The following is a 272,669-nucleotide window of genomic DNA, read 5'->3' on the forward strand; positions in this document are numbered from 1 at the left end:
AGGCAGGCCCTATTCATAGGATAGGGCCTAACTTACTGATCTGTGTGAGGTCTCAGTGATAAGACCCCAACAGATCATGAAAACAAGGGGTCCAATGGGGTCCCAGGTACCTCAGATATTCATGTCTTTATGTGTGATCCGATTTTTTTCAGTATGATAGCAAAACTTAGAAATAAGAAATAAAAAAAATCATATATTAGGGATCAGAGAGGACCCAAATGAGAGAAAAAACATATCAATAGCAAATTCTCCCAAAGGAAGACAACAATTAAGGGGTCACGCAGGACCCATAAGGTCAAATTCAATTACAAAAACACAAAGGATTAAGAAAACCCTGAAATAAAATGTCAGAAAGATGAGAAATTAGAACTAGAAGTAGATTTAAACTGAAGAAGGGTTGGAAAATTATGAGAAAGCAGTTAACACCTTCATTCTGTTGATGGGGTTTACTTTGTCAATCTGTTGAGTGACTAAGGAAGCATGAGATTTATGCCAGCTTGCATGTCTAAGTCTTCTTTTGGATACAAATGGGAACAGGAAGTTACTATTTAGAAGGTAGTCAACATGCGGCTAGAATTTAAGGGTTAAACAGAATATACCATCGAAGAGTGAATTAACACCCTACAGGCCCATTATATCATGGGTGTCCCTACGATCCATGCCTCGGATCATAGGCACAACCGTGCCCCTCTCCGTGGCGGTGCTGCCCCGTACCCTGGCCCGCCCTCACCTCTCCACGCTCCTGCTCCCGTCCCGGCTAGGCTGCAAGTGCGGCCCAGCTCCCTAGGGCGAGCGTACGCTGGCACTGGAGGATTTAAAGGGCCAGAGCACCACTTTACGGGTTTTCCATAAAGACTGTGGGCTCCCATCACTATCGAAAATCAAATAAAATGTTTTTTTTTTTTAAAGTTAAAAAATGAATAAGTAAATAAAAATGACATAAAAAAATATAACCCAAGAATTGTTTTACAGTAAAAAATACGGAAATCTAAGAAAAATTTTTGTAGACTGTAAGCCTATGATATGTATGTATGTGTACAGGGTTCAAATTACCTGTGAACAAATTTTCAAAGGGAGTTAAAGACACAGTATAGTTAGCCCAGTCCCTACGGGAGTGGATAAACAAGCATATCCGTTAAGCGTCACTAACTCAGGGTAGGTTGGAAGGGGGCACCTTGTAAAATGGAGTAGATATGGGGGTCATCTTCGAGTTTATAGCCCAGGAAGGATTCACAACAAAGTCCGGTAGGAAATGTAGGATTGCGCACGAGAAGAACAAGGTAGAAATCCTTTATCCAACAACTTCTTCCACATTTTATGGGCTGCTATGGGGAATGGAAAGCCAACTAAATCAATGGAGTCAATGGGGTGAACCAAAGGAAATGTATTCATATTTTTATATAAATGCAAAAAATGGAAAACGTATCACTTTTTCCATTTGTTTTTTAAAGGACAAAAGTGCCAGTAAACAACTTTTTTTCCAATCAGTTATAGCAGCCACGTTGAAGCTAAAACCTGCATTTATTGTTGATGTTCTTTTATTTTTATTATATTTTTCAACATTTAATTTTGGACTTTTATTTTACACTGCAACTTTCATAAGACCTTTGTGGGCCATTTTAACATTACTTTACTTTAGCACTGCTCATTTAATACTCTATAGACTAAATAACCTGCTCTTTGTAATGTAGCAGACCTTAACCTGTCATTTGGAATTGCAACTCATGATAACTTGATAATTACACATATAGCTTTGCTAAGTCAAGACCTTGAGCTTACATTGCCAATCACCTAACATATATGGCATTAAAATGTAATAAAAATTGATAACACCATGTGAAAATTGAAGACCATCTGTAATATACTGTCTTGCCAGGGACAAGGGGGAATATAATTTCATGTCCTACTCTAATTATAGGAGTTTTAAAGATGTGACTGAAAGGTAAGAATAGGATCAAAATACTGGTACAAAGTCCGCTGTTCAAATCTGTTGGGGGAGCATAAGAATGGACATTGAAGTTTACTTCATGAATGGATACAAACAGGAGAAAAATATAAATGAAATAAATGCAATGGCCCACATTTATAAAAATAACAAGACCTGTAAAGGGTACAGTTTGCGACAGATCCATGAAATGTGTTTCACGGTCTTCATGTATCTGGCGCCCACTGCACTACTCCGGCAGAAAGCACCAACTTTTGTTTGGTTCACCTTTAATATAGAGCGATACAATTCTGTTGGACACCACACGATAAATATGTCGCAAACTCCGACTGTGCACCAAAACTCCCCTCTTTATTTGCAGAATTTTGTGTTGCGTCCAGCATAGTGCAGCCACCACACGTTTTAAATATGCTTCTTAAATACATGTGCAAGCTGTTTGCATGTTCTTTTCAGTGCAAAGTAGACAAAAACTAGCGCAAAGGCTTTAATAAATCTGGGCCAATGACCGTGTTGCTAAAAATCCTGACAGTTGTATTCTTCAATATACCTAATACAGACAACTGAGAAACAGAGGAACCACCAATCTATTACTTATATCGTAGGAAAGTGCTGTCATTGAAAAAATATTGAGGCCCCTACTAATTGCAACCTACTTATTCAAAGAAGTGATCATTTAATATATTACACATCACCTACAAAAGAAAAATAGACTATTCCAAAAATATATCCAAAAAATATGCCAGTACATTTTATTTTATCAATATTAAAATAAATACAATTGTCATCATCCCGAAGTCTTCTTGTGGTATTGTTTGTCTCATGCCAGTTCTTTCCTGCAAATGTGTTATTGTCTGAATCTATATATGTATGGATCCGATTACAGCTGTAGTCCCACCAATTATCTGATATTTTTGTTTATTCCCCTGTGTGGTGATTATGTAATTCTCATATATACGCGAGTATAAGCCAACCCAAATATAAGCCAAGGCTCTTTACCACAAAAAACTGGGAAAACCTATTGATTTGATAGCCAGCCAGACCCCTGGACCCCGTATATAGCCATCCAGCCCCAGTATATAGCCAGCCAAACTTTCCCCAATATATAGCCAGCCAGTCTTCCCCCAGTATATAGCCAGCCAACCTGCCCCCAGCATATAGCCAGCCAGCCTTCCCTCTGTATATAGCCAGCCAACTTTGCCCCCAGCATATAGCCAGCCAGCCTTGCTCCCAGTTTATAGCCAGCCCCAGTATGCCCAACACATCAAAAAAGAAAGTCAATACTCACCTTTCTGAAGCCCCTGAAGGTCTTCTCTTCTTCCGTCCAGCAGCTGCAGCGCACAGGCTCTTATGTCATCCTCTGCTGCCATCATATTGTATTTGCCGGCACACATTCTGATGTCAGTTGCAGCTGACGTCAGAGCCTGTCACCAGCTGTTGCCGGACGGAAGAAGAGAAGACCAGCAGGGGGAATCGGAAAGGGAGTATTGACTTTCTTTTTTTTTTTTTTACTTGTGTATAAGCCAAGTTTGAATTTTCATCACTTTTTTTGTACTGAAACACTCGGCTTATGATTGAGTATATATGGTACTTTTTAAATACAGGCGGTCCCCTACTTAAGAACACTCGACTTACATACGACCCCTAGTTACAAACGGACCTCTGGATATTGGTAATTTATGACAATCCAACATTTTTAAAATCCAATTGTCACAGAGACCAAAAAAGTTCTGGCTGGGATTACAATGATAAAATATACAGTTCCGACTTACATACAAATTCAACTTAAGAACAAACCTACAGACCCTATCTTGTATGTAACCCAGGGACTGCCTGTATATGACTATTGTGATGTGTGATTATGCCATTATTACAAGTAATTTGGAGCATCAGTTTTTTTCCCTTTTTCCTCTTATTTTAATTGTGGGTGTATAAATAATGTTTAAATAAATGTTCTTTTTTTATATGTATATTTGGAGTGGTCTATTTTGCATTTGTAGGAGAAGTTTTATTCTTCATAGAGATACAATAAATAAGTTAAATGTGGGTTATATTATTGTAGTAGATTGTTATGGAAAAGGCACCTCAATAAAGTTGGGTCTACAAGATTTGGTCTTAATGTAGTCTAGATACATGGATTTGACTTTTATGTGTATATTTAGAGTAATAGAAAAAGAAACGGCGCTCCAGGAATAGGAACACGCTTGACTAGGAATGAAGGAATCATCCATGATTTTATGCGTAGAAGTCTTGTGCAATTGTTCAAAATATTCCGTTTCAAGTCCATCCAAACCAATGTTGTTCCAATTGATAAGAAATTAGTATATAACCCCTTCTAGTACTTTTTCTAAAAAGATATCTTGCTTCATAAATGTTTTCCTTTGGCCATCCCCCTATTTGCAATTTTAAAAGATTTAGGGTAAATTCGGTGCCTGAAAAATGGAAGATTTGTATTAAATTTTAAGAACCAACAACAAGATTTGTTAATCTCTACTTTATTTAACCACGTTAAACAAGCTCTGAAGGGACAATTTATCAATTCTTATTTGCCAATATTCTGATACACAAGACATGATGACATTCTTGGTGAATGTCATTTTCCAAACAACTGTGTTCTTCATTGCCCTCAATGTAGTAATTTGACTAAAGTGGAATTTTTATATCTCCACATAGAGAGAGATTAATTACAAATCTGAAATCACACCATTTTCCTTAAAACTGCATGTTTTGGCTGCTGTCATAACTATATAAGAATTACATAGAGCAGTGGTGGCGAACCTATGGCACGGGTGCCAGAGGTGGCATTTGGAGCCCTCTCTTTCGGCACCCAGGCCATCGCCCAGCACAAAGGTCAACATTCAGAACTCAAGACCTGAATTAAGGAGGTGTGGACAGAGCACGATTATCATTCTAGCCTCTTGTCCGGACCCATGATTCATCCTGTTAAGAGGACTTTAGAGGGAAACTACAATAACAATCCAAATTTCTCCTTCTTTCTCTTGTATTGGTATCATCAGGTGCCAATATGTTTGAAACCTGTGAGTTACTATAAATTGGCATTTGGCACTTTGTGAAAATATCTGGCTTTTGCTTATAGTTTTGGCACTCAGTGCCTAAAAGGTTTGCCATCACTGACATAGAGAGAGGACACATGTAAGACCATACAAATATATATTTTTCTTCCTGTTTTTTTGAGACATTGGAGCACATTTACTTACCCGGTCCCTCAGAGTTCCCGAAAGAGCATTATCCGTTGAGAATGCACTGTGTCGTGATTCGCTAAGATCGTGCATCCGATATCCTGCATGTGTCGCTTCCCCGCTCAGGTCCGACAGAGTTCACCATCTTCTTTCTGTTGCATGTAAGTGCATGTGGATGTGACACCATTTGAATGTAAAATCCTGTGCTCAGTTCGAATCAGTTGGATCGTTCGACGGCCCACCCCCCAATTTCTGTCGCATGACAGCCGGCACTGCTGCGCCAAAATCCAATCGCATGTACCACGATTCCCTTCTAAATACCTTTCAGAGCGACGCAAATTCCTAAAAACATCAGGAAGTCTGACGGAAATGCGACCCTTCGTAAATAAGCCCCATTATTTGTCAAATTGCAATTTTTACACCTTTTTGGGGACATTTTTTTGCTAAATGTCACAAATAAGATTTATAATTTCAAATTGTCTAAAATTTGCATAATTTTTTGGCGCAAAAAACTCCAGACAAAACCATACTTAAGGAAAATGTAGAAAATAGAAAGAAGTGACTTGAGACATTTGGACAACATTTTTGAGACATTTGTACCAAATGTCTCAAAAGTGAGATCTGAAAAAAAAAAACATTAAACAATAGGAAAAAGTGAGATTGATAAATTACCAAAGAAGCAGACAGAAAAAAACAAGCCAAAACAGAGATAAGATAAATGTCCCCATAGTGCTGGGTCATTCATGTTGGAGAAACTTTTCATCAGGTGACATCCATGATCAGATGTTTATACTGTTTATTTCCTATAATATTTCATTTTAAAGAATGTAAACATTCACTATATCTTAATACGCAATACTTAATGTGTTCTCTCTTTTTCAGAGTAATGGAAAAGCTACATTTTACTAACTAATGCCTTGTCCTTATTGCTCTGTCAGCACATGATTAAGCATGTATCAGAATCACCTGCTATTACATTGATATTATTTGATTTTGGTAACCATAGTAACTGACAATGCCATCAGTATGTGTTACTTTAATTGAACTGTAGAGTTTGATGACATAAGCAGCTGAGAAAGGCTTGAGACGGGCTGAAATGTATCCTCTATACATTTAATTGACTTTTCAAGTAGTAAAACAAAAGCAGAAACCCATATCATCGCAAGTGCTGGGATTCATAGCGGGTCAGACGAGCTGAGCTCTCAGATGTTTGCATATTTTGTTGTTATATAAACAAAAACAACACAAGATTTGCTTTAGATGAATACTAGAATCAGTCAATTGATTTATGTTTGGTGAGAGTATTAGAAGAGCTCCCATTACACGCTGGATATAGAAAGCATTCAGCATGATGCTGCCACCACCATGGATCACTGTTGAGATGTATTTGGAAGGTGATGAGCAGCGCCTGGTTTTCTCCACGCACAGTGCATGGAATTACCACCAAACAGTTCAATCTTCATCTTATAAGACCAAAAAAAACTTCTTTCTCACAGTCTGGGAGTCCTTCATGTGCTTTCATATGTCTTGCGGCTTTCATATGTCTTGCACTGAGGAGAGGCTTCCGTCGTCACACTCTGCCATAAAGCCCCGACTGGTGGAGGCTGCAGTGATAGTTGAATTTGTGGAACTTTCTGCTATCTCTATAGCTCAGCCACAGAGATCCTGGGGTTCTTCTTTACCTCTCTCACTAAGACTCTTCTCAAACAATTGCTTACTTTGGCTCAATGGACAGGTTGAGGAAAAGTTGTGGTCATCCCAAAATTCTTCCATTTAAGGATTCTAGGCCACTGTGCTCTTAATAACCCTCAAAGTTGCAGAAATTATTTTGTAACCTTTGTGAGATCTGTGCCTTCCCACAATTCTGTTTCTGAGCTCCTTGGGCAGTTCCTTGTACCTCATGATTATCCTGTGCTCTGACATGCACTATGAGTTGTGACAGGAGTGTACATTTACAAATCAAGTTCAATCAATTTAATTAAACAGATCTTGACTCCAATGAAAGATTAGAACTGTCTCAGAAGGAAATAGACAGTATTTGAGTTAAATATGAGTGGGGTGCCAAGTGTACATTAATGAGCAAAAAGAAAAAATTACCTTATCAATTGGCTGCAATGTAACAAAGAGTCCCAAATTTAAAGGTGTCTGAATACTTTCCATACCCAATGTTTGTAAAGGTAGGGTTGGGTGACCATTATGTTGCTTGCCAAACATTGTGGACATGGTTCCCAAAGTGTTTGGGTCATCCAGAAGTTTGGGATCAGAGTTTGGCATACCCCCACCGGTAATACCCACAATCATTGCTCCTCGATACCGGCGACACTTAAAGGATAACACTGGCTAATGTCAGTGCATACAATAATCATGGGTGTTACCAGAGGGGGTGAGCTCGGCAAACCCGAAGCTGAACTGCTCATCCCTAGTTGTGACACCTTTTGGAATTTTCCACCATGCTTTCAACTGTAAATTGTTAGCTGATTAGGGTAATAATTAAGGTGAGTTGTGGCACAATGCCTAAGACCAATAGATTTACTTTAGCTTGCATAAGAATGGTGAAGCTTGAAAATGAGACCTGGGAAAGCGTACGCTTACTGGTTCTAGGCAGCAACAGTACTTTGTGTAGCAGAGTTAAAGGGGATGACCAAAAAGGAGAAAAAAAACCAAGGACCCTAGTGTAATATGTTTTGGGACTCAAAACTATGAAAATGCATTGCTCTCTCCTTGGACTGATGATCAAGTGCTTGGGATTTTGAAACAGTAAGTATTATGGCAGCCAGTATCCTCCTTATTATCCAATTTACACTCCAGACTCTTCGGGGCGGTCCAGAAAACTTGATAATGATTGGAGCATCTTCTACTCAGATGAGTAAAGGCCAATGATGCAAACGTTAGGATAAAAGGCTTGCCTTATTTCAGTGATATGATTCGACACCAGAAAGGCATCTTCTTCAGGCCCTAGAGGTGCAATAGGATATATATATCTTCTTCAGGCCAAAAACTCTTTGAAACCGATTTGGCTATGAGTAAGATCTTTATTCATTCATAAGGATCTCACTGCCAAATCAGCTTTAAACAACTTAAAGCTGAAATCGGTGCCAGTCCTTGGATAACATAGATTTCCATAGAAAACTGTGCAGCTCTATTTGTCTACAGGCAATACTTGCCCCAAGAGCTGGATGAGCCTGTCATTGACAAGAAATACAATAAGAAAGTAGATACCATGATTAGAGAAATACTTTTTGTATACAGTTTTATTGACTATGATTTTTTATATAGATATATGCCAAAATGAAATCGTTTTGGCACGCCTTCCCTCTTGAATACATTAGGCACATTGGCTTATATATACGTTGGAAATGCCAGTAAACCACAGTGTTAAGTAAGCCTTATTTATGTCCAACAGAAATGTAATCTACATATTAAACATTCAAATTATTCTATAGAGATGATAAACCAAGAATCTTAATAGCAAAAAAATGTATTATGATCCATCCCTTTAATAAAAGATAATGTGTGCTAGAGTTAAGGGAAATGTTTAACCATTGAGCACCTTAGATGTAATCCCTAGATAAGAGAGCTACTGAGTGAGATGGATAGTCTGCGAGAGGGGGGAGGAAGAGGAGGGGGAGTGAGCAGAGGGAGGCTGCCATCAGATCACTCCTGCAAAGAGAGAACATTTGCAAATTATCCATTTTATGGGTAACGGGAACAGGAACATCATTACTACCATCCCCTGTTATCTTCACACTTGGGTAAGATGATTTCTATCTCTATTTATTGCAATGTTTTAACAGTTTCATTGACCGAGGAGAAGCGTTTGATTCCGAGGTTCTTTGGATCTTCAGGATTGTAAGAGCAGCAAAGAAAATCTATAAACATAAACACATTCTCGTAGCCTGGAATACGCATGGAGATAGGAACATGGGTTGTACGTGATGTCGCCGAGTAATTTATTGGGGAAACGTACACAACATCTCACAGCTATTGTTCTGCAAACTTGGACATCATAGATCTTTGTTTAGCAGGTTTAGTGTTCGGATTGAATCCTATGTAAGCAAACTGTAGATTCAAGGGGGTGCATGGACTGAATGTTTTTGTTTTTGATATGGGAAGTAAGAGAATTCTGTAAGTGAGTGGGTTTTTAATAGTTTCTAAGAAAACCTTATATACTGTGGAGGTTGTGAGAGGGGGGGGGGTCTATGTTATTTTTTGGAAATGTGTTCTTGGCAGATCAAAAAATGCTAATTTTTTGAAAGAAAATCTTGCTTGGGAGGATAATTACAGTAGTATCTCTTCCTGCCAGCAGGTTGAGCTGCAAAAATGACAGCTGAGAAGACAATTCCTGTAATTAATGGCAAACCTGAGGATGCCCTGGATGCTGAGGCTTCAAGTTCCAACCTGGTACACAGCAATGACAAGAAAGTCAATGAGCGAGGCCACTGGAACAATAAGGTGGAATTTGTATTGTCTGTGGCTGGGGAAATTATTGGGCTCGGAAATGTGTGGAGATTTCCCTATCTGTGCTACAAGAATGGTGGAGGTAAGATGGATTCATATTTGGCTGGGCTTGTCTCAATAGCAGGACACTTGGCTTAGCTCTTCGCGTGTGATGCCATACTGTGATATGTCAATTTTTCTAATTACAGGAATTGTAGTCAAAATGTACTGAAGTAACCTTAAGATTTTTGAAACAGAAACTTAAAACTTTAGACTTCAAAGTGTTTTCATCTGTTTTACCTGCAAGACAAAGAAAGGTTTGCAGGAATTGTGATACACTGGATGGATTTTTTACATTAACAGAAAATCGGCAACAAATTTTGGTGTATGAAATTTGTTTATATACATCTTTCTTTTTTTGAGGAATAGGAAATTTGGCTTTAATTCAGTTTCACATGTAGAAAGTCAAGTGATATGGGAAATAAAGTACTATTGGATTAGAATACAGGCAGTTCCTGGGTTACGTACAAGATAGGGTCCGGAGGTTTGTTCTTAAGTCGAAACTGTATATTTTATAATTGTAGATCTAGACAAAAAAAAATTTGGCCCCAGTAACAATTGGAGTTTAAACATTTTTTGCTGTAATGGGACCAAGGATTATCAATAAAGCTTCATTACAGACACCTTACAGCTGATTATTGCAGCCTGGGACTATAGTAAAGCATTCAGAAAGCTTCATCAGAGGTCAGATGGGTCTGTCTGTAACTATGGGTTGTCTGTAAGTTGGGTGTCCTTAAGTAGGGGACCACCTGTAGTAATTTTCAATTTCTTCCTTTGTGTTAATTTGACAGATCCATATTTATTTACTCTTAGCTTTTTAGATTTTAACATTTTTATTCAAGTATTTAATGTTGAAACCATTTGATGTTTTTAATGAGTGTGCCTTAAGTCTAGAACATGGATCAGGGTGGACTACCAAAGAACCAAAGGATGGATTCTTGAGATAACCCAAACTCTTTGTTATCATCATTATCTTAAAGAGGTTATCTAGGACAAGCAGTTGACATTTGTCCACAGGATAGGTGATCTGGTGCTGGTGCTCTGATGACCCATTGAAAATCTGACTCTTATATCGGACTGGTGGAGATTGTAGGCATTTAAAGTCCTGTCTCTATCAGATACTGACAGGAGCTGCAGAGGATCTGTGGGAACACCGCTTCATCCAGATGCCTACTGTAGCGGAAACTTGTTCCTCTGATTAATTTCTATTATTGACCCGAGGAATTTAGTTAGTCCCACAAATCTAATATTTTCATAATTCGTTACCCTTATGTTTCCTCTACCTAAATATAAAAGTTATTCTTTTAAAAATAACTCTAAATGCCCTACATAGATTCTGTCTAAAAACCTCCACCACTAGGGGGAGCTTACTGTATACTGCTTATATGTGGAACTCATTAACAAAATTAAATGGTGCCTTACCTTCCCCTAGTGTCGGCTACCAGTAAGAAGGACTCTACTATTTGTATAAAAAGAATTTGGTGCCCTGGTTGAAAAACAAACAATGGCAACTGAAATAAGGATAAATTAAGAAGTTAGAAATAAACCAGGAAAATAAAGCTAGACATGAAGTTAAAGTTGTATCACCATATAATTGTAGTGCACGGGTTTTTTTCTATACAAATTGTTCCCACAAAATACTTACATATTCTTTTGAATGTTTGCAGTATGGTCATTCATTTTTAGACCCTATAAATAGTATATGTTCTTAGTAATTTATCTGAATGCTTAAAGGGGTTGGCCACTTTACCTAATTTTTTGTAATGTGTGTGTAATAGAAGGGGACACGGTATTAGGTAACTTAACAAAATACATCTTTTACCTTCTCAGTCAGAGATATATATTCTAAAAATGGCTGCTAATGGAGGGTCATTTGAGCAGTTGCCCTGCCACTACCTTAATTTTATATTTATGAATATTATCATAACCCTCCCTCTGTGGTCATTTTATGGTCAGGAATGTCAAGCTGATTAGGTAAAAAAAGCTTCACTTCTAGATCAAAAAAGTAGTGCTGAACTTTTAATAGATGTTTATTAGTAAATTACCAAATATCCTGCCCCCCACTCTTACGCACACATTACACAAAACATGAGCTACAGTGGCCAACCCCTTTAAGTATCAGAATAAATAAAATTAATTTATTACCCCAAATGCATCTGTAAAGCTGGCCACAATTTATTAATGTTAGCCAAATCTGCCAATCTCAGTGGGTTGTTCAGACTATTGAATCGGTTACAGGACCAAATGTTGGGGGAGGGTAAGGACAGTCATTTGGGCTTCAATATAGCTCTATGAATATTTTACAAAGGGGGCAAAATGGAGACCTGAGCTGAGCAACTTAATAAGTTTGTAATCTTTGTAATATCCTCAGATGTGCATGTGGAAGACTCATGGCCTTCTTTTTTCTGTCCTGTCTGTTTTTCCGCTGAGGATCCAAGGATGCTTGCAGCTCCAATGGGCATCCTTAGATTTTGATTTATCTTTTTGAGACGTACTCCTGAGTATGAGTCTGAGGATACACCTGAATGCAACCACTCCATTACATAACTGGTGCAGAAGCTGTACAGGTGCAGGTCTGATGGAAAACATGAGCTGACTCTTAGGAAATCTCTGCTAAATACAAATCAGGGTGTTCAATGGAAAAGTCTGCATGATTGAATCATATCACAATAATAGGATAACTAATTGTAATGTCTTCTGGGAAATTATAGTCTATTCTGAAACAATTCTTCTGAATTAGTGGTTACTTGAGTTAACCCACAATATTACATTTACTCAAATCTCCCGGAGGTATTATAGTAACAAAAATGTATCCGGCTACAGCCATTACAAAAGCCTGTAAAATATTTACGACCTTTTAAATTTCAGGCTAGTGCTGAACACTGATGTTGAACACAAGCTTAGGCATCGGTTGGTTCTTGTAATATTATAAAAATATACCTCTTCATATATTTTTGTCAAAAATTTTATCAAATTTAACCACTGAAAGAATAATCACATCTAAAACTACCGGCACACACCACAGTATTCCAAACCACTGAGAGGAATGTTGGATTTCATCCACATTTCTATATTTGACAATATTTCTATCTATCTCTCATCGTTGAATCTCTTGAAAAAGCCAAGTGTCAGACCTCATGTACACAACCGTATTTGGGGGCAGTAATCTAGTCGTACAAACGGCAGCTAATTTATGGTCTATTTAGCATGGTCATAATGTTCTACAGGCATAGTCTCACTGTATTTTGACCATGCTGGTTGATCGAGCCACAGCAGATCCTATTCATGCCCGTATTTGTGGTCCGGCCTCGCATTTTTTATAGATATTGGGGTGCTAAGCTGCACTCAACTGCCACTGTCCTATGGGCGGCAAACAACAGCACACGGTCCATTCTTTGCGGCCTACAAACATCACATGGTCATGTGCAGGCGGCCTTACAGTGAGGAGGAAATTAATTAACTTAATACTGTTGCTTCCTTTGTATGTCAGATGGGGACGTATAGAGACATGGGGCACTGGGGCTAATAATGAGCATTTCATGTATACTACAAAAAATAATGCGTCCATTGAAAGCTATGTACTGTATCAAGTATTTTTAAACATTTCCAAAATTGGGAACATTCACTGGACCCAATGGACACAGGCAAAATGCCGGCTTTTGGACAAAGTTTTAATGTTATCCAACATACAGCTGTTACTAGATTGCATTGTAGATGTTATCCACCAATATTATTTCCCATTTACATGGCAGAGAGATAAACACAATTTTGCTTAATCTGAATTGTATTATGGGTTAGCTTAGTTAGTAACATGCAAGTATGTCAACTAAGTAACTAACTAAAAGATGTCAGACTACTTTAGGCCGCAGGTGACGCTGAGATTCGATTGTATAGTCCACCATCGAGGCTCATCGAGGGGAACTCTGTTACTTTGAATGGCTATGGCCCTTTCATAAGAACACATAGTATTTATTGCCTAATTACTTCATCCACTGCTGGACATATAGGATCTTTTCAATGTCTTGTAATTATGAGATTAGTGGACATAAGCAGGTGAGCTGGAAGTGTCATTTTGGCAAATTTGAATACACCGTACTTTTACTGTTTCTGTCATGGGAGTGCCCGGCCCAGCATTTGGTTCTAATTATGCATGTGACGCTTGAGATGTTTGTGGGTACCCGGGGAGAAATAGTTGTCAGCTGCTTTCATACAACTGCTGTTTAATGTGTACAGCCACATTTTATCTATTCCGTATCAAGTTCCAAATTTGGATTTCACATTGCATTTTAGGCAAATGTCCTTAAGACATCTTTTCACTTTTAATGAAGATGCAACGTGAAAATCCACAGCAGCACAGAGTCACTAACAACTCATCCTCATCTAATCTCTTCCCTTCCTTGCTTGAACTTGATGGACATGTGTCTTTTTTCAACCGTAGAAACTATGTAACTATGTAACCCCTAAAAAGAGGGGGTGCAAAAAGTTCACTTAGGGGACTCGTATAAACATCCAACTCCTGAAGCAGAACCAAAACGGTGAACAATAGGGTAGAGTCAAGCTTGAAAAAGGTTGTAATGCACCAAAACGTTGGCTGTTTGGAAAAGGTTGTAACACACCAAAATGTCGGCTACTTGGGAAAGCTTGAGAAAGGTTATAATTAGAGATGAGCGAAACTTTTCCAGATGCTCGAGTGCTCGTCTCGAATAACGAGCCCCATTGAAGTCAATGCGAGACCCGAGCATTTTTCAAAGGGACCATGGTTCAGGAATAAAATGTGTTATTTAATTGAAAAAGAATGTCTTCTGATAAGTTAGCAGATGTATGCAAACATCTGCAATCTATTCTTCACTGTTCCGCGCGTATATTATCTCCCGACAAGTTAACAGATGTGAAGAACAGTGAAGAATAGAATAAAAACAGTGAACACAGGATCATTTAAGTGAAAAACGCAGTGAAAAACTCAGTGAAGAATAGATTACAGATGTTCGGCACATCTGCTTACTTGTCGGGGTGATACGCTGTCCCGGGATCGCTCCTCTTCTTCCACTGAAGTCTCCCCGTGCTGCCCGATGTCTCCCCGTGCTGCCCGATGTCTCCCCCGTGCTGGCCGATGTCTCCCCCGTGCTGCCCGATGTCTCCCCCGTGCTGCCCGATGTCTCCCCCGTGCTGCCCGATGTCTCCCCCGTGCTGCCCGATGTCTCCCCGTGCTGCCCGATGTCTCCCCCGTGCTGCCCGATGTCTCCCCCGTGCTGCCCGATGTCTGCCCCGTGCTGCCCGATGTCTCCCCGTGCTGCCCGATGTCTCCCCCGTGCTGCCCGATGTCTCCCCCGTGCTGCCCGATGTCTCCCCGTGCTGCTCGATGTCTCCCCCGTGCTGGCCGATGTCTCCCCCGCGCTGGCCGATGTCTCCCCCGCGCTGCCCGATGTCTCCCCCGTGCTGCCCGATGTCTCCCCGCTGCCCGATGTCTCCCCCGCGCTGCCCGATGTCTCCCCGTGCTGCCCGATGTCTCCCCCGTGCTCTCCGATGTCTCCCCCGTGCTGCCCGATGTCTGCCCCGTGCTGCCCGATGTCTCCCCCGTGCTGCCCGATGTCTCCCCGCTGCCCAATGTCTCCCCGTGCTGCTTGATGTCTCCCTGCTGCGGTTCCGCGCGTATCTTCCGACAAGTAAGCAGATGTGCCGAACATCTGTAATCTATTCTTCACTGTGTTCTTCACTGTCTTTTTCACTTAAATGATCCTGTGGTCACTGTGTTCACTGTTTTTATTCTATTCTTCATTGTTCTTCACTGTGTTTTTTTAATTAAATGCTCGATCTCGAGCAGGGGAAATACTCGTCCGAGCAACGAGCCGTTTCGAGTACCTTAATACTCGAACGAGCATCAAGCTCGGACGAGTATACTCGCTAATCTCTAGTTATTATACATCGAAACGTCGGCTGCTTGGGAAAGCTTGAGAAAGGTTGTAATACACCGAAACGTTGCCTGTTTAGGAATAAACTCTACCTCATTATTCACCATTTTTAAGAATAGAGATATTTAGTATGAACCTGTTAGTGAAGGGAAACCTAAGGACAATAGAACTGGGGACAGCAACACCTTACTGTAGCATATGTTCAACAAATAGAATTATTTTAAATAATTCTATGGTAATTGCTTTTACCATTGGACCTGTTTCCTGTTTTCTTTACCTTTTAAAACTCTAAAGACTGTACTGTACCTACTGTACTATCTGTGAATAAATTTGTAGAAAAAAGATTCTTTGAAGTTACTAAACCCAAGGGGTGGCCTACCCATTGGCAGGGAGCCATCCTCATTTAAGCATGCAGATAAAATATTTTAGGATTGCTCACTTGAGAAATATCTGGACTTTCAGCTTTGATCTAAATCATATGTGCACCATTTTTAAGAAGAGCTATGTCTAAATGAAAAAGGTCAACATTTTCATGGGTTTTGATCTGGAAAGTGTCTGTTGTTTAGGTTGTAGGTTGTGTCCCGTTTCAATTCTTCTATTGTAACCAGATAATTGCACTTTTTGGTGTGCGATTTTCTGTTTCATGTATTGGGGAATAAAATTAGGTTTTATTTTCGGAAATTTTGGAAACTAGAAGTGGGGTTGACTACATTTGCATACTTTATGGCCAAAACGATAAGTAGAATATGTAGTTCACTCAAATTAGAATATCTATTTTACTCTACTCAAAAGGTCTGTTTATAAAAAAACAAATGTGTTGTGTTTACTAAGGGAAATCTACCACCAGGATGAAGGATTGTAAACCAAGCACACTTACATGCTGGTGTGTGCTCCCTCTGTTAGGATCCATTCTTATTTGGGGTTCTTTTGCCCTTGTTTTTACAAAACTAGGCTTTAAAAATTATGCAAATAAGCCTGAGGGGCTCTGGGCTCTATAGCTGTCAGACCCCTCATTTGCATAATTTTTTAAGCTAAAAGCAGATTCTGCCAGAAGGGGCAAAGACCGGCATGGAATTGTGCTCCCGAGTTTTACTAGTTTTTTTTCATGGCTTTCTTATATCATAAATCTTTCAGGTTACTGACAGAATTGCTTTCTTCCTTTATTGTACGATACTCATCTCCAGAACCAATGTTTATTATCTCCAGGGAATGTCATGTAACACGCTATTACAAATTTTTAATGGTGAACACTGGAAGAAAAGTGGTTACTGGTTTCATTGGTCTTATCAATGTTATTAATATGTCAGATTCACTTAAATTGAGTTATGACCTCTGAATGATCCAGCAGAAATGAAGATGGAATTGTGAAATTGACTGTCATGCTCAGCTCCAGTCTAATTGGCTCAGAGGGCTACCACTGATTCCAAAATAAAAAATAAAAAAATTAAAGACATATTCTATATCAAGAAAAATCTGTATAGTCTATATACACTCACCGGCCACTTTATTAGGTACACCTGTCCAACTGCTCGTTAACACTTAATTTCTAATCAGCCAATCACATGGCGGCAACTCAGTGCATTTAGGCATGTAGACATGGTCAAGACAATCTCCTGCAGTTCAAACCGAGCATCAGTATGGGGAAGAAAGGTGATTTGAGTGCCTTTGAAAGTGGCATGGTTGTTGGTGCCAGAAGGGCTGGTCTGAGTATTTCAGAAACTGCTGATCTACTGGGATTTTCACGCACAACCATCTCTAGGGTTTACAGAGAATGGCCCGAAAAAGAAAAAACATCCAGTGAGCGGCAGTTCTGTGGGCGGAAATGCCTTGTTGATGCCAGAGGTCAGAGGAGAATGGGCAGACTGGTTCCAGCTGATAGAAAGGCAACAGTGACTCAAATTGCCACCCGTTACAACCAAGGTAGGCAGAAGAGCATCTCTGAACGCACAGTACGTTGAACTTTGAGGCAGATGGGCTAAAGCAGCAGAAGACCACACCGGGTGCCACTCCTTTCAGCTAAGAACAGGAAAGTGAGGCTACAATTTGCACAAGCTCATCGAAATTGGACAGTAGAAGATTGGAAAAACGTTGCCTGGTCTGATGAGTCTCGATTTCTGCTGCGACATTCCGATGGTAGGGTCAGAATTTGGCGTCAACAACATGAAAGCATGGATCCATCCTGCCTTGTATCAACGGTTCAGGCTGGTGGTGGTGGTGTCATGGTGTGGGGAATATTTTCTTGGCACTCTTTGGGCCCCTTGGTACCAATTGAGCATCGTTGCAACGCCACAGCCTACCTGAGTATTGTTGCTGACCATGTCCATCCCTTTATGACCACAATGTACCCAACATCTGATGGCTACTTTCAGCAGGATAATGCGCCATGTCATAAAGCTGGAATCATCTCAGACTGGTTTCTTGAACATGACAATGAGTTCACTGTACTCAAATGGCCTCCACAGTCACCAGATCTCAATCCAATAGAGCATATTTGGGATGTGGTGGAACGGGAGATTCGCTTCATGGATGTGCAGCCGACAAATCTGCGGCAACTGTGTGATGCCATCATGTCAATATGGACCAAAATCTCTGGAGAATGCTTCCAGCACCTTGGTGAATCTATGCCACGAAGAATTAAGGCAGTTCTGAAGGCAAAAGGGATTCCAACCCGTTACTAGCATGGTGTACCTAATAAAGTGGCCGGTGAGTGTATATTCTGATATATATTTATAGAAAAGTTACAATAGATGACTTAAATGAAATCTACCACCTCGGAAAAGTAATAAAAAACACACAGAAATACTTACCTGCATTTCTCTTCATTCTGATCCTGACGCTGGTGTTCTTTTATGTTGACACACTGAGATCACCAAGAAAAAAGACTTAGAACTAGCAGCACAGAGTGCAAGGACAAGATGTCCATAGCTACGAGTTGCTAATTATGCACGCCCCTGTACCTCCCTTTCAATGCTGGGAGAGGGAAGTGACATCACACGAGAGGCCTGCTGATTCTTTTTTCTAGGTGATCCTGGTGTGTCAACATTAAAGAAGACCAACCCATGGATCGGAATGAAGAGGAGCGCAGGTGAGTATTTCTATGTATTTTCTTCCTTTTCCGGAGTGGTAGATTTCTTTAAATAGCTAATTTTAGTACCATTGCATTAGTATGGTTTTGTAATTATAGTCTTTCATGTTACTTTTATGTAGGATGAATGTAGAATCGGTATTAGATTCCAACCTGTGGAAGGATTTCTATAATTCTCAAATGTGTCGCTGTAGTTGAACATACAATAAAATGGGTTGTTAAAAAGATTTCCCTCTTGTTTCAAGTTCCAGAAAAGATCATCCCTGTTCTATTGTATGTATGATCTTTTGTCTCCAATGTAGGCTTATTGTATCAGCTAAGAAGTCTGGGAAAATACATGAATGTATGTTAGCAAGTGTCATGTCTTTCTGCACATACTATGTATCATCTGGTGTGACCATAACCCTGCATATGAAAACCCCCTTTTCTCTAAATAACTGCTTTAAATATTTTTTATGTCTATATGATTTAGAGCATGATTTCTATCTCTGGGCCTCTGTGCATAGACATGTTTGGACTCGCTTCAACCAGGAAATTAAAACTATTTAAACTGAACCTGTCAGGATGAATTGTTAAACTAAACCACTCATTGGTCTTTTTCCCAACTCATCCTATATCCGGTCTGTCAATAGTCACACTAAAAACAAATTGAACACTCAGACTTTGTTCAACATCGCCTTTACTTAGCATGTGCTGTAGGTCCGGTGCATGCAGCCTTAACCAGAGTGTTCTTTTTGGGTTTCATTAAATAAAACCAATCAGGCATAGATCGATCTGATGCAAATCAGGTCCCTTGGACATGAATGTGCACTCACCCAGGCTGGTGGTGGAGGGAATATGGGAGAGTGCTCCTTACCCTTCCCCTCTCTATAGACAGTCAAGTGGTCATCTGGCTTGGTCTTGGTGGGGTGAAACACTGTGGGGCACATTTACTAAGGGTCCGTCAGACGCATTTCCATCGGGTTTTGCAAATTTTTCCGATTTGCCCAGGTTTTTGGTGCACGCGATTGTATTGTGGCACATCGGCACTGACTTCTATGCAACAGAAATTGGGGGGCGCGCGGCCGGACAACCGGACTGATTCGGACAAACTTTCAAAATTGTGTCGCAAAATCAGCACTCACATGCACCGGGAAGAAGAAGGTGAACATGAGTGGGGAAGAGATATGTACAGAAAATTGGACGTACGATCTTAGTGAATCGCGGCAGCTCCGAATCCTCGTCGGACATTCCAGATCGGCGGCATCAACGGGACGGGTAAGTAAATGTGCCCCTGTGTGTCCACTGCACCGTGACCAGGGGCAATAGACCTATGGGAGCTGTGATAAAGCAGCAAATTGTGCAATGGTATCATGGTATCATCATTATATGTGCATGAGGCCTTAATTCTTGATATGGATAGTGTTGTTTTTTACTTTATCAGATGGAGACAATTTGGGTTGATTTGGGAAACTAAACAACAGTTTTTTGATGGATAGTTAATTCATCGATTAGACTGGAGCTTTCATAAGTAATGGAAAAAAGTAAGGGTAAAATGTAAAGAATGGAAGTCAATAAAACAATATAATATAAATGAGTTGAAAAATCTTTATTTGTGCTTAAAGTGTAAATGGATGTCTTACACCCCAACATCTAGCAATAGTCCCTGCTAAGAACCTGCAAGTTACCTATCTAACTTTCCAAGTAGGGATAAAGAGATTAACTAGGAATCCTGGAAACACCCCTGGGGCCAGGACAAATTACAATAGAAACTCAACTTACCCTGCCCCATATCCTGGTTCCAACGTTGTGGTGGTCTTCTGGTCTTTTCCACTGTTGGCTCGGCCATACACAAGCGAATCATGGAGGAGACCTTTAAAAAGACAATTAATGATAACACCAGACGTGTCCATCCAGTGAGCTTCTAACATTCTTTGGACTGTCAGATGATTGCCTGTTCTTATAACACAGGGACACTTGAGTCCTCCATAACAGGAGTCACTATAGATAAGTGCCCCTCTTTTCCACATTTTATATGGGGTCTTGAACGGGAAAACCTCCTCTAAGATATCAATATGGAGAAGTAGTCTTAACTAAATTGCTCCTTCAAGTCTGATCTCCACCATGTTATTGCAGAACAGCACATTAAGTAAAATACCTACATTATGCTTCATACACATCACTACTCAGATCCTCCTTCTCCGAGGGTTCTGGCACTTTTATCAAGAAGAAAGCACCAAGCAGACCTTTTCTTGACATATAATGATGTAAATCCTGACCCAACATGTACTGTACTAAATGCACTGAAGTACCCCCATCATTTTGTCATGTGATTTTACTGAGACTATCACCATGTTAACCTGTAAACTATATATGAAGACCTTGTCCTATTTGGATATGTATCAAGAGTTGGTGGAATTGGCTTGAGGTTTGGATTACTTTACATTTTAGAGAATTAATGGATATGTAAATATTTGCTTCTCTCTCCTGACATTGACATTTAATGTGCCCTTTTATATTCTGCTCACAATAAGCAGATGGACAATTACATTGAGTTGCTTTTGAATGTCTGCTTGTCCTCGATCATTGGCTCATTAATCAGCCTTCTCGTCATGGCATTCCTCATCCGAAAGGCAAGTATTGACTGAATGTGACCATATGTGTTTTCCAATTATAGATGATAGATAGATTATAGATATATGAATGATAGCTAGATGAAAGATAAATAGATAGATTATAGATACCAAAAAATGAGGCAGCACTCCAGATTCAAAAGTGAAGACAGGAAGGGTTTAATCCAAAACCAGCGATGTTTTGGTGTGTTACCACCTTTCTTAAGCGTTCTGCACAATATGTATAATTTGAATGCCTTCAACTTGGTACTAGTAATGGGTCTTTTGTTGGCGAAGTGTTCGCTCTGTATATGGGACCATGATATGCTCCTTATATAGTGGGTCTGTGTGTGCACTATTGATGGTGATCGACTCCACATCGTTGTTATCGATATACCTCACATACGTGCTTGCGTTCTGGCACCAGTGGGCATTGCTGCCAATCTGATTGCCAGTTCTGATCACACTATGGGGTAGGTACCTAAGGAGAAATACACTACCACATACAAATGTCTAGAAGACACTACATATATTTTACTATGCACTTGACCCATTATCGTTAGTTGCAATAGCTTACATAGGCACTTTATCGTAGTAGCGGTTCCTTTTTCCAATATGGCCATCACTATCTCCTCTTTTGCCATTGCGCATGCGCAGTCTGGAGACACTTCCTGTCATGCGCACTTGAGACACAAAGGCACGATTGCTGACGCTATCGCCATAACATGTGTACAGAGACGCCAGGTACCGATAATCAGTATGTTATTATGCATCAGATATTGCACAGTCCGATCATGTGACCAGATCTATTGTAATCATGTGGAATATATACATTTTTATACTTTGTTGTATATGCACCTCCACATGAATATATCACTGACTTTTTTAATAATGATGATTGTATTTACATATGTACACCTTTATGAATTGTATACCCTATGTATGTATGTATGTATGTATGTATTATAGTGTGATTTTTTTAGACACTCCCACTAGGGGGTATATAAGATTGTTCACTTGTAAACACACATTGCTTGAGAAAGGTGGTAACACACCAAAATGTTGCTGGTTTTGGATTATACCCTTCCTGCCTTCACTTTTGAAAAAAAAAAAAAAACACCCCCCCTTATCAGGGGTTATTTGACACTGTGCTATTTTATTGTGCTTATTTGATTTTTTTTCTTTGTAAATAGATAGATAGATGATAGACTGTCTTTGGAGATTTCGTCATGTACAGTGGTCCAAAGCACTAGAAGGACAATTGCACACAATGCAACTGCATACCCTATATTAATCTTTGTTAGGGCTCATTTATATGGGCATTTCCATTGGGTGCTACAAATAACGGGCACGTGATATCCCTGTGCAGTCCATATTGTATCCGCATCCGTTTATTGCAGATCTGTATGTCAGCCATCTTTTTCACATTCACAAAAAACCTGATGGGTATGTTCTGCCTTGCACATTTGGTTGTCTAGCAACATATTAGAAAAAACGGACCACATTAGGATGTCATCCGTGAACTGTGCATTTTTTGGAGAATCCAGTGGAGTAATTTATCATCAGGTGGCTCCTTATGACAGTTCTGTGTCTGTCTTTGGAGCACCACTGCCCATTACATTCATTAAAGTGTCTTTGACCCTTGTTCAATCTGCTTGCAGTGTCTTATGTTATCTGGGTTGTGTGCAACAATTGCATAAAAATTCGCAAAATATCATAAAAATTCGCAGACATAGACCAGGGGGCATATTTATCAGGACCTCGTCGCTACGTCAGTAGCTTATTGCTACTTATGATTATTTGCCCCAATTAGTTGCCCCAATCCGCCACCTTCACGCCAGTGGGTCATAAAGTGGTGTGTGTGTGGGGGGGGGGGGGGGCGCAGCAGGTTGAGTTTAGGGCGCGACCGGGTGTGGGATGCAATGAAAAGTTGCAAAAGAGCATTTATACCACCACTACGCCAAAACAATGCCAACAATAGGCAAGAAAAAAAATTACAAATGACCCCCAATGACTTCTATGACGGTCCATGGTCCTCATGTGAGAAAAAATTAGTGTATGCTGCTGACATCTGTGAAAAAAGGAGACAGACAGTGTAACAGTGTATAAAGCCACAGCAGGAAGGGTGCTGATAACGCCCCCAGAGCCCTTGTGGCTTATTAGCATAATTTTAAAAGTTGATTTTAGAAGGAAAGAGGCCATGAATAACAAATATAAGAAGATTACCACAGTCACGGTGCCTGGATCTATGAGTAATGTCCCTTGTTTATCATGCCTGTTTTAATAGTAGATTTTCTTTTAAGGTTCTCCATGGGATGTATAGAGTTGGGAGTTTAGGGTCCTTTCTCTTTTCATATGCTTGTTGTTTATCTGTGTTTTTTAACTGTCTAAGCATTGGGTGAATAAATCATGGCAAGAGGTAGGCTGATTACTGTAATTACGATGGCTCTTTCCTAGCTATAGTGACCTTCACTTTGTCATTTTGATGTTGAATCATATTCTTCTTAACATATGGTCAGGTGTTATGGTTGGAAAAGAGAACATTTGGATGGGTTTTGATAAGACTTATGCTCATTGTTCAACATGAGTTTCTAATGAAAGCAGCTTCTATGTATAAATATGTAAGTAGATTTTTTAAATACTGTATATCTATATTAGGTGTAATTTATGCCTGTATATAAGAATACATCTTCATAATGTTCAGTATGTATTTTATTGATATGCACCATAAAAGACTCTCTATACCGTGACAACCAGCTTTTAGTCCTCAGTTGTTGATATTGTTTATGGACTATTTAAAATGGTTGATTACAATTGCCAGCTTTATAGGCAACTCTTGTCTCTCATTCGGGCATGGTGTAAGACAACAACTTCACATCTGCAAGGGAAATATGGAAAGTATTCAGATACCTTCAAATTTTTCTAAGGTATTTTTACCTTAAAATCTTTACCTTAAAATCTTTTCATTGCAGCCAATTGGTATGATAAAAAAGTTACCGTATATTCCGGCGTATAAGACGACCTGGTGTATGAGACGACCCCCCTACTTTCCTGTTTAAAATATAGAGTTTAAGATATATTCGCCGTATAAGACTACCCCTTTTCCAACGCATACAAAACACAGGTAAAAATTAAAAAAAACAGATTTGAATTTAACATGGTCCTTTTTTTAATTTAAATTCTTATGACATGCAGGTATATAGCAGGAAAACTGTCGCTCATAAACATAAGGCATACAACAACAACATTACCATTACAGCACAGCCCAGTAGTATACAGCACAGCCCCCAGTAGTATACAGCACAGCCCCCAGTAGTATACAGCACTGCCCCCAGTAGTATACAGCACAGCCCCCAGTAGTATACAGCACAGCCCAGCCCAGCATTAAAAAAAAAATAAACTTATATACTCACCCTCCGGTGGCCCCGATGTGCTGCGCTGCTCCCCCGATGTCCGCGCGGCTCGTCTTTAGTGTTCCGTGCCGTCTTCTTTCTTCTGCTGGGCGCCGCCATTGATCTTCCCCGGCAGGTGCCTAGTATGACGCGCCGCTGCTGACGTCATACTAGGCGCCGCCCTGGGGAAAAACATGGCGGCGCCAAGCAGAAGAAAGAAGACGGCGCGGAAGACTGAAGACGAGCCGTGCAGACATTGGGGCCACTGGAGGGTGAGTATGCGCCGCTATCTTTTTGAGGCTGCCGGCAGCTTTGCCAGCAGCCATCGCTGTGAAAACACCCGCGTTCGGTGCTAGAACCGATCGCGGGTGTTACCGGTAAGCCTTTGCTGCAATATGCAGCAAATACTTACCGGCTATGGAGAGGGCTCAGCTCATGAGCCCTCTCTATGCAGCACGATCCGACCGCCGCCGTGAATACATGGCGGGCGGTCGGGATTACCGGCGTATAAGACGACCCCAGACAAGACAGAACATTTTTCTGTCTTCAAAAGTCGTCTTATACGCTGGAATATACGGTATATTTTTGCTCATTAATGTACACTCTCCACCCCATCTCGACAGGAAAAAAAAGATATTTTTGCTAATTTATTAAACAAGAAAAACTGAAATATCACATGGTCAGAAGTCTTCAGCCCCTTTGCTCAGTATTGAGTAGAAGCAGCTTCTTGAGAAGATGCTACAAGTTCCTCAAACCTAGATTTGGGAATCCTCTGCCTCTTCCTTACAGATCCTCTCCAGTTCCCTCAGGTTGGATGATTAACATTGGTGGAAGCCATTTTCAAGTCTCTCCAGATATGCTGAATTGCAACCAGTCATCATGTCCTTGCAGCTGAAATACTCCCCCATATCATGATGCTGCCACCGTCATGTGTCACTGTTGGAATGTATTTGGCAGGTGATGAGCTGCGCCTGGTTTTCTCCACACATACCGCTTAGAATTAACACCAAAAAGTTTGATCTTCATCTTATCAGACCAGAGAAGCTTATTTGTGATAGTCTGGGAGCCCTTCATTTGTTTTTTGGCAAACTGTATGCAACTTTCATATGTCTTGCACCGAGGAGAGGCTTCTGTCGGCAAACTCTGCTATAAAGCCCCAAATGGTGGAGGCTCACAGTGATCTTGGGGCTCTCTCACCAAGGCTTCCCTCTGATGATTTCTTAGTTTAACTGGAAGGCTAGGTCGAGGAAGAGTTGTGATCATCCCAATCTTCTATCATTTAAGGATTATGGAGGCCACTGTGCTCCAATGAACCCTCAGAAATTCTTTGTAACCCTGGCCAGATCTGTTCCTTGCCACAATTCTGTCACTGAGCTCCTTGGGCAGTTCATTAAACCTCATGATTCTTATGTACTCTGACATGCATTGTGTTCTGTAAGATCTTATATAGACAGTTGTTTGCCTTTTCTTATCAAGTCCAATCAGTTTAATTAAACACATCTGGAATCCAATGAAGGAGTAAAACCATCTCAAGTAGGACAGCATGTGAGTTAAATATGAGTGTCACAGCAAAGGGTCTGAATATTTATGACCATGTGCTATTTCAGTTTCTTTTGTTTAATAAAATAGCAAAAATATCTGCATTTCTGTTTTTTTTCTTACCAATTAACTGCAATGAAACAAAGAGTGAAAAATTTAAAGGGGTCTGATAACGTTCCATACGCACTGTAGGCTCAAAATGACGGATACCAAGAGAGCAAAAAAGATGACCATAATAGCATCGTTTGGCTTCCATTCCAATTTCCATTGTTTTGGTTGCGGTATAAAGTACTGTATATTGGATCAAGATTTGTACAATTATATAAAGTTGAATGGAGAATCTCTCTCCTTTATGTCATGTCACACTTTAGATTACCTCTTAGTATATGCAATTGAAAATCGAAGGATGCAAAATAATATCTGCTTTGCTAATTATAATATTGGTAGCTTATTTTTACATGTACTGTCGCTAAAGGGCAGCACAATGGCTCAGTGGTTAGTACTGTTGCCCTGTAGCAAGGATTCACCCATTTAAAACATCTTTTTTATGATCTTTTTATACCTTGCTCTGTGACCAGGAAAATATTCCACACCAAGAGGAGAGGGGGTTCTACCATCACCATATACAGGGGGCATCCTAAATACCTAGCGAAGAGGCCATTCTACCATCAACATAGACTGGGGGCATCCTCTATATTTAGAGAAGAGGCCATTCTACCATCACCTTAGACTGGGGCATCCTCTACGCCTAGAGGAGAGGTGGTTATACCATCGTCATAGACAGGGGGCCTCCTCTACACCTAGAGGAGAGGCAGTTTTACAATCACCATAGACAGGTGGCATCCTCTACACCTAGAGGAGAGGCAGTTCTACCATCACCATAGACAGGTTAGCATCATCTACACCTAGAAGAGAGGTGGTTCTATCATCACTATAGACAGGGGGCCTCCTCTACACCTAGGGAGAGGCGATTCTGCCATCAGACAGGGGGCATCTTCTACACCTAGAGGAGAGGTGGTTCTACCATCACCATAAACAGGGGCATCCTCTACACCTAGAGAAGAAGCTAATCTACCATCGCCATAGACAGGGGGCATCCTCTACTCCTAGAGAAGAAGCGGTTCTACCATCGTCATAGACAGGGGGCATCCTCTACACGTAAAGGAGAGGCGGTTCTACTATTGCCATAGACAGGGGGCATCCTCTACAGGAGGTTGTGATGGTTGATATTTTGTACCTGTTCAGGAGGGGCCTGGATCCTTTTCAGGCGAACAAATAGGTTAAGAGATGAAAATATTTTGCAAATAGCTGATTTAGATCCATGCAGTTATTCTGAATACCATGATAGAGACGTTTTCACATTGTGGGTCAATTACCATCTGTCTTCTAGGGGCTTTTTTATTCGCTCTGGATCAACACTATAGGATTTATAGGTTGGACTTGATGGACCGATATCATTTTTCAACCTTGTCTTCAATCACACTATAGTACTATGATGGGGTTTGGATGATTTGTATGTATGGGTGTGTCCCACTTTGCAAAGAGCATGCTGGTAGTTCAAAACATCTTCAGGTTGTGCATATTTAAGCATAAAAACATGAATAATTTCTAAGAGTAGCTCTACATGGATAATGCATCAAGCACATGAATATCAAACAGTATGACAAAAATCTGATGTTACTATACTATATGTATTCAGACTGACCACCTAAGATAGGTAACAATCTTTCAGGTGTGGTCAACCATATGGGCTACTAATAAAAGAGGGTGGAAAATTCCTTACAGATAGAATGTAAATAAATTTTTCCCAATGAGGTTCCCATTTCTGCCTTTGACTTTTATTATTTTTTTGCATACATGCTGAACAGAGCTCCAATCCATTTGGACCCAAGTCACACTAGCAAAACACATGTCAAAGGAAAGGCTTTTTTTAACATATGTTCATCTAGAAATACCTTACACCAAGGCCAGAAGAATGCTGAAGGCTAAAACTTGAATTTATGTTACAGATACCAGCAAATCTGTCCACGCATTAGCCTCATCCACTGCAATATTGACATGCTGTGGATATTAAAACCTGTGGTGCCTTCATTATTCCACGCAGAACTTTTCTGGAGAATGTGACTGGAATATACAAAATCTTACTCACTTGCATCAAACCTAAATCCTAAATGTGTGAACATTACCAATGTCTTCTCTTTACTGCAAGATATCTTTTAGAATTTTTTTCCAGTAATGACCATAGACATCTGATGGGTAAAATAAGGTCTATTGGTTTGGCAGCCAGAGAGTTGTGGTCAATGATTCCTACTCGGAATGGTCACCAGTTATGAGTGGTGTACCCCAGGGTTCTCTGCTTGGCCCACTACTATTTATTATATTTATTAATGATATAGAGGTAGGAATTAATAGCACTGTATCTATTTTTGCAGATGACACCAAACTGTGTTGTGTAATACAGTCTATGGAGGATGGGAGTAGTAGTACAAGCTGTGTCGTGTTATATAGTCTATGGAGGATGTTCATAGGCTGCAGGGTGACTTGGAAAAACTGAGTGTTTGGTCATCCACTTGGCAAATGAGGTTCAATGTGGATAAATGTAAGGTTATGCACCTGGGGGCTAATTATCCACAGGCAACATACTGTATTTTTCAGCTGATTAGGCGCACCGGACTATAAGGCGCATTAAGAATAAAGAGCAGCAAAGACGTCTTGGTGCATACATAAGGCGCACCGGATTATAAGGCGCAGGCGGCTACTTGGGTTAGAAGGGGTCCGGGGGCGTGGTTTGGATGCCGAGAGGTTGCACAGAGAGCCTGCTCCGCCACGGCAGCGACCCTCCACGGCAGCGACCCTCCACGGCAGCACCCCGAGTGCATACCTTTGACGGGGGGCATGATGAAGAGAAGATCGTCCGCACACACGAGGACGGAGGAGAACATAGGCACCATCCTCCGCAAGCAGCAGCAAGGACACAGGGAGCAGAGGTGAGTGGTCGGACAGGGAGATAGGCTATGGCTATTCCCATTTCATATATTAGGCACATCAGACTATAAGGCGCACTTTTGATTTCTAAGAAAATCTTAGGCTTCTTTGTGCGCCTTATAGTCTGAAAAATATGGTATGTCCTTTGTGGAGTAAATCTGTGAGAGTCCCTTGTTGAGAAGGACCTGGGGGTACTAGTAGATCATAAATTAAATAACAGCATGCAATGTCAATCAGCTGCCTCTAAAACCAGCAAGATCTTGTCATGTATCAAAAGTGGTATGGACTCTCAGGATAGGGATGTAATATTACCACTATACAAGGCACTGGTTCGGCCTCACCTGGAATATGCTGTCCAGTTCTGGGCACCGGTCCATAAAAAGGATGCCCTGGAGCTGGAGAGGGTACAACGAAGAGCCACCAAAATGATAAGGGGTATGAAGGGTCGTGTTTATGAGGAAAGATTAAAACAGCTAGATTTATTTAGTCTAGAAAAGCGACGACTACGAGGGGACATGATTAATTTATATAAATATATGAATGGTCCATACAAAAACTATGGTGGTAAATTGTTTCAGATTAAATCAAATCAGAAGACAAGGGGGCACTGTCTCCGTCTGGAAAAATCAAGGTTTAATCACCAGAGGTGACAGGGATTTTTTACTATGAGACCTGTTAATCTGTGGAATAGGCTGCCTCAGGCGCTGGTCACAGTAGGGACGGCAGAGAGCTTCAAGAAGGGTCTAGATGCCTTTTTATACCTAAATAACATTGATGGTTATGTTCTATAGAATTGTTTCCCATAAATCTCTTCCTCATCCAATCCCTTCCCTTCCTTGGTTGAACTTGATGGACATGTGTCTTTTTTCAACCGTATAAACTATGATACTATGATACCAATGTCTTCTCGTTACTGCAAGATATCTTTTAAAAATATTTTCCAGTAATGACATGAAAAATGTAATAGCTGTGGACCAACCACTAGACCATGGGAAGTCAAGATTTCTGATATGTTTTTTTCTAAGCTGAATAACCCCAAATCTACTAATCTGTCATTGTATTCTATTTTTCCCATTCCCCTAATAATCTTGGTTGCTCTCCTCTGCACCCATTACTATATCCTTTTTATTCACTGGTGCCCAAAACTGTACACAATAAGTCAGTTACCCTATAACTTCTGACCCTAGGGTCAGCAGATATCTTGCCTGAGGCTTCATAACTTCTCTCTCCCTCTGCTCCCTGCAGGGCATCTCCCCCTGCATTCCAGGATGAGCTCTCACTGATACATAGACACTGACATCCTGCAGGCATATACAAATCACATCGTTAGGAGTGTAAAGCTACAGGCAGATAAGTTGTTTATCTGGGGAGGGGGTGGAAGGTATATAGTAGAGCTGACAGTGTGTGTGTATCTGAGATGTAGCACTGCAGAGAATGTTATATGCAAGTCATGGATTTCATCATCTCTGATCTCACTCATCTCTCTTTCTATGTGTCAGATACTACTACAATGTTCAGAAACTAAATGAAAGTGTAGATAAACCTGGACCCTGATAATCTAAGCGCATTGTCAGTACACTGTATCTCATAGCACTAGAGGGATCATAATGTGTCTGCTTAGAGGGTTCCAGCCCACACTGACCACCACTGACCACCACTGAGTGATAGGAGCTAAAACAGCAACAAAAGAAATTGTAAAATTGTAAAGTAAGGGCTTAAAAATGATCTTGACTGAAATTATTATTCTTTCATGGACAAACCCCTTTAAAATGATGTGCAATATTTTATTGTATCACAAGCATATTAATTATTATATAGAAGCTCAGAATTTTCAATATTCATACAATGAAACATGCACGTAGTTGACTTCAGAATGCTTTGTGCTACAGTTTAAGCAGTATTTGGCACAAAGCCAGTTGTTTTGTTGTATTGTACAAGATGTTTCTCATGGATGTGTTTTCGCAGATGTTTTATACATTTCTTGAATAATGAACATAATAATTCAAAAATACTGAATTTGTTATAAAATTAAAATAAACATTAGAACATTTTTGATCGAATTTGTCCCAGTATCCCAAGATGGATTGTCCCAAATGTATTCATAGAAATAGATGTAGAGATCAAAATGTAGATGACTGAAAAAATAGCACCTTGTATATAGGAGGGAATATCCACACACTGAAAATTGGGGATCAAAGTTGCAGAGGGGAACATAATAATTTGTATGCTGTATAATAATTTGTATTCTGTATAATATACAGAATACAAATCTTAGCTCTCTATGTAGAGATACATTAGGACTTACAATGAAAAGGTTATACAAAATGTTAGCTATGCTTTAAGGGGTTTTTTCCTTGAAGTAAAGTTAGGCCCTATCCACGGGATAGACCCTAACTTGCTGATCAGTGGGGGATCTCAGTGAGACCCCCATAGATCGCAAAAATTAGGGGTCTGTTGGATCCCTTGCTGCTCCTTCAGTCTAATGGGCTCTGGGACATGACTACATCTCGCACGCTGAAGTCTCATTTCACTTGATAAAGGAATTTATATGACTTTGAAATGCGTTGTGACCCAAGATATTATATAAACGTTTGACCCAGTGTTAACGACGTGAAGCTTCCGAGTTTCTGTCTGTGCCTCCCCTGGCAGTCCCCCACACACTCCTACAGACTAATGGAGCAGTTGGACGTGCATGACCGTACTGCTCCATCAATCTCTATGGAGCTGACGGAAATTGCCGAGTCCCGCGCTCACCGATCTCCGTCAGCTCCATAGAGATTAATGTAGCAGAACGGTCATGTGCAGCCCATTAGTCTGAGGAGCGGCAAGGGAGACTGAGACCCCCACTAATTAGCAGGTTAGGACCTATCCCGTGGATAGGGCCTAGTTTTAGTTAGTGGAAGAACCCATTTAAGTACTTATGGATAGGAATCTCCTGTTACTTTAAGGTTTAAATATATGCCCATTTCTTTCACCCTATTATCATGAATGGATTTTTAATGTATAAACTGTAATTTATGGAGAAGAAACCTAAAGAAACTGGAATTTAAGTTGCAATGTTCAACGCAGTAGTTATCTCATTATAAAAGTGACATTATCTGCATTATGATGACTTGCGGATGATCTAATCTTCTATACTCCAAGGGATGGTGTTTTCGTATCCCAGGATCCTACTGAAGTGTTTTCTGCTCCTTGAATATTGTAAAAACACATTATATATCATCTATAGTCATACAACACGTGTTTGCATTAAGTGACATTGATAGTTTTGTTGTTGCTCACTTAGTGATTTACCAAGACGCTGGAAAATAAACTCTAAATGGGAAGGTTCTTGGAATAGAATGGAAGTCTGTATATTCCCATATTGAACACTTCCATGGGAACTCTTAATACCTGCTCTTTTTGAAAACAAAAAAGGGTCAAAAATAAACTTGATTTTGTCCAGGGGAATAAATCCCAGATAATTTTTTGAAATATAGTAAATCCTTAATCTATTACCGCTATGGACCAATTGTTGTTCCTCCTTAAAAAATGTTGTTCATGATCAGAATAGGTTCACATTTGTCTTAAAGGCTCCTTCACAGTTTCCATAGAAAATAAGTAAATAAATAAGTGCCGTATATGTGCCAAAATGTTACCTGAACTGACCATAGTCATAAGGGCACATTTACTAATGGCCGTGCGCCAGTTTTCTGGCTGATTTTGCACGTACTTTTAGCTGCAAACTGATTGCGTATGTATGTAAGAAGGGTCCACGTCAGATTTGTGTTGACCGCAACCATTTTGTGGCGCAGCTGCACTATTCTTCATGTGACACAAATTTCTGCACTGAAATGGACGTTCTGGTGCTCAGTCGGACCAAAAAAAGGTGGTGCACTAAGTTGGAGGAGTGCAGGGGGTGCCAGATTCATGCAGAATGTGCGCCAAAAATCTTGAAATCCGCTGCACTATACACAGGCAAACTGCACAAAGTGCATTTTGCACTGTTCTTAGTAAATGTGCCCCAAACATTAGTCAATGACTAATGGACTTGGTTGGAGTTGGTGTATTGGCATATGATAAAACCCTGCCCCTCCGGCACCGACAAATACATCAAGAGACTGTGGCTTCCTTTTTCATCTAGCGACCAGGCTGCGCTGGGGTACAAATCTAGATTTGCGCTATTAACCGTTCAGCTTGAATTATTGCTGGTTACATAAAGTGTGCAGGCGCTGGCCGTGTCTCTTTCATGCCCCTCCACACCCATATGGTTTGGATTTGGTCTCAGGGGGATAATAATAATCGCAAGGTGTAAACCCTGATAAATCTCCTCCTGTGAGTGCCATTACCTAATTAAAATAGTCTCAGAAACTAGAAGGCTAGTCAAAGCACTGAATAGACGGACACGGGGAGAGGTGCAGGATCTAACAACTTATTGGTGATGAGTTCACCTCATCAGGAAAAAATAAGAAAGGATAAAAGAGAGAAAAAAAAGTTTTAAAAATGACCCCCAATCACACTTATAGTTCATGAATCTTGCTGAAGGGATGTATACAGTCTAAAAAAACTTTAGAAACTCTATTAAAAATTAGATTATAAAGATGTAGTTTCCTCTATATTCAACCTATTGTGCAGTGTGTTCCATGGCTTCCATGGCATGTTATGCCACTACGGAATAATATCATCTTAGAACTGAGAACTAATTGTAACTCCAGACAAAGTTTTTTTGGACCTTCGTCAATTTTGTGCTTTCATGGGACCAAGGATCATCAATAAAACTTTACTACAGACACCTTACAGATGCTAATTGCAGCCTGGGACTAAAGTAAAGCATTCAGAGATCTTCCCCAGTGGTCACAGTGAGGTCCGTCTGTAACCAGCGGTCGTCTGTAAGTCGCGTGTCTTTAAGTTGGGGACCGCCTGTACATCGACCCCACATGTCTCTTGTGATATGACCTAATTGGGTGTGACTATGGAACCAATCACTTCTTAAAAATTTAAAAATTTTCTAATGGAAAGATTAATATGAATTAATGAAATTGTGTGCTATAATAATAACAAGGTTTAGGATATTATAAAAGAACATACACAATGGGGCACATTTACTAATAGCTTTGCGACAGTTTTCTGTCGGACTTTGCACGTTCTTTTAGGTGCAAACAACTTGCAAAGGTATTTAAGAAGTGTCCGCCCCTCATATGTGTCACACGTGACCGTTTTGTGGCGCGGCTGCAATGTGGCTCATGTGACACAAATTTAGTCACTAAAATGGGCGTTCCAGGGCTCAGTTGGACCGTGCGTCAGATTTATCATGCAAAGTCCAACAGAATTGTGTCCCACTCCCCATGTGCACCAAAAGAAAAGTTGGTGCACTCTATCAGGGCCGTGCCGGGGGCGCCAGATTCATGAAGAACCTGTGCCACAAATCCTGAATCTGGCGCCCCCTGCACTATACACAGGCAAACTACACATAGTACACACTGCACTGTTCTTAGTAAATGTGCCCCAGTATGTTAATGGCGGTTGGATGATCTCAATAATTTCCATTTTGTAGCATGAACATTCTTTATCCTTCGGATGTTATGTTACAGACAAACAGACACTTCATTTTTGCATTACTGAGAGTCATTTCTATGGATCTACAAAGGAAAAAGCCGTCTTTTTCATTTATCTATTGACATTTACGTAATTTCACTGCCTTAAGGTAATAATTTTCCGTGTTCCCTATGTTCTTGCTGCTGTAGAGTACAGTTTATGTCGCCATTGAATCAGTAATATAAAACTAGACAGGTTGATGTATTTGCAGGTGTTGCATTGTTCGCTTCCTCTCTATGGGACATGAGTGAAGCGTTTCTGAGCACAATCGACATATGGATTGTCTCACTGTTTTATACCTGTTTTCTCTTTCCTTGCTAAAAAAAAAAGTGTAAATTACTAAATAAACTGTGTAATCAGCCCATAAGTTGTTCATAAGTAGTGGAACTATAGTCATAAGCCCATAAGTTGTTCATAAGTAGTGGAACTATAGTCATAAGTAGAGGAACAGTGGGTTTTAATATCCCCTGTAATGCAAAGTTTACTACTATAATTTTCTTCATCAGCTTTAATATCTACTTCAAGATGATTCAAAGTGATGGCTAAAAAATACAAGAAAATAACATAATGGGGCACATTTACTTACCTGGTCCATTCGCGATCCAGCGTGGCGTTCACTGCAGAGGATTCGGGTCTTCCGGCGATTCACTAAGGTAGTGCGCCCGATGTCCACTAGGTGTCGCTGCTGCGCTGAAGTTCATCGGAGTGCACTGAAGTTCACCGTCCTATGCTGGGTGCAGGTAAGCGCATGTCAAACGTCACTTTTTCTAAAAAAAATGTGGCGGATTTTCCAAATCCGCCGGGTTTTCTTACGGCCACGCCCCCCAATTTCCGTCGCGTGCATGCCACAATCAGATCACGTGCGCCAAAATCCAGGGGAAATTCAGGGAAAATCAGCGCAAATCAATGTTTTAAAAATAATTGCAAATTTTATTAGGATGCAGGGTTCCTAAACTGATAGTAAGCTGGTGATAATATACAGGCGGTCCCCTACTTAAGGACACCCGACTTACAGATGACCCCTAGTTACATAAGGACCTCTCTGCCCCCTGTGATCTCTGGTGAAGCTCTCTGAATGCTTTACTTTAGTAAGTATGATCAGCTGTAAGTTGTCTGTAATAAAGTTTTGTTGATAATCCTTGGTCCCATTACAGCAAAAAAATGTGAAACTCCAATTGTCACTGGGGAAGAATTTTTTTTTGTCTGTAGCTACAATTATAAGATATACAGTTTTGACTTACATACAAGTTCTACTTAAGAACAAACCTATGGAACCTATCTTGTACGTAACCCGGGGACTGCCTGTATAGTGATTTTTGCAATCTATTTTAGAGATTTACAGTTGCAGATTTCTAACAGCATGAAAACATTAGAGTAGATTTCCTTATCATGTAAATAAGACATTATATTACAGACCAATGGAAGATTTTATTCAATTAAATTTAAGTTGAATTTATTTTGAATTTAAAAAAATCTACCAAAGTCGAGCATGATAAACCAGGGACACTTACTCATAGATCCAGGCACCATGTCAATTGTCTTATATTTGTTCATGGCCCCTTTCCTTTTAAAATCAAGTTTTGAAATTATGCTAATGAGCCTGACGGTCTCTTGAGGGTATTTCCAGAGCCCCTCAGTAATGTCTTTTCACTTGTTGTTACAGTTATTCCCTCCGCTTGCAATTCTTACTGCTGCTAGATTACATAGAGGGAGCAGGACATGATCTGCTTATTGTACAGGCCGAAGGGCTCTGGTAACGCCCCCAGAACCCTGCAGGCTTATTATTATGTAAAGTTGATGTTAGAAGAAAGGAGGCCATGGATAACAAATATAAGAAAAAGATTGCCACAGTCACTGTGCCTGAAACTATGAGTAATTGCCCTTGGTTTATCATTATGGCTTTTGATGGTAGATTTCCTTTAAAAGGCATCTACCGGCAGGATGAAGGACTTAAAATGAGATAAAAGAATTTTATCTTCTGACCAGAGCTATAAATATTACAATCGCTTCTCCTTCTAAAGTGCTTCACAGATTTTTCTTCCAAGATATAATGGGGCACATTTACTTACCCGGCCCATTCGCGATCCAGCGGCGCGTTCTCTGCACAGGATTCGGGTCCGGCTGGGATTTAAGATGGTAGTTCCTCCGCCGTCCACCAGGTGGCGCTGCAGCGCCGAAAATAATCTTAACGCCCCGGAATGCACCATCCCATAGAAGGTGAAGGTGAGCGCTCCCCAAGCGACACATTTTCGGTTTTTAAATGCGGCGGTTTTTCCGAATACGTCGGGTTTTCGTTCGGCCACGCCCCCCAGATTTCTGTCGCGCGCATGCCGGCCCCGATGCGCCACAATCCGATCGCGTGCGCCAAAAACCCGGGGCAATTCATGTACAAGCGGCGCAAATCGGAAATATTCGGGTAACACGTCGGGAAAACGCGAATCGGGCCCTTAGTAAATGACCCCCATAATGTTTTCACTCCATTGCATAGATGAAAGCTTCCCACAAGAATAAGCCCCTATTCAGAATGTCTTTGGTGCGATTTTCTTCCCTCGATTCCACCATTCACCATAGCAGATTGCAAGAAGAAGCAGATGCACCAATAGCGTAGTATGTTCTTTAAAATATCAGTGTATTGATAAAAATATACTCACAAAAATAGTTTTAAAATGCGCATACAGAATCACACATGGGGCGCCAACTTCTTGTGCTCGCCCGACCCTGGGTTTCGCCAACCTTGGCTTCTTCCGGAGCGTTGCTGGCGTCCAATCTCACTCCCTTTTTAAGCAGAACATGCTAAACAATACTTGTTTCTATCGATCTGTTACAAATGGTAATGTAAACAATGTTCTTTTATAGAATTTACATATCAATAATAAGTCTGAGGGGCTCCAGGCTCCATAGGTGTTAACGGAACCTGGAGCCCATCTGGCTCATTTGCATACAGTTTTTCATCCTGGTGGTAGATGTCCTTTAAGTTTGGTGCCTCTTCGTTTTTGGCATATCTCAGTCCGTGCGCAGAATTTGAAGGGCTGTGATAGATTTTAGCCTTTATTTGTACCAACATTAATGCTGGTGAATCTGGAAGCCGTCACAATCATGTCCTGTCCACTGGTAAAAAAAAACATGAGGTGATGGAAAAGAGTAAGGGGTCTCAATTTTTAAATGCAAATATGGTTGTAAATTGTGTAAGAAATCTTCCAAATCTTACTTCAGGTTATTACTAGCAAATAGTAAATCCTCCAAGATTTTATTCATTGAAGTCTTCCTAAATTTTAGAATAACTTGATTCAATCTGAATAAATTCGGTCTGGAATGAGTATGTAACACCAACTCTAGTCCTCTAAAACACTGTTGTTTATAAATTTTTTAGTTTCAGCTAAAATTATAGTAATGGAAGTGTAAAAGATGTGGTGCAAACAGACACTAAAATAAACCTGCAAAGGCCATTTTATCAGAACCATTAGACTTTCCTTATTAAGGAACATATTAAGGAACACTTTGTTTGGATGAAATCTTACATCCTTTCTGTCACACATCTTGTAGGATGAGTCCCAAATGAAGCTCAATATGTCAACCTTGGACCAGGCAGTGGATGCTACGAGCTTAGTGTTCATGTATAGTATAGTAAAAGTATAGAGGACGCATAATTTATCCATTTATTTCCCATAAGTCTCAGCAACCTACCTGTTGGTCTATGTTTACTTTGTTGCAAAATCCCATGTCCATATACAATCATTGGCCTCATCACTATATGGTGATTTAGGACCATTGAGACCAGTGATTGGCTCTGGTGACCGAGTGGGGTTAAGGCTACATCATCAATGTCACCAAGACACCCCCACCAGATTAAGTCATTTTTCAAGTCAATTTTTTCATATACCGTATTTTCCGGACTATAAGGCGCACATAAAAGCCTAGGATTTCCTTAGAAATCCAAAGTGCGCCTTATAGTCCGGTGCGCCCTATTTATGGAGGAGGGCAGCGGACCCTACTTACATAGGTCCCTGCTACCGAAGACCGGAGACAGCAGATCTCCAGCGGGAACTGCAGACCACGTGGCATGAACAACTTCTGCCTCGTCGGTCTGCAGTTCCCGCTGGAGATCTGCTGTCTCCGGTAGCGGGGACCTATGTAAGTAGAGTCCGCTGCCATCCTCCACCTGAAGGGACCCCCTTCCCCGCTCACCTCTCCGGTCTGTTTCCACTCCGGTCTGTCTCCACTCTGCCACGCCCCCGGCCACCCTGCGCCTTATAGTCCGATGCGCCTTCTATATGGAATTATTCCATATATAAGGCGTCTAGGACTGATGCGCCTTATAGTCCGGTGTGCCTAATGGCCCGGAAAATACGGTATTCATATTTCTCCACCTGAAACTTTTTGGCAGTGATGAGTTGACAAATGATGAACACTCGGGTTTAGGATTGTAAGGAAACAGTGAACTCTTTTTACAGATGAGAGGAGAGCACATCACTATAGGCCCTATTCACTGGTCCAGCTTCTAAAACGATTTTGCTATATTTGGCACAAAATACAGCTATACACTTGTGTCGTTAAATGACATCTACTGTACAAGCTTGTAACTTGTGATTGTAGAGACAGGTTCTCCACCAGTCACACAAATCTCTACCGACGTCCTTCAAGACTCTACGGGTGTCAAGGAAATTTGAAAAAAACAAAAGTAGCTCTATTGGATGGAAGTCGGCTTCATACAGAGGAGTAGATGCGTTGAATTATAGAACATGAAGTTTAAAGAGGATATTTCACTTTTATCATGTGTCCTATTTTTATTTTATGACCATGTAGATAGCATATAGGGGATAATCAGTTAATAAGTGGGGGTCCAACCATTATGAAAGTCATTTATGAAGACCGGACTCTCATGAATGAAGCAGGGGGCAATTTCTAGCATCAGGGAGGGTGACACTTCCTGCGGAACGAGGTAGATGCAACATCGAGATACCATGGAAGTGTCGGAAATTACATAGACCAATGCTCAAGTATCTCCGCACTCTCAAAGATGGTAAATGGTAGTGTCAGACTCAAACTCACCCCTGGGGACTGAGGGGTCCAAAATCTGCATACAGTATAAGGCCAGCACTATGTTAAATGGTGGATGAGAGGTTCAGTACAGATTTTGCATTGGGTCCAGAATTGCAATATATAAGTGTTGCAAAAATTAACAGGGTAGATGCTATAATAGTAAATTGTGTAACATACTTTATAGAGTAAAACAGCTTCTCTATGCCTTTTTTCTCCTTCTTTCCTCTGTAGTGAGCAATGAAGTCATGTATACAGCAGAGATAAGGAAAGGAGGCTCTAGACAAATTATTTCCATAGCTAAAGATATTTCCATTGATTATTAGGCACTGTAATGAGATTACACTATCCAGGGACTGTAGAGAGATAAGTCATTATACACTTTTTCAAGTTCCTTTATCTCTCAGCTGTCAGGGAATACAGGACGGAAAGCTAATTAAATCAGGAAGAAAGGCAGGGGAAAAAAAGAAAAATAAAGAATATTTTAAAGTAATAATAAAGTATGCTTAGCAACACTTTAAGCCTTATAATACTGATAATACATAGGGACTTAAAGGGATTGTCCACGTTTAGCGAGAAATTGATAATTTTTGTATAATGAAAAGTTATACAATTTTCCAATATGCTTTCTGTATCTATGCATCATAGCTTTCTAGATCTCTACTTGCTGTTGTTCTGTAGAAAGCTTCATTACTTAGTCCATGTTCATGTGATGTTACACAGGTGCACAAGCTGTTAGTATCACAGAGAGTGGTCAAATCTGTGTGATACTAACCGCACCTGCACCTGTGTGACATCACATGACCAGGGTCAGATTTCTAAGCAGTGGAAGTAAACTTAGACGCTTTCTATAGCAGGACAGCAAGCAGAGATCTAGAAAACAGTGAGGAGTTGATACAGAAAGTATATTGGAAAACTGTATAACTTTTCATTAAACAAACAATACCAATTATTTGCTGAAAATGGACAAACCCTCACTGGTTCAGAAACAATGGTGTATAATTCACAACCGACCCAACAATTTCTTTGTAGTTTTTTGAGTATTCTCAATATTATACTAAGAAAATGTTGTTCTTTACACTGCATATGCTTGTGGTACACTACCAGCTCTGCTTCCCCCTAGTACATTTTTTGATAACTATGTTCTGTTTAGTAACTTTGTGTCATACATCTATTACTAGTCACAAATGATGACAGCTTCAGGTATATAACAATATGCTATTCGGACTGATCCTCTTGTATTTCAGGAGCGTTCCTCATTCCCTATGTGGTGTTCTTTATATTCTGTGGTATCCCGGTGTTCTTCTTAGAAACTGCGTTGGGACAATTTACTAGTGAAGGAGGGATTACATGCTGGAGGAAAGTTTGTCCTTTATTTGAAGGTAAAGTATAATCTTCTTTGCAATATTTCATTGAATAGTTTACTTTTTATAAAGATCTCTGCTTTTGTGTGTTTCACTTTTATTTAACATTCTCCAATCATTGCCAAATCTAAATAGTTTGACCAGGGCCAGCACCAGCACTGGGCATACTTGGGCAAATGCCAGGGCCCAGAGCTGCTTGGGGAAGGGGAGGGGGGGGGGCACATAAGGCTGTACATAAGGAAACCATGGGGTAACGGAGGGCTGTATCTAATAAATCCATAGGGTGTGAGGAGGGCTTTATATATAATAACCATGAGGGTGCTGTTTAATATGATAAACTATGGAACAGGAGACTGTTTTAGTTTCTGAATTTTCAATGCCGCCATTTGAGTTCACTGCAAAGGGACCTATTGAGGCTCTGTTGCCCAGGGTCCTACTGAAATCTGGAGCCAACCAAGGTTGACCCTAGCAATTATGAGGACAAAAGTTGCAGTGAAAAGTCGCAAAAACGACAAAATGAGACAATTTGACTAGCAGAAATAAAGATACATGTCCCCAATGACAGCAAACAGAGATCTAGAAAACTAGAGGGTTTGATACACAAAGCAAATTGGAAACTTGTATAACTTTTCATCATGCAAAGTATAACATGTATTTTCTTAAATGGAAACAACACTTTAAGGCCCGTTCCACACTTGAGAGGGTGATGCGATGAACTCGCATCACACTCGCAACGCATGCTGCATGGAACGCACGGCCCAAACGCTGCACACCGGGAGTGAACTGACATGCTGAGTTCACTCCCGCGGTGCAGCGTTCGGGCCGTGGGTTCCCGGCAGCCTGCGTTGCGAGTGTGATGCAAGTTCATCGCATCACACTCGCAAGTGTGGAACGGGCCTAAGGCATACTGTTCTATAATGGCAACATTCCATTTACATAAAGTTACGGACAAGATCTGTTCTGTAGACCTCACTGCACACAAGTAAGGAGGAATGTACTCTTTAGATGGTAACATAATGTAAAATAATAATAATAATAATAATAATATAAATATATATTATTATTATATAAGTAAACATTATAATACCATTACATCTCCTATTTTACCTTTTGTAATCCATTGGTTTGCATTTTCCTTGTAGGTATCGGTTATGCGACCCAGGTGATTGAAGCACATCTAAACATCTATTACATCATTATATTAGCTTGGGCCATTTTCTATTTATTTAATTGCTTCTCTGCCGAGCTGCCCTGGGCCACCTGTGGACATAAATGGAATACAGGTAACGCTATTATTCTACATTGTACATAAATGATAATCTAGCACTGCTTAACAAAGTCATAAGAAATTCTACTTTGTTATTGTGTATTTTCTCACGTATTTATTGCTTTTAGCTCGTGTGTTTAATATGTTTTTGCTAAGGGAATTGGTGACATGGTGTGAATTGAAACAAATTTTTCTGTACAGGCTTAGATTTGTAGAAAAGACTTTGTGTACTGAAAAAATAACAGATTAAAATGTGTGGGTTTGATACAAGGAAAATAATAATAATAATAATAGTTATTACTGTTCCTTCAACTCCAATGCTTTAACTACATATCACGGTCTATAGTCTTCAACTCGGGAACATTTCTGGATTCCCCTCTTTCCTCATTTTATCCCCATTACTTCCAGTACCCTATACCCCTTGAGGCTACGGCACACGATTATTGTTCTTCTATGTTTCCAATCTAAGAAATTCTGCACCACGGACCAAAAAGGGATAATGCCCCTGAAGGTCAAAAATATATGGTGTAGGGAGGCTCCTTCTACTTGACCGTGCCATCACATGTCAAGGATAGAGGGGTGAAGTATATGAAGAAGTTGGGGTGTGTGGTACTAGGTCACTAAGGTCTTGTATTGGGTTTCCTTAAAGATAGTAGAGAGGGAACCTTTCAGGGCCGTGCCCCATATAATCTTCCAAATAGGGGTTGGAATATCTCTCCCCAATCAGCGCTCCCATCTAATCACATACTGATGCTTTGTAGATATTGGGTAGAAGTAACTGCTATATGTCTGAAATAAGCCCCATTGAGGTTGAGCATTGGATGCAAGTGTGTTCAAATGAGGTCAGGTCATGGACAGTTGAGGAGCCCAACACAGTTTAGCAAAATGTCAAGATCTCTGCTGCTGGGGGAAAATTCTCCAAGGCCGACATTGGGGTAAGGGGTAATAGCTACTGGTAGTGGAGCTGGTAAAGTCTTTAATACGGAGAAGATTTAAGGTATGCCAGAAACTAACAAAAGAGGAAGAGTTGTATGTAGGAAACGGTGGGTTCCAGGAGGCCAGGTCGAAGTGTATCGGACATCTCCCCAAATGTCTGAATTCCATAGGGGCAAACAACTTATGTGTGGGAACGTCCATACCGAAGCACATGGGTTGCCTGGAGCTAGCCATAGCTTTTTAAAATTTTTCCAGTGATTGTACGAGGGGAGAGATGTATAAAAGAACAAGCGGCAGAATTGTGTTACATAATAGTAAAGGGCAATATCAGGCAGTCCAAAACCTTCTAACTCAGGACTAGCTGGCAGCACTGATTTTCCAATTAAAGTCTAAACATATAGACGGTATTAAGTGTAGCTACTACAATACAGACTGGGAAAGTCTTAAAGGAGTATAGAAATTTGGGAGGACATCTTAATTACTACAATCCTCCTAAGTATGGAGAGGAAAAGAGGTTGTGGACCATCTGTATCATGCAAGTAAAATTCTCCATAAAAAGAGTCGGGGGAGGAGGGGTGAGGCAGAGCCCTAAGTACACAAGTGAGGAAGAACAACAACGTATGACAAAGAGCTCTGTAGGGCGGTTAGTAGGTGGGCCTCAAGAATAATAGGCAGAACTTCTTTATTTGTCGGGTTAATCCCATAAAAAAGGCTAAAATAATCGTACCACTGGAATTCTTGACAAACACTGAAAAAACTGTGTGTATGAAGGAGGCGTAATAGCGCAGACTGGGATAAAGAACATTTAGGTTTGACTGCTGCCAAGCTGCTTTGCCTCTACTGTCAGCAAAGTGCCAATCTGCCGAACAGCCGAATCACTTGAGACAAACTGGCTGGCAGGACTGTTGCTAGGGATAGTCTTCCAAGTAGCCAAAGGTCAGTAGATGTGTTGTCAATCAACAAATCCATAGCAACCAGTCCGTCTTAGAATATTCAGTTTTCAGGACAAGGTTGAATTAGCACTTGAGTATGGAAAATGAAAGCTTGATGTTCCTGAACCACAAACGTGTCAAAACATTGTTGTTGTATAATTTTTATAAACTTATTTTGGTAGAAAACCTAAGAACATATTGGGGGTCATTTACTAAGGGCCCGATTCGCGTTTTCCCGACGTGTTACCCGAATATTTCCGTTTTGCGCCGATTTTCCCTGTATTGACCCGGGATTTTGGCACACGCGATTGGATTGTGACACATTGGCGCTGGCATGCACGCAACGGAAATCGGGGGGGCGTGGCCGAACAAAAACCCGACAAATACGGAAAAACCGCCGCATTTAAAAAAAAAAAAGTGTCACGGGGCTCACGCTTACCTTCACTAGGAATAGGCCGGTGTACTTCAGTGCATTCCGGGGAACTTCAGGGCAGCAGCGCCACCTGGTGGAAGTCGGAGGAACTGCCTTAATGAATCCTGGCCGGACCCGAATCTACCGCAGAGAACGCACCGGTGGATCGCGAATGGACCGGGTAAGTAAATCTGACCCATTGTCCACTAAACACCATTTAGAGTAACTCTCTGGACTCCCAATTACTAAAACTTATTTGTCATCGTACATATTAGAATATTACCTGACAGCCATCTTTTCTTAAATATCCATGGACTAAACTCCTGGTGATCATTTGGTAGTCTTGTTTCTGCACACAGTATACAGTCTTTAAGGACATCTACCACCAGATTATCGGTGAATGCTCGTTACCTCTAGGGGATGATGGCACGGTTTTCAGTTAATTCCTCTGCTCCTGTCAGGAAACAGACACACAGGTTCACATCAATTGTGCGCAGCTTGACTCCGCCTCCCAGCTTATTATTATTAACCTTCGGTCTCCTCCATGGGACAAATTCTTGAGCATGCACAAAATTTCAATACAGCCGGTTGACATCACCGGCTGCCCCAACATAGCGGGATGGGCCGAGGGGTGAACAATAATAAGCCACTCCCTGGTCATGTGATGTCACACAGGTGCATGGCTCACCATACCACTAAGCTCTGATTACTATATAACTTGCTGTGCACCTGTGTGACGTCACATAACCAGGGACTGTTTTTTATCCACAGGAGGTAAAATGCAGTTTCCTGTTGAATGTCAAAAAGCAGAGATCTAGATAATCACGAGGAATTGATGCAGCTAATAGCAATTATTATTATTATTATACCTTAAAGTGTCTATTTAAGACACAGTTGACTAATTAAAAATCTCATCTTGCAGATCCCTCCCTAGTTGTGTTCCTGGTTCAGTGATGATGCCCTCACCAACAACTCACACATGGCCTTGTCCTCTCTGCAGCCTATCACATTCTGCAAAATGTCACTGCAAGTGGTTGTCTACAATGGCCATAAGCCCATATCACCAATGAACCAGGAAGTGTAGGGAGCATCAGGAACAAAACAGTGATCCAAGTCAGGGGTATATCTATTGCATTTTCATACAGCCAGTGGCATTTTAAAAATATTTTTAAGTGGAGTTTTTGAGATAACATATACACAATAATATAATAGAGGAAATTCTGCTATAAATTACATTCTGTTCACACTGACATTAGAGTGATTGTCTTTAGTAGCAGTCTCAGTATAATTTGAGGTATTTTAAAAGGTATGGCTGTACCCTGGTTAAGCAGCCTTAAAGGGGTGTGCCACTCTTTTACATAAGTTGCCCATGTGCCGTTACTGCCTTAATAATAATCCCTGAATGTTCATCAAGTGTTTCAGCAGTCCTGATACTTACTTTAGTGCTGTCTGCAAACTCTCCTTAGATCTTTTTTTACATGTCTAAGTTCTGATGAATACAAGGGGCTGGCAGCAGGAGAGTTATGATTCCCCTCTCCCTGTGTCTGTCAGTGTGATGGACAGTGAGAGAAAGAGTCACAGTGGGTGACACCATTAGGGCCGACTGAAGGAGTGGGAAACAGAAAGTTTCGGCAGCATGGCAGGAACAGGGAAAGGCTGTAGCTCTCAAAGGAGACAAGAAGGTCTCAGTCTGGGACCGAAACATGTTGCAACGTTAAATAAATGATTTATCTTGTGGAACTCACAACTTTGAGTCGCATTATTGCCGTGATCGCTGATCCTATATGTGTTTCATATGCGTTGGATCCTGTACATGTGGGGAAATGTCTAATGGAAGAGATTTATTGAAAAGTGGCCTATCCTTTTGCCAAAAAAATAGGCCAGTATTTATGAGACACATTATAATGGGGGGCCTTTGATCAGTAGGTTTTTCCTGTCCTATAAATAAAATAGATGATGTTGGGGTCCATTGTGTAAGGCTTGTGTTGAGGCTTCCACAGAATCCACAACGACAGCCTCAATATCCACAATTATCAGCCTCAATATTTTACTGTTTTTATTACTTTTCAACAGAAACCGATTCTCATGAGAGGTAAATCCCTTTAAGTAATGTCAATGTTTCAGTTTTGCAATATTTCCCGCATTGCAGTAACAAGTAGGGAATGAAGACGTCGTCACTTTTCTGTTTGATTTCATTGCCTTGTGGCTTTCCAGTGTAATAGCGGCCATGGAAAGAAAGTCAGAATAACCTTCAGAACTATTTATATTTGTTGTAGTTCAAGGAGTGGAAAATGTCACATTTGCCGCACAGACAAGATAAAAATGACCTAGTTACGACTTGTAGAAATTTTAGAGTTGGATTTTAACATTATTAAAAATGAAAACTTACAGTTTTTTTTCCACTGCAGCGATCATTGCGCTTATGGTCCACTGCTTGTAGACTTGCTTTTTATATGATGAAGAACATTCCAGCGAGCGCGCCCAAACATCAGATCTGTTCACATCTTACAAATTTTAAATTTTTTGCTAAAAAAATTTTATAAATAAAACTACTTTGTACAGTAGATGTAAAATGTAAAATATTCAAACATAAATACACCTTTTTTAAAATTCATTGGTGAGGTCCCTCCATTATTCAATTATTATTGATCAAAAATAATTATGAGGCAGAAAAGCCCTGTAATTGTTCTGTTTTTGTTCATACTAAAGATCTCCTTTTCTTTTATGTTTCCAGAGAAATGTGTGGAATTCCAAAAACTTAATATGAGCAATGGAAGTCAGTTGTCGTTTGCCAATGCCACATCTCCGGTCATGGAATTTTGGGAGTAAGTACAGAACTTTTATCACTTACTTAATCACAGCTGTTATCTTAAAGGAAATATACCATCAAAATCCATCCTGATAAACCAGGGACACTTACTCATAGATCCAGGCACCGTGACTGTGGTAATGTTCTTATACTTGTTATCCATGGTCTCCATTCTTCTACAATCAATGTTTAAAATTATGCTAATGGTCCTGAAGGGCTTTGGAGGCATTACCAGAGCTCCTCAGAGCTGCGGCATCACAGACTGTTACAATGAACAGAACATATCTCACCCAACCCCCTGCTCTCCCTCCACTCTCTGACTGTATAACAATCAGCAGGAAGTTCAAAAAGAGACCTGCTTTACTTATTGTAACCTATGAAACTACAGCACTGAAAACCAGAGTCCTTCTGGCTCATTAGCATAATTTTAAAAGTTAATATTAAATGGAGAGTCTCCCTGGATAACAAACATAAGAAGATTACCACAGCCATGGTGCTTGGATCCATGTGTATGAGTCTCTGGTTTATCTGTGTTTGGTTTTCATGGTAGATTTGTTTTAAAGGTGTTGTCCAGTCCACAGGATAGGGGCAAACTTTCTGATCAGTGGTGGGACCGTCACAGATCACCAGTTCATTGTACCCCGCTGTACCTCAAATGTACAGAGCAGTCAGTCACACATATGCCCTGCTGCTCTTTTTATCTCTTTGGCGCTGACTGAATGGAGCAGCATGGGATATGTGCGAGCAGAAACTTCATTCTTTTGGAGTGCAATGGACCCCCGGTCTCATGATCTTTGGGGGTCCCATCACTGAGACCCCCACAGGTAAACAAATTAGCCACTATCCTAAAACTTATTTTGACTGGAAAACCCCTTTAAAGAAGCTGGTAGGCAATAAATACTTGTCATCACAAAATGTCTAATTGCTTGAGTGTCCATGAGCATAAGAATGGGGGTCCCAAATGTCCCGAAATTAAATATGTCGCTGTTTTATCCAAATTCATTTCTCAGTCCCATAAACTTTTAATGAATTGTCTAAGAACATGGGTGACCACCGTTCTATTAAAACAAGACACACATGTCACCCTTTCTCATGATTGATGGACATAACAGTGGTGGGAGCCACAGTGATCAGATCCGCATCATTAATCTTGTGGATAGGTGCCATTACCGAGGCAATCTCTTTACGAGTGTAATTACAATATTTTGTTTGCCATTTTTTGGAGTTTTTTAAATAGACTTCTTATTGACCCTCAACATATGTGGATAGGTTTTAAGGAGTGACATACGATGCTAAGTTTGGATGTAAGACCCACCTAAAAACATGGATTCAAGGGTTGTCAAAGTCAAATTTTTTGCCTAGCCCCTTCCCCTCACACAACCTATTAAGTATTATTTAGGGCTTCTGTTGTGTCTAGAATGTTCCATTAATATAAAGAATATTCACATACAGGAAGCTTGTAGATGTAATGATGTAATGTAATATCATACTGTATTGGATTTCGAAGGAAGCTTCAGTCTTTTGTGACATGATGGATGTGTAAATATGATTATACACATCAACATTGACCTCGTTTTAAGTTTCACAAGCTAATTTTTGGAGCTGCTTGTATTTCTATGTACTCTTGGATTTCTCTTTATATACTAGTCACAGAGTTTGCCTCATGCACACGTTATATCGTTACCTGCACCCTGTCAATGTTCATAGAAAGTGGTTGCTTAAACCTCAAAGTGGTGCAGGAATAGGACCTACCCTATCTTTTGGGGTGCGGGAAGGTCTTAGCACATTGTCTTGTGAAGGAGGCTTTAAGGAATAATTGAGAGTTCCTACAGCAAATGCTGAAGGGAGTGTCGGAGCCTGTGAACAATTGCCTCTAAACATACTCTTTGTGGCTGTTTTTGGTGAATCTAGAATTGTTATGTACAGGCGGTCCCCTACTTGAGAACACCTGACTTACAGACGACCCCTAGTTACAGACGGACCTCTGGATGTTGGTAATTTATTGTACTTTATCCTTAGACTACAATAATCAGCTGTAACAGTTATCACATGTGTCTGTAATGAAGCTTTAGTGTTATTCCTGGTTCTTATGACAACCCAACATTTTTAAAATCCAATTGTCACAGAGACCAAAAAAATTTTGACTGGGGTTACAATAATAAACTATATGGTTCCAACTTACATACAAACTCAACTTAAGAACAAACCTACAGACCCTATCTTGTATGTAACCCTGGGACTGCCTGTACTTACTAAATCTCTTCTAATGTATTACAGTTTGAATATTTACTTTGCACATTAAAAACCTCTTTTAGCCCCCACGTGCTGGCATCAATTGTGGACATTATTGGCAGGGGGTTTAGCCAGACCTAGACTCAAACATTAACTACATGAGGTCAGGTTCGGGGGGGTAAGGGGGCAGAGCCTGCAAAATTTGGCACAAACCCAAACTTTCTAGTTCAAGTCCGCTTAAAGAGACCCTGTCAGGCAAAATAAACTCTCAAGTGGCACTTACTAAAGTCAGCAGCTCAACCCCAGTAATAGCAGTGTTAAATTGCTACCTTTACTGGAACATATCAAAAAGCTGGGAAACACTGCAGTACATAGCCCTCGGAACATCAGCCCAAGCTCACAGTAGTCCTGTGTATTCTTCAGATTCCATCTTCAGATTCTGCCCCAGACTGACACTCCCTCACCTGATGTCGGCAGTGATTGCCAGCCTCCATCCTCAGACCCCCCCCCCCCTCATGAATACGCCGGTCAGGTCCTCTTTAAGCATGGTGCATCTGTATCTGTATGGCTCTTTGGCTCATAATAATAATAATTCTATATGAAGATTTGAGGATGGAGGAAAGCAGTGTTTATTTTGGGGTTTTGCTTCTGTTTTCATTTGGAAGTTTCTAAATCTTTAGTACGTATACACTTTATATCAGAAGTAAAATTGCAAACAGGAATATATGTGAAGAAACTTTGGCCTACCAATTTTAATGGGCGAATACTAAGCTTTTTCACAATGTGAACAGACTGGTTCTATAAACATTACACTGTAGTTAACAGCAGTGTTGGACTGATGTTCTTTGGGGCCATCAGATAAAATTATTCTTGGGGCCCACCATTATATCCCCTAGTATACAGACCTTAGTAGCCACCAAGTTAAGTTGTCTTCTGCTGTAGCTCTGGGCATGTTTTAGTAGGTTAGAGCCCGGTCCGATTTGATGATCCTCTTGGCTCTCCAATTGGCCAGTCTGACACTGGTTATGGTACACCTTCGACTTTGCTCACCTCGCCTTCTATCTCATCTCTCCTCCCCTTACTCCCCTCTGTTCAACTCTCATTTACAACTAAAAATACCATTTTATCAAAGATGTACACACTTTTTAGGGTTTGGGGACAATTTATTCTACCCACATGCAAGGTAAATGATTTTGGGTTACATGACCTCTAAGAACATGCTAACTGCCATCTTTACATGTATTTCCGATTTACAAAACACATCTATCAGTGGATGCTACAAAAAATTTCAGCAAAAAACATGTTTTCTCCAAACCTCAGTTGATTAAAATGAAGAAATACGGCCAAGCCAATCTGTGAGATAAGTCCGACGTTGGGAGATTTGTAGCACAAGCCAAAAAGTCTCTTATTGAATTTTTCCTAATAAACTTCCCTGCCAGGCTTGGCCCAGATTTCAATGAAAATATGAACCTGCGGTGGATGGATGACTCATACTGTTAATTATTATTGTGGAATTCCCCCATGCTCTCTCTTACTGTTGCTTCTAATTGGAATGATACCAGTGAGTATAAAGCGAATGTTAATTTTCATTTTGTCCTGTTTGACTATTAATTGGTTCTTAACTAGAGCTGTAGCTAGGCTTTCCTTCACCTCATTTCACTGTATCTACTCTGCATATAAATACAGAAATGGGGCTTGGTGATATTTCCCAAAAACTTACAGCATTTTCTTCAAATTAGTTATTTTCAAAGCATTTTTCATTTCTCAAAAGAAGCAAAATTTCAAGCTTCTGGGATCCAGAGCAGAATCTGTACCAGGTCCCCAATAATCATGTATCATTTATAGTACTGGTACCCTCTTATGGGGAGGAGACACCTTATTGGCCTCCTAATTATCCTGGGCCAAGGTGTCACATCATTCTCTCTACCCCATCAAGTTACACCTTGGCCTTTTAACAAAACCTTTCAGTAATCAGTAGTCCAGTCTTTTTACATAAGGAATAGCGCACAAGGCATGAAAAAAGTTGCAATTTCTGGTTGTGTGAGAGTTTATCTACCCACAGAACACTTTTCCGAAAACGGGTAAGACAGGGAGCGTACATTGGCAGAGACTATGGCTCTGGTTTTCTGAGAGGCTAGGCTGGTTGAGGGAGTGAGGGGTCCATGTTAAGAATGCACCAGCTTTGCATAACACAGGAGCAGCATAGCTGGACAATGCATGATTTTAAAACATAACTTATATTTCCAACAATTAAAATTTATAATTATCTCTAAAGTGCTCAACAAACAAAATTTGCATTAATAACCCAGTAGGTCATTATCCTTATGTCATGTGCTGTTGAATGAACATCACTGTAAATCTTCTTTCACACAAACGTATGCTCAGGCCAGAGCCCCGGACGAGCAGACAGCCGTGCATTGGAAAAAGGTGGGGTGAGCACTGACATTGATTTGACCTAGGTCTTTTTAAGGTGACAGAAGGTCGTAAATCAAAATATACGCATTAAATGTTGAAAAAGGCAATATAAGGTCATTGGGAGCATCTAGGCTAAGGGGGAGGAGTAACATCCATACATCTGGTGTGTACAAAGAATGTATTAGACTATCAGTTGTATATGATTCAAAGTTACATATAAGAGGATGTATTACAGTATACATTTAGATAGTCAGTGGACAGTTAGAATCTGAAAAGACCTCAAAAAAATTAGAATATATCCGCTATATCTGAATAGATATCCTAGTTATGAGGAAAGATTAAAACAACTAGATTTCTTTAGTATGGAAAAGAGACGACTACGAGGGGACAAGATTAATTTATATAAATATATGAACGGTCCATACAAAAAATATGATGGTAAGTTTTTCCAGATTAAATCAAATCAAAAGACGAGGGGGCACTGTCTCCATCTGGAGAAAACAAGGTTTAATCATCAGAAGCCACAGGGATTTTTTACTATGAGAACTGTCAATCTGTGGAATAGCCTGCCTCAGGCGCTGGTCAGAGCAGGGACAGTAGAGAGCTTCAAGAAGGGTCTAGATTCTTACATCGAAATAACATTGATGGTTATGTTATATAGAATTGTTTCCCCAAAATCCCATCCTCATCCAATCTCTTCCCTTCCGTGGTTGAACTTGATGGACAAGTGTCTATTTAAACCGTCTAAATTATGATATACTAACATATAGTAAGCTGCTAGTGTAAGAGCAGTGAGACAATGGAACTCACTGCCACCGCTTGGCTTAAAAGTTGGAGTTGATGGACCACCATTGTTGTCCATGTTCTCTAGTGTTTATGAAAAGTTGGACTTTGCATTTTTGAAGCAACATAATAGGTGTTTTGGTGTCAATTGCAATATTTTTGTGGAAGTAGACTCCAATGTACACAACCATTGGGCCGTCGATTGTAGAAAAATATGGAGGAAAAACTTATCTGGACATGTCTGACTAACAGGAACATGGCTCGAAAGAGATCTTCCACCCGGGCCCTCGATCCTCAGGTCATAGTGTTGTTAAGCTCTCCTGTAGTCTGATGCTGTATCTTTTCATGTTACATTCACATTTTGCTTGAATGGATAGTTGTGCAGTAGGAGGTGAGGATGCTGAATGTGACTGCAGTCCCAGAGCTGGGCCGAAGTGTTTTTCTTGCTTCTGTCCTCCCATTGATTTTATATAGAGATGTCTGGTCACAGCCGGAGGCTAATCTCCAAACTTCAAAGATGCACAAAGCCCTAAGGATAGGCCATCCATGAAGGTCCTGGAAAACCATTTAAACCATCTGAAAGATTTTTTTTTTAAGAAGGGTTAAAAGAGTTTTAAAAAGCTTCACCTATGTGTGCTAGAAATGCAAATATTTTTACTGTAACATACTTTTTTAAATGAAATCTTTCATCAAAATCCATCATGATAAACCAGGGACACTTACTCATAGATGCAGACTTATAGATGTTATCCATGGCCTCCTTCCTTCTAAAATCAACTTTTAGAATTATGATAATGAGCCAGAAGGGGTTTGGTGGGTGTAGCTTCACAGGCTGTTACAATGAGCAGAACAGGTCTCCCTTTTACTGCCCCTCCTGCTGCCACTAGATTTCACAGACAGAGATAAGAGGGAGACAGGAGAGGGTTGGGTGAGACTTGTTCTCATTGTAACATCCTGTGAAGCTACAGCTTTGAGAAACTCTGGAAATGCCCCCAGAGCCATTCTGGCTCATTAGCATAATGTTACAGTTTATTTTAGAAGGAAGGAGGCCATAAATATAAGAAGATTACCACAGTCACAGTGCCTGGATCTATGAGTAAGTGTCCCTGGTTTATCATGCTTGCATTTGATCGTAGATTTTCAAGTTCCCTTGAAATGTTAAAGCAGTTGTCTGGGATGGAGAGCTGCCTCGGTAGGCTGTAAAATGAAGCTTCATCAGTAGTGTATTATAATATAGGAGGTATGGGCAGCAGACCAGAGCCTAGGTTTTTGAACCAGCCATGAAATCCTCATACATGTATACTTCCTCTTAACATACATTTATACAAGAGCCATCAAGGACCTTTGAAGGTCCTCACACTGCAGAACTGAAGGGACTCATCCTCCTTTCCACAGACGCTTAGTTCTGATACTGCTTGTAAGGCTGTAATTGTCAAGCCATTGTAAATATGATTCTTGAAGGGGACCATGATTTACATACAGAGCAGGAACAATGGCCATCTTAATCTACTCCTGGTCGTGGTCAATGGCGTGTTACAGCTGCAGCCTTTTACTAGTCTCTTATTGGTTTGTAATAGACTGCACTGGTCTCATTCCCTCAATGACACAGTACTAGGAGGTACACGCAGGATCAAATTAGTGAGATTGGTTAGGTATAAATTTGTGCATTCCCTTTAAGGCTTTGTTTTCACCTGTATCTTGATTTTTACATGATACATAATGGGGCACATTTACTTACTCGTCCTGTCGCGTTCCACCGGAATGCACTGTGCCGCGATTCACTAAGATTGTGCACCCGATATCCTGCATGTGTCGCTTCCCCGATCAGGTCCGCCAGAGTTCACCTTCTTCTTCCCGGTGTATGTAAGTGCTTCATCTTGCGACACAATTTGAAAGTTAAATCCTGCGCTCAGTCCGTATCAGTCGGATCGTCTGGCGGCACGCCCTCCGATTTCTGTTGCATGAAAGCCAGTGTAGCTACGCCACAATCCGATTGCGTGCGGCACAATCCACAGTTAAATTCCTGTCCTAGTGGCTCGATTCCTGAAAAAGGCGGAAAATCTGACTAAAGTGCTGCCGAGGACCCTTAGTAAATAAGCCCCAATGTTATGATATGTGCAGTGTAAAGGACGTCCCATCTACTTCTATTGTGTATTGTGATACATGTATAGGAAATATAAACATTCCATAAAAAATAAGCCTCCTGCATGACATTAGTCTTTAAATGCTACTTTAAATAACAGTTATTTCAGAATTTACTGTAGAGAAAATAAATAATGTGAATTTGTGACACACAAAGTAGTGTGATAAAAATTATTGGCAAAAATTATCAGCTGTTTATTGCAGTCAATTTTTATTTTGTTTTTCACTTTTGCTGTATTACTTAGGCTGTGCATCTAGTGTTAACTCCCCATCTTCAAAAATCCATAACTTTTTAATTTGTCCATGTAAAGAGCTGTGTTTCGGCTTGTTTTCTTTGTAACAAATTGCAATTCATAGTGACAGTATTTAAAATTCCATGCCGTGTACTGGCAAATTGGTGAAAATAGGTGAAAAAATGCATTTGCGCCATTTTCTTGTGGGCTTGGTTTTAATGGTTTTCGCTGTGCACCCCAAATGATGACCTCAGGAGAAGGGACTATATAAGCCAACATGGCGGTGCCCACAAAGGGTTAACACTAGAGATGAGCGAGCACTAAAATGCTCGGGTACTCGTTATTCGAGACGAACTTTTCCCGATGCTCGAGTGCTCGTCTCGAATAACGAACCCCATTGAAGTCAATGGGAGACTCGAGCATTTTTCAAGGGGACCAAGGCTCTGCACAGGGAAGCTTGGCCAAACACCTGGGAACCTCAGAAAAGGATGGAAACACCACGGAAATGGACAGGAAACAGCAGGGGCAGCATGCATGGATGCCTCTGAGGCTGCTTAATCGCACCATTATGCCAAAATTATGGGCAACAGCATGGCCATGACAGAGTGACAGAATGAAGCTAGATAGCATCTAAAACATCCAATAATTGACCCTGACACTATAGGGGACGGCATGCAGAGGCAGCGGCAGCAGGCTAGAGAGTGGCATGGCGACATACCCTAAATGGACTCAGGCTTCAAACCAATGGGTGGCAGAGAGGAACCAAAGGAGGTGAGCAAGAAGCGCTCAAATAATATCGGTACATGATAAAAGTTTGCCAGTATATTTTGTGGATTACACAGCAGGGTGGCGACAAAGTTAACATGGAAGCCATGAAAACAACCCAAAATTCTGCCTGACACAGCTCGTTTGATAAGGGGACCATGTATGGAGGCAGTGAACTAGTAGTAGATTAAAGGTTCTGCAGTTAAAACTATGTTAGTTGGATCTTGGCATGGAGTTGGCGCTCCGCTGCCAGGCGAGCTTTCGCCAATCCAAGCCCCTGTCTCTAGGCTACTCCCCAAACAGCACTTCTAAGAACCTTTTGTATAAGATCAAGTGTAGTAGCGTTCTTATAAGTTTAGGATATGGCGGGTGAGGGGAATGTAAACAGATGCGCAAGAAGCGCTGAAATAATATTGGTAAATGATAAAAGTTTATTAGTATATTTTGTGGATAACACAGCTGGGTGGCGACAAAGTTAACAACTTTGATGTGGAATCCATGAAAACAACCCAAATTTCTGCCTGACACACCTCGTTTGATAAAGGGACGATGTATGGAGGCAGCTATATGGACGACTTTTGGAGGTAGCAATGGAGACAACGTGTGGAGGCTGCTATGGAGACAATTTAATTTGGATAGTGCCTGTATGTGGCAGTCCCAAAAATTTTTCAAACCAGAGGAGCAGGTAGGTGGCCCTCCAGAAAAATAGAATAGATTGAGTGCCTGTATGTGGCAGTCCCAAAAAGTTTTCAAACCAGAGGAGCAGGTAGGTGGCCCTCCAGAAAAATTGAATAGATTGAGTGCCTGTATGTGGCAGTCCCAAAAAGTTTTCAAACCAGAGGAGCAGGTAGGTGGCCCTCCAGAAAAATTGAATAGATTGAGTGCCTGTATGTGGCAGTCCCAAAAAGTTTTCAAACCAGAGGAGCAGGTAGGTGGCCCTCCAGAAAAATTGAATAGATTGAGTGCCTGTATGTGGCAGTCCCAAAAAGTTTTCAAACCAGAGGAGCAGGTAGGTGGCCCTCCAGAAAAATTGAATAGATTGAGTGCCTGTATGTGGCAGTCCCAAAAAGTTTTCAAACCAGAGGAGCAGGTAGGTGGCCCTCCAGAAAAATAGAATAGATTGAGTGCCTGTATGTGGCAGTCCCAAAAAGTTTTCAAACCAGAGGAGCAGGTAGGTGGCCCTCCAGAAAAATGGAATCGATTGAGTGCCTGTATGTGGCAGTCCCAAAAAGTTTTCAAACCAGAGGAGCAGGTAGGTGGCCCTCCAGAAAAATAGAATAGATTGAGTGCCTGTATGTGGCAGTCCCAAAAAGTTTTCAAACCAGAGGAGCAGGTAGGTGGCCCTCCAGAAAAATGGAATCGATTGAGTGCCTGTATGTGGCAGTCCCAAAAAGTTTTCAAACCAGAGGAGCAGGTAGGTGGCCCTCCAGAAAAATAGAATAGATTGAGTGCCTGTATGTGGCACTCCCAAAAATTGTTTAAAACAGAGGAACGGGTCGGTGGCCCTCCAGAAAAATTGAATAGATTGAGTGCCTGTATGTGGCACTCCCAAAAATTGTTTAAAACAGAGGACCGGGTCGGTGGCCCTCCAGAAAAATTAAATGCATAAAGTACTATAGCAAGAGCCAGTGGGCCCTGTCAAAAAATAGCCAGTTTCCTCTGCTTTACTGTACAAAGAGGAGGAGAAGGAGGAAAATGAGGAGGAGGAGGAGTGGATCAATTATTCAGGTTGAGCTTCCTTCACCTGGTGGAGATTGGAAATTATGAGAAATCCAGGCTTTATTCATCTTAATAAGCGTCAGCCTGTCAGCGCTGTCAGTCGACAGGCGTGTACGCTTATCGGTGATGATGCCACCAGCTGCACTGAAAACCCGCTCGGACAAGACGCTAGCGGCAGGGCAGGCAAGAACCTCCAAGGCGTACAGCGCCAGTTCGTGCCACATGTCCAGCTTTGAAACCCAGTAGTTGTCGGGTGCTGTGTGATCATTTAGGACGATGGTATGGTCAGCTACGTACTCCCTCACCATCTTTCTGTAAAGATCAGCCCTACTCTGCCGAGACTGGGGACAGGTGACAGTGTCTTGCTGGGGTGACATAAAGCTGGCAAAAGCCTTGTAAAGCGTACCCTTGCCAGTGCTGGACAAGCTGCCTGCTCGCCTACTCTCCCTCGCTACTTGTCCCGCAGAACTACGCACTCTGCCGCTAGCGCTGTCAGAAGGGAAATACTGTTTCAGCTTGTGCACCAGGGCCTGCTGGTATTCATGCATTCTCACACTCCTTTCCTCTGCAGGGATGAGAGTGGAAAGATTTTGCTTGTACCGTGGGTCCAGGAGAGTGAACACCCAGTAATCGGTGCTGGAATAAATTCTTTGAACGCGAGGGTCACGGGATAGGCAGCCTAGCATGAAATCTGCCATATGCGCCAGAGTACCAACGCGTAAGAATTCACTCCCCTCACTGGCCTGACTGTCCATTTCCTCCTCCTCCAACTCCTCCAACTCCTCTTCTTCTGCCCATACACGCTGAACAGTGAAGGACTCAACAATGGTCCCCTCTTGTGTCTCGCCAACATTCTCCTCCTCTTCCTCCTCATCCTCCTCCACCTCCTCCGATATGCGCTGAGAAACAGACCTAAGGGTGCTTTGGCTATCAACAAGGGAATCTTCTTCCCCCGTCTCTTGTGACGAGCGCAAAGCTTCCGACTTCATGCTGATCAGAGAGTTTTTCAACAGGCCAAGCAGCGGGATGGTGAGGCTGATGATGGCGGCATCGCCACTGACCATCTGTGTTGACTCCTCAAAGTTACTCAGCACCTGACAGATATCAGACATCCATGTCCACTCCTCATTGTAGACTTGAGGAAGCTGACTGACCTGACTACCAGTTCTGGTGGAAGTTGACATCTGGCAGTCTACAATGGCTCGGCGCTGTTGGTAAACTCTGGATAACATGGTCAGTGTTGAATTCCACCTCGTGGGCACGTCGCACAACAGTCGGTGAGCGGGCAGTTGGAGGCGGCGCTGCGCTGCCCTGAGAGTGGCAGCATCTGTGCTGGACTTCCTGAAATGCGCACAGATGCGGCGCACCTTCGTGAGCAAATCTGACAGATTGGGGTATGTCTTGAGGAAACACTGAACTATCAGATTTAACACATGGGCCAGGCATGGCACATGTGTCAGTTTGCCGAGTTGCAGAGCCGCCACCAGGTTACGGCCGTTGTCACACACAACCATGCCTGGCTTCAGGTTCAGCGGTGCCAGCCACAGATCAGTCTGCGCCGTGATGCCCTGTAATAGCTCTTGGGCGGTGTGCCTTTTATCGCCTAGGCTCAGCAGTTTGAGCACCGCCTGCTGTCGCTTAGCGACGGCACTGCTGCTGTGCCTAGAGCTACCGACTGATGGCGCCGTGCCCACGGATGGTAGTTCGGAGGAGGAGGTGGAGGAGGGGTGGGAGGAGGAGGAGGCATAGTAGGCCTGAAACACCTGGACCGCCATGAGGTTGCGAAAGGCCTCGGTCTCTACTAGCCTATAGGGCAGCATCTCCAGGCTAAGCAATCTGGAGATGTGGACATTAAGGGCTTGGGCGTGCGGGTGGGTTGCACTATATTTGCGTTTTTGCTCCAGCGTCTGGGGTATGGAGAGCTGAACGCTGGTGGATGCTGTGGAGGATCGTGGAGGCGACGATGGGGTTTTTGTGGCAGGGTCCTGGGCAGGGGGCTGACTATCAGCTGACACAGGGGAAGGAGCAGTGGTGTGCACGGCCGGAGGTGAACGGGCTTGTTGCCACTGAGTGGGGTGTTTAGCATTCATATGCCTGCGCATACTGGTGGTAGTTAAGCTAGTAGTGGTGGAACCCCTGCTGATCCTGGTTTGGCAAATGTTGCACACCACAGTCCGTCGGTCATCCGGTGTTTCCTTAAAGAACCTCCAGACTTCTGAAAATCTAGCCCTCGCCGCAAGAGCCCTCGCCACAGGAGCTTCACTAGTTGACACATTTGGCGCTGATGCACCAGCTCTGGCCCTGCCTCTCCGTCTGGCCCCACCACTGCCTCTTCCAACCTGTTCTGGTCGAGGACTCTCCTCCGTCTCAGAAGCACTGTGTTCACCCGGCCTATCAACCCAACTTGGGTCTGTCACCTCATCATCCTCCGATCCCTCAGTCTGCTCCCCCCTCGGACTTCCTGCCCTGACAACAACTTCCCCACTGTCTGACAACCGTGTCTCCTCATCGTCGGACACCTCTTTACACACTTCCACTACGTCAAGAAGGTCATCATCACCCACAGACTGTGACTGGTGGAAAACCTGGGCATCGGAAAATTGCTCAGCAGCAACCGGACAAGTGGTTTGTGACTGTGGGAAGGGTCCAGAAAACAGTTCCTCAGAGTATGCCGGTTCAAATGGCAAATTTTCCTGGGAGGGGGCAGACTGGGGGGGAGGAGGCTGAGGTGCAGGAGCTGGAGGAGTGCCGATTTCGGTGACATGGGTGGACTGCGTGGAAGACTGACTGGTGGACAAATTGCTCGAAGCATTGTCGGCAATCCACGACATCACCTGTTCGCACTGTTCTGGCCTCAACAGTGCTCTACCACGAGTCCCAGTAACTTCAGACATGAACCTAGGGAGTGTAGCTCTGCGGCGTTCCCCTGCTCCCTCATAAGCAGGTGGTGTCTCACCCCGCCCAGGACCACGGCCTCTGACCCCTGCAGTAGTTGGACGCCCACGTCCCCGCCCTCGTCCTCTACCCCTAGCCCTCGGGTTAAACATTTTTAAAATGAGAGTTATAACTTTAATTTTTTTTTAACTTTTTTTTGTGTTTTTTTTTTTTTTTGTGTTTTTGAGTTTTTAAAACCAAACGATGCTATCCTATTGCTATGGCTATTTTCTAGCCAAGTATGAAAGCACACTACTATGCCAGATGAGATGACGCAGAGTTATGAAACAAAATAAACGTAAAATAAAAAAGGAAAAATGGCAGACTGTGCCTAATTGAAATCCAACCCCTACAAAATTTTCCCACTTCGGTCTTTGCAATGGATATGTGCGTCACTAAGCGCAAAACACAGCGGTCGCAAGTCTCACTACAAATTGCTCACAATTGGCTAGTAGATGCACTGCAGCAAGTACAGCCACCAGCAGATCAACCAGAAATCAAATATATATAACGCTACTGTAGGCGTAAGTAAGCCGTTTAGGTTCTCCTATGGCTATTTTCTAGCCAAGTATGAAAGCACACTACTATGCCAGATGAGATGACGCAGAGTTATGAAACAAAATAAACATAAAATAAAAAAGGAAAAATGGCAGACTGTGCCTAATTGAAATCCAACCCCTACTAAATTTTCCCACTTCGGTCTTTGCAATGGATATGTGCGTCACTAAGCGCAAAACACAGCGGTCGCAAGTCTCACTACAAATTGCTCACAATTGGCTAGTAGATGCACTGCAGCAAGTACAGCCACCAGCAGATCAACCAGAAATCAAATATATATAACGCTACTGTAGGCGTAAGTAAGCCGTTTAGATTCTCCTATGGCTATTTTCTAGCCAAGTATGAAAGCACACTACTATGCCAGATGAGATGACGCAGAGTTATGAAACAAAATAAACGTAAAATAAAAAAGGAAAAATGGCAGACTGTGCCTAATTGAAATCCAACCCCTACTAAATTTTCCCACTTCGGTCTTTGCAATGGATATGTGCGTCACTAAGCGCAAAACACAGCGGTCGCAAGTCTCACTACAAATTGCTCACAATTTGCTAGTAGATGCACTGCAGCAAGTACAGCCACCAGCAGATCAACCAGAAATCAAATATATATAACGCTACTGTAGGCGTAAGTAAGCTGTTTAGATTCTCCTATGGCTATTTTCTAGCCAAGTATGAAAGCACACTACTATGCCAGATGAGATGACGCAGAGTTATGAAACAAAATAAACGTAAAATAAAAAAGGAAAAATGGCAGACTGTGCCTAATTGAAATCCAACCCCTACTAAATTTTCCCACTTCGGTCTTTGCAATGGATATGTGCGTCACTAAGCGCAAAACACAGCGGTCGCAAGTCTCACTACAAATTGCTCACAATTTGCTAGTAGATGCACTGCAGCAAGTACAGCCACCAGCAGATCAACCAGAAATCAAATATATAAAACGCTACTGTAGGCGTAAGTAAGCTGTTTGGATTCTCCTATGGCTATTTTCTAGCCAAGTATGAAAGCACACTACTATGCCAGATGAGATGACACTGAGTTATTAAAAAAATAAACGTAAAATAAAAAGTAAATGGCAGACTGTGCCTAATTGAAATCAAACCCCTAATAAATTTTCCCACTTTGGTGTTTGAGGTGGATATGTGTGTCACTAAGAGCTAAACACAACGGTAGCAAGTCCCCCTGCAAATTCCTCACAATATGGTACTAGCTGCAAATAAAAAAAAAAAAGTAGAACGTTATTGTAGCCCTAAGAAGGGCTGTTGGGTTCTTGGAGAATCACTCCTGCCTAACAGTAAGCTAATAGAACACCCTAACGCTTTCCCTGACCAGCAGCAGCTCTCTCCCTAGCGGCATCCAGACACAGAATGATCCGAGCAGCGCGGGCAGCGGCTAGTCTATCCCAGGGTCACCTGATCTGGCCAGCCAACCACTGCTATCGATGTGTAAGGGTACCACGTCATGCTGGGTGGAGTGCAGAGTCTCCTGGCTTGTGATTGGCTCTGTTTCTGGCCGCCAAAAAGCAAAACGGCGGGAGATGCCATTTTCTCGAGCGGGCGAAGTATTCGTCCGAGCAACGAGCAGTTTTGAGTACGCTAATGCTCGACCGAGCATCAAGCTCGGACGAGCATGTTCGCTCATCTCTAATAACATTACATATAACATTTAACATCTTAGTAGATAACTTTTTTCTTCAATAATTCTTAATATTTTTTTAAACCACAACTTTTAGAAGACCACTGTTGATCTTCCAGGTTTGTTTGTGACGGATTTTCAATCCCCCTTATGTCTTATGTGGCCTCTTATTTGTAAAACTCCCCGCTCTAGAAGAACGTTTTACTGCAGTGTTGGGTGGCCATCAAAAACCTAAAAAATAATTATTCTTATTTTTCATCTACTTTGATGCCAGCTGGAGATTCGTTAAATAGAGGAAGCAATTTAATAGGTTGACGGTAATTACGGACCTCTCACAATAGTACTGGGTACGCTGCCCCTCCTGCCGGGTGCACAAACTACTGGCAGTTTCTTTCTATCTATTGTACATCAAGCAATGAAATAATTGTGACACAGAATATCCCAGAAGCTTTTTTGTTGTTGCATAAAGTGAAGGTTCCAAAACATCTCTAATAACCAATTAACAACACTGTTTCCCTATATCACTGACTACTATGGGATGTTGTTGCCAAATACTGGAGGCCTAAAATAAATCGTGAACGTTCACCTTCTTTAAAGAGCAACTCCTGCAGGCAGATTTTTCCAGTCACTAAGTTAATTTAAAGGGACGATTGTTTCCTTTTGCCTTTTAAGTCCTGGACCATGAAAACAAATTGAATCTTTGTGCGAGGTACATTAGCATTTCAATGAGCCATGCTCAGTAGTGAATGATACAATCTTGTTTTTCCCTAGTTCCTTTGCAGAACCCACCCAGATCGTTTTTTGTCATATAAAGTAGTTACAGTGAAATTTTTGTTTTCTACGAATTGTTAAAAAAAAAAATAAAATTCGGAAATACCGTATTTTTCGGCCTATAAGGCGCACCGGATTATAAGGCGCACCTCTGATAAATGCCTGCTGAGACATCTAGGTTCATATATAAGGCGCACTGGAGTATAAGGCGCAGGATCAAATGCAGTACCTAAAAATGACCAGCAGGTGGCACCTGTGCACAGTTCTAGCCAGCTACACTTCCCGGGAAACTTGTCTTCACAATACCTCCGATCTCAGAGGTATGGGCTGCTGGGGGTTAATACAGGGTGATGCAGCAGGGGTTAAGCGGTCTCACTCTGCCCCTTCTCCTTCCCTCCTCAGCCAGGGTGTTATTCCTGTGGGGTTCCCTGTGGCTCCTTCTCATTCCCCTGTTACAGGGCTGTCAGGTATGGGGGATTGGTAACTGATGATGATGATTGCCTCGTGGTGGGCACTTTGGCAGCTCCGGTCTCTCCGTGCTAGGGGAGGGCAGGATGGGCACAATGTTAGTTGTGGTGCCAGGGCACTTCAGGAGCTAGGGACCCTGTATACTGTGTGGGAAGGTGCAGGAAATTTCTGGGGATGGAGCTATTAAACACTGGTAAATGTACAGTACATCTTGTCTGTAGTACATTTCTGTATAAGTTCATATATAAGGCGCACCGGCCTATAAGGCGCACCTTTGATTTCTGAGAAAATGAAAGGATTTTTGGTGCGCCTTATAGTCCGAAAAATACTGTAAATCGAATAATGGAGAATACCTAAGTAAGTGAAGTACTACAACCTACAGACTAAAATGTGATGGTCTTTCAGGATATAATAAATCAGCAATTTTAACTATAGTTGTTTATACATTGGCCAACAATCTTCATTACCAGTCTCATTAGGATAACAGCTTTTCAGCATGCTCTAAAGTAGAGTGAGGGGGTAACTGGCGCTCTTACTAAAACTCGATTAGGTACAGGATAGTAGTATCTCAATATGGTCCAAGCTACAAACCTTGTTAGTTCCACTAGACAGGTAAATCCAGATGGATCACAGAACAAATCGGTAATTCCAATCCCAATGAAAAGAAAAATGCTACTATGACACTTCCAATTAAAAATTATTTCCCTTTTTCTTATTCATGAAAAAAGCATAACATGAGAAGTAGTCATTCTTGGTATGCCATTGCCAAGCTTTTTAAAGGAAATCTACCATTTGTTTTAATGCATTATGACCTAAACATACCTTGAGAATGCTGTAGGTTCACTGATGCAGAAACATATCTTGTTTAATCCCTAAGTTAAGTGGTTCTGCTGAAAAAACTATTATAACAGGACCCTGGGAAAGCTGATTCCTTTCAGCCTGCCATTCATTAACGCATTACACAGAGTTTTCTGAACTGTCCAGACAGGACGAATCAACCTGAGCTGGATTAATCACACACAGCAGCTGGGGGATGATGCAGCAATTGATTACTTCTGCCTGTCAAGCACAACACAGTGATTACATCATTCTCTGAAGCAGTGCATACTTAATGTGAGAGGGGAAGTGCTGGAGCCAGGCAGAGAATTCATTATCATAATTTTATAATAGTTTTTTACAGCTCAGGGATTAAACAAGATAGGCTTCTGCATTAGTGTAGCTACAGCATTTTCAAGGTATGCTTGCTTCATAATGCATTAAATCAAATGGTAGATTTCCTTTAATGAATATGGAATAAAAGTATATAATTTTTGGATTCTGATTTGGTTATCTGGAGTCATGGAATCACCATGATTCTGGCACAACATAATTCTCCTTCTGTTCTGAATACATCACTCAAGTTACAGACATAAGGGAAATCCACCAGTAATATAAAGTAAAAATAAACTACTCATACTCGTCCTCTTCTCCCCGATCCTAGCACTGGTCTTTTTAAATCTTGACAAGCCGGTAGTTTGGGAAAAAGAAAAATTAAATAAGGCTGGGGGGATGCTGAATTTTTAAAAATTTCCTCTGACTTCTGTCTAGTAGATTAAATATTGCAACCAAATGATGTGTGAAATTGTAAAGCTACAGGATCCCCCAGATATATTGAACAGTAATCCACATTGCATTGTCTTCTGCTTTGTACGGTAGAAAGTGAGCTCTTGAGGAAGATGTTTTTCAGCTACAAATGAAAATCTCAGTTAGCAAAGTGTTTTTTCCCAGGAGAAATCGAAGCCCTTCAAGCCGCTGGGAACAACATACTAGAGACAGTTTGAGAACACCACTCTCGGAAAGTGAAATAACAAGACCACACAGCTTTCACAACCTATCTCGTCCTGGCGATTTGCTACAGTGCTCAGTTTAAAGGTGTAGAGCAAATCTGAAAGAAACGGAATGGAAATGTGTTCAGAATGCTTGTGAATATAAAGTTTTGTACATCCATTAATCCTGAAAAAAATATAAAAGCTAAAGCAAGATGTGGTCCATGACCCTTAAGGGCGATGTCATGCACAACTGATTTGTATTGTTTCAGTACATCTCAATGGAGAAGCAACTTTGCAATATATCGTATGATTTTTTAGGAAGACAGTGACCCACATTTATCAAAAACAGTGCAAACTGTACTATGTGGAGTTTGCCTTTGAAGTGTGCAATATGTGCTAGATTCATCAAAACTGGAGCACAGTCTTCATGAATCATAGTATATAAGGCTGGAAAAAGACACAAGTCCATCAAGTCCAACCTTTAAGAATTAAATAAATGTTTTATCCCCATAACCCGTGATATTTTTTCTCTCCAGAAAGTCATCCAGGCCTCTCTTGAACATGTACATAGAGTCGGCCATAACAATCTCCTGCGGCAGAGAGTTCCATAGTCTCACTGCTCTTACAGTAAAGAATCAAGTGCCCCCTGCACTGCTCCGACAGAATGCACCATTGTATTGGGTGGACTTTGTTCATGCTGCAGCATTTTGGTGCAGACACAATTGTGGCGTATGTTGGACTAAACTGTGGCGCACGGTCTGACCAAGCAGTAACAGCCCCTTTAGGTGTACATTTTTTCTGTCTGTTTGTGTCAGTGCAGACACGACACAAAACTGGTGCAGACACTTTATAAACACATGTGCAAGCAGTTTGCACTTTCTCTCTAGTGCAAAGTCAGACAGAAAACTGGTGCACTTTCTATCTTTTTTGAGACTTTTTTGGCGCATTGCAATTTTCGCGCCTTTTTTTCGTCAGTAAAACACAATTATCTTCTATTATTATTTCAAATTGTCTCAAATTTGCAACATTTTTTGGAACCAAAAACTCCACACGAAACCATGCTTTATGAAAACGTAGTAAATGGAAAGAAGTGACTTGAAACAACTGTGCGACATTGTGACAAATGTCTCAAAAAGAGATCTGAAAAAAAAAACATTTAACACAAGGAAAAAGTGAGATTGATAAATTACCAAAGAAGCAGAACGAAAAAACAAGCCAAAACAAACACAGATAAGATAATTGACCCCCATCATATCTTTTCCATATAAAGAGACTGGTATTATAACAATACATTACAGTTGCGGGTCCATGCCGAACATTGTGGGTTAGGGTAACCGAAATGTTCGGGTTCAGCATTTGAGTTCAGCCCATGGGAAACACTTAGCAGTGTTGTAAGTAATGATCTCAAGTGTTATCTTGTTAATTAAATGCCGCTGATAAAGTTTCCGGTGGCATTTAAAGTGCACGGATGCTGGTGGCATCTAAATTAACCCCTTAAGGACGCAGAGTTTTTACGCTCATTTCTCGCTCTCCAACTTCAAAAATCCATAACTTTTTCATTTTTACGTGTACAGACCTGTGTGAGGGCTTATTTTGTGCGTAACAAATTTTACTTTCCCGTAATGTTATTTATTTTAACATGCCGTGTACTGCGAAGCTGAAAGAAAATTCCAAATGTGGAAAAATTGGGCTCAGTTTTTTCGACTTTGACTGTGCACTCAAAATAACACCTCAGCTTTATTCTTTGGTTCGGTGCGATCGCGGTGATACCAAATTTATACAGGTTTTATTGTGTTTTAATACATTTTCAAAAATTAAACGAATGTGTACAAAAAAGAAAAAAAAATTTGCCATCTTCTGACGCTAATAACTTTTTCATACTTTGGTGCACGGAGATGTGTGAGGGGTCATTTTTTGCGAAATGAGGCGACGTTTTCATTGCTACCATTTTGAGGTCTGTGCAACATTTTGATCATTTTTTATTTTATTTTTTATGTGATGTAAAAAGGTGTAAAAGTCGCATTTCGGACATTTGGGCGCCATTTCCCGTCTCGGAGGTCACCGCCGCCTGTAACCATTTTTATATTTTGATAGATCGGGCATTTTGGGACGCGGCGATACCTAATATGTTTGTGATTTTTACTGTTTATTATGTTTTATATCAGTTCTAGTGAAAGGGGGGGTGATTTGAATTTTTAATATTTTATTAATTTTTTTTATTTTTTAAACTTTTTTTTTTCTTTTTTTCCCCACTATTTCTTAGACCATCTAGGGTACATTAACCCTAGATGGTAAGATCGCTCCTACCATATACTGCAATACTTCTGTATTGCAATATATGGCATTTTTGCAGGTCATTCATTACAATGAGCCACTGGCTCATTGTAACGAATCTCCAGAAGCCATGTAGCCTCGTGTCAGAGGAAGACCCGAGGCTACCATGGCAACCAATCGCCGCCCCCCGATGACATTCGGGGGCGCGGCGATCGTAAAAAAAGATGGCGGCGCCCGCGCGCTGCCGTCTTTTAGACGCCGCCAGGGACTTTGCCGGTGGCAATGACAAGGTTAATAGCCGCTATCGGTGCAAGCACCGACCGCGGTTATTACCGGTGGGGGTTTTCTGCAAAATGCAAAAACCCCCATCTTTGTATGAAGAGGACTCAGCCCGTGAGCCCTCTCCATACACTCCTTATACCTCTGCGCCGTAGAGCTACGGCACAGAGCGTTAAGGGGTTAATTTAAATGCCTTTGGGGTGCAGGTGGAAACAAGCACCCATCATGGGTAGCAAAAATGTAAACCTCTATTCAAGGTTTGGCCATAACAAGTTCTAGGCCTAATTCTCCACACCGATTATAGTCTCCAAATAGTCCAACCACTTTGTAACTGCAGCCAAACACGGGTCTCAATGTTGATGCTGGCATTTATGGCACTAAACTGATGAGGCCAGTTATCAGCCATAATAGTCACATATAGATATAGGACTGTGAACACATTTTTTAAACTCAGGAAACTCCTCTAACTTGTATTTTCATTCATGCTCAAAGACCTGAATGTACAATGTGCAGATTTGTTCTGCATAAATTATAAGAAAATGCATTTTTTATGTTTACCACTTCATCTAAAAAAAAAAAAAAACGGAAAGAAATAAGGAGATGAAAGAATTTTTGCTTTTCTCACAAAGATGAGGAAACAAGAAGCAAAATGACGCTGATTGAATTGGAAACATTTGGTTCTAAGTGACCCCTCTCTGAGCCATACGCAGTGATGCACAGCATGGGAACTCAATCAGAACTGACATAAACTACATTAAAACATTAATGTAACTTCAGGATAACTCTGCTTTCGGCATGACTACTGGCCTTTTCTCTCATGCTAAAAATCCAAAAATATGCAGCAGAAACTTGTATACAATGTATTGGGTGTTTTTTTTACTTGGTATAGATAACTATAAATACTGTATAATTAACTGAGCTCAGGACTAAGAAAAATACAGTGACGTGCAAACGTTGTCATACCCCTTCTTCATTTTTAAATATTACAGCCACAAATTAAAGTGTATTTTATTGATATTTTATGTGATAGAGCAACACAAACATTCAAGTTTTTTTTGAAGTTTTTGAAGTGTAAATAAAATGATTCCTGCCTTAATTTAAAAACTACTACTACAATGTATGTTGTGGATGTCTGGTCAGTCCTTGTTCTCTGATACCTCTAAATAAAACCCAATGGGGAGATGTATTAATAACTACAATGTAGGTTGTGCATGTCTGATCAGCCCCTGTACCTCTAAATAAAACCAAATGCTTAGATGTATTAATGTGTTGGATCATTGCAGAGTAGAACTAGACAGGTCTCTGCTGCACTAGATTAATCCCTGTGTCCGATGGTGGATGATTACTCCGGTGCAGTATGAGACTGGGAGTTGTACTTTGCACCTCCTAGTAGTTGGTCTAGTTTGCTGCGCCACAATATTGAATTTTCTGTCACACAGGGCAATTTGCAGCTAGTCATGTCTCCTAGTTACCAAAGACGCACCCCTTTTTAGGGAAAACTGCCTAGAAATGGTCTAAAATCTTCAACAAATGTGGAGCACGGCATTGTAGGTGCAAATGACTCCAGTTTTCAGGCATAGACAGATTGATACATCTCCTCCAGTGTGTCCAGTTGCCCTTAGAAGTCACCTACTAGAATACGTTTGTATGTAATGTATTCTTAGTGTGACTGCAGATAAATTGTGAAGGCCTCAGGTTTATGAGAACATTAGTGAACAAATAGCAGCATGAAAACCAAGGAGCGCACCAGGCAGCTCAAAGATGAAGTTGTTGCAAAATGTATAGCAGGGAAATATACCAAGTTCTGAATATCTCCCGCAGCAATGTTCAATTCATTATCAATAAATGGAAAGAGTATAGCGCAACTGATAACCTAATACGACAAGACTGTCCATCTTAAGTGACAGCCTAGACAAGGAGAAGGAGCCAAGAGGAGTGTGGAGGTGTCCCAGAGATCCACAACTCAGGTGGGATAATCTGTCCATGTACCTCAATATCTGCCCTTTATGGAAGAGTAACAAGAAGAGTAACTTGCATTTTTGAAAAAAAAACCACAGTCCTGTTTGGAGTTATGTAAAACGCTAAGTAAGGCTATCATCAAGGATATGGAAGAAGGTGATCTGATTAGATGCAACTAAAATTGGAATTTTTAGCATAGATGTCAAACAATAGGTGTGGAAAAAAGCCAACACTGGGCATCACCCTAAATAGACCTGTGCTTTGTAAACTAGGGATGACTAGGGATGAGCGCACCCTAGTATCACTGTCCTTGTCTTGTCTCCTTTGTCTTGGCCACTGGCCTAGTTATAAAGAGATCTTTGGAAAGATTTCTGTACTGGGACCTAACCCAGCAAGCCCTGTAGCCCACCACCAAGGCAAAATTGCTGTAAGGTTCTCCTATTTCTGCTGATTACTTGTGTTTGAACCTTGGCCTATTCCTTGACTACAGTCCTGATCTGTAAACCTCAGTTTCTCATCCTGTGCTACTTGCTCCAAGCCTCTGCCTGTTTACAAACTTTGCTTGTGTCTGGACTGAGTTTGGACTGTTTCTGACCGTTCTGTTGCTGATCCCTCTGTGTCGACCACCAGTGTCTTGGTGCCAACTGAGCCAGCTGGTATCCTCAGCGGGACCACCGCAAGAGTAAGAGGCCTTGCAATTTCTCCTCAGATACTATAGGGATCAAAGAATGAGAACCGGAAAGGTGCCTGGATAACACTCTTAGTGGTTGTCCAAATAAAACTGGTAGGACAGAATGATGGGATGGGCGCTGAGGAGTTTGGTCACTTGATAATTTTGTACAATTTTGGGTCACTTGATACCTAATTTATAGAATGTACTAAGACGGAGGTTCTTATACTTTTTTTTGCAATGGGAAAACAACATTAGTGGTTGAATGGCTGGAAATAGGGATTACTGGGAGGTCATCATTGTTTGAATGTTACTCCAGCCTTTTGTGGTAGTTACTTTAGGTGGTGGTGTTATTTTATCTACTTATGATAGTATTATTCTTGCACTATATGCATATAGTGCAAAAATAATAGAAGATTCTAGACAAATATATATATATATATATATATATATATATATATATTAGACCAAACCAGACCAATATATATATATATATATACAGTATGATACTAAGAAGACAGGGAATCCACAATAACAAATATGGCTTTTCTTTCTATGATCTTTTGTATGATTAATGTAAAATGCTTTGGTGAGTAAATATGAATTTTGTTTGATATAAAGTCTCGATCTCAGCGTGTGTCCATCATACCAAGGCTAATCTCTTGCTTCTAACATGATCCCTTTAATTATTTATGATTAATGTAGAGCACTCCATGATCTGTGGTTATACAGTACATACAATATAAGAAAAATAATAAGTAGTTTTGTAATTTCCCTGTCTATTATGTTTACAGATTCTTGTTTTTATATTTCTACAGACGCCGTGTTTTAGCCATATCTGATGGAATTGAACACATTGGAGACCTCCGCTGGGAACTTGCGCTTTGTCTTCTCGCTGCATGGACTGTTTGTTATTTCTGCATTTGGAAAGGGACAAAATCCACTGGAAAGGTTAGATTGAATTTATTCTCTGTGTTGCATTGTGTATATCATGATAAAGTTTTTTGTCACTGAGGGTAAAATTATATTTTTATTTTATTTATATTTTAGTTTAGATTTTACATTTTTACTGTTTTTGACTAAATATTCTGAATAACACAATATTGATTGATTTTCACTTTCCATATTTTTTGGACTATAGGAAGCAAAAAAAGCTAAAAATTGTCAGTGTCTTATAGTCCGAAGGTCAGGAGCATCTGGCAATGCCTGACCCTCCTAACTGCTCTCCTAGAAATCAGGTGAAGCGCTGACAAAGCATTTCATCCAAACTCTGAGTGAGCTGAGCCTCTCCACTACTCTATCCCTCTCTCACATGAGTATTTCTGCAAGACCTAGAGTGATGTCAGAAGCATGTGACTAACCACAGGCTTCTTGCATCACTTCAAGGTCCTTAAACCCTTTCATGCTGCCAGAGGATGGGGTCATAGAAAAATTGTGACCAGGACTGCTTTTGTGTGAATGAATGTAGCAGTGTTGTGTGTGAGCGAAGGGTTGTAGCAGAGGTGTATGAGTAAATAGATGTAGCAGAGATGTGAGTCAGAGTATAGATGTAACTGAGCATTGTGTGAGTGAGTGAATGGATATAGCAGAGCTATGTGGGCTGTGCTTGTATTTGACCAACAGGGAACTTTTAATTAGTGTCAGATATATTTTTCCACTTTTTTGGATCACTAAATCTGCGTCTCATAGTAATGTGTCTCATATAAGTATCTTATAGTCTGCAAAATACAGTATTTTTTAGAACAATACTTAATTAATTTAAAAAAAAGATCACAGGACTCTGATTTAATTGAGAAGAGCAGTAATCCCAAAAATTCTGTTGGGTAACTTTGATTAATGGGACTTATTTACTAAGGGTCCCGCAGCCGCACTTTCCTCGGATATTCCAAAGTTTTTTTGGGATTGAACCGCTGGGACAGGTATTTAGAAGGGTATTTTGGGGCATGCGATCGGATTTTGGCGCAATCGCGATGACTTTCATGTGACAGAAATCGGGGGGCGCAGAGGATCTGACAAATTTGGACTGAGCGCGGGATTTAACTTTAAAATTGTGTCACAAGACAATGCACTTACATGCACCGGAAAGAAGAAGGTGAACTCTGACACACCTGACCGGGGAAGAGACACATGCAGGATATCGGGCGCATGATCTTATTGAATTGCGGCACAGTACATTGTCGTCGGACAATGCACTTTCGGGAACTCCTCCGGACCGGGTAAGTAAATGTGCCCCAATGTGTAGGTTAATGAATTTATAGTCTCGGGTGATATCTGTAAGCCTAGATATTTGATGGAGCCAGTACGCCAACAGAAAGGGAAGCTGTCTGCAACATGTTGTACATTCTCAGTTCGGAGGGAGACATTTAGAGCCTCTGACTTGGTGTAGTTTATCTTAAAATTGCTCCAATCACCAATTTCTCAAATTCATGAAGCAAGGATGGGAAGGTAATCCAAGGCTGAAAATCATACAGAGGCAGATCGTCTGCATATAATGCTGCTTTACAGTGGGTATCCCCGATCTGGGCTCCATGAATATTGGGATTCACCACAGCCAAATGCTTAATTATTATAGCATAGAGTAGTGGGGATAAGAGGCAACCATGTCTAGTACCGTTATGTATAGGAAAGGAATCAGATAGGGAGCCATTAACTCGGACGTATGCAGTCGGCTTTGCATATAAACCAGTGATCTTACTCAGGAAGTAAGTACCTGTCAGGCTTGCGGGATGTGGATCCGCTGGACCACTGCAGACGATGACTCAAGCCACTACCTGGGACCGGAGTCTAAGTGGTACCCAGTTTTCACCAGAGCCCGCCGCAAAGTGGGTTAGACAAGCTGCGGCGTGGTACCACCAGGTCGTTCCTCAGGCGTGACTTGTCTGCAGTGGCGGCCAAGGTTGAGGTACAGAAAAAGCAGTCAAGCTCGAGGTCACAGTCCAGGCACAGGGTCAGGGCAGGCGGCAGAGATGCAACGTCAGAATCCAAACCGGGGTCAGCAACAGGAGGTCCAAGCAGAAGGGTACGGGAACACAGAACTCACGACAGCAATACGGAGGGACACTGGAACACGGAGGTAGTCAGGCAACACAGGAACACGGAGGGAGTCAGGCACGCAGGAGACACTGGAACGCAGGTAAATCGCAACAGAGCTTTCTCTAAGGCTGTGAGGCACAAAGATCCGGCAGGGCTTGCAGGAAGAGGCAGGCTTATATAGATTTGGGCAATATGGCCAGCGCCAATTAATGGCGCGCTGGCCCTTTAAATTCCCTGGAAGTGCCGCGGGCGCGCCCACGAAGCGAGGCCGGGACTCGGGAGCGGGGAGAGGTGAGACGCGCTGGCGCGGCGCCTGCGGGGAGCGAGAGGCACGGGTGAGCCCCGTGTGCGCGCGGTCCCGCGCCTTAGGGCGCGCGCGCGGCACTTCCAGGAAATTTAAAGGGCCAGCGCGCCATTAATTGGCGCTGGCCATATTGCCCAAATCTATATAAGCCTGCCTCTTCCTGCAAGCCCTGCCGGATCTTTGTGCCTCACAGCCTTAGAGAAAGCTCTGTTGCGATTTGCCTGCGTTCCAGTGTCTCCTGCGTTCCAGTCTCTCCTGTGTTCTAGTGTCTCCTGCGTGCCTGACTCCCTCTGTCCACCCGTGACAGTACCTATGCCTAGCTTTTTAAGTACGTCCTGCATGAAGCCCCAATGTACCCCATCGAACGGCTTCTCTGCATCGATAGATAGAAAGCAGAGCGTGGATTTGGATGCTATGACCCAGGAGATCAACAAGGTCAACTTTTTAGGATCGTCCCGAGCTTCTCATCCCGGTACAAAGCGCACTTGATCATTATGGATAAACTAGGGCAGGAGGTTTCCGAGCCTATTTACCGTTATCTTCATCTTTACAATAAATAAAGATATTGGCCTATAACTACCAGGGGCTGTGGGATCTTTGCCAGGTTTCGAAAGGATGCTGGCATATATAGAAAGCTGACATTCGCAGCTCATTTTTATGTGAAGTTTGGAGGAGCACCACCCATCTGACACATGAGAGAGGGGGGTCACGTTTCTTGAAAGCATTGCTAGTTGAGGTGCCGTAATACAAGTGACCTCAGGTTTCTCCCAACCTGTGATGGATAATACATAGAACTTCAAAGTTATGTATGAAAGTAGACATGGTGCTTGATGTGGTATGTGAATAGACCCTTCATTCATTATATAAAGATCTTCCATTGCTAGGGCTTGTTAAAGATTGAAAAGAGTTGTTGCTGGATGTGGTTTATGGTTAGGTGCAGAACAAAGATTTGGATGTTCTATTCATCGTTATTGAACATTCCCATCCAAAATAAAGGTTCTAAACCCAATTAGAAATTAGAGAAGCTTCCTACTTCTATTACCATAGGGCCAACCTGATTCTATTTAAGATAATGCAGTTGTGTGTAATTGCTCTTCGAGAAAACCATACAGTGGCCGACATTTACTAAAAACATTACAAACTGCACTATATGTAGTTTGCCTGTGTAGAGTACAGGGGGCGCCAGATTCACAATTTTCGGCCCCCGTTCTTCATGAATCTGGCACTCAGACAGAGTGCACCTTAGGGCATGGGACACGATTCTGTCAGATTTTGATAAATGTGGTGCACAGTCCGGCTGAGCACTGGAACGCCCCCTTCAGTGCAGAAATTGAAGTACAGCTACTCCTTAAAGGGAACTTGTCACCACATTTGCACATATACAGCCGGTGACAGGGTCCTATACAGCCATTTTAACTAACTGACACCTTTCTTTTAGCTAAAAATTGTTTCGCTTACATCCACATAAATCACCTTTTATCTTATATTCCCTAACGTCAGGGAGGAAGGCGTTTCCTGTTTGGCCGGTCCCTCCCATCTAATTCTCCCCATATCACCTGAAATTAGCTGCCAGTGGGGCCCTTTACCTTAATTACACACATTTTTCTGATTTGTAAATTAGCTTTCCTGACTCATCTCTGGCAGCCTGAGAGAGGAGAAGAGTCAGAGATACCAATGAGCAATTATTCTGACTGACAGCTCTGTGTCTCTTCAAATCACTGCTCCGCCTCCTTGTACTTAGGGACCGTCTGCTAATGTTCTACATTTATATAACTACAGAAATATAAAGCTCAAAGTACAAATGGGAAATATTATGTCAATCTTTTTACTCGGTGCCTTGTGTTACATTCATGACATGTGACCAGTGACATCATCGCAGGTCCTTTACTAAGAACAGAAAAACTGTACAACATGTATCTGACCACATGAAGTTACAGCAGCCTCCATGGACTTCTACTCCTCTCCACCCTCCATGGAGGCTGCTGTGATTTCATGCAATCACATACATGTTGTACAATCAGTTTTTCACACGTATTTTCAATGCATTTTCAATGTGCTTTGCACACGCAGAAAACGTGCGTGAAAAGTACTCAGGACTGAGGTCTATCTTTTCTATGGCAATTGATGTGTAAAAACCGCATTGCACTTGCATGTGTCTCAGAGTGCAATACGTTTTTTGATGCATCTCAATAGACTTGTATGGTGCGTTTCTCACGCACGTGACTTGCAAAAGTAGAGCATGCTGAGATTAAATGCATGTTAAAAAGAAACGCGCGTGTGTGTGAAAAAAATGCAAGTCTGAAAAAGCGTATTGATTACAATGGGTCAGAGTGCAATGCAAGTTCTGCACGTCAAAAGCATTCGCAGAACAAGGGTGTGAAAAACGCAAGTGTAGAAGGGGCCTTATACTTTTGTCCTGAGATGCTACTGTCAGAACCCTATGAACTGTTTATTTCTGCACCTTACTTGCTCCTAGTTTTTTGCTGGAGCAAGGCTCTGCAGATTTCTCTGCATCCTGGCTGAGCATTACACCCGGGTGTAACTTTCTGTGGCAAGCTGTTTGATTGACTGCTCAGCAGCCTCTCAGGCTGCATTCACACAATGTGCGTTTTTTGTTGTGTTTTTGAAGCAAAGGTTTCAGCCTTGATCATATGCTGAAGTTACATTGCATCTCCATAGTTATTCTAAAAACCAATGTAACCTCAGCATGTGATCACAGTTCAAGCCCTTGGAATGTGTCAAAAACGCAGCAAAAACGTGAATGCGGCCTCAGCAGGGAGTATGTGTGCACTCAGCCCTTCCCCTGTGGTTCCAGTCACTCCATATATACTTGCTCAGTCATATCTGAGCCTGCTATTGACTTTAAACCAAAAAATGCATAAAAAGGGGACAATCCACTAGAAAAATAAAATAAATATACCTTCAATAATTCATTGTAAAATTACATCCTAAAATTTGTATAAAATTTCAACACAAAAAACAAGGAAAACCTATTGACTCGAGTAAAAGCCGAGGTATAAGCAAGACCCCTGTAGTGTATAGCCTGCCAGACCCTGTAGTGTATAGCCTGCCAGCCCCGTGTAGTATATATCCTGCCCAGTATGTTTCTGACGCTCCGGTACTGCCTCGGGTCCTTCGGTCCTCTTTGGATTCTTTCGGTCCTCTGCTTGCTGACGTCATTGTTTGTGAGCCACCAGCATCGCGAAGGGACCCGAAGAGGAGCGGAAAAACCCGAAGAGGATCCGAAGGACCCAGCGGCGGCACCAGAGCATTGAATCAAGCATAGGAACTACGGGTGACGTCGGACAGGTGAGTCAGTTAGGGTTTTTGAGAACAAATTTTGTGCTGAAAAACTAGGCTTATACTTGAGTATATATGGTAATCATTAACCATTCTCAATAACAGTATTGGCATATGCTCATAAAAAAGAGGAATAAGTATCCTAAACAAATATAGCAGACATATATAAGCTCCCAAGCATGGGTAGATAACAAAGTATACAGAAGACTTATGTCAAATGCAAATAGCAGCAACAGAGCATGGAACAAGGACCCAGAACACCGGCACACTATTGCTATTGACTTTGTTTTTCTAGCTCTTTTGTAATTTTCTTGATATTCTGTTGTGATTCTGACCATTTGCCTGAACTATTCTTTTGCTTCATAATTTTGTCTTTGCATTCTGAATCATTTCAATACCTTATATAAATTTAATTCACATTACCTGGCTCCCTGCCAGCAGCATGTGGGGAGTCCCGAGGGAGGAGCAGCTGCAGTCTTTATGTGCCTGTGCCAGTCTCCTCTCTCCGCACTCATCCAGTTCCCGCCCACTCCCTCTTCCTGTCATGTGCCCTGAACAGGCAGGGGAGGGGTTGGTATGGTGTGGAGTAAACAAGTCTTTTTATAATCAGCATAGCATACGATACTGGAACCTGTCACCAGCTAAAAATCACAGCCCTGTTGACAGGTTCTCTCTTGAGTAAAAGGCTTAGGACATTTATAACAATGTCTTCGCTTTAAGATTTCATGGACGGTTTTCTCAATGAGGTTTAACATAACTCTGTTTGAGGTATATGGGCTCACTAGTATGATTATCTGTCTACAAAAGTTTCTTTTGTTTGTGTTTTGTATGATTCTGTAAACTTTTTGAGTTTTTTTTATATACACTTGACTGGATATGGAAAAATAATCTTTAAAAATGTGTAACTCCAACTTTATTAAAGTCTACAAAGAATAAAAAGAAGATTCAACTTGCAATTGATCAGCATAACAATCAATAGATAGATAGAATGTCGTATTGGCTGGGAAAGAATGTACACTCCCCAAAACAAAAAGTTCAGAGAGAAGGAAAAAGAGGGAACTGGGAGGACAACTGCTTATGAAATTTATAACTGTAGACTTTTGGGGTCTACAAATATACAGGAGACTCTTGAAGTCTAAAAAATATACTTTTTTTTAAATGTGGCAGTTTCTCCGAATCCATCGGGTTTTCGTTAGGCCACGCCCCCCGATTTCTGCTGCATGCAAGACGGCCCCGATGCGCCACAATCCTATAACTTGCGCAAAAAACCCGGGGCAATTCAGGGAAAATCGGCGCAAATCGGAAGTATTCGGGTAACACGTCGGGAAAACGTGAATTGGGCCATTAGTAAATGACCCCCAAGGAGTTTACAATGTGATTTCTTAAACGCATTTCAGAAATGCATGAGTATAGTATTTTTACCATGTGTTTGGCTGGTTAGAAATCATCTTTTCTTCATTGCTGGAAGTGTAAGCAGCTGTGAAAATGTTAGCACAGCTGATTTCACCTCCAACAATGAAGCAAACCAACCAAACGCATGGTAGCATGTAAAATGCATGCATTTTTTGTGAAAACGCATCCCAAACGCCATGTGTGACCGCACTTTCATATGTCGTGATCTCCCTGGGGTGTGGCCATAGTGCTCAAAAATGCAGGCCACGGGCTCAAATCCAAAATTTACTTTAGTGTCCACTCCTGTACATAACCCTCCCCTCAAATGGCTTCTGTCCAGGTTCATATGAGACATTTGAAACAAATAGTCTTTAAAAAAAAACTAAAGTTTTACCTGACAGAATAGAAAAAAATTAAACATGCAAGAAAAAAGATATGAAAAGTCTCAATTTTACACCAAAAAAATGAGTGGTGATGATCAGAAAGACAGATGCAAACTGACTATGCTCATCTGTAGGATTTCATAGGGGTTACTGTATGAAATGTGAAATGTACAGTATTAGACTTGAAATTTTTCTGAAGTTTTTGGATATTGTTGAGCTCGCCTGTAATGTACAGATTATACACCATGTTCTTTTACTTTATCACTGCCTTCTCCCTCTTATGTAAGCTCATCTCATGAAATATGCATATCAGTCTCTCATGAACATTATCACTTACCTTCACACTTCACAGTGCTTTTATAATTGGTTAAAGTTCTGCGAAAATTCTATTTTTGGGATTCAATTTAATGGGAAGCTACAAGGGTTTTTCTCTTGGTAATTAATGTGAATTTAAGTGTAAGATCCTCCAAAAAGAGAGCAGCACACGCCAGGCAGCAGTACAGTCTCATCACTTAGTTTTTAGTGGGAAATAATTTACATAGTTTTGTCATTAGAAGATATTGTTTGCCTTAAACATACTGTTTTGGTCTTAACTTTTTAAAATACATTTTTGCATACGATATTCCATATTAGGAACATGAGAACACAACTGGAAGCATTCAAGAAAACACAAAAAGTTGTTGGGAAAGGCAATTGATTGAAAGAAGACATAAATAATAGGGTATGAATAAGGACCCATTCTTCTAAGTCCGAAATGCTTTACCTCTTTTTTTTCATGGAACATTTTAATGTGTTCCCAATAAATTTTCATTTTCAATTTTTGCCTGATGCCGATGGATCCTCTTTGTTTTACTTCGAAGAAGCATCTCCTCTTCTATAACATGCACACTATGTACAATCTGCTCAACTGCTCCTGCTCTATAGATGCTGCCTGCAGATAGGACACTATGTACAATCTGCTCAACTGCTAATGCTCTATAGATGCTGCCTGCAGATAGGACACTGTACAATCTGCTCAACTGCTCCTGCTCTATAGATGCTGCCTGCAGATAGGACACTATGTACAATCTGCTCAACTGCTCCTGCTCTATAGATGCTGCCTGCAGATAGGACACTATGTACAATCTGCTCAACTGCTAATGCTCTATAGATGCTGCCTGCAGATAGGACACTATGTACAATCTGCTCAACTGCTCCTGCTCTATAGATGCTGCCTGCAGATAGGACACTATGTACAATCTCCTCAGCTCCTCCTGCTCTACAGATGTTGCCTACAGATAGGACACTGTACACAATCTCCTCAGCTCCTCCTGCTCTATAAATACTGCCTGCAGATAGGACACTATGTACAATTTGCTCAGCATCTCCTACTCAATTACCTGCTGTCTGTAGACAGCACATTGTGTACAACCTGTCCAGCTCCTCTTCTTCTATAACATGCTACTTCCACATAGAATACTATATATAATATTTCCTGATCCCCTACTTTATTTGCTACATAAAAATAGGACATTATCCTCAATCTTCTTAGTTCCCGCTTTATAACACGCCATCCACAAATAAGATCACATCATCTATTTGCTTATCAGATTGTGTCAGAATTTTAGTTCAAATTTGACAGAATTAGGACACACAAGCAATCCACCATGCTTAGTGTAGATTGATCTCAGGGTTTGACAAAGGTTCCTATGTAGTGAAAAAATGTATTATGTCGCATCACATTGTGCCAAAATTATGTGTTATATTTTATGGTAGTACATAGGCAACAAAGCTGATCATAATGTAAAAATGAAAGCGTAACTTAAACCTTAAAACAAGATTTTGGAAAACAAAAGATCAGGCTAGTTGTTCAGAAATGACGGCGCAATGAGAGAAGGGAAGGAATGGGAGTCCAGTATTCCTTATAGTCACAAATTGTCTAAGAAGCTTTTCCCTCTGCATCAACGTCTTTCAGGTATTCAATGTAGATGTGGGACAGTACCTTAAGTCTGGTAAGCGATGTAATAACAAGGTAAGATCATCAGGTCCTCCATGTGTCACTGGCTCTGCGATGTTCACGTGGATCCCATGTTTCCACTTGCGGTATGCAGCGGGTGGCTGTGTGACTTACTATTTCCTCCAGATGGAAACTCGATCGCAGCCCTTTTGGTTCCGCTTTACTCCGTAGTGGTCCGTATAGGAAAGAAAGGGATACGGAAAAATAGTGCAGCAGAGCTTCTATTTAGTGAAGAAAATGTTTTAATATTATACTCACAAATATAGATAAAAAACAGGCCTTAAAAATAAATTGTGGTGCACGTTCGGCGTCAATACCCGACTCGAGTTTCGCCAGTAGCGGCTTCTTCCGGGGTGGCCGTCGTGCACAAGTTAGGATTTTTTTATAGTTACCTATACCACACCCTTCCTTAAAGGGGAAGAGACATATATTACTATATACTCTGTGTAGTTACCTATACCACACCCTTCTTTAAAGGGGAAGAGACATATATTACTATATACTCTGTGTAGTTACCTATACCACACCCTTCCTTAAAGGGGAAGAGACATATATTACTATATATTCTGTGTAGTTACCTATACCACACCCTTCCTTAAAGGGGAAGAGACATATATTACTATATCCTCTGTGTAGTTACCTATACCACACCCTTCCTTATATAGGTAACTACACAGAGTATATAGTAATATATGTCTCTTCCCCTTTAAAGAAGGGTGTGGTATAGGTAACTACACAGAGTATATAGTAATATATGTCTCTTCCCCTTTAAGGAAGGGTGTGGTATAGGTAACTATAAAAAAATCCTAACTTGTGCACGACGGCCACCCCGGAAGAAGCCGCTACTGGCGAAACTCGAGTCGGGTATTGACGCCGAACGTGCACCACAATTTATTTTTAAGGCCTGTTTTTTATCTATATTTGTGAGTATAATATTAAAACATTTTCTTCACTAAATAGAAGCTCTGCTGCACTATTTTTCCGTATCCCTTTCTTTCCTATACGGACCACTACGGAGTAAAGCGGAACCAAAAGGGCTGCGATCGAGTTTCCATCTGGAGGAAATAGTAAGTCACACAGCCACCCGCTGCATACCGCAAGTGGAAACATGGGATCCACGTGAACATCGCAGAGCCAGTGACACATGGAGAACCTGATGATCTTACCTTGTTATTACATCGCTTACCAGACTTAAGGTACTGTCCCACATCTACATTGAATACCTGAAAGACGTTGATGCAGAGGGAAAAGCTTCTTAGACAATTTGTAACTTAAACCTTGAACCATATGTTGTAAATAAATAATGTAGATGATAACAATGAACTTTGTAATATACTTTATTGAACAAATCTGTTTATGTAGCCTTCTTTTTCCCCAACCTTTCTTTGATTTTTATATTTATTTATTCATCACCAAATATGCTAATTAGTTTTTTTGTCAAGCTGTCGTAGTCAGATTTCCTCTCCAATACTGTCCATCTGACAGTAGAGACACTGGAAAGTTGGAATAAGGGAAAGTGGTAAAAGGTCCGATTTGGGCTAGGTTCACACCGCGTTTTATGTATACGGGAGTGTATATGCCCATTGTATATGTTCAGCATATACATAGACCTATACTACATGGTTTTTGCCTCCAACTATGCTTAGCGGAAGCCATTGAAGTCTATAGGGGGCAGATGCTACAGTATGCTGTTTACACTCAGGGAGGATCCCAGTGATGTCACTGACTGTATAAATTATTGAAGAAGAAGACTGCAGGACAGGTCAAGAATAGATGAAAAATCTGGTATATTTATTCACCCATCATGAGATGTTTCCACTTCCAAGCTGTCTTTATCATGCATGAAGACTGCTGGGTGGTCGAAATATCTCAAGGTGGGTGATATTCTTCCACATTCTTCATCAAATCTTGAACTGTACTGCAACAATTGTCTTCTTCAATAATTGTTGCCTTGAGATTTGTGACCTGGATCAACAGTCTGCGTGCTACATCCCCCCCCCCCCCCATTTTTTTTGGATGAGATTAGTGGTGCTGTACTTTCTTTTTCTTACTGTCTATATAGACAGTAAGCAACAGTAGCAACCAATAAGAAGTTGCTGTCAATGTTCACTCCTCCACCAGATTTAGGGGGAGGAGAAGGCATCGGGCACAGAATGAACGTACAGTGGGATAAGGCTATGCCATACATTGTAAGGATATATTGGGAATCCTCCTGACGTTTCCATAAAAATATATGGACTACCGAGATTTCAATGCAGCCTTAAGGCTAAACACTGGGCTTCTGATGAATTATGTTTTTGTTTGACCCTCATTACAATTTGGGATGCAGTCATCAACCCCTTTAAATATCAAAATGCTGGCTGCTTCCTATGTAAGAGCATTCTACAAAATGCAGATGCGGTTGTATGGAATTTGCTTTATCCCTTTTTAGAACCATTTACTAAGACAAAATTAGAATTGATTAACATAATAATATACTAATGTAATCAGCTTAAAGCTGATTTCTGTTTTTCTGAGCGATAAGTGGGATGATAACCGATGAAGCGTCTTGAATTATTATAGCCGAGAGACTTAGAGTCTTGTTTTCTATTTCAAACTGACATTCAAACAAGTCATTTAGGCAAAACATTGGCCTTATACTTAGTTTTAAAATAAGGACAGGGTTATTCTATCTATCTAACTACCTGCCAGGTCACTTATTGTATTTTTTGCTTTTCACAAACTAACTGCTTAGCAAAAATAAAAACTCTTTGCAAGACAGGGAAGAAGCGGAGTCCCTGTGATTCCTGCATCCTCTGTCCCTGCTTACTTGCCCACACTCTGCAAACCAGCAGGTGCCAACTGGACGACAGTCCAGAAAAGTTAAAGAAAGTTAAAGAGAAAGACATACAAAAGCAGGTTTAGGCTTATTGGGTCCAAACCAAGTTGGTGTTGAGGTAGAGAATAATGAGAACAGAAAAATAGAATAGTCAAAAGATCCAAGCAAGGGCTAGTGAAAGCACAATACAGAATATTGAACTTGATAGGTCAGGAAACAAGTCTAACTGGCACTCAATAGAGAGTATAATGGAGTTCTTGGACACCATCTATACCATATACATACGAATCATTATACTTTGTGAAAATTAACACTTTTAGGTAAGGTCTATCCAGGGTCGTTTCTATAGGGGAAGCAGCTGATCTAGGCCGCTCAGGTTTTATAAAAGGCTCATGTAAATCAGTGGGAAGTTGTTATAGATGTTGCACTGATGCCCAAGAGTTTTAAATTATGCTTTTGGTGCTGTCTATCCAATTTAGTCACTTTACTTTGTTCCTGGAGAAGCAAGTGTAGCTTGAAGCCTTAATAGCCCAGTTTTGACTCAATGGTTCACTTGTGGCTCATTGAGCTGTATATCAGCCAACTGAGAATCTGTAATTAGAACCAATGAGGAGCTGTAGTGATAATATTTCCATCTTTTTTCTTATTTTTAGCGGAAATTGAGAAATTGATATTAGGAGTAGTTTAAAATAAGATAAAAGAAAAAGAGATAGATCACAATACTATACTGTACAGTTTGTTTACAAAAATAAATAATAAACAAGAGAAACAATAGCAATTACAATGATTTAGAAAACATTGATAAAAAATGAATATTCAGACTACATCAAATGTTCACCATTAATATAGCTTAACCTATTAACGCTATTGCCCTTTTTCACTTTTGTGTGAAGGAAAATATAATTTAAAATTTGTTTTGCTGTTATTCTCAAATATCAGACCATACATTTATCAAGCACTTACAGCGTTCAGATATTGTATATTATAACAGGATTTTAACGGAATACAGAATACTAACGTTGAATCTAAGAGCTTTAAAAATTACCCTTTCGCTAAATCTTTTGTCAAATTTTATCAATTTCAACCTCTGAGTTAAAGTTGTAACAAGGTATCCCCAAAAACAATGATTATTATTAGAGTATTTTTTTTCTATAGGGGAATAATGGTAAAATTTAGGGGTGTATTGACTAATTGGAGGAACACTTAATATTGTTGGTCAGGATCCTAGCAGCCTATTTGCCAGTGGGTTGAAGAGGGGGTGGCTGCAAAAATAATGGGGTTGAGCAGATAGCAGTGCCAGCAATCAATCAGCATCACCTCCGTATCCAGTGTGGTACAAGTTCGTATAGCTTACTAGATATTTTACAATGGACATGGTAGGTCTGTTGTTCAAACATTAATTTGTTTGCGTCAATGTCCAAATAAAAATACTGCCACGAAAAAAGAAGCTTAGCTTAAGGTTAAAAAACATTGTATTGAATTATGCAAAAAATAAAAAATGTTGCCAAATATTTTATCTGTTCTAAATGCAATAACGGCAGGTTTGCCATCTAAATGTGACGAGATGGTTCAAAAAGGTCAAGGCACTTGTTTTTTTTAGTAATTGCTTTTTGATTAAATAAAAAGATGTAAATCTACATTTTAATGGAATGTTACAGTATGTGAAGTCTTTGTGCCTTTCACATGTTTTTTGCTAAGTTTTACATGAGTTTACATGAGGTTTTTTCTAATGTACTTTAACTCATCTGGATGTGTAAGCACATTATAGGAGTCTACCATCAGTTGATCTTAAAGCGTAGCTGTAAAGTTATAATGATTTTTCCAAATTATTAAATGTGATTCCCCCTTTGATGCCTACTTTGTGCTGCTCGTACTTTTCTTTCCAAAGTTATGGCATTTTCTGTTCTGAAAGTGTTTGACAAAACTCTTTCTCACCAGAGGTGAAGTGGGCGGAGACTAATATCTATCAGTCTATGCCCTCAAGCTGAGGCCAGTTAGCTTGCCATAGATCCCATGATGCCATGTGTTCTCTCCCTAAGTAATTTAGCATTAAATTCATTTAGTTTCCCACAAGTAAATCCACTGAACACTGCACCGTGCGCATACAGGATGTATATGGTGACAGCCTGGCAGCGTCCATCACATGGAGGAGAAGGGAACATGTAAAAAGTGAAAGAAATAATAAATCATAAGTAAACCAGTTACACAAAGTCTCTAGTCTGAGCTTTGTGAAAACTAAGGGTGAATAGCTTATCTGCACAGTTCAAAAAGTGTGACTGCAAGGTGGGGGGATGGCTGCAGCATGAGGAGACGAGAGAGACAGAGAAAGTTCTTTAGAATCACAGACTGGGATGGAGGAACTGATAGGGAACAGGGGAGATATTGTACCTCACTATTCTTTGGAGGAGACATCTGTATCCACAGTCTTGAACACATCCAGCTTTGCTACATACTCAGAGATTGCAGTGTCACACAGAGTTTGTTTATACTATGTAATTCAGGGCTTGTTACCATAGGCAGAGAAAGCAGCCAATGCAGCTCTGAGGTAATCTGAGGGGGGTAACAAAGCAACTGCTGTATATAGGTAACAAAGATAAAAGGCAAAGTTGTTTTACATCCCAAGAGATATTGATTTGTTGAGAAATAAAACTTTACAGTTAATCTTTAACCCCTTAACGCTCTGCGACGTAGCTCTACGGTGCAGAGGTATAAGGAGTGTATGAAGAGGGCTCATGGGCTGAGTCCTCTTCATACAAAGGTGGGGGTTTTTGCATTTTGCAGAAAACCCCCACCGGTAATAACCGCGGTCGGTGCTTGCACCGATCGCGGCTATCAACCTTGTCATTGCCGCCGGCAAAGTCGCCGGCGGCGTTTAAAAGACAGCGGCGCGCGGGCGCCGCCATCTTTTTTTACGATCGCCACTCCCCCGAACGTCATCGGGGGGCAGCGATCGGTTGCCATGGTAGCCTCGGGTCTTCGTTTGACACGAGGCTACATGGCTTCTGGAGATTCGTTACAATGAGCCAGTGGCTCATTGTAATGAATGACCTGCAAAAATGCCATATATTGCAATACAGAAGTATTGCAGTATATGGTAGGAGCGATCTGACCATCTAGGGTTAATGTACCCTAGATGGTCTAAGAAAAAGTGGAAAAAACAAGAAAAAAAAAGTTTAAAAAATAAAAAAAATTAATAAAATATTAAAAATTCAAATCACCCCCCTTTCCCTAGAACTAATATAAAACATAATAAACAGTAAAAATCACAAACATATTAGGTATCGCCACGTCCCAAAATGCCCGATCTATCAAAATATAAAAATGGTTACGGCCGGCGGTGACCTCCGAGACGGGAAATGGCGCCCAAATGTCCGAAATGCGACTTTTACACCTTTTTACATCACATAAAAAATGAAATAAAAAATGATCAAAATGTCGCACAGACCTCAAAATGGTAGCAATGAAAACCTCAAAAAGCTCCATGCGCCAAAGTATGAAAAAGTTATTAGCTTCAGAAGATGACAAATTTTTTTTTCTTTTTTGTACACATTCGTTTAATTTTTGAAAATGTATTAAAACACAATAAAACCTATATAAATTTGGTATCACCGCGATCACACCAAACCAAAGAATAAAGTAGATGTGTTATTTGGAGCAAAGCGTGAAAGTCGTAAAAACGGAGCCCACAAGAACGTGATGTTTTTTTTTTCAATTTTTCCACATTTGTAATTTTTTTTCAGCTTCGCAGTACACGACAAGTTAAATTAAATAACATTACGGGAAAGTAAAATTTGTTACGAACAAAATAAGCCCTCACACAGGTCTGTACACGTAAAAATGAAAAAGTTATGGATTTTTGAAGTTGGAGAGCGAGAAATGAGCGGAAAAACCCTGCGTCTAAAGTCCTGGGTTTCTACTGTACCTATCTGGTGCTGATTAGAGATGAGCGAGCACTAAAATGCCCAGGTGCTCGTTATTCGAGACAAACTTTTACTGATGCTCGAGTGCTCGTCTCGAATAACGAGCCCCATTGAAGTCAATGGGAGACCCGAGCATTTTTCAAAGGGACCATGGTTCGGGAATAAAATGTGTTATTTAATTGAAAAAGAATGTCTTCTGATAAGTGATCAGATGTATGCAAACATCTGCAATCTATTCTTCACTGTTCCGCGCGTATATTATCTCCCGACAAGTTAGCAGATGTGAAGAACAGTGAAGAATAAAATAAAAACAGTGAACACAGGATCATTTAAGTGAAAAATGCAGTGAAAAACACAGTGAAGAATAGATTACAGATGTTCGGCACATCTGCTTACTTGTCGGGAGATACGCTGTCCCGGGATCCGCTCCTCTTCTTCCACTGAAGTCTCCCCGATCTCTCTGCCCTTCCCGATGTCTCTGTGCCCGCCGCTGCCCCGGTGTCTCCGTGCCTGCCGCTCCCCCGCTGTCTCCGTGCCTGCCGCTGCCCCGCTGTCTCCGTGCCTGCCGCTGCCCCGCTGTCTCCGTGCCTGCCGCTACCCCGCTGTCTCCGTGCCTGCCGCTGCCTGTGCTGCTCCCCGGTGTCTCTGTGCTGCTCCCTGGTGTCTCTGTCCTGCTCACCGTGTTCTTCAATGTGTTCTTCACATGCTATTTTGTTCGCACCGTTCCGCCGTATCTTCCGACAAGTAAGCAGATGTGCCGAACATCTGTAATCTATTCTTCACTGTGTTCTTCACTGTGTTTTTCACTTAAATGATCCTGTGTTCACTGTGTTCACTGATTTTATTCTATTCTTCATTGTTCTTCACTGTGTTTTTTAATTAAATGCTCGATCTCGAGCAGGGGAAATACTCGTCCGAGCAACGAGCCGTTTCGAGTACCTTAATACTCGAACGAGCATCAAGCACGGACGAGTATACTCGCTCATCTCTAGTGCTGATGGTAGTTTGCTTGGGGATAAAAAGTGCTGATGGATTCACTGCAAGTCACAAAATAAATGAATTTCTTAACATCCTATATCTTATGGCAGTTGCAAGTAATAGACATTATATTGCTAAGGACTGCAATAACCATTCTGCAAGTTCTTTCCACTTCCCACAAAGCAAATGGTTGTGAAATATCAATAGTGAAGGACTGTTACATCTTAATATCAACACAAGCCATGTCCTCAGCGTCTCTTCTCATAATGTGCTTTTAACTAGCAGCACCGCGCCGAATGGAGTCAATGAGGCGAAGAGCATAGAAAGCAACAAGTGAGCAAAATAAAGAAGTGCAAAGAAAAGATGCAGGAAAGGAACCCAGGATCAACAATTATATCTATTCAAGTGGTATTTGTTTCAGCTTGAAGTGATGGCAAATAATAGTCTTTCAAGCTGTTCACAATCAACCAAAGATTGATCTCTGTATTCAGCGGGAAAATCCTGAGTATCCGCGAGATGAATACAGAGTTCCCACTCTTAAACTTGTAGGAAGAAGCTGTAAAACAGCGAAGGAGTTGTATTCTTAGTTATGTGCAGAGTAACATAATGAGTTAAGTTACTGGGTCCCTCCAGTATTCAGATGCCGGTGGGTGATGGGGCATCGATTGGGGAAAACAACACATCAAAGGAATTAGGATTTTATTTGAGTTCTAATAAAGAAAATAATAAAATCCCTTCAGTTCTACTGTGGTTCAATGTTCATAATACAGATGTTGCCTTTATTTTATGATCTACAGACATGTGTGTCTTGAATATTGATGAAAGGGCCCGTTCAGGTCCTTTGATATACAACAAAAAATTATACTTTCTTTTAGGCTCCATGCACATGACCGTCGGAGGGGGGCCGCAAGATTGTGGCCGTACATACGTTCCCCCATAGACAGCCATGGCGAACAGGCTTGGTACAATGAGTGCAATAAGCGCTCACCGTTCCGAACCGAAGCCGCAAAAAGATAGAGCCTACTCTACTTTTGGCCAAATCTAAGTCCATGCAGCTACTATTTTCTATGGAGAAGGGCGGGGACGAGCAGGGCTCACCCCCCCCCTCCTCTCCCATGTGCCGACTTGTGCTTGCAGCCTTAGTAGGGTGTTTGACCTCACTCTTTTAGTGCCCTAATTTGTTAGATTTGTTATATCCTTCCGAAATAAACAGGCTCCCGTGAAAAGTTAGGAACATCTTATGACTTGTTTGCTAATTTCTAGTCTACTGTACATGATTTCACTTAATCCATTGTTCTGTGGCCATGAAATGGAAATGTTTTGGCATCAGGAACAATAAGAATCATGTTACCAAGCCATGTGAAAATATGCCGTACCAAGCCTGGAAACTTGGCAGTGGTTGAAGTCATGGGTGGTGTTGAGCGGTCGGTACCCCAAAGTTCGGGTTTGTACTGAAGTTAATGGGTTCGGGGCTGGGGCGGGGTTCGGCTCAACCACACCCTCCCCCGCTCTGTTAACACCTGCAAACAGTTCTGGCACTGCCCTATTTGGGAGGATCGTAACTTTTTTAAATTTTATTTGATGCAGAATCTCATGATTTCCCCAGAATCTCATGATTTTTGTTCTGTAGCTGTGAATGGAAATTGTTAGGCATCAAGAACAATAAGAATCATGTTACTCAGACACAAAGCCATGTGGAAATATGCTGTACCAAACCTGGAAGCTTGGCAGTGGTTGAAGTCATGGGTGGTATTGAGGGGCCAGAACCCTAAAGTTCAGGTTTATACCGAACATCATGGGTTCTGGGCTGGGGCGAAGTTCAGCTCAACCACACCCTCACCCACATTGTTAACACCTGCAAACGGTTCTGGTGCTGCCTTATTTGGGAGAATCGTCACTTTTTTACAATTTTATGTGATGCAGAATCTCATGATTTCACTTAATCCATTGTTCTGTTACCGTTAAATGGAAATTGTTAAGCAATCCTTGCGATTTTCCTTGAAAGACACAGCTGATCAGTGGATTCATGCATATCCTAATCACTGGCACAGCAGTCGAGGAATACCGTGTATGAACAGATTTGTCTCAATATCAGACAGATGGCAGATCTGACTAAGTAAAAGTATTTTTTCACCTTGAGCTCAAATTCAACAACAAATCGTTAGATTTAGAATACATTTACTAGCGTAATATACAGTTAACCTACTGCAAGAGATAATCCATGTCATGTTCATAGTGTCATACATAGAAGATGCCTGCCTGTATATTATGAGCGCATTGATATCTTCTATATCACTGTCTTGACTTCTAAAAGAAGAATAAAGTTTGTGCAGTCGTTATTAAACTTGATTTCATCTGTGTAAAATATTTGGCCGCCCCCTAAAACTTACATAACATCCTGTTCCTTCATTTCATACCAATTCCTCACTATTCGTCGATTTTAGTTGGACTATAGGTATAGTTCTATTGGATTTCAATTTAGCCATTTTAGTATATATTTTTGTGCTTACTGTTCAGATGATTCAGTTTGGATTAGAGGTGTATTTAAGTAAATTAAGACATGTTTAAAACTCATATGGAGAGTCCTAACCCTTACAAATCCCATGCTGCTGCTCTAAAAACAAGAATAACAACTTAAGGTGGACATACGATAGGGGAACAATCACTCCCTTCTGCTTTACTATCTAAAATGAGACCTGCTAAAGCTTTTACACAGGAGTGCACTACAGTGCTCCAAGTCCAGCTACAATCCTGGAATATAAATGCATTTTTCACCATCCTGTTTCTACTACACAAATGTGTGGCTACACAGATCTTCAGGGCTGGAACCTAACAATTGTCTAGAGCTTTGTATGCTGAAGACCCCCCTAAAAATTATTATTGTGACCAAATAGACACATATTTAAAAAAAAATTATATTTAGAACATGCTTGTCTGGTCACTAATACATCCAAGAACTGTAAATTAGTTTCAGAGAAGGCTACTGTAAGTTTGATGGTCTCATCTATAGAGTTTTAAAAAAAATTTGTTCTGTACTGGTTCACAAAACACACACGTCATCTACGTACCTCCACCACCGCAGGCAGAGCCCAAAAAGAGGGAGACATAGATGGCGTCTTCCTCCAGGACACACATTACTATGTTGCCACCCCCATACATTGCAAGAAAAAATCAGCCCCAAATAAAAAATAATTGTTTCTTAAAACAAACTCAAGTACTATACTTGACTATAAGGCGCACCGGATTATAAGGTGCACAACCAATAAATGACTGCTAAAACATCTAGGTTCATATATAAGGCGCACCGGATTATAAGGGGCACCTGATTATAAGGATGAATGACCAGCAGGTGGCATACCTGTGCACAGTACAAGGCAGCTGTTGTCTGTAAGTACGGTTCATATATAAGGCGCACTAGACTATAAGGCACACATTTGATTTCTGAGAAAATCAAAGAATTTTTTGTGCACCTTATAGTCCGAAAAACACGGTAAAGTTAGGACTAACTCCTGTGTTTTAGATTTTTCACAGTAATGTTAAAGTTATGAACCGAATCTAGTCCCCTCTGATGATCTATAGATGTTTACAGCGATATGACATCAAAAGAAACTAGCAATACATTCATGTGCTCAGATACATGAGTGTGAAATCAGCTGTATCCTGGATGTAAGATCTGCCAGTTGTAGCTAACTCCCTCAATATCGTATCCAAAAAAAACTGGCTATATTTGAGAATATTGATCCTGTGCCTGATACTATAGGTCTACCAGGGGGAGAAAAAAGACAAATATGTATTTTCGGCAACACATATATTACAGGAGTAATTGGATGTTCTATGATTAGAAATGTAAGTCCTCATCAATGATGTCATTTTTCAAAGCATCATCAAGTATACATTGAATTTTTGAATTTTGGATCCTATGAAATCCTTTGATATACTTGTGTATGTGAAAGTTGTCTATTTATCTCTGCTAGGTATCAGTTGGTATCCATGACAAGCCCTCATCAGGTGCTTGATAGCAATGTCGCCGTCATGGGCCGGCTCATCCAAGGCAGAGATTTCAGCAGTGTTCTGGGTAGCATGTTCCTAGGGCATACATAAATTATTTGCACGCAAACTTGTCATATGTTTTTTTTTTACAGCTTTCATAAAAGCCGCTTCAACTTTAACATTTGCTTATTAGTAAGAGTCTTAGAAGAGATATTTACCACTAATTATGCTAATTCCTCTTCCTCAGTGCCATCTTGGGTAATGTCCCACTTGCTTTGCTTTGTGTAGCCCTTCTGAGTTCGGTGATGTCTTCTGCCTCCTCGACAAGTTTTAAGGGTTCTCTAACAAAAGAGGTTGATTCTTCTCCCATTTTTGATGCCGACTTAGATCTTGATGAAAGCTAGAGATGGGCAAATCGATTCGAACAACGTGGAATTTGGTCCAAATTTTAGGAAAAATTTAATTCGTCACAAATCCAAAGTTTACGCTGATTTGTGGGAACAAAGTCCCCCCCCCCCCCTTTTTTTAGCTAAATGGGCATGAACACATTGGGGCAGATTTATCAAGCAGTCTGAAAGTCAGAATATTTCCAGTTGCCCATGGCAACCAATCACAGCTCAGCTTTCGTTTCACCAGTGCTCATGAATATTTTAAAGGGGAGCTGTGATTGGTTGCCATGGGCAACTGGAAATATTCTGACTTTCAGACTGCTTGATAAATCTGCCCCAATGTGTTACATGGGGCAGTGAAAGGAACACCCTCGAAGATATGTGCAGACCTATAAGCCAATCACCGACATGTGATGTCACACAGGCTCACAGCCCTATAAAAACAAGCAGCCATCTGCAATCTCGCCATTTCGTCTGTAGTGTCCAGCTGCTTGTACTGTACTGTACTGTGCTGTAGCAATTTCTGCTCCAATCCCAGGGTGTCCGCTTTGGGGGATCTGTATACCTCAAATATCAGTTTTTTTTTGTTACTGAAGTGAATAGGAAGAAACCTGTGTAAAATCCACATACTTTCTGAAGTTATTTCTGCTCCTATCCCAGGGTGTTCGTTTTTGGGGATCTGTATACCCCAAATAGCAGTTCTTATTTGTTGTTGAAGTAAATAGGAAGAAATCTGCGTTAAATCCACGTAGTTTCATTAGTGATTTCTGCTCCAATCCCAGGGTGTACATTTTGGGGATCTGTATACCCCAAATAGCAGGGTTTTTTGTTGCTGAAGTGAATAGGAAGAAATCTGTGTAAAATCCACATAGTTTCTGTAGTGATTTCTGCTCCAATCCCAGGGTGTCCATATTGGGGTACCTGTATACCGCAAATTTCAATATTTTTTTGTTGCTAAAGTTGATAGCAAGAAATACGTGTCAAATCCACATAGTTTCTGGAGTGATTTTTGCTCCAATTACAGGGTGTCTGTTTTAGGGGATCTGGATACCCCAAATTGCAGCTCTTTTTTGTTGCTGAAGTTAAAAGCAAGAAATCGATGTAAAATCCACATAGTTGCTGGAGTGATTATTGCTCCCAGTCAAAGGTGTCCATTTTGGGGGAGCTGTATACCCCAAATTTCAGTTCTTTTTTGGCAAAGACATAATATTTTCAGGGAAATTATCATGAATGATGCATGTGGCGTCTCTAATCTTCAAATTCAAATTTAAATTAAACATTTCAAACTTCAAATTCATTTCAAACTTTAAACTCTGTCATTGTGCCACACTGTGGCCTACCATGTTGCTGCCACCTCCAGAATTTGTCATTGTGCCACTCTCTGACCTCCTGCTGCTGCCGCCCACCTCCAGACCTTGTCATTGTGCCCTTATGTGGCCTACCAGGTTGCTGCCAGCTCCAGGATTTGTCATTGTGCCACTCTCTGACCTCTTGCTGCTGTCACCTCCACACTCTATCATTATGCCACACTGTGGCCTACCATGTTGCTGCCACCTCCACACTCTGTCATTGTGACACTCTGTGGGCTCCTGCTGCTGACGCCACGTCCACACTCTGTCATTTTGCCACTCTGTGGCCTACCATGTTGCTGCCACCTAAAGAGTTTGTCATTGTGCCACTCTCTGACCTCATGCTGCTGCTGCCATCTCCACACTTTGTCATTGTGCCACTCTGTGGCCTACCAGGTTGCTCTCACCTCCACACTTTGTCATTGTGCCCCTCTGTGGGTTCCTCCTTCCACCGCCACCTCCACACTCTATCATTGTGCCACTCTGTGGCCTACCATGTTGCTGCCACCTAAAGAATTTGTCATTGTGCCACTCTCTGACCTCATGCTGCTGCTGCCACCTGCACTCTGTCATTGAGCCACTCTGTGGCCTCCTGCTTCTGCTGTAACCTCCACACTCTGTCATTGTGCCACTCTGTGGCCTACCATGTTTCTGCCACCTCCAGAATTTGTCATTGTGCCACTCTGCCTACTCATGCTGCTGCCAACTGAACGCTGTCTCCCTGGAACACCCTGTGATTTCCATAATGCTGTTTTCACCCTCCACCACTCCCATTGGCCCTATGTTTGGTTTCCCCTTCATTTCATCTGTCAGCAGGAATGAAAAGCCTCAGGATTGATAAACAAAAGCAGGAGTGGATACAGAGCACACAGGACAAGCAAGTATCTCATTTACTGGTCATCTCTGGATCTTTTTTTGGATCCACTCCTGTATGTTTTTGGCTTTAGCAATACTGATGGATTAATGACCAATTGAAAGCGGACACTGACGGATGAAAAGAAAAATAAAATGATCAGTGACGTCAATGCAAAATTACTGCCGACAACCTCTCCACTCTTTAGCGGGGTTTCTACATGTATCCGCGTTTAACAGAACAGGTTCTGTCGTCATCTATGGAATTATCTGATGCCAGTGTTAAAAGAGTGCACTTTTTGATGTTATAGTGGTATCTTGGCCCTCAGCTCAGTCCTTTCGAGCTGGCACAGACATTATCTTGTCAGGCTGCGTTCCCGCTTTGCTTATTTGGGGAAGTTGGCCTATGTAAGTGCCCATGGAAGTGAAGAGTGAAGAGATTCTAAGAGCCGCAGCTGTCATGTGCGTGTCATACTAAAACACAGCATTGTTTGAAGACCAAACCACGCTCCCTATGCATATTTAAGCATGGCACAACATTCTACAACACCCTACAGGTTCTCTGCAGCCAGGAAATGCCTGTTTTTTAACGTGATTGGTCATGATTTGATTTGGATCAAATCAAATTTTATCGAAAGATTCGGAGAATCGGGTCAAACCGAATTTCAACAAATTCGCCCATCTCAAGTGAAAGCCATTTGTTTGTAGTTTTAGTCTTCCGTTTAGAAGAGTCTTTTTGATTATACTGTGGTTGTCCTCCTTGTCAATGGTATATGTGACATTTACTATAGTCCTCAGAGTCTCTGATCCATATACTTCTTTTAGTCATCTCCTGCTTCATTTTTACAGATTGACATGGGTCTGTGCCATAGTTGTAAATTAGATAGATGAAAGATATGACATAGACAAATAGATAGTCAATAGATAGATCAATAGACAATAGATAGATGGATAGACAATAGATATATAAATAGACAATAGTAAGATGTTCTGAACACAATTTGAATATTTTTTATATGTTTGACGCAGTACTATACAATAACAATAAATGCTTTATTAATAACATATTTTCTGCTTTGATTTATGTATCTATAATTTTATATTTTGAAGTAATTTCCTTGGATTAATTTCCTATCTATATGTAGAACATTAATACTTGTGTGGGCGTTTTGGCCGTAGTGCAGAGACTGTGGGGGATACAGGGTACTGCCGGCCAAACTTTTGTTCATACATGAAGGTTTAACATCCAAATATATCAAACAAAATGGAAAATAAACAGCCATATTCAATCATTAGGAATGTTTTTCATCAGCGTGGAGACCCTTTCATTGTTAGCTGCATATTAATCAATGTATTTAGAAAATGGGAACATTCATAATAACTTTGACTTGCGGAATAATGTGAATGCACATGTAAAAAAGGACTCGGTATTGTCAACATTACTGATGGAATTGTGTTTTACAGATTGTATCCATTAATATATTTACTTCCATTATGCTTTAGAAACATTTTCAATCATTTAGCATTGACGAATGACATTAACATGAAAAACCTACTGTATAAACTGCAAATAAAATGTTCTTTCTATTCATGAGGCAAGGAACATGTAGACTACATTTTAGGTCAGATATGGACTTATATTAATAAGTTCTTTTGGAATTTCCTCTTTTATGTGAAATCTTGTCCATTTCCCTATTTAAAAAACTGTGCAGGGTTCAGGTACATCCCACGAGACCAGGAAAGGATGTCCCCCTGGCCAATCAAAGCAATGGATGTAAATAGTGTTGAGCTGACCCGAACCGCAAAGTTCGGGTCCTTGACGAACATTGCTGGTTTATCCCCCCCGGACCTGACCATAAACTTCATCAGAAGTTCTAGTCCAGGTTCGGCTCAACCCCCTCAAAAGTGTCATCCATATCAATGTAGGGTGTGTGCGCAGGCCCAACCATGACGTCATTAGAAGCAACACGCAAGTTGGTACAGGAACTCACCAGGAACTTAAATGCCACTAGTGCTAGTACAGATCACACTATAGATCACTACTGTAATTTTGGATCACAGTCTGTGTTTGGCACCTGGACCCAATCCGAACAGATTTTCAAGTTTGGGTTTGGCCAAATGATTAATTATATTTAACTGTTGGTCTACATTTAGTCTCTTATTTTTGGACCTTTCATCTCTATTATACATATGCTTCAAAAAACAAGGCCATATTTCCTGGTGCCGCACACCCTAAATGTTTTTTTTCAGTATCTGTATTTGTCTCCTTTCTTTTTGTAGCAGAAAGGGGTCAGGTTCACAAACAAGGAATATGGCCCTTTGTTGTTGTATAACAGGTGTCCTATGTCATTTATATTTTTTGAGCTTATCAGACCACTCACTATATGACATTTTCCTGCAGGTGGTCTACGTCACTGCTACCTTTCCCTATGTTATGCTGCTGATTCTCCTGGTTCGTGGGGTGACATTACCCGGGGCCTCTCAAGGGATCAAATTTTACCTGTATCCTGATTTGTCAAGACTTTCCGATCCACAGGTAAGATTTTATTACTATGAGATGTTTCTAAGCAAAAGCAATGTGAATAAATATAAATAAGTGTTACTGTCTTCTTATGAATCAATAATGGTTATATATATTGTAATATACAGTACAGACCAAAAGTTTGGACACACCTTCTCATTTAAAGAGTTTTCTGTATTTTCCAAACTATAAAAATTGTAGATTCACACTGAAGGCATCAAAACAATGAATTAACACAAGTGGAATAATACTGCTCTGCACACTCTTGACATTCTCTTGATGAGCTTCATTTGGTTTGGGGTGAGCTGCACCGCAGAGTGAAGGCAAAAGGGCCAACAAGTGCTAAGCATCTCTGGGAACTCCTTCAAGGCTGTTGGAAGACCATTTCTGGTGACTACCTCTTGAAGCTGATCAAGAGAATACCAAGAGTGTGCAAAGCAGTAATGAAAGCAAAAAGTGGCTACTTTGAAGAACTTAGAATATAGGACATAATTTCTGTTGTTTGACACATTTTTGTTAAGTATATAATCCCACATGTAGTAATTTATAGTTTTGATGCCTTCAACCAATGGTGGTTGTCAGGGACACCAAAATTTGAGACCCCTGACTGGCAAATCAGTTTCCCTATTTTTTCAACTGCACCATATCTCAAACATATGTTTATGAGTATTACAAAACCAAGGCATACAGTAGTGGAATGGCTGCCGGATTTACTCCAGTAGCTGGACATGCATTGATTTTTACATTGAAATTTTTGCGTTGTAAAGGATGATTTCCACATCGACATCCCCAGTAATAACTGATACGTCACTTATTTGCTGCTGATGAAAAATATGCAGTGATAGAAATACCATACATGGACAGGTGATAGGACTTCCCCAATGACAATGACAATGCTTTGCAGACATCCGACACTGCCCAAAATCTTCTCAGAGAGAATTCTTCAGTATGAAAACACAATGCAAAGCTATTCCTCTCTCCTGTGCACTGCGGTGTATAGAGCGGTCTCCATTCAAAAAGGGGGTGTATCTGTAACACCGGGCACCATCCTGTCCAGGCCTCTGGCTACAGTCATAGCAAACCCCATGATGGTGGTCCTGCTGGTCCTGGTCCTAAAAACCATACTTACTGCTTTTGTCTTCTCAGTTTGCTTAAATACAGCACCTGAAAAAAAATTTGTCTGCTGCCTCTATACATCTTGGTAGTAAAAAAAACCTAACTAGATTAGATAGTTAAGAGACAGCTAGTTAAGAGACAATGAATATATATCAATACATCAACATTTGAAACATATAGTTATGAACAGTATAGACATGTCTGTTATAGGGTAATGCTATATTAATACGACACGGGGGTGCTGCATGGTCAAACAAAAACTCCTGACTATGGTTGAGTGTTAGGATCAGTGGATCCTCTGGACCACCGCGGGAGATGTAACTAGCCAACAGCCGGAACCGGAGCCTAGCGGCACCTGGTTTTCACCAGAGCCCGCAGCAAAGCGGGTTGGACTTGCTGCGGCAGGATACCACTAGGACGTTCCCAGGTGTGACTAGCCCACGGTGGCAGCCGAGGTCGAGGTACCTTAGCGGATGACAACTCGTAGTCGGGTCCAGGCACAGGGTCAGGGCAGGCGGCAGAGATGCAACGTCAGGTTCAAGTCCGGGGTCAGCAACAGGAGGTCCAGGCAGGAGGGAAAGGGAACACAGGCACACAGCAACAGGGAGGAACACAGGTAACACGGCAACACAGGACTCAGGAACGGGAACACACAGGAATGCAGGAATACGCAGGAACACAGCAATACTCGCTAGGAAGCTTTCTCTAAGGCTAAGAGGCACAAAGATCCGGCAGGGAATGATGGGAAACAAAGGGTTATATACAAAACAGGAAATGACCAATACTAATCACCTGTGCGCTGGCCCTTCAAATCTTGAGACAGTGCCGCGCGCGCGCCCTAGGGAGCGGGGCCGCGCGCGACACCTAGTCCGGACGGGAGCGGGAGCCAGGAGAGGTGAGTGCACCGAAGCGGGACCGGGGCAGCGGAGGGAGGCACGGGTGCACCCGCGATCCGCGATATGGATCGCGGGGGTGCCCGCAACGGAGGCACGGGTGCACCCGCGATCCGTGGTATGGATCGCGGGGGTGCCCGTGACATTGAGCAACCCAAACTACAATGTTCTGGTTTGCCATTTGGGCTCACCAACACCGGTATCTACCAGCGTTGATTGTGGTGGTTAAGCTTTTAAATGGCACTGTCAACGATCCTAGGGGAAATGGTGGTGCACATCCACGATCAGGTCCGGCAAGTGAATATTAATTAGTGATGAGTGGACTGTTCTTTAAAACCCGTCAGTATTTAAAGGGTTAACACCCCTGGGAGTTCTTGTTTAGGAATCTGAACCAAACTTTTGTTCAAGGTTTAGTCGAACTTGGTGAACCTGAATGAGTATGCTCCTCACTAGAGATGAGCGAACCCCATATTTAGGTTTGGCATTTAAGGGCGGTTGCTAGATTGGCAGCCAAACAGCCAATCCAGAAAAATGACGCCCCTAGCAACTAGCCATGGCTATGGCTGTGGGGTCTGTTCATCTCTACTCCTCACTATTCCTGATGGATCTTCAGTCATACCTAAATTTTGAATACAGAATGGGGAATTTAATAAAGGCTTCTTGTCACACGTTTGGTAGTTCCTTTCCTTGACCCGTTTACCTTTTCCCATTTGCATTCTCTATGACACTTGTGTATTCCCCAGCTGTTTCCCAGAGAAGATTTGAGACCAAGCCAAGGGCCTGCAAATTCTGCACATATAGATTTAATATGGGCAATGTCTTTCGTATTGGGATGCAGCCAATTCAGTCAATCTAAATCCAGCCCAGTACTTAACAAGAGATGTATTTTCCCCTTCCGACACAGGAAGGATGGATCTCCCAGCACCCCCTAGTGGTAGATCACCCCCAGAACGGCAGCTCCTTGAATAGTGTATCTCTTTTATAACAATCTTCTTTTCTTCATTTTTTTTAAACCTTAAGAAGAGGCTTCATTTTCACTTGACCTATGATTTCAGCTGGCTTCTGCTTCCATTAAAAAGCTTGTCTGTCAAAAGACGTTCCGTTCTCCAGCAAGTGGTGAACCTCGGAGATGTAATCAGCTGTGTCTTATTCAGGATGACAGCACTGGAGCCATTGAAGTCACTGATGCAGACCAAAATGCAGTTTTACTGCTCTTTTGAAATATAAATCCAAGTAAAATATAAAAGGAAGGGAAGAAAACAAAATGCAACATGCATGACTGGGGTATCACATTGCCCCACTGGTATCTAACTTATGTAACTGAAACAGGGGCGTAACAAGGAGAGGCAGGGCCCCATAGAAGACTTCTGAATGGTCCTTCTCCCTGCTTAAAAATAAACATACACGCATATGTACACACACATTTATATACCTGTACACATAAACATACAGTTCTTCACTTATACACACAAATTTAAACACTCGTGCACACACATCACATATATACACACATACAGGGGCAGATTTACTTACCCGGTCCATTCGCGATCCAGCGGCGCATTCTCTGCGGTGGATTCGGGTCTTCTGACAATCCACTAAGGCAGTTCCTCCAACGTCCACCAGGTGTCGCTGCTGCGCTGAAGTCCACCGAGGTCCGCCAGAGTGCACGATCCATTGCCGGGTGAAAGTAAGTGCGTGTCCAGCGACACTTTTTAAAAAAAATGCGGCGGTTTCTCCGAATCCGTCGGGTTTTTGTACGGCCACGCCCCCCGATTTCCATCGCATGCATGCCGGCGCCAATGCGCCACAATCCGATCGCATGCACCGAAATCCCTGGGCAATACAGGGAAAATCGGCGGAGAACTGAAACATTGGGTTAACCCGTCAAAAAAACACGAATCGGGCCCTTAGTAAATGACTCCCACAGTGTCATATACCGATGTACAGAATATAAACACAAATACAGTATGTACACACCATATACACATTCAGCATACACACACATATACAGCATATATACATCACATATATGTTTACATATACAATGTGCACCATAATATTTATATAATGTGCACATCCATCATTCTTAGTGTCCTATCAGATAATGGGGCCCCCTGACACTGTGGGCCCCATACCTAAATTACATTGAGTTAAACCCTTTATATGTACCAACCCCAGATGAAGCTGAAAAATTAACCAAACTTAAACTGAACTAATATGTCTAAAATTATTCCAGATATAGCGCCACTGTTGTCCATGAGTTGTGTCTGGTAAAGCAGCTTATACATTAGATAAATGGTAGACAAATGATCCTTCTTCTGACAGCGATCTATCACACTTGTTGTCATGTCGGGCATGCCACGTGACCAGAAGGCACACAGAAGACTTGAGGTGGGAAGACACAGTGCAGATGCGTAGATAAGGTGGGCTTACTGTCGGCCACTTACTGTGGACCATGGTTAGGGGGGGTTGGGCGAGTAGATGGGGTGTGGCCAAGCCTTGTCACTGACTATGGCCCCAAGGGAGGGGGCAGGTTGCGGCAAAGCGTGTGCAGAGCAGCCATGCTCGGTCATCTTAATGCTGACTATAAGACTGGGAATGGGGGGGTGGGTGAGGGCATGTGGAGCATAGAGCAGCCCACCGCATCACAGCCTGTGGGCCCAGGGGAAGCAGGGGTGTGGGCTCATGTATCAAGATGGTCGTTGGCAGCTGCTACTACTGTAGTTACTCCAGTGCCCCTTGTGAAAAATGACAGAGCAGCCTGGGAAAACAGGGCGAGATTTGTACCTTGGTAGGTTCACTTTACAGCATGAATTGGGAAACCATAACAGATTTCACGCCTCACTTCAAGGCACATGCACAATGTTCTAATTACATATGAAAGAAAAATTTAACGTTTCGATGAGTCCACCATGAATCTTCACTTCCTGTCCCTGTTGACTGAGGAAGTAAAAGATCAGCCAATCACTGGCCGCCGTGGTTACCTGTTATAACAGTGATGAAAAAAGTGGGCTTTGCCTTTGCATTGAGATTTGGCCTAGGATCCAGTTAGAATTGGAAGAGAAGCAGAAATGGACCTGGAGAAACAAGAACATATTTTCCATATTTACATTTTTTTTTCATTCTCTATCTGGATCAAAATATGTAAGGCCAGCCATCTTTGTGAAATGTTGATTACCAAAGAAATGTTATCTTAGCAGCTTTGAATGTTTGTTTTTCTTTTGCCTCATGTGTTCCTGAGTTCATTCGTGTTTTTTCTTTTTTTATCTTAGGTTTGGGTAGATGCTGGCACTCAAATCTTCTTCTCTTACGCTATCTGCTTGGGATGTTTGACTGCTCTGGGGAGTTACAATAACTACAATAATAATTGCTACAGGTACCTCGACTTGTATATACAAAGAATGGATCATTGGACTGTATTGATTTAAAGGGGTATTCTTGTCTGGGTAGTCACATTCAGTTTCATTAATCTTCCATTTATAAACATTTCTTCAATTAGATGTTATTAAAAAAAATGTTCCTGTGTGAAGATAATTTCTCATACATGTAGTCATTCTGTCCCTTAGAAATGAGATAGCTTCCTCGGTCACGACCACGTCACACTCTGGCAGCGGTGGCCAGACATGAGCTATTGAGTCCTGTCTGACCTCCTGGATTCATTACCACAGGATGGCTGTGGTTCATACAGTAAATCCCGGACATTTCATATACAAAAACCTTTTGTTTCTTTTGGCAATCACTCCAGCAGAGGTGGCCGTATCCGACGAAGCTATCTCGTTTTTAAGGGACCATATCACTACATTTATGAGAAATTATCTTCACACAGGAACATTTTTTTTAATAACATCTAATTGAAGAAATGTTTATATATGGCAGATTTATCAAACTGAATGTGAATGCCCAGGCGAGAATACCCCTTTAAGGCTATGATTTTGTATATCATCCATGTCCCAAAATTCTCCTTATGTATACATGGAAATTGGTCATATACCTTGAAATGGAACCATTGACATACAAATGGATGATATGGGGGGTAAACCATCGATGTTATCTGTCATCCAGCAATCAAATATATACAAACACAGATTACTTCTTTCCAGATGATGATGTATCCTGGATTGGCTGAAGGAACAATTACTTTTCACCAAATTAAAGTTCATTATGGTCAATCATAATATACATGACACTAAAGTGTCGTAAAACTCTTCAAACCTTCCAACTAATAAATCAATAAACCAGAGAGAGTGGGTTAGACATGTTTTACGCACAGGGAAATGATGGAAGCTCTGAAAATGTATTACTTAAAGTGGTGTTCCCATTTCAGCAAAAAAATATTATTGTTTGTGTAATTAAAAGTTTTTATAGGTTACATGATGAAAAGTTCTTTAATATTCCAATATAGTTTTTGTATCAATTCCTCACAGTTTTTTAGATCTCTGCTTCCTGTAGATAGAAATCTATCTCTGGTCATGTGATGTCACACAAGTGCACGGCTAATTAAATTCCTGGTAATGTGATGTCCCACAGGTGCACGGTTTGTTATATTCCTGGTCATGTGATGTCACACAGGTGCACGGTTCGTTAGATTCCAGGTCATGTGATGTCCCAGAGGTACATGGTTCATTATCACAGAGGGTAATTGGAGATGTATGTATGGCCTCAAGCACACGACCCTGTGCTCACCATATCCAGAACCCTTGCCTCTCCATAGTAAGCTGAGTGGGCGCGACACAAATCAGGTGGGCAAGTCGCACTAATCGCTACTTAGTGCGGGTAGACACAATGACAGGGTGTAATAGTTCTCTATGGGGGCCTAGATCTGGCCACAATTTGTGCCCCCAATAAGGTCATGTGCACGGGCCTTACAATGAGCCATGTACCTGTGTGACATCACATGACTATTGACAGATTTCTATCAACTTGAAGTAAACAATGAACCTTCCTATAAAAAGACAGCAAGCAGAGATCTAGAAATCTGCAGTTGAAGTATATTTATAAAATTCTAAGACCTTGCGTCACACAAACCATAATATTTATTTGCTGAAATGGGAAAACCCCTTTAATTCCTTCCTGCATCTTGATGTAACTCTATGTCAAAGATGCGTGTAGTTACCACACCTTGACGTAGAGTTATGTCATGGTGATCGCCCGAGCTCAAAAGCTGAGCTTGTACGATCACCAGGGGATCCCGGCAGTACGCATTACACGGGATCCCGCAGTAACAGCCTGTTTAACCCTATAGACGTCACGGTCATATTAAACACGACTTGTATAGGGCATTAGCTCGACAATCGGCACCCTCCGTGCAGGGATGAAGGACCCCAGGGCTGCCAGCAGTTCACGTCTCTGTCATAGTTTATGTCAAATGATCACTTGTTCATGTCCCACGCTGTGACAAAATAAAAGAGTTAATAAAATCTGATTATTGGCTATTGAACCCCCTGTAAATGATGTACCTGAAAAGTGTATCTCATCCACAAAAAAATAAACCTCCATATGTCCAAATTACAAAAATAGACATTTTATAGCCTGTAAAATGTGACAGTGCAGATCTGAGTGGCGCCCATACAGCAGTCACCACCCCATATAGGGGAATCCTCATACTTGGGTATAAAACTTTGTGGAGTTTTTTGTCATTTAATACTTTGAGACGGTTTAATTTATGGCATAATTTATGGGGTTTTACTGTTATTTAAGCCTCTCAAAGTCACTTAAAGCTATGCAGGTACGTTTAAATAAACTGCCCACGCAATTCTGAACCTCCTAACAACCTAGAAAAGAGGGAGGATATATAAAAAGCCATGACAATATAAAGCAGACATTTGGGAAATGTTAGTTATAAAGTTACTTGTCTGCTATGACTATCTGCCTCAAAAAAGCCAAAAATTTAGAGCTTTGAAAATAATTTTTAGAAATATTTGCCAAGTTTCGATTTTTTCATAACTAAACACAAAAGTTATCATCAAATTTTCTTAAAATCCCCTGGATATGTTAAAGCATCACACATGTATAACCTCCTATTATGACACAGGTCAAATTTAAAAAAATCCAGCTTGGTCCTAAAGTCCTAAAATGGATTAGACCCGAAGGGGTTAATGGTATAAACAATGTATTATAGGGTATGTTCCTCTTCTTTCCTCTTGTTTTCTTCCGGCCATTTCTCCCCTTCCTATAAATGTTATAGTATTCGTGCCATTCATAAGAATTGGAGGAAACGGGGCAGGAAAATAATGCTATAACCTATGGTGATGAACTCAACTTTTGTCCTAGGTTTTACTGCTTGAAGGATCATTCCCATTTTATAAAGTGATGGAATACCACTAAGATATGCCTTTACTTCTCATTGTAGAAGTCTCCCTCTTCTAATGGAGGTTTGGTCTATTGGCCAACATTTTTTCTAAATCGTAATTGTAGGGATCAGTTCTTTGCTCTAAATCTGTGACTGACCATTGTCTGTGATATCCCATTCTTATGTTGTTAATTTTCCTCCCGTACAATTATTATTTTGCTAGAGATTTGTTCCTAAAAAGTCAGAGTTGAAGGAAATGCTCAGCAATATGTTCGGTGGTTGGTCACAGCTGTTCATTTTCATGGTCAATTGTCTGCAGTAACTAAAAGTCATTAGATAAATGTTAGAGGCGTAATTAAATCTAGAGAAATGTTTCAGCATCTGCACTGATCACATAATCTCTGCTTCCCTCTGCAGGGACTGTATCATGCTCTGCTGTCTGAACAGCGGCACCAGCTTTGTGGCTGGTTTTGCTATATTTTCCGTCCTTGGGTTCATGGCTTATGAGCAGGGGGTTCCTATTGCAGAAGTTGCGGAATCAGGTATGTATTTCTCAAATAATAAGTGCACATTGAGTTAACAGCCTTAATGTTGTGTGGGGGTACAATTGTGCCAAAGAGGAGGTAAAACAAAAGATTCAAATTAACAATACACTAATAAGTATTCTAGATAGGAAAAAAATGTGGAGGCGGAACCCGGTGATGTCATTGTCCATATTAGGATGTGATATCACTGGAGGTACACCTCCCCACATTCAGGGGGAAGAGTATCTCAAATAGTCAGTAGCGCTTACATTCACTGTCATTAGCCCTATCTCTATAGGCCTGAGCAACGAGGGTCACAATTATACACCTATCTTGCTTAATTTACCCTGGCTACCAGTCCTTTTCTTTTCTTGAACTCTCAATGACTATCATTTATGATCAAGTGCTTCCTGCCTTGACCTACCTGTGCTATCTGACCCAATAGTAGCACCTGTATACTAACTGTGCCTGAGCAAAGATGTCCTCTTGGCTCTTGCTTTCGACAACCAGGTTTCTCTTTGTGATTGCTGTTACTGACCAAGTCTAAGTTAGTCTACTTTTACCTGTCTAACAACTGCCCCATTCTGTTCTTCTGCTTTTCTTTATACACTTCTTGCCCAAACCTCTGGAACTTCTAACCATAAACTTTGACCTGACATAACTGTAGAATATCTTGATATTAGCCATTGCTAATCCAGACTGGAGAACTTCCTGGTTAAGTGGTGCTTCAAAATCTTTTGGGAACCAATTGGTTGACATCTAAAGTAACATCTACATTGAGTTGATATCACTATCCAAAGTTTTTCAGATTTAACAGAAAACTAATGACTAATCTATGGAATAGTTCTTGAGTGTCCACGTGGTGGGGGGCCCAACACCTAGCACCCCTGCTAATCAGATATTCCCAGTAGCTCTTCATATAGCGTCTCCCTTTCAAATGAATAAGAGCTGATCTGCAGTAACCTGATCTGACCACTACACTGAGAATAGTTATCTGTACTATTCTTTGTTTCAACTGCTTACGTGTTTTGGTGTTGGATGAATAGACCCCAATCTGAGGGCTTATTATATGGACTGGTCATTAAAAACCTCTGTCCATTTTACAATAGGAAGGGTAAAAATTAAGGAATAGGGCCTTGCAAAGAAATTCAGAATAATTAGACTGAGACAGTTAAAATGAAGTAATCCACACCGCAAACAACATATTTATTCCTCCTTCATTTCTATATCTGCTAAAATACTGTGCTCTACATTGACTAATTTGGGCACCTATGAAAAACATAAAAAGAATATTACCAGATTGACTCTATTTCTTCTTCTGGGAGGTCATCAGTTGTTTCCCTTGACCCAAAAAGATGAACACTCAATTCATCAACAAGTAGGAAGGTGCCGCTATGCAATTACTCAGTTTGTCCCATTTGAAAGTCTAACTAATTCACTGACCTAAAATTTCCAGACCTTTATATAGAACATTCAGTGTGGAATTATTACTGTCAAATCTAGTCTTGGCCAGAGGCAAAAATCTAGTTATTATTTCACAGCGTTTCTGAAAATCTCATAAACAAGTTATGACTGTATCTACTGGTGCCGTGATTTTGGAAGTCTTAGTAGTGGCAGTTTTAACTACTTTGCATTTATTATACAGCATATCATAGAAGGAATTTGTTGTGATAACATAGTGGATTTAGGAGGATTAGAGGCCATTAATACAAGGAATATGAGCACAGGTTCTCCAACGCCATACCCAGGATGACAAATAATCTCACTTTGTTGGTAGGGTTTTCCGGCAATTCTTAAAACTTCCTGTTTTTGAAAGTCTTCATTGGTATAGGTCTTTCTGTGTCTGCACCAATCCGAAGTCCAGTTGTGCACCATTTCAATATAAAAATTTGATTGTGTTGTTCAGTTGATTTATTGTATTGAAAATATTAGACATTTATATGTTCTGACAACAATATTTAGCTTCCCACTTACTTCACACAATGCTCCAGGGCTGAGGAAACCCACATGTTCCCCCTTCCGGCATCATCTGGAAATCCATCTGGATCTATAAATGGAATGGATTACATTCTGCCTGAGTTACAGCTTTGACATTCAACCAGTTGCCAGGCTAGAAGACGCTTATTGTACCTCCAAGCCCAATGCTCTGCAAAATAGATCATTTGGGTTTACGAATCGCTTGTTATATACTGTTGTTATTACCAAGAACTCCTTCATATTTTTAGGACCTGGTCTGGCTTTCATCGCATATCCAAAAGCGGTCACCATGATGCCTTTGGCCCCACTGTGGGCAGCCTTGTTTTTCATGATGCTTATATTCCTTGGACTTGACAGTCAGGTAACTATCCATCTTATTATTCATCTATATATTATTCTAAAACTCCTACTGAATAGAGTTGAACAGAAGTTTGGATTTGTTTGGAAGTAGCCCATCTTTTCCCCTTATCACCCGTGAATGATCACAATGCTGTTAAGGATGTTGGAAGAGGGCTCACAAGCCCTGTATTATGCAGTTGGTTGACACAACTGGTGGCATTGGTAATGAGCAAGTATACTCGTCCGAGCTTGATGCTCGTTCGAATATTAGCGTACTCGAAACAGCTCGTTGCACGGACGAGTATTTCGCCCGCACAAGATCGAGCATTTACTTAAGAAAACACAGTGAAGAACAGTGAAGAATACAATGAAAACAGTGAACACAGGATCATTTAAGTGAAGAATACAGTGAAGAACACAGTGAAGAACACATTGCAGATGTATGGAAACATCTCCAATGTGTTCTTCACACATATTGTTCTTCACATACTATTGTGAAGAACACCATTCGGCACGCGTGTCTTCAGATAAGTTTGCCGATGTACAGAAAGATCTGCAATGTGATCTTCAGTGTTCTTTCAATGTGTTCTTTCAGTGAAAAATGCTCGAGTCTCCCATTGACTTCAATGAGGTTTGTTATTCGATACGAGCACTCAACATTCGGGAAAAGTTTGTCTCGAATAACGAGCACTCGAGCATTTTAGTGCTCGCTCATCTCTAGTGTTTACCATTTAACCATTTTTCCTAGGATTATCACTACACATGACGTTGAGGAGTGATGACCCATTCCCATGATAACCCAGAGTCTGAAATTTGAAGTTCTCTTAAGGTCTCTAGCCCACGAGTCTAGTCAATGAAAATCGCTCAATGAACTGAAGGGATCTCCTAGCCCGAACTAGCCCGAAGTTCATTCCTGTGATCTGAAGTTTGGGTTGGAGAGATTTTTACTGTGTGCATTTGCTTGTAGGCAAGCGACCTACAGCAGAAGGCGGGAAACCAAGCTTCTGCTCCTCCCCGCTGGCTAATGCTTCTTATGGACCTCAATAAGCATCCGTCCATCTTGCTAGCAAAAAAGGATATTAGCAGAGATTTTAGTATTAAAAACAGATTATCAAGGAAAGATAATAATATCAAATTTTCTTGTGTTCACTTGTACTATTGAAGACTATGCAGAATTTGTTGGAAAATTAGTCTTCACAATTTTTTTCCAAAAGAAAATTTTCTTACTAAAGGAAGGTTTAGCCGGTCATATACTTTCTTATAATAAAACAACATGATGCAATGTGGATCATTACATTGTATTATCATTATAAGGGATGAGTGGAGCCAATGAAGTTAGAACCTGAACCCCCACCGGTTTGGTACATGGTGTTATATGCAGGTGACTTTTAAATAGTTAACATATGCAATCTGTGCTAGCATCGACTCCATGCGTTACAGTCAAGGGAGGCGGAGGCAAACCTGAACTTCTAGCTGAAACATGACTGTTTGGGTCTACTCATCACTAGCGATTATTAATTGATATGTTCCTTTTAATGCATTACAATACTCTGTAACATATTTTTATCTATTCTTGCAGTTTGTTTGTGTGGAAAGCTTGGTCACTGCCGTAGTGGACATGTATCCAAAGATATTCCGAAGGGGGTACCGCAGAGAATTATTAATCTTAGCACTTTCTATTGTATCTTATCTTCTTGGGCTTATCATGTTAACAGAGGTAAGGTTACATGTTTATAATGATGAATATAGTAGAGGATTATTATTACTTTCATTATGGAGAAGAACATTTTCGCTGCAATCACTTCTGACAGATGGTAGAAGTGATAGGATTGAGATCCGCAGAGATATTGGTTTTAAGGGGTATTGGTTTTATTAAAGAATTAAAGGAAACCTGCCACCACGGATCTACCTATAAGGACCTATACCTATATGGAGTAGCCGGAGCTGAGGCTACACGGCGCAGCTACTCCATGCCCCAGTAGCCTCTTTGATCCTCCTACGAGAAATCTTCAGCGCGCAGCTATGAGGAGCCTCAGCTCCGGCTACTCCACCGCCCAGTAGCCTCTTTAGAAAATCTGCGTATTAGGGAATTTAAAGTTATTAAAAGATTGCGGGGGCGTGAGGATTAGCCCTTAAATGGGCTATCCTCACGTCCTATAGATGCACCGACCACCCGATCTACCTTTATAGGTAGATCCGTGGTGGTAGGTTTCCCTTAATGGATAACTTTACTGGTCACCATTGATTCTTTATCCAAAGGGCTCTTTCACATTGGCGGTGATGTGCATCTTCAGTTTATCAGTTGTGTCTCTGCTTTTTTTCTCTGTGACGCATCCGTTTTGCCTCCATGTCTGCAAAAAATACTGAAGGTTTAAAATTACCGTGCAAACATCACACCTGGTTTTTCAGCCTCACCAGTGAAAAAACCCTTGATGTTGCATCCGTTTTTTTTTGCGGACCCATAAACTTCTATTGCCGTCCTTGATCTGCATCCATGAAAAAAAATAAGACATGTTTAATATTTTTTTCCATGGACAATGGATGAACAAAAATACAAGTCAATGTGAAAACACCCATAGGAATCAATGGATGTGCGAGGCAACAGTGCCAATCTGAAACCATCCTTATAGCAAATGATTATTAGCAGAATGATGTATACCTGACACCACCAATCAGCTGTTAGAAGAGACAGTTTTGTTTGGATAAGTACCATGGCTTGTTCACAGTCTACCACGCATAGTGGATGTGCTTGGTGCTGCAGTTCAGCCCTATTCAGACCAAGGGACATGACCAAGCTCAAAAAAATAAAATGGTTTTAGCCAGGTCCAGAGGCAGCCACATCTTCTGCACCACCTGGGGCAAAGAGGACATTTTCATTGTAATCAAATCAGAATAATATAGATTCTAAACAATCTATTCTTTTGTAAGTATGATGATATATTTTTAATGAAATATGTCATATAATAGTAATTTATTATTAAAGTTTTTGATAGGATTAACTCTATAATTGTCTTGATTTTTGTCTCCTAGGGGGGAATGTATGTCTTTCAACTTTTTGACTCGTATGCTGCTAGCGGAATGTGTCTTCTGTTCGTCGCAGTGTTTGAATGTATCTGCATAGGTTGGATTTATGGTAGGTTTTTTGCTGCATTATCTATTAAAAGTAGATTTTATCACTATAAATAAAATATAATTGTCTAACAACAATGAATAGCTAACAATCTTTATATTGTGGGTCACTGGCATAAAATGTTGCTTTAGGACCAAAATTCTAAATCCGTAACGTTTAAACACCATTTATAGTAATGGTCTTCTCTAGAAATTAGCGAACTTTACAAATTTGATTAGACCATTTCACCCAATTTTTTCAAACAATTCAATGTGATCCAAATTTATGCATTATGAAACTCACATTAAAAAGGGGATTTTAAGTATTGAGAGAGTGTATGTGCATTTTCTATCACTGTATGTTGCTTAAACATGCCAATCATAGACATTTTTGGTAATCAACTCCCAGTAGCCAATAGTCACCACACCCCCAAATGGTAGGGTTGCTAAAACGGAATGAAACATCCCAGCTTTAATCTGAGGAGAGCTAAAAAGGTAAAGTAGAACATTTTCTCTTACAAAAAAATCCAATGTATAAAAAAAAAATGATTTCAAAATAAGAGAGATTTTCAACTACTCAGAACAAAAAAATAAACAACTTTTAATTAACAATGTCTACAATAGTTTGGCACAGTGGAGAAGATTCATTATGGCACATACTCAGGGAGCAGACAGGGAATGGATTGGGCAGGGGCGGCCAGGGGTGTGAATGCTTGGCCTGCCAAATTTATTATAGTCTCCATCAGCAAAAACTCAGCCAAATCAGACCTCATAATAGGTTTTAATTGGCCTGGAGCCTCCATGTAGACCTGGGCCCCCGGAGCTCGATGGGGGGAAATTCTAAGACTGGTTTTACATCATGTGGTTGTAACATTTCTGAGGAAGGTATGAATTGGGCTTTCTAGGGCGCCAGCCGACAGATTCTGTCTCAACAACTCAAGGAGTCTTTACTAGAGATGAGTGAGCACTAAATACTTGAGTGCTCGTTACTCGGGTCAAACTTTTCCCGATGCTCGAGTGCTCGTATCGAATAATGAACCCCATTTAGGTCAATGGGAGACTCAAGCATTTTTCACTGAAAGAACACATTGAAAGAACACTAAAGAAGAACACATTGCAGATGTTTTCACTGAAAGAACACATTGAAAGAGCACAGTGAAGAACACATTGCAGATGTTCTGAACATCTGCTAACTTATCGGAAGACGCGCGCGCCAAACGGTGTTCACAATAGTATGTGAAGAACATTAAGTGTGAAGAACACATTACAGATGTATGGAAACATCTGCAATGTGTTCTTTCTATGCTCAGGCTGGGCTGTGATGTGATCAGGGTCGGACTGTTGGTCCTGCTCCAGCCCACTCCGCTCCAGCCTCCACTTCAGCCCCCGCTCCTCTCCTCCAGCCCCGCTCCTCTCCTCCAGCCCCGCTCCGCTCCTCCATGCCCGCTGCAGCCCCATTCCGCTCCTCCATGCTTGCTCCAACCCTGCTCCGCTCCTTCATGGCCGCTCCAGCCTTGCTCCGCTCCTCCATGCCCACTCCAGCCCCCCGCTCCGCTCCACTCCACTTCAGCCTCTGCTCCTGCATGCCTGATCCATCCTCCGCTCCATGATGCTCGCTCCAGCCCTCCAGCCCCCGCGCCGCTCCTCTACCGTTCGGTGCTCGTGTCTTTGACTAAGTTAGCAGATGTTCGAAACATCTGCAATGTGTTCTTCACTGTGTTCCTCACTTAAATGATCCTGTGTTCACTGTTTTCATTGTATTCTTCACTGTCTTTTCTTAATTAAATGCTCGATCTCGAGCAGGGGAAATACTCGTCCAAGCAACGAGACGTTTCGAGTACGCTGATACTCGAACAAGCATCAAGCTCGGACGAGTATACTCGCTCATCTCTAGTCTTTACCTAAGTGGAAGGTTACCCCAAAATATATTATACACCCAGTGATGAAGCTGGTTGCAAAACACATGATGGGGAGTTAGTCCCCTACTAATGGTTTGTATCTTTGTATTCTGCCTATTTTAGTATGTTTTCCACCTTTCCCTTCCTGTCTTGTGGTCTATTGTTGGGGTCCAAAAGGATGGCGCACACAGAGGTGAGTATAGTAAAAAATTTTATTCAAGGTCTTTAAAACACAACGCGTTTCGGGGCGTTCTACCCTTTTATCAAGTGAACGAAAGACTGAGTACAGTGACAGAAAATAAAGAGGAGTTTTAACCCAATGGGGCAAGACAAGTATACAGTATAAATAAGTAAATGAAAAATAAGTAAAAAACAAACAGATAAAAAACATGGTAAGTATTGGTTGTGCAGATACGTTCTTAAATCGTGAACATGGTCGTAAATTTATATCATCATTGGAAGTATCACATCTGTGTATCAACTATAAAATATTGTACAAATAATAAACAAACGGTAATAAAGATTTGTAGATATACATACACACATATTGGACCATAATTTCATATAAGAATACAAATAGAGAGATGATAATTAAGGACAAGGTCAGTTACTTACACATAAAAGGATATCAAAGATAAAAAAGATCTAAATATATAAATAAATGGATTGATAGTTGGAGCGCTTCAAAATTTACTATGGGTGCTGTGGTGAGCTTAGAAAGAGGTAATAGCGAGTGTGGTCTACTTACCAAATTCTGAGAAAAAAGGTAAAAGTGAGTGTGGGCCACTTACCAGATGCCGAGGAAAGTGTGGCTTCCTCCTTGGGCATTGGTGTTTGAGCCTAGCTTATATTCTGTCAGCACAGGGAGTGGCTTGCGCCTTTTTTTTTTTTTTTCTTTATTTGTCAGTGTGCTAGTTTTTTTTTTGATGTAGCATAATTTAGAGCATAAAGGTGACTTAGCAAGAAGTGTTAAGAATTTGGGGGTATGGCACATGATCAGGGTATTTGGGTCCTCTTTTGAATTTAGAAGTTATTTTCAAGGGTCTCGTTTAACCCATTGGGAGCCAAGCAGTTCAGTTTATATATCCAAAACAATTTGTTATATCTGCTATTTCCTACTGGAATTTGTTCAATGGGGGTGATTGTAAAACCTGCAAAATCATCCTGATGCTCGATATGACTGTGTCTAGAAACACTGTGTTTTGTGAAGCCATTAGTTACGTTGCTTCGATGTTTGTTGATCCTGGTTTGGGGTGTTGGATTGTGCGGCCTATATACTGTAATCCACAGGGTCATTCCAGTAAGTATATCACAAAGGTGGAGGTGCAATTCAAAAAATACTTGATAACAAATGATTCACCTGTTGTATTACTTTTGAATTGTTTCACTCTATGGCTGCTGTTATTACAGCATTTACAGCTGGATTGTCCACATCTATAGCTCCCCACTGTTTTGGGGAGAAAATTATTGGTGACGAGTGTTTTGTCCACAGTACGAAGTCTGCTAGGTGCAAGTAAATTTTTTTGTGTTTGGGATCTCCTGTAGGTCATGGATGGTTTATTAGGGAGTTGTGGTCTCAGATAGGGGTCACCTAGTAAAATAGGCCAATTCCTTTCTAGAATTTCTCTTAAATGAGGGTGGTTATCGTAATAGGTCGTAATATTTTCTTATCTCGAAATCTGTCTATTAAAATCTTGCTTTGTGTTTGAAAAGATTCAGTTTCAGAACAGTTCTTACGGATACGTCTGAATTGACTGAAGGGAATGTTTTTACGCCACTTGTAGTGGTGTGCGCTCTAGAAATGGAGAAAGCTATTACTTTCGACATTCTTAAAGAAGGTCTTGTTACAGATTTGGTTGTTTTTTATCTGTAGGTGCAGATCCAAAAATTTGATTTCTGTTTTGGTGATAGATTGTGTGAAGGCCAGACCCCAGTTGTTCTGGTTGATGGAAGTTACAAAGGACAGAATGCCATCCTCTGTACCCTTCCAGATCAGCATTAAATCATCGATGCACCTCTTGTAATAGATGATATTGTTGGACCATTTGGGGCTATTGGAGATATATTCAGTTTCGAATCCGCCCATGTACAGATTTGCGAAACTTGGGGCGAATTTGGTACCCATCGCCGTGCCCCTCGTCTGTCTGTAGGTTTTGTTTTGAAAGTTACAAACATTATGGGTAAGTATGAAGCGTATTGCGTCAAGGATAAAAATTCTTTGTTTCTTAGGCATTAGTCTACCTCTTTCTAGGTGCTGGTTAATCCTATAAATGCCCTCTTGGTGCGGGATATTTGAATACAGGGCAGACACATCTAAAGTGACCCACCAGTAGGAGGGTTCCCAGGTCACGTTCTATAGACTGATGAGGACACTGGTTGAGTCCCGGAGGTAGGTTGGTAAGTTCTGGACATAGCTTTGTAGATGCACATCAATATAGTGGGATAGGTTAGAGGTTATGGATGAAATACCTGATATAATTGGTCGTCCTGGGGGATTTTTTTTATCTTTATGGATTTTTGGTAAATGGTAAAATATTGGGGTTGATGGGGAATCAATCCAGATATAATCTTTTTCAGTTTTTGTGATGATGTTATTAGAGAGGGCATCACTTAGGAGAGCTTTAAGCTCTTGTGCGTCAGAATAGGTTGAGTTATTCTGTAGGACCTCGTAGTAGTTAGTATCAGATAAAATTTTCAAAGCTTCTCCGATGTACGTCTCTCTGTCTTGGATGACAATACCCCGCCTTTGTCTGCACTGCGAATGACAATGGAACTTTTGTTCATTAGAGATTTTATTGCCATTCTTTCTCTGTAAGTAAGATTATGTGAGGGCTGTGTATCGGAATTGATACCTCGAAGCTGTTTTTCTACCAGTGACACAAATGTCTGAATATTGTTACCCCTATGGTGTAAAGGGTTAAAAACCAATACTTACCATGTTTTTAATCTGTTTGTCTTTTACTTATTTTTTCATTTACTTATTTATATACTTGTCTTGCCCCATTGGGTTAAAACTCCTCTTTATTTTCTGTCCCCGAAACGCGTTGTGTTTTAAAGACCTTGAATAAAAAATTTTACTATACTCACCTCTGTGTGCGCCATCCTTTTGGACCCCAACAATAGACCACTTTCACCACATTCTATAGAGTTTGGCAACTCCATTTAGGAGATTATCCTCTGGAGGCAGCACCAGACAAAAATTATCAACATAAAGCCTACAATAGTGTTGTGCCTATCTGCAGCACAACCTAAAACGGTGAGCACAATCTACAGCTTTATGTCCATTTGTTACCCCCTAAGATGTCACACTATTAGCGCTTTCTCCCTGTCCTTTCTTGCCACTTTCTATACCCCAAACTTTCTGTCTTGTGTCATACAGAGGTGGCACATTGAAACGTATTTGTCGTCTCTGATTAAATCATTCAAGTTCAGCTCTAATTGGTTAATTTTTGCATCAATAATATATGAGTCTTACAGATTATAAACATGCAAGAAAGATGGGTCAAAAATATAATAACAACATCTGAAACAATGAATAAGAAATTGAAAAGATAGAAAGACAGATGTTATGCTGAAAAAAGTAAACTTTATTGTATTGAAGTCAAAACATGATCTTAAAAACAATTAAAATTCCCAGGACGAGGGAAAAACAATTGAGCCCCCGGCAAACAGCCGCAATATAGAGTAAGTAAATGGTGTGACAGGAAGTAATACATAGGTGTTTAGCATAGATATAAAGTGCTAAGTGCAAAATAATCCAAGTTACATTACCATATAAAAAATGCCAGGCTGAAGAGACCGGGGGGGTCACAGATGCCCATGAGTCTTACAGATGTAACTTCATTTTTGTTTTGTGTTATGTAGGAAGTAATCGGTTTTATGACAATATCGAAGATATGATTGGTCACCGTCCATTTTTCTTAATTAAATGGTGTTGGATGATCTTTACCCCGGGAATTTGTGCTGTAAGTTGTAACTGTAAAATGTACTTTTCGTGCTAAAATGAACTAGGTTTTTGTTTTTCTTATTGTTACTTAATAAAACCATAAAACTTAAAAATATAATATAATATACAACAGTGAAACCCAACTATAAAATACAACTTTGGAATATTTGTTAAAGGGAACGCATCATCAAAAATTGGCCTAATAAACCACTACTAATATATTGTCAGGCAGCAGAACACCTTCTCGTTTTGTTTTTTTTCATGGTCCAGCGTGATGGCATCATCCAGAAAGTCAACTTGGAAGAGAGATGTAAATTGATTGTATAAAGTCAAAGAGGCAGAGATTTTTCCACGGAAGTCAAGGTGGGGAGCTCTGAATGGCTCCTCCTCTGTGATTGACATTGTTCATCAAAGTTAGTGATGTCTCTGGATGCAGGACCATCAGCTACAGTGATGCGGGCTTTCTGCAGAAGAGAGAACTTGATTTCAGTGTTAAAATCTTCACCTCCTTGACTTTATACAACCAATTTACATCTCATTTAAAGTTGATTTTCTGGATGATGCCACCACACTGGGTCTTGAAAGAAACACATCTGTAAGGTGTTCAGCTGCTTAGCAACGTATTGGTAGCATTTTTTAGGTCAATTTCTGATGACAGGTTCCCTTTAAAGCTATAGTAAAAAAGTATTTCTTTGTAGCCTGTACTGTAGTAGCAACTTGTCACAACACCGATTTTCATTTTCACTTTCACGGAGGCTATAAATGGAAATTGAAGCTGAGCCTTTATTGGGTACTACAGGAAGTCCTTTGTTTAAAAAATGTAAGATTTTTCAATACTATTATATTTTCAGCTTTAACTAGGCTATTGAAGTTGCTCTGTGATTTTCAGAAAAAGATGACCGAAGGGATGGGTTTTATTACAAAGGAGTACAAAACCATACTTGCCTCTATGAAAGGCTTCCTATATTTCCAATGGTGGTTCACAGTATCCATTGCTTCCAAGTCCCATTGGATCGGAAATGCTGATGTCAAACTTATTCTGAATGTTAGCTAATCCTTGGCCTCTGTGGTCATGTGCCCACTATTCTTACATGATCACTGAAGCCAAAGATTCCCTAAGCCATCAGTTATGAAATGAAATTGACATCAGAGCTTCCAGTCCGAAAGAGAGGTACAGAAAGAATGTGGGGGGCTTTTATAATCTAGAAAAAAGTTAAACCCTTTGAAGCATTTTATAATATATTGTGTTTTCCACTTTTATCACAGAGTATCTTTATATTTTTCTTGGTGAAGTATAAACCTCTAAAGTACAATAATGTATACACCTACCCACCGTGGGGTTACGGTATTGGGTGGATGATGGCTCTATCGTCTATGGTCTGTATTCCTCTGTGGATAATAGTAAAGGTGTGGAAGACCGAAGGAACCATAGCTGAGGTAAAAATAAAGGATGTTTCCAAAGGATCATGTATTTAATGGATTATTTCACGTGTAGTCAATGTTACTTTTTTACAGATGGTCTCAAAAGAACATTGTTGTAGATTCCATATGTAAGCTTTACGCATCATATTCATTTAGCAAAACTTTTTTAGATGATACCCAAAATAATAGAATTAATTAAAAGTGGCCTCAAGGAAGAGGGCCAAAGCCAATACAAATCTCCATGTGATCTTATCACATAGGAAATCTTTTTATAGAGGTTTTATTGAATTACCTCAAGATCTTTAAGGCACTAGTGGTTTGGCACTGGTTAGTTCAGAATTCTGTATTTTTCACCCTTAACCCCTTTAAGGAGATATCGACAATTACATTTTTGTTGGGTTTTATAAAAACAATAAACCTTATTTAATTTAGTTTAAAAACGTTTCTACGATCTTCTATATCAAGAATACATGTGAATTCCCTTTTTTGAACACTTTCCACCTCAAAGTACGGTATCTATTTCTATACATAATCTATACAAAATACGGTAACTTAGAGTGTTAATAATACTCCTTCATTAGAAGCCATGTCTTTTTACAAGACAATATTCTGTTGGATTGTGATACCATAATTAGCTTTATCAACATTTACATCCTTTTCCATCCAATAGCAATCCATTTATGGTGTAACTTGCATGCCTACGTTTTGATAGTTGAGAAATAATTAATAGAAAATAATTACATTTCGTCCTCTTCTGACATCCCATGGCAGTTCAGTAATTTTAAGTGTCCATGTGGAAAACCCAAAGGCAATTTCTGTTTCACAGGCTTTAATAAAACAAAAGTAACTACTATGTATCAAGCTTGAAAGAGAATCTTTCACCACTACAACCAATTCAAATTGAATAAATTCTGTAACAGGAGTTGCTCTAGCGATTCCAAGATTTTTTTTTCTAGTTCCAACTGTTTTCTAGAAATCTTTTCATTTCTGTTCCCATTTCTTAAGTTTTGGACCGAATATTCTAGTTGGGATTTCTAAGGTCAGATGGATGGTCATGGGACGTAATAGAAAGCATGGCACCTTCTATATGATAGTGTTGATTGTTTTACCTATCCTTTACTATTCCTGAACAATGGGGCTTATTTACTAAGGGTCCTGCGGCCACATTTCCGTTGGGTTTTCCAAAGTGTCGCATGCGATCGATTTGTGGCGCACGCAATCAGATGCGCCAGCATTTATGGGACAGAAATGGAGGTGCGGGCCGTCGGACAATCCGACGGATTTGGATAGAGCACAGGATTTAACTTAAAAATTGCACTTGCATGCACCGGGAGGAAGATGGTGAACTCCGGCGGACCTGAGCGGGGAAGCAACACATGCAGGAAATCGGGCACATAATCTTCTTGAATCGTGGCACAGTGCATTGTTGTCAGACAATGCACTTTCGGGATCTCCTCCGGACTGGGTAAGTAAATGTGCCCCAATTTGTCTACTTCGGAATCAGTGGAGCAACACCCTGAAGAGGGCCGTAGAAGTGGTGAATGGTGCTCTTGAAGTTATTTGACATGGACTCCTTTTCCTGCAAACTTCTAGATTAGGTAGTCCACTATTGTGGTATCAGCTTCCTTCAGTTTTTCTTTATGTATCTTTGTGTGTCCAAATCAAAATGTAACTACGGTAAGCCGAGTCCAATACATTAAAAAAACAAGGTCTACGATGTTGGGTTTGTCAATAAAGTATAGAAAGTGATTTCTTACATGTGTTGACCAAGAGAGACGTTGGGCCACCCAGGATGGTTTGGTAGAGACAAGTATGAAACAACAGAAAAGTTATCCAAGAGCACCGCTATGCATGTTGAAAGCCAAATAATTAGGAGGTCCACCTCTAAAATATACATAGTATGATTTTGTTATCTCTAACTTTATTTAACCATTTTCTTACAGAGATTTAGATCTTTGATATTACCCAGCCCAGACTTAAAAATGAGAGGGAAGCTGGGAGCCGCCTCCTGTACAAATGCTGTGAACGACTGTGACCCCAAGCAGAAAGGTGATGGAACCATATCGGCCATTACAGAAAAAGAAACACACTTCTAAGGGATATTTTATTTGACGCTTGTTGTTTTGTAAAATAAGAATATGAAAAGAATATTATTTCACTGAATTAATAGAGGCTCACCCGTTTCGCACAAACTTTAACATGTTTAATTTCCAAGTGCACATTGTATAATGTTTCCAGTGATTTTTTAATTATTCTATAAGTGACTGATTATAAAACAGTATTGTACGTTTTTATAGTGCCAAGTTTATGTACTGTTGTGATATGGTCCATGTTTTCTAGAGCTATAGACACATGTATAGCGTGTTGTAAAATTTTTATACTTGGATTTTATGAAGCATGGTGTTTATATAGGATATTCTTCTAATCTCATTTACACAGTTATGACCATTCCAGCTGGTAATGTATGTCTGTGAACAAGCTTGTTATCATGTATTACTAGTTCTGTGCTCATTCTTCTTTTCCATTACCCATCCATAGACCAGCCCCATAGTTTTACTTGTCTTTCTTTTTGCCAAGGGAAAAGGAAACTTAATTGCTAATATCTGGTGACTTGTACTGTACGTTTCTATGTTACTGCCTTTTTTGTGTATTATTACATGTTTATACTAAAGCAAATACTTATATTCACTGGAGATGTTCATCAACTCAATCCCCTGTTGCTGTATCATTGAATTTGTCATGTAAAATGGGGACAAGTATGTCTTGGGTTTTTTGGGGGCTCTGTGGCATAACATGAGCACAAATTTACCTAAAGCTCATTTTCTGGGCCATTGCTGCAAATATGTGTTATATCAGTTTACAAAATGCCCTGACACACATTGTTCATGTTTTAGATGTCTTGAATAGAAGAGTAAGTTAAAGCTCCAATGCAAAATATGGGCTGATCTCCCAGCTATAATGTGTCAATAGATGGTCTCTTTGGAAAGAGATGCCTCATGGAAACCATAAGGTTCTGGGGCTTGAGTGCACCCCTTTTTGCCTCATTGGCAAAAATAAAAATTTGGTTTTAGCCAATGTGTAGACACATAGGGGGAAATGTATCACCACCTTGCCTGGTTTCTTGTACTGCTTTATGAGACTTTTTGGTTTCAGTTCAGATTTTTTTGATCTTAGTTGGTTTTAGCCAATGTGTAGACACATTGGGAGAAATCTATCACCATCTTGCCTGGTTTCTTGAACTACTTTATGAGACTTTATGGTCTTAGATGAGACCAAAAAGTCCCAACCGATACCAAAAAGTCTCAGAAAGCAATAGAAGAAACCAGACAAGGTGATGAGAGATATCCCCCTTTGCGCGCGGATTGTGTGGCCTATATTGCACCAAAATGTATGTCAATGGACCATCATTTTGGTGCATTTACCAGCCATTAGCTAAGCAAATAAGGAGAAGTATAAGCTTAGACTAGACAAACTTAAACTTAGCCAGATTTATGAACATCTACATTAGACACTTAAAGATATTTAGAACAGTTACAGACTATTTATTGCAGCCTTCCATCTCCTTACATTTAGAAATTTTGCTCCAATATTTAATTATCTCACTGCTTCCGAGGCTGTAGAGAATAGGACCCTACAGTGAATGGCCCTCCTTCAGCCTTAACTAGATGATATTGAGTACCAGATAAGGGTGGTAGCTACAATATTTTCAGGTGACTCTACATAGATGTTGCCTTTGGTAGCACTTATTTACAAGAAACAAAACCATTTACATTTAGTGGAAGTTCTACTCTACTCTTTAAAAAAAACATGAATTTGAATCTGTTTTGGAGTTTTTGCAAACCGTGAACGAGTTTGATTAGAATGGCTTGTCATTTTTTTTAAATCGGTTTCACAAGAAAATGAAGTCAAGTTGAATGTAAGGGCTGACCCAACTGTTTAAAATCAGTGGCCCTTTTAGCATTGGTCTAGAAAATGAGAGCTGTAATAGACACTATAGTTAAGAGGGTGTCCAGGAGTTTACCTTGATGGTCTATCTTGCTGTAGATAAGTAATCAATGTTAATTCAAGTACAACCCCTGAAAGAAATTAGAGTGTCTTTTGACTTTACAGAGAATCCCTTTAACCCAAGACTTATAAATTCAAACATTTTTGATTGTATGTATATCATAAAAATTTCTGCTATCTGTTAATCTTGAAGAAGTGTAATGTGCTGCTCCAGCAAAGGTGAGTAGCTCAAAACTGGAACCAATAATCTTTAGCAATGTGTCACTTAAACACTGGGTTCCTTTTTTTAAAAAATGTATATAAATGTTATGGTTGGAGATCACCTTCAACAAATTCAGCCAGCTAGAACTGCCACTGAACATGTTTACATAGATAAACTACTCTAATGACTTTACTTAGCTGTTTTTGTGGAGTGTGAGTGAGCACTACAAAGAGATGTCATAGACACCAAGGCTACAGTTCCTAAAATGCAATGTGCTATTCGCGTAAGTAGAAAGAAAAAACGTAGGTCTGTGCAACCCTTTTTCTTGCCAAATTTTGCTTCCATGTAATCCTTCCACCTCCAATTCTGGTCCCACAAGTAGCTTTATATGTGGTCAAGGTTCAGATGTGTAGGAAGGAAAATTACTGTAATTTATGATATTTGACAAAACCATAAGCACAGTGACATTTTTAATTGTTAATTATTAATTGTTCTTTTCTTTCAACTGTCTTATTATTCTAGGAGTCATTTCTCAAAAGGGTTTTCTTAATCCTCTAGAGATCCGATCTTTGTGGTAGGGGTTCAGTTTTCCTGTAGCTCCACCCCAGGAAAACTGAAGTGTCCAAATATTTTTTGTGGAATACAGAATAGGCCACACTATAGCAAAATGGGCTCTACTTAACCACTCTCTATTCTGGACAAGAGATCATTCCTAAAATGGGCCAACCCCTTTAAGTTGTAAAGGATATAATATAAATATTGTAGTCCCCCAAAAGTTGGGTTCATTATGTAAAATGGAAAAAACCTACACTAGTGACATCATAATATGTCAAGTGACATAGTATCATAGTATATAAGGCTGGAAGGAGACGCAAGTCCATCAAGTCCAACCTTCAAGAATTAAATAAATGTTTTATCCCCATAACCTGTGATATTTTTTCTCTCCAGAAAGGCATAATTAGCCTTTATTTTCATCAGTGTTATAAGCTACAAATAATAAATAATTATAATATTGCATTATATAATAAATTTACAAGCAGAAATAATTTAATATACAGTTCTTTTTTGGAAACAGAATTTTTATAAACAAATTGCTAAAATTATACAATACTGTTTTATAAATAAAAAAATATCAAAAAAATGGCAATACTAATCAATTTATTAAAAAAGGCAAAAGTAGAAATAATGGATGCTTGAACTTATTGCACATAATGCACTCAACTAAGGAAAGGAAGACAGGAAGTGACATCATCAATTCCTGTTAATCATTTTGATAAATAATGTACATTTCATTCTTAAAGGAATATAAGCATGATAGAATCTTCTGGCTTAACATAGATTTCAGCTTATAACATCAATGCTGGTTTGAGAAAATTGATGCTTTAATTACTAAAGATGTGTACATTATGTATACATTTACCTGGTCACCTCTACAGTGAAGTACCACATGGTCATTTCTCTTTAGAAATCAGGAGGTTTAAAGCTCCTTGTCAAGTCTCTAGAGACTATTATGGCAGTAGGTATTTGAAGAGATTTTCAGATATTTTTAGGATAGTTAAAATTTTTTAGGTTACTGGGGATCTAAATTCTGGCATCCCCATTAATCTGCTGTTTTTAGAGACCCCAGCAATGTAACAAGACCACAATGCAAATTCTCTTGCATAACTATTCCCATTTAGACTCAGCTGATTGATGGCGGTTTAGGGAAATATGCAAATAGCTTTTCCTAAATGGGACAAGGAAAACCATGCCTATTTTGCTGCCCCTTTAGGCAGACACCTTACCATCAAGCATGACTTGCAAATAGCCTAATGACATGATATGGGATTAAAGACAAACCAGTATATCTATTCCAGAAGGAAAAGATCTCCAACTGTAGACAAGGCTTCGATGTGGTTGTGTTTCTTCATTACAGTGTATGTAACTGGTTTGGCTGAGTGAGAGGCCTTTGACTAGGGTGAAAGAGTAAGAGTTCTCCTTACGGAGAGTTTGCCAATTGAGGCCACCTTACAGGCATGTGAAGACTTATAGCCATTGATGCTCCACTAGGGGTTATGGGAAATATACAAATATGTTTTCCTAGATGGGAAACGCCTCTTTTGCTACCTTGTAAGGCTTAGACAGTCACACACCCATTGATTTATCTGATATTGACTGTACAACAATTCTCTTGCTTTGGTGAAGAGATAATGTAAAGTTGTCTTTGTATCTGGTGTTTCTTGTGCAAATGAGGTCAATGAAGTAATTAGGCCACAAAAATTAGATCTTTATTCACAGATCCAATTTATTTAAAAAAAAAAACCCTGGAAACAATCTAATGTTTAAACTGGGCTTCTGGGCTCAAATTAAAATTGTGCTTCCATCCTTAATGCAAAATTTACTATACTTGGTCTCATTACAAAGTTTAGATAAATTAAATTCCCCCTCAGACCCAATAGTCCATCTCGTGTCTGTTTTCACTCAATATCTACATCAACTTTTGTTAACTTTTATTTCTTTTTACAAATATTTTAAATCTTTATCTTTTCTCTAATGGCTATTCAGTTTTATTCTGGTTTGTCAGAATATTAATGTACTTAGGCATTGTCATGTTTTCTTAAACCATGTAATACCTTTAATAGTGTTTTTTTATTTTAGCAAAAGTATATTATAATAAAACAGAATACATATCTATTTTCACATACTGTATTAAATATATTCAATCAAGAGCAGACCATCTAAAGACAGATGTATACAGAGAAATGCAGTCTATGACACAAAGCTATATATACATTCATATCGTGATATATTGTAAATACATAGAAATATGGAATATGTTGCTATCTTAAACATTATATTTTTTATTTTAAGTAAATACTGTACTTTACAAGCGTGGATAGATAGGGGACAGGAATAAAATATCATAATGATAGAAAAATAATATATTCACTGTGATGTGCCAATCTCTTAAGGTTCCCAACAAGATTGTTTTAAAGGACATCTACCATCAGACTTATGGTACACCCCTATTACTGAAGTGCTCATTTTTTAAAATCTGTGCTGGGACCTGGTCTTCTTATATCCAGGAAAGGCCGCATATTCTAGAAATTTAAGTTTTAAAAATATGTAAATAAGCCATAGGGTGAAGCAGTTGGAGCGCCTCTTGGCTCCCCAGCTCATTTACATATTTTAGTATTTAGAATATGCAGACATTGCTGGATATAAGAAGACCAAGCCTGGTACAAATTGAAAAAAACAAGCAGGTCCGTAAGAGGAGTCTACCATCAGTCAGTCTGATGAGAAATATCCTTTAAGTATTCACCATAAATAAATGTAGTAAATAAAGAAAAAAAATTACTGAGAGAGTAGACATTTAAGAATTTCTTTAGAAAATTATGTGTTGATAAATTACCAAAAATACAGGGATGTAAGTTTACATTCGAAAAACTATCCCCAACATGTGGCTCTGCCCAATGGATAAAATTGATCAATGAACTGTTACCTTTGCCATTCAACACTGCACCCTATACCTTTAGGGATCTACAGTTTGTAAGTGTTGGGCCATTTTTAAATAAATGAATGCATTGGTTACATAGAATCTTGGGACTGCTTTATGTTCAACTGGAACTACTCTCTATTTTGAACCTTAACTTGGTAGGGAGGTGTTGGGGGGGGGGGGGGATAAGGCAATGCGCCCTTACTCACACAAATCTGGAGATCTGACCTGGACTTCATTTCACCTTAAATCTGTGCCAGTGTTTTTCCATATGTAATAATAAATGTGGCTGGTTGGGGCATACCAGCCCTGGCCCTAATCGTTCTACGTCAGAACAGAAGTGCAGCACATGGGACAAAAATCACAGGAATTGCAACATTTTCATGTCCGGTACACAAAAAACTGGTGCACAAGGCATGATCCATTTTGCAAAGTCTTTTTGTTTATACTGCAAATTCCCTGGGTGTAACATAACAAAAGCATAAAAGCAAGCGGTGTAGATTGTCAATAGAAAAACATTCGACCCTGTGCTAAATGCTAAAGTTATAGACAAATTCATGGTACCTAAACGGATGGGCTTCACTTCAAACATCAGAACAAATAAATGACACCAACTGTGCCTCGACTGTACACACAAGAGATGTTGGATGGCTTTAGAATAATAGAAGACTATTTTATAGAGATAAGGTAAAAATCATAAATAATACTTAATTACAGTAGACAATCATATAATCAATACCTAAAACATTGTAGCTGTTCTTTTAGGTTTTTGTATTACTTGTCAAATCTACTTTTATAAACTAAGACTTAAACGGCAGTTTCAGGTAGAGACTATATTACTGTCGATTGTGGAACAGATGGAATCAGTGTTTATTGTTACATAAATTACAGATGGTTTTACTTTAGCAACTATCGAATTACACAAATTTGACTTTCAAAAGCGTCTAGCAAAATACATTAAAGGGAACCTGTCACCACAGAACTACACTACAAACACCTAACAGTACCTTCTAGATGACTTTCATTCAGCCTGGTTTATCTCATCAATGCAGTCAAGGAAACGGGACACCAGTCAAGCTCTCTCCCGGCCTTTCACAGCTGTTGTGCCCGGTAAACCAACCCCTCCACACATCTCTTGGCACTGCCCCCTGCTAATGTCACAGTACTCGTGTTTGAAAACTCGGCACATGGCAGTGCCAAGGGACATGTGGAGGGGTGGGTTCACCAGCCACACCAGCTGTATGAGGCCGGGAGAGAGCTTGACTGGTCTCCCGCCTCCTTGACTGCATCGACGAGAGAAACCAGGCTAAATAAAAGTAATTTTTGGGTTGAAGCTGCAATGTATAGAATACACAAAGGAACCATGACAATACAATTATAGTTACCTCAAAGGTACTATTGGGGGTTTATAGAGGGGTTCTGTGGTGACAAGTTCCCTTTAAGTCACATTGAGTCATATGAGAAATAGTTGCAGGCTATAGACATTAGATTCATTGTCAGTAGAACATGAGGAAAGTCGTGACTTGACAGGAGATGTTCATTGAAAGACGGATCATTTTGAAAGTTAGTGGTGGGGTAATTACAGCAGGGATGTTTCCCCATTTAGAACAAATGCATATTTGATCAAGCCAAGCAAGTACATATATAGGTTGAGTTTGGAGGAGTACCTGTTGGCCAAATGAGCATTCGGCCAACAGTTTTCTATTGTGTAAAGGCAACCTGAGCCAAAATAGTTTATCTATAGCTCCTAATGGTACTAAACATGGTAAATATGTCTTGTATGAAACCTTAAAATGTGATTCGTTATCACAGACGGGATCTCATTTGGAAATCATTTTGAAACAATAGCCTAATACTCCACTAAATCTAATACAGTCTGGGCTTATTACTTGAAATATGGAACACTAACTTTTATTAGTACACCATTTCCTAAAGACTTCCTTTTGAAATGGAAGTATTCGACTTTCACCCTAACAATTTTTTTTTAAGTAACCTAAGGTGAAACAAATACAGGATTCAGTGGTTTTGGTTAAAAAAATATACAGATGCAGCACTGGTTAATGTGACTAAAATGAGTTAATTCATTTAGTTATCACAGAAAATGGGTATTTCCCTCTATTTACTTACACTACAAGGTTGAGAGGTCACGACTGCTCAACGGGTTAAGCCAATAATGTTATTCAGTGCTACATATGTATGAAAAATAACTCTAGCAATTGCTTTGCTTAACTCACCTACTATAATGGTATATTGTGCCTCAAATGTAAAATATTTGAAGACAAGAAGATTTTAATATCGTGGATAAGTCATTACAGAAAATGTAAGTTTCACTCTTTAAAAGATAAAGAAAATTGTGTAGATTTTTTTAGAAGTGCCTAAGAGCAGAACTGTTCTAGTTGCCTATGACAACCAATCAGAGCACGGCTTTCATTTTCCCACAGCTGTTTATAAAACTAAAACTGAGCACTAATTAGTTTCCATGGGCAACAAGAACAGTTTTATCTCAAACACTTCTGAAAGCTCCCCCAATCTTTCTACAAATCAGACCGATATGGGTAGGCCCACGAGAGGGATGCATAGCCTGCACAGTGGTTTTATATTGCTGCTTGCTGTTGGGGCTATCCAATGGTGCTACCGCTTTTTTAAAAGAAATATTGTAGATGAGAGCTTCCACACATCATAGAGCAGTGTTCCTGAGTGCTAAGGGGTTGGCAAAGGACCACTGGAGGATGAAGTCGGCAATCTCCATGAGGCACAGTTATCTCTTATTTAGGGTGAATATTGCATAAAAGGCATGTCACGTGACCATATGCACGTGTGTATGAAGCTTAATCACTTCCTTGATAGAAAATCATATTTGTCTTCAAAAATTCTCCCAACTTCTTTTACCCTACAATAACTCTAATCAAATAAACATAATATACTAACGGCAAGCAGTAATGGACGCAAAACTCAACCAGGTTATCAAAGTCCTGTATTCAACGTATCCTATTAATAACATAAAACCTAAAATAAAATCAAACAATCACAGTTTCCCAGTGAGTTTTCTGCAAAATTATACTCTTTAAGCTTAGATTAGATATGAGTGGACCCAACCCCACGAAACCTGAACCTCAATGGGAAGTTTGGGTCAGTGTATCTCTACTTGAGATACATTATCTTATCATAAATGGTCATCATAACAGAAGTTGCTAATTTTGCTTGGACTGTTACATTGTAACTCACAGATTTGAATATAAAATACCCCTGTGGTGAGTTTATAAATGATTGAGCAATAAATGATACACAAAAAGTTGAAAAATTTCAATGGTCAACTGTATTTTTGTGATTGTTACCCTATAAAACTTGTGACTGGCTAAAAGGAATATCACTTGTCTTTTTATTTCCTCATTATAATTATTTGACTGCCCATCTATAAATATACACCAGCAGTGCAAGAAAATTCTTCAACGGCCCTTTATATGTCCAAGTATATACAGTAAAGCCTGTAGAGCAGTGAATGAACTGACCGATTTCTCTTATAGAAGTTAACAAGTATACTGCCTAATCGGCCAAGCCCTCCAACTATGTCAGGTTCTGTCTGCAATTGTAGGCAAACCGGTACAGGAGAGGCATTATTGACCATAATGGGAGTCCAATTCAGTAATACATAACACCATAACTTGTTTAAAAAGATGATTTATATAATTTTGTGCTGATTTTCCCAATTCAATATTTTACTGAAAATACATCTACCACCAGGATCAAGGGCTGTAAACCAAGCACACTTACATACTGGTTTGTGCTCCCCTTGTCAGGATCTGCTCTTCTTTAAGATTCTTATGCCCTAGTTTTAAGAAAAAAAAGGCTTTAAAAACTATGCAAATGAGCTTGGGGCTCTGGACTCCATTAACACTTATGGACCCCAGAGCCCATTAGGCTCATTTGCATAACTCTCTTGCCAGAGGGAGCACACACCAGCATGTAAGTGTGTTTGGTTTACAATCCTTTATCCAGGTGATTGATGTCCTTTAAAGTTTCAAAATTTCTTTTCAATTTTCTTTAATTCACAAGAAAAAGATTTTAAAATGGATTTTTAAAAAATGTTTCAACGTAATAAATCTTAATGTCTAAAATAAAATTTTAAAAAAAGATGCTTTTGAGCGCATGGCATAAAAAAATATTATAGCTGATAACTGATCACCATAACGGGTTAAATATTTACAAATTTCGAAAAGTTTGAATCCATTAAAATGAATGGGATTTTAAACGTTTTAATAAAGTGCTGAAAAACTAATGTGAATGAGGTTTTAATATGTTCATTTAAAGCCGTTTGAACATAAGAAGATGGTGCAACATTTTTTATTATTGCTGAATAAAAATACAATTTGCTTAAAAAATGATTAAGTTTATAAAAAAAAAACATTCATAGCTAAAATTAATTGAGCCTTCTGAGGATTTACTTGTCATATTAAAAGTGAGTTCACCCTTACAACACTTGCACCAGAAGTTTACACTTTGTATCTGACTTTGACCTAGGCCCACAACCTCTTTTCTAGCTTATTGCAGGTTATTTGTATCATCTGAATTTCCTCCCATACATGAGGTTTGGTATGGTCTTAGTATTATACTTACTAATTGTGAAATGTGATGTTCTTGTACATGTGCCAATTTTATGACTTACCTGTATAACACTTTACTGATTTTTTTAAAGAATTTTTTCCCCCAAAATTCCTAATAGAATTTCTTTTTTTATGCAAACTGTGAAAATATCTTGTCATTGTGATGACTTTTTGATATGTGGTAGAAAAACATGCCCTTTTATGATGTATTTGAGAATATTAAAGAAAACAAATTTGATTGTAAAGTCTGTGTAATTTATTTCATACATGATGTCCTATATGAAGCATGCATATCCACTAAAGACACTCACTCAAAACTCTTGATTATGAGTATTGACAAGAGAAAACAATATAGTTAACTCAAGGACGCAGCCATCTTACAGGTTAAGGCTCAGTCCCATTTTTTTTTATTCTGACTTGCGTTGCTTTATATGGTTATGACTTTTGAACACAATGGGGCACATTTACTTACCCGGTCCAGTCGCGATACCGCGGGGAGTTGTCCGATGAGGATTCGGGTCTGCCGGGATTCACTAAGGTCGTGCGCCCAATTTCCTGCATGTGTCGCTTCTGCGCCGAGGTCCGCCGGAGTTCACCTTCTTCTTCCTGGTGCATGTGAGTGCTTGATCTTGTGACACAATCCTTTTTTTAAATTCCCCGGTTTGTCCGAATCCGTGGGGTTGTCTGACAGCCATGCGCCACGATCGCGTGCACCAAAACCCGAAGCAATTCAGCGCAAAACGGCCCAAATCGGAATCGCGGCCGCAGGGCCCCTAGTAAATGTGCCCCTGTTACTTATCAAAGTGATTCTGAGATTAGTTTCCCCCCAAATGTTGTACTTCATTTTAGTGGTAAATTTTGGCTGATGAGTTTTGCGTTTCCCAAAAAAAAGAAAAAATTATGAATTTTTTGAACAATTTTCCTTTTTTTGAAATTCAAAATCATCGCATTTCAGACAGATAAGTTGCTAAATAACATTTCCCATATGTCTACTTTACATTTTCATCATTATTGAAATGTTTGGATAATTTATTTTAATGTCATGCGGCTTACAAATCGAATATCAGTTTTCCATATTTTCAGAATCGACCATTTTGGGGATAAATACAGGTTTGAATGAAAATTTACATATTTAACATCAACCCCCCCTATATAACCAACCCATTTTCAAATCTGCACCCCTCATACTATCAGAAACAGCTTTTAGGAAGATTGTTAACCCCTTGAGATCTTCATAGTAATTAAATCAAAATGGAGGTGAAATTTAGAATCAAATACTGATGTATTGCAGGGTATTAGCAGTGTCAGCCTATGCACATGCATAGGCTGACACTGTGCCTTTAAGATGACGTCACAGACACCATCTTTCAGGCACTGCCTACAGGCAGTTCTGGGGTCCATATCGGACCCCAAAGTTGCCATAGCAATGATTGGCGCCCCCCGAAAACGGTGCGGGGGGGGGGGGGCGCGATTGTAGGGGAAAGACCCCACCAAAGGCATGTTAAACACGCGGTCGCACTGACCGCGCCATTTAACGGGTTAAACACCCGCGATCGGAGCTGTCTGTGTGTCCCAGATCTTGAGCTGAACCGGCATCAGCGCTGCGTCCGATATATCGGACGCTGAGCACCAACAGGTTAAAAAACTACCACTTTGTTAAAGAAACACTCCAGTCAGAACTAATTCATTGAATAATACATGAAGCAGGGCCTGAAGGGAGGAACAGGACTCATTTTCATTTTATTCCTAGGACCTTGCTATGAAAATATGCAAAGTTTTCCAGGATGGGATAAGGAAAACCATGCCTCTTTTAGCTATTTAGCTATTGATCAAGAGCTGGCATATTGTGAGCCAACTCTTGATGTTCTCTCCACCCCACACGCTAGATATACTCAGAGACTTTGGCAGGCAATAGCTAACTGGCTCAAGTTATAGCTAATGCCACAATGTGGGGTATTCTTGGTCAAGGTCAGGGCTAGATATCAAGAGATGGCAAATTGTGGTGAGGCGTGACTCTGAGAACAGCTCTCTTTGCACCTCTCCAAAGCCCACTTAAATGGAGGTGGTGTAAGGAAGGCAGTCACAATTGCTGGCCTGGTCAGTAACAGCCATGATAAATCCCTCCCAAGTTTTATTTTGTTTTCAAAATTGGTCATCTATTCCATTCATTATGAGATCCCTATATATAGAGTAATAAAACCCTATAGCTAAATTGTCCACCACTTCATTTCCAGTGGCCCTGTTAATTTTCCTATAACGGTGACATGTCATACCAATATCTAGCCCCACCGGTGATGCTTAGCATGCACAGCGTTAGACTACTTTGGCCAGTAGACTGTAGTGGTCACATGGATGTGCAGTACATCACAGGAAAATATCAAAAAATTCCTAAGACTTCTAAAGAATTGATGATAGATTAGTGCAAGAAGTAACTGGTGAAAAAGGTAAAAAAGGTTTAGTTTTTTATTTTAATTTACAGAATTTCTTCCAGTTAACTTAATGTATTGATATCATGTACAAAAACTTTCTCTGGGTCTTTCTCTGAGATCCTTTGTGGAGACAAGACCAAGTAAGTCTGTCTCATTCATTTTCTGTGTGTTTGCATCTCTGCATCCAGATTACTAGTCATTCTGACTCCTACTAGTCAACAACTGGACTAGGGCTGAGGTACTCTCAAATTCTTGATCCACAGCCAATCAATCGACCACTTTATGTGTGCCTGCAGAAAAGATTGTTTACAGCCTGTTACCTGCTGGTGTTCTGGACTACGTACAATTAAATAGACTGTAAGTTATTTCATGATTCCTGTTTCCAAGTGTGATCCCTGGCCTACGGCTAACACAACGGGCCTCTACTTCACCACTTTCCTTGGGGATGCGTTATTACACACACCGTTAGTGCCCCAGGGCAATCCATTTTCTATATTACGGCCTCTCCCTCTACTTGCTTCACCCTGTTGACCCTGATGGGCATGGACGATTCTTATTCTTGTGGATCAAGCCACAGTAACATATCTTGGTGCTGGCAAAAAGAAAAATAATATCCAGCACTCCAAACCATGCATGGATAAGATATAAATTCTTCTTCTTTATTCAAGAAGAATAGGAACACACATAAAGATGCCAAAAGACCAGAGCGTCTCAACACGTAGCTCTTTATTCATGACCTGGTGCTAGGCCGCACTACAGCCAGCCACTCAGATCCTGTGAATCTATCTACTCTCAGACCCCAGTTGGATAATGTTGCACATGCCCACAGCCCAAAGAACTGCACACTTTGTGTGCAGGAGGGCTAAAACTAATTTATTGCGGAGAGATAAAGTGACCATTAGAAGGGGCTGCCATTTTTTAGCAGCAATATCAAAATTAGGGATGAGTGGACCCGAACCACAATGTTTGGGTCCATGCTAAAGATTGCCTGTTACGGTTACCCAACCCAGACTTCAGCCACAAGTTCAGGTTCGGCATTTGGGCTCACCTGTGATTTAAAGTATTTAAAGGGTTAACACAAGTGATCAATGCTGACCCTCGGGTCTTACGAGTGGGTATTCAGGTTTGGGGCAAACTCAAACCTGTACTAGTCCGCTCTTCACTAGTCATAATAACATTACAAAGATCTGAGTGGGTAGCACTTCTGCCTTGCAGCGCCGGAGTCCTGGGTTCTAATCCCACCCAAGTCAACATCTGCAAAGAGTTTGTACGTTCTCTCCGTATTTGTGTGGGTTTCCTCCGGGTCCTCCGGTTTTCTCCAACACTCCAAAACATACTGGTAGGTTGTTTAGATTGTGAGTCCCATTGGGGACAGGGACCGATTTGTCATGCTTTGTGCAGCGCTGTGTAATCTGTGTGCACTATATAAATAAAGAATTATTATTATTATTAAAGATGCATGAGTATTATTTATGATAAACCAAAACATTTTTCATGTTGACGTCTGAACATAAGAAACCTTTAGTTGAATAAGAAGTTGTAGAACACTCTACTTTTCTGACCTTTCCCCCCTGATAGGTGCACTCCTGGATTTCTGTCTTCTTCCTCGGTAAGCCAGGCATGTGCACGAGCCGGGTGTGGAATAAACAATTACTGTTTTGACACGTATCGGCTGAAAAGATTGACAGTTGACATTTAGTGACTGCAAATAGCTAATTACTCATCCAGCACGTTATTATTAGATCCATATTACACTGACTATTATGGAGGTTGTGGAGATTACAATGAAAAAACTAGAGAATGGTGGTGTATAAAATACAAGGCATGACTATCATCCTCATAAATAGTATAATCTGACATAAAATATAGTTAAATGTAACTAAGTACTTACTTTATACTGAATAGTTTTTTAGGTTTTCTTCTCTGTTTTTACCCAAAGCTACAGTGCAAATTCTTAATTTTGCATAATCACAGTAACCAGATAAAGATGAATTCACACTAATGTCCAAATCTCTGCTACTCATATTTGTTTAAAAACGTAAAGAAAGGAGTTTTTGAGGTTTAACATATCAATTAAAAATCCCATTGACATCGATGTAAATTTTATGTCATCCGTTAGGTTCAGTTAGGCAAAAATTGAAAAATTGCATGGTTAATGGATGACTACCTAATTAATCATAAGGGGTGACATAAAATTTGCTTGGGTGTCAATGGGATTTTTAATTGATTTGTTAAACCTCAGGTAAACCAACCCTTTTTACTTTTTTTAGCGGAGGTAAGGGATGGAGGTTTGAACAAAAGTGTGAACTTAGCATTAGGGTGCAGTTTGTATTTTGCTTTCTCGATTGTATTTTATGGTTGACTGTTCTCTTATCCACACTCTAGTGGATATCTGCCAGTAGTTTTTACAATGTTAAGCTACAGGCAACATTAGGAGAGAAGCAGTAAAGTACCTTAGTGCACCGGGTAAGTGTCCGCACACTGCTGTGCTGCAAGATCTTTGCATTGGCAGCATTCAAAAGACGGCCGCGTGTGGTTTTCACCATCTTTCTTGTGAATGTCACGCCGCGTGATGTCATCAGGGAGCGGTTATCTGTTGGCATGACAGCCATGGGTCATACAAAGACCCAAGGCTGTCCAGCCCCAGCCTATCACAATGTGCGATTTGCACATTGTAAAAGATGATGAGGAAAATCCTCATATGCCGCCATACTGTAGTAGGAGCATATGGGTTATGAAAAGTAGTAAAAGATGTAACCTAGTGTAGGCAATTTTAGGTGTAGTTTTGTTAGGTTCTGTTCCTTTTTCTTGTCTTTTGTGTTCAATGTTGACTCCATTTTTAAAGAACTACGAAAACATATCCTTTAAGTGAAAACTTAGGCACTACTTGTAATAAGAGCATGAATAGTGTGATGTGTGTCTGCTGTATGTGTGTACAGTATATGCCCTGTGATGCAATCATATTTGATGAATCATATTTATGTGCTATGTATTATTGTAAAAAGTAATAAAAATGTAAGTTGCAAAACAAAATGAATATAGTAAATAAAATATTAATAAAACCTAAAAGTTCAAATCACCCCACTTTCCCAAGAACTGAAATAAAAAGAAATTAACAAGTCAAATCATAAGCATATAAGGTGTCACCATGTCCCAAAATGTCCAGTCTATCAAAATATAATGGGGCACATTTGCTTACCTTGGCCCCGCGGAGGCCGACGGTCATGCACTGTGCCGTGATTCAGTGACATTGTGCGCCCGATATCCTGCAAGTGTCGCTTCCCCGACAGATGTTCACAATCTACTTCCTGGTGCATGTAAGTGCATTGTCTTGCGACACAATTCAAAACTTAAATCCCACGATCAGTCCAAATCAGTTGGATCGACTGGCAAGCCCCCCCCCCCCCCCGATTTCTCTTGCATGAAAGCCGGCGTGCAACACAATCCCCAGTTAAATACCTGTCACGGCGGCGCAAATCCCGAAAACGTCCGAACATCCAACGAAAGTGCGATCTGCGGACCCTTAGTAAATGTGCCCCAATAACGGTTATTCCGGGCTTTGAACCCTGCAACAAAAAATAGCACCTAAATATCCAAAATAGCACTTTTTTCAATATTTTGCAACATATCAAAAATTTTTTACAAAAAGTGACTAAAAGGTCCTACAGTCCTCAAAACGGTAGTAATGAAAACATCAACTCATCCCGCAAAAAATGACACCACCCACAGGTCCGTACACCAAACTATGAAAAAGTTATTAGCGTCAGAAGAAAATGGTGAAATTAATATTTTTTTTCATACACAAGGTTTTAATTTTTACAATGTATTAAAACACAATAAAACCCGATAAATTTAGTATCCCCATGATTGTACCGAAAGAATAAAGTAGAGCTGTTATTTGGATTGCACTGTGAAAGTCGTTAAAATCGAGGTCAAAAGAAAATGGGGCAAATGTGTTTTTTCACACATTTGGAAATTTTTGCCTGGTTTCCAGTACAAGGCATGGAAAAAGAAATACCATCACTGCGCAGTGCAATTTGCTACGCAGAAATGAACTCTCATACAGCTCCATACACAAAAAAATTAAAAAGTTATAGGTTTTAAAGGCAAGGAGCGACCTTGCATCCTTAAAGGGTTTGTCCATTTTCAGCATATAATTGATATTGTTTCAACACCCTTTCTGTATCAATTCCTCATGGTTTTTTAGATCTCTGCTTGCTTTCCTTCTTTAGAAAGCTTCTATGTTTACTTCCAGTGGATATAAATCTGTCCATAGTCATCTGATGTACACGCAGGTGCAAGAGCTGTTAGTATCACACGGTTTTGATTACTTTCTTTGATAATATCAACTTGTTCACCTACGTGTCCATCCATTTCTATCCAGTGGAAGCTTGCTATAGAAGGACAGCAAGCAGAGATCTAAAAAAAAACATGAAGAATTGATACAAAAAGTACATTGGAAAGTTGTATAACTTTTCCTTACACAGACCATTTTTGCTGAAAGTGGACAACCCCTTTAACCCCTTAACGCTCTGCGCCGTAGCTCTACGGCGCAGAGGTATAAGGGAAGTATGAAGAGGGCTCACGGGCTGAGTCCTCTTCATACAGAGGTGGGGGTTTTTGCATTTTGCACAAAACCCCCACCGCTAATAACCGCGGTCGGTGCTTGCACCGATCGCGGCTATTAACCCTCTAAACGCCGCCCGCAAAGTCGCGGGCGGCGTTTAAAAGACGGCGGCGCGTGGGCGCCGCCATCTTTTTTTCGATCGCCACGCCCCCGAACGTCATCGGGGGGCGGCGATCGGTTACCATGGTAGCCTCGGGTCTTCTCTTGACACGAGGCTACATGGTTTATGCAGGTTCGTTACAATGAGCCAGTGGCTCATTGTAATGTAAGACCTGCAAAAACGCCATATATTGCAATACTGTAGTATTGCAGTATATGGTAGGAGCGATCTGATCATCTAGGGTTATTGTACCCTAGATGGTCTAAAAAATAGTGAAAAAAAAAAGAAAAAAAAAGTTTAAAAAATAAAAAAAATTAATAAAATATTAAAAGTTCAAATCACCCCCCTTTCCCTAGAACGGATATAAAACATAACAAACAGTAAAAATCACAGACATATTAGGTATCGCCGCGTCCCAAAATGCCCGATCTATCAAAATATAAAAACGGTTACGGCCGGCGGTGACCTCCGAGGCGGGAAATGGCGCCCAAATGTCCGAAATGCGACTTTTACACCTTTTTACATAACATAAAAAATGAAATAAAAAATGATCAAAATGTCGCACAGACCTCAAAATGGTAGCAATGAAAACGTCGCCTCATTTCGCAAAAAATAACCCCTCACACATTTCCGTGCGCCAAAGTATGAAAAAGTTATTAGCGTCAGAAGATGGCAAAAAATTTTTTTTCTTTTTTGTACACATTCGTTTAATTTTTGAAAATGTATTAAAACACAATAAAACCTATATAAATTTGGTATCACCGCGATCGCACCGAACCAAAGAATAAAGTAGGCGTGTTATTTGGAGCGAAGAGTGAAAGTCGTAAAAACTGAGCCCACAAGAACGTGACGCACGTGCGGTTTTTTTTCAATTTTTCCACATTTGGAATTTTTTTTCAGCTTCGCAGTACACGGCATGTTAAAATAAATAACATTACGGGAAAGTAAAATTTGTTACGCACAAAATAAGCCCTCACACAGGTCTGTACACGTAAAAATGAAAAAGTTATGGATTTTTGAAGTTGGAGAGCGAGAAATGAGCCGGAAAACCCTCCGTCCTTAAGGGGTTAAGGGGTTAACATAGGAACACTGTACTGTTGAACTTCCTATCGGCAGTCATTAGATGGCAGCACATAAGAAGAAGATTCAATTCTGTTCATAATAAATGAAAGGACAAAGTAGCTATACAACAGTCTACAGTTAATCCATGTGTTGTTTGGTTTATTCTTTGTTATGCCTTACTTTACCTTTGTTATATTTTACAGAAATCCTATCAGGGCAATTTAGGGGGCACAAAACCTTGTTTAGTGTCTTAAATCATTCCGTCACAGCTCCCTTTATGGTTGCTATAAAAAAAAAACACACAAGTGTACTACACCCCATACCTACGGCACATGCGCTGTGTCATACGGTGACTTCACTGAATCAATGGGCAGACGTAAGGAGAACAAGAAATGAGTCAAAAGTGTTCAAGAGAAAAACCACAGGATGATTTGGGACACTAATCAACTAGTTCATAAGAACCTGTGGGTGACTCATAGGGGCACATTTACTTACCCGTCCTGTCGCGATTCCCGAGGTGATTTGTCCGGCGAGGATGAAGTCTGGCGCGATTCTCTAAGATCATGCGCCTGATATCCTGTATACGTCCCTTCCCCACTGAGGTCCTTCTTCTTCCCGGTGTATGTGAGTGCATGTCTTGCGACACAATTTGAATTTTAAATCCCACACTTAGTCCGAATCAGTCTGGCTGTCCGATGGCCACGCCCCCCAATTTGTGTAGCATAATAGTCGTCGCGATTGTGCCAAAATACGATCTTGTGCGCCAAAAACCCCTGTTAAATGCGGAAATAGTCAGGAAACCCGACGGAAATGCACTCCGAGGTCCGTTAGTAAATGTGCCCTATAGTCTCAAATCACCCTGACAGGTTCCCTTTAGGGTACATTTACACAGCCGTATGCCCACCCCTCCACCCTCCATAGAGAAAAACGCTGCACCGCCGTACACACAGGAAAAGATAGAGCATGCTGTGGCACCGTACATGTGTGGCACCGCCGTGCCGCCATTGCTGTCTATAGGGACTTATATGCGGCCACAAATTTGCCGCCACTTATACTGTACATCCCCACAGACGGCCGTCTGAATGTAAGCTTAGTTTTTAAGCTCAGTTGACATCTGAGGGACTATGACATCATATTGAAGGGTGTAACTGACCCTTACCACACTGCTGCCCCTCCTCGTCCCCGCAGCACTCACCTTTCTTCTAGAGGCAACTCTAGAAGAGACAGTTAATCCAAATACTGAATTTATAAAGTCTTATGTTCTGCTCACATGAAACGTTGCCAATTGCTGCCAACCACCTTTTATAAAGATGATAATCTTTCCTGGCAACACTCCAAATCAATCCGTACTTTTTCCAACTTTATTTAACTGTACTATCACAAAACTGAACATTTGACATTCTAATAGCAGACTGAAGAGTTTGAGAGGAAGATTGTCTACCATATTAATAGTTTGTTCTTGTTAATGACCTTTTTAAAGACCTTATATATCTTCCCAGATGGTAGGCATTTGCTTTTCCAAGATTGGTTGATCTCTTTTCTTCTGCGGTGTTCACACACACCTGAATGCTCTAGACCAGCAAATTGGCCAAACTTCTGCTTCTATAGAGGTGGTCCTACCAGCTGACGTACAATTAATCATGCACATCTGAGTAATAGCAGCTGTCTGATACTTACCCTCTAAATTATTTTAGAAGCAGTAGGGATGTACTGTATTTTTTAGATTTTACTTTTTGGTCTAGACGTAAATGATGGTTCAGTGGAATTTGTTCATCTGAGATTCTATCATTCTAAGAACCTCTTAGGACCTGCTTTTTTTGTCAGTATGTTCAGAAATGTAAAACTGGATGATGATGGTTATACAATATTCACCATTATAGTAATATTCATATATGTTCCCTTATCAAAATAAATATTGCATTAACTCAATTCTGCCACTGAGTGGCGCTGTAACATTATCTTTGTGTGGTCTTCTGAAAAGCGTAACAGAGTAATAAAGCTGTAATCATTTCTTAACAAAGCTGTTGAATGGTTTTTCTATCACTTATTACTTGTAGTCTGGGTCTCCTTGTCTGATATTACATAGTGTTCTGATCTGTGGCAGTTCTATATTAAATTAGATATAGGATAGTCAGAAGGTCAATTTATTATAATGTCATACACAGCAGAGGTGCACTGACCATGAGGATACCCTTCTCTTGATCTTTTTAGCTTTTTATCACTGCGAACATCTTACTTTACCTGCTAGTAGTACAAGGAAGTGCAGGGCCAGGGTGGACTGACCCTACAAAGGTCAACAGGCTCCTCCCATGTGTCAAGGATCTGAAATGTTCATCTAATTCCTTTTTAACACTTAAAGGGGTATTCTCGCCTGGGCATTTACATTCAGTTTGATAAATCTGCCATATATAAACATTTCTTCAATTAGATGTTATTAAAAAAAATGTTCCTGTGTGAAGATAATTTCTCATCAATGTAGTCATTTTATCCCTTAGAAACGAGATGGCTTCCTCGGATACGGCCACCTCTGCCTGACAGATCGCACAGATAAACAAAAAGGTTTTGTATATGAAATGTCCAGGAGTTACTGCATGTCGCACAGCCGTCCTGTAGTCATGATTGCTGAATCCTGGTGGTCAGGCAGGACTCTATAGCGCATGTCTGGCCACCTCTGCCAGAGTGTGACGTGGTCGTAACCGAGGAAACCATCTCATTTCTAAGGGACAACATGGCTATGTTTATAGGAAATTATCTTCACACAGGAACATTTTATTTAATAACATCCAATTGAAGAAATGTTTATATATGGAAGATTAGTGAAACTGAATGTGAATACCCCGACGAGAATACCCCTTTAATAATGATTTAGTTTCTATGTAGAGCAGGGTGTACAACCTTTTTTGGTCTATGGGCTGCATTGTCATGTTGCTCAACTTCATAGGTAGTAACAAAGAAGCACTTACTACCACAGTACAGCACATAATACCACCCCATAAATTATAAATACCACCGTGCAGCAAGAAATATAACGCCTGAAATCTGTCAAATACTGCATTCAGACACCTACCCCAGACTAGACAGTACATAACAGTAGAAACCACAGGGGAAATAATAATGGAAACCACAGAGCAGGCAATAATTATGGAGACCACAGAGCAGGCAATAATAATGGAGAACGTAGAGCAGGCCATAATAATGGAGACCACAGTGCAGGCAATAATAAAGGAGACCACAGAGCAGGCAATAATAATGGAGACCACAGAGCAGGCAATAATAAAGGAGACCACAGAACAGGCAATAATAATGGAGACCACAGAGCAGGCAATAATAATGGAGACCACAGAGCAGGCAATAATAATGGATACCACAGAGGAGGCAATAATAATGGAGACCACAGAGCAGGCAATAATAATGGAGACCACAGAGCAGGCAATAATAATGGAGACCACAGAGCAGGCAATCATATTGGAGACCACAGAGCAGGCAATGATAATGGATACCACAGAGGAGGCAATTATAATGGAGACCACAGAGCAGGCAATAATAATGGAGACCACAGAGCAGGCAATAATAATGGAGACCACAGAGCAGGCAATAATAAAGGAGACCACAGAGCAGGCAATAATAATGAAGACCACAGAGCAGGCAATAATAAAGGAGACCACAGAGCAGGCAATATTAATGGAGACCAGAGAGCAGACAATAATAATGGAGACCACAGAGCATGCAATAATAATGGAGACCACAGAGTAGGCAATAATAATGGATACAAAGAGGAGGCAATAATAATGGACACCACGGAGCAGGCAATAATAATGGAGACCACAGAGCAGGCAATAATAATGGAGACCACAGAGCAGGCAATAATAATGGAGACCACAGAGCAGGCAATCATATTGGAGACCACAGAGCAGGCAATAATAATGGATACCACAGAGGAGGCAATAATAATGGAGACCACAGAGGAGGCAATAATAATGGAGACCACAGAGCAGGCAATAATAATGGAGACCACTAAGCAGGCAATAATAATGGAGACCACAGAGCACGCAATAATAAAGGAGACCACAGAGCACGCAATAATAATGGAGACCACAGAGCACACAATAATAAAGGAGACCACAGAGCAGGCAATAATAATGGAGACCACAGAGCAGGCAATAATAATGGAGACCACAGAGCAGGCAATCATATTGAAGACCACAGAGCAGGCAATAATAATGGAGACCACCGAGCAGGCAATAATAATGGAGACCACAGAGCAGGCAATCATATTGGAGACCACAGAGCAGGCAATAATAATGGAGACCACAGAACAGGCAATAATAATGGAGACCACAGAGCAGACAATCATATTGGAGACCACAGAGCAGGCAATAATAATGGAGACCACAGAGCAGGCAATAATAATGGAGACCACAGAGCAGGCAATAATAATGGAGACCACAGAGCAGGCAATAATAAAGGAGACCACAGAGCAGGCAATAATAATGGACACCACAGAGCAGGCAATAATAATGGAGACCACAGAGCATGCAATAATAATGGAGACCACAGAGCAGGCAATCATATTGGAGACCATAGAGCAGGCAATAATAATGGAGACCACAGAGGAGGCAATAAAAATGGAGACCACAGAGCAGGCAATCATATTGGAGACCACAGAGCAGGCAATAATAAGGGAGACCACAGAGCAGGCAATAATAATGGAGACCACAGAGCAGGCAATCATATTGGAGACCACAGAGCAGGCAATAATAAGGGAGACCACAGAGCAGGCAATAATAAAGGAGACCACAGAGCAGGCAATAATAATGGAGACCACAGAGCAGGCAATAATAATGGAGACCACAGAGCAGGCAATCATATTGGAGACCACAGAGCAGGCAATAATAATGGAGACCACAGAGCAGGCAATAATAATGGAGACCGCAGAGCAGGCAATCATATTGGAGACCACAGAGCACGCAATAATAAAGGAGACCACAGAGCAGGCAATAATAATGGAGACCACAGAGCAGGCAATAATAATGGAGACCACAGAGCAGGCAATCATATTGGAGACCACAGAGCAGGCAATAATAAGGGAGACCACAGAGCAGGCAATAATAAAGGAGACCACAGAGCAGGCAATAATAATGGAGACCACAGAGCAGGCAATCATATTGGAGACCACAGAGCAGGCAATAATAAGGGAGACCACAGAGCAGGCAATAATAAAGGAGACCACAGAGCAGGCAATCATATTGGAGACCACAGAGGAGGCAATAATAATGGAGACCACAGAGCAGGCAATCATATTGGAGACCACAGAGCAGGCAATAATAATGGAGACCACAGAGCAGGCAATAATAATGGAGACCGCAGAGCAGGCAATCATATTGGAGACCACAGAGCACGCAATAATAAAGGAGACCACAGAGCAGGCAATAATAATGGAGACCACAGAGCAGGCAATAATAATGGAGACCACAGAGCAGGCAATCATATTGGAGACCACAGAGCAGGCAATAATAATGGAGACCAAAGAGCAGGCAATAGTAATGGAGACCACAGAGCAGGCAATCATATTGGAGACCACAGAACAGGCAATAATAATGGAGACCACAGAACAGGCAATAATAATGGAGACCACAGAGCAGGCAATCATATTGTAGACCACAATGCAAAAAAATGAGACATCATAGTAGAGGAATATAATGATGACTCCAGATTAGATTTAAGGAATAAATACTCACCTTGACTCACCACATTGAAGGTTTTTCTATGCTCTGGCTCCTCACTCCAGCAAACACTACCAGCATCAGGACCCAGAGCAGAACCCAGAGTACAGTTGACAAGAAGTCACTGCTCCTGGCTGCCACTTATTGTCAGACCCTCTTAACCATTAGTCTCCTTAACACTGGGAACCAAATGCTTGTGATTGGTAAGGCTGGGTTCACATCACGCTATTTGCCATACATTGTAAGGACATGCCGGGGAGATTCCGACGTGTCCTTACAATGTATGGCATAAACTTTTCCAACTGTATGTCGCCCGGGAACCCCTCCTCTCGCCCTGAATGTGAAAGGAGAAGTGTACATAAGCTACAGCCCAAGATAGGCTGCTGCCTATGCATCGGGGTGTTTCTTCAGTAATGTCTCACCAGGTCCCCCTCCTCCTGAGCTAGGCTCAGTGAGGCTGGAGGAGAGATGCAATACGCTGCTTCTGCTCCCCATAGGCTTCTATTGCTGGATGGAAAGACGTAGCCTGGCTTTTTTGCGGGATATGACAAATAGTGGAAACTGGACCTTGCACCAGTTTAGGGTTCATTCACATGGCCGTCTGCGGGGACGTACAATAGACGGCATAGACGGCAATAGCATCGGGGCGCATGCTCTATCTTTCGGCGTGTATGCGGCCGTGAGCCGCTATTCTCTATGGAGGGAGGAGGAGTCACCTCCTCCTCCACTCCAGCACACGGCGGTATGCCCGCACGGCGGGCATACCGTGTGTGAATGGACCCTTACTGTCGGACTTTGCATGTTCTTTTCAGTGCAAACTGCTTGTATTAAAGGAGTGTCCGTGCCACATTTGTGTCACACACAATTAGAGATGAGTGAGTATACTCGTCTGAGCTTGATGCTCGTTCGAGTATTAGCGTACTCGAAACTGCTCGGACGAGTATTTCGCCTGCTCGATAACGAGCTTTCACTTAAGTAAACACAGTGAGGAACAGTGAAATTTAAGGATCATTTAAGTGAAGAACACAGTGAACACAGTGAAGAACACATTGCAGATGTTTCCGAACATCTGCTAACTTATCAGAAGACATTAGTGCAGAAAGGTGTTCTTCACAATAGCATGTGAAGAACAATATGTGTGAAGAACACATTGCAGATGTTTAACACGGGTCATTCTCCTTTTTGAAGTGCCATGAATATTCCATTGAATAAAAAAAAACGAAGAAACAGGACTGACTTTCTTATTTCTCAATAAAATGACACATTTTATTGCAGAGCCCTGGTCCCCTTGAAAAATGCTCGAGTCTCCCTTTGACTTCAATGGGGTTCGTTATTCGAAATGAGCACTCGAGCATCGGGAAAAGTTCGACTAGAGTAATGAGCACTTGAGCATTTTAGTTCTCGCTCATCTCTACACACAACCCTTTTGGATCGTGGCTGCACTATGCTTCATGTAACACACATTTCTGCACTGAAGGGGGCGTTCTGGTGCTCAGTTGGACTGCACAATATAATTATCATGCAACGTCCGACAAAATCGCAACTTTCACCTTTAGAATTGGGTCTTTTCTGGTTATTTTCATATTAATGTTGAGGGATAACTTAATGGATCGGACTCTTAAAGTGCTGCCCAGCCGAGGTTTACTTAAATGATCAACAATCTGCATGTTCTCCACTTCTTGCTGGCCAGCAAGATTACATATGTAATGGTGAAAAACATGTAAACTGTACGTTATATACAGCTGTATGTCAGATTTTACTTTTCTTCAATAAAAATATTAAATGGCAAAAAAAAGAATTGGGTAAAAACTCAGGAAACACTACAGAAAACTTGACCGTGGTGAACTTTGAAGGGCGATTGACTTATATAAATAAAAATCGCATTAGTGCGCAAGCGCAATGAAAATAAAGAAGACAAAGTCAAGCCAAAAATGAGATACCACAACCACTTGAATGATATGGTAAGGGACAGGGGCGGGTGAGGTGCAGAGGTTGCGGTCGCACCTGGGCCCAAGAGGTTTAGGGGGCCCTTATGGTGTCACTTTCTCATATGAGAAGACTAGTACTATAAACCATACATTATAGTCGGGGGCCTGGCACAGACTTTACACTGGGGCCCATCAGCTTCTAGTTACACGACTGGTAAGGGAGACATGTATGTGACAGATGTTCCACCTTTAAAACTGATAACTGAAGGGGTATTATAGCACCCACTAGTGGTACAACAGGAACTATTTTACTTCCTACCCAATCTATTATTTGCTATGTAATGCACTTCCCTAATAGCACACTGTACAGTATAATCCCCCGATGTCACTAGCTCTCACCACTATTGTTATTTCCAACTGTGCAGCCTGTCCGTGGTGGAGAAAATCAGGAGAATAAATTTAGCATAAATGTCATTTATTGAGCATCAGACAGAGACTGTCATAAAACTATCATTTTGCTGAAGGGCTGTCAGAGCCACTGCTGAGAATTCAATTTACCTTCGTCTTACTTCCTATATCACATGATGACATCCAATAACATATCTTAACATATATGGGAATAGTCATTCCAGCAAAGCCTTAAAGTGAACCTGTCACCAGGTTTTACCCCTCTAAACTAACAGCCCCCGCAGGTGGGGTATGAAATGTCCCTTCTAAAATTCCCGGTTATATGTGAAATCTCACTCGTTTACCTAAATCCTTGCAAGAGTTGGGCAAATATGACTCTTCTCATCCAACTTTCACATGAGATGAGTCAAGTTTAGTGGTTGCAGGAGCAGTATCACTTTAGACATCTCTATCTTTGGTTCTATAGTACCTAGAAAAATGCTTTTTGTGTCATATTAAAGATAAGAATCTCGTCTTTCAGAACCCTTAGAGTTTGGTGAAATACAGAACTGGAGATGTAAAAAATAGGTGGGTACTGTGTCTTTACCTGCTGCCTGCATTTACAACTATGTAATTACCTGTCCAGTTCTGTAGCTCACAAAAATCACAAGTCTGATGTGATCTGAAAGATCAAATAATAAGCTGTTGCATGGTAACATTAACGAAAAACTAATATTTTATAGAGCAAAAAGAGAAGCCATGAACCAACTAAAAACCACTAAATTCTATAAGGCAAAACTGGCCCTTCTGCGCCTCGCTGTGCACCCCTACAACAAGTAACTGGTACATGTGGGGGGTCTCCATACACGGGAGAAATTGCATAACAAATTTTAAGATGTGTTTTCCCTTTTAACCTTTGCAAATGTGTAAATTTTACGGCTAAATTAACGTATTGCCGACAAAATCGGACCATTCTAAATTTCAGCTCCATTTTGATTTAATTACTATGAACATTTCAAGGGGTTAACAATCTTCCTAAAAGCTGTTAATTTGAGGGGTGCAGATTTATAAATGGGTTGATATATGGGGGGGGGGGGGTTCATGTTATATATTTCAATTTTCATTAAAAACAATAAAGATCCCAAAAAATGGCAATTCTGAAATCTCCTTAAGGAAAACCATTGTTCGATTTGAAATAAATAAATTATCCAGACATTTCAAAACTGAAGCAAACATATGGGAAATGTTATCCAGCAACTAATTTTGGTGGTAAAACTATCTACCTGAAAACGAGACAATTACGAATTTTTCTAAAAATGTCTCACCTTGTTATTTTTTTTATAAATAAAATCAAAACTTATCGAGCAAAATTTACCACTACAATAAAGTACAACATGGGATGAAAAAAACATCCTCAAAATCAATTTGAGCCTTAAGTTATGAACTGATTATGTCTAGAGATGAGCGAGCACTAATACTCGTTATTCGAGACGAACTTTTCCCGATGCTGATAACAAGTGACCAGTACTAGGGAACACTTTTACAACACGCTGAATGTAATAAAAGTTGCATTATGGAAATGATGATTTTTGCATACAGGAGAATAAGTGCATGTTATTTTACTACAGGAACCTGGCATCATGCATGGTTATTGGTGTACGTAGTTTGCACAGGTGTCCACAGCCTTTACGTGTACAGTAAAACATTAGTATTGTGACATAGTGATTGTGTTTAGAGATGAGCGAGCACTAAAATGCTCGGGTACTCGTTATTCGAGACGAACTTTTCCCGATGCTCGAGTGCTCGTCTCGAATAACGAACCCCATTGAAGTCAATGGGAGACTCGAGCATTTTTCAAGGGGACCAAGGCTCTGCACAGGGAAGCTTGGCCAAACACCTGGGAACCTCAGAAAAGGATGGAAACACCACGGAAATGGACAGGAAACAGCAGGGGCAGCATGCATGGATGCCTCTGAGGCTGCTTAATCGCACCATTATGCCAAAATTATGGGCAACAGCATGGCCATGACAGAGTGACAGAATGAAGCTAGATAGCATGTAAAACATCCAATAATTGACCCTGACACTATAGGGGACTATGCAGAGGCAGCGGCAGCAGGCTAGAGAGTGTCATGGCGACATACCCTAAATGGACTCAGGCTTCAAACCAATGGGTGGCAGAGAGGAAACAAAGGAGGTGAGCAAGAAGAGCTGAAATGATTTCCTATGTGAACAAAAGGTTGACGGTATATTTAGTCGATAACACAGCATGGTGGCGACATAGTGACCAAGTTCCATAACGTATCTGGTGAAACACCCGAAAAATGAGCCTGACACAGCTCTTTTGATAAGGGGACGACATGTGGAGGCAGCCATGGAGACGACTTCCATGATTAAGAGCGACAGTATGGGGCATTCATATTGCGCTGCTATGATTGCAACTTCAGGTCTCCAGCATGGCGGCGACAGATGGGCCAAGTTCCACTATGTATTTGGTGAAACACCTGAAAATTCTGCCTGACACAGCTCGTTTGATAAGGGGATGATGTGCTGCATATCCTCTCGTGCTCCAGCGTCTGGGGTATAGAGAGTTGAAAGTTGTGCATGGAGACATTGGTGGACGCTGTGGAGGATCGTGGAGGCAAGATGGACAGGAAACAGCAGGGGCAGCATGCATGGATGCCCATTAACGAAAAACTAATATTTTATAGAGCAAAAAGAGAAGCCATGAACTAACTAAAAACCACTAAATTCTATAAGGCAAAACTGGCCCTTCTGCGCCTCGCTGTGCACCCCTACAACAAGTAACGGGTACATGTGGGGGGTCTCCATACACGGGAGAAATTGCATAACAAATTTTAAGATGTGTTTTCCCTTTTAACCTTTGCAAATGTGTAAATTTTTACGGCTAAATTAACGTATTACCGACAAAATCGGACCATTCTAAATTTCAGCTCCATTTTGATTTAATTACTATGAACATTTCAAGGGGTTAACAATCTTCCTAAAAGCTGTTAATTTGAGGGGTGCAGATTTATAAATGGGTTGATATATGGGGGGGGGGGGGGGTTCATGTTATATATTTCAATTTTCATTAAAAACAATAAAGATCCCAAAAAATGGCAATTCTGAAATCTCCTTAAGGAAAACCATTGTTCGATTTGTAATCGATTTGTAAGAGGAAACAAAGGAGGTGAGCAAGAAGAGCTGAAATGATTTCCTATGTGAACAAAAGGTTGACGGTATATTTAGTCGATAACACAGCATGGTGGCGACATAGTAACCAAGTTCCATAACGTATCTGGTGAAACACCCGAAAAATGAGCCTGACACAGCTCTTTTGATAAGGGGACGACTTCCATGATTAAGAGCGACAGTATGGGGCATTCATATTGCGCTGCTATGATTGCAACTTCAGGTCTCCAGCATGGCGGCGACAGATGGGCCGAGTTCCACTATGTATCTGGTGAAACACCTGAAAATTCTGCCTGACACAGCTCGTTTGATAAGGGGATGATGTGCTGCATATCCTCTCGTGCTCCAGCGTCTGGGGTATAGAGAGTTGAAAGTTGTGCATGGAGACATTGGTGGACGCTGTGGAGGATCGTGGAGGCAAAATGGACAGGAAACAGCAGGGGCAGCATGCATGGATGCCTCTGAGGCTGCCTAATCTTGGGATGGAGCTGGCGGTCCACTGCCAGGCGAGCTTTCGCCTGTCCAAGCCCCTGTCTCTCGGCTCCTCCCCACCCAAAATGGGCCTGGGGGCCAGAAGCGTTTACTTTGAAAAAATTATAATTTTCAAAGCAGGCCGGGTCGTTTGAATATTTCACCTAGGAATAATGGAATATTATAGTGGTTCTATTTTTAATTGTTTTTTTGGAAATGGTTCCATGATTAAGAGCGACAGTATGGGGCATCCATATTGCGCTGCTATGATTGCAACTTCAGGTTTCCAGCATGGCGGCGACAGATGGGCCGAGTTCCACTATGTATCTGGTGAAACACCAGAAAATTCTGCCTGGCACAGCTCGTTTGATAAGGGGACGATGTATGGAGGCAGTGAACTAGTAGTAGATTAAAGGTGCTGCAGTTAAAACTATGTTAGTTGGATCTTGGGATGGAGCTGGCGCTCCGCTGCCAGGCGAGCTTTCGCCAATCCAAGCCCCTTTCTCTAGGCTACTCCCCAAACAGCACTTCTAAGAACCTTTTGTATAAGATCAAGTGTAGTAATGTTCTTATAAGTTTGGGTTATGGCGGGTGAGGGGAATGTAAACAGATGCGCAAGAAGCGCTGAAATAATATCGGTAAATGATAAAAGTTTGCCAGTATATTTTGTGGATTACACAGCAGGGTGGCGACAAAGTTAACAAGTTTGATGTGGAAGCCATGAAAACAACCCAAAATTCTGCCTGACACAGCTCGTTTGATAAGGGGACCATGTATGGAGGCAGTGAACTAGTAGTAGATTAAAGGTGCTGCAGTTAAAACTATGTTAGTTGGATCTTGGGATGGAGCTGGCGCTCCGCTTCTAGGCGAGCTTTCGCCAATCCAAGCCCCTGTCTCTAGGCTACTCCCCAAACAGCACTTCTAAGAACCTTTTGTATAAGATCAAGTGTAGTAGTGTTCTTATAAGTTTGGGTTATGGCGGGTGAGGGGAATGTATGTGCAAGAAGTGCTGAAATAATATCGGTAAATGATAAAAGTTTGCCAGTATATTTTGTGGATTACACAGCAGGGTGGCGACAAAGTTAACAAGTTTGAGGGGATTTCAACACAGTTTTGGATCCCTCGCAGGATAGACGTAACTTGCGTGGCGCCGGTCCCCAGAATCAACGGGGATCCTCCGGCCTGAGAACCTTCTGTGAGAACTTTGGCCTGAGGGATGCCCGGAGGATTAAATATCTGGACAAACCTGCCTTTTCTTGTTTTAGTCGCACCCACTCTACATTGTCCAGGATCGATATGTGTCTGGCCAATGATGCTTTCCTGTGCCTTATAGCTAAGATTAAATATGAAACTATTGTAGTTTCGGATCATGGACGCATCTCTCTCCAGAATAGGACAGAGCGGGGCCCATTCCTTGACAAGAAGAGCTTTTTTAGGCTTAATCCTCATTGGCTCTTGGTTTTGGACAATGATGTAAAGGTCATAAAGTCGATCGAGGAATTTTGGGGGAATAATGTTCTCGAGAGGGACCCGGACTTGGCCTGGGATGCGCTTAAGGCCTTCCTCCGAGGCCTGTTCTTCTCCGAAATCGAGTGGGGAAAAAAGAGGTACAGACAGAGAGCAAGCACTTTAAAAAAAAATGTAGCCACCACACAAGAGGCTTGGGTGGCATCAGCCACAATGGAAGACAGGGATAGATATATCGAAGCACAGGCCGCATTTAACTCTTTTGCATCCGAGAGGGCGCAACACAAAATCTTTTTTGCCGGGCAAAAATATTATGCTGAGAGAGGGAGACCGGGTAAAATACTCGCCAATCTTCTTAAAAAGAAAAATAGTAATAATGGGATTCATTCGATTATAAATTCTGCAGGAGAGAGGGTACAAGGAGAGGGGGCAATCTTAGAGAACTTTCGGCTTTTTTATCAGTCATTATATGGTTCAGAAATCGAGTTCTCAGATACTCAATTGGAGAAGTATTTGGAATCCGTGTCGTTTCCCTCTCTGACAGCGGAGCAAAGTTCCCCTCTGAATCGCCCCATTAGGGCTAAGGAGATAATGGAGGCGATAAATAACTCTGCGGCGGACTCTGCTCCAGGTCTAGATGGGCTGCCACTGGCCTTTTACAAACAATACAGTAAGACGCTTTCTCCAATTCTGGAAACGGTTTACTCAACATTGACCGCGGGGACAGTCTATGGTTCAATGACGGAAGCTTCTATAATTTTGTTCCTTAAAAAGGACAAAAAAGAGTCAGAGATGGGTTCTTACAGACCCATCTCATTGTTGAATTCGGATGTCAAGATCCTGGCTAAGATCCTTGCGATGTGGCTTAAGAAGGTAATCTCTCATATTATCCATCCTGATCAAAATGGATTTATCCCGGCCAAGGGTACAGCTTATAACCTTCATAGACTGTTTTCCGATATGCAGTTAGGGACGGGGGGGGGGGGGACCGCTCCATCCTGTCTCTGGACGCGACTAAAGCGTTCAACAGGGTGGAGTGGCCCTTCCTATGGAAAGTATTAGAGAGATTCGGGATAGGCAGGGAGTTTATTGATTGGATAAAAACAATGTACCACTCCCCTAGAGCACGAATCTGTATAAATGGATTATATTCTGAGCCATTTCGTCTGCATAGAGGAACCAGACAGGGTTGCCCCCTCTCCCCCCTCCTATTTGCGCTCTTTATAGAGCCGTTAGCTATCAAAATTCGTGATGCTCAATGGATTAAGGGATGGGGGTGCGGGGGGGGAAGCAGAAAAAATTTCACTTTATGCGGATGATATCCTCCTGACTATTCAGAATACAGGTAGCTCCATACATGACGTGATCCACTTGGTGAATGAATTTGGCACTTTTTCAGGCCTCAGCATTAATTGGGAAAAATCCATTCTTCTCCCTTTGGACTGTGCGAGGCAGGTGGGCGCAGACGTGGTCAAGGTCCTTAAGAGAGATGAATCGTTTAAATATTTGGGGATTTATGTCGCAGCGGATTTGGGACGCTTTGCTGAATTAAATATCATTCCGCTTATAACTAAAATCAGATATAGCATCAATGGCTGGCTCAAAATGCCCCTTTCTAGAGCGGACAGGGTAGGGATAGTAAAAATGGTTTTGCTCCCGCAGCTCCTCTTTCCCCTCTCGGTCACCCCGGTCTGGCTACCTAATAGACTGTTTAGATTGATGGACGGTTTAATCAGAGATTTAATTTGGGGGAAAAAATGCCCCAGGATTGGGCTGCCCTCCCTGTGCTGTCCGACAGACAAAGGGGGGTTGGGGGTTCCATATCTTTTTGGGTATTTTATAGCAGCCCAGCTAGCGTTTTTGATTACAAGGAGGGAGTGCAGCGCCTTTGGGAAGCTATTACAAATAAGCAAGTTCACAAGGGACTCAATTTTTAGCCTTTTGGATAGTGGGGAACTAGGTCACGATAGATATAGAGGCACTTATATAGGGAAATTGTTGGATAACACTTGGGTCGCATATAAGAAAAATAGAGGTATTCAAGGCATTTTTTGTTTCACTCCAATATGGGGGAATTATCACTTTAAGGAGTTCAGATCCATTCCGGATTGTAGATACTGGGAGATAAGGGGGTTAAAATTTCTTACACAACTCACTAATTTAGATTATCCACGGAATTTCTTAGATGTTTTAGCACTAGATAGAAGCGTGGAGAAATGCTTCTTAAGATTTTTTCAATTGCAGCACGCATATAATTCGATAGAGGATAAAAGTAGGTTTAATTTATGTACGGATGCAGGAGTAGAACTTTTACTGAGTTCCTCCACTCGGAATAAGGTGGTTGCACATATTTATAGATATCTGATCCAAGGACTCTCAAAAGGAGTCACTCAACCCTCCAAAAGAAGGTGGCATGAATATTTGGGCACTCTCTCTGAGGCGGACTGGGATAAATGCTATAGGGCAGCGATGGCGAACCTTTTAGCGATCGAGTGCCCAAACTGCAAGCCAAAACCCACTTATCTACCGCAAAGTGCCAACATGGTAATTTAGACCAGTATTACCTACATAAGGGCCAAATAATACTGCCACATGTTTACCACCACTATTACAACAACATAAATAGCATCATGCTTAATATTACCACCATACAGTAATTGATTTTATTGCTAATATTGAACATTATTGCCATATAGTTATAAATATACTAATTCTGCTGCTCATATACAATCTAGCCGTGGCGCTCCCCAGGCACTTTTATTCTGTTTCTAAACTAAATCAAAGCTGTACATGTGACTGCACCATTAGACCTCAGAGTGTGTTCAATTGTGGCAATAACACATGCGTTTTCAAACGCATCAGAACAGCTGAGAAGTGGAGATTAGCATAGCTGTTAACAATGCGTTTACAAAACACATGGAGTAATGCATGTGTTAACACAGCATTAACAAACACATGCGTTACTGCTACAAGTGAACACACCCTCAACACTACATCCATGAATGAACACCACATGTTTTCCATTGTTTACATGTGAAACATGTGGTGATTATTCTCAATCACAAGAATTTAGGTTTAATTTAGGAGATATAGAAGGTGAAAGCAGCGCTGCAGGGGAGCAGTGGGAAAGGGAAACAGGGGCAGGGACTGAATGTGACAAGAAAGGTGCCTAAATGAGGTCTAAGTCACATCTGGTAAAATAAAACAAACTACCATAGCAGGGCACTGAGGGGATTGGGGACTCCTGTTTGGCAAGATCTCTCTGGGGCAAAGTGGGTGTTGTGGGGTGGAGGCACACTAAAACACTAAAGGCAACTGTTTAACACTTTAGTTGCTGCCTATACTAGAGTACCTGACCTCCCCTCCTCATAGTGAGGGACTGTATCCTCTTATCTTCATTCTTATCTTCAGACAGCTGCCTGCGTGCTGTACACTCCTGGCCTGCAGTCTGCTCCATCTCTTCTTCCTGTGCTAAAGGTCACTCAGGAGGAGGGAGCAAAGAGGGAGACAGTGACCCCAGTCAGCTGCAGCCTGCAGTGTGTAGCTGGTCTCCGGAGGGCTGCAGTGTGTAGCTGGTCTCCGGAGGGCTGCAGTGTGTAGCAGAGCAGAGAGTGCTCTCTGCTCTGCCACTCCGATGCACAGAGAAGCACTGGAGCTCCAGCACGTAGCAGCTTCTGGTCTGGCTGGAGCTCCATTAGTAAAACACACACTGTGGAGGAGGATGGCGTGCGTGCCAGCAGAGAGGGCTCTGCGTGCCCTGTCTGGCACGCGTGCCATAGGTTCGCCACCACTGCTATAGGGGCATAGGGCTGTCCTCCCTCTCCTGGAACCACAGAATGGTACAATTTAATTTTGTGCACCAATTGTATTATTCCCCCCACAGTCTATTTAGAATGAAATTGAAAGATAATTCTAGCTGTCTGCGCTGTAACCTGGAGAATGCGGACTTTGTACATGTATCCTTCGTATGTCATAAAGTTTTTGCCTACTGGTCTAGGGTTTTCCAGTACATGGAAGAAACATTTAAAGTAAAGTTGCCCTGTACTATCCGGGTTGCTCTGCTTAGTCTTCAGCAGTTTAGTATTAGGGAAAGGGGAAAAAAGGCGGTAGTCAACAAGGTTCTCTTGTTGGCAAGACTTGTTATTGCACGAAAGTGGGGGAGTCCGACGGCCCCAGCCCCGGAAGAATTTTTAGGAGAAGTGTAAAAAATATGAAAGATTGATGGCAATCAAGGGAGGATACCTGGATAAGTGGAAAAAGATCTGGTGTATAGAGATCGAGAATTAGGGAAGGATAGCTAGTCGGCAAAAGTTTCGGTATAGCAATAGGCTGGCCTCAGGGACATTAAATGGAAGTATGTTCCTATTTTTCGTTTCCTTACGGCAGAGGGGGGGTACAGCGTACAGTGCCAGTTCGTGCCACATGTCCAGCTTTGAAACCCAGTAGTTGTAGGGAGCTGTGTGATCATTTAGGACGATGGTATGGTCAGCTACTCACTCCCTCACCATCTTTCTGTAAAGATCAGCCCTACTCTGCCGAGACTGGGGACAGGTGACAGTGTCTTGCTGGGGTGACATAAAACTGGCAAAGGCCTTGTAAAGCATACCCCTGCCAGTGCTGGACAAGCTGCCTGCTCGCCTACTCTCCCTCGCTACTTGTCCCGCAGAAGTACGCCCTCTGCCGCTAGCGCTGTCAGAAGGGAAATACTGTTTCAGCTTGTGCACCAGGGCCTGCTGGTATTCATGCATTGTCACACTCCTTTCCTCTCCAGGGATGAGAGTGGAAAGATTTTGCTTGTACCGTGTGTCCAGGAGAGTGAATACCCAGTAATCGGTGCTGGAATAAATTCTTTGAACGCGAGGGTCACGGGATAGGCAGCCTAGCATGAAATCTGCCATATGCACCAGAGTCCCAACGTGCAAGAATTCACTCCCCTCACTGGCCTGACTTACCATTTCCTCCTCCTCCAACTCCTCTTCTTCTGCCCATACACGCTGAACAGTGAAGGACTGAACAATGGTACCCTCTTCTATCTCGCCAACATTCTCCTCCTCTTCCTCCTCATCCTCCTCCACCTCCTCCGATATGCGCTGAGAAACAGACCTAAGGGTGCTTTGGCTATCAACAAGGGAATCTTCTTCCCCCGTCTCTTGTGACGAGTTGCAGAGCCGCCACCAGGTTACGGCCATTGTCACACACAACCATGCCTGGCTTCAGGTTCAGCGGTGCCAGCCACAGATCAGTCTGCGCCGTGATGCCCTGTAATAGCTCTTGGGCGGTGTGCCTTTTATCACCTAGGCTCAGCAGTTTGAGCACCGCTTGCTGTCGCTTAGCGATGGCACTGCTGCTGTGCCTAGAGCTACCGACTGATGGCGCCATGCCCACGGATGGTAATTCGGAGGAGGAGGTGGAGGAGGGGTGGGAGGAGGAGGAGGCATAGTAGGCCTTTGAGACCTGGACCGAGGTAGACCCCGCAATCCTCGGCAGTATATGACCAGCCCCAGGGTCAGACTCGGTCCCAGCCTCCACCAAGTTAACCCAATGTGCCGTCAGCGATATATAGTGGCCATGCCCGGCAGCACTCGTCCACGTGTCCGTGGTCAGGTGGACCTTGACAGAAACGGCGTTGGTCAGGGCACGGAGGATGTTCTCTGACACGTGCTTGTGCAGGGCTGGGACGGCACATCGGGAAAAGTAGTGGCGGCTGGGGACCGAATACCGAGGGGCGGCCGCCGCCATGAGGTTTCTAAAGGCCTCGGTCTCTACCAGCCTATAGGGCAGCATCTCCAGGCTAAGCAACTTGGAGATGTGGACGTTGAGGGCTTGGGCGTGTGGGTGGGTTGCGCTATACCTCCTTTTGCGCTCCAGCGTCTGGGGTATGGAGAGCTGAACGCTGGTGGATGCTGTGGAGGATCGTGGAGGCGAAGATGGGGTTTTCGCACGGGAGGTGTTTGGGCCGGGGTCCTGGGCAGGGGGCTGACTAGCAGATGACACAGGGGAAGGAGCAGTGGTGTGCCCGGCCGGAGGTGAATGGGCTTGGTGCCATTGAGTGGGGTGTCTAGCATTCAGATGCCTGCGCATACTGGTGGTAGTTAAGCTAGTAGTGGTTGAACCCCTGCTGATCCTGGTTTGGCAAAGGTTGCACACCACAGTCCGTCGGTCATCCGGTGTTTCTTTAAAGAACCTCCAGACTTCTGAAAATCTAGCCCTCGCCACGGGAGCTTGACTACGGGCAACATTTGGCGCTGATGCACCAGCTCTGGCCCTGCCTCTCCGTCTGACCCCACCACTGCCTCTTCCAACCTGTTCTGCTATAGGACTTGCCTCCGTCTCAGAAGCACTGTGTTCACCCGGCCTATCAACCCAGCTTGGGTCTGTCACCTCATCATCCTCCGATCCCTCAGTCTGCTCCCCCCTCGGACTTCATGCCCTGACAACAACTTCACCACTGTCTGACAACCGTGTCTCCTCATCGTCCGACACCTCTTTACACACTTCTTCCACTACGTGAATAATGTCATCATCACCCACAGACTGCGACTTGTGGAAAACCTGGGCATCGGAAAATAGCTCAGCAGCAGCAGGACAAGTGGTTTGTGACTGTGGGAAGGGTCCAGAAAACAGTTCCTCAGAGTATGCCGGTTCAAATGCCAAATTTTGGTGGGAGGGGGCAGACTGGGGGGAAGGAGGCTGAGGTGGAGGAGCTGGAGGAGTGCCGATTTCGGTGACATGGGTGGACTGCGTGGAAGACTGACTGGTGGACAAATGGCTAGAAGCATTGTCCGCAATCCACGACATCACCTCTTCGCACTGTTCTGGCCTCAACAGTGCTCTACCACGAGTCCCAGTAACTTGAGACATGATGAACCTAGGGAGTGTACCTCTGCGGCGTTCCCCTGCTCCCCCATCAGCAGGTGGTGTCTCACCCCGCTCAGGACCACGGCCTCTGACCCCTGCAGTAGTTGGACGCCCACGTCCACGCCCTCGTCCTCTACCCCTAGCCCTCGGGTTAAACATTTTCCAAATTAAAGTGTAAACTTGAAAAAAAAAAATTTTGTGTTAATTTTTTTTTAGTTTTTTATTTTTTTTAACAAAACGATGCTATCCTATTGCTATGGCTAGTTTCTAACCTACACTGACAGCACACAACTGGATTTTGTGCTTTGCAAGATGAGTTTGAGCTATAAAATGAAATAAAGGTAAAAAAAAAAAAAAATCAGCAGACTCTGCCTAATTCTACTCAAACCCCTAATAAATTGTCCCACTTCGGTGTTTGAGGTGGATATGCGTGTCACTAAGAGCTAAACACAACGGACTCAGGTCTCCCAGCAAATTCCTCACAGTATGGTACTAGCTGCACTACTAGTGCCAGCAAGCCCCGCCACAAGCAAACAAAAAAAAGGAAAATATAACGCTATTGTAGGCCTAAGTAAGCCGTTGGGGTTCTCCTATGGCTATTTTGTAGCCTACAATGAGAGCACACTGCTTTGCAAGATGAGTTTGAGCTATAAAATGAAATACAGCTAAAAAAAAAAAAAATCAGCAGACTCTGCCTAATTCTACTCAAACCCCTAATAAATTGTCCCACTTCGGTGTTTGAGGTGGATATGTGTGTCACTAAGAGCTAAACACAACGGTAGCAAGTCCCCCTGCAAATTCCTCACAATATGGTACTAGCTGCACTACTAGTGCCAGCAAGCCCAGCCACAAGCAAATAAAAAAAAAAAAAAGTATAACGTTATTGTAGCCCTAAGAAGGGCTGTTGGGTTCTTGTAGAATCACTCCTGCCTAACACTATTCTAATAGAACACCCTAACGCTTTCCCTGACCAGCAGCAGCTCTCTCCCTAGCAGCATCCAGACAGAGAATGATCCGAGCAGCGCAGGCAGGGGCTAGTCTATTCCAGGGTCACCTGATCTGGCCAGCCAACCACTGCTATCGACGTGTAAGGGTACCACGTCATGCTGGGTGGAGTGCAGAGTCTCCTGGCTTGTGATTGGCTCTGTTTCTGGCCGCCAAAAAGCAAAACGGCGGGAGATGCCATTTTCTCGAGCGGGCGAAGTATTCGTCCGAGCAACGAGCAGTTTCGAGTACGCTAATGCTCGAACGAGCATCAAGCTCGGACGAGTATGTTCGCTCATCTCTAGTCATCAGCATTGGAGTGAGTAGAGCTGACACAAACTTTCATTGCAAATTCACCAAATACCAAATGCTACATGTGTCAATAAGGAAAAACTACTAAGATACAGCTGACCAGAAGAAAAGCCAAAGAAAAAAACAGACAAAGCCAGCGCTTATCCCTCAGGGTGGGGTCACATGTCGCATTTAAAACCCGTATTGCAACATCTGAAGACTGATTTGCCTAATTAAACAGCTGTTAACACTTGTGTTTACAAAATCAGTTTGTAAACCTATATGCAACTCACCTCAGGGGAGAATAATGATAGTAATAGGGTGTTCACTGCACTGCCCTGCCTCCTTGTTTCTGATTGACAGGTCTCACTGCTAGGGCATGTTGCTGTGGAACATTGAGTGGGAGCTCTGTTACATCATGTCCATGGAGGCTGCTGTGATTTCATGTGATCAGATACATACAAGAGGTAGACAATTCAAATGTAATGAACCTTAGATGACATTACCCTGGTCGCTAGACATGCTAAGAAGAGGCATGGGACATAAGAATTAAAGGGAACCTACCACCACGATTCTACCTATAAAGGTAGAACGGGTGGTAGGTGGATGAATGGGACGTGAGGATAGCCCTTTTTTGGGCTAATCCTCACGTCCGGGCTATCCTTTAGTAAACTATAATAAGTGGGTATGTAAATTTTTTTAAGCGGCTACTGGGGCGTGGAGTAGCCGGACATGAGGCTACGCGTCGCGGCTACTCCATGCCCCAGTAGCCTCTTTTCTCCGCCTACCATGTCATCTGCGGCACGCAGCTCCTTGTAGAACACAGGCCTGCGGTTGCGCGGCCATAGCTCCGAGGCCGGCGCTACTGCGCATGCGAAGATTACATGGTAGGCAGAAAAAAGAGGCTACTGGGGCGTGGAGTAGCCGCAACATGTAGCCACATGTCCAGTTACTCCACGCCCCAGAAACTGCTTAAAAAATTTACATACCCTCTTATTAAAGTTTACTAAAGGATATCCTCACGTCCCATTCATCCACCTACCACCTGTTCTACCTTTATAGGTAGAATCGTGGTGGTAGGTTCCCTTTAATAGATGAGAGGGGCTGGATGAGCAGGAAACACGCCCTCTGATGCTAGTTAATATAAGATAAAGTTGATTTATGGGGATGTACAGTAAGGGAAACAGTTTTTTGCTAAAAGAAGGATGTCAATTTGTTAATAGGGCTCTATGGGAACCTATTCTAGCTGTATTTGTGAAAATGTGGTGACAGGTTCCCTTTAAGCAATCTACCGTTTTCATGGACACCCCCTGAATGCATGGGCTCAATAATAAAATTAATAATAATTCCTTTATTTATATAGTGCACACAGATTACACAGTGCTGCACAGAGCTTGCCAAATCGGTTCCTGTCCCCAATGGGCTCACAGGGGTGAAGGCAGTGAAAGAGTGTTGCCCACCCAACCACCAGCATGAACACAACACTCACTAAATCTGGGAGACCCCCTTCAGTTTAAATGAGCCCTGTCTGCTAGTAGGACTGCCACCGGGTGTTCTTTAGATATAGCCCAGTTTATAATAGAATTATATCTGGACAGAAAGCACATATATGTAGGGGACGGGTTGTGGGATAGTGTTATCACCTTAATATATACATATATATATATATATATATATATATATATATATATATATATATACCTTGCTCAGAGATGCATAATATCCCAGGGTCCTCCGGCAGATTGAGAGCCGGATCTTCCTATTGTAACCGGCATGCGGATAGCATATACTTCATAACCCCTTATGAAATTATGGTGCTGTCCATTTCAATGGCTCAATGGACTAATCAATGTGGAGCTGCATTAATGCCAGGCCACCTGCTGAGCCGGATGTCACTTTTTTCAGCAAACTTTCTAAATGAGACTTGCCATGACATAACGGACATAGTAAATATTCATAGATTCTCCACAAACTTTGCATAAATCAATAACACCCGCAAATACAAGAACATGTAAATATATATTTATCACAAAATTGGGTTTTTATTCTATTTTCAGCCCATCTTCCTAATAATTTGCTCTGACATTCCTACTGAAATCCATCTTTCTAGCTAAACAGACAGAAATTTGCTCATTTTGGCTTGTGTTTCTAAGTGGCTAAGTGTGAACATAAGTGGAGTTAAAACAAGCAGATTTTGTGTGTGCTAAGAGTGAATCTGTGGTTTGGGTGATTGTGGATTGAGTATATAAGTAATAGCAAGAGACTTTTCACAATTTATATAGTTTTTGTTTCCTTTCTTTGTCTCACTTACTAATTGGGAGGAGGGATTCGTTTGCACAGGTGATAAATTAAGGGGTAGCAACTCAGTTTTGAGTTTGCTCATTTTGGCTTGTGCTTCTAAGTGGCTTGTGAACATAAGTGGAGTTCAAATGAGTCCACACAACTGTAAGTAATCTACATTTTATATCTCTTGATTCATATACTCCTCACAGTTTTGTAACTAGAATATGGCTAGCAAGATTGGTGGTATGCTGCAGGGCCCACTCTGCCGTATGTATACGCTACTGGAGCAGGACTTCCAGGTTGAATACCGGTTGAAGACTTAAAAGCGATTGTGAATGAGACAGTGGTCTCAGAAGAGTGTGAGGAGGCTGAAACTTTGTGGGTTGAAATTTACAGCCAGGAGAGCGTTGAGAAAATTATTTTTGGTGTAATTTATAGACCGGCCAGTATCTCTGAGGAAATAGAGGGTCACCTATATAAACAGATGGAGCACAGGAGGGGACCGTATTGATAATTTGAGACTTTAACTTTCCAAATATAAATTGGGGTCAGGGCTCGTCTTCATCTGTGAAGGGGAAACATTTTATGAACATTCTTCAGGATAATTTTATGGTGCAGCTTGTAGAAGATCCCACAAGAGGTGACGCATTGTTGGACCTTGTGATGTCAAACAATGAGGAGATTGTCCAAAATGTCCGTGTCCGGGAACCCCTTGGGAACAGCGGTCATAATATAATTATTTTCCTCTTAAACTGTAAAAAGCAGAAACAGGTGGGAAAATTGAAAACATTGGATTTTAAGCGGGCTAATTTCCAGAAATTCAGGGCTGCACTACAGGATATGGACTGGGATCAGATACTGTCACATGGTGATACTAATGTTAAATGGGAGAAATTCAAATCTATCCTGGGTCATTATACTTCTAAATTTATTCCAATAGGTAACAAGTATAGACGGGCGAGATTACACCCCACGTGGCTTACAGCTACAGTTAAAAGGGAAATTAATTATAAAAAGAGGGCATTTAAAAAATATAAATCTGACGGGTCACCTGAGGCTTACAATGCTTATAAATTACTTACCAAAATCTGCAAAAAGGAAATAAAATCAGCCAAAATACAAAATAACCAAAGATGGCAAAACAAATTCAAAGAATTTTTTTTACGAATATCAAAGCGAAAAAAATGGGTCAGAGCAGGTTGGCCCCTTTATTCTGAAAATGGGGCATCTGTGACTGGAGACCAAGAGAAGGCGGAGATACTAAATGGCTTTTTTAGCTCCGTTTATGCTATAGAAGAAAGAACTTCTGATGTGGGTGGTGCCAGTGCGGGTCATGCACCCTGTAATATACTGCACTGACTAAATGTAGACATGATCCAATCTAAGCTCAATAAAATCAATGTGTACAAGGCACCTGGACTAGATGGGTTACACCCCAGAGTTCTTAAAGAACCAAGTGCCAAGTGATTGGCACAAGGCAAATGTTGAGCCAATATTTAAAAAATATTGGAAGGGTTAGTAAAAGACTACATACTGGAGTATGTAACATCAAATAGTATAATACGTGACAGCCAGCATGGGTTTACTAAGGATAGAAGTTGTCAGACTAACCTAATCTGCTTCTATGAAGAGGTGAGCAGGTGCCTGGATGGAGGAGCTGCTGTGGATATTGTGTTCTTGGACTTTGCAAAGACATTTGATACTGTCCCTCATGGATGCCTGATGGGTAAAATTAGGGCTATTGGTTTGGCACAGTTCATTTGCAATTGGATAGAGAACTGGCTGAAGAAGAGAGTCCCTTGTTGAGAAGGACCTGGGGGTACTAGTAGATCAGAAATTAAATAACAGCATGCAATGTCAATCAGCTGCCTCTAAAGCCAACAACATGTTGTGATGTATAAAAAGTGGTATGGACTCTCGGGATAGGGCTCTAATATTACCACTGTATAAGACATTGGTTCGGCCTCACCTGGAGTATGCTGTCCAGTTCTGGGCACCAGTCCATAAAAAGCCCTGGAGCTTAAGAGGGTTCAACGTAGAGCCAGAGAGAGAGGTGACAGGGCTTTTTTACTATGAGAACTGTCAATCGGTGGAATAGCCTGCCTCAGGCGCTGGTCACAGCAGGGACAGCAGAGAGCTTCAAGAAGGGTCTAGATGCCATTTTACTCCTAAATAACATTGATGGCTGTGTTATATAGAATTGTTTCCCATAAATCTCATCCAATCCCTTCCCTTCCTTGGTTGAACTTGATGGACATGTGTCTTTTTTCAACTGTATAAACTATGATACTAATTTACTGAGGTGTCAGATTACATAGAAACTCTATGGATAGTGGAGGGGGAGGAGTCACAGCAGCTACGTCTCCAATTATTAGTCCTGCAATGACTGAAACTACAGATAAAGACTAGAAAGAGTAAATGCTGTACTGATCTAGTTGCCCATGGCAACCAATCAGAGCTCAGCTTTCATTTTCCCACAGCTGTTGATAAAATGAAAGCTGAGCTCTGATTGGTTTCCATGGGCAACTAGAACAGCTTTACCTTAGAAACTCGATGATAAATCTTTCACTATGATTTGTAAAGCAATACGAATTTTGATGGCGATAAAAATAAATCTAAACATATTCATAAATTATATAAATAAAGATTATTATCATTATTCCTGGTCATAAACTTTCTATTTCTAATTTATATGTAATTATTTTTGCAATACTTCCATGACATTTTAAGAATGATATCGTTATATATCACTTTGCTGAAAATCATTAGTCTTTGCTATACATTACAATCAATCGTTCAGCCAATTTTTCTTATTATCTAAAATTTACTTTTTGCTGCATTTTTTCCTCCCGCTAATGATTTGGATATTAATTATTCTCACCCCCCTCCCCATTAATGTTACTTTGAAGAATATTAACACCCTTAATGGAATGAGCGTCTTTTCAGCTGCACCTGTGACATTACGATAATGGCAAATCAATATTTCTCTCTGCATTGTAAAGGGTTATTGTTCTGTTTGACTTTTTCGGAGCTGGCACCATGAAAAGGGCAGGAGCGAGTTCTGCCGTCGCTGCTCCCGTTGCTCGGCAACCGATGCTCGGAGCATAATTGATTGAAACAGCTTGATTGCGGTACAGAAATAAGTTGTGCTATACATAAAATTTCCTGCCATTAGAGCGGTTTGGAGAGACTGCGGAGAAGAAGATACTCGGAGGCGCTGTTTGGGAGCTTTAGGGTTATTTGTAACACAGGAATCAATGGTCAAACAGGGGCCTTTCAGAGTAGCATTGATGTGCATCACTAAACTACGGAAGATTTACACAAAGTGATATCAGCGCCTCTTTAACCTCTCTTATACCTCTTACCAGGGGCGTAACTGCAGTGGTAGCAGCCATACCAGCCGCTATGGGGCCCGCAGTGTCAGGGGGCTCCGTCATCCGACCTGACACAATAAATAATAATAATAATAATAATAATCTTTATTTATATAGCGCCTTCAAATTCCGTAGCGCTTTACAAATCATAGGGGACATATACAACTATATTACATTACAAAGAACAAACAGTCATATGGAACAATAGGAGTGATGGCCCTGCTCACAAGAGCTTACAGACTATGAGGATGAGGGGGAGACACAAGAGGTTGTATAGTGGTCCAGCCATTCTTTATAAGGGAACAATATAAAATAATTTAATAAATAATTTACTAAACAACGATGTTGCTGCTTGAACCAGCCATCAGCCGCCATCTTATTTACAGGGTCCAAGGTGAAAAAGACTGCAGAGAAGCCTGGAGCTTGGTATATATCAGTTGTTTGCCAGATAACAGATGGGAGATAGGACATAGGATGGATTAGTAAAGGGAGAGTTGACATTTCATGCAGTTAGCGAGAGTGATAGGCTTGCCTAAAGAGATGGGTTTTAAGAGCACGTTTGAAGCTTTGGAGGGTGGGTATTAGTCTCAGAGTCTGGGGAAGGGCATTCCAGAGAATTGGTGCAACTCGGGAGAAGTCCTGGATACGTGCATGGGAGGTTCGAATTAAGGTAGAGATTAATCTATTGTCACTGGCAGATCGAAGAGCACGGGAAGGGCGATATACTGAGATGAGAGAAGAGAGGTAGGGAGGTGCAGCATTATTCAGAGCTTTGTGGATGAGGGTTATTATTTTAAAGTGAATACGGAAGGAGACAGGTAGCCAGTGCAGTGATTGGCACAAACTGGAGGCATCCGTGTAGCGTTTGGCCTGAAAGACGATCCTGGCTGCTGCATTAAGAATAGATTGAAGAGGAGAGAGTTTAGAGAGTGGAAGACCGATTAGTAGGGAGTTACAGTAGTCTAGTCGAGAGTGAATAAGTGCAACAATTAGCATTTTAGAAGTTTCAAATGTCAGAAACGGCCGGATTCTGGAGATGTTTCTGAGATGCATACGGCAAGAGCGAGCAAGAGATTGAATATAAGGTGAAAAGGAAAGGTCAGAGTCCAGCACAACCCCAAGACAGCGGGCCTGCTGCCTCGGTGCTATAGTGATCCCACAGACCGAGATGGAGAGGTCAGGGGTGGTTAGGTTAGTAGATGGTGGAAAGACAAGAAGTTCAGTCTTAGAAAGATTAAGTTTCAAGAAGAGAGAGGACATGATGTTAGAGACAGCAGAGAGACAATCACTAGTGTTCTGGATTAAGGCAGGGGTGATGTCACGTGCAGAAGTATATAGCTGGGTGTCATCAGCATAAAGATGATAGTGGAAACCAAATCTGCTGATGGTTTGTCCAATGGGGGCAGTATAGAGAGAGAAGAGGAGAGGGCCTAGGACTGATCCCTGAGGAACCCCGACACTGAGAGGAAGATGAGAAGAGAAAGATCCAGAAAAGGAGACACTGAAAGTGCGGTCAGAGAGATAGGAAGAAAACCAAGAGAGTGCAGTGTCCTTTAGGCCAATGGAGTGAAGCATCCTAAGGAGGAGCTGGTGGTCCACAGTATCGAACGCTGCCGATAGATCCAGGAGAATAAGGAGAGAATAGTCACCTTTGGATTTTGCAGTGAGGAGATCATTGGAGACTTTAGTAAGAGCAGTTTCAGTGGAATACATAGAGCGGAAACCAGATTGCAGGGGGTCAAGGAGGGAGTTAGCTGAGAGATAGCGGGTTAGTCGAGAATAGACCATGCGTTCCAGGAGTTTGGAGATGAAAGGGAGGTTAGAAACTGGTCGGTAGTTAGTAGCATTGGATGGGTCCAGTGAAGGTTTCTTTAGTAAAGGGGTAACAATAGCATGCTTGAAAGAAGAGGGGACGACACCAGAAGAGAGAGAGAGATTGAAAATTTTAGTTAGGTGAGAAGTGACTGCTGGGGAGAGAGACTGTACCAGATGTGAGGGGATGGGGTCACTGATGCAGGTAGTGGGGCGAGCAGAGGAAAGGAGCCTAGACACTTCTTCCTCTGTGACTGGCTCAAAGGAAGAGAGTGAACAAGATAAGGTATGGGAGGGAAGGGGATTGGAGGGGTGAGTGGATTGAGCAATTATTTCCTGGCGGATACAATCAATTTTATTCTTAAAATAGGCTGCCAGATCTTCAGCCCCAAGGTCTGTGACAGGTGGCTGCACCTTTGGTGTTAGTAAGGAGTGAAGGGTATCAAAGAGCCTTTTGGGGTTGTTAGAGAGAGAGGATATGAGATTAGTAAAATAGACCTGTTTAGCAAGGTGAAGGGCAGAGTTATAAGTTTTTAGCATAAATTTGAAGTGTAGAAAGTCTGCAGATGTGCACGATTTTCTCCACAGACGTTTAGCAATCCTGGAGCACTGCCGAAGGAAACGAGTTTGTTCAGTGTGCCAAGGTTGCCTGCGTGTGCGTTGAAAATTTCGGATAGTGAGTGGTGCCATCTCATCTAGGGCGCTTCTGACAGTGTGATTATAGTGGTTAGTAGCCAGGTTTGGACAGGTGAAAGAGGAGATGGGGGACAGTGCAGACTGTAAGTTTTCTGTGAGTTTATGAGTATCTATTGCACGTGGGTTCCGGTATGAGTGATGGGTGGAAGGCTTCTGAGAATGAGAAGTATTATTGAAAGTAAAAGAAAGGAGATTATGGTCTGAAAGTGGAAAGGAGGAATTGGTAAAATCAGATATTGAAGATGGTCGGGAGAAGACCAAATCGAGGATGTTTCCCTCACTATGAGTGGGGGAATCGCAGAGTTGTGAAAGACCGAGAGAAGTAGTTAGTGCTAAGAGCTGAGAGGCCGGAGGGGAAATGGGAGTGTTAACAGGGATGTTGAAGTCTCCCATGATGATGGTTGGAATGTCACAGGATAGAAAGTGAGAGAGCCAAGAGGCAAAGTGGTCAAGAAACTGATAGGGTGAACCAGGAGGACGGTATACTACAGCCACACGAAGAGAGAATGGGCGGAAAAGTCTGAGGGTGTGGACCTCAAAAGATGGGAAAGTGAGAGAGGGTACAGGAGGAATGACCTGGAAGGTGCATTGTGGAGAGAGGAGTATGCCTACCCCACCTCCCTGCCTATTCTCAGGTCTGGAACAGTGCGAAAAGTGTAAACCGCCATAAGACAATGCTGCAACGGAGGCAGAGTCATCCCGCTGGATCCATGTTTCCGTAATGGCAAGCATGTCAAAAGACTTAGAAAGAAAGAGGTCATGAACAGATTCTAGTTTATTACACACAGAGCGGGCGTTCCATAGGGCACATTTAAAAGGGGTTACGGGTGGAGAAGGAGAAGAGGGGATACACTGAATCTTTATAAGGTTAGCAGGGTTTCTGTGTGAAGGGTTAAAATAAGCAGAGGGTGGACCTGGGTTAGGAGAGATGTCCCCTGCAGCAAGCAGAAGGAGAAAGAAAAGAGACAAAAGATGCTGCAGAGATTTATAAGAAGTTATTTCTTGCTTCACAGCAGAAGACTGTGATAAGTTAGTCTGGTTACATAACGTATAGAGTGTGTGAGTGGTAAAGAAAGGTGAGTGAAGAAGTGAGGCATTGATATGGATAGTTGGTACTGGTGGAATAGATGGACGGTAGGCAAGTAAAACAACCATGGCAAACAGGGAGAAAATGGAAAACATTTTGAGACAAACATAATTGTTCGTTTTTCTCTGCCATCTTACCTGTCTCCTGCCCTGTCTAACTGCAATGTCAAACTGCAGTTTCATACTTCTCAGAATATTATTTTACTTAGCAGAATATTATGCTAACCAAACAAGGAATGCAAGCAACCTGGAATGCAAGCATCCTATACTATCACTAAATTTATACCCAGAGAAGACAAGAGACCAGGCCCTCATTTAGCTCATAAAACAATTAATCTAGGCGACTTAACACATGTGAATCAAGTTCTGAACAGAGAAAAACAAACTCATTGAGGGGCATAGATGAACATTAAATCAGGTAGGACAGAAAAGGGTCAAATGTTACAGAAAGAAACAGACACATGCAATACTAGGGCAATTAACAGATATATACCATTGCAGAGAGTGAGACTGGATTTAAAGACACAGTAGATGGGTGAAAAATGATTCAGCAATCAGAGATATATACCATTGCAGAGAGTGAGACTGGATTTAAAGACACAGTAGATGGGTGAAAAATGATTCAGCAATCAGAGATATATACCATTGCAGAGAGTGAGACTGGATTTAAAGACACAGTAGATGGGTGAAAAATGATTATGGAGGATGTGCACGATTATATCTATATTGTACTACACATTGTCCAGCATAAAATGTATATAACATATACTGTGATGTATGTATGCAGTATCTGTAATGTGTATATGGTGTCTATATACACTGTATGTGAGGTTCTGTAGGTTTGTTCTTAAGTTAAATTTGTATGTAAGTCGGAACCATATACTTTATAATTATAACCGCAGCCAAATTTGTTTTTGGTCTCTGTGACAATTGGATTTTAAAAATGTTGGTAAAGCTGATAGCCTCTCCACTAGTATGTAATATAAGTGGAAGAAACACTGAAATTGCACAACATGCTGAACAAACTACTAGGTCAGTGTCATGTACCAAAAACCAATCACTAATAAAGATAAAACATAGAAATATTTATTCGTATACTGTAAAAACACCTAAAAGGCACTCCCAAAATGTGCCATCCTATCTCTGTAAAAATAAGACAGAGTAATCCTCCTCACTAATGCCTAAATGTCTGGCAAACACATGGACAAAGTGCAGATAGTACAGGTCAATAATACAACAATGGAAGATAAACATATGCAACACCCTCGCTGATGCAAGGCAGAGCTGTGTTTGCAAATACGTCCCACCATGTAGCTTGCAGCCTGTGTAGGGTCTGATTAGCCTCACAGCATGTCACTACATAACACTAGATAACACAGATGAACTCTGCAGTGGTAGATCCTGCCTGGCAAGGCAGGAGTTAATTCTTTGATGTGATGTAAGATGTGTCATCCAATCACATGTATTATCCTAATGTATTGTAAGCTGGGATGTAATTGGAGGAGTAACCACCACATGACCAAGAGCTGAGAAAAAGTGACGGTTGGAGATTTCCAACAGTCAGTTCAGCCAGAGAAGTGAGTCTGACAGGATTCAGTCAGAAAGACTAGCCAGTCAGACCAAGCAGTGAGACAGTAAAGTGTAGTGAGAAAGACAGAGAGAGAAAAGGGGTATCATCCTACCTTCCAGGGTGATACCTGAAGCACTCCAGGATAAAGCTGAAGCATCCTACTAGGACACAGCTACCTCCCAGCCTGCCCTTGCATCCAGGCTGATGATCCCTCCTGTGGATCCCTCCAAATGCATCTCAGCACTCCACCATTTTGTTAAGGCACGTTGCTGCGGTTCCTATCGGTTCCAATAAAGAACTGTAAGTTGTTTTTGTTCAACGTCTGCCTCCGTCTGCCTCCGTCTGGTCCCTGCTACTCCGGCTGTCACCATCACGGGCACCCTGTCCACCACACAGAGACTCATACTCCAGACCCCAAAGGGTTGCCCCAGGGAGATCCGCTATAGCAGCCTCTCCCTCATCATTTCTTGCCAACACCACCCTGCTGGAGACCTGCCAGGCTGTAGGACAGCCCTCCGGTTCCCCATACCAAGCACCGTGACACTAGCGTGCTTAGGCCGCAACCGCCAGCCACTCAGGTACTGCGGGCCCCGGCTGTCTCCAGGCCCTAAGAAAAGGCTAGGCCCCGGTGGGGGATGTTCCAAGTGGCGTCACGAACAGGATATATACTTCTGTGCCTTATTCTGGCACTATAGACTGTACTTTATTACAAAGACTGTGCTGCCTAACCCTGCTGCCATCCGGGTTTAGGCCAAGTAATTGGGTGCATTACTACGATTGTACTGCCTAACCCTGCTGCCATCCGGGTTTAGGCCAAGTAATTGGGTGCATTACTACGATTGTACTGCCTAACCCTGCTGCCATTCGGGGATAGGCCCAAGTGACTGCTGCCACGTGCTGTCGAGCTCCGCTCCAGCACTCAAGAGGTTAAACCCTGCAAAGAACTTTGTCAGCTCTGCTACATCCGGCGCTGCCGCGCCTGAAGCATTTACCTCACGAAACTGTGGCGCAGCAAGTAATTCCAGCCCGCCAAAACTTTCACTGGCGGGAAAACCCAGAGGCATCGCTAAGCTCCGCCCCCTGCGTGTATGGGGCGAATCCTGCCTCAGCGCGCTTTGGCGCAGCAGAAAATTCAGCCCGCCACAGCTCCTGGCTGTCTCCAGGCCCTAAGAAAAGGCTAGGCCCCGGTGGGGGATGTTCCAAGTGGCGTCACGAACAGGATATATACTTCTGTGCCTTATTCTGGCACTATAGACTGTACTTTATTACAAAGACTGTGCTGCCTAACCCTGCTGCCATCCGGGTTTAGTCCAAGTAATTGGGTGCATTACTACGATTGTACTGCCTAACCCTGCTGCCATCCGGGTTTAATCAGAGCATCAGAGAGGTTAATCGGCCATCTTGGATTTCTCCACGTGCCGTCTCCTGTCCTGCCGACATGCCGCACAGCCTCCGAAATGAAGAACCAAGTGTTACATGGCCTGCCCACGAGCCTCGGGCACCTTCCTTTGCTGCACCGCTTACTGCTGTCTCCCGTACGCAGTCTTCAATGGCGGATTCTCCACAGCGGCTGCCTCTTCCGATTCCGGACCTCCTGAGGACCACCGCGGATGTGAGTACCATGGCCCCCAGGGCCTATATTACAGTGACTGTCACTATATCTCCCTTAGCCCCGGCTGGGGGACAGTCCGGCCTCCCTGCAGAGGGCCAACATCTCCCCATAGGAGGCCCGGCTACAAAAGGGACTCTCTTAAAGGGGCCTGACCCCTTATCTACTGCTGCTGACCGTCCTGCGGAGTATCCAGGACCACCTGCTAAGAGGCCCAGGCTGTCCGGTGAGAACGCCCTGCCAGCTACAGAGGTTACCACCGTCAGCGCAACAGCGCCCCCAAGAGCTACAGGTCAGTCCAGGAACAACCAGCCTTCAGCTGTCAGCAATGAAGAAGTTACAGCTCCTGCGGTCATCATCATGCGCTCCACAGCGCCCCCAGCTACAGAAGGTCAGCCAGAGAAGTGCCTGTCTCCTTCCTTTGCTGAGATGCCTGCCGCCGCAGATGACCTCCCTGCTGTTCCAGCTCCAGCTTCTGGGTGCCCCATGTCAGCAGTTCCAGTTTCTACCACCAGATGTCTTCAGGTGACAGATCTCAACACTGCTTTCTTCACCCAGGCTGATGATGTCCATGCTGCAGTTCCTGCTTCCATTCCTGCAGCCATTGCTCTTGAGCAGCAAGATTAACCCCTGAAGGGCTGTAGCCCACTTCAGGTACTGTACAATGTGTATATATGTGTATCTATTCCTCTATTCCCTACAGAGTTCTCTGGAGGTTTCTTCCTAATAGCGGAGACAGTCACTTCCAACTGGGTCAACCGATCGAGTATTTTATGCAGGGTGTCCGCCAGATTAGGGATCTGTCCTGCTAAGCCAGCAACTTCCGTAGCCGCAGGAGTAGGTGATGTTGACTGCGTTGGATGGCAAGCTAGAGCAGAGTCCTCCATTTCCACGGATTCAGGCTCTTTCTGCGGTCCAGTAGGCGGTCGGTCCCCTAATATGTCAATGGCAATTTCCTTAAACTCAAGAAAGGAGGCCTGGGCATGTTGAGAAGAGATGATCTTTAGTTGACACCTTTGATTTCTATCAACAAGTCCATTAATGAATTGTTCTCTCAGGGTTTGATCAGAGGTTTCAGCGTCTTTGGGATCAAGACGGGTTATGGCCTTCCATGTCTCCTGTAGGGAGAGGGCAAAGTCTCGGAGGGACTCTTGGGGCTTCTGTCTTTTCCCGAAGAATTGCTGCTTCAACTCTGAGGCAGTACACTTGTCAAAGGTGTTGCGCAGCCTATCAATAATATAATAATATTTGGACCACATTCTGACACTGTTCTTGGGGCCAAGACTTGACTTCCCGGAGAGCGGGTCCTTTCAACTGCCCGGTTAGGATGCCCACTTTCTGTTCCTCTGTGAACGGGTACAGGGCGAAGGTGGCTAACAACTTGTCCCTGAATTCAGGGAGAGTGTGTGATTCTCCCTCGTAGTGGGGTAACCAGGGGGCCCCTGGATAGTATGGCATAGTCAGAGGCATCATGGTGGGGGTCCCAGGGACCCTGACTGTAGCCGGGGTGAAAGGACTCTCTGGAGGGCTTAACATGCTCCGGTACCCTGAGGAGGGACCAGGGGACGGGACCTGCTCCAGTCCCGTATCTTCGTCCTGGGCGGACATGACTGGCCTAGCTGAGGGAAGTCTGTAGGGTTACACAATGTCCGTTGCTATGGGCGATGGCTAGAATGGGACGTGGGCACTTTAAGACACAGTCACTATTCCCTGGGAGGTGAGCCAATAACCTAGCATAGGAAACAATCTCTACCCCCCTTTAACTTCCCCAGCGGTACTCACTCAGGATCAGCCGCGGTGACAGGACAGCTCCGGTGCATGAAGGACTCCGTTCCCGATGTCCGGCAGGCAGCAGGGGCTCGGTGATGCTCAGCGGTGTTCTCCTCCAGTCGCAGGACACGTGCGCCGGAACTCCGGATGAGGCGCACGCTGCTGGCAGGCTTCAGGCGCGGCCTGCGCCGAAATCCAAGATGGCCGATTAACCCTCTTCGTTGCCGGCCGCACACGCTCCAGCTCCTCCTCCATGGTGCTTCGCGCCACTCGCGCAGGGGGCGGAGCCTAGTGACGGCTCTGGAGTTCCCGCCAGTGAGGATTTGGCGGGCTGGAAATACTTGCTGCGCCACAGCCTTGTGAGGTAAATGCTTCAACCGCTCTGCAACAACTGTAGTTGAGCTAACAGAGTCCGTTGGCAGGGATTAACCCCCTGATTGCTGGAGCGATGCTTGACAGCGCTTGGCAGCAGTAATAAAGTCAATGTGAAATATAGCACAAAATCACTTGGGCCTATACCCGAATGGTAGCAGGGTTAGGCAGCACAGTAGTTTTTCAATAAAGGATAGTCTCTAGTGCCAGAATAAGGCACAGAAGTAATGATCCTGTTCGTGACGCCACTTGCAACATCCCCCACCGGGGCCTAGCCTTTTCTCGGGGCCTGGAGTCAGCCGGGGCCCGCAGTACCTGAGTGGCTGGCAGTTGCGGCCTTAGCACGCTTGGGTCACGGTGCTTGGTATGGGGGAACCAGAGGGCTGTCCTACAGCCTGGCAGGTAGTAACCCCTGATGGGCTGTAGCCCACTTCAGGTACTGTGAATACTGTGTACATATGTAAATATTATTTCCGCTAACCCTATAGAGCCAGAGACTTTCCTGGGACTCTCACCCCTGTTTATTTATTTCAGTCAAGAGACATACCTTGAACTGCCCACTGTCATATGCTATGATAGCACCCCTACAAAGGACTCTGTCCCTCTACACATAGAGGAGACCCTTTGCATCTTTATTGCACTTTTCCCACTTCAAGGGCTGTACCCAGAAGATGGACTTTGCTATTAAAGACCTTCTGAGAGACTTTTGCCAACCTCAAGGAAAAGTTGCTACTTTATTTATTTTTATATTGCACTTAATGCCTTCCTTTTAGGTACGGACATTCTATATGCACTTTTATGCCTTTCCTTTTCAGGTAAAGAGACATTCTATGCTGCTACCCTGAGTAGCCTAACTATCTGTAACGTTTGTAATGTTATAAGATGTGTACCCATTGGGCTCCTAAGCCAATGTGAGTTTACAACATGTTTGCACACTGTCAATATATGTCAGTAGTTTGCACTAACCTTTTATAGGCTTTTCAGATTGTAGTGTGGCTGTGTCGGACCGTCTAATCTGTAAACCTTGACCGCTATCTTATGCCTCAAACCAAAGCTTTGCAAGTGGGGGTAGTCCGTAAACTGTGGGTCCTTAGGGGACCGGGGGTGTTAAAGATATAGCACCTGGATGCCACTCACACAAGGGTAAGAATGTCAGTCGGCAGGTACTTGTACATTGTACAATGTTTTATTGTGTCACATATGCCAATGTAATGCATATATACACTATATATTTGTCGCCAGGGAAGAAGTGTTTATATAACAAATATACAGGCCCCGGTGCAAGGAGTGGATTACAGTACATGACACCACACCTTTCCTACTGTACAGTTTGGTTTAATGGCGTCAGCAACCAACTGTCACACATGTCCTTGACTTAGTCCGACACCAACCCAGGTGCCTGTCTCCAGGACCATGGGCGGTTTGTCCCTACAGATCATGTAGCCTGCACTTCACAGAAGTGCCCCTATCTACCTCTGCGCCCCAATCAGTCTGTAGTCGAGACGAGGGCGGCTCTTTCAATTGCCCCGGGGGTATGCAACACCCTCGCCGATGCAAGGCAGAGCTGTGTTTGCAAATACGTCCCACCATGTAGCTTGCAGCCTGTGTAGGGTCTGATTAGCCTCACAGCATGTCACTACATAACACTAGATAACACAGATGAACTCTGCAGTGGTAGATCCTGCCTGGCAAGGCAGGAGTTAATTCTTTGATGTGATGTAAGATGTGTCATCCAATCACATGTATTATCCTAATGTATTGTAAGCTGGGATGTAATTGGAGGAGTAACCACCACATGACCAAGAGCTGAGAAAAAGTGACGGTTGGAGATTTCCAACAGTCAGTTCAGCCAGAGAAGTGAGTCTGACAGGATTCAGTCAGAAAGACTAGCCAGTCAGACCAAGCAATGAGACAGTAAAGTGTAGTGAGAAAGACAGAGAGAGAAAAGGGGTATCATCCTACCTTCCAGGGTGATACCTGAAGCACTCCAGGATAAAGCTGAAGCATCCTACTAGGACACAGCTACCTCCCAGCCAGCCTCGCCGCGCTCCTGCGGCTTCCTCAGGGTCCCCTGATATTTTTTAAGTGGGAAGGGGGGCCCCATGCAGTAGCCTGCTAGGGGGCCCTTTCTTTCTGAGCTATTCCACTGCCTCTTACACTGACACTATGGAGCTGCTGTAGCTTCTTTATGGGGTTTTTTTAAGTAATGCATTCATGGAGAAAGTCAGTGAAATAGGTGTTAAAATACCAAGATAAAAGGGATTCTCTCACTTAATTTAAAAACTTAATTGTGTTGCCATAACACGATGTTATTCCTGTCCCATTAGTAGAGGAACATTCAAGGTTTTTAGGCCCTAAAGAGACCCATAAGACCAGAGGCCCATAAGTTTACGTGCAATTTGTCGACATGGCAATACAACGTGTCACCTCATAAGTGAGGACATTGTACAAGGAGGATGCCGTTTGGGTAAAAATAAAGTAATAGGGAAGGACAGTGGTGTGAAAACCAATTATGGACTCCAAATAAAACATGTGATGTGGACCCTGTGCCCCATGATGATATTCAGCAGCAAGTTCACAACATGAAACGCTTATGGATATTATAATATGTAATGGTGCTGTGTACAAAGAAAGTATACAGTATAATATTACTGTACAGGGATAATACACAGAGTCACCGTGCAGGGATAATAAACAGTAATGGCACACTACAGAGATACACACAGTGATGTCACAGTACAGTTTTAAGGCACATAGTGATGTCAAAGTAGAGGGATTATACACACAGTTAAATCACAGTACTGGATTATTCACATTGTGATGTCAGAAAAAAGGAATAATACACAAAGTGATGTCACAGTACAGGGATAATACATGTGCAACACCCCTGCCAATGCTTAGGCAGAGGAGTAGTTGCGAATAAGCCCCTTTGTCTGTGTGTCCCCAGTAGGTGAGCCTGTACAACTCACTTCAGGGTCATATAGTCAGATGGATGTAATTAGCAGTGGTAGATACTGCCTGGACAGGCAAGGGTTAAATCTGTATTTAATATTGTTATCCAATGATGTTCCAATCTGTAAGCTGGAGTGTGATTGGAGAGTGAGCACCACCTGACCAGAGAGTAACAAAACCCCTGGACAGGAAGTGACAAGGGCTCTTGGAACCTAGCTCCTGACAGAGGAGCATATCTTAGTGCTGAGCTCTCACCTCATGAGCAGCTCTTGGGATCCAGCTCTCTAGGAGAGCACACCTAGCAGATGATCCACCCAAGCATATAGAGAGAGACAGCGTGTGTCGCACACCTCTAGTGCTACCACACAGAATACCCAGGATTAAAGCTGCATATCTGGACACAGCTACCTCCCAGCCTGTACCTGCTACCAGGCTGGTGAACTACTCCTGAGGATTACTCTCTATGACCACTCCAGTTATCCAATAATCCAATATCTGTACAAGATTGTTTGGCGCATTGCCTGCTGTTGTTTGAATAAAGAACTGTAAGTTATTTTTGCACAACGTTGCCTCTGACTGGTCGCTGATACGGTTGTAACATTAAGGGCTCACCCATTCACTACCCAGGGACATATACTACTGACATTAAGGGGTTGCCCCAGGGAGAACCAGTACATCAGCCTCTCCCTCCATAATTTCTGGCACACACCACCTGTTGGAGACCTGCCAGGCTGCAGGACAGGCCTCCGGTCCCCATACCAAGCACCGTGACCACAGTGTGCCTAGGCCGCAACCGCCAGCCACTCCGGTATTCTGGGCCAGGGCTGCCTCCAGGCCCCAAGAAAAGGCTAGGCCCCGGTGGGGGATGTTGCACATGCAGTGATGTCACAGTACTGGATTATGCACATTGTGATGTCATGGTACAAGGATAATACACACAGTAATTTCACATTACAGAGATAATGCATAAAGAGATGTCACATTATTTGTTTACTTAACAGCTGGAAAAAAGGATCTGATTTCGGTCCGTGTTGTAAGTGCATTCTGTTTTTTACATTTATCCCGAAAAAAAGAGAAGTTGGCAAACAACAGTTGGATCTTGGTAACATTTTAACCCCTTAACGACTTTTTTAGATTTTTCACTTCCATTTTTCACTCACCAATTTAAAAAAATCTGTAACTTTTTTATTTTTCCACATAAAGAGCTGTGGGATGGCTTATTTTCTGCATAACAAATTGCACTTCATACTGACTGTATTTAATATTCCATGGCGTGTACTGGGAAGCGGGAAAAAAATTCCAAATGCAGTGAAAATGGTGAAAAACCACATTTGTGCCGTTTTCTTGTGGGCTTGGATTTTACAGCTTTCACTCTGCATCCCAAATGACATGTCTACTTTATTCTTTGGGTCGGTGCAATCACGTGGATACCAAATTTGTATAGGTTTTATAATGTTTTCATACATTTAAAAAACTTTTTCATACTTTGGTGTACGGAGCTGTGGAGCTGTAATTTTTTGCGAATTTTGATGGCGTTTTCATTGCTATCATTTTTAGCACTGTGCGACCTTTTGATCACTTTTATTAATTTTTTTATATTTTTCAAAATGGCCAAAAAATGCCATTTTCGACTTTGGACGCTATTTTCCGTTACGGGGTTAAGCGCAGTGAAAAACCGTTATCATATTTTGATAGATTGGACATTTTCAGATGCGGCGATACCTAATGTGTTTATGATTTTTACTGTTTATTTATATTTATATCAGTTCTAAGGAAAGGGGGGTGATTTGAATTTTTAGGTTTTTTTATTATAATTTTTTTAACTTTTTTTTCATTTTTACTTTTACTATTTTTCAGACTCCCTAGGTTACTCTAACCCTAGGTAGTCTGATTCATCCTATCATATACTACTGTATGGCAGTATATGTGGATTTTACTCCCCATTCATTACAATGTGCAATTAGCACATTATAATGCATGGGTTAAAACGAAGTAGCCTCGGGTATTTGGAACACCTGAGGCTACCGTGGCGACGGATCGGCGCTCCCTGTGACGTCATCGGGGAGCGACGATCCGCGGCAAGATGGCGGCGCCCATGTGCCGCCATCTTTTTGAAGCCGCTGGCGGCGATTGAGGTGAAAACCGATTGCGGGTGTTACCGGTAAGCCTTTGCTGCAATATGCAGCAAAGACTTACTGGCTATGGCACCGCGCCATACTAGTACGGCACGCTTCGGGAAGGGGATAAAACCTCCCCTAGCATGCTGGACTGCATAGCTAGAGGTATAACAAGAAGAAGGAGAGTTCTCAATGGGGCTAATTTACTAAGGGTTGCAGATCGCACTTTCGTCGGTTTGTTCGCTGTTTTCGGGATTAGCACATCCATGATAGGTATTCAACAGCGGTTTGCGCTGGGATTGTCTCACACTGATCGGATTGTGGCCCGGCTGCGCTGGCTTTTATGCAACAGAAATCAGGGGGTGTGCTGACTGATTCGGACTGAGCGAGGGATTTAAGTTTCAAATTGTGTCACAAGACAATGCACTTACATGCACCAGGAAGAAGAAGGTGAACTCTGTGGGACCTGAGGGGGGAATCAACACATGCAGGATACCGGGCGCACGATCTTGGTGAATCGCAGCAGAGTGCATTATTGTCGGGCAATGCACTTTCTGTGAACTCCTCGGACTTGGTCAGTAAATGTGCACCAATGTGTCCACTTTAGGAGGTCTCACTGCCAAACATACATTGAGGGGCTACAGTACTGGTGGAAGTGTTTAGAGAGGTTTCCAAGATCGTGTCAATGATGAGCTAAGTACAATCCACTAATAGGATATTTTACTTACACTCAGGGCCGCATCTGCCATGAGGCGAGATGAAATTCTCGCCTCAGGCGGCAGAATGCGGATCCCTGTAAAGGCCGGCGAAATTCGCTGCTCTAAAGTGGGCGATTTGGGCGCCCGTTAACGCCTGAATCGCCCACCAGCTAAATAAATTGCGCATGTCTCTTTAAGACACAGGCGCGATTTATATGCGGAGCGACGCAGCGCCTTTCCAGCAGCTGCGTGGCTCCGTTCTAATCAGTGACACAGGCGTCATGACGTCACGCTACCTGTGTCACTGTGCGGAGCCGCGGCTCACAGAAGAGCCGCGCGAAGACCGGGGCCGCGCGCCGAGGGAGCACCTGCCTGCAGGTGAGTATGATTTTATTATTTTTCCTGTACTGTCATTTATTTTTATGTGGCTAATAAGGGGGAGTGGGGAGGTGTCGTTATCGTGGGAGGGGGGGGGGAATATGTGTATATATTATATATATGTGGCCATAATTGTTGTATACTGTGGGGGGGGGGGTGTATACATTACATGGGGCCAGAATCGTTTTATACTGGGGGGGTACTGTATATATTTTATGGGGCCAGAATTGTTTTATACTGGAGGGGGGGGGGGCTGTATATATTTTATGGGGCCAGAATTGTTTTATACTGGGGGGGGGGGGGGGTACTGTATATATTTTATGGGGCCAGAATCGTTTTATACTGGGGGGGGGGGGTACTGTATATATTTTATGGGGCCAGAATTGTTTTATACTAGGGGGGGGGTACTGTATATATTTTATGGGGCCAGAATTGTTTTATACTGGGGGGGGGGGGTACTGTATATATTTTATGGGGCCAGAATTGTTTTATACTGGGGGGGGGGGGTACTGTATATATTTTATGGGGCCAGAATTGTTTTATACTAGGGGGGGGGGGGGGTACTGTATATATTTTATGGGGCCAGAATTGTTTTATACTGGGAGGGGGTACTGTATATATTTTATGGAGCCAGAATTGTTTTATACTGGGGGGGGGTACTGTATATATTTTATGGGGCCAGAATTGTATTATACTGGGGGGGATGCAGTATATATTATATGGGGCAAGATTCATTTAAACTGTGGCTGGGGGGGGGTACTGTATATATTAAATGGGGCCAGATTCATTTAAACTGGGGTGGGGGGTGCTCTATATATTATATGGGGCCAGAATAATTTTATACTGGTGGGCTGTATATATTGTATGAGGCCAGATTATTCTTTTCCTGGGTGGGGGGTTATATATTTATATGGGTCCAGATTTCAGCTGGGGGGCTGTATATGGGATACAGTATATTACTAAGCTGGGAGGGGGCTGTATATGGGATACAGTATATTACTAAACTGGGGGGATGTATTTTAATATTCACCTCAGGCAGCAAATATGCTAGAATCGGCCCTGCTTACACTAATAAAGCTGCTCCTTCAGACTCTTTGATCTTCAGGGTAAGTGACCAAATGGAAGATGCATTTGGGGCTTCCGCTGACATTGTGTGACCTGTCCCCTGCACATGACTCCTCCATGAAGACCAGAGATCACCTATTATAATGTCACTAGTTGGGGGGGGCATGCAGATATCCTTGGCAGTGCAGTGATCAAACACCTTATCAATGGGGGTGCCATGTCAGACCATTGTGAAATTGATGACATAGTGTTATGACCCTGCATCATTACGGACTCTAACAACTTGTCTGGTCCCTGGTAAGTTCATGGGATCTGGCCAATTTCGTTATACAGATCTAGGTGTTTCCAGACGGATTCCCTTGTATATTTCCCGCACATCTACTGACCATAGCTCGTAATGCAGCTGTATAATATCTGCCGGGGATGGGAGAGTTTGATTGTTGACCAATCAGAAGTTGTGTTTGATTTATGTCATTCCAGCTTTGCCTCAAGGTCCCTGATTGGATCCCTGGAGACAGGAGCCTGTTACTGTCAGATCTCAGCATCTTCCAACCCCGTCAGGCCTGCTGCATCTCATACAGAGCCTGCCTAACATTACTGCCCAAGAAGCTTCTAACTTCTCCAGCCCCAAGTTCCCCAAATTTGGTCTATAAGCTTCTGTATAAGACAGCATCCAACCACCTACGGCAGACCCCCAGCAGATAGGACCTCTACCTCAACCTGTTTTATTGCTGTGTCGATGTTCTACATAGTTTCTATAACTCCTTCCACCTTACTGCAGCCTCTCCCTCTTCTTACCGGACCTACCCGATGTGGACTAGGCCTGTTTCACCTGGACCAAGCAACCGCGACCTGTCCAGCTCTAGGCCGGGGTAAAGCCAGCCACTCTGGTACCATGGAAATCCAGCTGCCGTCAAACCATTAGGTCAAGTCCCAGTGGGAGTAGGTGGTACTAGCCTAAGGATAAGTGATCAAAATCACCTTAAAAATACTGTAAATATTAAATTTTCCATAAAAAAAATCTTAAAAATTGCTACATTTCGAGCAGTGTTTCTGATGTCTTTTATGTTCAGAATATGCATTTTGATAGGTAAAAAAATGAAGCTGAAATTGAGTTACGGGGGTATGCTCTGCTCACTGTCCCTTCTGACCCTCATTTCTCTGTGTAAGAAATGAAAATATGGGATAGAATAATCTTTGGCTTCACATTGAGGGACATGCATGCTTGTGGCTGCCTTCTCTGCATGGTGGCATTAACAGCGAGGCAGCGACACCATTCTTCCCAATCTGACAGTTTAGCCTTTAGGTTACATTTTTTCAGCACAGCCAATAAATCACAGCAGAAGCTTCTGAGAAAACCGTCATTTCTTGAAGTAAAATTGGAGATGAGAATTAAGAAACATGCACAATAACCTTTTGTAATGCGCAGGTATTGGAATGCGGCCAGGTGTTTAACACATTTTGCAATTAGTATATATATATATTGTACAAGAGCATTGAAGTGTAACCTCAGGTTTAAGCATCATTTAGATGTAGGTCCAAAATACTGTGGTGATTAACAGGGATGAGCAGACCTGAATAGCAAAATTTGGGTCTTAGCCGATTCAGGTCCCCAGACCTGACCCTGGACTTTTTTTAAAGATTGGGTCTAGGTTTGGGTGCGGCTCAAACCCCCCGTCAGTGCTGGCCGGCAAAGTCACCAGAGACAGTAAATTTTATCTCTGCCGGCTGCATTTTAACAGTTAACACCCACAATTGGTACAAGCAACGATCGCAGGCATGTGTTCCAGATCTGGGTTCGGTACCAGAAGCTGGCCCCAAACAGGATTTTTAAGTCCGAACCTTAAAGGGGTTTTCCCATGAAACAAACTTTACAATGTTACTCAGTGTTATTGCTGTATTAGCTCCTATCACTCCCTAGGCTGCTCAGTGTAAAATCCCAGGGTGTGGACAGGGCCTCTCTAAGCAGACACATTATGATCCATTTAGTTCTGAGGGGTGACAATGTGGTTTAATTATCAGGGTACAGGTGTATATAAACTTTCATCTGGCTTTTGAACATTGTACTAACATACTGACAGATAGAAAGAGATGAGACAGATCAGAGATGATGAGATGCATGATGAATGATGCCTATTACACAGAGGCTGCAGACTGTTACACAGTGAGCTCTGCTACATCTCACAGATATGTGCCAGTTTCCCCCTTCCCCCGGATCATTTATCTCCTTGTAGTAGTTTGTAGTTTGCAGCTTCTCTCTGCTCACAATGTGCTCACATGAAGTAAATCAGTGAGTGTCTGTGAGCTCCATGCAGGGAGCGTGGCTACAGGCTCAGAGCAGAAAGACACAGAAACTCAGCAAGCATGGCAAAATCCAAGATGGCGGCCACCCGACCTTATAGTCAGAAGCTGCAGGGTCGTGTCTAGGGGCAACTGAAATTGTGTACAGCAGGACTGATAGAGACAGGTTGGACTTATATCTGTGAAATGCTGCATTTTTGTTAATAACAGAAAATTAGGGAATGTGTTATTTTGCTATCCTGAATACATATAAGAAACTTGTCTTCTTGGGAATACCCATTTAAGTGGGTCTACTCATCTCTAGTAATTATTATACATTGCTGCCTTTTATTTGATACAGAAATTCAAAACACCAATATAGAGTCAGAGGACCTTTCACCACCATCATCAACCCCTACTCCTGCATCCTTTAGTAGATTTCATAGATTCCATAGATTTGTTCTTAATTTTCTTGAATTTGTATGTAAGTCGAAACTGCATATTTATAATTGTAGATCCAGGCAAAAAAACTTTTGCCCCAGTGACAATTGTAGTTTCAAAATTGTTTGCTGTAATGGGACCAAGGATCATCAATAAAGCTTCGTTACAGACACCTTACAGCTGATCATTGCAGCTTTTCGGGATTTGCAGTGAGAGGTGGGAAGTTCTGAGGGATCAGGGGAGAGGGTGAGAGTGCAACAGCCTGTGAAGCTACAGCACAGAGGGGCTCTGTTAATTCCTCCTCATTAGCATAAAGTCACAGGGGCTTATTTACTAAGGGTCCACAGAACGCACTTTGCGGCACTGTGACAGCTATTTAGAAGGGGATTGTGTTGCACGCGACCGGATTTTGGCACAGTGGCGCCAGCTTTCATGCAACAGAAATCGGGGGGGGGGGGGATCAGTGACGATCCAACTGATTTGGACTGAGCGCGGGATTTACATGCACCAGGAAGAAGATTGTGAACTCCGGCTGACCCGAACCGGGAAGCAACAGATGCAGGAAATCAGGCGCATGATCTTAGTGAATAGCGGCACAGTGTATTGTCGTCGGACAAAAAAGGTGAACCTGAGACTCAGTGGGGGTCGCGGCATGCACGCAACGGAAATCGGGGGGCGTGGCCGTAAGAAAACCCGATGGATTCGGAAAAACCGCCGTATTTTTTTTAAAAAAAAATGTCGCTTGACACGCCCAGGGTAGGACGGTGAACTTCAGTGAACTCCGACGGAATTCAGCGCAGCAGCGACACCTAGTGGACATCGGGCGCACTACTTTAGTGAATCGCCGGAAGACCCGAATCATCCACTGAGAATGCGCCACTGGATCGCGACAGGCCCGGGTAAGTAAATCTGCCCCATTATGATTAATGTCCTCCAAAATGTTTTATATTTTTGTATAAATAGAGATAAAAGGGCTGTACTTGTCTGTAGATATAAATCTTTAACGGGTCAGTACAAGTATGTATACCTGGTACAGGAAGGTATGTGGTGAACAATTTTATTCTTGTATTTTAAATTCTAGGCTAGAAGGTTATTAGGTTGAAAAATATAAACTATTTCTCTTTTAGTTAAAAAAAGGAAATGACATATTATACTAATGTAAGGATAATGTAATTCTTTATTATAGTAGGTACAGTTTTTCCATGAGCAGTAGAAAACTGGGTGCCTGTTAAAAATTTTAATCCCCCCCCTGACTATTGCCCCATATGACCATCATTAGAAAGCCAATGAGACTCTGCCAAAGTCCATACAGCTGTGATAGCAATGGACAGTTACCCAAAATTCATTGCAAGCCCCATGAGTGTCCACACATTTTATCTTCCCACCCATTTCAGTATCATACATAGAGTTGGTGGACTATACCTTTAAGAGACAGCTGAAGTTTTTTCTCCCAATCTTTCCTTACTTTGTGAACACATTGATAATTGTTAGTGTCCTGGAAATGAGTCCAAATGACTTCCTCTACTTTTCTTAAGTGGCTGTAGTGTTTATACTTCCATCGTCAGCAGAAGTGGATTTTTTACATTTACTGGATTTTCTAAGCTTTTTCTACTTAGATGAAATCTACTGTTAAAATCCATCATGATAAACCGGTGACACCTACTTATAGATCTAAACACTGTGGGGCACATTTACTTACCCGGCCGACGGAGTGCACCCGAAGTACATTGTCCGACAATTCACTAAGATCATGCACCCGATTTCCTGCATGTGTCGCTTCCCCGCTCAGGTGCACCGGAGTTCACCTTCTTCTTCCTGGTGCATGTAAGTGCATTGGTTGAGACACAATTTGAATCTTAAATCCCGCGCTCAGTCCGAATCAGTCAGATCGTCCGATGGTCCGCCCCCCGATTTCTGTTGCATGAAAGCCGGCTCCCCTGCGCCAAAATCCGATCACGTGCCCCTTCTAAATACCTGTCACAGCGCTGCAAATCGCGAAAATTTCCAAAATCCGACAAAAGTGCATTCTGCAGACCCTTATTACCGTATTTTCCGGGCCATTAGGCGCACCGGAATATAAGGCGCATCAGTCCGATGCGCCTTATATATGTAATAATTCCATATATAAGGCGCATCGGACTATAAGGCGCAGGGTCCGGGGGCGTGGCGGAGGTCCCGACGGGACGAGATGCGACGCCGAGCCGAGACGCGGAATGCGGGGAAGGTGAGCGGGGAAGGTGGAGAATGGCATACTTACATAGGTCCCCGCTACCGGAGACAGCAGATCTCCAGCGGGAACTGCAGACCGACGCGGCAGAAGTTGTTCGTGCCGCGTGGTCTGCAGTTCCCGCTGGAGATCTGCTGTCTCCGGTAGCGGGGACCTATGTAAGTAGGGTCCGCTGCCCTCCTATAGGGCGCACCGGACTATAAGGCGCACTTTGGATTTCCAAGGAAATCCAAGGCTTTTATGTGCGCCTTATAGTCCGGAAAATACGGTAAATAAGCACCTGTGACTTTGGTAATCTTCTTATATTTGCTATCCATGGCCTCCTCTCTTCTAAAATTTACTTTTAAAATTATGCTAATGAGGAGGCATTAACGGAGCCCCTCTGTGCTGTAGCTTCACAGGCTGTTGCTCTCTCACCCTCTCCCCTGATCCCTCAGAACTTCCCACCCCTCACTGCCAAATGTAATCTGACACAGTGGGAGGTAGACATGCTCCTGCTAAGTGTAACAGCATGTGATGCTACAACATCCTTTTAGGTCATTAGCATCATTTTAAAAGGAGGTCATAGATAACAGATATAAGAATATTACCACAGTCATGGTGCCTGGTGTCCCTGGTTTATCATGCTTGACCTTGACAGTAGTAATTTCTCTGACGTCAACAGATATCCAACTAGGTTAATTGCGGGGTAGAACAAAATCTGCTGGAGCCCAAGACAAAAATTATCTGCTGCTGAGAAGAGCTGGGGGATGATGGTTGTGGACCCCACTAATCTGGTATTGAGGACCTATAGTATTCTAGGTCATCAATATTTTTAGCCCAGACACCCCTTCAAGGATCAGCCTATCTCAAGAACAACTGTTAATGCACATACTAATTTTTTATCCCTAACCCTCCAAAAACCTTAATGTTATACAATTTTCGTTTCTCACAACCAGGGCGGCTGTTAGGGGAGGAGGGAAGGTAAATTGCACAATTGCTCAGGGCCCGGTCCCCAGAGGGGGGCCCCAGGCTTAAACCATCAGTGCCACTAGTCACTGTTATTGTCATTGTAGCTCTGCCCCGCCCTATACTGCAGCCAGGGGTGGACTGGGAATTTAAAGTGGCCCTGGAAAAAACTGTAAAAGTGGCCCCATTCTGTGGGCGGGGTCAAAACAAGTAGGCGTGGCCTTGTGATGTGGGTGGAGGAGTTACTAAACTCCATACAAACTGTTAATAGATGGTCTAAATCAACATGTACACCGCAGAGAAAGACACTCATACTGCCTCCTTGTAAAGGAATAACACTTTTATTTTAAAAGCACACAACTTAATACTGCCATATATGTACACTAAAACCATACTACAATACCTTCTCCAATAAACAAGAATGTAACTACTATAATACTACTGCCCCTAAGTAAAATATATTGTAATAATGCCCCCCTATGTACAAGAATATAACTCCTATAATACTGCCCCCTTTGTACAAGAATATAACTCCTATAATACTGACCCCTATGTACAAGACTATAACTACTATAATACTGCCCTCTATGTACAGGAATATAACTACTATAATACTGCCCCCTATGTACAAGAATATAACTACTATAATACTGCCCCCTATGTACAAGAATATAACTACTATAATACTGCCCCCTATGTACAAGAATATAACTCCTATAATACTGCCTCTATGTACAAGAACATAACTCCTATAATACTTCCCCTATGTACAAGAATATAACTACTATAATACTGCCCCCTATGCACAAAAATATAACTCCTATAATCCTGCGCCCTATGCACAAAAATATAACTCCTATAATACTGCCCCCTATGTACAAGAATATAACTACTATAATACTCCCTCCTATGAACAAGAATATAACTACTATAATACTCCCCCCTATGTACAAGAATATAACTACTATAATACTGCCTCCTATGTACAAGAATATAACTACTACAACACTGCCCCCTATGTACAAGAATATAACTACTACAACATTGCCCCTATGTACAGGAATATAACTACTATAATACTGCCCCCTATGTACAGGAATATAGCTACTATTACTAGTAGCCAGCACCCCCCAGTACAATACAACCTGCCAGCCCAAAGCCCCAGTATACGGCCCATAGCCCCAGTATACAGCCTGCCAGCCCATAGCCCCAGTATTCAGCCCCTGCCCCAGTATACAGCCAGCCAGCCCATATCCCAAGTATACAGCCCCTGCCCCAGTATACAGCCAGCCAGCCCATAGCCCCAGTATACAGCCCCTGCCCCAGTATACAGCCTGCCAGCCTATAGCCCCAGTATACAGCCTGCCAGCCCATAGCCCCAGTATACAGCTTGCCAGCCCATAGCCCCAGAATACAGCCCCTGCCCCAGTATACAGCCTGCCAGCTCATAGCCCCAGTATGCAGCCTGCCAGCCCATAACCCCAGTATACAGCCCCTGCCCCAGTATACAGGCAGCCAGCCCATATCCCAAGTATACAGCCCCTGCCCCAGTATACAGCCAGCCAGCCCATAGCCCCAGTATACAGCCCATAGCCCCAGTATACAGCCTGCCACCCATAGCCCCAGTATACAGCCCCTGCCCCAGTATACAGCCTGCCAGCTCATAGCCCCAGTATGCAGCCTGCCAGCCCATAACCCCAGTATACAGCCCCTGCCCCAGTATACAGGCAGCCAGCCCATATCCCAAGTATACAGCCCCTGCCCCAGTATACAGCCAGCCAGCCCATAGCCCCAGTATACAGCCCCTGCCCCAGTATACAGCCTGCCAGCCCCAGTATACAGCCTGCCAGCCCATAGCCCCAGTATACAGCCCCTGCCCCAGTATACAGCCAGCCAGCCCATAGCCCCAGTATACAGCCCCTGCCCCAGTATACAGCCCCTGCCCCAGTATACAGCCTGCCAGCCCATAGCCCCAGAATTTTGCAGATTGTTTATAAACAGAAACTCATGAACTATAAACAGAGACTGCTCATTGTGTAAACACTGTCTGAGCTCTGCTTCTGTACTATGCAGGGGATACACTGCTCTGCAGAAGAGCTCAGTGCTTGCTTCTCACTCTGCGCCACTTTCGGGGTTTAGTGTTTCTACACCAAAATTGTGCCTAAATCAAAAAGTCGCTAATGATGAATCATTAGTAGCCGCAGCAAAACGTCTGGATTGATAGGATAAATGAGGAAAACATGGTTATTTTTGATGAACAGCTACTTTGGTGTTCAGGTGCAAAATTACTGCGACAAAATGAAAAGTCACGTAAACAACAAAAATACATCTGGCCTGTGTTTTTAGTTTGACTTTAACTTACAAATTTTTAAAATTCATTTTCAGTTAGGTATCCTGTTTGGCGCACGCGATCGGATTTTGGCGCATCGGCGCCGGCATGCACGCGACGGAAATCGGGGGCGTGGCCGAACGAAAACCCAACGGATTTGGAAAAACCGCCGCATTTAAAAAAAATAAATGTGTCGCGAAAATTGCACTTACCTTCGCTCAGTGCGGCTCGGTGTATTCCAGTGCGTTCCGATGCTCTTCAGAGCAGCAGCGCCACCTGGTGGACGTCGGAGGAACTACCTTAATAAATCTGCCCCATTATCTAATTTACTGTTATTGACAAAAATTCTGCATTTCACTTATATAAGTCCAACCTGTCTCCATCAGTCCTGGTGTTCATAATTTTAGTTGCCCCTGGTTTCCGACTTTAGGGTCGGCAGCCATCTTGCCTGATGCTGTGGAGAGCTTAACTGCTCTCTCTCTCTCTCTGCTTCCTGCAGTGGTCCCCCCCCCCCTGCATTCCAGGACGAGCTCTCACTGATACACACTCACTTTCTGCCAGCAGCAGCAGCGAGAGGAAAGCTACAAGCTACAGGCAGATAAGTTCTTTATCCAGGGAGGGGATATTGCGATAGAGCAGAGATGTAGTAGAGCTTAGAAAGTCATTGGGGGTCATTTATTAAGGGCCCGATTCGCGTTTTCCCGACGTGTTACCCGAATATTTCCGATTTGCGCCGCTTGTACTTAAATTGCCCCGGGATTTTGGCGCACGCGATCGGATTGTGGCGCATCGGCGCTGGCATGCGCGCGACGGAAATCGGGGGGCGTGGCCGAACGAAAACCCGACGTATTCGGAAAAACCGCCGCATTTAAAAACCGAAAATGTGTCGCATAAGGACCGCTTACCTTCACCTGGTCCAGCTCGGTGCATTCCGGCGCGATGAGTTTACTTTCAGCGCAGCAGCGCCACCTGGTGGACGGCGGAAGAACTACCTTATTAAATCCCGGCCGGACCCGAATCCAGAGCGGAGAAGCCGCCGCTGGAACGCGAATGGACCGGGTAAGTAAATTTGCCCCATTGTGTGTTATATGCATCTCATAGATCTCATCATATCATCTCTGATCAGTCTTATCTGTCTTTCTCTGTGTCAGATACTAGTGGAAGTTCAGAAGCTAAATGAAAGTGTATATTAACCTGTACCCTTATAATCTAGGCACACTATCAACACACAGCATCACACAGCACTAGAGGAATCATGAAGTTTCTGCTTAGAGAGTCCCCGCCCCTCACACACTCTGGGATTTTACACTGACCATCACTGAGTTATAGGAGCTAAAACAGCAATAAATCTGAGTAAAATTGTTAATTAAGGGGTTAAAAATGATTTTTATTGTGCAAACATCACCAGAGGATTGAAAATTGAGAAATTTCTTTCATGGGCAATTCCCTTTAAGACACACAGTGATTGAGAGATCTCTCTAGCCGTACAGTTCCCTTTATGGTATTTTTGTTAGTTATACATCCAGTAAGAAATCCTTTCTCTGATCTTTATGGAATCACAACTCCTCTTTCATTTTGTACAATAACTTCTATTACATTTTTTATTTCATCATTTTACAAACAAATTGATTTTCACATAAAAGAGGCCTCGACTGAATTTATTCTAGATCTGATCAAGTCATTAAAATGCTAAACTGACCTTGCATCTCTAAGTAACTCTTCAAAGATAAAATAAGATTTAATCTGTAATATGATTTTTCTAATGTGCTTGAAAAGAGCATCCATCATTACCGGTCCTGCGGCGCCATCTACTGTGTAATGAAAACATAAGAGACATCATTCATATTCAAAGTGTCCTAAACCGCCTAAATCATATACAAAGAACCACATTAGAGTATTGTATGAACAGGGCTAAAAGACAAAGTGATAAGTGAATCTGTACTTTCTATTACAATAAAATGTCAGGTGGCTCATGATCTTGTTAAGGTAACAATATTACATCTGCTGTATAAAGCGATAGTCAACCAGCCGACAGCTGTTTCTCATGAATATTTAGTTCAGACCTGGTATTCTTCTGTGGATTTAGAATGATACTGCAAGTTGATCTGCTGCAACGTGGGCTCCAGACGTAGCAGCTGCTACTGGGCCCACAATGTCAGGGGTCCAGACATCTGGGTATTGGATTTGTATTGGGTGTGTATATGCTGTATGTGTGTGGGGTGTGTATATACTGTATGCCTGTATATGGTATTGTATGTATGCGTATATTTGGTGTATGTTTGTATAGATGTGATGTGTATATGTGTGTCTGTTTATATGGCTTTATATGGTATGTATATATATATATATATATATATATATATATATGTATATATATATATATATATATATATATATATATATGTGTGTATATGCTGTATGTGTGTATATATTGGGGCACATTTACTAAGGGCTGTGCGCCGCTTTGTGACACACTTTTTTTGGACTGTGCCCGTTCTTTAATGTTAAAATGGCTTGCACAGGTATGTAAGTAGTTGGTGCGGTACGATCATGGCACATGTGACCCTTTTATAATGCAATTGCGCTGGCGCCCATGCCACGCAATAGATGAATTTCTAGTTTGGCGTTTAATTTTAAAATAGTAGTGAGTGCCAGTTTTCTGGCACTAGAATTGACTCCAGTCCCCTAGTGGAGCCAATTGCAGCCAGGCCGTGCACCTAATTTATGACGTGACCTTTGCCTTGTCATATCTTAGGCACCTGTTGTACTTGGGGCAAACACTGATCTATATATATTTCCACCATGAATATATGACCAGGGTACATACACAATAGGGCATATTTACTAAGCTCCGCACCCCATTTTTCTGTTGGAGTTTGCACATTGGGCCAGATGTATCACTCGTTTTGTCTGTTGTTTTTGCGCCTTTTCATAGTGTTGCACTGTTTTTGCGCCAGTTTTGCAACTAAATACCAAACTAATCACGCAGCAAAAATAACCATGTTTTACTCATTTACCCTAGCAATCCAGGTATTTGCTGCACCTAATAGTCATTCATCATTAGCAACGTTCCATTCAGATGCAAAAACGGCGCAAAAACACTCCAGCCTGAAGGTGGTGTAAACTGAGAAGCAACACTTGTACAGAGCAGCCTATCCCCAGCAGACACTACAGACATTACATGCAGCCTCTCTTTACAGATCATTACCTTTTATTTACAAACAATCTGCAAAATCCTGATCTCAGAGCAGGATAGAGGAAAAGTTTGTAGGATTTTGTAGACAGTACAGAGAAGTGTCCCCCCTCCCCATGTTGCAGGATAGAAGAGAAGTTTGTAGGATTTAGCAGATAGTACAGACAAGTGTCCAGTGTAGCAGGATGACCACACTGGTGTCTGAGGAGGATACTGGCCTGAATTACAGGGGGCAGCAGAAGATTAGCATTGGAGGATCCCTCCAGGAGAAGCCACTGCTCTGGACATTACTGGGTGCAGCTTGCAACACACCTGGCCTCTGCTGTGAGGGTAATTTCCATGCAGGGGGAGGAGCAAAGAGGTGCTTTCCGGTGCTCAGCCCATGTTCAAGGTGCATTAAAAAAAAGTGGAGCACTATGTCGGGGCAGTGCATGAAGTGCCAGATTCATGAAGAACAGGCGCAAGAAATCCTGTATCTGGCGTCGTACCTTACCTGTTTTATTTTTCCACTTGTCGAATATGCGGAACTGGCGGACAAACAGAGGTACGTATGTGAAATTGAACAGACTCATGTGATCCAAGGTTTAACATTGTTGCAAGCTAGATACATATGTTGATGAATAATCTATATAAACAAATGCTATTGCAATATATTCGTGATGTTACAAGAAAACTGATGTTGCTGATGGGCGATATCTGAAGTAAAGTCTTACAAGTTTTTGTATAAATTATTGTGGTTATTGTTTGGACACTATTTACTGGATGACGATCATAAATCTCCTTCATCCAGTGGGCCCTGTAAGCAAATTTGTGTTTCGCTGTACAATACTTATTATTTTATGTCACTGTATAATCTCTGAACTCTTTGTGTAGATTTTCAAATTTGCAAGAGAACCCTGTAGTCTTTCCAGCCATAGATAATTCTAGAGCAAGTTTATGAAGTGAAGATGTGAGGTGAGGTGAGCGACCACAAGGTAGCAAGACAAGTGATGCTTTCACCTCATGGGAAAACAGAAGTATCAATCTGTTACACATGTCAGCTTCAATGAATGTTGGTGAGTTACTGTCACCTCTCATTCCTCACACACATCTGTATTCCCGGATGTAATATCCCTGTCTGTGTCCCATTTTGGGCTTTACCATTTTGTGTCAATCAATTTACTGCTTGAACACATTACCTATGAATCCCCCCAAGGTGAAATTCATGGATTTATCCACATACGCTACCTATGGAGAATGATCTCAGTTCTATCAGTATAAAAGAAACAACACAATCACTATGTCACAATACTAATGTTTTACTGTACACGTAAAGGCTGTGGACACCTGTGTAAACTACGTACACCAATAACCATGCATGATGCCAGGTTCCTGTAGTAAAATAACATGCACTTATTCTCCTGTATGCAAAAATCATCATTTCCATAATGCAACTTTTATTACATTCAGCGTGTTGTAAAAGTGTTCCCTAGTACTGGTCACTTGTTATCAGCCATATGTCTATATTGCACCTTTATAATCTCTGCTACATTCAAAATGCATAGCTACTATGTCATTAGATAATGCCAGAAGACTTCCCTTTCCCCTGTGTAATACTAATATACAGAGACAGAGAGATATTCATCGCAAGATCATGTCTTTATCAGAGATTTAGCTGTATCAGACTGGGCTGTCTACTGTGAGATGGGAGGGGTGTGTCTGAGGAAGGAACTGAGAGTTATCAGATTGGGCTGTCTACTGTGAGATGGGAGGGGTGTGTCTGAGGAAGGAACTGAGTGTTATCAGATTGGGCTGTCTACTGTGAGATGGGAGGGGTGTGTCTGAGGAAGGAACTGAGCTTTATTAGACTGGGCTATCTGCTGTGAGATGGGAGGGGTGTGTCTGAGGAAGGAACTGAGCTTTATTAGACTGGGCTGTCTGCTGTGAGATGGGAGGGGTGTGTCTGAGGAAGGAACTGAACTTTATCAGACTGAGCTGTCTGCTGTGAGATGGGAAGAGTTGGTCTGAGGAAGGAACTGAGCTTTATCAGACTGGGCTGTCTGCTGTGAGATGGGAGGGGTGTATCTGAGGAAGGAACTGAGCTTTATCAGACTATGCTGTCTACTGTGAGATGGGAGGGGTGTGTCTGAATAAGGAACTGAGCTCTATTAGACTGGGCTATCTGCTGTGAGACAGGAAAGGGTACAGCTGAGCGAGAAGCTCGGCTCAGAAAAACAAGATGTCTGCCGATCCTAAAGGTCGAGTCTAGGGCAACCAAAATTGTGTACACCAGGATTAAGAGAGACAGGTTGGAATTAAATCTGTGAAATGCTGTATTTTTTTGTTAATAACAGTGAATTAGAGAATGTGTTATTTTGTTATCCTAAGAAAGTACATCAAAGAAACTTGTCGTGGGAATACCCCTTCAACTACTTGGCCCTTTTTTCGTTTTACTGTTTCCCCTTTATGCTCCTCAATTTCAAATATACATACTTTTTTAAAGAGTTTCCATGCCATGTTCTGGGAAGCAGGAAAAAAAATTCTTAATCTGGTGAAATTTCTGAAAAAAAACACATTTTGAGCGATTTTCTTGTGGGTTCGATATTTCCACCGTTTACTTTTCATCCCAAATGACAAATGCCATTTATTTTTTGAGTTGGGATACATATATATATATATATATATATATATATATATATATATATATATATATATATGTATTGTTTTAATAAATAAAAAAAAAATTAAAACCTTTTGTAAAAAAAAATACTTCTGACGCCAATAACTTTTTATGAGTTGCAAAATGGCAAAAAAAAGGTGGGTCAAATATTTGGGGGCTATTTTCTGTTATGGGGTTCACCCAGGGAATAACGGTTTTATAGTTTGGGACTTTTGGGAGACGGGAATACCAAACATGTCTTTTTTGTTTATTTTTATATCAGTGCTATAGTGATTTAAAATGTTAGGTCTTTATAGTTTTGCTAGTGATCTCTAAGCGTGTGCCGCAGAGGAGGTGACGATCGAATCCATGATGGCGGTGCGCATTTGCCAGCAGTATTTAAATTTCTCTGGCACCTTTGCCAGGGACATTTCAATGGTTAACATTCCATATATGCAGTAAACATCCACCCTCCATGGAGAGGGCTCTGCCCATGAGCCCTCTAAATACTTGCTTTCCAAAGATGTGCCGTAAAAGTGTGGCATGCATCAGCAACGGGTAAATATTAGTTGTTTAAATTGAAAGTGATTTCTTATGAAAAACATTTTATATATACATTTAAGTATATGTATGTATGAGTTTTTAAAAATGTTAGAAAAATGCCAGTATCGTATGGAAGGATGACATCTTTCATTTCATAGTATGGATACCCAAGAAACATGGAGTAGGATGGTGAAAGGTATGTATATGACAAGAGCAGCAATCAACACCAAGATATGGAGGGAATTCCAAAATCCATTAATGTAGACCTTAGTTTCATAGTTTCATAGTTTATATGGTTGAAAAAAGACACTTGTCCATCAAGTTCAACCAAAGAAGGGAAGGGATTGGATGAGGAAGGGATTTACGGGAAACAATTCTATATAACATAACCATCAATGTTATTTAGGTTTAAAAAGGCATCTAGACCCTATTTGAAGCTCTCTGCTGTCCCTGCTGTGACCAGCGCCTGAGGCAGGCTATTCCACAGATTGACCGTTCTCATAGTAAAAAAGCACTGTATGCAAAATACCTAAAAAATCTAAAATCTTGCCCAAAATGTAAAAAAATAAATGCAAACACAACCCACTGTTTTTGGAGTTGTCCTCCCATAAGAAGCTACTGGACAAATATGATAGACTATATAAACCCACAAGATATAATAAAAAAAATTAAAATAGATCCCTGGTTATGTCTATTCCATTATGACCAGTATCCAAAAAAAAGCTATTTTGATACAACGGCTTGTGAAAAAGAAGCCCCTAAGATAGAGCAGGCTGATAAATTATATAAGCAATTGGAAGAAATTGAATTTAAAGGAAACCTACCATTTCAAATGGTAGGTGTAAGCTGTAAACACCGAGCACCAGCTCAGGGTGAGCTGGTGCCGGTGCTTAGCTTCATTAGTGTTAAAACCGCGGTATCGCGGTTTTAACACTTTTTAAACTTTATAGCAGAAGCTGCTTCGGCGCTGCGCGCGACCGTGTGCGCGCAACGCCTGTGGCATTTCCTATGTTGGCGCGCGCACGCAGCGCCGAAGCAGTTTCTGCTATAAAGTTTAAAAAGTGTTAAAACCGCGGTATAACGAAACTAAGCACCGGCACCAGCTCACCCTGAGCTGGTGCTCGGTGTTTACAGCTTACACCGACGATCTGAACTGGTAGGTTTCCTTTAAATAAGCCTAAAATATACAACCATCACTAAGACACATAAGCCCGGTGCTGTAGTGGTCAAGGAAGGGTGGGAGTCGGAAATGGGGATAGGGACTGAAATATTTGGATAAGCTGTATATACAGGCAGTCCCCAGGTTCCATACAAGATAGGGTCTGTAGGATTGTTCTTAAGTTGAATTTGTATGTAAGTCGGAATTGTATATTTTATCATTGTAATCCCAGACAGAACTTTTTTGGTCTCTGTGACAATTGGAGTTTAAAAATGTTGGGTTGTCATAAGAATCAGGATTAACAATAAATCTTCATTGCAGACACCTGTGATAACTGTTACAGCTGATTATTGTGGCCTAGGACTAAAGTACAGTAAATTACCAATATCCAGAGGTCCGTTTGTAACTAGGGGTCGTATATAAGTCGAGTGTTCTTAAGTAGGGAACCACCTGTACATTATATGTTATATCCATTTTCCTGCCTATTTATTATGACCATGTATGTAACTTTAATTAATAAAAAAAAAACAACAATTCTTATTAAAAGGTAGTCATATCAGACATGTGTAGGTCAACCTATTAAGCAGTCATTCCATTGTTCCTTCAGATCCAGAACCATGTACTTGGTATTTTAGAAGACGGACCTATTAAACTTACTAGGTCATTTTCAAATGGTCAGCCGGCTCTAAGTAACCCAAGGCTCCAGAGACAGAATTCACAGATTTATTGATGACAGATCATCTCTAATTTGTATGGAATGGGATTTGCCATAGGAAAAAAATTACATCTATCTACCCAAGAGGGAAAGCTCTGTCTCCTCTGCTAAACTCAAATGTTACAGGTTCATCTGCTATTATACACCGTTTCCTTGTTCATTTACAATGCCCCTGCAATAAAAGATCCAGTCTATGGTTAAACAAAACCTTACAACTAATCTATATATGCAATGCAGAACATTGCTGGATATATAAGCCAGAAATGTATAAGGTGAAGGAAGTCGGTGGCCTGTAGACATCTCATTGTCTTTGACTTACTTGAAGCTTTAAATTACACGACCAGCATTTAATGGCGAACTAATGGAAAGCAACTGATTGTCAGTAAGGAAGATCAATGTATGTAATTTGGAGGGAGGCTATCTGATACATCTTGATTTATCCTAGCAACAAACTGTACATCAATGACCTATAACACAGGGTAATGTATATCACATTCTCACATTCATGGATGTGATATAACACAGGGCAATGTATATCACATTCATGGATGTGATATAAAACACATGCACATTTAATGCACGGGGGTAGGTGGTAAGAAACAATGTTAATAATTTACAGTAATTTAACTCTTCCAGCACCCTGATACAGTGTTGCAACAACTGAAAGGATTGGCCAGGACTAGACATGTGACTCGGCAGTATAATAGCAGGGTCACATGTTCAGATGACATTCCACACAGGAGACAGAGCAAGGGAGAGGTTGTTGTTCTTCATCGGTTCATTCATATTGGAAGGGGCATCTCAAAAACAAACAATTGCCTTTTTCAGGGCACTTTGGTATAGAGAAGAGGTTGCTGTTATTAGGAACATGAGGCAATCCGAAATAATTGGTCTTTTTAGGGGCCTCTCTATTAGGCTACGCAAAGGCTACTACAGGGCATGGATATTATTACTGCTTATACAGGAGTATATGGCAATACTTGGAAAGACCAGGCAGGAATATCAACGTTTACTGCTTCAACCAGCAACATATTCCAAAGGTCCTGTCTCTGTACAATTTTTAGCTCCAGAAAAATCATAAATGTGCTGCTGTCAATGAATACTGTGCACTAATACCTAGATTGTAAATGTGCTCCTGTTAGTGAATAGTGTGCACTAATACCAAGAATGTAAAGGTGCTGCTGTCAGTGAATAGCATGCTCTAATATCAAGATTGTAAAGGTGCTCCTGTCAGTGAATAGCATGCACTAGTACCTAGATTTTAAAGGCACTCCTGTCAGTGAATAGTGCACGCTAATACCAAGATTGTAAAGGTGCTACTGTCCGTGTATAACATGCACTAATGCCAAGATTGTAAAGGTGCTCATGTCAACAAATAGCATGCATTAATACCTAGATTGAAAAGGCACTCCTGTCAGTGAATAGTGCGCACTAATACAAAGATTGTAAATGCACTCCTGTCAGTGAATAGTGCGCACTAATACCTGGATCATAAAGGTTCTGCTGTCAGTGAATAGTGTGCAGTAATACCTACATCACAGAGGTTCTGGTGTGAGTTAATAGCATCTAGTAATACTTAGATCATATATGGGCTGTTGTCAGTGATTAACTCTAATACTTAGATTGTAATGTGGTTGTCAGTGAAAAGTGAGCACTAACGCAAAGATTGTAAATGCACTCCTGTCAGTGAATAGTGTGCACTAATACCTGGATCATAAAGGTTCTGCTGTCAGTGAATAGTGTGCAGTAATACCTACATCACAGAGGTTCTGGTGTGAGTTAATAGCATCTAGTAATACTTAGATCATATATGGGCTGTTGTCAGTTTTTAACTCTAATACTTAGATTGTAATGTGGTTGTCAGTGAATAGTGAGCACTAATACAAAGATTGTAAATGCACTCCTGTCAGTGAATAGTGTGCACTAATACCTGGATCATAAAGGTTCTGCTGTCAGTGAATAGTGTGCACTAATACCTACATCACAGAGGTGCTGGTGTTAGTTAATAGCATCTAGTAATACTTAGATCATATATGGGCTGTTGTCAGTGATTAACTCTAATACTTAGATTGTAATGTGGTTGTCAGTGAATAGTGAGCACTAATACCATGATTGCAAAGGTACTCTGTCAGATGATAAATGTGCTGTTGTCAGCAAATAGTGAGCAGTAATACCTAGATCATAAAGGTGCTGTTGTCAGTGAATAGTGGGGAGTTATACCTAGATTGTGAAGATGCTGTCACAGTCATGTTTGGTACTACAAGGTTTTTTAAAATAAGAAAAGCAGGAGTTAAGGGATAGGGATGTGGCCATGATGCTGCGGCTAGTGGTGATGAAGGAGCTGGTGCTGCAGGGAGAAAAAAAGAAACAAAGGCCATCCCACAGGGTGTCTTCAGCGTAGCATTTTTCTCACAGAAGACGTAACACATGTGCTCCCAGTTCATAAAGTGTGCTCAAAGCCTTAGGAATCTGAGCACCTCATGAGTGACCAGGTACCTGTAGAGTAAACATGAGCTTCAGTGACTGAGACACAACTCTAGGAACACATATGGCTCCTCCTGCTGTTTCAGCTTGTACCACCACCTCCCAAGTCACAAGGCCACCCATCTCCCAGAAAAGAGAGGATGTGATGACATCATCACTTCCACCACCATCATCTCCAAGCCTGTCCACGCCATCCTTTTAGCTCTCCATCCTCTGGAATAGGAGCATTTCCAAGTAGCTAGCCTTTGAAATGTTCCCAATCAGGCTGGTTGAAATGGACAACTTTAGAGATCTGATGGTGGCGGTTGTCCCACGGAAAGCAGTTCTCTGAACTGTAACTTGATATTTTTACTTTCTGTATTGTCATGAGTTGAACTTGAAATTTTTGCAATCCGTATTCCTGGAACTTGAACATGAGATTTAGAAAATCTGTATTAGTGGAACTTGAACTGAATATTTTGACTTTCTAGTTGAACTTGAAATTTTTACAATATGCATTCCTTGAACTTAATTTGAAATTATGACTTTCAGTATTCCTGGAACTTGAAATTTTGACTTTTGGTATTCCTGGAACTTGAAATTTTGCCAATCCACGTCATCAGAATTTAAAACACAGTGTGGGACATGTATTATCGTGTCTGTGCCTTAAAAATTCCTGGGATCTTTAGTTTTTTTGGGTGCAGAATTGTTGTGGATCATTTATAATGAGTTTGCGCCAGAAGGAACAGATGTTTCCGACTATCCCAGCTCCTCCATCTTTTTTTGGCGTAAGTGGGCGTGACCTAACTTTTCCAATTTATCCGTCACAATTATTGTATTTTGTCTGCATTTTTATTCGCAATTTTTGGCGCACAATAGACTGGGAAAAAAATGGTCACAGAGCAAAATTAAGGCGCAGTCCACGTAAGCTTTTGCCGCACATCTCAATGATGTGCATTTTTATGGCGCACAACTGATTATAACCGTCTAACCATTATTTACTTACAGCCGTGCGCCTCTTTAAAACATCGGGCTGTGCTTTCCGGAGACTGATCTCCGATACCGACAGTCGTGCTTGCGCCAGAATTAGTAAATCCCCCCCAGTGAGAGGATGGGTGCCTGGTTTTTCCATTCCCATACCCAGAGCACATGTAACCGCAGTGGCAACTGCCCTGCTATTCCCTACCATTTTTCAGCTTCTAGCCCTGACTATATACCCTCATTTTACAGACAATTTTCGGTGTTAAAATCCAGGTCCTGATCAATTTGGGGTTTTCTTGTTAAGGCCAACGTTCATCCAAATTTGGTCAAACCTGTTGAACCTTAATTTTTATCAACTAGCTCTTCTCTACGTCAGACAAGTGTGTTCTTATCCTCTCCTTCACTGCAGTAGTTGTATGAGCAGCCCTGTTTCCAAATTCCAACATTGCAGCTGCTGATCAGCTGTGTCAGAGGTCAAGAGACTGCTGTGGCCACACAGGTCATACTAAATATCTAGTGACTTATTTGTTTGTGCAGGGTGTAAGTAAAGGTCTGCATTAATTTAAGACTCCTCCTACTCTGCATATTAAAATCAATGAAGTATGCTACCTGGAAGGGAATGAAGCTACCAAGCAGCATGGACTACTTAATCTTTAAATTGTACATTACAAACTTGAATTTCCTAGGAGATTTCTCTACGGATCATTGGAGGTGCGCTGTAATAACATGAGACTGAAATGTTTTACTTGACGTCTTTAATGCTGTAGGTAAATGAATAGTGAGTCTGGGTATTCTGTAGTGACAATGATTTCCTATGACCTTTGCAGAAAGATGATGCAGCACATGATGGATTTTTCTTCCACATTTTTACTACTCTGTTTCCTTAAAAATAACTCAGAAATGTCACTTACGACGCTGCATGAATGTGACACAATGAGAGCGGAATTGTAATAAGTAAACGCGGATGATCATAATCCTGAAATAGAATGTATTATTCCCCCTGCTTTCTCTCATTTAAATAATTAGCATAGTCCGCATTTATATTGTAATTCTACATTATAGAAGATTGCATTATTTTTTTTCGCCAAATACTCTGAAGGCATGCTTCATTTCTCAAACCCCAAATCCTGCGGTCTGATGGGCAGCGCTTGTCTTGTCAGTTCAAACTAGTAAATTCAAGTCACATTATATTCAGATGTGATTAGTATTTAACAAGTGACGGGCTGTCTGGTGATTTTGTTTTCAGCCTAGATGAAGATATATCCTGCCTGCCAAAAGCTGTTCTGGTGATTAGCACTGGCCATAGTGGATTATCGATCTGTAATTCAATCTATAGCTTAAAATTAATCAAAATTTCCTCAGTTAAACTTAAAACTGCATTATCAACACTGTATTAAAAATACCATCGTTTTGCAATACTGTTGTAACACATACTATATCTTCCTATCCAGGGCAGGAATGTTTACCCGCTGAATAGGGGGATCCATCTATGGGCCCCTGAGCACCTGAGTGAAGTTGGCCCCCCCACCTTGTTCAAATCAAACAAAATTGGTGTCAAACGTTTGTGCTACGTTTGTGCTGGTTTGTGCAGCAGAAATTTTTGTTTGTGCCGCTATCGTTTTTAAGATTTTTATGAAAGTTTCCAGAGGTCATCAGAGGTCAACCAGCCCCCCCCCACATTGCCCAAATCAAACAAAACTGGTGCCGAACAATTCTGCTATGGTTGTGCTGGTTTGTGCTGCTCAAATTTTTGTTTCTGCTGCTTTTATTTTGAATATATGAACAAAAAATTAAAGTTCAAAAGTTCAACCAGCCCCCCCACATTAACCGAATCAAACAAAACTGGTGTCAAATGTTAGTGCTACGTTTGTGCTGGTTTGTGCAGCAAAAATTTTCATTTTTCGGTCCCAGTTTTGTTTCATTTGGGCAACGTGGGGGGGGGGGGTGGTTGACCTCTGATGACCTCTGGAAACTTTCATAGAAATCTTAAAAATGATAATGGCACAAACGAAAATTTCTGCTGCACAAACCAGCACAGATGTAGCACAAACATTTGACACCAATTTTGCTTGATTTGAACAAGGTGGGGAGGCCAACTTCACTCAGGTCCCCTGAGCTTGTGGGCCCCACAACCCTGTATGAGTAATGCGTGACATTACCCACGCTCATACCTCCCAACTTTTGTGACGGAGAGAAAGGGACATAAGATGGGGCACAGATAGCGTGACATGGTGAATTTTTTTGCCCTAAGCCGCCTCATTTGCCCCACACCTTACTAAACTCCTTTGCAATGTTATGCCTCTTTAGTGGCTACCACATAGTAGCCACATAGTCCTTCCTGTGACATCTGACCCTCCTGTGGAGTCCTTTATAAAATACCCCCTAATGTGGTCAGCCAGCATGTAATGCCCTCCTTCCTGTCACACTTCTAGTTCCATTATAATATCAATATCCAACTTTCTTTAGCCCTCCCTCCCCCCTCCACTCATAATGCACTTTTTTCTTTTGGCATCTTTATATTATATATATTTATAATATAATTATAATACTAGTGAGGGCATCGGATGTCTTCAGTATTGCAGCATTTTTCTGTGGTGGTTACAATTTTGGAAAAAGGGTGTTAATCTTTATCACCCTTATGTGGGGCATGAGCATTAGATAGATAAGCCAGGGATGTACTCCCAACGTGCACCAAAGCTTGAATAATACAGCACAGGTACAGGATTCCAGGTGAGAAGTCAGAGGGATTGGGGAGCTGTCCTAACCATTAGAGGCGCAGTGCAAGACAGTAGATAGAATAAGTGGGGACATTAAAGGAAACCTACCACCACGGATCTAACTATTAAGGTAGATCCGGTGGCAGGTTCCTCTAATGTAGAGTAGTATAACCCCTTTTAGGGCTAATTCGTTTGTGGCCCAGAATTTTTATACATTTTAATTCCTATAACATGCAAATTTTCTAAAGAGGCTACTGGGGTGTGGAGTAGCCGGAGCTGAGGCTACACGATGCGGCTACTCCACGCCCCAGTAGCCTCTTGCATTGGTAGGCAGAAAGCAAAAGGCTACTGGGGAATTAAAATGTATAAAAGTTTTGGGCCACAAAGGAATTAGTCCTAAAAAGGGCTATACTACTCTACATTAGAGGAACCTACCACCGGATCTACCTTAATAGATTTGTGGTGGTAGGTTTCCTTTAAGAGCTTGACCTTTCCATAAGCTCTCTAGTTTATTTTCTGGCATATTACACAACCCCCAACTTTTGCAATTAACATATAGAGTTTGGGATATACTCGCTGTATAAGACAACCCTGTCACGGGTGGTCCCGCAACCCATATCGCGGGTAGCGGGCTCACCCGTGCTGCCCAGCCCCCGCCAGCGCGCCGCCCGCGCGTCTCACCTGGCCCAGCTCCCGGCTCGCTCCCCTCCGCGGTCCACGCGTGTCCCCGACTGCTAGGGCTCCTTCTCAAGATTTAAAGGGCCAGCGCGCCATTAATTGGCGCTGGCCATATTGCCCAAATCTATTTAAGCCTGCCTCTTCCTGCAAGCCCTGCCGGATCTTTGTGCCTCACAGCCTGAGAGAAAGCTTTACTGCGATTAGCCTGCGTTCCTGTATCTCCTGCGTTCCTGTGTCCCTGTGTCCCTCCGTGTTCCTGTGTTACCTAAGCTCTTCCGTGTTTCCATGTACCAGTGATCCTCCGTGCTGCTGTTCTGTGTGATCCCGTAACCCTCTGCTTGGACCTCCTGTTGCTGACCCCGGATTGAACTCTGACGTTGCATCTCTGCCGCCTGCCCTGACCCTGTGCCTGGACTTTGACCACGAGATTGATTGCCGTTCTTGTACCTCAACCTTGGCAGCCACTGCAGACAAGTCACGCCTGAGGAACGACCTGGTGGTACCATGCCACAGCTTGTCTAACCCGCTTTGCGGCGGGCTCTGGTGAAAACCGGGTACCACTTAGACTCCGGTCCCAGGTAGTGGCTTGAGTCATCGTCTGCAGTGGTCCAGTGGATCCACAACCCACTAGCCTGACAGTAAGATCCGGCCATGGATCCCGCTGAGGTTCCGTCTCCCAGTCGGCCCGATCTTGCTACGATTGTGATGCATCAATCTCGGCAGATTGCCGCACAGCGCGACCAGCTGGAGCAAGTCACCGCCATGCTGCAACAGTTGCTAACTACCCAGCATCAGCAACAGGTCCCTGAAGCAGTTCCTTCAACTCCTGCTACTCCGGCGGTCCTTCCTGCTACCGAACCCAGGCTACGTCTTTCTATGCCCGGCAAGTATGACGGGGATCCCAAGCTATGCAGGGGCTTCATCACCCAGTGTTCTCTACACATAGAGCTCATGCCGTCCCAATTTGTCACGGAGCGTTCCAAAGTGACATTTACCCTCAGCCTCCTCTCCGGGAAAGCTCTGGCCTGGGCTACTCCGCTTTGGGACAGAGACGACCCGGTCACTGCTACACTCTCTGCATTTCTGGCAGAATTCCGGTCTTTTTTTGAAGAACCAGCACGGGCCTCCACTGCTGAGATTGCATTGTTGAATCTGCGTCAGGGCAATTAATCTGTTGGAGAGTATGCCGTGCAGTTCCGTACCCTGGCCTCGGAGCTCTCTTGGAACGACGCGGCCCTGTCCGCAGCTTTCAAAAAGGGGCCCTCCTCCCATGTTAAGGACGCTCTGGCCGCTCGTGATCTGCCGTTCACTCTGAGTGGTCTAATCTCTCTGGCCAACCGGATAGACGTGCGATTTAGAGAGCATGCCGAAGAGTCTCTCCTCGAGCAGCCTCAAGCTCGTCCAAGACGTCTTCCCCGCCTGGCTCCGGTCTTCCAGAGGCAGCTCCAGTCACCAGTTGTACCGTCTGTCGAAGAGCCAATGGAGGTGGACAGAGCCAGACTCTCTTCCCAGGAATGCAACAGAAGACGACAGGGAGACCTCTGCCTCTATTGTGCGAGTCCTGAACATTTCATCAGGAGGTGTCCTGTCCGTCCCCAACGTTCGGGAAATGCCACCACCTAGGGTTCTTGGGAGAAGCGTCCCTAGGTGTGTGCGAAGCTTCTCCACGTTTGACCATTCCTGTGCTCCTCAGCGTGCTCCTCAACGAGCAGCCAGTTCCAAGTGTGTACCTTCTTGGACTCCGGGTCCGCAGGAAATTTTGTGGATGCTGCACTGGTCTCGTAGCATCACATTCCAGTGAACTGCCTCGACAAGCCCCTGGTCATCTCTTCAGTCAGTGGTCAGATTCTCTCGGATCCAGTCCAGTATCGCACTGAACCACTGTGTCTGCAAGTTTGTGCCCTTCATATGGAGAGACTGTCTTTCTACGTACTTCCCCGCTCCACTTCCTCCGTCCTATTGGGACTTCCGTGGCTGCAGAGACATGCACCTGTTCTTAACTGGCAGACTGGGGAGGTTCTTCGCTGGGGTCCTGGATGCCAGTCCCGCTGTCTCAGGTCTCTTCGTCCAGTCACTACTATACCTTCCTCCTTGTCCCTCAAGTCTCTGAAGGGTCTTCCCGCTGCTTACCTGGACTATGCTGATGTCTTCTCTGAAAAGCAAGCGGAGACCTTGCCACGGCATCGTCCATACGATTGCCCTATTGAAATGCTGCCAGGAACATCCCCGCCATGAGGTCGAGTTTACCCATTGTCCGTGCCTGAAACTGCGGCCATGTCGGCCTACATCAAGGAGAATCTACAAAAGGGGTTCATCCGCAAGTCCTCTTCTCCTGCCGGCGCCGGCTTCTTCTTTGTGGCCAAGAAAGATGGTTCTCTTCGTCCCTGCATTGACTATCGGGGCCTCAATAAGGTGACAATAAAGAACCGGTATCCATTGCTGTTAATCACGGAACTCTTTGACCGCCTCCGTGTTGCTAAGGTCTTCTCTAAATTGGACCTTAGAGGGGCCTATAATCTTATCCGCATCCGGGAGGGCGATGAATGGAAGACCGCCTTTAACACCCGAGACGGGCACTTTGAGTACCTGGTCATGCCCTTTGGACTGTGTAATGCGCCTGCAGTCTTTCAGGAATTCGTGAACGACATTTTCAGAGACCTGCTATACACCTGTGTCGTTGTTTACTTAGATGACATCTTGGTCTTCTCTCCTGATCTGGAGTCTCATCAAGTGCATGTACGGCAAGTTCTTAGGCGCCTAAGAGCCAATCGCCTCTATGCTAAACTGGAGAAATGCCAATTCCATCAGAAGAGCCTTCCATTTCTAGGATACATAATCTCCGATAAAGGCCTACAGATGGATCCAAACAAGTTGTCCGCGGTACTTCAGTGGCCTCGCCCGGTGGGACTTCGTGCCATACAGAGATTCCTTGGTTTTGCTAATTATTAAAGGCAATTCATTAGTCACTTCTCTTCCCTCGTATCTCCCATTGTGGCTTTAATAAAAAAGGTGCTGATCCCAGACACTGGTCTCCAGTTGCGGAGGAAGCGTTCTCAAGACTGAAGTCTGCCTTTGCCTCTGCTCCTATTCTGACGCGACCAGATTTAGAGAAACCCTTCCAACTTTAGGTTGACGCCTCTTCCGTGGGTGCTGGAGCTGTGCTCACTCAGAAAGGGCCCAAAGGCCGAACACTTACCTGCGGCTTCTTTTCCAGAACCTTCTCTGCGGCTGAGAGGAACTACTCCATAGGAGATCAGGAACTCCTGGCGATTAAACTCGCTTTGGAAGAGTGGCGCTATCTTCTGGAAGGAGCTCGTCACCCGGTCAGTGTATATTCTGACCACAAGAATCTCCTGTACCTCCAGACTGCTCAACGTCTTAATCCAAGACAAGCCCGCTGGTCCCTTTTCTTTTCACGTTTTAATTTTTTGATCCATTTTCGTCCAGCTGACCGTCTGACCGTGGAGTTCAGTTTGTTTCCCGGTTCTGGCGTTCTCTGTGCAGTCAACTCCAGGTGAAATTGGACTTTTCCTCAGCGTATCACCCTCAGTCGAATGGACAAGTCGAGAGGGTTAATCAGATCTTAGGTTGTTATCTCCGTCATTTCGTCTCCGCCCGACAGGACGACTGGTCCACTCTGCTCCCATGCGCTGAGTTCTCCTACAACTCCCTGAACTCTGAGTCTGCCGGTGCCACTCCTTTCTTCATTGTCTATGGGAGACATCCACGACCACCTCTTACTCTCTCCGAATCTGCTGATATTCCTGCTGTGGAAGAGTTGGTAGAAGACCTTAAAACTATCTGGGAACAGACTCGTCTTTACTCGTCTTTACTGCAGGCGTCCGCCCACTCAAAAACTCAAGCGGACAAGAAACGCAGGTCTCCTCCCATATTCACTCCAGGTGACAAAGTGTGGCTGTCATCCAAGTATGTCCGTTTGAAGATTCCCAGTTACAAGCTGGGCCCACATTTTCTGGGACCGTTCGAGGTGTTACAGCGCATTAATCCAGTGGCGTATAAACTCCGCCTTCCTCCTACTATGCGCATTCCAAATTCTTTTCACGTATCTCTGCTGAAACCTGTCATTTTGATTCGCTTCTCCCGGCACGTTCCTCCTCCAATTCCAGTGGCGGACTCCACCAACACCTACAAGGTAAAGGAAATCCTGGACATGAAGATGGTAAGGGGGAAGCGGTTCTTCTTGGTTGACTGGAAAGGATTCGGGCCAGAAGAGAGGTCGTGGTAGCCTGAGGACAATATTTTGGATCGGGATCTCCTGCAGAAATTTCTCCAGCCCAGGAGGAGGGGGAGGCCGAAGGGGGGAGGGTACTGTCACGAGTGGTCCCGCGACCCATATCGCGGGTCGCGGGCTCACCCGTGCTGCCCAGCCCTCGCCAGCATGCCGCCAGCGGTCTGCGCGCGTCCCCGACTGCTAGGGCGCGCGGCTCCTTCTCAAGATTTAAAGGGCCAGCGCGCCATTAATTGGCGCTGGCCATATTGCCCAAATCTATTTAAGCCTGCCTCTTCCTGCAAGCCCTGCCGGATCTTTGTGCCTCACAGACTGAGAGAAAGCTTTACTGCGATTAGCCTGCGTTCCTGTGTCTCTTGCGTTCCTGTGTCCCTGTGTCCCTCCGTGTTCCTGTTTTACCTGAGTTCCGTGTTTCCGTGTACCAGTGATCCTCCGTGCTGCTGTTCTGTGTGATCCTGTACCCCTCTGCTTGGACCTCCTGTTGCTGACCCCGGATTGAACTCTGACGTTGCATCTCTGCCGCCTGCCCTGACCCTGTGCCTGGACTTTGACCACGAGATTGATTGCCGTTCTTGTACCTCAACCTTGGCCGCCACTGCAGACAAGTCACTCCTGAGGAACGACCTGGTGGTACCACGCCGCAACTTGTCTAAGCCGGGCTCTGGTGAAAACCGGGTACCACTTAGACTCCGGTCCCAGGTAGTGGCTTGAGTCATCGTCTGCAGTGGTCCAGTGGATCCACAACCCACTAGCCTGACAAACCCCTCTTCCAACATACATATGGTACAAATAAAAAAAAAACAGATCTGATTTCAGTATGGCAGTTTTAATTAATTAAAAGGTGTACAAAAAAATTCATTTTGCCATCTTCTGTGCTAATAACTTTTTCTTACTTCAGTGTACAGAACTGCGTGATGTGTCATTTTTTGCAAGAGTGGATGATATTTTCACTGCTACCATTTTCAGGACTCTATGGCCTTTTGATCACTTCTTATTACATTTTTTATATGTTGCAAAATGACGAAAAAGTGGTGTTTCGGACATTTGTACCACCTAAGATAGCCACAGTGCCCCCCCCCCCCCCCGGTAGCCTCAGTGTCCCAACAGCTATCAGAGTGCCCCCATAGTATTCACAGTGCGCCCACAGTGCCCCCACAAAGAGGTCACATGATGCTTTGGGTGAGCAGGGAAGGGTGAGTTTTGTAAGTCTCCTGTGCCTTTGCTCCCAGCTAGCACAGCATAGGGGTAGGGAGCCGAGCCAACACCCACGCAACTCCTCGGTTCTTTACCACCGCTGGCAGCTTTGCCGGTGATAATGAAAGAGTTAAAACCTGCGAATCGGTGCTAGCACCATTCGCAGATAATACAGATGGCAGTTTGCTGCAGGAAGCACCTTATTGAGTCTTGTCTCAATAAGGTGCCCCCCTCACTCATATAAGAAGACCCCCGACTTCGTTCAGGGGTTCGAAAGTCATCTTATATGCCGGAAAATATGATCGCTCATTTACATAAAAAGATACAAGTTCTTTTTCTCAACTTGCAGTCATTGCAGAAAAATAAGAAAAACAGTATTGCCATTTCGCTGTAGAAATCTATCCCCCTGGTATTTACTGTAACTGGATTGATAACTAAAATTGTGGTGACGCATTCCCCCTTTAACTGACACTAATTTAGGACCATTAACACTCTTATTAGATCACTGCATCTGAAGCCTTACTTTCAATTGAACTGAAAGGGAATGTATTGACTGAGATCGGAGGAACAATTCTAGTTCCTTAGCTATTGGAAGCTGTCTATATTCTTCAAGGCATGCTGATGGCTTATTACTATTGAGCCCTGCCTTTTTCAGGTAAAGTGTAATTTGACCATTAAATACAATGCAGCATTATTTAAATCTATGGGACAAGCAACCTAATATAAATATTAAACACATTGGGGCTCATTTAGTAAGGGTCCACGGAGTGTATTTTCGTCGGGTTTCTAGACAATTTCCATTTTGCGCCAAATTGTCCCGGTATTTTGGCGCACACGATCGGATTTTGGCGTATCAGCACCGGCTTGCACGCGACAGAAATCGGGGGGCAGGCCGTCGGACAACCCATCGTATTCGGACAACGCGCAAGATTTAACATTTAGAATTGTGTAGCAAGACACGCACTTACAAGCACGGTGAAGAAGAAGGTGAACTCGGGCGGACCTCGGCGCAGAAGCGATGGATGCAGGAACCCGAGTTCTTAGTGAATCGCGGCAGACTCGAATTCTCATTGGACAACGCACCGCGAGATCGCGACAGGACCAGGTAAGTAAATCTGCCCCATTATGTATGCCCATCGGCTCATAGCCTATAAAAATATGATCAATAAAGTGATGAAAAGATTTTGGATTTCCCAAAATGATATCAATGAAAACTAGAGCTAACTACACAAAAATGACACCTTACATGGAAGTATAGAATACTACAGGTTGATTTAGAATATTTTTGTAAAGATTTTTTTAATTTTTAGAATTTTTGGACAATATTGACCAATAACAGACGCTCTCTATGAATTGCCTTTGTCTATCTTTTTAATTGTTCTGACCCAAAGAATGAAGAAGTGGTTCTTCACAACATAATAGAAAATATAGAAATTGAGAGATTCCAGGGACAATGGTGATTGAAAATTGAGAAGTGCCAAAGTATCTTGCTTGACAAGTCTTAAAGTACAACTGTAAAGTATAAAAGCATTTGCCTAACTCTGCATTAAGCAAAAATAAGCAATTCTTTAATTTAATCTGATTAGCAATCTGTAGGTTTTCAGCTGCTAGAAGAGATTTTAGCTTACCTTTCAGGGTACTCTTCATTTACCAAGCTTTCTGGTAACCATGGGAAACCATATAGATCAGACAGAGGTGACAGGAGGCTTATTTGGTTGGGGCTGCAAGGATAAGAGTGCGACAAAATAGGACCTTGAGTGATGTCACAAGTATGTAACACATCAAATGTTTCAGATCGTCCAATTACAAACATGCTGTCCTGATTCATGTGAAAGGCCTTAGTGTTCTGACAAAGTGTCACAGGTTTCCCCATGATCCACGTCCCAGGTCTCAAGCACACCTATGCCTCTCTCCAGTTCACACCTCCACTCTGTAATTCCTTGACTCTCCACGCTCCTGCTCCGGATCCAGCAGCCCGGCGCTGCTGTGTGTTATATCACACGGATTCACCAGAGGAGTATTATCAGAATGGTTACAAGGGGTTTTATATATTATAAGGGAGGCCAGGTTTTTACCAGTCCATGATCGGTAGATCTCAGAGTTAATGCTTTACTTTTTCCTATTTACACTTACCAAATATCTGCAGAGGCTTCATCTACAGTTGTGAGGAGCTAAACAGAATATGGGATAAATGTATGAGGGCTGATATCCAAGAATCCATGTGTTTTGGATTGCCACAAACCAGCAGAACACTGAGTTTTGGAAGTCTTATAGAAGTCATAGAAGCTTCTGGATTGGTTTCCAGGATGGACTAAATCATAAACTCCTGCTAGTATGGAGCAGGTCAAGGACACTTGGAGTCCTCTCTCCTCTGTCCAGGGGCTCTTGACTGTTGGACCCCCTGTGATCATACACTCATTCCCTCTCCACAGGATGAATATTCATCCTAACACAATCCCATTAGAAAGAAACATTTAGGAAGAAGAACCAGACAGGCCTTAATTGAGCCATTTTAACACAAGTTTCTAAAACACAAATTGATATGGAACTTTACTAAGACAAAATAAGACATTATTGTATCCACTGTATGTATCGTGCAAATGTTGTATGCCTAGTGCACCGAGAACATGGATACCCAAGAAGAACATGCTTGAAATGTAGGACAGGACTGTAATTGAAAATAAGAAAAGACTTTAAACCCTTGAAGGACGGCGAATGCAGTTTCTATGACAACGGGCATGGTTGGCTTATAGGATTATCAAATCCAAAAAAAAAAAATTGTTCCATTCATATTGATTCAAGCAATGGATAAACCGGTTACAAAAGAATATAAGAGTCTTCATTGAGACCCAGTTCTGTCAATAAGCTAAGCTTTTATTAGAGGTATCTGCCTGATACCTAGGGTGGTATGTTATTTGAAATTGACAGCATATTTTATTTTCTGCCATATACCAACCAGGGACAAATTTCATATCTGTTCTTATATTGGACCCTATATATCATCAGAACTTTCCTTTAATCTAAGATATTTCTCTATAATTTAATCGCTTTTATAGAACCATTGCCTTCAATGGTGTTGTACGGAGATTGACATCAATTACACAAGTCCATCTTCCTAACTGGTCTTGCAGTCTGATGTATCTTGAGGAAGCTAATTAACCTATGTTTTGGGTGAGGGTTAGGCAACTAAAGTCTAAAAACTTTAGAAGTATCAAAAGTATGGTATGGTGTGTTCCATGAACTTCAGATGTTGCTTGTGGTTGGAATCCATGGTTTTCTTTTTTAAACCTGAGACCATGTTGTGTCACTTGAATCCTCAAAGGCCTTCAAGATTGATGACTTCCTTAAAGCGTGGGGAAATTCTTAATGCTCCTTGCCTTCACCCTAGCATAAGCTTAAGTGTTCTTGGTTGTGAGGGAATAAATGGGACTGAATTAGACCCAGAAGGTTCAGATACACTCCATTAAAGTTCTTTTGATAATCATGACATTAACATTTGCAGCCACATATCGGCCCCTATTGATGTCAATGATGCCTGGTCACTGTGCCATAACCACACCAGACCACACCATAACTTTGCACAGCAAAATATAGGACATTTCCTATATTTCCAGCCATTCGCTTCTCTGTGGAGAGAGAAGAGGTGAGAGGTATGCTATAATAAAGTTGAGTCTGTATCCTGAGAGCAAACCTGTGTTCTTGCTTAGTGACTACTGGGCTATTGAATTCGTTATCATCATGAATTTGGCTCCTCTCCAATATACTGACTTGTCCCCCATGAGGATGAACCTAACACGCTCACCCCTCCTCCTCTCCAGCACACGGCTGTATGCTTGCCCGGGCTACGGCCTAGGCGAACATTCATTGTGTGAATGTACCCTTACTCTAAAATAGGAGTCTCCTTTGGTAAGTTGAGCATGCACCCTGTGCTCCATTCATTCTCTATGTAACTTCTGTAATTCGGACTCAATCTTCCCCAAACAAAGTACAAGTAGTGCCTATGACTGGTAAAGTGGCCAATGTGTATTAAGATGAACTGCAGAATTCAGCCCTTGCATCTTGGTATTCAACTTTTAGAGCTCATGAAGAGTAAATTTATACCACAGGGCATTATCTTATAACATCAGATCCATGATCCCACCATTAACAAACCTAGATAGTTTTACCCTGGGCATACCCAACTGGCCGTGTTGTAGATTCAGTGATCAAGTGACGCAACAAACTTTAGTCAATAAATTCAAGGTCATTCAAAAATACCAGTTTTAATCCAATTTTCTGAAGACCGTAATGGAGCATTACATGTGATTATAAGCTTTTAGTTATTAACATAAATCTACAATCAAAATCACTGATGTTAGAACACAGTCACTTACATGTGCACCGCTTCTTTTCCTGTCCGGAACTGTGTACGTCATATCATTGAATGCCTGTTCTTAGATTTTAACCCCTTCCCGACACGCGCCATAAAAGTACTGCACTATTACATATCAAGATATGGGGTTAAATTAGGAGTCTCCAATCTCTTTTCTCAGTGTTTTAGGGTAGAGATAGTCCAATAAGGCATAAAGCAAAGCAGGAAGGTATATGGTAGAGCACATTCCGATCATAATAATGCATATGCACAATATTTGAAGAGAGGCGGCTTATGTCACTGGCTCTCTACCTGGAGTAGGGGCAGGAAGAGGCGGGCAGTCAAGTGTGGGGGAGAGCTCAAATTAAGACATAGTAGTGTCAAGAAGAGCTCAGGTAATGTGAGTCTCAGACCCTTAGGCTCATAAGTATATTTTGTAAAGCTCTTGTAAACATATTGGGGGCCCGATTCGCGTTTTCCCGGCGTGTTACCCGAATATTTCCGATTTGTGCCGATTTCCCCTGAATTCCCCCGGGATTTTGGCGCACGCGATCGGATTGTGGCGCATCGGCGCTGGCATGCACGCGATGGAAATCGGGGGCCACGGCCGAACGAAAACCCGATGGATTCGGAAAAACCGCCGCATTTTTTTAAAAAAAATGTGTCGCGGAGCTTGCACTTACCTTCACTAGGAATAGGCCGGTGAACTTGAGTGTGTTCCGATGCTCTTCAGCGCAGCAGCGCCACCTGGTGGACGTCGGAGGAACTGCCTTAATGAATCCCGGCCGGACCCGAATCCACCGCAGAGAACGCGCTGCTGGATCGCGAATGGACCGGGTAAGTAAATCTGCCCCATTCTTTTTGAATAAAAAAAAACATTTACATTTTTTCAAAGAAATAAATTCATATTGTGTCTTTAATGTGCAGGGCACTGTGTGACCCCTCTGCATTTGTAACATTGGAACAGCCGCTGTGAACCAACAAACATCTTTTAACATGAAAGCCTAAGAATAAAAATAAAATTCCAGTTCTCCGGTTTTGCTCTGCGAGTTATTTTTATTGCATGGCCCCCAAATGAGATTAAAATAAGCAGCACAAATGTGCTAAAATGCACGGCTGAATTAGACTAGATAGCTTGCACAGGGAGGGCTGTGATCCAAGGACACAGATGTTAAAATTAGTTTTAGATCACTACCATTAAAGTGACAGAGTAGCCATATAACAGACTAGAATGAACTGGGAAGACGCGGAGAAGAATCCAATCCACCTGAGTGTAATAACAGAGCGTAACACACTTAAACAAGAGCTTCCTTCTACCCCAAAATCAAAAATCCATTGTAATTCCCGCGTTTAATTAAATGATACCGTTCATAGGAAGAGAGGGAATTCAAGAGAAAAGAATCTTTTAATTACATCACAGCCTATGTTCAGGAATAAGATAGCTCCTATACCTTAAAGGGGTATTCCCATTTCAGGTATTTAGGAGAAATTTAGGAGACAGATTAGTTGCTATGAATTTGTAGGAGATTCAAATTCCATCATCTATGACTAAGAGTTGGAAGGACTTGAAACGTTTAAAATCTGTGGATTCCTATTTCCTGTATCAATCGTCATGTAATTTTAAAGAAAAGGGAACCTGCCGTCAAGATTTCACCGTTAAACCTACTGACAGGTTCACTCAGAAGTCCTCATATTTTGACACATGCTTTGTTTGTAGGGCAGCATGGTGGCTGAGTGAGTAGCACTGCTGCCTTGCAGCGCTGGGGTCCTGGGTTTGAATCCCACCCAGGTCAACATCTGCAAAGAGTTTGTATGTTCTCTCCGTGTTTGTGTGGGTTTCCTCCCACACTCCAAAACATACAGGTAGGTTGTTTAGATTGTGAGCCCCATGGGGACAGGGACCAATTTGACATGCCTGTGCAGCGCTGCGTAATCTGTGTGTGCTATATAAATAAAGAATTATTATTATTTTGTTTAAAAATCCATATCTCAGATCTATCTAAAATCAGTTTTAGAAAAGTCACTGGCATTCTACAAGAAGACTCACATTGTCACAAGGGGTATGTCCTATTCTTTGGCCAACATCTCCTATACCTCTCTTATTCCCCCCCTCCCTCAGGAATTCTCTTCAGTCAACGAACGTGTCTATCAGCTCTCATTCCTGATGGAGGAGAGAATAAGGGAGCTGAAGGAGACATTGGTTGACTCGGCTGAAGAGAATCCCTGATGGAGGTTTGCCTTTAAAAAGTGTCAAGGAAAGAAGATCATGTCTAAGTTGAGTCATAAAACAGAACAAAGGGTTAGTTTTGTTTACTGCATTACAAGCCATGAGGTGGGGAAAGAATATGATTATTACTATTTATTTATAGTGCACCAGTAATTCCATGGTGCTGTACAATCGGTAAGGGAGACACATACATTACATTAAGACAAAAACAAATTCATGTACAAAATACAAAACTACAGGGATCAGGAGACAAGTGGGAGGAGGACCCTGCCCGTGATGGCAAAAAATCTATATGGGGGGGTGGGGGGGTGGAGACACAGGGAGCAGAGCAGTGCAGGTATTGTGTCCAGGTGGGTTACCTTTGATGGTTTGGAAAGTGGGGGACAGTCTGACACATTTTGGTAGAGAGTTCCAGAGTATGGGAGATGAACTTGAGAAGTACTGGATGCGGTTGTGAGAAGAGCAGACAGGAATAGAGTGAAGCTGATGGTTCTGTGAGGAGTGGATATTACGTGTGGGGAGATATTGGCGAGAGATTTTAGAGATATATGGAGGGAACATGTTGTGGACGGCTTTGGTCATGGTTAGTATTTTAAATTGAATTCGCTGTGCAATGGGTAACCAGTGAAGAGACTGGCAGAGAGGAGAGGCAGAGGAGATTAGAAGAGAAAAATGGATTAGCCGGGCAGCAGACAAAGACCACAGAGAAGAATGTTCCAGTAGTCCAAGCGAGAGATGGTGAGGGCATGGACTAGTAATTTTGTAGGCTCTGGATTGAGGATGGGGTCCCGGGTACCTTAGATGGACCCCTCGTCGCTCATGGAGAGTAATGGAGCAGACAGCTGTGCATGACCGTTCTGCTCCATTCATTTCTATGGAGCTGACGGAGATTGCCGAGAGCGGAGCTCGGCAATTTCCACAGGTACATTTGTTTTTCTATATATATATATATGTGTGTTATTAGACGGATATAATTATTGTCTATCATAGGCCTTATGATTATGTCTCACGGAATTGGCTTCTGTTTTGCAAATGTGATATTGTGTTTGCTGTATACTTACTCCTGCATGGTTTTTTACTTGTCAATGAAAACCTTTTGAAGTTTAAAAAAGAGCATCATTATGGCATATACAGTCCCCGGGTTACATATAATATAAATCCCTTGGGTTTGTACTTAAGTTGAATTTGTATGTAAGTCAGAACTGTATATTTTATAATTGTAGCTCCAGGCAATTTTTTGTTTTCTGTTGCAAAAAGTTCGACCTCCGGAAAAAGAACAGGGACAAAAAAGAAGAAACAGAGGAGCTACTGAACCAGCAGAAACCAGCCAGGTTTCTCCTGCCTTTTCTTCGTTCTCCCGAACACTAGATTCCAATGCACCCCTGAACCATTCCCGTGTCCGTGGTGCACTCTTAGTCCTGTGTCAGAAGATAAACGAACAAATAGTGCAGAATCCCAAGGTTCAAGAAGGATATTTTGTGAGTATATACAATAAAATATCCTTCTTGAACATTGGGATTCTGCACTATTTGTTCGTTTATCTTCTGGCACAGGACTGAGAGTGCACCACGAACACGGGAATGGTTCAGGGGTGCATTGGAATCCAGTGTTCGGGAGAACGAAGAAAAGGCAGGAGAAACCTAGGAGATCCTCATTTCTGACTGAAGGGAAGGTGGTGAGATTACCTACTGAATGTGAATTGTGACTTAGAAGAGTTGAGCACCGACCTTTTTTATCTGTGTGAATTTTTTTTTTCTTCTCAGTGACAATTGGATTTTCAAAATTTTATGCTGTAATGGGACCAATGATTATCAATAAAACTTAATTACAGACACCTTACAGCTGATCATTGCAGCCTGGGACTAAAGTAAAGCTTCCAGAGAGAGGGGTCCGTCTGTATCTAGGGGTCGTCTGTAAGTTGGGTGTCCTTAAGTAGGGGACCACCTGTACCACCCCCTCAGACCTATACTACAGATAATACGGTAACTGCAGTTTTTCACAGATTTGTCATGTTTGGTGGCATCACTTAACAGATCCCGAGCAGTTCTCTACTTTCTATTCTTTTAATATAGACAGGAAATATGAAAGCCAATCACAGACTGATGTGTCTCCCTCTAGACACCAGTTATTGGTGATTATATCCTTTTTGGGACATTAACCATACAAGGGTCCTTATGGTTCTGTGGTTTAGGATCCCAAATAGTCATATATAGGTACTATCCAGGTGCTTTAAAGGAAATCTATTATCGAAATAAAGCATGGAAAACCAGGGACACTTACTCATAGATCCAGGTACCGAGACTGTGGTATCTGTGAATATGCAGAACGGAAGGGAATCCCCCCCAGTAGCCCTTCAGACTCATTAGAATAATTTTGCAGCTTTAGTTTAGAAGGACGGAAGTCATGGATAACAAATATAAGAATATTACCAATGTCCCACTACCTAGATCAATGTGTAACTGTCAGACTCTAAGGGTAGTGGACCCACTGGACCACCGTGGGCAGTGACGTAAGCCAACACCTGGGACCGGAATCCAAGTGGTACCCGGTTTACACCAGAGCCCGCCACAAAGCGGGTGTGCAGGGAGAGGCTGGAATTTTAAGCATCCTGGGAAGTGGCCAGCGCCAACTAGGGAGAAGGATGAGACAAGGCACTGGGCAGAGTAGCGAAGGGTCTTATGTGGAAGTGGAGCATTAAGATGCTCTGCAAACATCCCCCAAAGCACTTCAGCCCCATTTGCATATTTCTAAAATTAACTTTGGCAAGGAAGAAGGAGCTGGAAAATAAAATCAACGGCATGGGTAGCATCTGTGAACATAGCCCTACATAACATAGCAGTTAGTTTGGTTAGATACAATATGGTGACAGTTCTCATTAATTACCTGTCAAATGGCAGTTAAAGGGGTGATCCCATTTCAGCAAGTAAAGGATATTATTTGAATATTGATAAATTAAACAAATTTCCAATACACTTTCTGTATCAATTCCTCACGGTTTTCTAGATCTCTGCTTGCTGCCATTCTATAGAAATCTTATAAGTTTACTTCCAGTGGACAGAAATCTGACCCTGGTCACACAGCTGCACGAGCTGTGCACCTGTGTGACAATGGTCAGATTTCTGTCCACTAGAAATAAAATATGAAGCTTCCCAAAAAATTGACAGAAAGGAGAGATCCAGGAATTGATGTATTGATACAGAAGGTATATTGGAAGATTGTATTATTTTTCATCATACAAACAATAACATACATTTTTCGAAATGAGAATACCCCTTTAAGTGCTCTAAATAACTCAGCTAGTTTCTTACTGCACTTGTCTTTGATTGAAAAAAACCTTAGCATAGGGGAAGGGACGGAGCCCCAATATTTGTAAATATATTGACAAAACCAATAGGTTGTGTAAAGTAAGACTTGACAGAATTTTTTTTGTATTTCATGTGCAAATAATTGTTCTTCCAAAAATCCAATGTAGTCATAAAATGCACAGGGTGATTGCACATAATGGGGCACATTTACTTACCCATCCCGACGCGTTCCCCGAAAGTGCTTTGTCCGACTTGAATGCACTCTGTATGATTCACTACGATTGTGCACCCGATATCCTGCATGTGTCGCTCCCCCGCTCAGGTCGAACACCATCTTCTTCCTGGTGTATGTAAGTGATTGATGTTGCAACACAATTTGAAAGTTAAATCCTGTGTTCAGTCCCAATCAGATGGATCGTACGACGGCACGTCCCCCATTTCTGTTGCACGTAAACCAGCGCACCTCGCCACAATCTGATCCCACAAACCCAGTTGAATATATGTCACAGCTGTGCAAATCCCGAAAACGTCGGAAAATCTGACGAAAGTGCGTCCGCGGACCCTTAGTAAATAAGCACCAATATATGCTGAACAGCAGAATACAAAAGAAAAAAACCCCTAAAGTACCATATGTTTATGGGGGGACTTGTAGATAACACGTAAGTGATAGCAGATACTTACTTAGAATTTTTCATTTTATGCTCGGTAAAACTTGATGTGGCGAATCTGTAACTCAGTATGCCGCTGTGCAGCCTCGCTGTCTGTGATTACATGCAGAGGAGTATGATTTCTTGGACTGCATTTTAATAGGATCCTGTGGTGTAATCTTGTTAGGGAATATATCTTGAAAGAGATTAATAGTAAACATTATAGCAATTAGATGTGATATTACAGTGATATGTTTTTTGCCATAGTCAGTTAGTAGAAGATCTGTCTGGAAGGTGAGGAGGAAATCTACAAGATCTACCATGTGAATCTGTAATGTAGACCCACTCAGCAGGGCCATGGAAGGAAGGCCATCCTTCTCTGAGTATGGCTATGGCGGACAAGGAACCACTGAGCCCTTTAGATCCAAGATGTGGAACCTCTTTGAATATCTACATTACGTTACTGTTGGAGGCACTTTAAAATAACTCCAAATAAAATATATTTTTTTATAGTACTGCTTAATGCTTTATTCTTCCTGTGATGGAGCCACAACTATTTAACATGTGTGTCCTTTGTCCCCAAAAAGTAAGATCTGATAACCGATAGTATCAGCAGCAACACATCCTATGATCAGCTTATGGATGAGTTTGGGGGACCTTTTTAAAAACGAGTGGTCCAAAATGAACCACCTAAAAGCAACCTGTCACTTAAACTAACTCCTACTTACTAAACATATCTATTATACAGCCACAACTATCCCTATATTGTTGTTCTCGGTGCCTGAAAAGTTCCATGTTCTACTTTTGAACTCACCATCTGACCACATGTGAGTCGATCATATATTGTCTGAGCAGTTTCCGCAATATTCATGTGCTCCTTGCTTAGCGGCTCCTTCAGTTCCCCTCGCTGGATGAGGGGATGGAACTTTTCATGGGAATAACAATATAGGGATAGTTTTACTGTTGTATACTAGCAGTTTTGAAATATATGTTTAGTTCAACTGACAGGTTCCCTCTAGCACCTATCTCTTAAAAAGTTCTAATTTATAGGTAAATATGTGACTAAGCACATGAATAAATATTAGATATAAAAAAGCAAATAAATTAATGAACAGTAGTTATATCCATGCTATTTACCAGTATGAAGAACAAAGATAACATAAAATAAACTTTCAAGTAGAGACTGGGAGCTCAAGGTTCATGCCAAAGTCTAGATATAGGATTTCAGATAACCCCCTTTTTCTTCACACAAATATCTAGGGGATCAACTGTACAAAGATTTCTTAGCCCCCCAAGGTTTTTAAAAGTTCAGTATGTTCGATATTTGATGACTAGTGAGGGAAGGGAATAAACAAATCAGTTTTCCTAAGTGGAAAAAGAAAAATTATTCTACCAGTAGATGGTAGCTTCCCCTCATTCCATGCCTATGACCTGTAAGTCTCCACCCACCTACAAAAGTGGTCATCTCACTGAGATATTTTGATCTCTTGACCTCTGCATCCATGACCTCTTATCTAGCCTAACCAAGTTCTGCTCTGCAAAAATGAGGATCAAAATCATATGTTCTTCTATTCAGATAATTTTCAGATATTCATTTTATATATAAGGACATGTCACCAAATTCAGAATGTGAAATGACACAATTTTCATTTACCTATATACCTATATTGATCTAAAGGGTTTTTTTAAATAAATGCTCAATATACTGGACATTATCTTATATTAGACCAAGGCCAGTAGTGGATTATAAAACAGGCGGCTTGGGCAGTAGCCTTCTAGGGGGTCATGGCCACCCAAACAACCCATCAAATATTATACTGAGAAGAACCTTCACCCATGAAATCCTCGTACATCCGTTCATGTTCTCAAGCGACAAGCCTTAGTGGGCCCCTTTTCAGAAAACTCATGTTGAAGCACACTCCCCCACCTCAGGAGCCACACTTTCCCATAGTAGCCATACTGCCTCTCCCAGTAGCCACACTGTCTCCACCCATAAGCCACACTGTCCCCCCCATAAGCCACACTGTCCCCCATAAGCCACACTGTCCCTCCCTCATAAGCCATAGTGCCCCCCACAGTAGCCACACAGTTCTCAACTCCCCTCCCGTTACTATTTCAAATTTTTAAATTAAAAATAATTCTAATGTCCTCCTTCCTTGTTAGTTCCTTGCTTTAGGTTGGGGATGCACTGAATTAGATATTTTTGCTGTAAACTTTCTACTGCGATTTTGACCACGGCAAAATATTAGCTGAATGAACTTGTTTGTGCCAAAGCTTTCATGTGCCTTTTACTCCTTGAGGTAGCATTGCAACGGTTAAATTCCATTAAAAAAATCTTCACCAATAATTAATATCTTGCGGATTTGAAGGGTCAACAAAGAGATTCTCCTGGAAAACGGGAGTGACGTCTTGTTTTTCGAGGAGGCCTCTAATTGGCTAAAGCAGGTTTTGTGACACCATGAACCACTGGCTGGGTACAGGCCCAAAAAAACAGAAGTACCAGGGCAATACAGGAATCAGGCGCCGCCTGGAGGTTTTACAGCTTCCATATTTATTCAAAAACATGAATTAAAAAAAACAAAGACTAAAAAACTGACTAAAAAAATACAAGGAGCTAACTAAATCTTCTCCAATTTTGCAGGCAGTGCTGTGCTGTATTATTTTCTCACTACACAGGGTTGTATGCAATATATAATATCCTGCAACATTCTGCAATGTGATTTGATGCAAAATTATAGATTTTAAAACATAACAGTTTATTAATTATTTCCATGTGAGCAGCTTCTTTCTGGCGCACAGAGTTTGTAAAAATCCAATTTAAATGTTAATAATTTGAAGGATGTTGTATTGTGGTATGAGAAGTGGAAATAACAGGACGGGACAGCTTGATGTATTCTGTCTCACAGGCCGGTCCCTTCAGGGCATTTGGGCAAAAATGGTTAATATTGACTTTGTTGTCATTCATTTTCTCCCAAGGCGTTGCTCAGGCTTAAGAATCTATAAGTCCACTTTATTAGTAAACTGCCTTGTATCCACTATTGCTTAGGGCACAGTATAGATTATGTCTCTGTATCAGAATGTAAATTAGAGAAGACCAAATCTAACTGGTTTAGCTCCTGTGATACTATGTATGTTAGGTTTTAACTCATAACCAGTGACATTAAAATTGATGGAGGCATCTTGACAAACATTAGGTTGAGCTTCTCATTGCACCTCCTATTAGAGCCACATGTAGAAGTGGCCGCCCATGTCTATGGTTATCTCCACTAAAGTCTATGCAGTGATAGGCACATATAAGACTACTTTCCGATAATGCCTCCCCCCATTCAATGTACATATGCAATGAGAAAGCTTTTGGCTTTCATTTATCCGACTGAGGTCAACATTTGTTGCATTCAACACTGGTATCGAATGTATGCACTGGGATCTTGTACTTTCGAAGTAAGACCCACACAATGCTATAGCTAATTTTCTAAGATTTGTCTCATCCGCTTAAAAACCAGACATGTATGGACTATAAGTGTGAGCCCCTTTGATGCCAGTGACTACCAGTGGCTTAACTAGAAGCCGATGGCCCCAGCACAAAGTCTGTGCCAGGCCCCCAACTATAATGTATGGTTTATAGTAATAGTCTTCTCATATGGGAAAGTGACACCAAAAGGGCCCCCTAAACCCCTTGGGCCCTTGTGCAACTGTAACCTATGCACCCCCTCAAGTTACGCCCCCGACAATGACTAATGTATTCAACAGCTACTATGGACCGAGGACTTCAGAAGAGCTTGTGGGTGGGTAGTGGTTCATTAATCTTCACAGCTTTACTGATGTTATAGCAGGCTGTTTTAGTGAGTGTTGCCTTTTAGAGGCTTTTAGCTGTCAGGAATGACCTTCGGCTGGATGATGCGCTAGACTAGCGCGAAACGGCCCGTCGCCAGGCCCCGTTCTGCCTCTGTACGCACCGCAAATAAAGTATTCTCTGCACGCTACCGGTGAGTGCCGCCTCGTCTTCTCTTTACCTATCGATTTATGTTGCTATACTACTTCAGCTGAGCACCACCTACCAGATTGTGCTATTAGGCTCACCTCACCTGCCAGGACCCTGACCCGTGTAGACCGGAGAAGAAGTGTTTGGTCGTATGGTGCCGGGACACTGTGCTCTTTTTACATTGATTTCTTTTTACACTGACATCAGATGATTCCATAGATTACGACAGAACCTGTTCTGTTAAACGTGGATACATGTGGAAAGCCCCCCAAAAGAGTGCAGAGGATGTCGGCAGTAATCTTGCATTGACGTCACTGATCATTTTGCCCCTCTTTTCACGCGTCAGTGTCCTCTTTCAATCGGTCAATAATCCATCAGTATTGCTAAAGCCAAAAACAAACAGGGATAGCCACAGAGTGGCACAATGATTTAGTGTGGAGGTGGCATCAGCAGCAGGATCCCACAGGTGGCAGCAACATGGTGGCAGTAACAGGGAAAGCCACAGAGTGGCACACTTATATAGTGTGGAGGTGGCATCAGCAGCAGCAGTAGCAAAAGGAGGCCACAAAGTGGCACAATGATAAGTGTGTGGAGGTGGCGACAGAAGAAGCAGCAGTAGGAGTCCACAGGTGTCAGCAACATGGTGGCAGAAACAGGGAAAGCCACAGAGTGGCACAATGATATAGTGTGAAGGTGGCATCAGTAGCAGCAGGAGCCCACAGAATGTCACAATGATATAGTGTGAAGGTGGCATCAGAAGCAGCAGGAGCCTGCAAAGTGGCACAATGATATAGTGTGAAGGTGGCATCAGAAGAAGCAGGAGCCTGCAGAGTGGCACAATGATATAGTGCGTTGGTGGCATCAGTAGCAGCAGAAGGAGCCCGCAGAGTGGCACAATGATATAGTGTGAAGGTGGCATCAGTAGCAGCAGCAGCAGGATGAGCCCACAGAGTGGCACAATGATATAGTGTGTTGGTGGAATCAGAAGCAGCAGGAGCCCGCAGAGTGGCACAATGATATAGTGTGAAGGTGGCATCAGTAAAAGCAGCAGCAGGAGCCCACAGAGTGGCACAATGATATAGTGTGAAGGCGGCATCAGAAGCAGCAGCAGGAGCCCGCAGAGTGGCACAATGATATAGTGTGGAGGTGGCATCAGAAGCAGCAAGAGTGGCAGAGTGGCACAATGATATAGTGTGTTGGTGGCATCAAAACCAGCAGCAGCAGAAGCCCACAGAGTGGCACAATGATATAGTGTGAAGGTGGCATCAGTAGCAGCAGCAGCAGGAGGAGCCCACAGAGTGGCACAATGATATAGTGTGTTGGTGGCATCAGAAGCAGCAGGAGCCCGCAGAGTGGCACAATCATATAGTGTAACGGTGGCATCAGAAGCAGCAGCAGCAGGAGCCCACAGAGTGGCACAATGATATAGTGTGAAGGCGGCATCAGAAGCAGCAGCAGCAGGAGCCCGCAGAGTGGCACAATGATATAGTGTGAAGGCGGCATCAGAAGCAGCAGCAGCAGGAGCCCGCAGAGTGGCACAATCATATAGTGTGAAGGTGGCATCAGAAGCAGCAGGAGCCTGCAGAGTGGCACCATGATGTAGTGTGGAGGTGGCGGACAATTCCAGTCCCTGGTAAAGATGGTAGGAGGCAGATGGTGCAACTAGCAGCAGATGTGTGGCATCAGGCGGGTGGCAGCATCAGAATAGTAGCTGAGGCAGGTAGTTAGAACGCGACTCATTTCTCAACGTTTGGAGGAGGCGTCATGGCTGATCTAATCTGATGCATTAGGCATTGGTGAGTTAAAATACTGGCCGATCCAAGCCTGATTCATCTTGACAAATGTCAGTCTCTCCACATTACGGGTGGACAAGCGGGTTCTCCTGGGGGTAATGATGGCCCCCGCCGCAGTGAACACCCGCTCTGATGCTACACTACTGGCCGGGCAGGACAGCTTCTCTACTGCAAACTCCGCAAGTTGCGGCCACGCATAAAGTTTGGCTGCCCAGTAGTCCATGGGATCCTCTACCTCTGGTGGTAAAGTGCTGTCCAAGTAAGCCACCACCTGCTGGTGCAGGGTCTGCTTCATGTCCTGCTGCTGCTGCTGGTGGCAGCTACCCTCCTCACTAGGCGGGTGAAGGAAATTGCTCATTAAGGAATCCAGACTTAAGCGACTGTTGATGGAACTGCTACTGCTCCTACCCCCCCCCCCCCCCCGTGGTAGTAGTACGTGAGCAATGACTACTAGTAGAATCCCCCGGTCAGACCTGACAGAGGATGGACAATGGCGCACATAGGCAGCGGCCAACTGTGTGCTCTGTATTTTTCTATAGTATGCCAGTTGTTCCTTCCTCTCAGCAGCAGTAAAAAAGTCACCCATTTTGGACCGGTAGCGAGGGTCCAAGAGGGTAGAGAGCCAAAAGTCATCCCTATGCCGGATGTTGACTATTCGGCTTTCACTAGTTAGGCAAAGCAGCATGCTGCGGGCCATCTGCGCAAGTGACTCTGAGGGACTCCCGGTCTCCATATCCACAGTATACTGCCACGGTGCTTCTGGGTCATTTGCCTCGTCTTCTACCTCCTCCGGATGCTCCTGCTCCTCCTCTCCTGTCACCTGAGTAGAAAAACCACAAATTGTACCAGATTCTGCTTGTGCTCCAATGTCCTCCTCCTCCAGTTCAGCCCCCACCGGACTCATGTGGTCATGAGATGTAGTCTCCACTTCTCCAGTGCCCTGACCAGACAGATTTTGCAGCATGAGTTCCAGGACATGAAGCAGTGGAATGATTAATGGCTTTTCTCTGTTCATACAGGCGGGCTAACATATGGAGGCTGGAATTCCAATGGGTGGAAGCATTGCATATCAGACTATGTTGGGGTAGGCCGTTCTGGTGCTATAACTCGAGGAGGGTGTGCTTGGCTTTGTAAGAATGGCTGAAGTGCGTGCACAGTGTCCTGGCCATTTTTAGAATGTCTTGCAGATGGGTGTAAGACTTCAGGAACTTGTTGACTACCAGATTGAACACGTGCGCCATGCAGGGCGCATGGACCATTGCTCCTCTGTTTAGCGCGGACACCATGTTTAGTGCGGAGCCCCCAAAAGGTATTGCAATGTGAGTTATAAAAATACCATACAACTGACAGTGTAATTTCAGCGAAAATCACTGTATAAACTAAGTGGATTTCACACGTAAATCTGGCTGTAAACTAGAGCTCCCAAAAGGTATGGCAATGTGCGTTATACAGATACCCCACAACTGACAGCTCACTACTGCAGATGCACTACTACAGATTTCTTCCTATTCGATTTTGTCACTAGATAGAACTGCTATTTGGGGTATACAGATCCCCCTTAGAGAACAGCGAGGGATTACAGCAAGAATCGCACAGTACAATAGCAGCAGCTGGACGCTACAACATGAAGTGTGAAGTGCTGAGATAGAAAATGTCTGGGTTTTATAGGGCTGTGTGACATCACATAAGCCTGCCGGTCGCTGATTGGCTTACAGGTCTGCAGATGTCATCGGGGGTTTTCCTTTCTCCTTCCCATAGTTCTGTGCCCCATGTAACATGTTGTTCTCGCGCCCATTTAGCAGCAACATCAGGGGGAAAAAACCAACTTCATTCCTGCAAATCAGCATAAACTTAGGCTTCGTGGCGAATCAAATTTTTCCTGAAATTCTAACCGAAGTTAGAATCATTAGAATCGATTCGCCCATCTCTAACGTTAACCCTCTCTATACATGGTTAATGACCACAGTGTACCATATGGGTTGCTAAAAGCATAAGATCCATATCCCAGAGCCCTGTTTTGTCCAACAAACTCAGTTGGTCAGAAATGAGATTTTTGTGATCTTTGTTAACAGTTTTAACACTGCGTATGGTGAAGTTTTCTAGTGAAAATTCCAACAGATTTCTGTTGTATTTCTATTGGTTGAAAAATGTGACCCTGTGTTTGATATGATTTCACCTTCAAGCCACAAGCAGAATGTTTGATCGCACCCTCAGAGACCCTCAGACCTCCTCATAGAGGTATGTTCGGCAGTCAGGAATCGACAGTCAACGATCTATTAAGAGGTACACTACCCAATGACGCCTCCTTGTGGCAAGACTCAGTGCCGTAGATGCCTAAAACATAACGAAGTGCTGAGTTTTGCAACAATGGGGCAGATTTACTTACCCGGTCCATTCGCGATCCAGCGGCGCGTTCTCTGCGGTGGATTCGGGTCCGTCCGGGATTCACTAAGGTAGTTCCTCCGACGTCCACCAGGTGTTGCTGCTGCGCTGAAGAGCATCGGAACGCACTGGAGTTCACCGAGCCATCGTGGGTGAAGGTAAGCGCGAGTCCAGCGACACTTTTTTTTTTTAATGCGGCGGTTTTTCCGAATCTGTCGGGTTTTTTTTTACGGCCACGCCCCCCGATTTCCGTCACGTGAATGCCGGCGCCGATGCGCCACAATCCGATCGCGTGCGCCGAAATCCCGGGGCAATACAGGGAAAATTGGGGCAAATCGGAAATATTCGGGTAACACGCCGCAAAAACGTGAATCGGCCCCTTAGTAAATGACCCCCAATTTCTCTGCTGATGTGCCACATATTAGGGCCGGGTCCAGTAATTAATAATTTCTGTTGGTCATACAGTGTGTGTGATATTATTATGGTGTATAAGATAGCTGGCAGTATACAGCATTTCAAATTGCGTATTAGGCTGCATTTACATTAGGTTATATGAATACATTCAGCGTATAGGCCAGAAAAAGTCCTAGTGTATATACACTGAGCCATATACTGTTAGGTGTAGGCTTTTTGCCTCTGTCTGTTCAGTTTATGTTGTGTCCACCAGGAAACACAAGCCACAGAAAGCTGAAGTCATTCAATCCTACTCCTAATAACTCTACACTGTGGAGGCCATCAAAGTCTGTTGGTGATGGATGCAACAGTATTACATCCCCCCCGGCCTCCGCTGAGCATAGGCTCTGAGAGGTCCCAAGTGATGTAACTGTTAAGGAAAATTACGTCAATCGGAGGACACGCTGAACCTAGTTGTTGGCCGTTGCCGATGTTCATTCTCAATCCCGATTTCAGGGTGGGAGGGTTTGAACATGATTCCGGTGGGAAACATCCTAGCCCTCTATTGAAAGGACACATCGGGAATCCGCTCAATCTATCTTTACATCCTTACAATGCAGGGATAAAATGTAATATGAACTTTTTTTTTTACAAATTAGCATTTTTTCTTTTTTTTATATAAAATTGTGCACAATATTTTATGTTAAAAAAACAAATGGATAGAGACTATAGATACTATGACAATGATGAAATTAAAGGGGAGGGTGAGGCTCCATGTCTATATGAGGCTCCTGGTTCCCGCTGGTCCTTAATAGGTGCCATTTACACACAATACTATCTTTCTACTCTTGAATAACTCTGTAATTGTCTATAACAGAATTGTGCACTCAGCAAGGAATTTCCACATCCAGAATGTACATTTTACATGGTTATTAAAGGCATTTCAATACATGGTTGATATTCTAAACTTATTGTGTCAATCTAAGAGATTATGCATATTTTCAGCAAAGCTCGACACTAGCGGCTGCACAGTCAGCTGTATTAGCGATGCAAGATGTCGCGGTGTTCGCGCGCGTCAGCTCTGCTCCAGAAATGTGTGTTAGTGCTGTGACTTTGTCATGCCTCGCATTAATCAGGCCTACAGACCCAATAGCAATGAGCACCCTGCAAGGATATATAATTACTAGCTTATGGGGTCCTAGAGGTTCAGGCTCCAGCAAAGCATTCAAGTGTGCGGCAGTCCAATTGCCAGGCGGCACTTCATTACATTACAGCCAGAATGAAATATGTGTGACACGTTTTGTAAAATCATACTCAGACCCCTGAAGACCATTTGACTGTAAAGCCAATCCAGATGGGATTTTAAATGCTAAATTTAATGTCATATTATTTAGCAGGTTAGTTTACCCCTCATTTGCTCGCCATCTGTCACTGTTTTAATGCAGCAATGGAAAACACCATTACTATTCCATCAGCTCCGAGAAGCCATGGGAATGGATTTTATTGAGCTACAAAATGCTGAATGTTTTGTGAAATTATTCTAAAGGTAAATACAATGGGATTAAGATTGGTTTGTTATATGTGTATGTTTATAACCCCATGTGTAGCAACATATGTGTGTATGAATGTATGAATCTATGTATATGTGCCTTTTTTTGTAAATATGTATGAGCCTATGTGTGTATATCAAAACCTCATTAGAAATTTGAGTCCGGGTACGGCTCAACCCCCTTTCATCGCCGTCGGGAGTGACAACCAACCCCAAAGTGGTGGTTCCCTGCGCCAATCGAAGGTCAGTACTGGCGTGCACGGCCCCTTTGATTTAAATGCAGCTGGTCACTTTGCCATAATCGGTGCTGGTGTTACTGGTTGCAGTTACCAAACAGGATTTTAAAATTCAGTTTTGGAAAACTCAGGTTAACACAAAAGTGTAAGTGGTTTTGTGTTTGTATGTTTATAAACCTATGGGGGTTATTATATGTCGGCAATCATGTGCCAGCGCAAGACAGCCCTCCTGAGCATCCAGCGCAAGCTCATGATGGCCCTCTTGCGCATCCGGCCCTAGAGCATGACAGCCCTCCTGAGCATCCGGGCCTAGCGCATGACAGCCCTGCTGAGCATCCGGCCCTAGAGCATGACAGCCCTCCTGAGCATCCAGCCCTAGCTCATGACAGCCCTGCTGAGCATCCGGCCCTAGAGAATGACAGCCCTCCTGAGCATCCGGCCCTAGCGCATGACAGCCCTGCTGTGCATCCGGCCCTAGAGCATGACAGCCCTCCTGAGCATCCGAGCCTAGCGCATGACAGCCCTGCTGAGCATCCGGCCCTAGAGTATGACAGCCCTCCTGAGCATCCGGCCTTAGCGCATGACAGCCCTGCTGTGCATTCAGTGCCCAGCATCCCATCAAGAGGCCCTACCTGGTGTAGAAATGAACACAGCTGGCAAATTTTAAAGTCTGAAAATTCACCGGCTGCAGTGAGTGTGCAGGTGCGGGGACAGGAACACACATACATGCACTACCATAAAGATCAATTCAGCATATATACATCACATGTACACACACATAAAGTATATACACACAGTTTATACACCACACACACACGCATACAACAAATACATACCAATACACACCCAATACCCCAGATGTAAGGGCCCCCTGATACTCTGAGCCACATTAAAGAAAGAACATTTTATGCACATAGGAAGTGAGTGCCCCCCGGAAAAACGGGCCAGAATAAGACATGCTCTATCTGTTGTTGTCCTCACATTTACCATAACACATAGTACACAATATACTTATCATTGGCCCCTATGGAGCCCGAAAAGTAGAGCACAGAGAAGCCGGACGGAGGATGGAGATACACATGCAGTACTATCGGGGATATACATACAGTACTAGCAGTTATGCACTCAGCATTACATATCCAGATGAGAGCATCACATATTCACCTTTTTAACAGTTCATGTCATACAATATCTATGCCCTATGAGCACTTTGTTCTTTCCTATTTTTTAGCCTTCTGACAAAAACATGAGCAATAACATTGTGGATGACACTATAATATTTGTAATCATCTAATGTCACCGAGCGCATGCTTTCATCCCACATGTCTAAGGTTAACGTTCATGATAGCTTTAATGAATAGAGCAGAATGAACTGACTAAAAATTACAAGAAAAATAATGCTGTTTTTTCATCACAGAATTGCTAAGTGGTTTCCTCCATGGCCTGGCCACGCTAATACAAAATAGCATTTCAAGTTATCTCAGTTGAAGGATCACTAATATCCACTTGGGCATTACCAATTAAATGCCTTTAGCGTGTATGTTCTTCTCCAATAGACTCGTTCATTAGGTTCATTCAGTGTATCACTAGTACACAGCTGGCAGGGAGAGAATCAATGTTCCATGCATCGTAATAGTCTTCATTTTGCCACAGCAACCTAGGTAGCTCCCAAGTAGAATAGAGACATTTCTTCTGCTCCTCATCTCCACTAAACACTATGCATAACTATATATATATATATATATATATATGTATATATACAGGCAGTCCCCGGGTTACATACAAGATAGGGTCTGTAGGTTTGTTCTTAAGTTGAGTTTGTATGTAAGTCGGAACTGTATATTTTATCATTGTAATCCCAGCCAGAACTTTTTTGGTCTCTGTGACAAATTGGATTTTAAAAATGTTGGATTGTCATTAGAACCAGGATTAACAATAAAGCTTCATTACAGACACCTGTGATAACTGTTACAGCTGATTATTGTAGCCTAGGACTAAAGTACAAGAAATTACCAATGTCCAGAGGTCTGTTTGTAACTAGGGGTCGTATGTAAGTCGAGTGTTCTTAAGTAGGGACCGCCTGTATATATATATATATATATATATATATATATATACATATATATATATATATATATATATATATATATATATATGTACATATATATCTCACGGAGTGTGGCAGCACTCAAGATACTGTATGGCTGAGAACAACTCAGGTGCACATCCCAGGACCTAGACCAGGGTCCTTCCACATACAAAAAAAAATGGCAGCACTCTGAGATTCAAAATACATATATATATTCTTTCTTTACAATATAAATGTACATAGTATGGGAACTCAACAGGGAACTTGTCCAAAGCTGCTTGAAGAACCAATCACAGATCTTCTGATCTTCAGACCTTCTTCCTTATTTTACTTTTAACCAAAAAATAACGAACTCAACCACTTTTCTTAGCAAAAATTAGGAAATATTTATTTCATAATATTAAAAAACATCACATTAACATACTCAGTAAAAATGGTCCCAGATTTTTAGAGGGACTGACCAAACTGTTGCAAGAGGGTGCTAAATAATATATTTCCTCAAAGGCTCTTTATTCTATGAAGCTACATATTTTTAAGATTTCTAGGAAAATTCGATCATATTGTCCATAAGATCATAAAGAATATATATATATATATATATATATAGAGAGAGAGAGATAGAGAGAGAGAGAGAGAGAGAGAGAGATCACACTGTGCATAAAGTCATAACAGAATATATTTTACCAATATAAGAATCACTACCTCTGCAATCAGCTGTCGCTATCCCCTTTTGCTTGCTGCTTCTTCAGGAGGAATGCCCTTCCTTATTTACATACTAACGAAACTGGCCAGAACAAAAATAATGGTACCCTTATCACTTTGTCATCCTCTATCTGTAGAATACAGCTGAGAATTCATTAATGTGTCGCCGAGTGTCATTTTCTTTTACTCTGTCCTTGCTAGTCTGAACAGTGGTCCATAACTTGCTAACTGCCTTGCTTGATTTCCTCTGTTCTCTGTATCCTGTGCACTGTCCTGTACTGTGAATCCCTCCCTGAACTGATCCAATCACTTACTGGACCTGGGTTATTGGATCTCATATAAGGTTCTGTGGATTAATGCTCTTTGTCTGCTATATATATACTCAATTAGCTAATGGATTGTTCAGTTTCCTGGTATATTTGACCCTTTGCCTGATTCTCTGACTACCCATTTGTATTATGATTTTGTACTACAATGTCCTCTTGGTTCTAACCAGTATTTGGTTACTATTCCTCTCTGTTTTTATTGTCTTGTCTTGTCTACCTACTCCTTAGGGTAGGCTGGCATTTGGGTAGGGACAGGTGGGAAGGAATTAAGTCCTAGATAGTGTTAAATGGACCTGAACCATAAATTGATCTGGAGTGTGTGCCCTGGAATGCTGCATGCCACCATTTTGGGGAGGATCTGCACTCTCAAATTGGCAGACACTTTGCCCGTGGCATTTAAACAGTTTGTACCAAATTGGTGCTGGTACCAATGGCAATTTTTACTGTGGGTGTGATTCCAGGAACCAAACCTGGACCCAGTATGAGGTTGAGAGGCAGTATGAGGTTGAGAGGCAGGTAAAGGTTAAAACCGTGAGTGCTAACCCTGAGCCTCATGTAACAAATATCTTTGATCTCAATTCTATGGGTCTGGTCAGTGAGCATTAGGGCTCACTGTGCTTGTCCATTCTGTAACCCTGTATAACAAATTTACCATAATCATAACTTACCATTCCATATCGCCCTTTGAGATATTTTACAGATGTTTAATAGGATTTGGATAAGGATACAAATAATGGCTGCACATATTATACAGATGTCTTGGGTCTATAGGACTGCAGACACTCCCCCCCCCCCACCCCAGAAGAGGAAAATTGATGACCAATTCAGGAGACAGATAAAACAAAGTAAGATGAGAAATAGGCAATCCACTGTTGAAAACAAATCGTAAAAACAAGACTAGAATGTGACACCTCTGAGACAAATCCAGATGTTTTTGGTAAGCCCCATCAGTTCTATGCTTACAGACATACAAATGAAGCATACAAAGTAAATTTCACTGTATCTACTGTAAAAACTTGGAGGTTCGGTTATGCTTTAGAGTTACTTTACTGCGTCGGAAGTATCTGAAATAAGTGCATTGTTCAATGACCTCTGAAGACTATATGCATTCTGGAATGAAATATGATGCCCAAGCACAGGAAGTTTGGTTACAAAAGGATAATGACTAGAGATGAGCGAGCACTAAAATGCTCGGGTGCTCGTTATTCGAGACAAACTTTTCCCAATGCTCGAGTGCTCGTCTCGAATAACGAACCCCATTGAAGTCAATGGGAGAGTCGAGCATTTTTCAAGGGGACCAAGGCTCTGCACAGGGAAGCTTGGCCAAACACTTGGGAACCTCAGAAAAGGAGGGAAACACCACGGAAATGGACAGGAAACAGCAGGGGCAGCATGCATGGATACCTCTGAGGCTGCTTAATCGCACCATTATGCCAAAATTATGGGCAACAGCATGGCCATGACAGAGTGACAGAATGAAGCTAGATAGCATCTAAAACATCCAATAATTGACCCTGACACTATAGGGGACGGCATGCAGAGGCAGCGGCAGCAGCGGCAGGCTAGAGAGTGTCATGGCGACATGCCCTAAATGGACTCAGGCTTCAAACCAATGGGTGGCAGAGAGGAACCAAAGGAGGTGAGCAAGAAGCGTTGAAATGATTTCCTATGTCAACAAAAGGTTGACGGTATATTTAGTCGATAACACAGCATGGTGGCATCTATATTGCGCTGCAATGATTGCAACTTCAGGTCTCCAGCATGGCGGCGACAGATGGGCCGAGTTCCACTATGTATCTGGTGAAACCCCCGTTTGATAAGGGGACGATGTATGGAGGCAGTGAAGTAGTAGTGGATTAAATGTGCTGCAGTTAAAACTATGTTAGTTGGATCTTGGGATGGAGCTGGCGGTCCGCTGCCAGGCGAGCTTTCGCCTGTCCAAGCCCCTGTCTCTCGGCTCCTCCCCAAACAGCACTTCTAAGAACCTTTTGTATAAGATTAAGTGTAGTAGTGTTCTTATAATTTTGGGTTATGGCGGGTAAGGGGAATGTAAACAGATGCGCAAGAAGCGCTGAAATAATATCGGTAAATGATAAAAGTTTGCCAGTATATTTTGTGGATAACACAGCAGGGTGGCGACAAAGTTAACGAGTTTAATGTGGAAGCCATGAAAACAACCCAAAATTCTGCCTGACACAGCTCATTTGATAAGGGGAAGATGGACGACTTTTGGAGGCAGCTATGGAGATGACGTGTGGAGGTAGCAATGGAGACAACGTGTGGAGGCAGCTAAAAAGACGACGTGTGGAGGCTGCTATAGAGACAATTTAATTTGGATAGTGCCTGTATGTGGCAGTCCAAAAAAGTTTTCAAACCAGAGGAGCAGGTAGGTGGTCCTCCAGAAAAATTAAATAGATTGACTGCCTGTATGTGGCAGTCCAAAAAAGTTTTCAAACCAGAGGAGTAGGTAGGTGGCCCTCCAGAAAAATTAAATAGATTGAGTGCCTGTATGCGGCACTCCCAAAAATTATTTAAAACAGAGGACCGGGTAGGTGGCCCTCTAGAAAAATTAAGTACATAGAGTACTATAGCTAGAGCCAGTTGGCCCTGGCAAAAAATAGCCAGTTTCCTCTGCTTTAGTGTACAAAGAGGAGGAGAAGGAGGAAAATGAGGAGGAGGAGTGCATAAATTATTCAGGTTGAGCTTCCTTCACCTGGTGGAGAATGGAAATCCTGAGAAATCCAGGCTTTATTCATCTTGATAAGCGTCAGCCTGTCAGCGATGTCAGTCGACAGGCGTGTACGCTTATCGGTGATGATGCCACCAGCTGCACTGAAAACCCGCTCGGACAACACGCTAGCGCCAGGGCAGTCAAGAACTTCCAAAGCGTACAGCGCTAGTTCGTGCCACATGTCCAGTTTTGAAACCCAGTAGTTGTAGGGAGCTGTGTGATCTTTTAGGACGATGGTATGGTCAGCTACGTACTCCCTCACCATCTTTCTGTAAAGATCAGCCCTACTCTGCCGAGACTGGGGACAGGTGACAGTGTCTTGCTGGGGTGACATAAAACTGGCAAAGGCCTTGTAAAGCGTACCCCTGCCAGTGCTGGACAAGCTGCCTGCTCGCCTACTCTCCCTCGCTACTTGTCCCGCAGAACTACGCACTCTGCCGCTAGCGCTGTCAGAAGGGAAATACTGTTTCAGCTTGTGCACCAGGGCCTGCTGGTATTCATGCATTCTCACACTCCTTTCCTCTCCAGGGATGAGAGTGGAAAGATTTTGCTTGTACCTTGGGTCCAGGAGAATGAATACCCAGTAATCGGTGCTGGAATAAATTCTTTGAACGCGAGGGTCACGGGATAGGCAGCCTAGCATGAAATCTGCCATATGCGCTATAGTACCAACGCACAAGAATTCACTCCCCTCACTGGCCTGTGCATTTCCTCCTCCTCCAACTCCTCTTCTTCTGCCCATACACGCTGAACAGTGAAGGACTGAACAATGCTCCCCTCTTCTGTCTCGCCAACATTCTCCTCCTCTTCCTCCTCATCCTCCTCCACCTCATCCGATATGCGCTGAGAAACAGACCTGAGGGTGCTTTGGCTATCAACAAGGGAATTTTCTTCCCCCGTCTCTTGTGACGAGCGCAAAGCTTCCGACTTCATGCTGACCAGAGAGTTTTTCAACAGGCCAAGCAGCGTGATGGTGAGGCTGATGATGGCGGCATCGCTACTGACCATCTGTGTTGACTCCTCAAAGTTACTCAGCACCTAACAGATATGAGACATCCACGTCCACTCCTCATTGTAGACTTGAGGAAGCTGACTGACCTGACTACCAGTTCTGGTGGAAGTTGACATCTGGCAGTCTACAATCGCTCTGCGCTGCTGGTAAACTCTGGATAACATGGTTAATGTTGAATTCCACCCCGTGGGCATGTCGCACAACAGTCGGTGAGCGGGCACTTGGAGGCGGCGCCGCGCTGCCCTGAGAGTGGCAGCATCTGTGCTGGACTTCCTGAAATGCGCACAGATGCGGCGCACCTTCGTGAGCAAATCAGACAGATTGGGGTATGTATTGAGGAAACGCTGAACTATGAGATTTAACACATGGGCCAGGCATGGCACATGTGTCAGTCTGCCGAGTTGCAGAGCCGCCACCAGGTTACGGCCGTTGTCACACACAACCATGCCTGGCTTCAGGTTCAGCGGTGCCAGCCACAGATCAGTCTGCGCCGTGATGCCCTGTAATAGCTCTTGGGTGGTGTGCCTTTTATCGCCTAGGCTCAGCAGTTTGAGCACCGCCTGCTGTATATTTGCGACGGCACTGCTGCTGTGCCTAGAGCTACTGACTGATGGCGCCATGCCCACGGATGGTAATTTGGAGGAGGAGGTGGAGGAGGTGCAGGAGGGGTGGGAGGAGGAGGAGGCATAGTTGGCCTGAGAGACCTGGATTGAGGTAGGTCCCGCAATTCTCGGCGTCAGCAGTATATGACCAGCCCCAGGGTCAGACTCGGTCCCAGCCTCCACCAAGTTAACCCAATGTGCCGTCAGCGATATATAGTGGCCCTGCCCGGCAGCACTCGTCCAAGTGTCCGTGGTCAGGTGGACCTTGTCAGAAAGGGCGTTGGTCAGGGCACGGATGATGTTGTCTGACATGTGCTGGTGCAGGGCTGGGATGGCACATCTGGAAAAGTAGAGCCGGATGGGGACCGAATACCGAGGGGCGGCCGCCGCCATGAGGTTGCGAAAGGCCTCGGTCTCTACCAGCCTATAGGGCAGCATCTCCAGGCTAAGTAATCTTGAGATGTGGACGTTGAGGGCTTGGGCGTGTGGGTGGGTTGCACTATACTTCCTTTTGCGCTCCAGCGCCTGGGGTATGGAGAGCTGAACGCTGTGCATGGTGGATGCTGTGGAGGATCGTGGAGGTGAAGACGTGGTTTTGGCACGGGAGGTGTTCAGGCCGGGGTCCTGGGCAGGGGGCTGACTATCAGAGGCAGCAGATGACACAGGGGAAGGAGCAGTTGTGTTCCCGGCCGAAGGTAAACGGGCTTGGTGCCATTGAGTGGGGTGTTTAGCATTCATATGCCTGCGCATACTGGTGGTAGTTAAGCTAGTAGTGGTGGAACCCCTGCTGATCTTGGTGTGGCACAGGTTGCACACCACAGTCCGTCGGTCATCCGGTGTTTCTTTAAAGAACCTCCAGACTTCAGAAAATATAGCCCTCACACGGGAGCTTGACTACGTGAAACATTTGGCGCTGATGCACCAGCTCTGGTCCTGCCTCTCCGTCTGGCCCCACCACTGCCTCTTCCAACCTGTTCTCATCGAGGACTCGCCTCCATCTCAGAAGCACTGTGTTCACCCGGCCTATCAACCCAGCTTGGGTCTGTCACCTCATCATCCTCCGATCCCTCAGTCTGTTCCCCCCTCGGACTTCCTGCCCTAACAACAACTTCACCACTGTCTGACAACCGTGTCTCCTCATCGTCCGACACCTCTTTACAAACTTCTTCCACTACGTCAACAATGTCATCATCACCCACAGACTGCGACCGGTGGAAACCTGGGCATCGGAAAAGAGCTCAGCAGCAACCGGACAAGTGGTTTGTCACTCTGGGAAGGGTCCAGAAAACAGTTCCTCAGAGTACGCCGGTTCAAATTTTCTTGGGAGGGGGCAGACTGGGGGGAAGGAGGCTGAGGTGGAGGAGCTGGAGGAGTGCTGATTTCGGTGACATGGACTGCGTGGAAGACTGACTGGTGGACAAATGGCTAGAAGCATTGTACGCAATCCACAACATCACCTGTTCGCATTGTTCTGGCCTCAACAGTGCTGTACCACCAATCCCAGTAACTTGAGACATGAACCTAGGGATTGTAGCTCTGCGGCGTTCCCTCATCAGCAGGTGGTGTCTCACCCCACCCAGGACCACGGCCTCTGACCCCTGCAGTAGTTGGACGCCCACGTCCACGCCCTTGTCCTCTACCCCTAGCCCTCGGGTTCAACATTTTCAAAATTAAAGTGTAAACTGTAAACTTTTTTGGGATTTTTGGGGTTTTTTTTGTTTTATTTGTGTTTTTTTTTTTTTTTACAAAACAATGCTATCCTATTGCTATGGCTAGTTTCTAACCTACACTGACAGCACCCAACTGGATTTTGTGCTGTGACTGATGACTATGAGTTATAAAAAAAAATAAAAGTAAAAAAAAATATCAGCAGACTGTGCCTAATTCAATCAAACCCCTAATAAATTGTCCCACTTAGGTGTTTGAGATGTGTGTGTCACTAAGAGCTAAATAGAACGTTCCCAAGTCTCTCTGCAAATTCCTCACAATATGGTACTAGCTGCACTACTAGTGCCAGCAAGGCCAGCCACAAGCAAATCAGATATATATATATATATATATACATATATATATATATATATATATATATATATATATATATATATATATAACGCTATTGTAGACCTAAGAAAGTCGGTTGGGTTCTTATATGCCTAGTTTCTAACAGCACACAAGAACTGGATTTTAAGTTACTTTAAGTTTAAAAAAAAAAAAAAATCGTCAGACTGTGCCTAATTCAATCAAACCCCTAATAAATTGTCCCACTTAGGTGTTTGAGATGTGTGTGTCACTAAGAGCTAAGTAGAACGTTTCCAAGTACAGCCACAAGCAAACAAAAAAATAAAATAAAATATAACGCTATTCTAGCACCAACAAGGGCTGTTGGGTTCTTGTAGACTCACTCCTGCCTAACAGTAAGCTAATATAACACCCTAACGCTATCCCTGCAGCAACAGCAGCTCTCTCCCTAACGACATCCAGACAGAGAATGATCCGAGCAGCGCGGGCAGGGGCTAGTCTATTCCAGGGTCATCTGATCAGGCCAGCCAACCACTGCTATCGACGTGTAAGGGTACCACGTCATGCTGGGTGGAGTGCAGAGTCTCCTGGCTTGTGATTGGCTCTGTTTCTGGCCACCATAAATCAAAACGGCAGGAGATGCCATTTTCTCGAACAGGCGAAGTATTCATCCGAGCAACGAGCAGTTACGAGTACGCTAATGCTCGAACGAGCATCAAGCTCGGACGAGTGTGTTCGCTCATCTCTAATAATGACCCAAAACACGCAGCTAAAACATCTAAAATGAGCAAAGGACAAAGCAAAGGACTATTCTATATTGTCCTTTTATTAGTCTTCATCTAAACCCTACTAAACGTCTCTCAAAAAAGTGAAAACATGAAGTCTGGAGAAGGTACACAGGAACTCAACTGAGACATTTATATTCTTTTACCTAGTTCTTCTTCTGTCTAATCTGAAATATCCTACAGCACCGACCATAACCCAGGACTCTTACACAACCACACCAGTCAGATTGAGATTGATGTTACATAGTAGTGAAAAATGTTACTTGCCTTAAAAGTGAAGGTAGATGCTTGAGGGATTAGCTTCTCCCGCTCTTCAATAAATTCATTGTTTGTAGAGTACGGTGAGCGCCATACTATACAGAAAGTAGCATCTCATGCCAATGTATAATAGAATCAGAAAAGGACAATTCTAGGCTGCGCCAATTCATGGGCATCAATTGAAATTTCTATAATCTGATCAAATCTTTGTATTCACATCATAGAACTTTTCAAGGCTGTTAAATTTTATCCAAGTTACTTTATACTGTAGCTAAATGTTACCAGGATATACAAGCGAATCGTCAAAAAAAATGGTACCTTCTCTTAAAACACTTCCCACACTGCTGCTATAGGCTGAAGTTGTATCTCAAAGATTTCCTCCCTTCTGTAGACCCCTGGTATACACTCTACCCTTAAATATATTAAAGGGGTTGGCCACTTTACCCCATGTTTTTTGTAATGTGTGTGTAACTGTTGGGTGCAGGATATAAGGTAATTTACCAATCTATTAAAAGTTCTGGTTTCTTGATATGTAAACCTGGCGATTGTTCGTGAACAGTTAGAGATCACATGACCCTCCATCTGTGGCCATTTGTGGACAAGAATGTCTGCCTGATGAGGTAAAAGACGGGAGGCTTCACTTTACATATCAATAAAGCAGAGTAGAACTATTTATAGATGTATATTTGTAAATTACCTTATGTCCTGCACCCAACACTTACAAACACATTACAAAGACCATCCTGGGCTCTGGCGAAGACCAGGAATTCACTTAGACTCCGCTCCCGGGTTGCGGCTACTGTTGTTATTCCCCGCGTTGGTCCAGGGAGTCCACTGACTATTCCCCTGAGATTGTGACAGACCTTTTATTACTGTAGTGGTTAGATCAGATAACAGTAGTTTCGCTCCAATTGTTTGAAGTCACTATAGAGCAGTGGTGGCGAACCTATGGCACAGGTGCCAGCGGTGGCCCTCAGAGCCATTTCTGTGGGCACTCCTGCATCGCCCCAGGACAGAGTTAACCAAACAAGACCAAATCCACCAAATCTTCCTGCTGTCCCAGGCAACTTAAGAGATGCTGCTCTCCACGCTATTTTAAAGCAACATTTCATTGGAACTGGAGGTACAATTAGAAGGTGTGGACTGAACTGCTTTATCTTTGGAGGTCATCCTGCTGGACCCACCATTCTTTCTGGAAAATACCCTGGAGAGAAGCTGCCCTTCTTCTTTCAACTGTATTGGTGGCGTCAGGGGGCCAATACGATTGATAGATGTTGAAGAACAGGTAGCAATAAGTTACTGCTTAAAATGCCATGTTGGTACTTCACAGTAAATAAGTGAATTTTGGTTATAGTTTATGCACTCGGTCTCTAAAAGGTTCGCCATCACTGCTATAGAGGCTTGCAATCCCATTCTCTAAGTTATCTGTACGGTAGCTAGATGTTGGATCCCAACCAACTTGAGGTTGAGGATCAATCCGTTGATTCGGTCATTGATATTTTGGCCCAGAAAACCTGGTTTTGTAAATTTAAGCAATTTGTACTTTTTCAATCCCTACCATCACCAACCAACCATCAGCTTCTAAGTTAAAAGACTATTTGAAACTGACGAATATTTGTTGTTAAGGTTTTTTTACCCAGTTCTACTTCATGGTATTACACTAAAACTACAACCTAAAATCATCTATTTTGTCTGTGAAACCATCCAGAATCGACACTCCCACCACCTCTCCGTCTTCAGAGTTCATCCACATGAGTAATTAAACCTGGCTCTTTCTCGCAATCAATAGTTCAAGAACAAAACAGACAATAAAGGATTCTAAGTAAGAAAATGTTGTTTCTAAATGACTATTGATGACTATCTTGTCATTCCTAGTTTTAAAATCAATTGCTATTATTGGCTCAGGTCCATTGGCTTTTTGGTGTTTAACCTTTATAGCCCCATCATGACCTTGGGTGAAGAATATATTTTCTCTTAAAAAATCTTCTGTCTTCAAAACATATGCACTTTGCTGACATGAGAAGGGAAATGTTGTTCAGGATTATAGCATTGAAGGGACAGTTGCTACATGGGAAATGTAATATTACATGTATGCGATAAACCGGATTCTCTAAAATAAGAGCAGTTTCTCAGTTCCAGTTCTCCATGGCGGAACATAGCGAAGGTAGTGACCAGAGATCCAACCTTTGACATTCATGCGCTCTAAAGGACATTGTTAAGATCTGTCAATTCATTCTTGATTACAACACAAGGACAATGATCATAGCTACAGTTTGATAGAGTTGATACATCCAAAAGAAATTGGAGAGAGGCAGCACCCCTGATGAAGTAAAGGTGTATATTTACCCAAAGTAAAGGTGCCATGTTTCAGCCCCTCAATGGAGCTATTTTCAAGCATGGGGTAGTGCTGCATCTCTGTGATTTAGAGTTTTATCTAGATACCCACGAGTCAGGTTCATTGAGGTTTGTACCCCAATTGGATTACAACCCTTAGACCGCTTGTTTCCCCTGATACATGCAATATCCCTCTGAAATAAAAAACTAAACAATGACCATTCCATCCCAGTTCAGTAGAAGAGGTCCCAAGAAAAAAATTACATTCCAAATGTTCCACTTCTGCTGGATGTATGTAGCCAGCTGCCATCTGTATCTTATTTCCTTAGAAGGCAGACTCTTTTTCAATATAACAAATTTAAAGGAATACTTAAGAAAAATCATAGACTTCCTTTTCTCTCGTCAGATTTTCATTATATTTTAATTAAAGCTAAACCTAAGAAATATATAAAGAAGCACTCTTGTGGACATTTATTAAGCAATCGACACCACAATTCTGGCGTAGATTCCACATAAGTACATGTGGTACAAACTGGTTGCACATATACTTATAAAGTGTCTGCTCTAGTGCTCTAGTATTGTGTCTTGGCTTCACCTTGCACTGTGCCCTGAAAGGGGCATTTTGTGTGTATTCACACCCGCTGCTACATTTGTGTTGAAAATCCAACAAAAATGTGGCACACTCTCCATAAACTGATTGCAGCAGGCAAAGTTCAGGCACTTTGGGCGCGTGCGACGTGCACCACAATCATGAAGGCTCCAGTCTTCTTGAATGTGGTGCACACTACACTTTGCCTCACTAATAATAAATAAATAAATGTTGACCCCTGTAATATAAGAAAAAGTATAGGTCTAGGGTCAAAATTAGACACCCAAAATGGAATTGCATATAAAGTTAAAAAAAATCGGATATCCACATAAGGTCCAAATTCATATTAAATCTTTATTAATTAATCCAAAAAATTAAAACATTTTAAAAAAGCACACATCGGTGCTTAACACATACTACAGGACCCCAAAACCCTGCCACATATACCAGTTTTACAGTAATACCAGGCAAAGTGTAGTCATTTAGCTAACAAAATGTTTAGTACATGTAATACAATAATAAATCCCATAAGTATGGTATACAAAACATAAATATCTAACAGATGATACAACCAGAGGTTTACCTACATAATCGCGATATCAGGTACCGTATCAAGTATTGGGGTCAAGAGTTCCCACGCGTTTCGCCTGTAACCACAGGCTTCCTCCTCTGCTGGCTTGATTTCTGAGTAGCTGCCAGTAATGAGGAACATATTTAATATTTCTGTCCCCAGGACAATTTTCTGTCCCAACGCCAGTTTCTATTCTGCTAGACAATTTTTTTTTGGTCTACTCTCCGTCACTTTTCAGCGCCCACAAATGGAAAGGACAGATAATACTTGTGTCGGAGTTTCCACACCGTAAAAACCATGACCCTTTTTGGAGTGAAATCGGAGGATGCAGAAAATCCATTTTTTTCTGGTGCTGACCACTAATAAATGGGTCGTAATGAAGAAAACGTCACAAAAAAGGCGGAAGCCCCATACTAAGTGCTGACCTATGACCCAATTTGTAGAAATGATCACCATGACGTGTTAGGGGACATCTGCATGATTCCTCTCAGGCCTTCCCTGATTGCTTTCTGTAACATTGAGATGAATTGTAGCGTAGCACGAGAGTTCTGTCAGAGATTTTCTGCCACCGAGGCTGGATGAAGAGATTCAGGTGCTCTCAACAGACACTTCAATCAGGGAATCAGTAGGGGTCCTGGAGTGCTGACGATTGAAGATGATTCGTAAGGTGGATTATGTTTTATATCTGGCTCAGTCTTTAGCTGGAGGTGCTGAGTAGCAGAGTGTTAAGAGCCCTGGGGGTCAATGCAGTCATCATATACTAATCAGAAAAGGTTCATTTTTTGTAATGAAATGGTCAGAACAGAAGGAATGGTTTTACATAAAATCCGGGTTGATGTTGTAATAAGCTTATTTGTTGTTGATTTTAAGTTTACTGTTTTTTTTACTTTATGAAACCAAATAGTAAATCATGTCAGTTTATTGTTTATTTGTGGATTTTTAAATTCTACTTTCCATTAATGATAACAAGGTTCTAAGAGCTTCCCTGACCTTCTTCTTTGTTTTATTAAGAGAAACTTATCTATTATCAGTTGTGTTGTAATGATGGGTCAGTGTTATCTATATAGAGGTCATTGTAAAGAGAGGGGGAGGAGATAAGCTGTGACATCATCTATTGTCAGTAGTGATGTAATGATGGGTCAGCATTATCTATATAGAGGTCATTGTACAGGGAGGGGGAGGAGATAAGCTGTGACATCATCTATTGTCAGTAGTGATGTAATGATGGGTCAGTGTTATCTATATAGAGGTCATTGTACAGGGAGGGGGAGGAGATAAGCTATGACATCATGTATTGTCAGTAGTGATGTAATGATGGGTCAGTGCTATATATATAGAGGTCATTGTGCAGAAGGGGGAGGAGATAAGTTGTGACATCATCTATTGTCAGTAGTGATGTAATGATGGGTCAGTGTTATCTATATAGAGGTCATTGTACAGGGAGGGTGAGGAGATAAGCCGTGACATCATCTATTGTCAGTAGTGATGTAATGATGGGTCAGTGTTATCTATATAGAGGTCATTGTACAGGGAGGGGGAGGAGATAAGCTTTGACATCATCTATTGTCAGTAGTGATGTAATGATGGGTCAGTGCTATATATATAGAGGTCATTGTGCAGAAGGGGGAGGAGATAAGTTGTGACATCATCTATTGTCAGTAGTGATGTAATGATGGGTCAGTGCTATGTATATAGGAGGACATTAAAGGAAACCTACCACCATGGATCTACCTATTAAGGTAAATCCGGGGCCAGGTTCATCTAATCTATAGTAGGATAGCCCTTGTTGGGGCTAATCCTTTAGTTCCCCATATCTTTTATATTTTGTAATTGTCCTAAAATGCTAATTTATTAAAGAGGCTACTGGGGCATGGCGTAGCTGAAGTTGAGGCTACATGGTGTGGCCACTCCACCCCCCAGTAGCCTCTTGGGATCCGCCTACCAATTGATCTTCAGCGCGCAGTTACAAGGAATTGTGCACACTCGTCCGGGAAGGTGGGTTCTGCGCTTGTGCAGAGCTCAGGTTGGCCGCTGCACATTCTTGGCTGCGAGGCTGAAGCTACTTTGCATGAGCAGAATCCAGCTTGGTGGCTATGAGAAGCTGCGTGCTTAAGATAGAACCTACCCCCAGATCTACCTTAATAGGTAGATCCGTGGTGGTAAATTTCCTTTCAGCAGGGATATTTTTGGGATCTGCTCTGTGGACTGTATGTAAGAAAGTCTCTATTTGTTTAAGGGATGTGATCTGGGGTTTGTATGAATTCTGGTATTTGTATTTACTGTAGTATGTGCTTTTGAGCTTACTGAACCTTACTGGTCTATTCTGGGCTTTTAATATGGGAGTTTTAAGGTTAGCTTAGGTTCAGTATAGTGTCTGGAAATCCAAAGGGGAACCTTGGCACTGCTGATGCACTACTGCAAGGGCAAATGCATAAGCTGAAGCCCTATTGTAGAGTGGTGCTGAAATTAGGATGTAAAGTGACTGAAAATGCTTAAAGGGAACCTGTCATCAGAAATTAGCCTACTAAACTATTACTAGTATGTTGTCAACCAGCTGAACAGCTTCTCGATCATGTTTTGTTTACGGCCCAGATTGGTGGTGTCATCAAGGAAATCAACTTTGTAGTCAGGTGTTAACTGGTTATATAAAGTCAGGGAGGCGGAGAGATGAACACTAAAGTCAAGCTCTCCCCACCTCTGAACACCTCCTACAATGTGATTGACATCATGCGCTGAACTTTAGGAAATCTGGATAATAATGTCCTCAGATGCAGGACCATAATTACAGTAAAGGGGCAGGGAGAGCTTGACTTCAGTGTTAAACTCTCCACCTCCTTGACTTCATAAAACCAATTTACACCTCACTTCAAGTTTGATTTTCAAGCATAACTTGAAAGAAACTTGATCTACAAGCTGCTTGATAACATACTAGTAGTGGTTTATTTGGTCAATTTCTGAAGATGGTTTCGCTTTAATGTTACTATAAAACCAATTCCAAAAAGTCTGATTTCATAAAACTCAGATTGGGATCATTCTATCATTCGTAGATTAACAACACAGCTGAATAAAATTGTCTTTTTTCCCCCAAGTTAAAACTTTTGTGAACTTCTTAGAGTGAAATTACAGGTGAGTTCACAATATTTAATTCCTGAATTTCTATGAACTTCTCTTATTATTTTTATCAAATTCCAGGAATCCATACTATATTATATCTCGGGATGTATTGTAGTTTTTCAATGCGTCTAGTTCCAGAGATGACCAGAATAGGTTTTCTCCTATCTCCTTCCTCTCAAATACTATAATTGTATGTGCTGCTTATCTCTGGGAAGCAGGAAGTTCCCCCGTATTGGCAGATGCTTCATTATACATCATTCTCCATTATTGACTAAAGAGGAAGCATTCAGCCTGGGCTCAAAACTCTGAAAATCAGATAGCATTTTTGAGATGCTGGATTTATTTCTATGCAGCAAATTGGCAACTATCAATAAGGAAAGTAGCGTCTCTTTTGTCTCAGTAAATATATTTTGTATGTAAAAAATGGGGAAAACAATCGCCAAACTTTTCAAATTAAACTAAATTTTTGGTGTTAAATAGGTAAAATAATAAGGGGTTGTCCACTTTCAGCAAATAATTGATATGGTTTGTGTAAGGAAAATTTACACAATTTTCCAATATACTTTCTGTATCAATTTCTCATGGTTTTCTAGATCTCTGCTTGCTGTCCTGCTATAGAAAGCTTCTATGTTAACTCACCAGTACATTTATGGGGAGCACTCTGCAGGCCACAACATTATGGGGGGCACCTTGCTGGCTTTGACATTTATGGGGGCACCCTGCTGATCATTACATTTATGGGGTGGCATCCTGCTGGCCATTACATCTATGAGATCACCCTGCTGGCCATTACATCTATGGGGGCACCCTGCTGGCCATTACATTTATGGGCAAACTCTGCTGGCCATTTTATTTGAGAGTAGTGGGTGCATTTCCCACCCTCGGCTTATACCTGAGTCAATAGCGGCGCGGGTGGCACGGTGGCTGAGTGAGTAGCGCTTCTGCCTTGCAGCACTGGGGTCCTAGGTTCGAATCCAACCAAGGTCAACATCTGCAAAGAGTTTGTATGTTCTTTCCGTGTTTGCGTGGGTTTCCTCCGGGTACTCCGGTTTCCTCCCACACTCTAAAAAACATACTGTTAGGTTGTTTAGATTGTGAGCCCCATGGGGACAGGGACCAATTTGACATGCTTTGTGCAGCGCTGCATAATCTGTGTGCGCTATATAAATAAAGAATTATTATTAATAGGCTTTCCCAGTTTTTCATGGTAAAATTAGGTGCCTTGGCTTATACTCGGGTCGGCTTATACTCGAGTATACTTGAGTATAATTTACTTGATTTGTGTCTCCGGTTCCTCTACAGGTTACATTTCTGGGGTGTCTCAATAACTGTAGGAGATTTGGTCTACATATCACTGGGCTAGTCGGTGGTGGCCTTGTTCTTAGAGTCCAGAATGGAAAATATGGGAACAGGTATTCAGTGTTTTCCATGTAACATTATGAATTATCATAGCTCAGGGGACCTGTATCTGCATTGTGTAGTTCTTTTCCCAATCTGATGAGTTATTGGTTAAGTGGATGAAATCCCATCAAGACAACTGAGGAGGGAAGGATTAGGGGTTTCATTAGAGACCCAGGATTTTAAAAATATATCCACAATATCTTAATGTGTGGGCGCATTAGTAAGTGTGATATTAGTTTAATTGATGGCTTTTAAGAAAGCAGCACATAATATACAGCTAGTCCCACTGAGCAAACGCTGTGTAAAATATTTTTGGGAGCCAAAAATGTTGCATTCCCATTATAAATTTGGTAATATTTGCAACATTCTATCAGAAGTCTTAGCAGAAATCATGTGGCTATGACAGAAAAGAGTAGTTATCATAATTGCACGATTCTACTGCAAAAAATATGAGGTCCCCATATCTGTTATACAGTGTGAGCTGCTTCAAAGGTTTTTTGCAATTCTGTCCGGGCAAAAAAAAAAAAGTAGGATAAGAATCCCACCATCAAAGAGCCTTAACTTCTTGATTCCTCCATTCCTATATTCTTCATGTCATCATTTAATATTCTGTACAATTTAATGGGAAACTGCAAAAAAAATCAAGAATACAGTCCCCAGATTTTAACTAATAAATCCAATGACAGGTTCCCATAGCATTTTATTAACTCATGCCCAAAATGTTTTTAGCTAAAAAATGCATAGTTCCTATCACCAGAAAATGAATTTTGTAAACCTGCCTGGTACCCTAAAAAAGGGAGCTTTGGGTTACAAGGTGTTTCTTGCTTCTCATGTCTCCTGGAATCTCCCTCATTCCCCCTACCTTCAGACGAGTCATCCTCTGCTTTGCCAAAGGGAGGGGATGACAGACATGCCAGGAGACATGACCTGAGAGACACAGTGCCTCGCATGAATAACACATGCCCTTGTGACTTATTGCTTACAAATTTAATTTTCTGGGGATAGGAACTATGATTTTTTTGTGGCTAAAATCTGTGTGGGCAAGAGTTAGTATAGTGTTATGGGAAACTGTTTCTTTGCAGTTTCCCAGTAAATTGCACAGGATATTAAATAATACCACCTGGAAGTATATGAACAGAGAAATCAAAAAGTTATGGCTCTTTGGTTGTGGGATACCTATCCTCTTATCACTTCAAATGCCTATATATTGGAATTTATAACAGTAGAACCATGATTGTCATTGTATGTGCTATAAAACCAGATACAAGCAGTTTGAGCCACAGTCAGTACTTGGATCTTTATCTGCAGCTCAGATTTCCTACTGTGACTGTAACTGCCGTATCTATAGTAGTAAACCCTATAAGACTATCATGGTATCATGTTGTTTAGATGTGTCTATACTTAAATGATCTCTACTTTGTGTAACTAATGCAAGTACAACATAACATGAAAATAAGGCAACAAGCGTTTTAGGGGATAGAAGTCCCACTAGAGACAAGAGGCTAGAGAGAAAAAGTTTGTGGAGTGGCACTGGTAATCTGGATTATAATCCGGTGTGGGTGCCGGCTTCAAGGGATCTGGCTCAAAAACCCCATCAATCTGGAATCCAAAGTAGGGAAGCAGCAATCTGTGGTGAATAGTGATATTTATTTCACCAGTGGAAAAGATCCAACGTTTCAGCTATCTCTATGTAGCCAATTTCAAGTGAAAATGGCTACATAGAGATAGCATAGCATGCGTATAACTGTGTGCATACGTACCAGAAAATCAGCTATGAGAAAGCGTAAAAGCTCAATACATATATATATATATATATATACACAAGAGGAAAGGTAGTAAAAGACACCTGTCATCAGAAATTGACCTTTTATGGTCCTCCTGTATTGGCATCATTCAGAAATTCAATTTTGAAGTCATGGAGGCGGAGAGATCTTTGACCTTATACAACCAAATTACATCTCACTTTTCTGGACGATGCCAGCGCCTGGCGCCATGACATAGACATGACATAGAAGGTGTTCAGCTACTTGAGGACATACTGGTAGTGTTTTATTAGGTCAATTTCTGCTCACAGGTTCCCTTTAAGCTGTAATCTATCCTAGTTTTTTGGCACATGTTAGAGAAAATTTGGCTTGCCAGGGGGTTTCCACACTGTTCCATCTTGTTCTCTGACCCCTTTTTTTATTTTATAGTGGCGTGCATGACATGAAAAGTGTTAAACATTGCAAATTCAGACAAATTTGTGTAAAAAGTGGGAAGTTGATTTATTATACATGGTATTCTACTTTGACCCTATTTGCATTGTGTGTATTGATCATACATATGTTTTCACTATTGTCTGCTATACTTGCATTGCTAGGAGTGGGGGGAGTGCCGGTCTAGCATACCCAACTAGACGGAGTGTGTTTTTAAATATTTTTAAGTAGTGTTAAGCAAACCCGTATTGGGTCAACCCCCCGGCATTAACACAAACAATCAGTGCTGGCGCCATTTCGGGGAGGATTGCCGTTCTTCGATAACATCATCCAGAGCCACAAACCTCCCCAAAATTGTGAATTCTAACGGTTTAAATATCAGTTTAAATTCGAGTCAATTTTAAAAGGCATTGTGAGATTTATTCTTTGTATGGGCCTGTTTATGTGCACCAGTCTTTTGTAGCTATTCTTGTATGCTTGATGCTACTGGGTTTAATGTTCTAAAGGTCCAGTATTCTAACATTGGGGGTCATTTACTAAGGGCCCGATTCGCGTTTCCCGACATGTTACCTGAATATTTCCGATTTGCACCGATTTTCCCTGTATTGCCCCGGGTTTTGGCGTACACGATCGAATTGTGGCGCATCGGTGCCGGCATGCACGCGAAGGAAATCGGGGGGCGTGGCCAAACGAAAACCCGATGGATTCGGAGAAACTGCCGAATTTTAAAAAAAAAATTTCGCTGGACACGCGCTTACCTTCACCCAGCAATGGATCGTGGACTCCGGCGGACCTCGGCGGACTTCACCGCAGCAGCAACACCTGGTGGACTTCGGAGGAACTGCCTTAGTGAATCGCCAGAAGACCCAAATCCACCGCAGAGAACACGCCGCTGGATCGCGAATGGACCGGGTAAGTAAATCTGCCCCATTGTGTTTAAATACACTTGGGAGCCACCACTTTGCTACTTTGTTGATGAGCAATCTAGATCAATGATATATGTTGTTTATGGATTCCCTGAATAATAGGGGGCGGCTTAAATACTGTTTGTTAGAAATGCTAAATAAATATAATTATGGTGTAGGAATGAATTATGTCTCCGTGTAACTCGCGTTTTTCTGTGTGTCCATCTGGTTGCTAATGAATTTCAATCAAGTATGAATCTTTTAATCATACCTGCCTGTCCTATATAATGAGGACTTCAGTTTCCATCTCTGATTCCCCCATGATGATGAAATTCATGTTGCAGATACCATCATATTTAAAGGGACAGCATTGACTACCAACATGATGTATACTGCTACCTACCTCCAGTAAATATACTGTATATGAAATATTTCATTCTGCAGCCGAGCCTGTTAAAGGCTGATCATCTGTGCTGAAATCACTTGTCATTTTGCTTCATTTAAGAAGAAAGCGCAGCCTCCGATATCTTGTCCTACTCCACTCAGCATCATGGGAACATTGTTTGTTTGATGAAGAGACTAGATAATGTCTGTGTTAATGGCTTCCCGCAAGATCAAGCAGCTGGAAAGAGGAAAAAATGACAAATCTGTAACCAGAGGGAATGTTGCATTATGTAAGATTCCAATGAAAGTTCTGGAAGCTGCGTGAGACTAAAGTGACTGGTATTTCAGCAATAATCATAAATCATTAACCATCGTTTTATACAAAAAAATTATGTTAACTATAAAAGATCATGGATTTAACACTAAGTATTTAATATTTAGCAAAGCAAAATGAGAATCTTCTTGGATCATGCCATCTTAATATGTCATCTAAGGACAGGACCAGGGGCAGCAGCTGCTATGGGACCCACAGTGTGAGGGGGCCCCAGCATCTGAGATATTTGATTAGTATTAGGTGTGAATATGTGTAAATATAGTATGTGTGTATGTGGTGTGTATATACTATAAGTCTGTATATGGTATTGTATGTATGTGTATATTTGCTGTATGCGTGTGTAAATTCTGTATGTCCGTGTTTATGATGATGGGTATATATGGTATGTATGTGTGCATATGCACGTATAGATTTTGTGCATATACTGTGTGTGATTGTAATTCACGTGTGAGTATACAAATATGTATAGTTTTTAAGGGGGCCCCATTCAGAAGTCTGCTATGGGGCCCAGCCTCTCCTAGTACGCCCCTGGACAGGATAGCCCATTACATATCTCTTCCCTCACCACTTGATAAGTTTGCCACTGCTGTTTTTTTTGCTGAGCTTTCTTACAACTTACAAACTTCATATTGCAGAACTGTATTCTTTTGCCTGGATTTATAAACATATAGCTAAGAGAATATGTACAATACAATACAGATACAGATGGGACAGTCTTCAACTTGGGTCTATAAAGTTCTTGCCCTATATCACACAACAGAAGCCATAGAAAACCATTGGAAAAAGTCAAGGATAACAAGGTGATAGGTGTGGGTCCAACTGCTGGAACCCCAAGGGTACGGAGGATTAGATCCTTAAGTAATATGGAGAATGGGGTTTGGGTGAAGCAGCAGGCCAATCATGCATCCCGCCACTCCATTCGATTTTACAAGAGTGTCAGAGATACTTGAATCGGCAATCTCTGGTACTCATACAGCTTATGGAGAAGATTTACCATTAGGTGGGCTCCTCACAATAGATCTTATTCTTTGGAGAGTGCTGCCCATTGGATTGAGCTTCAACCCTTTAATAAACCTGCCTGAATTGTTCTCCTACTCGACTGTGCTTTTCAGAACTTTTGTTTTAAACATAACAAATAAAATTGCAAAACAGGGGCACATTAACTAAGGGCTTTGCACCAGTTTTCTGGCTGACTTTCTTTTAGTAGCAAACTGCTCCGAGACACATTTGTCTACACTGAAATGGACGTTCTGCTGCTCAGTCAGCTCCAGTGCCACATTTATCATGAAAAGTCAGACAGAAATGTGTGGCACATCCTATGTTAAATGTGCACCAAAAAAGAAAGTGGTGCACTCTGTTGGGGCAGTGAAGAAGGAGCCAGATTCATGAAGAAAGGCCCCCCAAATCCTGAATCTGGCGCCCCCTGCACACTAACTGCACATAGAACAGAATGCTCTGCTCTTAGTAAATGCGGGCCATTTTCTCCTAAACGGAATGTCAAAAATCACAAATCCAAAACAAAGCAATAGAACAAACGGAAAGGCGATGCTGAATTTGTAGCAGCATAGGCTCGAGGTGAAAGGGATTTTGAAAAAGTCATTTTGGCACACAAACAGGAGCAAAATAAAGGATGTTTCATATCTAAACCAAAACAACACCAAAAGAAGAACAAAAATGAAATGATGCATTTCCCTCAGTGCATGGATCTGCAGAGCACATGGTCATCCTGCCTTTCCACCTCATTCTCTGGATTGTGAGGGTCCTAACAGTTGGACACACAGCGAGCACCTTGTTATTTCCTATCCAGTGGATAGGGGATAACTTCTATATTGGGAAACTTGGGACAAATCTGTTTTTGCATTTCCATTTTTTGCTATTCTTCCAGACCCTAATACACAGGTTTGTTGTAGATTTGATTTTCTGGCGTCAAGTCTAGTACATTTACCAAATTTGGTATGTGGTGTGTGCATTTCACTCCACAGTATCTTGAATAGGGCTAAGGTCACATTTGTATTCACATCTTCCCTCATGCCCACGGCCTACCTAATTTTTCCCTGTATTAATAATAGAAGCATGATGAGGCTACCAATCCATACATGGGACTCTATGGGGAACAGAAGGTATATACAAGTTCCACATTTCATTTCAATAACACTTGTCTATAATAGAGAGCATACCGGGAACCCTCTATACAGGACTTCATTTTACTTTCTCCTAGATCAATACTGTAGGATTATACTTTAAAGGGAGCCTGTCAGCAGAAGTTAACCCAATAAGCCACTACCAGTATGTTGTCAATCAGTTGAACACCTTCAAGATCATGTTTCTTTCATGATCCAGTGTCGTGGCATCAACCAGAAAATCAACTTTGAAGTCAGATGTGGAATGCTTGTATAAGGTCAAGGAGGCGGAGAGTTTAGTTCTAAAGTCAAGCTCTCCCTGCCTTCCACCCCTTCACTGTAATTGATGGTACTGCATCCAGAGACATCACCATCCAAGCTAACCAGAGAATGCACTGTCCAACTGTGCAGCGGAACACCCATTTAAGTGAAAAAATTTGTGTCACATGAAGAATAATGCAGCAGCAAGATAAAAGGGTTGCGAGCAACACCTATGAGGCACAGGCCCTTCTTAAATACATGTGCGAGCAGAAAACTGGTGCCTTGACCTTAGTAAATGTGCCCTAGTGACTTTTGATTGTGTCGCAAGGGTTAATAAATTGGCGCAATGCAGAAAGTGTCTGAAATGACTCTCCATATTCCTGAAGATCTTATAGAACTTGCTAGACTTGCAATGTGCAATAAAAATCAGAAGTCCAGGACAGTGCAGGACAGAAGTGCAACCTAGCAGTGCAGGACAAGTGTTTGGGAGAAATGCAGTGCCAAATTGAGAGACTAATACATTACTTACATGAGCAACAGAAAGAAATTTGTTGGAATGACACAAAATAAATAGGTTGCTGGAGCTTCATCAGAAATAAAAAGGCAGCCCATGCCAAAATAAAGGCGCAAAATACATAATAAATTTACCCCATTTTGTCTTGGATTTATTAAAGAAGATTTAAAATAGAATTATGCATTGCTCTCAAAATCAATAGTCAAAGTATCTGTCTCCAGTAACAAAATAGTCACAGTTCCTGCCCCCAGAGAAGCCCATAGTCACAGTGCCTGTCACAAGTAGCCCAGTAGCCTAAAATCAAAGTCCCTGCTTCCAGAGTAGCAAATAGTCACAATCCTTACCCCCCCCCCCCTGACCAGCACCTGCTCCCATTAACCATTAGTCAAAGCACCTGCCCCCTCAATAGCTATAAGTCACAAAGCCCCCAGTAGCCTTCTTCACCGCCCCTTCACCTTAATACTTTAAAATGCTGGTGCTCTTCTCATTTCTTCTCCTGCTCCGTCCTCTGCTGCTGACTTCTTCTAAATCACACAGTGAACTGTGCATTTGTTACAAGAATTTAAAATAGGGTTGGCTCCTGTCTCTACTATGCAATGTGGAGCTATACAGCATCTGTATGTACCCTAGGGAACATTAATTTAAAAAAATTGAAATATTAATATTTAAAAATTAATTCTACCACCAGAATCAAGGATTGTAAACCAAATACACTCACATATGACAGGATCCACTCTTCTTTAAGCTTCCTATGCCCTAGTTTTTAAGAAAAAAAGTATTTAAAAATAATGCAAATGAGTATGAAAGGCTCTAGGCTCCTTTGCATCCTTTTAAAAACATTGGGGGGATTTACTAATTCTGGCGCAAGCAGGACTGTCGGCATCGGAGATCAGTCTCCGGAAAGCACAGCCCAGCCGGAAAGTGGCACAGCCGGAAAGTGGCATCAATGAGATGTGCGCTAAAATCTTACTTGGACTGAGCCTTAATTTTGCCCTCTGACCAATTTTTTTCTGGTCTATTGTGTGCCAAAAAGTGTGCCTAAAAATGCCGACAAAATACACATAAATGTTACGGATAATGTGGAAAAGTTAGGCCACACCCACTTGTGCCAAAAAAAGACGGAGGAGTCGGCTTAGTTGGAAACATCTGTTCTTTCTGGCTCAAGCTCATTATAAATGATCCGCAATAATTCTGCGCCCAAAAAACTAGAGATCCCAGCATTTTTTAGGTGCGGATACGATAACACATGTTCCCCATTGTCTTGTAAAAACCAGGGAATATGAATCTAAAAGAAGAGCGGATCCTGTCAGAAGGGGCACACACCAGTCATGTCAGTGTGCTTGGTTTACAATCCTTCATCCTGGTGGTAGATGTCCATTAAATCTTCTATTATAATGACAAAAAAAATACTTAGCAATGTTTTCCCCTTTTAAAGCAGTAGATCAGGACCCAAGGACTAATATCTTTATGTTTCATATTTATATGGTGTTTTATATTATAGGGTCAGAGATGGAATAATTTCAGAACACCACTGACTGTTAATTTGACAGCTCATATTGACTATGTTGAAATATCTTTAGAAGCGTTCTTATTGTAGCACAAAGACTGTACGACCTCCCCTTCCTCCCGCAATTATAGAGCTCTTTTCTCATACATTTCTCCACTTTCTTTCACTTTCCGCTAGATTTACTCCATGCTCCGACAAGCAAGGCTACAATCCAACATTCTATTATCGTCTATTGTATTATGTATTCTTCTTGCACGCTGAGGAAACAATCAAATTCCAATCAATTCTTATCTGTGACTTGTCTGAAATCTCCCAGTAGTCCATTGTGAGGGAGCCCAAAGGGCAAAACATGTACCTAATAATATCTACTCATCATAAACAAGCAGCCTGAGCTACATGGAGTTTGAAGCTGTGGGTTTGTAAAGCTGAAAGCTGCTGCGTATTCATTTTTGAAGGATAAAAAAATATTTCTATAAACCAACTGTATGCATCAGACTCGCCTTTATATGAATATATATTTCTACATAAAGAGAGTAAAAAGAAGAGAGCGAGAAAATATCTAAACTGAACACCTAGACATACCATCTACCTTGAAACCTTTCGCCTTAAAGGGGATAACCCATGAAAGAAAATTCTCCAATTTCAATCCCGTAGTGATGTTTACACAATAAAGATCATTTTTAACCCCTTACTTTACAATGTTACTCAGTTTTATTGCTGTTTTAGCTCCTATAACTCAGTGATGTTCAGTGTGAGATTCCAGAGTGTGAGTGGGGACTCTCTAAGCCAGGGGTCCCCAAACTTTTTACATAGGGGGCCGCTCGCTGTCCCCCTCAGACGGTTGGAGGGCCGGACTAAAGTCTAAAAATAAATAGCGGTACATCTGACCGCTTCCATAATACACTGGCACCCCCTCAATTAATTATTTAATATACCGGTACTGCACCCCCTTGTGAACTATTTTATATATTGGCCCAATTAATTAATTAATATACTGGGATCTCTCTCCATTAATTATTGAATATGCCTCCCTCCATTAATTACTAAACTTCCCCTCATAATTAATTATTTCCTATACCCGCACCATTAATTATTCCTATGCTGCCCCTCATAATTAATTATTCCTATACTGCCCCTCATAATTAATTATTTCCTATACCCGCACCATTAATTATTTCCTATGCTGTCCCTCATAATTAATTATTTCCTATACCCGCACCATTACTTATTTCCTATGCTACCCCTCATAATTAATTATTTACTAATCTGCCCCTTATAATTAATTATTTCTTATTCTGCCCCTCATAACTAACTATACTAGTCCCCAGTCGCCACAATCTTTTTACTGCCCTTTAATAAAAAAAATAAAAACCCTGTACTCACCTAAGTCTTCTATCTTCTTGCCGCGTCCGGGCAGGAAGGAGTGCGCGGCCGCGTGATGACGTCATCGCGCGGCCGCGCAGCCTAGTTCATGGAGTGATGTGCGCTGGGGTTGTATTCCGGCCACATCGCTCCAGTAATAGTGCTCGAGCGGTGGTTTCCGGCCGCACCGAGCACTATACAGTGACGGGCAGGAGCTTCCTGTCTGGACGGAGGCTCCTGCCCGACTGTCTCAGGCCGCGAGGGCCCGGCGCTGGCGCGCAAAGTGTCGGGGGCCGGATCGAAACGGTCTGCGGGCCGCATGTGGCCCGCGGGCCGTAGTTTGGGGAACCCTGCTCTAAGCAGACACATTGGGGCACATTTACAAAGGGCTTTGCACCAGTTTTCTGGTGGATTTTGCACATTCTTTCTAGTGCAAACCTCTTTCACAGGTATTTAAGAAGTGTCTGCACCACAAATGTGTCGCACGTGACCGTTTTGTGGCACAGCTGCACTAGGCACCATGCGACAAAAATTAGGGGGGCGTTCCGCTGCTCAGTCAGACCGGGCGGCAGATTTAACATGCATGTCTGATAGAAGTGGGTCCCACGCCCCTTGTTAAAGATAGACCAGAAAAAAGTGGTACACTCTCTCGGGCCGGTTAAGGGAGTGCAGGATTCATGAAGAAGGGGCGGCAGAAGTCATGAATCTGGCACACCCTGCTTTATGCACAGGAAAGCAACACTCTTAGTAAATGTGCCCCATTATGATCCCTCTGTGCCGTTAGACGCTGTGTGCTGACAATGTGCTTAGATTATTAGGATACAGGTTTATCTACACTTTTATTTAGCCTCAACATTAACATTCTACTAGCATCTGACACTTGGAAAGAGAGATGAGACAGATCAGAGATGAGATGATGAGATCCCTGAGATGTATATTACACATGACATTCTTCCCTCTACTAACAAAGCCATTACATACTGTCAGCTCTGCTATATGCCTCCCTCCCTTGGATAAAGATCTTATCTGCCTGTAGCTTGTAGCTTTACTCTTCTCACGCTGTGGCCGGCATTATGTCGGGGGTTGGAGGCAAAGAGCAGCTCAGCTCCGTGCAGTATCAGACAGTAAACTAATATGTCTGCCGACCCTAAAGTTAGAAGATCCAGAGTCGGACCCAGGGGCAACCAAAATTGGGTACATAATAGATTTATATCTGTGAAATGCTGTATTTTTTTTTTTTTAAATAACAGTTGATTAGAGAATGTGTTATTTTGTTATCCTGAGTACCATTAAGAATATAGTCTTGGTGGGAATATCTCTTTAAAAGGGTTGTACCAAGTTCAATTATTTGCCCCTATACACAGGATATTGGAAAACAATCTGATTGTGGTCCAACTGTCACTGGCAGGGGACATCCGCTCAATCATCAGTGACAGTAGAAAAAGACTACATGAAGTACAAACTTGGGCAGGAACTTGACATGCTCATACATGGGGCTCTGGAAGGTCGAAAAACTTTGGTTTATTTTATAAAATGGGTAAGGTACAGCATTACTAGTGGATTAGAGTAGTGATGAGGTTAATGTCATCATTTTAAGTGATCAAGAGTAAGGCCCCTTCCACACTTGCGTTGCAGATCACGTCAGAGTTTGATCAGGGTGCGATCAGTGTTTGGTCAGTGAAAAACGTGCATTTTGCATCAGAGTGCAATCAGTTTTCAGTCAGAGTTTGTTCAGTGTCTCAGTTTTTCATGCGCGTTTTTGATGCAATTGCAATGCAATTTCAATGAACTCAGGACTGAGTTCTATCTTTTCTATGGCAATTGATGCGTGAAAAACGCATTGCACTTGCATTGCACTTGCTAGTGTCTCAGAGTGCAATGCGTTTTTTAAAGCGTCTCCATAGACTTGTATGGTGCGTTTTTCACGCGCATGACTTGCAAAAGTAGAGCATGTCGAGATTTAAACGCGTGTTAAAAAAAACGCGCGTGTGTGCGTGAAAAAAAATGCAAGTCTGTAAAGACCCATTGATTACAATGGGTCAGAGTGCAATGCAAGTTCTGCGCGTCAAAAGCACGCGCAGAAAACGCGCGTGAAAAACGCAAGTGTGAAAGGGGCCTAATGAAGGAAGTCTTACATTGCCTAGACCTCTAGGCTCCTTGGTCTCCTTCTTTGATCTAGTTGCCATTAGTGGGTCACAATATTATAGTATGATATAATAATAGTATTATAATAAATACTTTAATTACATCAATGCGATTCTCTATTGATCCCAGTAAATCCTGTGAAAAACAATGCTGTTCTCATTTGATCCGTAAAGGGCTTGGCCACTTTATCTCATGTTTTTTGTAATATGTTTGTAAGTGTGGGGTGAAAGGATATTAGGTAATTTAGAAATTTACAGTATGTCTATTAAATGAATTAAATAGAAAATCTGCAGCACTTTCTTGAAATATAAAGTAAAGCCCCTGTTTCAGAAATGTTTTTTATCATGTTATATATACAGTTTTCCAATATACTTTTGTGTATCAATTCTTCACAGATTTCTTCTTGTTGTCATGCAACAGGAAGCTCCATTGTTTACTTCCTGTAGATAAACACCGGCCCCAGGTCATGTGATGTCACACAGGTGCATGGTTTGTTAGCACCACACAGTTTTGATCTCTGTAAAGAATTGATTCAGAAAGTATATTGGAAAATTTTATTTTTATTGGAAAACTTTTCATTATAGAAATAATATATATTTTTTGCTGGAATGTGCTTAAAGTGGTCAACCCTTTACGATTGTACCCATGAATACTACCACAAGGTCCTGAAAGGCAGATTGCTCATGGACAGTAAGGATCACATGACCCTTTATCTGCGGCCATTTTTGGACAGGAATTGCAGTCATTGTCCCACATTTATGAAAGGGGTATTCCCACGAAGACAAGATTCTTAAAGGAAATCTACAATTTTTTTTCATGCATTGCGAACCAAACATACACTCAACGGCCACTTTATTAGGTACACCTGTCCAACTGCTCGTTAACACTTAATTTCTAATCAGCCAATCACATGGCGGCAACTCAGTGCATTTAGGCATGTAGACATGGTCAAGACAATCTCCTGCAGTTCAAACCGAGCATCAGTATGGGGAAGAAAGGTGATTTGAGGCCTTTGAACGTGGCATGGTTGTTGGTACCAGAAGGGCTGGTCTGAGTATTTCAGAAACTGCTGATCTACTGGGATTTTCACGCACAACCATCTCTAGGGTTTACAGAGAATGGTCCGAAAAAGAAAAAACATCCAGTGAGCGGCAGTTCTGTGGGCAAAAATGCCTTGTTGATGCCAGAGGTCAGAGGAGAATGGGCAGACTGGTTCAAGCTGATAGAAAGGCAACAGTGACTCAAATCGCCACCCGTTACAACCAAGGTAGGCAGAAGAGCATCTCTGAACACACAGTACGTTGAACTTTGAGGCAGATGGGCTACAGCATCAGAAGACCACACCGGGTGCCACTCCTTTCAGCTAAGAACAGGAAACTGAGGCTACAATTTGCACAAGCTCATCGAAATTGGACAGTAGAAGATTGGAAAAAACGTTGCCTGGTCTGATGAGTCTTGATTTCTGCTGCAACATTCGGATGGTAGGGTCAGAATTTGGCGTCAACACCATGAAAGCATGGATCCATCCTGCCTTGTATCAACGGTTCAGGCTGGTGGTGGTGGTGTCATGGTGTGGGGAATATTTTCTTGGCACTCTTTGGGCCCCTTGGTACCAATTGAGCATCGTTGCAATGCCACAGCCTACCTGAGTATTGTTGCTGACAATGTCCATCCCTTTATGACCACAATGTACCCAACATCTGATGGCTACTTTCAGCAGGAAAATGCGCCATGTCATAAAGCTGGAATCATCTCAGACTGGTTTCTTGAACATAACAACGAGTTTACTGTACTCAAATGACCTCCACAGTCACCAGATCTCAATCCAATAGAGCAGTGATTTTCAACCTGTGTGCCGCGGCACACTAGTGTGCCGCGACACATGGTTGAGTGTGCCGCGGGGAGCCCCTGTGTAGCGCTGCCGCCGCGCCTTGGCCCCCATACTTACCAACAAGGCCCATCTTCTGTAGCTCCTGCACCGCGCGGCCCATGTCACGTGACTGATGCGACCTGACGTCAGGTCGCGTAAGTCACGTGACATGGGCCGCGCGGTGCAGGAGCTACAGAAGATGGGCGGATCGCCATTAGGAGAGAAGTTACGCGGAAGAAGACATCAAGGGTAAGTATATAGGATTATTATTTGTATAGGGAAGGCAGCTAGGGTCTTTTTTTTATTAGTAAAGGGAGGCTGGGGCTTTTTATTAGTTAAGCGGGGTCTAGAGCCTTTTAATTAGTAAAGGGGGGCTTCTAGGGCCTTTTAATTAGTAAAGGGGGGCCTCTAGGGCCATTTAATTAGTAAAGGGAGGCCTTTAGGCCTTTTAATTAGTAAAGGGAGGCCGCTAGGGGCTCTTAATTAGTAAAGGGAGGCCGCTAGGGGCTCTTAATTAGTAAAGGGAGGTCGCTAGGGGCTCTTAATTAGTAAAGGGAGGCCGCTAGGGTCTTTTAATTAGTAAAGGGAGGCCGCTAGGGTCTTTAAATTAGTAAAGGGAGGCCGCTAGGGGCTCTTAATTAGTAAAGGGAGGCCGCTAGGGGCTCTTAATTAGTAAAGGGAGGCCGCTAGGGGCTCTTAATTAGTAAAGGGAGGCCGCTAGGGGCTTTTAATTAGTAAAGGGAGGCCGCTAGGTTCTTTTAATTAGTAAAGGGAGGCCGCTAGGGGCTTTTGATTAGTAAAGGGAGGCCGCTAGGGGCTTTTGATTAGTAAAGGGAGGCCGCTAGAGGTTTTTATTAGTAAAGGGAGGCCGCTAGAGGTTTTTATTAGTAAAGGGAGGGCGCTAGAGGTTTTTATTAGTAAAGGGAGGCCTTTTATGACTGTTTTAGTGTCATTTTGTGCTATTTTGGTTGGTGGTGTGCCTCAGGATTTTCTAAGTATAAAAAGTGTGCCGCGGCTCAAAAAAGGTTGAAAATCACTACAATAGAGCATCTTTGGGATGTGGTGGAACGGGAGATTCGCATCATGGATGTGACAAATGTGACAAATCTGCGGCAACTGTGTGGTGCCATCATGTCAATATGGACCAAAACCTCTGAGGAATGCTTCCAGCACCTTGTTGAATCTATGCCACGAAGAATTGAGGCAGTTCTGAAGGTAAAAGGGGGTCCAACCCGTTACTAGCATGGTGTACCTAATAAAGTGGCCGGTGAGTGTACCTTGAGAATGATGTAGCTACACTGATGCAGAAATATAACTTGCTTAAACCCTGAGTTGAGTGGTTTTGCTGAAAAAATATAATAAAATGTTGATAAAAAGGCTCTATTATGTGCCTACATTGGCTCTTATCATCTTACCCTAATTATGCACTGCTCCAGAGAATGATGTAATTACTGTGTTATCCCTGACAGGCATAAGTAATCAATCACTGCACCATCCGTCAGCTGCTGTATATTCTTTCAGCTCAGGTTGATTTGTCCTGTCTGGACAGTTCAGGAAGCTCCTGTGTATGTGGAAGTAATGTGTTTATGTATGGCAGCAGGGCACCCAGCTTTCCCAAGGTTCTGAATTTTATAATTGTTTCTTTTTTAGCAAAACCACTTGGATTAGGGATTACACAGGATATGTTTCTGCATTAGTGTAGCTACAGCATTCTTAACATATGTTTGGTTTGCAATGCATACAAACAAAAGGTAGATTTCCTTTAAATATACAGTACTCAGGATAACAAAATAACACATTCTCTAATTCACCGTTCATAACAAAAATACAGCATTTCACAGATTTAATTCCAACCTGTTTCTGTCTGTCCTGGTGTACACAATTTCGGTTGCCTTGGGATCCGACCCTAAATCAGAAGTCTAGGGTCAGACAGAACACCTTGTTCCCCTCTCTGATACTTCACTAACCTCCTCTCTGCAACGACCACTCCCCTTGCATTCCAATATGAGCTGACACAGAGACTTTCTGCTAGCAAGCAGCGTGAGGAGAGTAAATCTACAAGCTATAGACAGATAAGGTCTTTATCCAGGAGGGAGACGGTGGCACAGCAGAGCAGATGTTATGGCTGTAATAGCAGAGCTGAGAATTTCATGTGTTATATGCATCTCATTGATCTCATCATCTCTCATCTTTGATCTGTCTCATCTTTCTTTCTATGTTTCAGATACTAGCAAAATGTTCAGAAGCTAAATAAAAGTGTAGATAAACCTGGACCCTGATAATCTAAGCACATTATCAGCTCACAGCATCTCATAGCACTAGAGGAATCAGGAAGTGTCTGTTCAGGCCAGAAATCCTGAATCTGGTGCCCCCTGCACACTACACAGGCAAACTGCACACAGGCAAATCTGGGCCAAAGAAGTAAAAGACCAGGGGACTTCACATTTCAAAAAAGCAGTATTAGAAGATGTATATTGGTAAATAACCTAATATCCTGCCCCTAAGGCTACAATCACACTGCCGTTGCCCGCCGTACCGTAGCACGGCGGGCACATGGCAGTGCTGGGAAGAGGAGGAGGGGGAGGGCGCCCGGCGCCCATTGCCATCTATGGGGGACGTGTATCAGCTGTTTATACGTCGGCCCTATATACATCCCCCAAACAGCAGTGTGAATATAGCCTAACACTTACACACACATTACAACAACAACAATGAGGTAAAGTGGTCAACCCCTCTAAGACTGGATATGTAAGTCTCCTTTCATTCCATAAATTGTGGACAAGCTTGAATCACTGCAAATCTCAAACCTGCCAAATCGATTTCTCTGACTCCAGATTAATAAAATAGAGAAGAAAAAAGGGTAAAATGGAGGTTATTCATCGCGAATGTGACATAGTGTGAAAGTGAGAAAAATGATGGGGTCAGAACATGGAGGAAAAGCTGCGATGATGAAGGAATTAGACAAATAGTGCAGTGGATGGATGGAATATTAGTTCAGGTTGTATTGTATCCATCTGATGACAAAATCTAAATACTGAAATGGGCTGAAAGAATATGAAATAATGCGGCTTAATTACAGTATAGGAATCAAAGGACTGAGGTCGTTATTTTGGGAAATAATTTTTATGTTTCCCTTAAAGGAAATCTACCATCAAAATCCATCTTGATAAACCAGGGACACTTACTCATCGATCCAGGCACCGTGACTGTGATAAGCTTCTTATATTTGTTATCCATGGCCACCTTCCTTCTAAATACAATTTTTAAATTGTATGCAGAATTATGGTAATGAGCACAAAGAGCTTCACAACTGTTACATTGTGCAGCCTACTTTACCTACTCCCCCCTCCCTCTGCCTGTTTTAATCTCACACAGTGAAAGGTATTCCATGTACAGTGTAACAGCCTGTGAAGCTACAGCACAGAAGGGCTTTACGCTCATTACCATAATTTTTAATGTTGATTTAGAAGGAAGGAGGCCATTGATAAAAATATAAGAAGATTACCACAGTCACGGTGCCTGGATCTATGAGTAAGTGTCCCTGGTTTATCATGATGGATTTTGATGGTAGATTTTCCTTAAGTACCGGAGTTATAAATGTGTATTTATTTTTTACATGAATTACAATATGGTCAATTTGGAATTTTTATGAATTTAAAATACTTTATGTTAACCATTGTTTAACGTTTCTTAAGTTTTTATATTATTATACTTAGATAGGTAGATGTAGAGAGATAGTAGTGATGGATATGGGAAAACTTCAAAACAAGTATAGGGCGACTATAGAACTTTTTACAACATGCTCTATCCTGACTTCATTAGCTTCCCCAAGGGGACATAACCTTGAGGTTTTCTGAGGTCAAGACTAAAATCCAGAAGCAAGATTACACAAAATCATAGCAAAGTATTTAAAGGGGTTTTCCCATTTCAGCAAATTTTTGTTTTTATGGTAAAAAGTTACACAATTTTCCATTACACTTTCCATATCAATTCCTCACGGATTTCTAGATCTCTGCTTGTTTTCATTCTATGGAAAGAATTCTGGGGGACATTAATCATATTGGGTCTCAGGTTCGCCTATTTTTGCGCCTGATTTGTTCTTTTTTTGGCTTGTGATTCATGGTGCCTTAGTAAATGCATTTTTGAAGTGTAGCCTGTCCGATTAATTTGCGCCTAATTTTGAGCCAAAATTTGTCTCAAATTTTGAACCTACAAAGTAGATCTCAATTGTGATTAATGATGGAATGAGATTGAAAAAAGTTTACAGAACATGCAGGGCTTCATTTTTGCACAAAAATTATCAGCTTGTACAATGTCCGGACTACATTGTGCTGTAAATGCAGGGACTAAAGGTTATAGATATGTTGAAAAATTCTTGCTAAAATGAGTTTTTGCCTTTCTTTATTATAATGTACTGTATTTTTCGGACTATAACGCGCACAAAATATCCTTTGATTTTCTCAGAAATCAAGGGTGCGCCTTATAGTCCAGTGCGCCTTATATATGAACCGTACTTACAGACAACAGCTGCCTTGAACTGTGCACAGGTCTGCCACCTGCTGGTCATTCATCCTTATAATCAGGTGCGCCTTATAATCCGGTGCGCCTTATATATGAACCTAGACGTTTTAGGAGGCATTTATTGATGGTGCGCCTTATAATCCGGTGCGCCTTATAGTCCGAAAAATATGGTAGAGGAAATGGAGTCTGATAATATTTTCTGATCTGTACAATAAGACAATAATAGAATAGAAAATGATGAAGTCGCTACTGGAGAAATTTTACATTGTAAAACTGTGCTGAAGTATTTTTTATATGGCATAGAGGTAATTTTTCATTTGCGAAGCAAAAACCTATGTTTTCAGTAAGGAAAAGTAAAGTTTTTTTCAAGTGCACCTGCGCAAAATTGTTAGAGATGCCGAGCAAACATCTGTATAGCAGCCACTCACTATGTCAGATAAGGTGCAGACACTCAAAACTACTGCCAGACTTTTGCTTGCACCCAAAAAAGTTGCAAATTAGAGACAAATTTACTAATTGCGCCAAAAAAATTGTGCAAAAAACAGCAAAAACAAAAAACAGACGGCAAAAACAGTCTAAAAAACTAAGATAAATGCCCCCTCTATGTTTACTTTCAGTGGACAGAAATTTGACCATGGTCACACAGGTGCACAGCTCATTATATGACCATGGTCACACAGGTGCACAGCTCATTATATGACCATGGTCACACAGGTGCATAGCTCATTATATGACAATGGTCACACAGGTGCACAGCTCATTATATGACCATGGTCACACAGGTGCACAGCTCATTAAATGACCATGGTCACACAGGTGCACGGCTCGTTATATCACGGAGAGTAATCAAAGCTGTGTGATAGAACGATCCGAGCACCTGTCTGTCCATTAGAGTAAACATAGAAGCTTTCCATAGAATGACAGCAAGCAGAGATCCAGAAATCTGTAAGGAATTGATACAGAAAGTATATTGGAAAATTGTATAACTTTTTATCATAAAAGAAATGACATTAATTTGCTGTAATGGGAATATCCCTTTAAGGGTGTTGAGCCTCTATTACACAAGAGGTGATTAAAACCTGTAGGCCCACATTTATCAAAAACAGTGCTGTCTGTATAATGTGCAGTTGTCCTGTGAAGTCTGCAGGGGGCGCCAGATTCAGGAATTGTGCCCTGAATTCATTAATCTGGATCACTGGTACTGCCCCAACAGAGTGTCACATTTTTCTTTTGGTGCACTTTGTTCGCGCTGCAGAATTGTGCCTCACGTTCCGACAAAGCAGTAACAGCCCCTTTGGGTGCACATTTTTTCTGCCTTGTTGGACACAGTGCAGACACTTTATAAATACCTGTGTAAGCAGATTCTAGTGCATTGTCTGACAATAAACTGGCGCTAACACTTTAATAAATGTGGGCCGTATTGTGTATTGATGTTAGGGTCCATTTACAGCTTAACCTCCATTTATTTTCCTTTATTCCTTTTTTTTTTTATATATATATTAGCACACACAGATTACGCAGCGCTGCACAGAGTTTACCAAATCAGTCCCTGTCCCCATGGGGCTCACAATCTAATCAACCTACTAGTATGTTTTGGAGTGTGGGAGGAAACCAGAGGACCCGGAGGAAACCCACGCAAACACGGAGAGAACATGCAAACTCTTTGCAGATGTTGACCTGGATGAAATTTGAACCCGGGACCCCAGCGCTGCAAGGCTGTAGTTTTGTTTCTTTATGCGTACGTCGATGAAGACAGCACCAGAGAAATCATAGTGTTGTTCATCTATTGTATACAATATATCTTAATCATTACTAATTGTTCTTCCTCTCATAAAGCTCTTCTCGATCTAATCTACCCTTGATGCAGCAGCTAGGCTTATCTTTATGTCCAGCTGCTACATTGCTGCCTCTATCCTGTGCCGGTCACCACTCTGGTGGCCCTTTCACTATTGGAATCCATTTACACTTGTGCCTCTTCCTTTTCATCTCTGTATACCACCCTACCTGTATCCTTAAAGGAAACCTACCACCACCTTAATAGGTAGATCCAGGGGCAGGTTCATCTAATGTATAGTAGGATAGCCCTTTTTAGAGCTTATCCTTTAGTCCCCCAAATCTTTTATCATTTGTAATTGCCCTAATATTTGCCCTAAATTGCTAAAGAGGCTACTCGGGGGTGGAGTAACCAAAGTTGAGACTACACGAAGTGGCTACTCCCCACCCCAGTAGCCTCCTGCGATCCGCCTACCAATCCGACAGTAGCTCCGGCTTTGGAGATGAGACCGCACAGCCGCTGACCTACGCTCAGCGCATGCGCAGAACCTGACTTTGTGGACCAGTCCATACAGCTACAGATGGATTGGTAGGCGGATCGCAAGAGGCTTCTGGGGCGTGGAGTAGCTGTGCCGTGTAGCCTCAGCTCCGGCTACTCCACACCAGAGTAGCCTCTTTAGTAAAATTGCATATGAGGGCAATTAAATATGATTTGATTTGGGAAAGGATTAGCCCTAAAAAAGGGCTATATTACTATAGATTAGAGGAACCTCCTTAATAGGTAGATGAGTGGTGGTAGGTTACTTTTAATGGTGTCCTCTAACATTCTTCATAACATGAACTTCCCAGTCCACTTTTCTTTAGACTTTTCTCACGCTGCACCAGTTCTATGGAATTGATCTCCTAAATTTGTTCTTAAAAACACAAATCTTTAAGCAAGCACAGCTTCACATTCAACATCTTTTTTTCTTTACCCTCCGCTACTATATTATACATCAAGAATTAATTCCCTCATTCAGGAATATCACCCTCAAGCTTTGCACTTTATGTCTGTTATATATCTATATATGTGCCTGATTTTCATGAAAGCTAGCCAAACCTTTTACAAAACAAGCTCTTTTAACTTATTTATGTGTCACTCTTGTTTCCTTATTAATTGTAAGCTCTTGAGAGCAAGATTTCCAAT

At 42.1% G+C, this 272,669-nt stretch overlaps 1 protein-coding gene and 1 long non-coding RNA gene across 3 annotated transcripts; one reads left to right on the forward strand and one right to left on the reverse strand.

Annotated features, from left to right (window-relative positions):
* The first annotated feature begins 8,755 nt into the window (after positions 1–8,755).
* On the forward strand, positions 8,756–127,578 carry SLC6A11 (solute carrier family 6 member 11). Of its 2 annotated transcripts, none has more exons than XM_072127317.1 (15): positions 8,756–8,894; positions 9,446–9,682; positions 40,999–41,133; positions 42,258–42,398; positions 47,397–47,487; positions 71,934–72,066; positions 98,221–98,355; positions 103,622–103,725; positions 107,056–107,180; positions 109,388–109,500; positions 111,058–111,195; positions 112,509–112,611; positions 118,349–118,449; positions 119,697–119,867; positions 121,796–127,578. In XM_072127317.1, the coding sequence occupies exons 2-15, from the start codon at positions 9,463–9,465 to the stop codon at positions 121,946–121,948; spliced, it is 1,863 nt and encodes a 620-aa protein (XP_071983418.1). In that variant the 5' UTR covers positions 8,756–8,894; positions 9,446–9,462; the 3' UTR covers positions 121,949–127,578. The 2 variants fall into 2 exon arrangements, with proteins under 2 accessions (XP_071983418.1, XP_071983419.1); XM_072127318.1 differs by having other exon boundaries at positions 8,768–8,894; positions 9,449–9,682.
* An 8,554-nt stretch (positions 127,579–136,132) lies between these two features.
* Positions 136,133–165,951, reverse strand: LOC140103613 (uncharacterized). The gene is made up of 3 exons (XR_011850146.1): positions 165,910–165,951; positions 138,024–138,130; positions 136,133–136,236 (listed from the first exon to the last, which is right to left on the reverse strand). It is a non-coding gene; the product is annotated as an uncharacterized lncRNA (long non-coding RNA).
* Positions 165,952–272,669: the final 106,718 nt, after the last annotated feature.

This window comes from Engystomops pustulosus, chromosome 10, assembly GCF_040894005.1.
Source record: "Engystomops pustulosus chromosome 10, aEngPut4.maternal, whole genome shotgun sequence".
In the NCBI taxonomy this organism is placed as follows: domain Eukaryota; kingdom Metazoa; phylum Chordata; class Amphibia; order Anura; family Leptodactylidae; genus Engystomops; species Engystomops pustulosus.

Bases quoted from the DNA above. Each gene is read 5' to 3' on its own strand.
- SLC6A11 (XM_072127317.1), top strand. From the start codon at position 9,463: ATGACAGCTGAGAAGACAATTCCTGTAATTAATGGCAAACCTGAGGAT. The intron at 109,501-111,057 runs GTAACTATCCAT...CTATTCTTGCAG, and splicing joins TCCTTGGACTTGACAGTCAG to TTTGTTTGTGTGGAAAGCTT. The intron at 118,450-119,696 runs GTAAGTTGTAAC...CTTTTATCACAG, and splicing joins TTACCCCGGGAATTTGTGCT to AGTATCTTTATATTTTTCTT.